At 36.2% G+C, this 288,358-nt stretch overlaps 1 long non-coding RNA gene and 2 pseudogenes across 1 annotated transcript; 1 reads left to right on the top strand and 2 right to left on the bottom strand.

Annotated features, from left to right (window-relative positions):
• The first annotated feature begins 58,796 nt into the window (after positions 1–58,796).
• Positions 58,797–61,824, top strand: LOC117307930 (splicing factor, proline- and glutamine-rich pseudogene; annotated as a pseudogene).
• A 40,976-nt stretch (positions 61,825–102,800) lies between these two features.
• On the bottom strand, positions 102,801–104,178 carry LOC101336600 (S-adenosylmethionine decarboxylase proenzyme pseudogene; annotated as a pseudogene).
• Positions 104,179–170,500: 66,322 nt separating this feature from the next.
• On the bottom strand, positions 170,501–286,923 carry LOC141276397 (uncharacterized). The gene is made up of 3 exons (XR_012325895.1): positions 286,831–286,923; positions 240,182–240,265; positions 170,501–170,543 (listed from the first exon to the last, which is right to left on the bottom strand). It is a non-coding gene; the product is annotated as an uncharacterized lncRNA (long non-coding RNA).
• Positions 286,924–288,358: the final 1,435 nt, after the last annotated feature.

The following is a 288,358-nucleotide window of genomic DNA, read 5'->3' as shown; positions in this document are numbered from 1 at the left end:
GCAATAGAATATTAAAACTACTAAACACTCTATAAGGAGGAGTTTTTAGTCCAAAAGAAGGAAGAAGCAAGGTAATGTGATAATTCTGTATTTGAAAGCTTATCACATAGATCATTACTCAGGGAAATTTCTTTTGTCCATATAAAAAGGGAGAAAAAATCCTTACTTCAAATTATTATAGGTTAGAAATTACATTAAAAAGACATGTAAAGCAAATAAATGAAAATATATGAATATCTTTATGATTTTGGAGGAAAATAGTTTCTTAAAACACATACATGAAAGCACTACATAAAATATAGAATAATATATTTGACTATGTAAAATTAATTAATAATAAAATTTCTACAGTCAAATTCTAAACAAGTGACAGATGGTAAGACATCATTTATATATCTTAGCACTGAGAAAGGGTAAGTATCCATATGTAGACAGTACCTCCTTAATCAATAAGAAAATATTCAACAACTCAATATCAGCAATGTATATGAAATAGCATTCCACATAAAAGGAGAGTCATTTAGAAAATAAACAATAGGTCAGACCTTCATGATGGCAGAGGAGTAAGACGTGGAGATCACCTTCTTCCCCACAAATACATCAAAAATACATCTACATGTGGAACAACTCCTACAGAACACCTACTGAATGCTGGCAGAAGACCTCAGACTTCCCAAAAGGGTCTTGGTGGTCTGGCTGGCTGTCAGGCCTGAGCCTCTGAGGTGGGAGAGCCGAGTTCATGACATTGGACGATCAGAGACCTCTCAGCACCACACAATATCAATCAGTGAGAGCTCTCCCAGAGATCTCTGTCTCAATGCTAAGACCCAGCTCCACTCAAAGACCAGCAAATTCCAGTGCTGGACATCCCATGCCAAACAACTAGCAAGACAGGAACACAACCACATGCATTAGCAGAGAGGCTACATAAAATGATAATAAGTTCACAGACACCCCAAAACACACCACCAGACACAGATCTGCCCACCAGAATGACAAGATCCAGCCTCATCCACCAGAACACAGGCACCAGTCCCATCCACTGGGTAGCCTACACAAGCCATTGAACCAACCTTACCCACTGGGGGGCAGACACCAAAAATAATGGGAACTACAAACCTGCAGCCTGCAAAAAGGAGACCCCAACACAGTAAGTTAAGGAAAAAGAGAAGACAGAGAAATACGCAGCAGATGAAGGACCAAAGTAAAAACCGACCAGACCAAGCAAATGAAGAGGAAATAGGCAGTCTACCTGAAAAAGAATTCAGAGTAATGATAGTAAAGATGATTCAAAATCTTGGAAATAGAATGGAGAAAATAAAAGAAACATTTAACAAGGACCTACAAGAACTAGAGAGCAAACAAACAATGATGAACAACACAATAAATGAAATTAAAAATTCTCAGGAAGGAATCAATAGCAGAAAAACTGAGGCAGAAGAACGGATAGGTGATCTGCAAGATAAAATAGTGGAAATAACTACCACAGAGCAGAATAAAGAAAAGAGAAGGAAAAGAATTGAGGACAGTGTCAGAGACCTCAGGGACAACACTAAACACAACAACATTCAAACTGTAGGGGTCCCAGAAGAAGAAAAGAAAAAGAAGGGGACTGAGAAAATATTTGAGGAGATTATAGTTGAAAACTACATTAATATGAGAAAGGAAATAGTCAGTCAAGTCCAGGGAGTGCAGAGAGTCCCATAAGATAAAACTAAGGAAAAACACGACAAGACACACATTAATCAAACTGTCAAAAATTAAACACAAAGAAAAAATATTAAAAGCAGTAAAGGAAAAGCAACAAATAACATACAAGGGAATCCCGATAAGGTTAACAGCTGATCTTTCAGCAGAAACTCTGAAAGCAATAAGGGAGTGGCAGGACATATTTAAAATGATGGAAGGGAAAAAGCTACAACAAAGATTACTCTACCCAGCAAGGATCTCATTCAGATTCAACAGAGAAATTAAAAACTTTACAGAAAAGCAAAACCTAAGAGAATCCAGCACCACCAAACTGTCTTTACAACAAATGCTAAAGGAACTTCTCTAGGCAGGAAATACAAGAGAAGGAAAAGACCTACAATAACAAACCCAAAACAATTAAGAAAATGGCAATAGGAACATACATATCAATAATTACCTTAAATGTAAATGGACTAAATGCTCCCACTAAAACACATAGACTGGCTGAGTGGATACAAACACAAGACCCATATATATGTTGTCTATAACAGACCCACTTCAGACCTAGGGACACATACAGACTGAAAGTAAGGTGATGGAACAAGATATTCCCTGCAAATGGAAATAAAAAGAAAGTTGGAGTAGCAATACTCATATGAGATCAAATAGACTTTAAAATAAAGACCAATACAAGAGACAAATAAGAACACTACATAATGATCAAGAGATCAATCCAAGAAGAAGATATAACAACTATAAATATTTATGTACCCAACATAGGAGCACCTCAGAAGATAAGGCAAATGTCCACAGCCATAAAAGGGGAAATCGACAGTAACACAATCATACTAGGGGACTTTAACACCCCACTTTCACCAAAGGACAGATCATCCAAAATGAAAATAAATAAGGAAACACAAGCTTTAAATGACACATTAAGCAAGATGGACTTAATTGATATTTATAAGACATTCCATCCAAAAACAACAGAATACATTTCTTCTCAATTGATCATGTAACATTCTCCAGGATAGATCATATCTTGAGTCACAAACCAAGCCTTGGTAAATTTAAGAAAATTGAAATCGTATCAAGTATATCTTGCGACCACAATGCTATGAGACTAGATATCAATTACAGGAAAAAATCTGTGAAAAAGTACAAACACATGGAAGCTAAACAATACACTACTTAATAACCAAGAGATCACTGAAGAAATCAAAGAGGAAATTAAAAAATACCTAGAAACAAATGACAAGGAAAACACAATGACCCAAAACCTATGGGATGCAGCAAAAGCCGTCTAAGAGGGACTTTATAGCAATACAATCCTACCTCAAGAAACAGGAAACATCTCAAATAAACAATGTAACCTTACATTTAAAGCAATTAGAGAAAGAATCAAAAAAAAAAAACCCTCTAAGTTAGCAGAAGGATAGAAATCATAAAAATCAGATCAGAAATAAATGAAAAAGAGGAAGAAAACAATAGCAAAGATCAATAAAACTAAAAGATGGCATTTGAGAAGATATACAAAATTGATGAACCATTAGCCATACTCATCAAGAAAAAAAGGCAAAAGAATCAAATAAACAGAATTAGAAATGAAAAAGGAGAAGTAACAACTGACACTGCAGAAATACAAAAAAATGATCATGAGAGATTACTACAAGCAACTATATGCCCATAAAATGGACAACCTGGAAGAAATGGACAAATTCTTAGAAAGGCACAACTTTCCAAGACTGAATGAGGAAGAAATAGAAAATATAAACAGACCAATCAGAAGCACTGATATTGAGACTGGGATTAAAAATCTTCCAACAAACAAAAGCCCGGGACCAGATGGCTTCACAGACGAGTTCTATCAAACATTTAAAGAAGAGCTAACACCTTTCCTTTTCAAACTATTCCAAAATATAGCAGAGGGAGGAACACTCCCAAACTCATTCTATGAGGCCACCATCACACTGATACCAAAACCAGACAACAATGTCACAAAAAAAGAAAACTTCAGGCCAATATCACTGATAAACATAGATACAAAAACCCTCAACCCCACACTAACAAACAGAATCAACAGCACATTAAAAGGATCATACACCATGATCAAGTGGGAATTATACCAGGAATGCAAGGATTCTTAAACACAGGTAGATTAATCAATGTAAAACACCATATTAAAAAATTAAATGATAAAAACCATATGATCATCTCAATAGATGCAGAGAAAGCTTTTGACCAAATTCAACACGCATTTATGATAAAAACCCTCCAGAAACTAAGCATAGAGGGAACTTAGCTCAACATAATAAAGGCCATATATGACAAACCCACATCCAACATCGTTCTCAATGGTGAAAAACTGAAACCATTTTCACTAACTTCAGGAACAAGACAAGGTTGTGCACTCTCACCACCATTATTCAACATAGTTTTGGAAGTTTTAGCCACAGCAATCAGAGAAGAGAAAGAAATAAAAGGAATCCAAATTGGAAAACAAGTAGTAAAACTGTCCCTGTTTGCAGATGACATGATACTATACATAGAATCCTAAAGATGCTATCAGAAAACTACTAGAGCTAATCAATGAATTTGGTAAAGTAGCAGGATACAATATTAATGCAGAGAAATCGCTTGCATTCTTATACACCAGTGATGAAAAATCTGAAAGAGAAATTAAGGAAACACTCCCATTTACCATTGCAACAAAAAGAATAAAATACTTAGAAATAAACCTACCTAAGGAGACAAAAGACATGTATGCAGAAAACTATAAGACACTGATGAAAGAAGTTAAAGATGATACAGATGGAGAGATATACCATGTTCTTGGAATGGAAAATCAACATTGTGAAAATGACTATGTTACTCAAAGCAATCTACACATTCAATGCAATCCGTATCAAACTACCAATGGCATTTTTCACAGAACTAGAACAAAAATCTCACGATTTGTATGGAAACACAGAAGACCCTGAATAGCCAAAGCAATCTTGAGAAAGAAAAATGGAGCTGGACAAATCAGGGACCCTGACTTCAGACTATACTACAAAGCTACAGTAGTCAAGACAGTATGGTATTGGCACACAAACAGAAATATAGATCAATGGAATAGGACAGAAAGTCCAGAGATAAACCCACACACATATGGTCACCTAATCTTTGATAAAGGAGGCAAGAATATACAATGGAGAAAAGACATCCTCTTCAATAAGTGGTGGTGGGAAAACTGGACAGCTACATGTAAATGAATGAAATTATAACACTCCCTAACACCATACAAAAAAATAAATTCAAAATGGATTCAAGACTTAAATATAAGGCCAGACACTATAAAACTCTTAGAGGAAAACAGAGGCAGAACACTCTATGACATAAATCACAGCAAGATCCTTTTTGACCCACCTCCTAGAGAAATGGAAATAAAACCAAAAGTAAACAAATGGGACCTAACGAAACTTCAAAGCTTTTGCGTAGCAAAGGAAACCATAAACAAAATGAAAAGACAATACTCAGAATGGGAGAAAATATTTGCAAATGAAGCAACTGACAAAGGATTAATCTCCAAAATAAGAAAAGCAGCTCATGCAGCTCAGTAACAGAAAGACAAACAACCCAATCCAAAAATGGGCAGAAGACCTAAATAGACATTTCTCCAAAGAAGGTATACAGATTGCCAACAAACACATGAAAAGATGCTCAACGTCACTAATCATTAGAGAAATGCAAATCAAAACTACAGTGCAGTATCACCTAACACCGGTCAGAATGGCCATCATCAAAATATCTACAAACAATAAATGCTGGAGAGGGTGTGGAGAAAAGGGAACCCTCTTGCACTGTTCGTGGGAATGTAAAGTGATACAACCACTATGGAAAACAGTAGGGAGAGTCCTTAAGAAACTAAAAATAGAACTACCATAACACCCAGCAATTCCACTACTGGGCATATACCCTGAGAAAACCATAATTCAAAAAGAGTCATGTACCACAGGGTTCATTGAAGCACTATTTACAATAGCCAGGACATGGAAGCCACCAACTGTCCATCGACAGATGAATGGGTATAGAAGATGTGGCACATATATACAATGGAATATTACTCAGCCATAAAAAGAAAGTAAATTGAGTTATTTGTAGTGAGGTGGATGGACCTAGAGTGTCATACAGAGTGAAGTAAGTCAGAAAGACTGAAACGAATACTGTATGCTAACACATATGTATGGAACCTAAAGAAAAAAAAAAAGGTTCTGACGAACCTAGTGGCAGGACAGGAATAAAGAGGCAGACATAGAGAATGGACTTGAGGACATGGAGAGGGGGAAGAGTTAGCTGTGACAAAGTGAGAGAGTGGCATTGACATAAATCCATTACTAAATATAAAATAGATAGCTAGTGAGAAGCAGCCGCATAGCACAGGGAGATCAGCTCGGTTCTGTGTGACCACCTAGAGGGGTGGGGAAGTGAGGGTGGGAGGGAGACGTAAGAGGGAGGGGATATGGGGATATATGTATACGTATAGCTGTTTCACTCTGTTATACAGCAGAACTAACACAACATTGTAAAACAATTATACTCCAATAAAGATGTTAAAATTTTTAATTAATTAAAAATTTTAAAAAATAGAAAATAATTTTAAAAAGAAAATAAACAATAAAAAGATGCTAAGTTCACTATTAATCAGGCAAGCAATAGGGTGATGTTTTACCACATGTATAAGGATGAAAAATTTACAAATTGCCAATTATTGTTGACAGTGTGAGATAAGAGGAACTCATATGCTGTTGAGGGAAATATAGTTTACTACAAATATTTTTTAGGGACTTTCACAATTTCAAATAAACTGAGAATACTTCTACCAGTCCAGCAATTTCATGTCTAAAATACTTGAAATCTGTTATCCATAGCACAATTGTTAATTTGAAACATAATTGTAGCTACCTAAATGCACACTGATTATGAAATGGATAGAAAAGACACACTATAAACACACAGTACACTACTAGATAAGAGTTAAAATGAATAAATGAACTAGATCAATATGGGTCAACATTGATGAATACCAAAAAACAAACTAGATTTGCAAAAATATACTTATGGTGTGAGAGGATTCACATTAAAATCAAAGTAAAACTATATGTTCTTGGATTTATACGTATATGTTAAAGTATACAAACATGGACCAGAATAATACACATCAAATTTATAGTAATCTTTTCCTCTGGGAAATAAGTGAAGGGAATGGGTTGGGGAGGACTATAAGGAAAGTTTCACTTTTTCTCTTGTCTCATTTATGTTAAAATTAATTTGAAGTGAATACAGACTTTAACACTGGCTAATTCTGAGTGATGGATACAAGGATGTTTGCCATATTATTTTCTTGACTTATTTGTTATTTAATTGTGTTCTATAATCAAAAAAGAAAAAAAAATATATATATATAGTTTAGAAGTGATCTGTCTAATCTTGAAGAGATGATAACATTTAAAAGCTTTCAGGTAAAAATTTCTCAAATATTAAAAGAACGGCCAAAACACATCATGAATCCTTAGACTGAAATTTTCAATGCAAGTTTGAATAAGAAAGTTTTGCAAAAGTAGTAGAATTGGATGGCAGGTTACACTAAAAAAATGTTGAGGTCCCTACTAACTCTGAGAAAATATAATCAAAATATGTGATGGGTTCTAAAATATCTTGTTTAACTATTTATTGCTTATTTTTATTATCCAGCATTAATCTAGGTAACATTAAACTAAAATTTTCATTTTTTAAATGATAATTAAATTTGTATCTCAATATAAGGGAAACGTGAGACTTCAAATTTTGAACAACTAAAAACTACCTTGGCCTTTTTATTTTCAGCCGCACCATGACTTAGATTCAGCTTCATCAACTGCCTCTGAATTTACAGGTCTCAGGGAGGGAGCTGCATTGTGGCAGAATTGAGAATTTTGTATTTCAACACTTAATTATGGGCAAGCAATCAGACTCAGGATTACTTGTCTGTCACTCTTCACTGAGTTTATTTGCCTTTTCCTACCCTGAGCCCTTTCAATTCCCCTCTGAACACCTTTGGGAAACATTACTGTGGCATTTAGCCAACCAGGATAGCTTAACTAACAAAAGAGTTGACCAGTTTTATTCATAGAGATGGAAAGCAGGGAGCTGCATCAATGCTCATGATGTGAACAGTCTAGCTGGAGGGAGGCCCTATCCTGGACTCATTTTTCAGAAGGCCCACGGAGAGTGGTGGGAGTTTTGTAGGCTTGGAGGTAGAAAGTGAATGTCAGTTCAGCTACTGGGTAAGATGTAACAAAAGGGAGAAAAGGCCAATTGAGGTGTTCTTTAAAATCTTTGAGTGTCTTTTACCCTTTTCATCCCAACTGCTGCTTGTACAAGCTTTGTCTACCTACATCTATGTGGGCAGAAAGGAACAAAGAATAAATGAGAGAATATACTGGCTAAAGAGCTGCATTCAAGCCCCTGGACATGGGAAGCAGGGCACAAGGGTCAGATGCCTGATGCTGTATCAGCACTCAGCTGGAGGGAAAGCGTAGAAGAGGTGGAAGGGATGACGCTTCTCATTACAAGGGGCACTGACACATGTCCTTGGAAAGACTCATGTAGTGTATTTTACCTCCTCAATGAGGCAGATGCAGGACACATGCTACCAGCTCATCTTTAATTCATTTGATGTGAACATAGTCTGGCTATAAAGTGGAGTGGGTGGACAAAACCCTAGAATCAACAAAATGAGTACCCTTAGATGGAAAAAAAAAGTAGTGGATTCATTTTCTATTTTTACATATCTTTGCCTTGCTCACCAAATATCAGACTGATTATTTGTTCAGAAAGATGGAAATTTCCTTACGCTTGCATTTTATTATATAGAAATCTTCCTAGAGTTGTATGAGAATAGAATGGTACCTATGATTTGTGTAGGGCTTTATCATCACATTTCCAATAATCTGGATATACTGGAAAATGTAGGTGATGTTATTTTTCAGAAGAAGAAATTGAGACAGTCATACAAGAAATATTATTCCCATTGCCATGGACCAAATGTTTGTGTCCCCCCTAAATTCATATATTAAAGCCTTAATTCCCAAAGTGATGGTATTTGAAGGTCAGGCCTTTGAAAGGTAATTAGGTCATTAGGGTGGAGCCCTCATGAATGGAATTAGTGTTTGCTATGGTCTGAATGTTTGTGTCCTCCCCCAAATTCATATGTTGAAATTGTAAACCCCAAAGGTATTACTAAGTGGTGTCTATTGGGAAGTGCTTAAGTCATGAGGGAGGAACCCTCATGAATGGGATATAAAAGAGGCTCCAGAGAGATACATAACCCCTTCTACCATGTGAGAACACAGGGAGGAGGCCCTCTGCAAATCAGGAAGAGGGTTCTCACCAGGAACCTAACTGGCCAGCCCCTTAATCTTGGACTTCCAGCCTCCAGAACTGTGAGAAATAAATGTCTGTTGTTTCAGCCACCCAGCTGACAGTATTCTGTCATATCAGCCTGAACTAACTAAGATACCCATGGTCAACAAGCTAATTAGTAGCAAAGTCTGATCCAGAATTCAGACTGTAGTCAAAGACTTTTTTGTTTCTTTTATTATACTGAATTTGAATTTTTTACTAATTTAAATGTTAAACATTTGTCATTTGTCACAAAGAAATATTTGTAAGAACCAGATAGATAATATAAATATCCTCATTGACTACGCATAGAGGGGTGAGGGAGTTATATGAACAACTAGAGACAATGGGCTTCATATAACTCAAATTATTAACAATGCATGATTTAGATAAATCATATTTACATATATATACCTATATTCATATACATGATGCTTCTTATATAGCAAGCTGAATAATATATGATTGTCATTATGATTTATATTTGCTCTTAATATATGGTGGGAAATTAGTCCTGAATCTGTGATGACCAAAAACAAATAAACATCATTAACAACAACAAAAATATATCACTTGGTATAACAAAACAAATTTTTGTTGAAAAGCTCTGAAGTCTCTCCACATTAAAGGAACTTAAACATTTTTAACTTAATGAACATTTTTTAAACAAATGTTTATTATGCATCTCTTGTGGGCAATATGACCTAAGTACACACAGAGCAAGAAACAGAATGTAGACAAACTAGAAAAAAGGTGAGTGTGTTTAGTATTTGGAAATGCCAGCCTCAGTGTTCCTAAATATATAGTGACCTTATTTTCCAAATTGGAACATGATTGAAAGTGAAGGGGGAGCTCTTAGTAAGCATTCTGGGACCACAGATGTGTCCTGAGAAGTATGGTTCATGTCCTCAAAAGAGACCATTGGTAGTGTCTTGAGATGGAGACAATTTTGAGAATAGTCCTTTCTGACTCGATACTAGAATAATAGGTCAAATAAACTTTTGTAGCAAGAATGAGTGTTGAAAGTCACCTTTATTTTTATTTTAATGATTTCACTCAAGTCAGTAGACTAAAAACAATACTATGCTTGATTTTTTTCAGGCTGTATCAAAATCAGTTCTTGAATCCAATATGAAGCATACAACGATTTCTCCCAACTTATTTTCTTAGATACCTGAAATTCTTTATTATTCCCTTTATCATGTGTCCATTGTCATTTTGACAACCTATAAAATATTCTACATTGGTCCTGCTCAGTGGCTTGTTACATTCCTTGTTAGCCCTAAATCATTTCTATCTCCATTTCATACAATTTTCGATTCAATGAGAAAAGCATTTCTTACCTTTTGGAGAACTTGAGCTACTATGTTTTCCAGATGCCTTATTACATTGTTTGTGAATGAGTTTCATTTATCACTTGAAGACAACCTACCAAAACAATGCAAGGTCAAAAATTCTCTAACTTTCCATGTTCAACCTCTATATAATTTCATTTAAAAAATATAAAATATCATCATTTTGTCATCATAATAAAATTGACAGTCATAGCTCATGAATGAAAGTTGGATTATGTCTTTTGCAATAGTAATTCATATTTTGAAGAGTGCATCATTTTACAGTGTGAAAAAAAATCCTATTATGATCTTTTATAATCCAAGACAACATATTGTTGAGACTTACTGAGACAAAATATGCTCTTCAGTTTACACTGATAAATTTGATTTAAGGATTCATTTTATTTCTATTTTATAAGTTATGATATCACATTTAGTGTTTATATTCACAACAGCCTAAACAGTTTTGCTCCTTTTATAAAGACATACTTTCAAACGATTTAAGTGCATTTTTAGAATGGGACTCCTTAATCTATGTCTAGCTTATGGCCACTTTGTCAGTATGGGAAAAAAAAAAGTTGAAGGCAAGAATTCTCATTTTACTTTCTTTGATTTCATTTTTTTCCAAAGGAAGTTATCCGAGTTACTTTTTCCTGATTAACACATTTCTTCATCAACTCTAATTGCAAACCATTAAATTAGATTGCCTCCTTTTAATCTTTGCTGGCTTCGATTCTCTTATAAGCAGGAATATTATAAACTTTCAGATTTGAAATATATACATCTTTCTTAGCACTGAGGGAAAAAAATATTGTTTAATAAAATGGCTTTTCATCACAATGCACCTTAACGTGTACAATTATGATAATTTAAAAACTGCAGACTTGCATAGAAGTGGAAAATGTTTTCATTAAGGAAGAAAAGCTAAATATCATATTAAAGCAGATGGAATTTTCAAATGCAACCCTCTTAAATCTTTATAGAGACTTTAGATTTAGAGAAGCCTTCAGGCAAAAATGCTGAAAAGCAAATAGTATCACTTGAAAGGCCAATTTATATTCCAATATAAAGTTTATAGAGATAGATTTCAAAAGTGGGTAGTAGAATCATGAATAGATTGTATCATTTGAAAAATAATGTACATTATGACAATTCTGGTCTAAATTTTTAAAAGGGAAAAGTGAGCAGTATTATAAAATCTTGTACCCAGGGTAGATTCCATTTCTGTTTTGATTTACTATTTGATAAGGAACTGGCAATGGCTACTGAATAGGAAAAATGTGTACTCTTATTATTATTTTTATTTGTAGTATATTCCCCTGATAGAACTAACATCTGAGTATATAGTGTATAATAGATAAAACAGCTAGAAATATTACCTAATTTTGTCTCATTTATTTTGGTGTTCTGCTCTCACATGGAGTCAATATAAGAGACGTATCCATAAATTCTTGCTGGCTCTACAGGAAAACACAGGAGGCCTAGATTAATAAGAAGGCTTGTACAAAAGGTGATCATCTCATTGTAGTTCTTGTAGTTAAATTTGTTTACACAGGAGGGTGGGAGGGAGGCGCAAGAGGGAGGGCATGTGGGGATATATGTATATGTATAGCTGATTCACTTTGTTATACAGCAGAAACTAACACACCATTGCAAAGCAGTTATAATTCAATAAAGATATTTAAAAAATCATTGTGTACACATATAATCACACAGCCACCATGAAATTTTCCCCAACCAGACCACTTCTGGTCTGGTCATCTTTGGCATCTAGGATTACTGCCTTGTAGAGTTTTCAGTTATATGTGTATGCAACTCAAGCGCCAGCATGCTTCCTTTCCCACCCCCACTATCTTCAGTCTGGCCAGGATAGTCTTTTACCCGAGCATCTAGGAAAGAAGAACAATTTCTCACATCCTTTACAGAGCCATTACCCAGTTTCTGTGCTTCCCCACTGCTCACAGTTCAGCTCTGGGCCACTTTTCACTTTGATGATTACACTTATTGCAACTACTGGGCTTCAGTCCCTGTACTGGCTCTTGATCCTTACACACTAGTATCAAGAGTCGGGAGTACGTTAAGGGAACCCATGCAACATGGACAAAATAAAGAACTGTATGATTCACAGGACAGTTTCCACAGACTAGATAAAAGCATACAGACACAAATGGACTTTGTGCAGGGAATTTGTTTACGCACACCGCAGGACATACTTAGTGCCCTCAGAGTTTTTATTCCTATGAGCGAGTGCCTCTTTCAAACCTCTACCACAGCGGTCCCCAACCTTTTTGGCACCAGGGACCAGTTTTGTGGAAGACAGTTTTTCCACGGACGGTGTGTGTGTGACGGGGGGGATGGTTCAGGGTTCAGTCGGTTAAGGCGAGCGATGTGGGGGGGAGGTTCAGGCAGTAATGCAAGCGACGGGGAGCGGCAGATGAACCTTCGCTCGCTCTCCGGCCACTCACCTCCTGCTGTGCGGCCAGGTTCCTAACAGGCCGCCAACTAGTACCAGTTCTCAGCCCAGGCGTTGGGGACCCTGCTCTACCAGACAAGTATCAGCATCTTTTAGAAAATCCCACCTCCCACATTAAGTGCTGGTTATGCAAATGATCCAGCCATTTCCTTTTGTTAAGGCACTTGAAAAGCAATAATCTTCAGTGTCATATTTTGCAAACCTGAACTGTTCAGTCTAGATTATTATCTGAGAAAGCGGGAAGAATAGTCCAATATAGGAATTGTCAATTTAGGTATTTCCTCACTGCGAGGGGTGTTACATATTCTTCTTGGTCACCCAATTGGGAACATCAGTGTTGTTTCAAACAAGTACATGGACACACACATACACACACACATCTCAAAGACTGACCACTTTATCATTCACAGAGAGTAAAAAGAAGAAAATATTTTCCTAAATACAGTATCTTCCCTTTATCACACTACAGAAATTTGGAATATTGCTTCAATATAATCAGTGGCAGAATACTTATTCTTCTTTGTTCTCAACACAAGATCAATGTTCATCACAAATCCATTAATGTTTTACTTTGTAAAGACCTGGTAGGTGTCTTAACTTAATACTTTTCTGTACCTAAAGCCAGATTTCAATGTTAGGGTAGGTTTTCTCCAAGGTAAATTTTGTAATAATGAAGGTAAATGAGGATTTATTAATCTCATATAAAAACAATCTTCTAGATTTTAGTAGAGTACGAAAGTTTGCTTTCAATTCCATAAAACACCCTATTTTCTCTACAACATAAACTTCATCTTTTAGCCATATTTGTATCTCTGGTGATTATTGTATAATTGCTATTTACCAAATGCTGGCTTATTTGACTCATTTTCATAAACACACATACACACACACACACACACACACACACACACACACACACAAGGAACGTACACAGGACAGAATGAAAATGGAGGGTATATTGCAAACTATTTCCCTTCTACGCCATGAAGTAATTAATTAATCCTCTCTCTATTCATCCAGTTATCTCATGTCAAACACCAGTTGAACCAAACAGTTTGAAGTTTAGTGGTGAAATCATACAGGTAAAAAGTATTTATATGATAATGGGAGAAACTTTACCATAGCACTAAGTATCAGGTACCAGGGGAGAATGGGCAACAAATCTGTCTGGGGCAGGGCGAAATTTCTACAAAGAGAATTTTTGTGTCAAAATGTTTCTGCTGATCTCCCAACCAACAAAACATTCTGTCAGGGCTTTTGATAAATATATGTTATTCACTGGGTATCTTCTATGGGGTTGATGGACTCCAGTAGGTAGGGGAACATTTACTGAACTTTCAATATTGGGATCTTTAATATGAACTCAAGGTTTATTCTATACTCCTATAATTTTTTTTTTTTTTTTTTTTTTTTTTTGATTCCTGGAGAAGGTGTTCAATTATCAGATGGTTTCTTCCTTGGTTCACTTTCTGAGGGTCTCCCTCAGAAACTCTTCTCCATTCAGTCACCTCAGGTTAGAGACTTATTTTGTTTTTCTTTTTGTGTTACTGTAGTTGAATTATATCCAATTAAATTGTTTGAAACCTCCACAGATGACCCTTAAATGAAGCCTCTGCTTTGATACACTTTAAGCCTCAGACTAATATGTCTTATTTGAATTTCACAAATTAAATAGTTTTTTTTCTTTACATATTTGATTCATTCAGCACTCTAAAAATATCAAGATTCTGAGTGCCACAAGTTGCTTTCCCTGGCTTAGTTTTGCATTGGAACTGTCGTATAATTACACAAATACATTATAAATTGAAATACAACAAAATCTAAAAATAAAATTAAACATAAAATGCTCTTGTAGCACGGACTGGTTGAGGCACTATTTAGGCATCAGTAACCCCCAGTGGGTAATTAGGTTCATATGCTTAAAACATTTGTAATAACAGAAATTCCCATAGGACCCTTGCAATTATTTAGAAGCTGTCATTCCATGCTAAGATTGTGGTTACACCTCAGAATGCTTACTTTAATTAACAAATAAAATTTGTTTCTAGATACTGTTTCTTGATGAGGAAATTATAGTGGGCTTAATTGTTATTATGCTATTTGTTGTAACAGATTATCTAATGCAGAAAGCAGCAGACTTGCACTGATATCTAAGACAGAGTTCAGCTATACAAGGCAAATTGGGCCATGCACAGCATTTGCAGAGCTTCAATTAGCTAATCAGTGGATTGAAAATGTACAATGCTAGTCCCCATGGGGAAGAAATGTCACACCCAAATAAATTCTTCAAAGAACACTATATGTAAAACACTATATTCTTTGTAAAAGGTGCAAGGCTAAATCAGACATAATTCTTGTCTTTTGCAGATGATTCCCAGGCAATACAGAGATAGTCATATATAAATAAATAACTGTGTCAGGTAGAAAGAAATTTGTGCTATCATGGAGGATTAGCAAAATGATGTAGAGAGAGTTAAAGTTGACTTGATCCAAGAATAGCATTTGACTTGAACCATTAGTGGAATCTGGAAGTATTGAAACATATAGCCATTGAGAAGACTAAAGGAAAATCCTCTGGCTTTTTAGTATGTATAAAATGAGACGAGGCTGGAAAATTAGCTAAATGTTAGAGGGCATTTAAGACCAGTCAAAATAGTTTAGATTTTATTCTACAGGCAATAAGTAGATGTTGAAGAGTCTTAACAAAATGAGTGTTGTTATCTACCTTATATATATTTTTAGGAAGAAAAGGAGAGTGGGCATGTCAGTAACTAACTGCAGAGACAATTGCAATAGAGCTGAATAAAGATGATTAGGGCCTGGGGCAGCTATGGTGAATATAACGGGGCAGAGAAGAGACATATTAAACTCAATAGAGTAGGATGTGATGAATTACTGAATGTAGAACAAGACAAAAAGGAAGTGCTAAAAGTATTTTTAAATGTACTAGCATAGGTATCTGGTAAGCCATTGGTCAAACTGGGAACCCAGAGGAAGATCAACTTGGGGGACAAAATGACTGGATTCCAACTGCGCCTTGTTGAAATTAAGGAATCTAAAATTAGATTCAGAAGGAAAAGTAGATCCCACCTGATGCTCATAGGAGAGAGATGCAGAGAAGGCAGAGAGGTGGAACCGATTTGCAGAAGAGATTAAGTCATGAAAATAAATGATCTCAAGAATAAAATGTCTGGCTTCCGGGAAGATGGCGGAGGAGTGAGATGCAGGGATCACCTTCCTCCCCACAGATACACCAGAAATACATCTACACGTGGAACAACTCCTACAGAACACCTACTGAATGCTGGCAGAAGACCTCAAACTTCCCAAAAGGCAAGAAACCCCCCACGTACCTAGGTAGGGCAAAAGAAAAAAGAAAAAACAGAGACAAAAGGATAGGGACGGGACCTGCACCACTGAGAGGGAGCTGTGAAGGAGGAAAGCTTTCCACACACTAGGAAGCCCCTTCGCGGGCGGGACTGCGGGAGGCGGAGGGGGAAGCTTTGGAGCCACTGAGGAGAGCGCAGCAACAGGGGTGCAGAGGGCAAAGCCGGGAGATTCCCGCACAGAGGATCAGGGCCGACCGGCACTCACCAGCCCGAGAGGCTTGTCTGCTCCCCCGCCAGGGCGGGCGGGGCTAGAAGTTGAGGCTCGGGCTTCGGTTGGAGGCAGGGAGAGGACTGGGGTTGGCGGCGTGAACACAGCCTGCAGGGGTTAGTGCACCACGGCTAGCCGGGAAGGAGTCCGGGGAAAAGTCTGGGCCTGCCGAAGAGGCAAGAGACTTTTTCTTACCTCTTTGTTTCCTGGTGCGCGAGGGGAGGGCTTCTTAAGAGCGCTGCTTAAAGGAGCTCCAGAGACCGGCGCGAGCCGCGGCTAACAGCGCGGACCCCAGAGACGGGCAGGAGACGCTAGGGCTGCTGCTGCCGCCACCAAGAAGCCTGTGTGCGAGCACAGGTCACTATCCACACGCCACTGCCAGGGTCCCGGGATCCAGAGACAACTTCCCCGGGAGAACGCACGGCACGCCTCAGGCTCGTGCAACGTCACGCAGGCCTCTGACGCAGCAGGCACGTACCGCACTCCGTGCCCCTCCCCCCCCCCCCTCCCCCCCCCCCCCCCCCCGGGGCCTGAGTGAGCCAGCACCGCACTCCGTGCCCCTCCCTCCCCCCAGGCCTGAGTGAGCCAGAGCCGCCGAATCAGCGGCTCCTTTAACCCCGTCCTGGCTGAGCGAAGAACAGACGCCCTCCGGCGACCTATACGCAGAGGCGGGGCCAAATCCAAAGCTGAGCCCCTGGGAGCTATGAGAACAAAGAAGAGAAAGGGATATCTCTATCCGTCCGTTTTTTTGTTGTTGTTTTAAAAAAAATTTTTTTCTCTTAAAAATTATTTTTTATTTTAATAACTTTATATTTTATCTTACTTTATTTTATTTTACTATATCTCCTTTCTTTTTTTCCTTCTTTCCCTCCTTCCTTCCTTCCACCCTCCCTCCCTCCTTTCTTTCCTTCTCTCTTTCTGCTTCTACTAATTTTTTCTTTCTTCTTTTTCTCCCTTTTACTCTGAGACGTGTGGATGAAAGGCTCTTGGTGTAGCAGCCAGGAGTCAGTGCTGTGCCTCTGAGGAGGGAGAGCCAACTTCAGGAAACTGGTCAACAAGAGACCTCCCAGCTCCACATAATAACAAACGGCGAAAATCTCCCAGAGATCTCCATCTCAACACCAGCACCCAGCTTCACTCAACGACCAGCAAGCTACAGTGCTGGACATCCTATGCCAAACAACTAGCAAGACAGGAACACAACCCCACCCATTAGCAGAGAGGCTGCCTACAATCATAATAAGTCCACAGACACCCCAAAACACACCACCAGACCTGGACCTGCCCACCAGAAAGACAAGATCCAGCCTCATCCACCACAACACAGGCACTAGTCCCCTCCACCAGGAAGCCTACACAACCCACTGAACCAACCTTAGCCACTGGGGACAGACACCAAAAACAACAGGAACTACGAACCTGCAGCCTGCAAAAAGGAAACCCGAAACACAGTAAGATAAGAAAAATGAGAAGACAGAAAAACACACAGCAGATGAAGGAGCAAGATAAAAACCCACCAGACCTAACAAATGTAGAGGAAATAGGCAGTCTACCTGAAAAAGAATTCAGAATAATGATAGTAAAGATGATCCAAAATCTTGGAAATACAATAGAAAAAATGCAGGAAACATTTAACAAGGGTCTAGAAGAACTAAAGATGAAACAAATGACGATGAACACCACAATAAATGAAATTAAAAATACTCTAGATGGCATCAATAGCAGAATAACTGAGGCAGAAGAACGGATAAGTGACCTGGAAGATAAAATAGTGGAAATAACTACTGCAGGCAGAATAAGGAAAAAAAGAATGAAAAGAACTGAGGACAGTCTCAGAGACCTCTGGGACAACATTAAACCCAACAACATTTGAATTATAGGGGTTCCAGAAGAAGAGGAGAAAAAGAAAGGGACTGAGAAAATATTTGAAGAGATTATAGTTGAAAACTTCCCTAATATGGGAAAGGAAATAGTTAATCAAGTCCAGGAAGCACAGAGAGTGCTATACAGGATAAATCCAAGGAGAAATATGCCAAGACATATATTAATCAAACTGTCAAAATTAAATACAAAGAAAACATATTAAAAGCAGCAAGGGAAAAACAACAAATAACACACAAGGGAATCCCCATAAGGTTAACAGCTGATCTCTCAGCAGAAACCCTACAAGCCAGAAGGGAGTGGCAGGACATACTGAAAGTGATGAAGGAGAAAAACCTGCAGCCAAGACTACTCTACCCAGCAAGGATCTCATTCAGATTTGATGGAGAAATTAAAACCTTTACAGACAAGCAAAAGCTGAGAGAGTTCAGCACCACCAAACCAGCTTTACAACAACTGCTAAAGGAACTTCTCTAGGCAAGAAACACAAGAGAAGGAAAAGACCTACAATAACGAACCCAAAACAATTAAGAAAATGGAAATAGGAACATACATATCGATAATTACCTTAAATGTAAATGGACTAAATGCTCCCACCAAAAGACACAGATGGGCTGAATGGATACAAAAACAAGACCCATATATTTGCTGTCTACAAGAGACCCAGTTCAGACCCTATAGAGACACATACAGACTGAAAGTGAGGGGATGGAAGAAGATATTTCATGCAAATGGAAACCAAAAGAAAGCTGGAGTAGCAATTCTCATATCAGACAAAATAGACTTTAAAATAAAGACTATTAGAAGAGACAAAAAAGGACACTACATAATGATCAAGGGATCAATTGAAGAAGAAGCTATAACAATTGTAAATATTTATGCACCCAACATAGGAGCACCTCAATACATAAGGCAAATACTAACAGCCATAAAACGGGAAATCGACAGTAACACATTCATAGTAGGGGACTTTAACACCCCACTTTCACCAATGGACAGATCAGCCAAAATGAAAATAAATAAGGAGACACAAGCTTTAAATGATACATTAAACAAGATGGACTTAATTGATATTTATAGGACATTCCATCCAAAAGCAACAGAATACACATTTTTCTCAAGTGCTCATGGAACATTCTCCAGGATAGATCATATCTTGGGTCATAAATCAAGCCTTGGTAAATTTAAGAAAATTGAAATTGTATCAAGTATCTTTTACGACCACAACGCTATGAGACTAGATATCAATTACAGGAAAAGATCTGTAAAAAATACAAACACATGGAGGCTAAACAATAACTACTTAATAACGAAGTGATCACTGAAGAAATCAAAGAGGAAATAAAAAAATACCTACAAACAAATAACAATGGAGACACGACGACCCAAAATCTATGGGATGCAGCAAAATAAGTTCTAAGAGACAAGTTTACAGCAATACATTCCTACCTTATGAAACAGGAAACATCTCGAATAAACAACCTAACCTTGCACCTAAAGCAATTAGAGAAAGAAGAACAAAAAAACCCCAAAGCTAGCAGAAGGAAAGAAATCATAAAAATCAGATCAGAAATAAATGAAAAAGAAATGAAGGAAATGACAGCAAAGATCCATAAAACTAAAAGCTGGTTCTTTGAGAAGATAAACAAAATTGATAAACCATTAGCCAGACTCATCAACAAAAAAAGGGAGAAGACTCAAATCAATAGAATTAGAAATGAAAAAGGAGAAGTAACAACTAACACTGCAGAAATACAAAAGATTGTGAGAGATTACTACAAGCAACTATTTGCGAATAAAATGGACAACCTGGAAGAAATGGACAAATTCTTAGAAATGCACAACCTGCCAAGACTAAATCAGGAATAGAAAATATGAACAGACCAATCACAAGCACTGAAATTGAAACTGTGATTAAAAACCTTCCAACAAACAAAAGCCCAGGACCAGATGGCTTCACAGGCGAATTCTATCAAACATTTAGAGAAGAGCTAACACCTATCCTTCTCAAACTCTTCCAAAATATAGCAGAGGGAGGAACACTCCCAAACTCCTTCTACGAGGCCACCATCACCCTGATACCAAAACCAGACAACGATGTGACAAAGAAAGAAAACTACAGGCCAATATCACTGATGAACATAGATGCAAAAATCCTCAACAAAATACTAGCAAACAGAATCCAACAGCACATTAAACGGTTCATACACCATGATCAAGTGGGGTTTATTCTAGGAATGCAAGGATTCTTCAATATAAGCAAATCAATCAACATGATACATCATATTAACAAATTGAAGGAGAAAAACCATATGATCATCTCAATAGATGCAGAGAAAGCTTTCGACCAAATTCAACACCCATTTATGATAAAAACCCTGCAGAAAGTAGGCATAGAGGGAACTTTCCTCAACATAATAAAGGCTATATATGACAAATCCACAGCCAACATCGTCCTCAATGGTGAAAAATTGAAAGCGTTTCCACTAAGATCAGGAACAAGACAGGGTTGCCCACTCTCACCACTCTTATTCAACATAGTTTTGGAAGTTTTAGCCACAGCAATCAGAGAAGAACAGGTCATAAATAAATCCAAATTGGAAAAGAAGAAGTAAAGCTGTCACTGTTTGCAGATGACATGATACTATACATAGAGAATCCTAAAGATGCTACCAGAAAACTACTAGAGCTAATCAATGAATCTGGTAAAGTAGCAGGATACAAAATTAATGCACAGAAATCTCTTGCATTCCTATATACTAAGGATGAAAAATCTGAAAGTGAAATCAAGAAAACACTCCCTAGAACAAAATATCTAGGAATAAACCTACCTAAGGAGACAAAAGACCTGTATGCAGAAAATTATAAGACACTGACGAAAGAAATTAAAAATGATACAAATTGATGGAGAGATATACCATGTTCTTGGATTGGAAGATTCAACATTGTGAAAATGACTCTACTACCCAAAGCAATCTACAGATTCAATGCAATCCCTATCAAACTACCACTGGCATTTTTCACAAAACTGGAACAAAAACGTTCACAATTTATATGAAAACACAAAAGACCCCAAATAGCCAAAGCAATCTTGAGAACGAAAAACGGAGCTGGAGGAACCAGGCTCCGTGACTTCAGACTATACTACAAAGCTACAGTAATCAAGACATTATGGTACTGGCACAAAAACAGAAATATAGATCAATGGAACAGGATAGAAAGCCCAGAGATAAACCCACGCACATATGGTCACCTTATCTTTGATAAAGGAGGCAGGAATGTATAGTGGAGAAAGGACAGCCTCTTCAATAAGTGGTGCTGGGAAAACTGGACAGCTGCATGTAAAAGTATGAGCTTAGATCACTCCCTAACACCATACACAAAAATAAGCTCAAAATGGATTAAAGACCTAAATGTCAGGCCAGAAACTATCAAACTCTTAGAGGAAAACATAGGCAGAACACTCTATGACATAAATCACAGCAAGATCCTTTTTGACCCACCTCCTAGAGAAATGGAAATAAAACCAAAAATAAACAAATGAGGACCTAATGAAACTTCAAAGCTTTTGCACAGCAATGGAAACCATAAACAAGACCAAAAGACAACCTTCAGAATGGGAGAAAATATTTGCAAATGAAGCAACTGACAAAGGATTAATCTCCAAAATTTATAAGCAGCTCATGCAGCTTAGTAACAAAAAAACAAACAACCCATTCCAAAAATGGGCAGAAAACCTAAACAGACATTTCTCCAAAGAAGATATACAGATTGCCAACAAACACATGAAAGAATGCTCAACATCATTAATCATCAGAGAAATGCAAATCAAAACTACAATGAGATATCATCTCACACCAGTCAGAATGGCCATCATCAAAAAATCTAGATACAATAAATGCTGGAGAGGGTGTGGAGAAAAGGGAACCCTCTTGCACTGCTGGTGGGAATGTAAATTGATACAGCCACTGTGGAGAACAGTATGGGGGTTCCTTAAGAAACTACAAATAGAACTACCATATGACCCAGCAATACCACTACTGGGCATATACCCTGAGAAAGCCATAATTCAAAAAGAGTCATGTACCAAAATGTTCATTGTAGCTCTATTTACAATAGCCCGGAGATGGAAACAACCTAAGTGTCCATGATCGGATGAATGGATAAAGAAGATGTGGCACATATATACAATGGAATATTACTCAGCCATAAAAAGAAACGAAATTGAGCTATTTGTAATGAGTTGGATAGACCTAGAGTCTGTCATACAGAGTGAAGTAAGTCAGAAAGAGAAAGACAAATACCGTATGCTAACACATATATATGGAATTTAAGAAAAAAAATGTCATGAAGAACCTAGGGGTAAGACAGGAATAAAGACACAGACCTACTAGAGAATGGACTTGAGGCTATGGGGAGGGGGAAGGGTAAGCTGTGACAAAGCGAGAGAGAGGCATGGACATATATACACTACCAAACGTAAGGCAGATAGCTAGTGGGAAGCAGCCGCATAGCACAGGGAGATCAGCTCGGTGCTTTGTGACCGCCTGGAGTGGTGGGATAGGGAGGGTGAGAGGGAGGGAGACGCAAGAGGGAAGAGATATGGGAACATATGTATAACTGATTCACTTTTTTATAAAGCAGAGACTAACACACCATCGTAAAGCAATTATACTCCAATAAAGATGTAAAAAAAAAAAAAAGAATAAAATGTCTTTCTAAATTGCCTTCATTTAAGAGTTTAATCAAGATAGAGTCACGAATATGAACTGTAGAAGAAATGATACAAGGTGTGATCTTTTTAATTCAAAGAAGATAATAAAATCACTTTTTTTCCATTAAATTCATATTATTTCACCTACATTAATACGCATTTCCTAGATCTGATAGGGAAAAAGTAGGTGACCATATAGTTAATCCCACTAGGTGATTGTAAGTAAAGACAAAATATGGGAGACTCCTGTAAGTTAACGATCAGTGAAGAAAGCAGGTTTGCTTAACCACAAAACAAGCTGGCTTGGTTAGCAACAAAACCGTGCAACAGAAGCATGAGAAATGCCCCAATACAATGAAACAATGGTGGCATGAGCCCCACATCCTGCCCAGTGAGCCCAGTAAGTTAATGATTCCTAGGATATGCTCCTCTGGGCACATCAAAAACAAAAATATAAGGAAAGGGTGACACTATATTGCAACCTGAAGTGATTTGTCATTTTTAGCATATGTTACCACCTTTTTGTTCATTTCCATTGCGCCATGACAGTCCTGGCTTGACCATGTAGGGACAACGCCCCCGCCTGACGTGGAGGAGGAGCTGATGATGGAAGTATGACATCTACTCAAGAATGAGGAAGAAGGTGGTCTTTTCCTCTGATTATAAAAGTGTAGCTCACTAAGTTCTGGGGGTGTGGCACCCTCTTGCCTGCCTGCTTGCAAGCCTTGGAAGAATCCTGTTCTAATAAATCACTTCTTATCTATCACTTTGCCTCTCGCTGAATTCTTTCTGCATTGAGACATAAAGAACCAGAGGTCTTTGGAGCCCCCTGAAACGCCACCTAGCCGTTTCAGATCCTGGGTATAGAGTAGTAATAGGACACACAAAAAAAATCCCTGCCTTAATGGAGATTACTTCCTCCTTCGATGAAATATAGAAGAGATGAAATTTATAACCCTCAAACCAAAGGAAGGTAGAAAGAATCTGATGATCTACTCATTTTTTGTACTTAGTAGGATATTTTTCTACTTTCTATATTTCTATATTTTTTGTACTTAGTGATATTTTTCCTCCTTCGTCATAGCTGTGCATTCACTTGTCAGGCAATCCCATCTCCCAATTCTATCTCTAATAAGCATCCTAGGAAGGTTTACACATGGAGTATGTAGACCTCAGCTGCAGAGAGTATTCAGTAACATTCCTCAATAGATGCTCAGTCTATGATAAAAGAAAGTGGGGAAGCCAAGGTTGCGGACAGACATTGTGCCCATTCTGCACAAATCCAAAGGCCAGCTCTCCTTGGAGTTTTCCAAGGAGTTTTCTCGTTTAGTCAAAAAAAACAAAAACAAAAACAACTGAACTGTTGTCTTAACTTCCAGTCATTTCCTAAAACTGATAAACCACATTTCAGCAAACATGAAAGCACAAAACAGAAATATTTAGAAATAATTGCTTATTTGTAAGCTACTAGTATAATGTAAGGGAAATATTTAAAATGTGTTTAATTTCATACCTGATTTACATCCAGTAACTACTTAGAGAACACATTCTACTATATTAAAAAATCCATGAAATTTATGGAAGCATCAAATGTTTTCATTTTGAATTTGGTTAGAATAACATTATTTCTAGAAATAATCTTGTGTTTCATTACTTAGAAGTCAAATAATGCTGTCTTAACTACTCTGCTGGAATTTTAAGAGTGGGAAAAAAGTGCTGGGAATTATTTGGTTATTATCATTTTGCTTTGGTTGCTGAATTGGGTGTGGTTTACTAAAAGAGGGGATTAGAGTAAGAATAGAAAAGACAAAAAAAGATTAACATAAGTTACTGCTTGATGAAAGACTAATGAATATTTGAAAATATCATTTATAATTTATTTCAACTTGGATTTAAGCAATTCATTGGAAATAGTGAGACGTTAATCCGATACATATCTTATATATTTGAAACAAGTTATTTCATTCCTTCACCAAATATTTATTGAGTGTCCAGTAGGTTTCTGGTACATACTGAATACTCATGTAGTGAGACATGGTACCAGATTTCAAGGAAAGTTAAGTGTAAGGGAACAGACAGGCAAGCCAACAACTACAAATTATTCCAGAGAAGTGGAGGTGAGGAACCAGGAGCCTCAGGTGCACAAGGGAAAGCACTGTAATCAAGAGAGGCAAAAAAAAAAAAAGTATAAAAAGATATTTCCTTAGACTATTATTGTTCAGTTACTAACTCTGTGTAGTATTAGCTAAATGTTATCTAAGATCCATTGCAGTTCTCAAAATCTAAGAAGTCTAAGATAATTGCAATACATTATTTTTAAAAAAAACAACTTAACTTTAAAAGAAATCAGACAAAGCAGAGCAATTATTATTTTTTTCACAGTATTATACAATTAGCCTTTCATGAGTAATTAAATATTTCATTTTTTAGCATGAGAATTATTCAGGGGGAAATTTCTGAAATCTGCTTGTGGTAAATGCTGGCTGAAAAGATAATGAATTAATAGGAGACACAATAAAATTAAGAGATTCATTGTGCCATTGGCAAGACACATTGTGGTTACAGATTTTTATATTGTGATCTGGTTAGGAAATATTGTACTTTTTTTTCCTAGTTAATATATTGTTTTCTTTGAGAATATTTTCATTTTCCTTAGACCATATTTTGAAGAGAATTAAAGACAAATAACTATTTTGAAATATGACATCCTAAGAAGGATAAAGTTCATTTTATTTTTACCCCATTGACTACTATAAGAGCAAACACAATACAACTGGACAGAAAGAATGAGAGTCAAGTCATCTCTGTTCAAACTCATCATAATTTTGAAGGACAAGCAATATAGGGGCTTTTGTTTTAGTCCCTGTGAATTACAGAGACAAGTAGAATTAGGGTCGCTTCCCTAAAAAGCAGATAATCACTTGAGAGAAGAAGATAAGTGTAGAAGTTACTGATACAAGACAATATATGATTACCGAAAGACACTGTCGGGAAGGTTTAACCATGTAACACGGAAAATTTGCTGGTGAATAAGGCATTCTGGACAGACCTTAAAAGATGGGTGGAGTTTTGTCAGAGATAATGAGAAGAGAGAAGAATTGGAAAGAGCTAGAGCAGAAGGAGCTGTGTGTGTGTCATGAGCTATTATTTATGGATGCATTATCAAGTAATTGTTTTGAAATGAATAATGAAACATGGAATTATAACTTGAGATAAGTCTAGAAATTTAGGTTAGTAAAGGAAAGATTATTGATAATGTAGATTCTAGTATTCCCTTTTCTTCTGACTTTTGAAGATAAGCAGATTATCATTGGTGGCATCTATGTTCCCTTCCAGTTTTATCAGTGTTCTTCTGAAGTGTAGTAATTGGACTTTGGTTTCTACACTTCCCAGTTTTTTGTCCCATTGCCTGATATATATATATATATATGGGTTACTGCAAGGAGTTATAGGGGAACTAGGAACCATGGGGCTATTTTATTCACAACACCATAGTCACCTTGGTCCCAGAAATTTAGCGACTGGAATATGTCAGAATGTCAAGGATGACAGGAAAAGTTGTTTATTGTTCTTCAGGGTATATTAACAACTCTAATGACCCAGTTTTTTTTTTTTTTTTCTTTCAATCTTTTCAGAAGAGGGTGTATTTTCCTCTTGTTATCTTTTCTGTGTGGATCTCACTTCAGTATTTCCTGATTTCATTTTTTACCATCTATGATGGTACACCACTATTGGGAGATCTTACATCAGATCACCTCTGGATAGCTGAACTTTTTTTTATTAACAGTGAATCCATGATTGCATGGATTCAATGAATCCATTAAGTGCATACTGCAATTAATCCTACCCTGTGCCCATCTAGTTACAAAATACATCTGATTGTCTGCGAAAATAAAACTGTTGACAAAAACTTTCACACAAGAACTAGCAATCACAGTGGGAGTCTGGTGAGTGACTCCAGTGATGAGTGGAGAAGATGCTCAAGCCCTTACCTGTGACACTGACTCTGGGCAAATCACTTCTCACTTCTAATCTTCAGTTTTGTTAGCTGCCTTGTGTGAATCATGGTGCCTTTCTCTTCCAGTCAGATTCAGGGAAATCTCATCCAGTTTTTCTCAAAGATGTGTAAAATGGTTGAAATCTTCCTTGGGGATTAACACCATATAAAGACAGCAGTGTGTAGTTGTTTGATGAGGAAATGGGGCAAAGTTATCTCATCCTAGTCTGCCCATCGACTAGCTATTGGACTTTCAACAAATCACTTTACGTTTCTCTTTCCCCATCTGTAAAATGAGTACGTTTTACAGATGTACTTAATATGTTCCTTAATATCTTGCCTATCTCTGATGTTCCTTAATATCTTGCCTATCTCTAAAACTATGATTTTAAATGTATATTAGTAATCATTTTTTTAAAATACTTAAACATCTAATGATCTCTCTGCTCCTGAAATTCTTCAGGTATCAGACACATATTTTTGATATGTGCAATAAGGAAACGTTTCATGGCCACATGACTGAAATAATCGCGTTATTCTGATAATCAAATGAAGACATAAATCCACCTACTTGCAAGTAAACTAGGATGGGGATGTTCTGCAAGAATTTAAAAATAGGCTGACTTTAATCTCACAGATTGGAGGTTCTGAATGTGACTGAAAACGCAATGATACTGAACTCTGTCTGCCTCATCCTCAAAGCTGACAATCTTAAAATGTTCTAAAACATGCTGGTTTTACTCTGCTCTCTTAACAGAAAACTTTTGCAATTAAAAATCATTCGCTTATAACTGATAAAAAGATTTGAGTGGCCATAGAATTTTCAGTGTGCCTCAAGGTGCTATTTATGATAAGGCTAACTTGGAATGTGCTTTAGGAGACTATCTTTATATTAGGTCTTATGGGTGAGTGCACCGTGTCCCTATGATTTATGGTAACTCAGCTCTGCCTGGAGAGAACATGGGTCTTCTGAGGAGCTGCAGTCTTATTTTGGAGAATCAGTTTGGGGTTGCTAATTAGAAATTGTCAAAATGTGTTGTTTCAGTCCCATGAGAACTTACCAGGCTTACTTTATCAAACCAGCAGTAAATAGGATAACACCTCTGATTCATTCACACCTGCTCATAATTTTCCAACTAGGTTTTAACTTGACTGAAGATGTAGTTTGACTATGAGTGATGTTCTTGGTCAAAGTGTCCATCAGGGTAATTATAGATGGTTGAATAAATTCATTATAAAAATATCAGATGGTGTTAAACCTGAGACAACTCATTCATCAAGTATTTGAAACTTACTAAATCTCTGAACAACTTATACTTTAGTACAAGGGTCTGTAAAGGGCCAGAATAAAAAGAAATATTTTTGTTTTCTTGGGCTATATGGTTTCTGTCACAACTATTCAATTCTTTATTATTGGCCTGAAACAAGCATAGACAATATGTAAAGAGTTGGTGTGGTTTTGTAACAATAAAACATTAATTTGAAAAATAGGCCGTAGGCCAGATTGGGCTCATGGGCTGTAGTTTGCTCTAGTAGTTTGCCTTTACTATAGATACTAAGAGTCACATATGACATGCATATAAATCAAATAAAGAAGAAAAGCTAAGACAGGCATAGAAAATAAGAAGACAATATAAATGAGAAATGTTATAGGAATTCAGAAGTGCAAGATTTCTGTGGATGGAAGAGATTCCTGAGATGATATAATTTACAGAAAATGGTGCAAACTGTAAATACAATTTCTATTTCTATAAATTTCCTTTACCTGATTTCATGATGAGTACCTTGACCATGATCCTGTTAGTTTCTTTCTTTCTTTTTTTTTTTTTTTGTGGTACGCGGGCCTCTCACTGTTGTGGCCTCTCCCATTGCGGAGCACAGGCTCCAGACGTGCAGGTTCAGTGGCCGTGGCTCACGGGCCCAGCCGCTCCGCGGCATGTGGGACCTTCCCGGACCGGGGCACAAACCCGTGTCCCCTGCATCGGCAGGCGGACTCTCAACCACTGCGCCACCAGGGAAGCCCCTGTTAGTTTCTTTTATAATTCTTTATTTTTGCTGCATTATACTGTAGTATAATTTATGTGTGGTCTGGAATGGGAGTAACTATTTGATGGCTATATTAGATAGTTCTCTGTATTAGGATCAATCATGAAATCATAAAAAAATGACTCTTACATAAAACGCTTTTCACAGATCCATCATAAACTAAATTGATAAGTCTATTATACTCAAAAAATGGCAAGTTAAAATGGCTCAACTTGGGAAATAGGGATGAATAGATTCCTAATCCATTTATTTACTGCTTTCAGCTCTGGAAAGGATTTCATCACATTCTGTCTCAACACACAGGTGTAATTCACAGTTGAATGAAAACAACTATCATGTTGTGGAAAAGAATACCTTTCTCAGCAACTGAGTCACTTGCATCAAGTATTTGTCTGCCTACTAAGCCCAGTTATTCGTATCTACCACATTGAAATCATATTTTACTGTCAAAATAATAGGTTAAAACGCTTCAAGAAATCAATTATATTACTGAACTATTCCATTGGAGCAATGCATTAGAAATTATATAAATACTCTTTACTGGCACTATTTATGCCTTTAAGAAAATTTTATCCCATCCATTATTTACAATGCTTATCTGAGTGCCTTGCCTGCTTGTTATTGGCTTGTTTTGCTTTGGAAAAGCAAAGTCTTTTGCTTACTGCCAATTTCTCCAAAGAGTACACTGAAAACGATGACTGCTCTATGGCTGTGATTTGACTGTACTTAGAATTTGCACTATTTTCTTTAATACAGAACCAAGATGAGATATTTTGTTATCTTCCAACTGTTTTCTGTGGTTAAAGCAGTGCATACACAGGCACTCAGGTGCAAACCTTTATTCATGTCACAGCACCCTTCTTTGCATCTCTGCTCCATCAGCCTTTATTCCAATAAAACTGTGTATAGCTACATAAAGGCTTCAAATAATAAATGTATACTCATATGTGCCAAGAATAGATTCATACACTGCAGTTTTAGCAAAATTTAAATATCTGCAATTCTGTACACAAGATAGTACTTGCATTTCCCATTTAAAGCACTTAATATTTGATGGTCAAAAATGTCATTTGATTAAGGATTATGACAATAGTTCATTTTGTTTCTCTGCAAGGACAACAACTTTGTTGTTATTTCATAAACTACTGTGCAAGCAATTGACTAATTTTTGTCATAAAGAAAACAACTTCAAATGATGCCTTCATAGATTCGTTATCTTCTCTACTTTTAGTGACTGTATATATCAAAATCATCCTGGACAGGATTATTCTACACTTGTTCGGGAAAATCTATTGACACAATGGAGAGCTTACTATGCTTTATTTGAAAATGTCAGGAAAATAATCTATGGCTTCAAGGCTTTGGCCAAATTTTTAACAGACAAGACAGTGGTAACTAGGGGCACAATGGTTGCCTTTACCAACAAAAGTCTAATTTTCAGAAATCTGTATTGTATTTCTCATTCACTTTCTGTTTTGGACATCTGTATAAAGCCACGCCACTTGGAGATTTACAGTTTTGAACACACAGAGATGATGTTCTATTATCAGATTAATAGAATTTGTTAGCTTTTATCATGCTTTTGCTATTTTTGTGCTCTGAAGTATTATTTTTGAGTACCAGAGCTCTATTACAATTCAGGATATAAGATAAGAAAAACAACAAAAGTGCCAATTTAGGAAACAAATACAATAGTACTTAAAAGATGGGAAAATACTTTGGTTGAGATAAGGAGCAACCTGTAAACTGAAAGTTATGTAAAAGAAACTGCCCAAGTGGTCCTTGATAAAAACAAGTGCTGTTTTTAAGCTTATGATGGTATTTTGGTGAAAATCTGACTCTTACATATAATAAAATTTGTGAAATAATTGTGGACAAATTACTTCATCATTTTTTCCTCCAAAACAACAAGGTGCTTATAGATCTCTTATAAAAATATGTTTATTATTCATCTTATTATTATTTATTATATATCTATTTTTATTTTATATTTCATTGTATGTAAAATATATTTTTTATATTTTATAATACATATAATATTATAGATATAAATATAAAATATTGAAAGTCTACCAGTAGCCCACAAAACACACTGTGGAAATTCCTGCCTTACAGCCTTCATCAAATCCCAAAACCTAAAAGATTTCAGAAGCTCAAACTACTCATGTCTCTTGCCTATAGCAAAACTTCCACTCTCTTGACTAACCAGGTGGAAGGCAGATGGAAGTCCTTAATATTCCCTCTTTCAGGCTCTCAAAGGAGAAAAAGGAAAGAAAAAGAAAACCAGTATATTGACTAAAATCATAACCTGAGACAGGTGGAAATGCACAAGGCCTGGAGGCACAAGGTTATACAGTGAGGAAGTTTAAGTCCACTTTTCTACCCTGTGTCTGGTCTCCTTGCACTTCCTACTGTCCTCTGAAGTCACTTTCATTTCAGCTGGGCAGGGCTTTGGGAAAGAAAGGAAAGGTTTGAATAGTAAATAACAATGCTCACATTTCTCCCTGGGTAACACTCTCATTGTTTTCTCATATAATTTGGACAATTCTACAGTGAGCATTAACCACAGAACTTCTAACAAAAAATTTAGCAAAATTGTAATGAAATAATTAAGTGGCAAGGATCAGTCCCTGTCTCATCAGCTGAAATTAGACACTTTCCCTGTCTGGTCCATGGTGTGAGAGCTGACTGTTCTTGCCAGTGCATACTGAGAAGGAATGCTGACTTTGATAATCAAGGTAAGTTTGATTAAATGATTTCACTCAGTTACAATTTCTTCAATCAAACAATGCATAATACATAGATTATATTTTGCCAAGAAGAATCCTTAAATTGACAAATTGCAATAAATTCTAAGATTCATGATTTGTATTTGTCCATTCACTGTGAATACCCTTGATTGAATTTCAATATTTTTATAAAGCCTCACTGTGCTTCCAACAGTAAAAAGGCCAAAATATTTAATTTTAATTCTAAACTGAATAAATAAACTATAACAGGCAGTTTGTTTATTTTGAAAAGGATTTTGTTTTAAAGCTAACTTGAAACAATAAAATTAGTAATGTATCTGAACAACATATGTAGTTTATGCTATATTATTGAATTTGCAGATGGACAATTGGTTTAAATTGACAATTAGATCTAAATTGCATGATGGATGTTCTGTTATATAAAGTCCTTGACTCTCAAGTACTATTTGTATGTGTAAGAAATATAGCTTCCCATAGTTGAATATCATAACTAGAAGATTGAATATCTCCTTCCTTGTGCATTCTTAACCCCCTACATTAAAATTCTATCTATAGGAGACAGATATAATGTTATCTTTCCATGAAGATATATCTACAACAGCATATCTACCTGCAAACTGTGAACTTTTAAATTTCCATAATACTCATCATCATTTAATCAGTGCTTATTCTGCTCCAAGTACCGTGCTAAGGATTTACATGGGTCGTTCCAAATTCTTAACCAGCCTAGTAAAATGGTCACCATTAATACTCCACAGGTAAAGGTACTGAGTCAGAGAAAGGAAAAATAACATGTCCAAATTCACACAGAAAACAAGCATCTAAGATTATTCTTTAAATCAGTGTTTGTCTGATTTCAAAGTGTCAGGTTGTGTCACACATATTGACATGTGCCACGTGGGCACTTGTATTGTGGTATAATTGTTTCTACATGTATTTTATCTCCCCTATTGGACTAAGTTCTAGAAAGCTTTAAGTAAGTTTTCTTTGTCTCCCTCAGATCTAGCCATGTGAATTACCTGGAGAGCTAGTTAAAAATGCAGATTCTGATTCAGTAAATCTGAGGTTGGCCCTGATAATCTGCATTTCTAACAAGCTCCTAGGTGATGCAGATGTTTCTTATTCCTGGGAAACATGTTGAGCTGCAAAGCCTTACAGACTTAGTAACACAGATATTCACATAAATATTCACTCAATATATGTATTTGGATGCAAGAATGTACAACTTCATGAATGAACAAATAGCTTTCTCAGAGTTAACTAGGCAAATTCCCAACATGTGAGTAACTAAGAAAATTTCCATGGGCAACTGACTACAAGTACTTCTTATCTTGGTGAAGGTGGGAAGTCACCAGAATACTCCCTCTGCACATTTGCAAAATGCCTAGGCAACCTCTGGGGTAGGCTTCCTACCAAATGTAAATTCTGCAATGTACCCTTCTGGGTCTTTGGTCAAATACCTTGTGCCTGTAATGTTACCCTTCTCTGTGCTCACCAGTGATCAACTCCTGCATTTTTTCTATACAAACTTCCTCTAATAAATACTTCCTAAACCTTCCTCAGATCACATAACTGTCATTCAATTTGCCAGGCACATACTTGCATCAGTTCTACTATTTTTTTTTAAATAAATATTTATTAAGTAGCTATTACGTGCCAGGCTTTATACCGGCTATTGATACTTGCTTCTATATCAATAAAAAGTTTCATTGCACTTATTTGATTATTGTCATTCTTATTTAGACTTTAAGCCTACTGAAGACAAAGATTATGACTCTATTATCTCTGTAACCCTTGTACTATTAGAGTGCCTTGGACACAAAAATTCACACTTACTAAATAAAGCATGAGTTAATTCTTCAAAATGCAGTTATCCCAGATATGACCTACCAAACATTTCAAGAAGAGTTAACACCTATCATTCTCAAACGATTCCAAAAAATTGCAGAGGAAGGAACTCTTCTGAACTAATTCTATGAGGCCAGCATCACCCTGATACCAAAACCAGACAAATATATCACAAAAAAAGAAAATTACAGGCCAATATCACTGATGAACATGAATGCAAAAATCCTCAACAAAATATTAGCAAACAGAATCCAACAATACATTGCAAGGCTCATATTCTACAAGGAATCAGAGTTTCTAAAGAAGAGAAATGAAGAGACTCTAATGAAATAATTTTCATTTTGATTGCACATTTATAGAGCTATATCTATTAGGAAGCCTTTGACTGCAAATAACAAGATGCCCAGCCAAAAGTGGCTTAGAAAATTAGGTAATTTATTATTTCAAATAATATTCCTAGAAGCAAATGTCAATCCCAGAGTTGGTTTCCATCAGCTCAGAAGTGTAATCCATGAGTCATGTTTCTATTGTTACATCAGCAACCCTCATCATGGCCATGACTCCTCTCTAATTGTCACAGGATGGTTGCTCCATGAGATATAAGAAACATGGCAACATCTGGGAAGATGAAAACAGGCATTTTTCTATGTTTCTTTTAGGAGAAAAACTTATTTTCAAGAAAAATCACAAGTGAACTTTCCTTATGATCCCATTTTCCAGAATGAGGTCAGTATAAAATAGGCTATGAAAACAAACAAAAGCAACAATCCTGAATTTGGGGCTCTACAGAGATAGACAGGTTCTAGCAGAAGATATGGTAGTGGGCCTGACCTAATGGAAGGCCACATATTTCAGAGCACATACAATTATTCATCTTGAGGGCTACCAAAACTCAAATATTGTCATCAGTAATGTTCAAGACATGTGTTAAACTTTAACCAACTCAAATGCAGACTTCTTTTTTCTGTTTTTTAAAAAAAAGATTCTTTTATTTTTTTTAATAGATCTTTATTGGAATATAATTGCTTCACAATACTGTGTTAGTTTCTGTTGTACACCAAAGTGAATCAGCCATATACATACATATGTCCCCATATATGCTCCCTCTTGAGCTTCCCTCCCATACTCTCTATCCCACCCCTCTAGGTCATCGCAAAGCACTGAGCTGATCTCCCTGTGCTATGCTGCTGCTTCCCACCAGCCAACTATTTTACATTCGGTAGTGTACATATGTCAATGCTACTCTCACTTCACCCCAGCTTCCCCCTCCCACTCCATGTCCTCAGGTCCATTCTCTATGTCTATGTCTTTATTCGTGCCCTGCAACAAGGTTCATCAGTACCATTTTTTTCTTTTAGATTCCATATATATGCATTAGCATACGATATTTGTTTTTCTCTTTCTGATTTACTTCACTCTGTATGACAGACTCTAGGTCCACCCACCGCACTACAAATAACTCAATTTCATTTCTTTTTATAGCTGAGAAATATTCCATTGTATATATGTGCCACATTTTCTTTATCCATTCATCTGTGAATGGACATTTAGGTTGGTTCCATGTCCTGGCTATTGTAAATAGTGCTGCAATGAACTTTGTGGTACATATCTCCTTTTTGAGTTATGGTTTTTCAGGGTATATGCTCAGTAGTGGAATTGCTGGGTCATATGGTAGTTGTATTTTTAGTTTTTTAAGGAACCTCCATACTATTTTCCATAGTGGTTGTATATCAATTTACATTCCCACCAACATGGCAGGAGGATTCCCTTTTCATCACACCCCTTCCAGCATTTATTGTTTCTGTATTTTTTGATAATGGCCATTCTGACCGGCGTGAGGTTATACCTCATTGTAGATTTGATTTGCATTTCTTTAATAATCAGTGATGTTGAGCATCTTTTCATGTGCCTCTTGGCCATCTGTATGTCTTCCGTGGTGAAATGTCTATTTAGGTCTTCTGCCCATTTTTAATTGGATTGTTTGTTTTTTTGATATTGAGCTCCATAAGCTGTTTGTATATTTTGGAGGTTAATCCTTTGTCCGCTGTTTCATTTGCAAATATTTTCTCCCATTCTGAGGGTTGTCTTTTCACCTTGTTTATGGTTTCCTTTGCTGTGCAAAAGCTTTAAAATTTCATTAGGCCCTATTTGTTTACTTTTGTTTTTATTTTCATTACTCTAGGAAGTGGGTCAAAAAAGATCTTGCTGTGGTTTATCTCAAAGAGTGTTTTTCCTATGTTTTCCTCTAAGAGTTTTATAGTGTCTGGCCTTCCTTACATTTAAGTCTTTAATCCATTTGGAGTTTAGTTTCTGTATGGTGTTAGGGAGTGTTCTAATTTCATTCTTTTACATGTAGCTGTCCAGTTTTCCCAGCACCACTTATTGAAGAAGCTGTCTTTTCTCCATTGTATGTTCTTGCCTTCTTTATGATAAATTTGGTGACCATATGTGTGTGGGTTTATCTCTGGGCGTTCTATCCTATACCATTGATCTATATTTCTGTTTTTGTGCCAGTACCATACTGTCTTGATAACTGTAGCTTTGTGATATAGTTTGAAGTTGGGGAGGCTGATTCCTCCAGCTCCATTTTTCTTTCTCAAGATTGCTTTAGCTATTTGGGCTCATTTGTGTCTCCATACAAATTTAAGATTCGTAATCTGACAGGGATTGCATTGAGTCTGTAGATTCCTTCGGGTAGTACAGTAATTTTCACAATATTGATTCTTCCAACCCAGGAACATGGTATATCTGTCCATCTGTTTGTGTCATCTTTGATTTCTTTCATCCATGTCTTATAGTTTTCTGAGTACAGGTCTTTTACCTCCTTAGGTAGATGTACTCCTAGGTATTTTATTCTTTTTGTTGCAGTGGTGAATGGGATTGTTTCCTTAATTTCTCTTTCTGATCTTTCCTTGTTGGTGTACAGGAATGCCAGAGATTTCTGTGCATTAATTTTCTATCCTGCAACCTTACCAAATTCATTGATTAGTTCAAGTAGTTTTCTGGTGGCATCTTTAGGATTTTCTATGTATAGTATGTCATCGGCAAACAGTGACAGTTTTACTTCTTGTTTTACAATTTGTATTACTTTTACTTCTTTTTCTTCTCTGCTTGCCGTGGCTAGGGTTTCCAAAACAATGTTGAATAATAGTGGTGAGAGTGAACATCCTCATCATCTTCCTGATTTTAGTAGAAATACTTTCAGGTTTTCACCATTGAGTATGATGTTCGCTGTGGGTTTGTCATATATGGCCTTTACTATATTGAGGTAGGTTCCCTCTATGCCCATTTCTGGGGAGTTTTTGTCATAAATGGGTGTTGAATTTTGTCAAAAACTTTTTCTGCATCTACTGAGATGATCATATAGCTTTTATTCCCTAATTTGTTAATGTGTTGTATCACATTGATTGATTTGTATATATTGAAGAATCCTTGCATCCCTAGGATAAATCCCACTTGATCATGGTGCATGATTCTTTTAATGTGCTGTTGGATTCTGTTTGCTAGTAATTTGTTGAGGATTTTTGCATCTATGTTCATCAGTGATATTGGTCTATAATTTTCATTTTTTGTGATAACTTTTTCTGGTTTTGGTATCGGGGTGATGGTGGCTTTGCAGAATGAATTTGGGAGTATTTTTCCCTCTGAAATTTTTTAGAAGAGTTTGAGAAGGATTAGTGTTAGCTTTTCTCTAAATGTTTGATAGAATTTGCCTGTGAAGCCATCTAGTCCTGGACTTTTGTTTGTTGGAAGATTTTTAATTACGGTTTCAATTTCATTACTTGTGATAGGTCTGTTTATTTTTTTGAATTCTTCCTGGTTCAGTCTTGGAAAATTGTACCTTTCCAACAATTTGTCCATTTTTTCACCGCTGTCCATTTTATTGGCCTATCATTGTGGTATTCTCTTATAATCCTTTGTATTTCTGCAGTGCCAGTTGTGATTTCTCCTTTTACATTTCTAATTTTATTGATTTGCATCCTATCCCTTTTTTTCTTCATGAATCTGACTAAGGGTTTATCAAGGCATAATACATCATGATCACATGAGTTTGTACCAGGGATGCAAAGTTGGTTCAACATTAGAAAATCAATCAATGAAATGTATCATATTAGCAGAGTAAAGAAAAAAAGAAAATATAGAATTATCTAAATAAATGTTGAAAAAGGATTTGACAAAATTCAATACCTATTTATGACCCAAAAAAACATCTAGAAAATAACAAATGGACATTCAAGAGAACCCTACAGATTGCATTTTACTTAGTGATAAAAATGTATGTTTTCTCTCTAAGATTTTAAGAAGGCAAGATTGTCTAATTTATTAAACATAGTATTGTAGGTCCTAACCAATACAATTGAAACTCATAAATGAACTCTGCAAAGTCACCACATCCAAGGTCAATACAAAAATCAACAGTGTTTTTATAGTTTAGTCACAAACAACTGGAAAATGACATTCAAAAATAATTTATTTTATAATACAATTATTATAAAAACATAAATTAAAATAAAATTATTAAGAAAACATAAATTACTTAGGAATACACTTAACAAGAGACTTGCAAAATCTCTACACAAAAACTAAGCAACTTTACTGAGAGAAAATAAAGATAACCTAAAAGAAAAAGAAAGATACACCTGCTAATAGATTGGAATACATTATAATGTTAGAAAGTTGTTTCATAAATTATTTTATTTGATGTGCTCCTCTTTTTACCCCATGCACTATGAGTGTTATCCTCCTCACCTATAGTGTCAACTACTACCACATTCTGAAAATTTCCATAACAAGACCTTTTACTAGACACTTTCTTCTGAGGTCCAGACTGTTTACCACATGGCCTAATGGATCTCTTCATAGCTGGTCAAGAAATTTTCTCTGAGGAGGTGAGATTTATATGTTATTTACTCTGCGATTGCTATTTTTGATGAAAGTTAGATCTAGTTAATCAGATGTCACAGGTGTTGACCTTAAACAAATAGACTGCCAGTTACTTCTCCAGCAAAAATGTGTTTATTTGGGATTGGCAAAGAATTGCAGGTTGGGGTCTGAAACCATGGCAAGCCATGTGCAAGTCCCATGCAACAAGGAGATAACTCTTTTAAAGAGGGGTAAAGGAGGTTGGGAAGGCTATAGTAAACAAAGAGTCCATTAGAGGAATTGAGAGTTGGAAATATAGTGGCTTTTCATTGGCTGAGGTCTTGCTAGGTAAGAAGAAGAAATCTTTCATCTTCCTGTTGGGTTTTACTCTTGTTGTAGGGCATGAGAGCTTCCCTTTCTGGCCTCTCAACTCTATTTTAATTGAAATTTCTATTTATTAATTTTTACATAGTATATACCTCAAAAGACTCTAAAATAAAAGAAATCGAAGAAATTTTGGTCAGTTTCTTGAAATTAAAAAATGACTCAGAATAAGCTGCTTGTGATAGGAAATGAACTTCATTCTTCTATGGTTTCTCTTTCACAGGTCATGAGTAACTTCAAAACTCCCCAAAACCGTTGCTATTTTTGTTGCTAATAATATTAAGATATTAATAATCAATTATATCTGGAAGACAATTCAGCAAAGTTGATTTATGTCTATATTATTTAGGATAAGTTGAGAAAGGAAGGAAGGGGGCAGGGCACAACTATTAAAAGAATGACACAGCCACTGAGGATATGACAAAACTAGTTAGAACCAACTAGGCCCAAGATGGTGGAAGATTCAACTTCCAGTAGACCTTGAGCCTCATTATATGCTCATTATAATATGTTAGCATCTAAATGACACACCTACAGGTGCCATGACAGTTCCAAGGCTGACCATAAAAGGCCAAAAGGCCAAAATCCAAAAGGATTTCCTAGCCATCCCTGCCCCTTCCCCAAAATAGTTGGAATAATCTTCCCACTTGTTAGCCTATGAAATTACTCAGCCCATAAAAACTAACCACCTCCACATCCCGGAGCCACTTTTGCCTTCTGAGCTGGACCACATTCTGCCTATGGAATGTGTATCTCTCAAAATACACATTTTGCACTCTCTTTTACTTCACTACGGCTCCCTCTTGAATTCCTTCCTGTGCAAAGCCAAGGACCCTCACTTGGCAGCCCATCCTAGGAACTCGCCAGAGACCTAGGACATGACAATTCTCTCTTGCCCCTTTCTCCTGCAACAAAATCACCAAGTTTCAAACTTGACTGAAGGTCAGTTTCAGTCCACAAGTTTTTGAAGCCAAAGCATGAGGTGAAGAAGCTAATACTATAGATCAATTTTTCTCCCACCTTCCCAGCCACCTAGCTTCAATAACTTTAATAGTTTAGTTAAAGAAGAAGTTTGGAAGACAGAAGCAAAAGACTAATTTTTCACTCACAGGAAAAACTATTATTTAGATGGAGGAGCTAAGATTTATTGGATAATAAGAAATAACACCATATGGGTGTTATAGAGAGTGTACCTTCAGGGCAGACACTGGGAGATTGAAACATTCTTAGGATAAACCTGCAGTAAAAAAGTATCTGCCTGAAAATTCATAACACATTAATTCAAATTAAGAGAATCAGAAAATTTGTTTAAAAATGATAAAACGCAGGAAAATGAACAACCAACAGCAAAGAGGGCTGATTTAATTCATCATATCATCCAATTTTTGTAAATTTTTAACATACAAATAATTATATGAACTAACTTGTAAAACATTTACTATAGCATTGAACTGGTTTGAGGCTGGGTTGAAAATAAAATGACCCTCTGTCCACATATTTTCCAGTGATCTCGAGTGCAAAATCTATCATGTGTTTGTTGTATAGTCCTCCCTTCGGCCAGATTATCTCTCTCAAGTGCCATGAGACTGAGGGAAATCTCTTGCCTTTTAGATTCTGCCTTCCAGACTCTTGTATTTCTCAATCTCTCAGAAAACTTCCCATGAGGTAAAATAGCCACGTGCTTGGGTGTACTCTTGATTTCAACCTATCATAATAGTTTCCTCATGAAGAGCTCTTCTGTGCTAAAGATTTGCGAGCTGTTACCATTGGGGGAAACTGAGTAAAAGATGCATGGGATCTCTCTGCATTACTTGTTACAACTACATATAAACTTACAATGATCTCACAGTAAAAAGGTTAATTTGAAAAAAAAGTATGAATAAAATGCAGATAAGAAATTTTAAAATAAAAAGCAAGGTTAATTTTATATGTGTTATATAAATATATATCACATATAAATGATTATATATGTATCCGAAAATTACCCTTAAGGTTTTCTCTTACTAAGCTAATGATTTAAATAAACATTATACATTTCTTTTAGTTGGGCCACTATCCCTGTGCACAGTTCATTGAAATGGACTAGAGTTTAATGTTAAAATAAATCAGAGAATATATGAATGAATTTGGAGCTAATATATAGGTAAATATTATGTAAAAATTCAATAAATCACCTTTGCATTATTTACCTCTTTTTTTAAATTTAACAAATTTTTAAAATTACAATGACTACAATCAATTTCCATTGAGATATTATAATAAAAACACATAAAGTCACACTACTGGGAGGTTAGAAACTCAAATTGCTAACACACCATCTATATGCTTACGAGCAATATATTGCATGTGGTGCCTATAGTGTGAACACAGATATCACGGCAATCTAGGCAAGACACTTAAAAAAAATAAGTCTAATCTTAGCTATGGCAGGCCCAGGTTGAATTGACATATTAACCGCTTGTCTTCCATAGTCCCCCTCTTACTTGTCCTTGTGACTATTAGCCCCTTAACTCTTTCCCAGTGAAACCTGAGCCTCTTCCACTAGATAACTAAAATCCATGCCATCCCCTGGTGACACAGAGTGCTCTAGTATCTTCTGCCTAAGCCATTTCCTCTTTCTACTAACTTCATTTCTTTGATGGTGTGACTGTCCTCTAATTTGCTTGTGTGCTTCAAAAATGTGGTGTTCAAAATGGAACAAAATAATCCAATTGATGAGACCAGTACAATGTACTGTTAAATTGTGATTATTTGAAATCTGGATGCCTGTCTTGTATTTGTATTTTCAAAGCCCTGATGCTGGGATACAATTCTCCATGACTCTCACATTTCTGCACGGCTTGCAAGCAAAGGCGCTGACTGCCTTTGTGTCCAGATTACTTTTTCAAAGATGTTTGTATAGCAAATAGCTGTGGGAGATATTATATATGCTTCACAGCCAGGGCAGGTTTGTTTACTGTTCAGTGTAATAAAAATAGTTTCCCTCTGTGACAAAGGGCAAGTTTGCTTACTGTGCATTGCAAACTTGGTTTCTCTCCCAAAATGCAACCCATTTCATATGCACCTGTCACCTACCCCTTTTTACCTCACCCTGTGGGAACTGGACCTCAGGGAACTTACAAAAAATGATATTCGAGTCATTGCTTATTAATGAGTAATAAACTACTCTTTGTCTCTGACCTAGAAATCTCTTGTCTTCTGTCAGAGTTCATGAAACTGTGGCAAGTTAACTTGTTGCTTGCAAATAGGTTACAATATTAGAAAGTTCTTTTTGTATTACTTTTGACACTGTTAACTCTATACATAGTCTCATTCTAAGTTTCTTAGTTATTTTTGTAACTTTCTATGTGAATAACTATGTGGTGAAGGTTCTTTCCATCTTAAGTGTTGCTCACTGATTATTTTAACACCTGTTAACCTGCTTCTATAAAATCTCATCTTGTTGATTTTAACCTGTAGTTTCATTCTGTACACTCAAAGTTTTTTTTTTCACTTATATATACTTACTGCCTCTCAGATTTCTGGCTGACAAATATGAAATCTATATTTATGCCATTGGCAAAAAGAATTGAGACATGCAGAGAAGTTGCTCTAAGGCATGTTAATCAAGAACTTTCTCAGGGATAACAAATAAATAAATTGATAATCTTCAGATGTGGCTGTGAAACCAGCAACAAATCCCTCACACAGTATCATCACCAACATTTTTTGGTCATCTTTTCTGTAAATATGTCATGTAAAACATTTTTACTTGAAGTTTATATGTATCTAAACTGAAGTTGAGATACAATATTTCTAATTTATTATTCCCTTCACTTAGAAGTTCAATAAACCTATTTTAAAAGAAAAAATGAGGTTACTTTGAAATGCTTTGGGACTTCCTTGGTGGCACAGTGGTTAAGAATCCACCTGCCAGTGCAGGGGACACGGGTTCAATCCCTGGTCCAGGAAGATCCCACATGCCACAGAGCAACTAAGCCCATGTGCCACAACTACTGAGCCCACATGCTGCAACTACTGAAGCCCACGCACCTAGAACCCATGCTCTGCCACAAGAGAAGCCACCGCAATGAGAAGCCCACGCACCGCGACGAAAAGTAGCCCTCACTAGCTGCAACTAGAGAAAGCCCGCATGCAGCAACAAAGACCCAACGCAGACAAAAGTAAATAAATAAACAAACAAACAAGAAATGCTCTGTCCTTATTGAACTCCTTTTGGTCTCAATGTTCACATTATTTAATGCTAAATGAAAACAAAATATTTGTTAGTACACTTTTGTACAGTTTTTAGAAACTACAATTTTCTCTTTTAAGGAAAGAAAATAAGTATATGCCTGTATTATCCTGGTTATTTTCCTTTTCTCTATGATTTCACAAATAGCAGAATGGTAATTTTCTCTAGAAATGCTGAGATTCATCTTACTGAGATTAAAAGTGACTAAATTAACTAAATATTTTCATCTCTCACTGGATACCCCATTATTTGGGTCTATAATTTCTTCTTTTTCTTTTTCAGCTTTATTGAGATAAAATTGATATATAACATTGTGTAACTTTAAGGTGTAAAATGTGATAATTTGATATGCATATATATATATTGTGAAATGGCTACCACATTTCACAATATAGTTAGTTAGTTAACACATCCATAACCTCACAAAATTACCATTTTTCCTGTGTTTTTTTCTTTTTTGTATATTTTTGGTGATAAGTACATTTAGGATCAAGCCTTTTAGGAACTTTCAAGTATATACTATAGTAGTGTTAACTCTAGTCACTATGATATACATTAGGTTCCCAGAATTTATTCACCTATAACTGGAATTTTGTATGCTATGACCAACCTCTTCCCACTTCCCCAACCCCCAGCCCCAGACAACCACTGTTTACATTCCACATATAAGTAAAACCATATAGTATTTTTATTTCTCTATGTGACTTATTTCACTTAGAGGAATGCCTTCAAGGTCCATCCATATTGCCACAAATGAGAGTATTTACTTCTGTTTTATGGATGGATAATATTCCTTTGTGCATATATGACCCATTTTCTTTATGCACTTATCTGCCATATATTGGCTTTTGTGAATAATGCTATAATGACATTGAGATGCAGATACTCTATTAAAGATAGTGATTTAATTTCCTTTGGATATATACTCAGAAGTGGGATTGCTGGACCATATGATAGTTTTAAAAATTTTTTTGAGGAACCTCCATACTGTTTTCTACAGTGACTGAACAAATTTACATTCCTACCAATAGGCACAAGGGTTCACTTTTCTCCACATCTTTACCAACACTTGTTATCTATTTGTTTGATAATAGCCATTCTAACAGAGATGAGATGATATCTCTTTGTGGTTTTGATTTGCATTCCCCTGAGGATTCATGATGCTGAGTATCTTTTCATGTATCTTCGGACATTTGTATGTCTTCTTTGGAAAAGTGTCTATTTAGATTCTCTGCCCGTTTTTTAATCAGATTGTTTGGGTTTTTTGTTTTTGCTTTTTTTTTTTTTTTTTTTTTTTTGCTATTGAGGTGTGTGAGTCTGATGTATATTTTGGGAATTAACCCCTTATCAGATATATGGCTTGCAAATATATTTTCCCATTCTGTAGGTTGCCTTTCTATTTTATTGTTTCTTTTGTTGTGCAGAATCTGTTTAGCTTAATGTAGTCCTGCTAATTTATTTTTGCTTTTGCTGCTTATGTTTTTGATATCATATCCAAACTACCATTGCCAAAACCAAAGTCAAGAAGCTTTTTCCCTCTTTCCTCTAGTTTCATGTCTTATGCTTACGACTTTAATTCATCTGGAGTTATTTTTTGTGAGTGGTATGAGATAGGGGTCCAATTTCATTCTTTTACACATGAATATCCAAGTCTCACAGCACACCTCACTAGTCCTTTTAATCATCCAATCTTGGATTTATTTTGCTCCAATGATCTGAAATTTCTTTGCTGGGCTCCTTGACTTTCACAAAGTACCTCTTGTCCATGGGTGATTGTCTAAATCAGTGTTCTTTGAAGGGAAGACAGTAGAAAACTCTTATTTCAACATGTCGATGATATTGCTCTGCAATTCCTCCTTTAAATTATTTATTTTTAAAAATCTGAAGATCATTCTTCTTGTTGAAGTAGATGAAAGCCAAGTAGGATTTGGTACTCTTTGGCATTCATTAAAAATATGCCATCCTCTCCCAGTAATGAGATTTCTTGCTCTTTTACTTTGGACATAAATTTAAAATACTGAGTGCAAAAATTTTCACAACCTACATTTTATTATTTCCTTTAGCCTTATTAACCTTCTCTTATAGACCTTTGTATTTGTTGAAAATGTTTCCATCTCCCAATCATTTGTAATCTTGTTTGGAAGTTGACTATCAGAGTTCTTTTAATATCCATTCTGATTTCATCATATACATACTTATTCTTCCTGCTCTTTAGCTTTATTCATAATTATACTCTAAGAATTTCTCTTTGAGCTCTCCCATATTCTTGAGTTATAGTTTACTGCACTGTTCATTATCATAAAAACATACCTAATTTTTTACAACTCTATTGTTTTTGCATGATTGAAAAAATGTATATATAATGAAAAATTCCATATTTGTTTTTTCACTTTTGGAACTTGAAATGATGTGCTGTTTATAAGCAAATGAACATGTTTTATTGGTCAGAATGATAAACAGTATTATTGAAAGAGACTGGGCTTAGATTCCAGAAATTCTGTTAAAAATCACTGGGTAGCAAGTATGTATAAGGCACCCAGTCCCTTTTCTGATACATAGTAAATGCCCAACAAATATTGGTTTTCTACCTCTCAGAGTCTTAGTTTCCTTATTTATAAAATAATAATGATCTTATACATTTTTATGAATAACAATGTATCTGAAAGACTCTATAAAATGAAAAGATATCTTAGATTATTGTTTTTCATAACATCCAAGGAAGAAAGTGTACACAATTGAAGTAATAATTTGTCAAATATATTAGTTTTTACAGACTGAGGCTTCCAGAAGTGAACTGCAGAATTCAAGCCTCCTATCTGCAACAGTGATGGTAATGATGATTATCCTAATGATAGCAGCTCTCATTTATTAACCATCATGTGCCAGATATTTTGGCAAGTGATTAGATTGTAGCAACACATTTAAATCTCAAAACAACTCAATGAAATAAGTACAGTTAATATTTTTATTTTCCAATTGATAAAACTGTGTTATAGGACAATGGGATACTTTTGCCCTGGTCATATAACTAGCCAGTGGTTGATCTGGGTTTTGAAATAAAAAGTCTGACACCAGAACCCCTGCTCTCAAGCACATAATTGTTACCACAATTATGGTAATATATTACCACAATATATTTTGTCTCTTAGTTATAGGAAGCATAAGTTCTGCTCTTTCTAGACTACAGCAATATTTATTCCTCCCGTCCTCTGTTTTTATCCTAACCAACTTTCTAGTAAAATCAGATTCAAGGATTTCTCTTCAGGCAAATTATCTCTTCTACAGGCTAGCTTCTATTTCATATTATAAAGTATATAATTTAATGTATAATATACCATATAATATAGTATAAATGAAATGTAATTATGTATTAGTAATCCCTTGCTGTGACAAATTACCCCAACATTCAGTATCTTAAAACAACAAACATTCACTATGTCATAGTTTTTGTGTCTCATGAATTGGGGATGCCTGCAGCTCAGAGTCTCTCACAAGGCTGCAATCAAAGTATCAGCTGGGGCTGCAGTCATCTCAAGGCTGGCTGGGGGAGAATTTACTCCCAAGCTCACTCCTGTGGAAGACTTCAGGTCCTTGCTGAATTTTACATTAATTTTACTCCAAAAAATTTACTTTAATGCCTTTTTTGATTATTCTAATAACCTCTGATAAACCCCATTAGGTGAACTTAATGGAATAACTACTTATTGGAATATGCCATGTATTAAAAATGTATTTAATTATGCAAAAACAAGTCTGGCATCAAGGTATGTACAGTAAAAGAAAATAAGTAAAACAGGTGCACAGATAATTATAATATAAAGCTGACTTTAAGAAATATCATAAAAGATGTATACCTGAAATAAAACAGAAGTTCAAAGGGATTATTTCCCTTTTAAGGGAAATGAGAAAAGGTATGTGAATGGTCTGTAATAGACAGATATTGATCAGGATATTATAAATATTTGGAAGAAAATTGGATATATCTGCCAAAACCTTATCCATTTTCTTCTGTTCCTCTATTACTCCGTTTTTCCTCCTCCTCACTCTTCTTTAGATTTCAACGTCCAATTTACAATATTAATGACGCAGTGTTTCTAATAGTAAATCAATGATTTTTCTAGGCTTAGAATGTTTAGTGAAACAGCAGACTGACTTCATTCAACTCTAATATATCCTCATTATCAATATAAAAATGTACTTCCATTTTTAAAAAGCATGCCCATTGTCATTTAAAATTTGCACTTTAATAAGTGGGTTTTTGCTGAACCCCAAAGCTGAACCCCAGGAGCTGTGCAAACAAAGAAGAGAAAGGGAAATATCTCTGTGCAGCCGCAGGACCAGATTAAATCCCCACAGTCAACTTGATGAACACTGCATCTGTGGAATACCTGAATAGACAATGAAATATCCCAAAATTGAGGCAGTGGACTTTGAGAGCAACTGTAGACTTGAGGTTTGCTGTCTGCTACCGATTTGTTTCTGATTTTTATATTTAACTTAGCTTAGTTTTTAGTGCTTGTTATCATTGGTGGATATATTTATTGGTTTGGATGTTCTATTCTTTTTAATTTTTTATTTTATTTATTTATTTTATTTTATTATTTTTTAAATTTATTATTGATTTTATTTTTTAATTTTATTTTATTTTCCTTCCTTTTTTCTTATTCCTATTCTTCTGGACCGTGTGACTGACAGGGTCTTGGTGCTCCAGCCGGGTATCAGGCCTAAGCCTCTGAGGTGGGAGAGCAGAGTCCAGGACATTGGAGCACCAGAGACCTCCTGGCCCCATGTAATACCAATCGGTGAGAGCTCCCCCAGAGATCTCTGTCTCAACACAAAGACCCAGATCCACCCAATGGCCAGCAAGCTCCAGTGCTGGATGCCCCATGCCAAACAACTAACAAGACAGGAACACAACCCCACTCATTAGCAGAGAGACTGCCAAAAATCATAATAAGTTCACAGATACCCAAAAACACACCACGGGATGCAGGAAGGACCACCCAAAACACAAGATCCAGTCCCACCCACCAGAATACAGGCACCAGTCCTCTCCAACAGGAAGCTTACACTAGCCACTGAACCAACCTTACCCACTGGGAGTAGACACCAAAAACAATGGGAACTACAAACCTGCAGCCTGCTAAAAGTAGACCCCAAACACAGAGAGTTAAACAAAATGAGAAGACAGAGAAATATACAGCAGATAAAAAGCAAGGTAAAACCCCACCAAACCATACAAATGAAGAAGTAGGCAGTCTATCTAAAAAGGAATTCAGAATAATGATAGTAAAGATGATCCAAAATCTTGGAAATCGAATGGAGAAAATACAAGAACGTTTAACAAGAATCTAGAAGAACTAAAGAGCAAACAAACAATGATGAATAACACAATAAATGAAATTAAAAATTCACTAGAAGGAATTAAGAGCACAATAACTGAGGCAGGAGAACAGATAAGTGACCTGGAAGATAAAATAGTGGAAATAACTGCCGCAGAGCAGAATAAAGAAAAAAGAAAAAAAGAATTGAGGGGGTGGGGCTTCCATGGTGGCACAGTGGTTGAGAGTCCGCCTGCCGATGCAGGGGACACGGGTTCATGCCCCGGTCCAGGAAGATCCCACGTGCCGCGGAGCGGCAGGGCCCATGAGCCATGGCCTCTGAGCCTGCAAGTCCAGAGCCTCTTCTCCACAACGGGAGAGGCCACAACAGTGAGAGGTCCGCATACGACAAAAAAAAAAAAAAAAAAGAATTGAGGGCGGTCTCAGAGACTTCTGGGACAAGATTAAACGCACCAACATTCGAACTGTAGGGCTCCCAGAAGAAGAAGAGAAAAAGAAAGGGTCTGAGAAAACACTTGAAGAGATTATAGTTGAAAACTTCCCTAACATGGGAAAGGAAGTAGTCAATCAAGTCCAGTAAGTGCAGAGAGTTCCATACAGGAAAAACACACCAAAACACATACTAATCACACTTTTAAACATTAAATACAAAGACAAAATATTAAAAGCAACAAGGCTAAAGCAACAAATAACATACAAGGGAATCCCCAAAAGGTTAACAACTGATCTTTCAGCAGAAATTCTGCAAGCAAGAAGGGAGTGGCAGGACATATTTAAAGTGGAGAAACAGAAAAAAAAACTACAACAAAATTACTCTACCCAGCAAGGATCTCATTCATATTCAACAGAGAAATTAAAATCTTTACACACAGGCAAATGCTAAGAGAATTCAGCACCACCAAACCAACTCTACAACAAATGTTAAAGGAACTTCTCCAGGCAGGAAACACAAGAGAAGGAAAAGACCTGCAATAACAAACCCAAAACAATTAAGAAAATGGTAATAGGAACATACATATCGATAATTACCTTAAATGTAAATGGATTAAATGCTCCCACAAGAAGACATAGACTGGCTGAATGCATACAAAAACAAGACCTATATATATACTGTCTACAAGAGACCCATTTCAGACCGAGGGACACATACAGACTGAAAGTGAGGGTATGGGAAAAGATATTCCATGCCAATGGAAATCAAAAGAAAGCTGGAGTAGCAATACTCATATCAGATAAAATACACTTTAAAATACAGACTATTACAAGAGTAAAAGAAGGACATTGCATAAAGGTCAAGGGATTAATCCAAAAACAAGATATAACAATTGAAAATATTTATACACCAAATACAGGAGCACCTAAATACATAAGGCAAATGCTAACAGCCTTAAGAAGGGAAATCGACAGTAACACAATAACAGTAGGGGACTTTAAAACCACACTTTCACCAATGGACAGATCATCAAAAATGAAAATAAAAAAAGAAACACAAGCTTTAAATGACATATTAGAAAAGATGGACTTAATTGATACTTATAGGGCATTCCATCCAAACACAGCAGCATACACTTTCTTCTCAACTGCTCACAGAACAGTCTGCAGAAGAGACCATATCTTGCATCACAAATCAAGCATTGGTAAACTTAAGCAAATTGAAATTGTATCAAGCATCTTTTCTCACCACAACGCTATGAGATTAGATATCAATTACAGGAAAAAAACTGTAAAAAAATACAAACACATGGAGGCTAAATAATACGCTACTAAATAACCAAGAACTCACAGAAGAAATCAAAGAGGAAATCAAAAAATACCTAGAATCAAATGACAATGAAAACACAATGACCCAAACCTATGAGATGCAGCAAAAGCAGTTCTAACAGAGAAGTTTATAGCAATAAAATTCTACCTCAGGAAACAAGAAAAATCTCAACTAAACAACCTAAAATTACACCTAAAGCAATTAGAGGCAGAAGAACAAAAAAAAAAACCAAAGTTAGCTGAAGGAAAGAAATAATAAAGATCAGATCAGAAATAAATGAAAAAGAAATGAAGGAAACGATAGCAAAGATCAATAAAACTAAAAGCTGGTTCTTTGACAAAATAAACAAAATTAATAAACCATTACCCAGACTCATCAAGAAAAAAAGGGAGACGACTCAAATCAATAGAATTAGAAATGAAAAAGGAGGAGTAACAACTGACACCGCAGAAATACAAAAGATCATGAGAGATTATTACAAGCAAAACAATGGACAACCTGGACGAAATGGACAAATTCTTAGAAAAGCACAACGTTCCAATACTGACAATGAAGAGATAGAAAATATGAACAGATCAATCACAAGCACTGAAATTGAAAAAGTGTTTAAAAAACTTCCAATAAACAAAAGCCCAGGAAGAGACGGCTTCACAGGCAAATTCTATCAAACATTTAGAGAAGAGCTAACACCTATCTTTCTCAAACTCTTCCAAAATACAGCAGAGGGAGGTATACTCCCGAACTCATTCTATGCGGCCACCATCACCATGATACAAAAACCAGATAAAGATGTAAAAAAGAAAGAAAACTACAGGCCAATATCCCTGATGAACATAGAAGCAAAAATCCTCAAAAATATACTAGCAAACAGAATCCAACAGCATATCAAAAGGATCATACATGATGATCAAGTGGGGTTTATCCCAGGAAGGCAAGAATTCTTCAATATACACAAATCAATCAATGTGATACACCATATTAACAAATTGAAAGAGAAAAACCATGTGATCATCTCAATAGATACAGAGAAAGCTTTCGACAAATTCAACACCCATTTATGTTAAAAACCCTGCAGAAAGTAGGCATAGAGGGAACTTTCCTCAATATAATAAAGGCCATATATGACAAACCCACAGCCAACATCGTCCTCAATGGTGAAAAACTGAAACCATTTCCACTAAGATCAGGAACAAGACAAGGTTGCACACTCTTACCATTATTATTCAACATAGTTTTGGAAGTTTTAGCCACAGCAAACAGAGAAGAAAAAGAAATAAAAGGAATCCAAATCAGAAAAGAAGAAGTAAAGTTGTCACTGTTTGCAGATGACATAATACTATACATAGAGAATGCTAAAGATGCTACCAGAAAACTACTAGAGCTAATCAATGAATTCGGTAAATAGCAGGATACAAAATTAATGCACAGAAATCTCTGGCATTCCTATAAACTAATGATGAAAAATCTGAACAGTGAAATTAAGAAAACACTCCCATTTACTATTGCAACAAAAAGAATAAAATATCTAGGAATAAACCTACCTAACGAGACAAAAGATCTGTATGCAGAAAATTATAAGACACTGATGAAAGAAATTAAACATGATACAAATAGATGGAGAGATATACCATGTTCTTGGATTGGAAGAATCAACATTGTGAAAATGACTCTACTACCCAAAGCAATCTACAGATTCAATGCAATCCCTATAAAATTACCACTGGCATTTTTCACAGAACTAGAACAAAAACTTTCATAATTTGTATGGAAACAGAAAAGACCACGAATAGCCAAAGCAATCTTGAGAAAGAAAAATGGAGCTGGAGGAATCAGGCTCCCTGACTTCAGACTATACTACAAAGCTACAGTAATCAAGACAGTATGGTACTGGCATAGAAACAGAAATATAGATCAATGGAACAGGATAGAAAGCCCAAAGATAAACCCATGCACATGTGGCCACCTTATCTTTGATAAAGGAGGCAAAAATACACAGTGGAGAAAAAAGAGCCTTTCAATAAGTGGTGCTCGGAAAACTGGATAGCTACATGTAAAAGAATGAAATTAGGACACTCCCTAACACCATACACAAGAAAAAAATCAAAATGGATTAAAGACCTAAATGTAAGGCCAGACACTATCAAACTCTTAGAGGAACACATAGGCAGAACACTGTATGACATAAAACACAACAAGATCGTTTTTGACCCACCTCCTAGAGACATGGAAATAAAAACAAAAATAAACAAATGGGACCTAATGAAACTTCAAAGCTTTTGCACAGCAAAGGAAACCATAAACAAGACCAAAAGACAACCCTCAGAATGGGAGAAAATATTTGCAAATGAAGCAACTGACAAAGGATTAATCTCCAAAATTTATAAGCAGCTCATGCAGCTTAGTAACAAAAAAACAAACAAACCATTCCAAAAATGGGCAGAAAACCTAAACAGACATTTCTCCAAAGAAGATATATAGATTGCTAACAAACACATGAAAGAATGCTCAACATCATTAATCATCAGAGAAATGCAAATCAAAACTACAATGAGATATCATCTCACACCAGTCAGAATGGCCATCGTCAAAAAATCTACAAACAATAAATGCTGGAGAGGGTGTGGAGAAAAGGGAACCCTCTTGCACTGCTGGTGGGAATGTAAATTGATACAGCCACTGTGGAGAACAGTATGGAGGTTCCTTAAGAAACTACAAATAGAACTACCATATGACCCAGCAATACCACTACTGGGCATATACCCTGAGAAAACCATAATTCAAAAAAAGTCATGTACCACAATGTTCATTGCAGCTCTATTTACAATAGCCAGGACATGGAAGCAACCTAAGTGTCCATCAACAGATGAATGGAAAGGAAGATGTGTCACATATATACAATGGCATATTACTCAGCCATTAAAAGAAACGAAATTGAGTTATTTGTAGTGAGGTGGATGGACCCAGAGTCTGTCATACAGAGTGAAGTAAGTCAGAAAGAGAAAAACAAATACCGTATGCTAACATATATATATATGGAATCTAAAAAACAGAAACGGTCATGAAGAACCTAGGGACAAGACGGGAATAAAGAGCCAGACCTACTAGAGAATGGACTTGAGGATATGGGGAGGGGGATGGGTAAGCTGGGATAAAGTGAGAGAGTGCCATGGACATATATACACTACCAAATGCAAAATAGATAGCTAGTGGGAAGCAGCCGCATAGCACAGGGAGATCAGCTAGGTGTTTTGTGACCACCTAAAATGGTGGGATAGGGAGGGTGGGAGGGAGGAAGATGCAAGAGGGAAGAGATATGGGGATATATGTATATGTATAACTGATTCACTTTGTTATAAAGCAGAAACTAACACACCATTGTAAAGCAATTATACTCCAATAAAGATGTTAAGAAAAAAAAAAAAATCTTCCAACAAAGAAAAGTCCAGGACAGATGGCTTCAAAGACAAATTCTATCAAACATTTAGAGAAGAGCTAACACCTTTCCTTTTCAAACTCTTCCAAAATATAGCAGAGGGAGGAAGAGTCCCAAATTCATTCTACAAGACCACCATCACCCTGATACCAAAAGCAGACAAAGATGTCACAAAAAAAGAAAACTATAGGCCAATATCACAGATGAACATAGATGCAAAAATCCTCAACAAAATACTAGCAAACAGAATCCAACAGCACATTAAAACGATCATACATCATAATCAAGTGTAGTTTATCCCAGGAATGCAAGGATTCTTCAATATACACAAATCAATCATTGTGATACACCATGTTAAAAACTGAAGGCTAAAAACCATATGATAATCTCAATAGATGCAGAAAAGTTTTGACAAAATTCAACACATATTTATGATAAACTCTCCTGAATGTAGGCACAGAGGGAACTTACCTCAAATTAATTAAGGCCATATATGACAAGCCCACAGCCAACACTGTTCTCTATGGTGAAACCCTGAAACCATTTACTCTAAGACCAGGAACAAGACAAGTTTGCTCACTCTCACCACTATTATTCAACATAATTTTGGAAGTTTTAGCCATGGCAACCAGAGAAAACAAAGAAATAAAAAAAAATCCAAATCACAAAAGAAAAAGTAAAACTGCCATTGTTTGCAGATGCCATGATATTATACCGAAAGAATCCTAAAGATGCTACCAGAAAAGTACTAAAGCTAATCAATGAATTTGGTAAAGTAGAAGGATACAAAATTAATGCACAGAAATCTGTGGCATTCCTATACACTAAAGACGAAAAATCTGAAAGAGAAATTAAGGAAACACTCCCATCTACCATGCAACAAGAAGAATAAAATGTGTAGGAATAAACCTACCTAAGGAGGTAAAACACCTGTACTCAGAAAACTATAAGACACTGATGGAAGAAATTAAAGATGATATAAACAGATGGAGAGATATACCATGTTCTTGGATTGGAAGAATTAATATTGTGAAAATGACTATATTCCCCAAAGCAACCTACAGATTCAATGCAATCCCTATCAAATTACCAATGGCATTTTTCACAGAACTAGTTCAAGAAGTTTCACAATTTTTATGGAAACACAAAAGACCCCGAATAGCCAAAGCAATCTTGAGAAAGAAAAATAGAGCTGGAGCAGTCAGGCTCCCAGACTTCAGACTATACTACAAAGCTACAGTAATCAAGACAGTATAGTACTGGCACAAAAACAGAAACATAGATCAATGGAACAGGATAGAAAGCCCAGAGAGAAAACCACACCCATATGGTCACCTTATCTTCGATAAAGAAGGCAAGAATATACAATGCAGAAAAGACAGCCTCTTCAATAAGTGGTGCTGGGAAAACTGGACAGCCATATGTAAAAGAATGAAATTAGAACACTTCCTAACACCACACACAAAAATAAACTCAAAATGGATTAAAGACCTAAATGGAAGACCAGATTCTATCAAACTCTTAGAGGAACACATAGGCAGAACAGTCTATGGCATAAATCACAGCAAGATCCCTTTTGACCCACCTCCTAGAGAAATGGAAATAAAAACAAAAATAAACAAATGGGACCCAATGAAACTTAAAAGCTTTTGCACAGCAAGGGAAACCATAACCAGACAAAAAGACAACCCTCAGAATGAGAGAAAATATTTGCAAACAAAGCAACTGACAAAGGATTAATCTCCAAAATATACAAGCAGCTCATGTAGCTCAATATCAAAGAAACAACACAATCCAAATATGAGCCGAAGACCTAAAAAGACATTTCTCCGAAGAAGATATAGATATTGCCAGCAAACGCATGAAAGGATGCTCAACATCACTAATAATTAGAGAAATGAAAATCAAAACACAATGAGGTATCACCTCACACCAGTGAGAATGGCCAACATCAAAAAATCTACAAACAATAAATGCTGGAGAGGGTGTGGAGAAAAGGGAACCCTCTTGCACTGTTGGTGGGAATGTAAATTAATACAGCCACTATGGAGAACAGTATGGAGGTTCCTTACAAAACTAAAAATAGAACTACCATATGACCCAGCAATACCACTACTGGACATATACTCTGAGAAAACCGTAATTCAAAAAGAGACATGTACCCCAATGTTCACTGCAGCACTATTTACAATGGCCAGGACATGGAAGCAACGTAAATGTCCATCGACAGATGAATGGGTAAAGAAGATGTGGCACATATATACAATGGAATGTTACTCAGCCATAAAAAGAAACGAAATTGAGTTATTTGTGGTGAGGTGGATGGACCCAGAGTCTGTCATACAGAGTGAAGTAAGTCAGAAAGTGAAAAACAAATACCATATGCTAACACATATATATGGAATCTAAAAAAAAGGTTCTGAAGAACCTAGGGGCAGGACAGTTATAAAGATGCAGATGTAAAGAATGGACTTGAGGACACGGGGAGGGGGAAGGGTAGACTGGGACCAAGTGAGAGAGTGGCATGGACATATATACACTACAAAATGTAAAATAGGTAGCTAGTGGGAAGCAGCTGCATATCATAGGGAGATCAGTTCAGTGCTTTGTTACCACCTAGAGGGGTGGGATAGGGAGGGTGGGAGGGAGGAACAACAGGGAGGGGATATGGGGATATATGTATACATATAGCTGATTCATTTTGTTATACAGCGAAACTAACACACAATTGTAAAGCAATTATACGCCAATAAAGATGTTTAAAAAAAAGTTTAAATCCATGTGTAGTATATTTACTTTTTATTTTTAGTATCCAGACTGTGACTGGATATAAATGCTTTAAAATACTTAAAGAATTCAAGAAATAAAGTTATTAAAAGAAATTTTGGAGCACACTTCAGTAGGAAGCTCATTCACTGAAGACTAAAAAAAGTTTTAAAAATTATTTTGACAAAATTAAATATTATACGAACATTTGAACTTCGGATGGGAAACAAAAAGTTACAGTTGAGGTTCTCAGTTCATCATCCAGCTGACTTTTGTGAGTACTCAGCACCCACCTGGTAACATACAAAGAACTAAAGAATATTTGCGTTTAGGGGTCATGGTCTTTGACTCTACAGTAATGACATATTGAAGAAGTATTACCTATATTGGTCCACAATACAGCCATGCAGTCTGCCAGAATCAATCTCAGTTCCAGTGGCTATTAGTTTTGTGGCCTTTGCCAAGTCATATCACCTCTCCAAGCTTCATTTTTCTCAGCTATAGTAAAAACTTATACTCATAATGCTATATGAGACAATACAGGTAAAGTTTTTGCAAAATATCTAGGACATAGAAAACGCTTAGTATATATTAGCTGCTATAATTCACCATTAACAAGGTATTTTGTGTATCTGTTAAACACATGCCCTTTCTCATCACACATTCTTGTTTGTTTCCAAAAGAATATTTCAACTTGAAGAGAATAAAAGGTATATGTGTAATATTAAAGATTGACTCATAAATATTAAATTATTGCTTGAAACAGTATATTCAGTTTAACTACTGAGCTATAATTATTACATTCCCAATCTTTTATGCATATAAATGTGTGTGATAATTCTTTCCTTTATATAAAGATATGCATGTAGTGTGCCTGAAAATATAGAATCATCATTCAGTGGTGTTCAATTTATGGAGAACTCAATTCACAGTTTATTTTAAAACTCTGATTTCTTTCTTCAGGTGGCTGGCCTTATGGACAATATATTATACACCATACATCCCTACCATTGCTGGATGGCCTGGTTCACCAACAGTTCAAATTAAGATAATGCAGTCTAAGAGTTAAGAGAATGAATTGATTTGATAGTGCTCTATTAAATCAATTTAGGCTACCATAAAAGTAGCTGTAAAAGAATTTTCAGTACTTTATTGTTGTTAGAATTCTATAACCAGTATCTCTTGAGAAAACTGCAGTTTCCTCTAGATCAATATATAAATCTGTGTGGTATTCCAAATTGTTTCTGCCAGTTTCAACTTAGATGCTATAGGCTTTCCTTGAGCTAAAATCCAATAGAATATGATGCTTTCCCTATCCAAGATTCTCAAGGAATTCACCTTCTGGAGAACTGAGACATTTTGTTCTATCCATTTTATTTTAGCAGGTGTTCAATAAAACTTTTCTGAATTATTCTATTTACATTCCAATTCACAAATGACTGTATTAAACTAGAGATTTAGCTGAGATTGTAGATTTCCATAATGTAGGCTGCAAACTCAAATGCCAGGTCCAGGCAGGTAATATCCATGATTAAATTGTTCTCTCTTTTTAGATGATTTGGGGAATTTTTATTTTTGCCTCATTTAAATGGTGATAACTGCTCTTCAACTTATTTCAAGTATTATCAGTCAGGAATATGGTTTTCTCAGATATGACATCTGAACATATGATATAACATGTCCAGATTTTTATGGGAAATATTTAAAATGTTATCTAAATGTAACAAAACAAAGGGATGCAGTTTGTTAGTGTATTTTTGCTTTGTTTTTTGGGTTTTTTCTTTTTCCTTTTTTTCTTTTTTTTTCCAGGAGGGGAGGTTGCTGGAGCAAATCAGCCCCCAGTCCTGGATAAGACGTCATCTCAGTGAATCGATGCTCTTATGAGTTTCACGATTGGCATGTTAGATATTGTTTTCCTTGAACATCCTCCCCCGCCATATTTACTCTCTTGGTTGATATCTTGAACAATACAACCAGTAAAACTCAACCTCAAGATATGACTGTATAGTCATTATACATTGAAGACTTTCATAACCCTATGCAAATAGATCACTTAAGGCCATAAATGGAAGGAAAGAGTAGTTTACAAATAAATGGTTTTCAATGACAATCTGAATTTCAAAACCTTACTGGAAAACAAACATGGCAGAAAATATAAAGAATGCGGGAGTTTGGACATAGCAAACAGTGTTATAGCCTTTAAAAGTCAACCCTGCCTGTGTCATCCGCCATCTTGTGCGAAGCAAGGTGGCCTCCACGTTCCCCGAACGTCGTCTTCGCTTCTGCCTCGACCGCCCCTTGATCACAGACATGTCTCGGGACCGGTTCCGAAGTCGGGGCGGTGGCGGTGGCGGTTTCCACCGACGCGGAGGGGGAGGCGGCCGCGGCGGCCTCCACGATTTCCGCTCCCCGCCACCCGGCATGGGCCTCAATCAGAACCGCGGACCTTTGGGGCCCGGCCCGGGCCAGGGCGGCCCCAAGCCTCCGATCCCGCCACCGCCTCCGCACCAGCAACAGCAGCAGCCACCGCCGCAGCAGCCGCCACCACAGCAGCCGCCGCCGCTTCAGCCGCCGCCGCTTCAGCCGCCGCATCCGCAGCCGCCGCATCAGCCGCCGCCGCCGCCACAGGACTCATCTAAGCCTGCCGTCCCTCAGGGACCCGGCCCTGCTCCCGGAGTAGGCAGCGCTCCCCCGGCCTCCGGCTCCGCGCCGCCCGCCACACCCCCGACTTCGGGGGCCCCCACGGGGCCAGGCCCCACCCCGACCCCGCCGTCCGCTGTCACCTCGGCGCCCCCCGGGGTGCCCCCGCCCGCGCCGCCGAGCAGCGGGGTCCCCACCACCCCCCCTCAGGCTGGCGGCCCGCCGCCTCCACCCGCGGGGGTCCCGGGCCCCGGGCCTAAGCAGGGCCCAGGAGCCGGCGGCCCCAAAGGCGGCAAAATGCCAGGCGGGCCGAAGCCCGGCGGCGGCCCGGGCCTAAGCACTCCTGGCGGCCACCCCAAGCCGCCGCACCGAGGCGGCGGGGAGCCCCGCGGGGGCCGGCAACACCACCAGCAGCACCACCAAGGGCCGCCGCCGGCGGGCCCGGGGGCTGCAGCGAGGAGAAGATCTCTGACTCCGAGGGGTTTAAAGCCAACTTGTCTCTCTTGAGGAGGCCTGGAGAGAAAACTTACACTTAGCGTTGTCGGTTGTTTGTTGGTAATCTACCTGCTGATATCACGGAGGATGAATTCAAAAGATTATTTGCTAAATATGGAGAACCAGGAGAAGTTTTTATCAACAAAGGCAAAGGATTTGGATTTATTAAGCTTGAATCTAGAGCATTAGCTGAAATTGCTAAAGCTGAACTTGATGATACACCCATGAGAGGTAGACAGCTTCGGGTTCGATTTGCCACACATGCTGCTGCCCTTTCTGTTCGAAATCTTTCACCTTATGTTTCCAATGAACTGTTGGAAGAAGCCTTTAGTCAGTTTGGTCCTATTGAAAGGGCTGTTGTAATTGTGGATGATCGTGGAAGATCTACAGGGAAAGGCACTGTTGAATTTGCTTCTAAACCAGCAGCAAGAAAAGCATTTGAAAGATGCAGTGAAGGTGTTTTCTTACTAACAACAACTCCTCGTCCAGTCATTGTGGAACCCCTTGAACAGTTAGATGATGATGATGGTCTTCCTGAAAAACTTGCACAGAAGAATCCAATGTATCAAAAGGAGAGAGAAACCCCTCCTCGTTTTGCCCAGCATGGCACATTTGAGTATGAGTATTCTCAGAGGTGGAAGTCCCTGGATGAAATGGAAAAACAGCAGCGGGAACAAGTTGAAAAAAACATGAAAGATGCAAAGGACAAATTGGAAAGTGAAATGGAAGATGCCTATCATGAGCATCAGGCAAATCTTTTGCGTCAAGATCTGATGAGACGCCAGGAAGAATTAAGACGCATGGAAGAACTTCACAATCAAGAAATGCAGAAACGTAAAGAGATGCAATTGAGGCAAGAGGAGGAACAACGTAGGAGGGAAGAAGGGATGATGATTCGTCAACGTGAGATGGAAGAACAAATGAGACGCCAAAGAGAGGAAAGTTACAGCCGGATGGGCTACATGGATCCGAGAGAAAGAGACATGAGAATGGGCGGTGGAGGAGCAATGAACATGGGAGATCCCTATGGTTCAGGAGGCCAGAAATTTCCACCTCTAGGTGGTGGTGGTGGCATAGGTTATGAAGCTAATCCTGGAGTTCCACCGGCAACAATGAGTGGTTCCATGATGGGAAGCGACATGCGTACTGAGCGCTTTGGGCAGGGAGGTGCGGGACCTGTGGGTGGACAGGGTCCTAGAGGAATGGGGCCTGGAACTCCGGCAGGATATGGTAGAGGGAGAGAAGAGTATGAAGGCCCAAACAAGAAACCCCGATTTTAGATGTGATATCTAGGCTTTCATTCCAGTTTGTTTTTGTCTTTTCTTGTTTAGATAGCAATCTTTTAAATTCTTGCATTTTAGTAAGAAAGCTACCTTTTTATGGATGTTAGCAGTTTATTGACCTAATATTTGTAAATGGTCTGTTTGGGCAGGTAAAATTATGTAATGCAGTGTTTGAAACAGGGGAATTTTTTTTTCCTTTTTTTCCTTTTTTTTTTTTTTAACTGTATAATGTCCCTCAATTTATGGCAGTGTACCTTGTGCCACTGATTTCCAAAGTGTACCAATTTTTTTTTTTTTACTGTGCTTCAAATAAATAGAAAAAATAGTTAAGATTTTGATCTTCAACTTTGCCATTCATGCTTCTATGCACATTAGGCTAGGTGTTCCACTTGGAAAGCATAAGAGTGTCTAGGCCTTTGAGTGGCATATGCCATTTCTGGGAAATGTATTTGTAGGCTAAGTATTGCTTTCTACATTTAAGTACCCCCTTGTTTTAAAAAGAAGAAATGCATATTGAATAGTTTCATGATTTGATTTGTTTGGCATTATAGGAAGCAAGCCGGTGCTAGTATTTTCAAATGGCTATGTAAGCAAAGCTGAACTGTAAATCTTCATTCAGGAATGTGTATTAAGATTATGGAATGGGTGTAAGACTATTGGTAGGGGGAGAAAGTGGGTATGACTTAAATGGATCTTTTACGGCCCTATGATCTATCCTTTCCTTGAAAGTTTCTGAAGAACAAGTGGAAAGATCATTTTGTTGCATTCCTCCATTCTTGTTTTTTAAAGAACGAGTCCCAAGCCCTACGAACGGCTTGTATTGAACATTCACATCTGAATTAAAGATTGTTAAACATGAAAAAAAAAAAAAGTCAACCCTTCATATAACCGATTCACTGTGCTGTATCGCAGAAACTAACACAACACTGTAAAGCAGCTATACTTCAATAAAAATTATTTAAAAAAAAATGCTACACATGACATATTCCAATAAAAAAAATGGTAAACCCTTCTATCACAGGTTGGAGCTTAATCAATAAATGGGAATAATTATAACATATGGCAAAGAAAACAAACGAAGTTTTTCAGCACTGCATATAAGGATCATGAGAATTCAATTTCTTGGCAACATCTAATTAGGATGCAACCTGCCGCTCAGCTCCTCCTTGAATGTGTTATGATGATAAACCATCAGAGTAAAAGAGCATATGGGTCTCATTCACTCATTTAATAAACATATATTTCTGGGCCAAACATTAGACTTAGTGCTGAAAATGTATCAGCGAACCCTCCCCGTGGCCCCAGAAAGGGTCTCTATTCTTGAAACAGCTGATGCTGACAAAAATATAAATGTGGGTAATGTGAAGATTTGTCTTTATGTCTTCTTTCTAAGGGCTCAGTTATGGAAACAACACTATTTTTTTTAACCTCAGAATAATTTCACCTGAGAGATGGTTCAATTTTATACATGCCTACAACCAGATAGAGCATTATTTTTCTTCTAAATTTATATACGAAGTTGGTTAAATTTAGAAATTTGTTAGTGATTATGACAAGACATTTTGTTTTTGTAAAATACACATCAAGATCAAGAATGTTTTCAGAGAGTTGAAATGGATCTAATGATTGAGAGGTTGCTTCCAGAGCCATAGCTCTTCTGGAGTTCTGGAAGTTCAAGAAATGCAAATGGCTAGCTACGTGGATTCTTTCTGTGCTTAATATAATTCTTAATTTAGATCCTAATATAAATATGTAATAATATAATAAGCTGTATAAATATGTGACAACAAAACGTGGTACAAGGTATGTCACACTAATTTTCTATGATCAGTCAAAATTTAAACCTGAGTTCCATTCTTTATAGACTGGTGGAAAGGGAATCTCAGTCACTATTTCCTCCATCACCACCCCCTGGGAAATTAAAGGCTTTTTAAGTCTTGGACCAAGAATGATGTCCCAGGTTTTTGAAGCAATGGAGCCACCAGCTTCCAGGTGATTTTTCCTTGTCAAAGTCTGTATCATCCCTTTGAAGCCAAAGGCTATCAACTTCCATATCAAGTATAAACAAGGAAGACTGTAATAAAAATGTTTGAAAATATTCCTTTATATTTTCAGTGTGTTTTCCTCCTGAATTAAGTTTTTTAGTAGGACATTATAAAAAAAGTAGATGCTTCAAATAAGCCACTATTTTACTTGGTGCATGGCACATTTATTCACTAACCAATAATTAGCACACACCTGTTTTGTTGCAAGCAGGAAAAAAAAATCCTTGCACAAATGGATTTTCTGTTTAGTCAGTAGAAGCAGAAAAAACCCAATCATTAAGCAATTACATAAGAAAAAAAAAATGATTTGGGCTTCCCTGGTGGTGCAGTGGTTGAGAGTCCGCCTGCCGATGCAGGGGACACGGACACGGTCCGGGAAGATCCCACATGCCGCGGAGCGGCTGGGCCCGTGAGCCATGGCCGCTGAGCCTGCACGTCCGGAGCCTGTGCTCCGCAACGGGAGAGGCCCCAACAGTGAGAGGCCCAAGTACCACAAAAAAAAAAAAAAGAAAGAAAAATATACAGTATATATAAAGGTGTATAAATTATGAAAAAAATATAAAGAACCGCAAGGAGAAAAGGAGAGCTGGGAGTGTGTGCAATTATATATAGGGTGGAAAAGAAAGATTTTACAGAAAAGATGATATTTGAGCAGAGACTAGAAGATGTGAAGGAATAAGTCTTGTAGATATCAAGAAGAGGATTCTGGCTAGAGGGGAAGTAAGAATAAAAGGCCCTAAGGCAGGTCTGTGTTTAATATAGTCAAAGAATATCAAGGAAGCAAGTATAGCTTTGAACATAAAAGGCATAGGGGAAAGTTTTGGGAGAAAAGGGCAGAAGTGCTGTTGAGCCCAATCATGTAGGACTCATATGCCTCTGAAAGTACAGTGGCTTTTGTGCTGAGGAGGTTGCGGAGCTATTTGGAGGGTTTCAACATATGAAGTAACCTCTCCTGATTTGTTTTAAAATTATCACTCTGTGGACTGTGCTGAAAATAAACTACAGGTGCCAAGCATGTATAAGGAAGTCAGTTAGGCTTCTGCACTACTCCAGGTGAAATATACTGGGAGCATCTAAAAGTCTGGTAGCAGCAGAGATGGTTAAATAGTGAGGGTGGAGCTGACAGCACTTGTCAAAATACTGAATGTCAAGTGTGAAATAATGCTGGGGATGAAGGATGATTCGGCACTTTAGCCTGAGCAACTTGAAGTCGTGGGAAGGGAAGGGATCAGTTCAGGGCATATTAAGTTGAGATGTTTATTAGACTTTCAAATTGAAATGTCTAATAGGCCAAAGTTACACAAGTCTGGCTATGAGAGAAGTGGTCTGGACTAGAGATATAAATTTGGCACACAGCCAGATTTCACATATGTTTATTGAATCAGTGAGTAAATATCCATATAGGGATAAGTTAATTCTGTAGTAACTTATCCAGTATTGGATAGCAAATAACAACATAGCTATGCGCCATGCTACTGCTGGCTAGAGGGGATTTTATGTTGCCGGTTTTATGTTTTTAGATGCTGGCCAAGAGTTTGTTTTAACAGCATATAAGGGAATCTGCCTGGATCATGAGCAGGAAGTGAATCATTTACATCTCTGACTCTAGCCTTAGGATACAGTCTGAGAGATGGGATTAGAAAGTGAAATTGTTTTGAGCACACTGCCAATATGATTTTCACAAAAGAAATTTCAATTTATAGTCCTAGTAGGAGAGCACTCACTTCTTTCTGTACCTTAGCCAGGACTTGGTTTTATTGTTCTTGTTTTTGCTCATTTATCACTAAATTAACAAGGAAGAGTTATTCATGAAGACAATAGGTGATGAGGATACTTCCTTTACTATAAACACTCAGCAAATGTGTAATCATATATGTCTTAGTCATCTCAGGCTACCATATCAAAATACCATAAACTGGATGACTTACGCAACAGAAATTTATTTCTCACAGTTCTGGATGCTGGGAAGTCTAAGATCAAGCTGTTAGCTGATTCAGTTCCTGGTGAGAAATCTCTTCCTGGCTTGTAGATGGCCAACTTCTATGTCCTCACCTCCTCACCAGGGCCTTTCTTCGGTGTTCTCACTTGGAAAGGGAGAGTTCTCTCTCTCTTCCTCTTTGTATAAGGCCATTAATCCCATCATGAGGGCCCATCCTTATGACCTAATCTAACCCTAATTACTTCCCAAAGGCCTCGTTTCTAAATATCATTGCATTGGGTATTATGCCTTCAACATATGAATTTTGAGGAGAGGCAAATCTTCAATCCATAACAATGAGTAAAAGAAAAAAAGTAAAAAGATGAACACATTTTTCAATGATAAAAGGATAGAAAAGCAAAGAGGAAAAATGGCTAATGCATGATCTTGATGAGCTTTAGACCAGAATTAGGCAGAAGGGGCTGTGATCTGATCTCTAGAAGGGAGATTGGGGATTTAAAGGACCTCAGAGACAGGGGAGAATGGAGTTTTGGCCACTTCTTGAAATCAAAGGCTTGTCTGGAGTTTCTCATCCTGAAACTTCCTCCCCTACACCATACACTGTTCATTCTCTGTGTTCCCCTTTTTCTGTTTGCTTACTTTTTTGTTTCTTTCTTTCCTTATTTTTTTAGTATGAGATGATCATTTTTCCACAAAACTCTATTTATGAAAAATCTTTGAGGTATGGGACAAAGTTGGTTTCCTGCAGAGAACTGCATTTCTTCTTCTAGGAGACAGAGAATACCAATGCTCGATCATTTAAACTAATTTCTTCCCATGAGTGTTTTTAGAGCACCACATGGTATATATTTGGTCCAAAAAACTGGCTGAGACTCACTAGTTCCAACTTCTCAGAGACTTCCCCCCATCCTCTTCCTCCTGTTCTTAATAAATAGACTGGAAATAACAGATTATTCTTGTATTTCTGTTTGTGGTAGAATGGTTTCACCTTTGTTTTCCCTTTTGTACTAATTTTGTAGACTTTCTATTCCCAGCTTCATGGATCAAGACTCTTTATACATCATCCAACTTGTGTGGGCCCTCTTGCTTCCTATGTACTCTGAGACTGTGCAAACCAAACTCAAGGTCACATTGTTTAGCAAACGTCTTTAGACTGAGAAACCTGACACAAGGCTCTCTTATCTGACTATGTTCCCACCTTCGCTTACTCTTTTAATCTGAGAATTACTTTCATTCCCGCTAGCTCATTAATTCATGAAGATTTTTAAAATTTGTATTCTAGATGTTAGTTGATGTCAATGGGACAATACAGACGTTTAGCCCATTATATTACTAGACTGAATCCTAAATTTAGAAGGAGAAAATCATTTTATTGGTATCTGCCTCAACATTTTCTTTAAGGACAAATATAGTCCAGTTTTCCTTTGGGAAAGGAATGATTACAACTCTCTTATTCTTTATTCTTGTCGCCTATAAAGCTTACCAAAACTGTAAGATATACAGATATCAAAAAGAGTAAAAAATGATGATGACTATTTTATGATGTGATGATGATAATAAAAAGTAGCCACGGGGCTTCCCTGGTGGCACAGTGGTTGAGAGTCCACCTGCCGATGCAGGGGACACGGGTTCGTGTCCCTGTCCGGGAAGATCCCACATGCCGCGGAACGGCTGGGCCCGTGAGCCATGGCCGCTGAGCCTGCGCGTCCGGAGCCTGTGCTCCGCTACAGGAGAGGCCGCAACAGTGAGAGGCCTGCGTACCGCAAAAAAAAAAAAAAAAAAAGTAGCCAGTTTAAAATTATAATAACCTTTTCTATTGTTATAGCTTTCAAGAAGAATACAGTAATATGGTTTGTAATCATTGCAATAAGTGCATGTGTTTTAACAGATTTTTAAGATATTTGAACTATTTAGGCCATCAGTACATTAGACTTGTAATTTCAGTTCAGTTTTCAGAAGAAATTAAATAAAATTATAATTTTTTTTTAATATTTGGGAAAACATGAAGTTTTTGCATTTGTCTTGCACTACAAGTAAAAAAGCATTTCAATATTTAGAAGAAAATCATTTATTTAATGTTTAAAGAAGTCTTAAATTTTTACTAGTTTTGTGAGATTAATATGTTGAGCACTAAGCAGTGCATAAATAATCATGAATGTTCCTTTGTTGGCATGAAAACCCTTGGATGTTAAAGAAGCTAACAGGAATCAGGAAGACCAAGTCCTCTGGAATATCTTCAGAATGTAATGGTTGATCTTGGTGATTTATGAAATCACTGTAAAATTAATATAGCATTCCAGTCCATAATATTGATAAATGTCCTTGTCAATCATCTTCCCCTATTGAACTCAAAATATGGTAGTCTACCAGGGCTCTATCCTTGATTTCTATCTCTTCCTAAGACTTTCTTAAAACAAGCTCTCTAATTGAATCCATTATATCATTATATGTTATTTATTTATCTGAAGATTATCTCCATAATAGTATCTGTAATTACAATCACTACCATAAGTTCCACACTCACATATCTAACTTGCTTTTGGACAACTGCACTTGGATATCTAACAGGTATATCAAATGAAATATTTCCAGGAAAGAACTTTCAATGTCTACTCTATCCCTCACCACCATTTTTAAATGACTACTTCACAATACATATTTTTGGGTGTTGGGGAAGGGGAATGTATCCAGCAGCCAAAAATGAGGTGGTAACTTATTTTTAATTTTTTTATTCTGGTCCATCTATGTTCTCAGACTCAAGATAATCATGCCATGATAATATTCCATTTATCTCACTTTGTTTGTATTTAATTGGATGACATTTCCAGGGGAAGATTTCTCAATTTCAAAGACAATAAATTAGAAACTGCTTAGAAATTCTCCCCTAGAATGAATCAGTTCTCTTTTTCAATGGATAGTATTGTCCTTGCTACTAATCTTAAAGTATTGCCAAAACAGAAAAATAAATATGCTTCAACAATAGTTAATATTTCTAGAGGGAATTTTCCCTGAAAACTGCTTTTGTCTGCATCCTACCTAAAGTGAAAAAAAAAAGAAAAAACCAACCACATACTTCTTAAGGAAGAGAACTTTCAAAAAGTGCAGAAAAATAAAAGAAAAAGGTCAGTTATTTGAGGATAGCTACTTTTAAAAAATAGGTAATATTTTATTAAGCACAGAATTCTGGCTTCAGTTCTTCATTTTGAGAGCTGAGTAAAATCACAAGGGAGCTTTAGAAAATATGTGTCACTTACTGCTTTTTCAGTCAGTTCTTAACTTGGTACAAAGTGTAATCTTTGGCAAGGGAAAGAAAATAGAAAATGCTAAGATTCGGAATCTTAAGAACATCTGCACAAGGTTTCTTAATAGTTAATTTTCCTTTCCATTATTTTTGGTTTTCTTCCAAAGGGCACAGCAAGATTCTGCAGAATACTGTTCAGTTCAGCATTAACAGAGTACCTGCTGACAAGTCTAAAACATTAAATCTTATACTTTGAGATTCTACAAGTAATTATTAGCAATATTAAGTTTTCTTTCATTTTTAATACAGTATAGATGCAAAGTAAGTGCATGTGTATGTGCATGTACATGTGTGTGTATGTGTGCATATATAACTTAGTATAAGAACAGTGGGTAGTCCCCTGTGCTTTTGCTATTATAGATTTAACAATAATTTACTAAGAAATTGAAACCATAGAGATTTCTAAACAGCTGTATTATTTAATTCCATGTTAACATAAACTGACGAGTACTGGTACCCTATTTTAAGATAGTTCATAAATCAGCAAGCACAGATGGGCACATTATGGAGGACAGCATCCTGTGAACTTTTAACTCTGTTCTGTGACTGAGAAAAAAAAAAATTTATTCACCAAGCTGTTTTTTGTTTTTTCTCTGAGATAGCCTAGTACATGACAGCACTCAGCTGAATCACAAAGCAGAGTACATGGCATAACGGAGATCCAGACACAGTGTGGATACAGGATCCTAAAAAAGGATAAATTTGAGGCAAATCTATGGTTTGAGGAAAGAACTAAAAGGTTCTAGGATTGAGAATTTCTTCGTGCTAATGGGATGGTAGTTCTGGTAACTCTTCAAAAGCTAAAAATATTGCATCACAATAAAAAAGAAAAAGTAAGAGAGAGAGAGAGAGACAGAAAGAGAGGGAGGGAAGGAGAGAGGGAGGGAGGGAGGGAGGGAGGAAGGTTCTGTTATTTATCATGTGAATTTTACAGAATACCCTGAAACTCAGAGAAATGAATGACTTACCTAAGGTCACTCAGCTGGTTAAGTGACAGAACGCACGTTCAATTTGGGTCTTTTGGACCAAATTTCCTCTCCTTTCTACCACATTATACTGAATATCCTAAGTTTGTGTTCAGAGAACTAAGGTCTGTCTCATCTTGCTGAGTTTAAAATATAAAGAGAAATATTAGGTAGTTCACTAGGATTTTTTTTTCATCCTGAATCAATTTAGCTGTAGTATCTTATGTTATATCTATATATGGCATCAAACCATTAGTTTTCCAGTTGATGCCTTTCTCTCTGCTATCAATGCTCTGCCAATCAAACTTAGAAAATAGTAGGGTTAAAACAGCTGCATGTGGCCATTTTTTTCACCTGCCTTGAGAACAAAAATAGATTAATTTTGTAACAACTCAATCCCATCATTTCGCAATGTCACAATCAGTCCAAATGTTATATATAAATAAGTCCATGAAAGAATCTTGGGTTCCTCTTTCAAAGATAGCACGGCAAGATTAATTATAGTCAAGACATAGCCCAGAATCAGAAAAACTGGTGTAAAACGGTGGAACAAATGGAGCAACCATAATCCAGGATCTGGGCATGAACAAGGGCCTGAATCAAGGAGCCTGGGAGCCCAGGGTAGCAGAAGGGGAACAGAAGAGTGAGGGACACTGAATTCTGCAGATTATAAGAGTGCAGAAGGGCAGAATGAAGAGCTGAGAACAGGGAGAGGGATTATCTGGTGGCTTAGAACTCTTGCAGCTGACTTTCATCCCCTAGACTGCTGGCTAATCTCTAAGTGGTAAGAAACAGACCTAGGTAAGAGGTTTTAAAAATTAAAAGCAGAAATAATAACATACTAGTATCATTAATTTTTCATATTTACATTTCCAAAGGTTTCAGAAAGCAGCAGTTTCTATTTTATTAAAAATCTTTGGATTCAGTTTTTTCTAAGTTATCTGATATTTCAACCCACGTTAAATAAATGCCTAAATGAACAAGTGTTTATGAAAAACATCCTACATGCATAAACCCACAACAGGCATTGTGAAGAATATAAAAAGGGATTAAGACAAAGTTCTTGCCATTAGAGACCCACAGACTTTGGAGAATGAGAGCTCAACTATGTGATACTAATTATGAAATGCAGTAAGAACTAATAAAGAGATTTGATTTGCTTAGATATAATAGTGTTTTTGCATACTCTTGGAACTGGGGCTCAGCGAGGATTAGGTAGGCAATAAAGTGAAGGCAAGTCCAACGACTGTATCTAAAAACAGCATCCTAGTAAAACTGGAACATGTAGATTTTACTGTCCCATATTATGCTATAAGTAGATCTTGGTGAGCTTCTCTGATGTTTCATAGATGTGAACCTGAGTAAGGAAGGGTCTTCCTCTATTTGGCGGGCCATCATCTTCAAAAAGAGAGACACATGGGAAGTGATGAGGTAGGAAGTTCACCACGGCCCAGCAGCCACTTAAGCAGACTCTACTGTGGCAAAAATCACAGGAGAGAATTAACAGACATTGCCCTCACTTAGAGGAGAACATTAGAACATTTCCACAGTGCTGAAGGGACAGGAAGGAGTCAGACCTCCAAGGAATTAGGAAGTGTTCGATTAGAGTAATGAGCATGTTATGCAATAACTTGAAGGTCAGGCAAAGGAGTTAGGATTTGATGCAATTAGCCTCCTGTCCTCTACTCTGAAACAAGCAAAAAACCCAAGCTTTTGAAGAAGAAAGCCTAGACTTGTGTAGGGGGTAGGGGCAGAGGGGTGATTGTTGTTGAATCCATCCTACTCTCCTTTACCTGAATGGATCTATTTATGTCTCAGTGTTCAGCAAGGAATATCTCAAGGCTCAATATATTATAACCTCCCTTTTTCATTTTAAACTCTCTGATTAGGAGACACATCCACCAAAGTCTTCTATTATTATCTTTACAAAGATTTGCAAAAACCATTCTCCTGGATGGTAGATATGCAGCAGCCCTGTATCTCTAGCTGCAGCTGAACAAATCCATTTAAATATCCTGACATTCCTTCAAACTAATGAATTTCAAACTAATAAATTCAGACTGTGGAAATACAAACATAACATTTTAATTATGCAAGAAATTCCTATCAATATTCCTCTTTTTTTCCTCTTTCTTTTTATTTACATTTTTCCTCAATCCCCTGGTCTGAAAAGTTTGAGGTCCTTTTTAAATTTTCCTTTTCTGTCATCAAATCTAGGGCTTCTATGTTAATGTCTCATATATTTCTTTTAATTCAAACTGCTGTTACTCTAGAGTGCGTTTTTCATTTTACTGTTTACGATGTCTTGTCAACAATCAGTGATTGTAAATGTTGAACACTTGCAATAATCTTCAAGTTCACCTCTTTAAGACAAGCTCCCTCCAGTTAAATCTATCCTGTGCTGTTCTGTTGGATTTCTCCTATCAGTATATTGCTCTACACTTATTCTACATGCTTCTTTCCATACTTCTTCCTCTTCAACAGAGCTTTTAAAATTCTTTTACCAAAGCACACCTATGTTCACAGGAAATCCTACACGGGGTTGCTATAGGCTAACAGATGAAAATAGTTGCTGTGAATAAGGTGGGGGATGAGGTAGGGAGAGCGTTGGTAACCAGCCTCTCACTTATAGCCCTCCTTTCCACTATAGTTTGCCAGGGGGGTAGGAGAGAGAATATGCTATGTGGTCCCTAAGGAGCAGAATTTGAAAACAACTAAAGTTACATGTCTAGTCAAATCCATTTCACCTCTTCTTACCTATACATGCCTGGTACTTACCACCTGAAAACTTTTGCTCATTTCTCTGGTTCTTTTTCTTTTTTTTTAATCCTTTCTCTTACTCTCTGACCTACCTTTTCACCAAGAGTCACAACTTTCCTCCTCTATGAAACTGACTGAGGCCATAGAAGCCTTAATGATAACTTCCTCCTCTCAAACCTGTATTTGCTGCATGCGATTCACTTGGAGCATGTGCTACTTTGCGTTGATACATGTAAAAATGATAGAGAGATAATAGATGATAGATATGATAGATGACAGATAGATAGATAGACCCTATCTCTACATTTAATTTCCCGCTGCTTTGAAGGCTGGCAATGCATCTCTCAGTTATTTGTAAGCCTAAGATTCAAAACAACATCAATATAAAAAGTGTTTAAAAATTATGGTACTGGGCTTCCCTGGTGGCGCAGTGGTTGAGAGTCCGCCTGCCGATGCAGGGGACACGGGTTTGTGCCCCAGTCCAGGAAGATCCCACATGTCGCGGAGCGGCTGGGCCCGTGAGCCATGGCCACTGAGCCTGCACGTCCGGAGCCTGTGCTCCGCAACGGGAGAGGCCACAACAGTGAGAGGCCCGTGTACCACAAAACAAAACAAAACAAAATTTATGGTACTGATATTTTAATTAAGATTAGACTAGCAGGAGTGGGCATATTTTTTGAAATGGAAAATAGAAGTAAGGAAGTCTGGACAGATGTAATATTTATCTCTGTAATGAATGACTGATAGCAAAAGATACAGTTTGATGATATCTACTGTACACCATGATCAGCCCATCATAAAACAAAGTATTAAAGCAAAGTTATATGCAGTTGAAAACAAAACATAGGAAAACATGAAAAATCATCAAATACTCTAAATTTAAGGAAGTGTCACTTTATGTTTCTCAAATTAATCTGTGTTTTAATTAATAAGTCGTGCTGGAAAGGGTGTTATGAAATGGGTAATCTTATATACTGAAGGTGGAAGAGAAAATGTATTGGAAAGACTCTTGACAATATACACCTAGAACCTTAGAAAAATTGCCATTTCTAAAACCTATAGTTCTATATTTAAAAGTCTACGCAATAAATAATCAGAGATGTAGACAAATGTTGAAGCACAAAGATGATAGGCTAACATAACAAAATAATTGAAATATCCAACAATAGAGAAACAGTAAATTATGATGCATCCAGTTAATAAAATAGTATGATAAATAATAAAATAAAATAAATATTACTTAGGAAATTCTAACAACTTGGGAACAAGTTTATAACAAAATGGTAAGTGATAAAACCAAATGATAAATATTTGTTCAGCATCTTCATGACTATATAAACTGAATAGAAAGAAAATTGGAAGGAAATAAATAAAAATATTAACTGTGATTGCCTCTAGGCAATAGCATCCTGTTTATTATATTTTCTATACTTTAAATTTTTTGTATAATGAGCATGCATTTATTTATATCAAGACTTTTTGAATTCAATCGATGCTTATAAGACCAAGGTCTAAGGTAAATTTGAGATTCTCCTTTACTATACTCCCACACTCCAAATAATAAATCATATTACACGAGAAAAGGACCAGCTACAACTTGGCAATGATGTAAGAGACCTGGAGAAGGCTCTGCTCTGCCGCCTGCTGGGAGGGGGTTCAACTCCAACCCAAGCTGGACCAGCTGTTGCATGAGGGGCTTTGGAGTCTGTCAAACTGGCAAAGTGTTGTAGTTCCCAGAAAGCTCCTCCACCCCTAAGACGTACTATCTAAGAAAAAAACTGCTGAGAAAGTAATGCGTGTGGCCTTACCAATAACCAGATGTGAAGCTGAAAAATACTTTTCTAAACTTGTAGTAATAAAAAGTAAATTTCTATTCGCCAACCTAAAGGGAAGCCTGAATTAACTGTTGATTTTCTCCAGAGGAAAGTTTACAAAATATTTGCCTTAGGAGAACATGATCATTAAAATGCATCCAAAAATATAGAAAAAAATATAGATGTGTACCAGGCAGTTAATTAGTAATAACTTTGTTTCACTTGGTGATGTTTATAGTGTTTGTCAGCTTTTCAACATTTATAATTTGTTCAGTTTCTTTTCTCCTTCTAAATACATACTTATTTACATACTAAATTTGGTTATCTGTAATGTTAAATTATTCTTCTTAAAGAGGACCCTCCAAAAAGTATAAATACCCCATAAAATCTGAATCCATTCCTACTACAGAAAGAGAAATAATAGGGTTGAGGTCAGAGACCTTGGACTCACTCTTATTTATACAAATACAGTCTGCAAGAGTCAGGTTGGGACAGATATAAGGTTAGACACTGGGAAATGTCAGAAGATGTCAAGATGTGTATGCTCTTTTCTGGTTGTGTATTATACTTAAAATGGTTGAAACAAAATGCACAAGGATTTCAGGGAATATGTCAACAGTCAGTGCGATCCATGTGGTATCTGAGGGAAAGAACATACAGGACATTTTAGACATCTGTATGTCTAAACAAACATCTGTATGATGTTTACAGATTCTTTGTACTTACATGGAAGTTTTATGGAATTATTTAATTAATGGCTTTTAAATCTTTTAAACTTTGTTTTCCTATAGAGAAGTCATCATTGATGGTATTCACATACATAACATATTCGGATGGGAGCAGTCAGGGTTAGACTCAGTGTTTAGAACAGTGCCTGTAATTCTACCCATTTATTTTCCACTCCAAAAAAAAAAAAAATCATACTAAATGATAAAGATAAAATGTGGGCCTCTTCTTCTGTGGTTATATGACTATAATCTTTTTTTTTGCGGTACACGGGCCTCTCACTGTTGTGGCCTCTCCCTTGCGAAGCACAGGCTCCGGATGCGCAGGCTCAGCGGTCATGGCTCACAGGCCCAGCCGCTCCGCGGCGTGTGGGATCTTCCCGGACCGGGGCACGAACCCGTGTCCCCTGCATCGGCAGGCGGACTCTCAACCACTGCACCACGGGGGAAGCCCCTATAATCTTTTTTTTTCATTGCTTCAATTCAATTTATTTCTCTCTGCATTGGCCAGAATTTTTGAACAATGTTATATAAGTATAGTGATTATAGGGAAACTTTATCTTGTCTTGATTTTAGTAGAGATGATTTTTAAGGAAGATGTGATAATTTTGTTTTAGAGAACCATTTATTTTTATCATTAGAGGTATATCTTTCCATTCTTAGATATCAAAAGACTTTGTTTTTTCTGATACAAAGGCTAAAATATTATTAGTATTTTTGTCACATATCTTTCAACAATCATATGCCTACTATCATATGCCGTTTTATATATATATATATATATATATACTATCATATATTAATACATGCCATATGCAATTATCACATACTCATGTCAGCCAGGCATTGTCAATGCTACATGTTAACCACATTATGCCATTTAATATACTGATTTTATGGATTAAACAGTATTTATTCTTCTGTAGTAGTTTCAAATTAAATTGTACAGAAGTATGTTAATATGTTTTCCTTATAAAAATCTAAGCTATGTCAGATAAGCTCAAGTCCTCACTTTCTTCCAAACTTCTCCTTCAAATCCTTAATTAGTTACATAAGGTTATACATATTTTCTATGTGCTTTCTATATATTTACACATATAGCCATAGAACATATTTTATCACTGTGGCTGTTTATATTTTACATAAATGATTTTATATCATATACGTTTTTCTAAAACTTTCTTTTTTCCCAAAAATATGTATTTTGGAAATCTTTGATAACATGTAAATCTTCTTTATTCTTTTTAATTGTTGCAAAGTATTCTGTAGTATTAATCACAATAGAGTTTATTGAGCCATTCCCCTTTTTAGGCTGTTTCATGTTATTATACCATATTAAATGATACTACAAATCAACTTCCTTGTTCATGTTTTCCATGCACTCTATCCTGGGAAACTAGAATAGGTATTAGGAAACGGATTTAGTTAGATCACAGGATATACTCAACTTTAAGGTTATTAAAATCTTCCAAATCACCTCCAAATATACTGAACCACAAGCTGTGAATGAGAGCACCAGTATTGTATATCCTTGCCAAAACTGGTATAATGAGACTCCAAAACCTTTGCTAGTCTGGTGGATTGAAAAATGATATCTCACTGATATAATGATTAGCAATATAATGATTACTACTAAGTTTCAATCATATTTTCATTGTCATTTGCATCTTCTTATCTGAATTGCTTATTCCTATACTTTGCCTATTTTATTTTTTTTTTAGCATTTTTATTACTTTAATTTTTTAATTTATGGATAAATAAGGTCATAATTCTTTCATCCAGAGAATGGCAGTGGCATACTTTCTATATTATTCATGTATTTCTACTTTTTTTTGAGAATTGTATGCAGATGTTTTTTAAAAATTTTTATTGGAGTATAGTTGATTTACAATGTTGTGTTAGTTTCAGATGTACAGCAAAGTGAATCAGTTATACATATACATATATCCACTCTTTCTTAGATTCTTTTCCCATACAGGCCATTATAGAGTATTCAGTAGAGTTCCCTGTGCTATATAGTAGGTCCTTATTAGTTACCTATTTTGTATATAGTAGTGTGTATATGTCAATCCCAATCTCCCAATTTACCTCCCTTGCCTTATCCCCTGGTAAACATAAGTTTGCTTTCTACATCTGTGACTCTACTTCTGTTTTGTAAATAAGTTCATTTGCACCCTTTAAATTGAATTATTTGCCTTAGTAAAATTTTGAACACTAATAATTTGCCTGATATATGTTTCATGTATTTTCTTCACATATTGCATACAGATAAATTTATCTAATCTCATCCTTCATGTATTTAACCTTTTTTTCTTTGGAAATTCTTTCCTTCCATAAAGGCCATGAGCATGTTATCCCATATATTCATTTGTGTATTTTTATAAATATGTTTTATTTAGGGTTTTCATATTAATATTTTGTTTTTATTATTAGTTTTTAAAGTTGTTTATATATCTGGAATCTTTTATGAAAGTTTACAGAAATAAACTAACTTAACCTTTTCTAATGGAGAGACAATTTTCCTAACTTGATTTATTGACTAATTCCTCTTTTCCATACGAATACTATATGTGATTTTTATATTAAATTGCCTTATGTTTATGAATTTATAAGCTCTAAATTATATATTATTTTAAATGGCTATAGTTGTTTATCTATGAGTATAAATACTAACAGTACAACTTTACTTACTATAGATTTACAATATATTTAATTACTAGGAATAATAAGTCTCCCTGCTTTCAATGAACCCATGAAATTGCTCTCCCCATCATTTCTCCAAAAGCTTTTTTAGCTATAATTGCACACCTATTTTCTCATATATTTTTTCAGGTTACATGAAAAATCTTTCTAGGATTCTTATTGAGTACAGCCCACCCTGAAGGGACTGGGGCGGGGAAAACACAAGATGAGCAAGGAGTATCTTGCCATGCTGGAAAGCAGAAAACAAAAGGATGTGGACATGTCAAAGGGACTTAGGAGTCAACCTGAAAGAGGTCCCAAAGGTAAGGCTGGAAAAACTTGAGCAACAAAATAAATAGCATAGTACTGAACTATACTCAATGTATAAAATAAATGTACATGAGCCAACTTAGACATAAATAAATGAAAAGACACATAATTAAATTGACACATATATCTTACAGAATAATCTCAAATAATATATGTAGGTATGTCCCCCTCCAGAATGTTCTCTATTATTCTTGAGAAAAATATAGGCTTTGTCATTTTAGGAGGTGATTAACTTATTTGGACTCAAACTGCAAACTCTGTGCTTTGGGGTCAGTTCAAATCGCAGTTCAGTTATCTTATTCTTAGATGAGCTGTGGAGAATCTGCCAACATGTGCATGGTTCAGGGTTCATCCAGAGATTTGGGCAGAGTTTATATTAAAAAAATTGCAAGCTTTCCTTCCAGCTCTGTCCTTTGCAGGATCTTCCCTCTCCCATTACATTCTAGCAACTATGGTTTCCTGAACCTTGTCCTTTGTTTCTCCAAGGCCAGAAGGAAGTGACTAAGAGTTTTCTACTGGAGTGTCAGTCGCACTGCATTGTGTCTGTGGCCTGGCATCGGGCTGAAAACTATAAACCAGTGAGTCATCCCCTTTTCCTAGTGTCAATGTGTCTCTAAAATTTGCTTTATTTGTTCATCCTCCAGTGCCTTCAGTGGTCTTTACTTATTAATTTTGTACAAATTAATAGTTATTTGCATCAATCATACTCGAAACAGTATGATCAATACATATTTTAAAATAAACTTTTAACTTAGTTGCAAAGAAACTACAGAAAGTTCCCATATACCCCATCCCAGAAGTTGTTAGCTTCTTATATTAAAATGATGCATTTGTTGCAACAAAGAAACCAACATTGGTACATTATTAACTAAAGTCCAGAATTTATTCATATTTCATGTGTTCATCTAAGACATTTTCTCAGCCCTAGGATTCAAGCCAGGATCTCATATTGCATTTAGTCATTATATTTACTTAGTTCCCTCCAACCTTTGACTGTTTCTAAGTTTTTCCTTGTTTTTTCATTCTCTTGATAATTTTGAAGAGTACTGGTCAAGTGTTTTATAGAATGTCCCTCAATCTGGATTTTATGTGATGTTTTCCTCATGGCAAATTGTGGTTATGGGTTTGGAGGAAGAATAATACAGAACTGTTCTTTTCATCGTATTGTTTTAGGGGTACATACCACTGACATGACATCACTGATGACGTTATCCATGATGATATGGCCAAGGTTTCTTCACTGTAAAGTTTTCCCTTTCTGTATGCTAGTCTTTGGAAGTAAGTCACTAAGTGCAGTCCCCACTTGGGGAGAGAAGGGAAAAAGGGGAATTAATCTTCACTTGGGGTTGGAGATAAGAAGCTACATAAATTAATTTGGAATATTTTTATAAGTAGTATTTGTCTCTTCTACATTAACATATCTATTCAATCATTTAGTCATATCATAAGGACTCATGTACATTTATTTTATACTTTAGGTTATAATTCAATATTATCTTGTTGCTCAAACTGTCCAGCTTTGGCCACTGGGAGCTCTTCCAGGTTGACTTTGACATGCTCCCATCCTTTTCTTGTTATTAATACTTACTCTCTGATGCTACCTTATCTATGAAATGGGCTAAACCTTTTAGAAGATTTTATAGCTTATAGGAATAACATACTTAATACATGTGAAGTACAAAGAAGAATCCCTCACTAAACATTAGCTATCATTAAGAATGCATGTCTACTTCATATCTAATATTTGTTGAAACACCATTTTCATCTTTATATTTTTCAGTTGTAGGATAGCTTCTCTAGTGTATCAGATAAATCACTATTTACATGTTCCACAAGGTAAATTCCACTTCTTTACCTCTCCAATATGGATTTTAGTTGTATACCTGCATTTTTTTTGTATTTCATGGGAATCTCTTTTTCTCACCCATATTTCTTTTTGCCTTTATTGATGTTCTTCTTTATTTCATAAAAATATCCTTTTGAAGATGGCAGAGGATTTCTATACATTGTTTTGCTTATACCTAAAATAAATAAAGTTCAGCTTCTGCTATTCTTCCAAGCTGTTCAGAAGGATATTTCCCTTGTCCTGCAATATTTTCTTTCCATAGGTCCCACAATAATTTTATTATACTAAATTACCCTTGACTCATTTTCAGTCACAGTGTATAGTTTTCTCTTGGCTATACTTAACTGATGATTTGGATTTTCTTACTTTCTCTAACTGCATTAACACCAGCGGGTCTAGTGGATGTACACTGGTTCCAGCCCAAGTTCTTGTGCCTAGCAAACATTTGTCTCCTGTGGCTGTCCTAGGTTAAAGTGGGCTACATTTGGCTGGAAGCACTAAGTGGTATTAAAAACTACATCTCCAATGGACATTGCTTATGAAAACTTTTCAATCTCTACTGCTGCCTTTATTCTTTAACACACATAATAACATAAACCAACCCCCTCAATTCTTCCCTAATTGTCTGCTCTTTCATTTACTGACTTTGCACTTTCAGAATGGATATAGAGTAGAGAGTATTAATGAACTGTGGGGTTTGAGGCAGAGGGAGGAATGAGTGATAATAATATACAAGTCTCAAAAAGCTGTACCTGTAGAATAAGGGGGATAATGTTTGCTTTTCAGTTGAGTCTATTGGGAAGGTAGGCAGCAGGGAAGGTATATGACAAGAAGTGTCCTTATATCCAAGCATAGGTCTCAGGTTTGTCCTACTTAATGACTTAAATACTAGATATCAATACAGCACAAGTTTTTTAGTTCAATACTATTTGGCATATGAAGAATTATTGGCACTATAGTGTTGTTGCTAAAGAACTAATATTCTTATTGCATATTTGAAAATTTTAGTAATCTCAAAATAATGTGCAAAAGTCCAATTAAAAATCAATAGAGACCATGTTAGACATTGGCAGGTCTCTGGTACATGACATTTGGGGGAATGATAGACAATAAAGCATAGAGAACAGATATTAAGTCACACAAATACACAATGGTATTATAATTTTCAAAAACACAATGGCAGAAATTCTAGCATGGGGTTTCAAGAATTATGGCCTAATCCAAAATTCCCTTACAGTTCTTTAATGATGCTCATGTAGAGTACAGAATATGAACTGATTAAGGGAAATAATATTTTAATGTAGAGAGTCAATAAAGCTGGAGACATTTATATAAATTTAACACATTTTACCTGAAAGCATTTTTATCTCATTGTCTCTTGAATATATTACATACTATAGTGAATTATATTTTATGTCTTGTATATACTGTCCCCATAAGCCTTGAATGCAATGGTGTCAAATTTAGGAAAGCACTGTATATTTTGAAATTTCTAAGTCATAATAGGTACAACAGAAATCATGAATTAAATTCTTAACATCTAGATATATATCCAGTTTTCCAAAATAGTATCCTATCATTGAATTCCCAGCATCTTCACAACCCTACTAGACTGACTAATTCACTAACCTTTCAAATGCATTCAAAATTAACTGTTAATGACTGATAATAATAACAGTACTGTGTCATGTTGGATTAAATGAGCTAATATATTTAAAGTCAGTTTCAGGCTGGATATGTAGTTGCCATATATATACTTAAATTAAAAACTGCACTCTCTTGCCTTTTTGTCACCGGATATTTTAGTGATAAGTTAATGTGAAAATTTTAACAAAAAAAATATTTTGGGATGTGAAGGAAACATTTTTCTGAGGGCTTTTATATTATATTATGTAGTTAGCAACCCACTGCATTTAGGTATTTCATCAAATAGATAATTGTATTACCACTTACAAGAAGAATGTTAGAAAGTGTTTAGTTAAGTCCTAGTCTATGCCAGATATGACACTTGGCACAGTGTCTACCAAGCAGCCCTCCAGAAAGTTACATTTGATTGATATGTTATTTCATTCTATTGTGCAGATAAGGCATAATCTTGTCCTGGTAAAGTCCTCATTTTGCAGAAAAAAAAAATATATATCTTAATGCTTGTTTCTGTTGTACCACTAAGGTCTTATAATAAATACTCCTATTAAAATGCAGAGTGTCTCCTTCAATGTAATGATAACATCAGCAAATTTCATAAGCATTGGGGCAGCTAAAGCTAGAGAATTGATTAACTCTTACAAAGTGACTCTAATTCAACTAATTAGATGTTGAACAGGTGTTAAAGTACAGCTCCAGTGATTCATTATTTTCTTCAGGAGCTCTACCTATCTTATTTAAAGATCCAAAAATTTAAAACAGTCCAGTCCATATGAATACTTATAAACACGAGGTCTCTTTGTACTGGAAAATCTATCTATAATAATTCTAATATACATGCAGGAAGCTATTTGCTAGATTCAAAGCTCAGTAAGCAACTCAGGCAGACCTGTGGTCTTTGTCACTAATTTATTGTCATTTGGAGAGGCCATTCTCACTACCATTTATCATTAAATACCAGTACCTTGACCCATATTAAACTGTAATTTGAAAATAGAGAAAGCTAACAGTACTCTGCATGGATGAGGGACTCCAGAGAATCGACTTTCAAGTTTCCACACAAAAAAATGTCTTTGGGTCAGTAATCACTATGAGATAGGAAAGTAGATACAAGCTTCTTACTATTTCTATTTCTTGTTGTGTATTTCTCTCTCCTGTGGTGGAGTCCTACAATAAAAGATAGAGATAACAATGTTTCCACAATCAGATGTTTTAATATCGATAGACTTGGCCATTGAAGAAAACGGGCATCAGTTACAGTATTATTATCAAGAATAGTACTTTAGTAAAAACATACTGTTTAAATTCATGTTTCTTATGTGCCAGGGAATGTCCTAAGCCTTTTAGGCCTTTTTATTCATTTAAACCTTATGTGAACTCTCTGTTGTGGGTGTTATTATCCTCATTTACATAAGGATAAACTGAAATTCAGTCTAGTAACAATATGTGAAGGAACAGTATGTGAAGGAACATAATCACGTCTAAGTGGTTCTAGAGCACATACTTTCAAATAACGTACTATGAGTCCCTCCTTTTCATGACTCTATGTCACAGGTCAGAGTTGAACACTGGGAAAAAAATAAAGGAATCTGGACTGGAAATCTAAGAGTAAACATTTATATTAAAGTGCAGGTGTCCATGTTGTTCCAATTAGAAGTTCATATAAAATTGCCAGGAGCACTGCCTGTGTATTTAAATAATGGAGTCAATTTTGCATATTTCTACTGTTACCATTCCTTGTTCTAAGCTTTCCTGCTTCCTTAGATTTCCTTTGGATTCTCACCTCTATTTATATTTTACACCTCTCACCATGCTCCTGAAAAATACTCTTATTTACTCGTGATTCCCAGGGCAGATAGCAGCAACCCACACTTCTATTAACAGTACTTCCTAGTTTTCTCTTCATATATTTATTAATATGATTCATTCATTTATATGGTTTAAACTAAGCAGCTATAACAAAGAGATTTCCAAAAATACAGTGACTGAGGGAAGACAGAAGTCTAAGGAATGTCTCATCCTTGAGACATAGTATTGCTCTCTGGGTTTATTTATTTCCTGGAGATAGAAAAAGGATAGAGGAAGTGGAGGGCAAGCAGCTTCCTCTAAGGATGTGACCCAGAAATGAACTTTTGCACATATACTGAAAACTGATAGCAAGGAAGCCTGGGGAATATAGTCTCTAATTGCTAATACTATCTAGGTGCATCAGAGAGGGAGCCAGGGTCTTAATTATAAGTTGAGTAACTGGAGAATGAATACTGATATCAATAACTGTCTCTTCCACAAGATTCAAACACTTTAGTTGCAGATCAGAGACACACTTTGCCTATTTATTTTCTTATCCCATTGCATTCCCAGCTATACATGCTTCTTATCCAGTTCCCTCAGCCTGCATGTCCCCAAATCAAAGGATAATTATTAAAAGTTCAAGAACAGCAATCACAACACTCAGCAATCACAATTCTATTTAAAATGAATAGAGTTGGAAGCCAATGTAATGGTCAGAGTTGCGCAAGAGGTCAGACCATAAGAAATAAACACAGAACAACATAGGCAGAATAATCCGATTGTTTAGTGTTTCTATGCGTTTTAAATGGAGGCTGACCAATAATCTGGCCCACATATTTATTTGTAGTTTAGCTGATTGTTCTGACCTCACTTCTTACAAAATTTGATAGTTGTAAGACAGACTATGTCAGACAGGCTGTGAAATTACATAGCACCAGAGAGCTAATATGGCTGATTAGAAAATAATGCTAAGGACCAAAAATACAATTTCAGTTCTTTACTATAGTGAATTGCTTTTTTTTTCAGGGGCTTTGCCACAGAAATTATCCACATGCTGTCTCAGCGGAGTTGTTTCCAGATAGTTCAGGATCCTTTTTTCTCTGTCCTGATTTTAAAAGGCCCTTTTTCAATGTGATAGCCTAATCTGAACACAGCAATCTTGATGGGAAATAAATAGAAAATATTATGTGTCTATTTGCACAACAGGTTTTGTTTGTTTTTAGCAGCCATGTCAGGGTCACTGTTGAACCACATGAGGTCCACGCCAATTAAAATTCTCATAGGGGTTGTGACCAGGATGGTAGAGTAGGAAGACCCTGAGCTCACCTCCTCTCACAAAGACACCAAGATTACAACTACATCTATCTATGCAAATGACCTGCAGACCGGCAGAAAACATTTTCCATCACTAAGGATATAAAGAAGCAACCACAATGAGATGGGTGATGGGGCGAAGGCGTGTTATAGTCAACACCCATATCCCGCTGTTGGCAACCCACACATGACAGGATAATCAAAATTGCAGAGGCTCTCCCCAGGGAGTAAGGGGCCTGAGCCCACATCAGACTTTACCAAGTGGGATTTACCCCAGGGATGCAAAGGTAGATCAATATTTGCAAATCAGTCAATGTGATATACCATATTAACAAACTGAAGAATAAAAATCATACTATTTCAATAGATGCAGAAAAAGCTTTTGACAAAATTCAACATTCATTTATGATAAAGACTCTCAACAAAGTGGGTGGATAGAATGAACCTCAACATAATAAAGGCCATATATGAGAAACCTAGAACCACCATCACACTTAACATGAAAAGCTGAAAGTATGTTCTCTATGATCAGGAGCAAGACAAGGATGCCCACTCTCACCACTGTTAGTCAACATAGTATTCAAATTCCTAGGCACGGCAATCAGAAAAGAAAAATAAATAAAAGAAATCCAAATTGGAAAAGGAAAATTCAAACTGTCACTGTTTGCAGATGACATGAGATTATATACAGAAAATTCTAAAGATGCCACCAAAAAATTATTAGAATAAATGAATTCAGTAAAGTTGCATGATACAAAATTAATTTACAGAAATCTGTTGCATGTCTATACACTAATAACTATCAGAAAGAGAAATAAAGAAAACAATCTCATTTACAATTACATCAAAAAGAATAAAATACCTAGGAATAAATCAAACTAAGAAGGTAAAAGACCTGTACTAAGAAAACTATAAGACACTGATGAAGGAAATTGAACATGATACAAACAAATAGAAGATATACTGCATTCATGGAGTGGAAGCTTTATTATTATTAAAATGACCATACTACCCAAAGCAATCTACAGATTCAGTGTAATCCCAATTAAAATATCAATGGCATTTTTCACCAAACTAGAAAAAAAGAGTTCTAAAATTTGTACGAAAACACAAAAGATCCTGAATTGCCAAAAAAAAAAAAAAAAAAAAAAACTTGAGAAAGAAGAACAATGTTGGAAGTAACACAGTCCTGATTTCAAACCTCACTACAGTAATTAAAACAGTATTGTATTGGCACAAAAAGAGTAAATCACATAGATCAATGGAACAGAATAGAGAGCCCAGAAATAAACCCACACTTTTATGGGTAATTAATCCACAACAAAGGAGGTAAGAATATACAATAGGAAAAAGACAGCCTTTTTAAGAATTAGTGCCAAGAAAACTGGACAGCTACATGCAAAAGAATCAAACTGGACTACTTTCTCACACCATACACAGAAATTAACTCAAAGTGGATGAAAGACTCAAATGTAAGATCTGAAATCATAAAACTCTTAGAAGAAAACATAGGCAGTATGGTCTTTGACAACAGTGTTAGCAAAAATTGTTTTTTGGATCCCTATCCTCAGGCAAGGGAAACAAAAGCGGAAATAAACAACTGGGACCACATTAAACTAAAAAGCTTTTTGCACAATGAAAGAAACCATCAACAAAATGAAAAAGCAGTCTACTGAATGGGAGAAGATATTTGCAAATGACATATTTTATAAGGGGTTAATATCCAAAATATACAAAGAATGCATATAACTCAACATCAAAAAAATTAAAAAATCTGATTAAAAATGGGCAGAGGACTTGAATAGACATTTTTCCAAATGGGACATATAGATGGCCAACAGATATATGAAAAAAGGTGTTCAACATCATTAACCATCAGGGAAACCATGATTTTAAGCCTAGAGAACCCAGAGTCACAGGGGTGAAAGGAAGCAATCCTCCAAAAGATTCACGTGGGAAGAGCTTTCAGGGTTCACCAAACCATCTGCTCTACCTATTGTGGGTGCAGAATAATATAATGACCATTGTGCAAGTGCTGCTATGAGTATTTTGCCTTGTCTTCAGAGGATATTTTCTTTGACTTGGGGCTTCAGCTGCACCATTGATAGGTCATCCCATTGCTGTTTTGGATTGGACAGTCATGGGTTGTATGGTATGTGGCAGAACCACAGGATTCCATGGTGATGTGCACATTGCTGCACCTCCTTTGCTACAGAGTGAGTCCCTTGAACATAATACTCTTTGGGATGCCACGTAAATGTATCAAATACTTACAAGTCCCTAGACAATGGTCCTGGATGGGGCCCTTCAAGCAGGAAGGAAAAACCTATACCTAAAACACGTATGCTATTCCAGATGTCCTCACCAATTTTCCGATTTTTCTCTTTTCAGCTTCTGATGAACTTGCCAACCCATTTCTTTTTCTCTGTTCAGCTTCTGAGCACTCTCCAAGCAATTTGCCACTGCTCATGAATCTACATACTGTTGGCCCCCTGGCATTTAGTATCTGTGAATGGAGAACCACAGATATGGAGGGCCTACTATGGGAATTGAGCATTCATGGATTTTAGTATCGGCAGTGGGTCCTGGAAGCAATCCCCATGGATGCTGAAGGACAACCGTACTGACTCAGCTTATTTCTAGCTAACTAACGTGGATTACCAGCTTCAATACATATTCAGCTTGCAGTCACTTTTAATAAGCACCCAGATCAGAGAAATGACATGGCCTTGTTTTCTGCCTCCATCATTTGGTCATAAGGAAGCCACCATGTGGGCATAGAAGAGAGCTGAGGAAGAGAGCTGATTCAACAGTTGTGTATTACATGGAGTCTGGGTAACCTTGCTTGTGTGACAAACTTACGGTTTCTGGCACTGCTCATGCTTAGTCCCAAATGCACAACTTCTATCTTACAATGGATTTCTAATGATCCTCTTTGATTTCATGATTTGGTAGGTGCAACAGAACCAAGCACATAATAGTCACATGATAACTTGGTAACAGTCACTGTGTCTCTACCAGGTCATGTTAGCCAGCTAATTTGAACCAGAGGCTATCTATTCTCCACCTACCACTGTGATGGGTTTTTCACTGCCAGCAGGATTTGGGTGCTCTGTCTCCAAAATTTTATCTGAATATGCACTTTCTTAGACTACTCCAATCACTGACTCTTACAGGAAACAGGACTGAGATGGAGATTAGCATGGTGGATGGTAATTCAAGAGTGCTCTTGGGATCAATGTTATGGGGAAGAGAAGGAAGAAGATTGGACAGAGGGATAATTTAGGTTGTTGAGCAGTCACAATAAGGCTTCAGCCAACCCTACATAGAACTCTGAAGCCAGAATAGCCCTTCAGAGTTATCACAAGTTGTGACAAAGGGTCCAGTCCTTTATACAACTTATTGACCAGTCACTGGATGGGGGCTGTCCTGGGAAGAAGATGTGACTTTGGGGGAGGTCACTCTCTTTAGCTAAGGACAATTCCTTGAGAGGACTGACAGTTGACACCTATCAACCTTCCTTCCTTGGGGGCTGAAAGGGAGGGTGAGCCCTTTGAAGGATCTGAGCCAGCACCACATCTCTGACACTTTCAAATGTTACTTCACCAGGATGGGTCAGAGATTTTAAGCCAAGTTTTTTGTCTGCTTTTGCAAATTTGGTCTTAACTCTAAACCCTTTGCTTTCTACTATGACAAAGTTTTGTCTGTCATTCCATATAGTATTTAAAAATGTCAAAATGTTGTCTGAGGGTAGATATATACAGCTATAATCATTATTTAAGTGCAATTTTTATTCCACTATTTTCACCTAAAATGATATTTTTCAATATAGCTTTTGAAAAAACTGTTGCCTGTATTTTCCTCCTTGATATATTTTGAAAGTTGAGATTGTAGAACACTTTTATCATGTTTGTATTATGACTGCAGGCAGGTAATTCTGTGAATTATGTTTAAACTGCTAAAGAGATTATAACTCCTCTGTAGACCTAATCAAAACAAATCAGTAATATTCTAGTCAATATGTTTCTGTTTTTTTTTTACTATAATTGCAGATCAGTGAATGATTGACTAGATTGCTACACAATCACTTTGATTTGGTTATTGGATTGACTAAAATAACATGGATCACCGAGGATTCCCATAACTCCCATACCAATCATCTACTCTGAGGGATACACAGAGTGAGGGTAGTTTTCCACCTGAAAGAGTAGGACCAACAGCCTCCTTCTTACCTGTGACTCAAGAAAACAAAGCATTCACAACCACTGCTTAATCAGGATCAGGCCAAGAATGAGCAGAAGAAACCAAGTTTTGTCATTTTTTATCTCTAAGCTAAGAGGTCAGATGAAACTACACCTGATCTGCAATAACTTCTGATTCTCTGAGTGTTGAATAGCATTTAATTTGAAGTGTTTTCCTGAATAAGAGTTTACTTTTCTTCATTACCAACACACCAATCCCTGAATTGTCTTTTATGACTGCTTTGAATGCCATTATTCACCTGTGTTTCAGTGGCCAGAGAAATTTCAAATTTTAACATAGGACGTAACATTCAGCATTACTTTGCTTTATTTCTTAAGAGACCCGAACAAAAGTTTTGCAATTTACTCTAGATAGAACATGGGATTGTAAAAGTTTTCTGTAAAGAGCCATACAGTAAATATTTTCAGCTTTGTTGATCATCTGGTTTCTGGTGAATAGACCTAGTTGTGCTGTTATAGCAAGAAAGCAGCCATCGATAATGCCTAAATGAATGGGCATGGCTGTGTTCCAATAAAATTTTATTAAAAAAAATAAGAGTCAAGCCAGATTTGACCTGTGGGCTATAGTTCACCTAAAAGTCATTGTCTGCCAACCCTTCATTTATACAATTCCAAAGAACAGACCCAGGTGAAAAGTGAGTCATTTCACTAAGTGAATGTTTGGTTTACTGATACCCCCAAATTTTGATGCTTGAAAATACTCAACAGATGGAGTGAATATCCTTAGCTTAAATCTGACTGTCTGACATCGTATAAGCAGAGCCACCCAATCCATCACAGACTGTGGTAGAAAGATGCAGGCAAACCAAATCTTTTGACCTTCTATGAGTCCCTATGAAATTTAGCAGTAAGTTCCACTGAACAAAAATGTAAGATCTAGATAGTGTTCTAGACACAGGGGTCAAAAAATATAAGTACCCACTTTTTGTAGGATTCTATATGCCCCACCATTATATATTTATTTTTAAACATATCTAAAATCAAGTTAAGAACACAATTTTCATCCTTCTAGCCTCTCCCCCAGATAATTAACTTGCTTTTCTCTTGTGGTCATATTTCTGGAAATATACATTTGTTAAATGTAGCTGAGTTAATTTTTTATCATGAAAAATCATTTCCTTTTATAACATACTAGCTTTGCATGGATTCTTTTTTCTCTTCATAATTACCTGATCTAACAGATCTGAAAATTCAAGAATTTTGTTATACCTTCCTAAAGAAGTCACGTGATGATCTATCATTTCTCTTGTTGAAAAATGCGGGGATTGCTTTGGAGATGGAATGGCTCTCAGGTTTATTCATTATTATATTTAATTTCATACTTTTGGCACAGAAAATTCCAAGCTAATGTTTTATGCTGCTTCACACACAACTTGCCATTCAATTGATGCCGTTAGTATATCATTTCTCTCATCTGCTAAGTGTATCTCAGAATGTTATATGACTTTTTTCTAGATCTGTGAAATCATCACTGTAGTTTATGTGAAACATGAAGTTTATCCATTTTTGACTAGCTCACTTCTGGAATGTAAAATTTGCTGCTAGACAGCAAAGTCTGAGACAAAATTTTATCTGACAGTTTACAGTGCAATCCATCCCATCCTTATGCTTTACATATTTTTCTTTGTTTCTGCTTCTAAGTATAATAGGTTACATATATTGGAATCATTATACCTCTCTAATGTACATTCTGTCCACATCATGATTAGGGAATGCCAGGCATGACACTTAATATAATTAATAGTAATGGTTGATCGAGGACTCATCCTCACCTACATGTTTGTGTACTATACCTAGATCTCTTGGGATTTTATTTAACTGAAATTCCAGAAATGATTTACATGTAGACTTTCTTACAGTTCTTCACAGTTATTTTTTTCATATTCAGCAGTGCACAATAACTCCATGTAAGTTTGGTAGAGGCTGGAAGAGCCACATCATAATCTCCCTCTGAGAATAAACTATTTAGACAATATCAATTGATAATCACAGGAACATTTTTTGAAACAATTAGATCTCCAAAATTTGACATAACCCTCTTCGCTAAGACTAAAAATTTAATATGACATGGAAAACAGCTACAGAAAATAATTCAAGTTTGCCTATTTGTTTAGGAGAGTTCTGGGGACACTCAATAAAACACACTGAGAGTCTGGGCCAGTAGATTTGTTATTGCCCTCAATGAAGTAAAACTGTGGCGGCGCATAAAATGAGCCATCTTTGTCATCCTTATCATCTACAACAGAGGTCAGACATTGAGCAGAACCTACCTATTACCTATAGAAAAAAGACAAAAGATAGAAGGAAAGATGGATTTTTCTTAAAACCTACCAGTATTAGTTTCCTAGAGCTGCCACAAACTGGGTGGCCTAAAACAAGAGAAACTTATTCTCTCAGTCTGGAACCCAGAAGTTCAAAAGCAAGGTGTCATCAGAACCACACTCTCTGGAGGCTCTACAGGAAAATCCATTCCTTGCTTCTTCTAGCTTCTGATGGCTGTTGGCATTCCTAGACCAGCGACCACATCATTTCAGTCTCTGCCTCTGTGGTCACATTACCTCCTTCTCTTCTGTTTGACTGTGTCCCTCGGTGTTTCTTGGTCTAATCTCTCTATCTTTTATAAGGTTACATGTGATTGTGTTTAGGGTTTAGGGCCCACCTAGAAAATCCAGGATAAACTCCTCTCAAGATCCTAAACGTAATCACATCTGTAAACACCCATTTTTTTTCCAGATAAAATAACTTTCAGAGGTTCTGAGGATTAAGCCATGGACATATCTATTTAGGGACCACCAGTGTATCCAGTCCATACACTATCTTTCTATAGCTTGGCTATGCAACAAGAACCTTCTCTGTCTCACCCCTTAAAATTTTTTTTTACTTATTAGATTAGTTAAAATTAGATTTTTCTTTCTTTTTTTAATTTTTTTGTCCAAGCTATGTGGCTGCTTGTAGGATCTCAGTTCCCCGACCAGGGAATGAACCCTGGCCACGGCAGTGAAAGCCTGGACTCCTAACCTATAGGTCACCTGGGAACTCCCCAAAATTAGATTTCTGATATTAACATCATATTAGTTTTCCATGTTTCAAAAGTAAAATGGTGAAATAATAATTATATCTAGTTTCCTATCTTGTTTTGCTGGCTCTGTATAATTAGTAAAACTTATTTATGGTCAATTTATCAGTACAAAATCAAGGGTCTTAATTATATGCATGCTATTTAGCCAATCATTTCATTTACTGAATTATTCTTATAAATCTATTTAAAGATGTGCACAATGACTTAGTAGTATTTATAATAAAAAGTAAAGTAGTATTCCAATAGTAGAGGAACAGACTTCCATCACTGGTAGTTTAGGAGACTGGATATATTGAATGTCTCTCCTGATTAAAACAACAAAAAATGTTGGATGTATTCTAAGCTCTATTTTAAAATACATCCTTTGGCCGGGGCTTCCGAGAAGATGGCGGAAGAGTAAGACGCGATCACCTTCCTCCCCACAGATAAACCAGAAAATATCTACACGTGTAACAACTCCTACAGAACACCTACTGAACCCTGGCAGAAGACCTCAGACCTCCCAAAAGGCAAGAACCTCCCCCCCCCCCCCCCCACGTACCTGGGTAAGGAAAAAGAAAAAAGAAAAAACAGAGACAAAAGGATAGGGATGGGACCTGCACGAGTGGGAGGGAGCTGTGAAGGAGGAAAGCTTTCCACACACTAGGAAGCCCCTTCGCCGGCGGAGACTGCGGGTGCCGGAGGGGGAAGCTTCGCAGCCCCAGAGGAGAGCACAGCAACAGGGGTGCGGAGAGCAAGGCGGAGAGATTCCCGCACAGAGGATCAGGGCCAACAGGCACTCACCAGTCTCAGAGGCTTGTCTGCTCACCCGCCGGGGCGGGCGGGGCTGGGAGCTGAGGCTCGGGCTTCGGTCGGAGCGCCGGGAGAGGACTGGCGTTGGCGGCGTGAACACAGCCTGCAGGGGGTTAGTGCGCCACGGCTAGCTGGGAGGGAGTCCGGGGAAAAGTCTGGGCCTACCGAAGAGGCAAGAGACTTTTTCTTCCCTCTTTGTTTCCTGGTGCTCGAGGGGAGGGCATTAAGAGCGCTGCTTAAAGGAGCTCCAGAGACGGGCGCGAGCCGCGGCTAAAAGCGCGGACCCCAGAGACGGGCAGGAGACGCTAAGGCTGCTGCTGCCGCCACCAAGAAGCCTGTTTCCGAGCACAGGTCACTCTCCACACCCCTCTTCCGCGGAGCCTGTGCAGCCCGCCACTGCCAGGGTCCCGGGATCCAGGGACAACTTCCCCGGGAGAACGCACGGCACGCCTCAGGCTCGTGCAACGTCACGCCGGCCTCTGACGCAGCAGGCACGCACCGCACGCAGTGCCCCTCCCTCCCCCCGGCCTGAGTGAGCCAGAGCCGCCGAATCAGCGGCTCCTTTAACCTCCTCCTGTCTGAGCGAAGAACAGACGCCCTCCGGCTACCTACACGCAGAGGCGGCGCCAAATCCAAAGCTGAGCCCCTGGGAGCTGTGAGAACAAAGAAGAGAAAGGGAAATCTCTCCCAGCAGCCTCAGAAACAGCGGATTAAAGCTCCACAATCAACTTGATATACCCTGCATCTGTGGAATACATGAATAGACAACGAATCATCCCAAATTAAGGAGGTGGACTTTGAGAGCAAGGTTTATGATTTTTTCCCTTTTTCGTCTTTTTGTGAGTGTGTATGTGTATGCTTCTCTGTGAGATTTTGTCTGTATAGCTTTGCTTCCACCACTTGTCCTAGGGTTCTATCCGTCCGTTTTTTTGTTTTTTGTTTTAATATTTTTTCTTAATAATTATTTTTATTTTAATTATTTTATTTTACTTTATCTTCTTTCTTTCTTTCCTTCCTTCCATCCTTTAGACAACGAATCATCCCAAATTGAGGAGGTGGACTTTGAGAGCAAGATTTATGATTTTTTCCCCCTTTTCCTCTTTTTGTGAGTGTGTATGTTTCTGTGTGAGATTTTGTCTGTATAGCTTTGCTTCCACCATTTGTCCTAGGGTTCGATCCATCTTTTTTTAAATTTTTTTCTCTATATAATTATTTTTAATAACTTTATTATATTTGATCTTACTTTATTTTACTTTATCTTCTTTCTTTTTTTACTTCCTTTCCTCCTTCCTTCCTTCCTTTCTCCCTCCCTCCGTCCCTCCCTCCTTTCTTTCTTTCTTTCTTTCTTTCTTTCTTTCTTTCTACTTCTACTTCTACTAATTCTTTCTTTCTACTATTTCTCCCTATTATTCTGAGCCGTGTGGACGAAAGGCTCTTGGTGCTGCAGCCAGGAGTCAGTGCTGTGCCTCTGAGGTGGGAGAGCCAACTTCAGAACACTGGTCCACAAGAGACCTCCAAGCTCCATATACATCGTCTTCAGTGGTGAAAAACTGAAAGCATTTCCACTAAGATCAGGAACAAGACAAGGTTGCCCACTCTCACCACTCTTATTCAACATAGTTTTGGAAGTTTTAGCCACAGCAAACAGAGAAGAAAAGGAAATAAAAGGAATCCAAATTGGAAAAGAAGAAGTAAAGCTGTCACTGTTTGCAGATGACATGATACTCTACATAGAGAATCCTAACGATTCTACCAGAATACTACCTAAAGATGCTACTAGGAATAAACCTACCTAAGGAGACAAAAGACCTGTATGCAGAAAATTATAAGACACTGATGAAAGAAATTAAAGATGATACAAATAGATGGAGAGATATACCATGTTCTTGGATTGGAAGAATCAACATTGTGAAAATGACTCTACTACCCAAAGCGATCTACAGATTCAATGCAATCCCTATCAAACTACCACTGGCATTTTTCACAGAACTAGAACAAAAAATTTCACAAGTTGTATGGAAACAAAAAAGACCCCAAATAGCCAAAGCAATCTTGAGAACGAAAAACGGAGCTGGAGGAATCAGGCTCCCTAACTTCAGACTATACTACAAAGCTACAGTAATCAAGACAGTATGGTACTGGCACAAAAACAGAAAGATAGATCAATAGAACAAGATAGAAAGCCCAGAGATAAACCCACGCACATATGGTCACCTTATCTTTGATAAAGGAGGCAGGAATGTACAGTGGAGAAAGGACAGCCTCTTCAATAAATGGTGCTGGGAAAACTGGACAGGTACATGTAAAAGTATGAGATTAGATCCCTCCCTAACACCATACACAAAAATAAGCTCAAAATGGATTAAAGACCTAAATGTAAGGCCAGAAACTATCAAACTCTTAGAGGAAAACATAGGCAGGACACTCTATGACATAAATCACAGCAAGATCCTTTTTGACCCACCTCCTAGAGTAATGGAAATAAAAACAAAAATAAACAAATGGGACCTAATGAAACTTAAAATCCTTTGCACTGCAAAGGAAACCATAAACAAGACCAAAAGACAACCCTCAGAATGGGAGAAAATATTTGCAAATGAAGCCACTGACAAAGGATTAATCTCCAAAATTTATAAGCAGCTCATGCAGCTCAATAACAAAAAAACAAACAACCCAATCCAAAAATGGGCAGAAGACCTAAATAGACATTTCTCCAAAGAAGATATACAGACTGCCAACAAACACATGAAAGAATGCTCAATATCATTAATCATTAGAAAATGCAAATCAAAACTACAATGAGATATCATCTCACACCAGTCAGAATGGCCATCATTAAAAAATATAGAAACAATAAATGCTGGAGAGGGTGTGGAGATAAGGGAACTCTCTTGCACTGCTGGTGGGAATGTAAATTGATACAGCCACTGTGGAGAACAGTATGGAGGTTCCTTAAGAAACTACAAATAGAACTACCATATGACCCAGCAATACCACTACTGGGCATATACCCTGAGAAAGCCATAATTCAAAAAGAGTCATGTACCAAAATGTTCATTGCAGCTCTATTTACAATAGCCCGGAGATGGAAACAACCTAAGTGTCCATCATCGGATGAATGGATAAAGAAGATGTGGCACATATATACAATGAATATTACTCAGCCATAAAAAGAAACGAAATTGAGCTATTTGTAATGAGGTGGATAGACCTAGAGTCTTGTCATGTTGTTTTCAACTAATCCTGTATGGGACTCTCTGTGCTTCCTGGAACTGTTTGACTATTTCCCTTCCCATATTAGGGAAGTTTTCAACTATAATGTCATCAAATATTTTCTCATTCCCTTTCTTTTTCTTCTGGGACCCCTATAATTTGAATGTTGGTGTGTTTAACATTGTCCCAGAGGTCTCTGAGACTGTCCTCAGTTCTTTTCATGCTTTTTTCTTTATTCTGCTCTTTGGTAGTTATTTCCACTATTTTATCTTCCAGGTCACTTATCCGTTCTTCTGCCTCAGTTATTCTCCTATTCTTTCTAGAGAATTTTTTATTTCCTTTATTGTGTTTTTCATCATTTTTTTTCTTTAGTTCTTCTATGTCCTTGTTAAATGTTTCTTGTATTTTCTCCATTCTGTTTCCAAGATTCTGGATATCTTTACCATCATTACTCTGAATTCTTTTTCAGGTAGACTGCTTATTTCCTCTTCATTTGTTTGGTCTGGTGGGTTTTTACCTTGCTCCTTCAACTGCTGTGTGTTTCTCTGTTTTCTCATTTTGCTTAACTTACTGTGTTTGGGGTCTCTTTTTCACAGGCTACAGGTTCGTAGCTCCCATTGTTTTTGGTGTGTGCCCCCAGTGGCTAAGGTTGGTTCAGTGGGTTGTGTAGGCTTCCTGGTGGAGGGGACTGGTGCCTGTACTCTGGTGGATGAGGCTGGATCTTGTCTTTCTGGTGGGCAGAACTGTGTCTGGTGGTGTGTTTTGGGGTGTCTGTGAACTTGTTATGATTTTAGGCAGCCTCTCTGCTAATGGGTGGGTGGGGTTGTGTTCCTGTCTTGCTAGTTGTTTGTCATGGGCTGAACAGCACTGAAGCTTGCTACTCGTTCACTGGAGTTTGGTCTTAGCATTGAGACAGAGATCTCTGGGAGAGCTCTTGCTGACTGACATTACATGGGGATGGGAGGTCTCTGGTGGTCCAATGTCCTGAACTTGGCTCCCCCCACCTCAGAAGCTCAGGCCTTACATCCGGCCAGAGCACGAAGATCCTGTCAGCCACACGTCTTAGAAGAGAAGGGAGAAGAAAAAAGAAATAAATAAATAAAATAAAGTTATTAAAATAAAGAATAAAAAAATTATTAAAAGAAAGAAATATAAAAATAAAAAAGAAGAGAGCAATCAAACCAATAAACAAATCCACCAATTATAACAAGTGCTAAAAACCATACTAAGATAAACATAAAAATCAGTAACGTCTGTTGCATACAGCAAACCCCAAGTCTAGAGTTGTTCCCAAAATCCACTGCTTCAGTTTTGGGATGATTCATTGTCTACTCAGGTATTCCACAGATGCAGGGTACATCAAGTTGATTGTGGAGATTTAATCTGCTGCTCCTGAGGCTGCTGGGAGAAAGTTCCCTTTCTCTTTGTTTGCACACTTCCTGTGGTTCAGCTTTGGATTTGTCCCTGCCTCTGCATGTAGGTCACCTGAGGGCGTCTGTTCTTTGCCCACATAGGAGGGGGTTAAAGGAGCGGCTGATTAGGGGGCCCTGGCTCACTCAGGCCGCAGGGAGGGAGGGGTATGAAATGCGGGGCAAGGCTGCAGTGGCAGAGGCCAGCATGACTTTCCAACAGCCTGAGATGCGCCGTGTGTTCTCCCAGTGAAGTTGTCCCTGGATCATGGGACCCTGGCAGTGGCAGGCTGCACAGGCTCCCAGGAGGGGAGGTGTGGATAGTGACCTGTGCTGGCACACAGGATTCTTGGTGGCTGCAGCAGCAGCCTTAGTGTTTCATGCCCATCTCTGGTGTCCATGCTGATAGCCATGACTCGCACCTGTCTCTGAAGCTCATTTAGGTGGTGTTCTGAATCTCCTCTCCTGGCGCACCCTGAAACAATGGTCTCTTGACTCTTAGGCAGTTCCAGACTTTTTCTGGGACTCCCTCCCAGTTAGCTGTGGCACACTAGCCCCCTTCAGGCTGTGATCACGCAGCCAATCTCTGTCCTCTCCCTGGGATCCGACCTCCGAAGCTGGAGCCTCAGCTCCCTGCCCCCACCCCCCCACCCCTCTGCAGGTAAGCAGACAAGCCTCTCGGGCTGGTGAGTGCTGGTCGGCACCGATCCTCTGTGCGGGAATCTCTCCACTTTGCCCTCCGCACCCCTGTTGCTACGCTCTCCTCCGTGGCTCCAAAGCTTTCCCCCCACACACACCCTCCGTCTCCGCCAGTGAAGGGGTTTCCTAGTGTGTGGACACATTTCCTCCTTCACAGCTCCCTCCCAGAGGTACAGGTCCCGTCCCTATTCTTTTGTCTCTGTTTTTTCTTTTTTCTTTTGCCCTACCCAGGTACGTGGGGGAGTTTCTTGCCTTTTGGGAAGTCTGAGGTCTTCTGCCAGCGTTCAGTAGGTGTTCTGTAGGAGTTGTTCCACATGTAGATGTATTTTTGATGTATTTGTGGGGAGGAAGGTGATCTTCACATCTTACTCCTCCGCCATCTTGAAGGTACTCACTCATTAAGTATTTACTACACACAGGATAATGAGTGTTTTCAGACCTTATACAAGGATCAAGTGTTACTCCAAGTTAAGAATGGTGTTGGACTTAAATCAGTTGAAATGTATTTCTGTACCACAATTTAAGCTTCAATAAGGGTTTGCTTAATTCAAAAAAACGAAAATAACGACAAGCAACTCAGGGAGTCTTTATAGTCTAATAGAAGAGCAAACACTGTTACTCACTCAACGGATTTTATTTAATATTGGAAAAGTGTAAACATCAATTCATTACATCTTTACAAGTCCAGTATTCTACCCATCTGTTAGGCTCACATTTGATATATTTTTACATGCCTCTCATGCACTGCATAAGAATTTTGCCATAAAAATAGTTTATAAATTGAAAAGCTTTCAGCAAACTACAAAGGAAAAAAGACAAAGAAAAATGCCCAGTGATTGTTTCAGCATCAGCAGTAAGTCAGAGGTCAGCTACCTATATTAAATGCTTAAATATTTATATTAAATAATGAATATTTAAAGACTACAGTCAAATTGAAAGATTTCTGTGAAATAGAACCTGGAATGAGATTTCAACACAAGTACACAGAGAAGACAGTGTTTCTAGTTCAATGGGAGTTTTACTGAATTCTTCAAAATATGTCCTTATTGTATTTGCATGTACACAAAAAAAATTTGGACCAAAAAACTGTTCATGTAAGTAGGTGAATGAGCAAACCATTTGTATGTCATCAAATAGTGCTATCATGGAAACTATAATGATTGACTATGCCTGATGAAGCTTAAACATTTTTCAGAAATATTCTGATATTGTTCATATAATAGTGAACAGCCAACATACAAAATTTTAAAGAAACGTATGTTTAACATTTGATGAGGATGAAACCTGAGGACTAGAGAAATATTTTCAGGGTTATTATTTTTGGCCTTACTTAGAAATAAATAGTTCTATCTTCCCTTATTTCAGTTATTAATGCATTTATTAATTGTTTAGTCAATATATATTTCAATATTCTAGTTATTTATGCTTGGAGGTTTGCTTTTCCTTCAGATAGAAAAAAGCAAAAAAATCTCAATTATACATCTTTTCATATATCACTTGCTCCCTACAATAAAAGTCAAAAAAAGTCAGCTTATTGATAGTATATTTCTCCCCATTCATGTATTTCAATGTATTATAGTTAAATAATCATATTTCTTCATATGCTCTCCAACATTTGTAACTTTAAATAATATTGCTAAATCTTTATTTCTTAGTTTATTATTTTTCTAATCTTTACTCTCCAGTCTATAAGATAAGCCTAAGAGAGTGGCTCCTACTCTAATTTCTAAATCCTTTCATTTTCTAATCCTCCCATCTTACTATCACCAACATTGTCATCATTATTAATAAATATTCTTGTCATCTAAGTACAAATCTAACAGATTGGTTTCAGCCACATATTTTAGGGGGGGGAACCCCACTATATTGGATTAAAGAAAACAGAAGTGGATTTGGTTTTCTTTATAAAAAACTCTGGAGGTAGACAGTATAGTTGGTTATCCCTCGGTATCCACAGGGGATTGGTTTTAGGACCTCCATGGGTACCAAAATCTGCAGATGCTCAAGTCCCTTATAAAAATTATGTAGTAAATTGCATATAACCCACACACATTCTCCTGTATACAGTTGGCCCTCCTGATACATGGGTTCCACATCTGCAGAATCAACCAACTGCAGATGAAAAATATTTGAAAAAAAAATTCCAGAAATTTCCAAAAAGCAAAACTATAATTTGCTGTGCCCCAGCAACTATTTACATAGCATTTACTTTGTATTATATATTACAATTACTCTAGAGGTGATTTAAAGATTACATGGGAATGTCCAAAAGTTATATAAGGGACTTGAACATGCAAGAACTGTAGTATCTGAGGATAGGTCCTGGAACCAATTCCCTGTAGACAGAGGGATGACTGTACTTTAAATCATCTCTAGATTACTTATAATACCAAATAGAATGTAAATGCTGTGTAAATAATTGCCAGCATGCTTCAAATTAAAATTTTGCTTTTTGGAAATTTCTAGAACTTTTTTTTGAACACTGTCAATCCACAGTTGGTTGAATCAGTGCATGCGAAACCTGAAGATAAGGAGGGTCAACTACTATGTTCAATGCCAGATATCCTCTCACCAGGGTCCCAGGCTCTTCTATTCTGCTCTACCATTCTGGTGCACAGATGCCATCTTGAAAATCAACCATGGCCTAAAGCAAGTAATGTAGCTCTAACTGTCAGAGAAGAATTGCAAGCAAGAACTTCAAAAAAAAAAAAAAAAGCCAAAAGGAGAAAAAGGAGTGGGCCTTTTTTTTTTTAAAGGAGACTTCCTGAAGTTTCATCACATCATCCCTGCTTTCATCTTACTACTTGGTCACATGGCCACACTCAAATAATTGTATTCTGTGATGGGCAGCCAGCCTGATTTATCTAGCAAATGAGGTTCTATTAGTAAGTAATTATTTATTTAATTTAATTTTTCTATTTATTAAGTATAGTTGACTTACAATATTGTATTCATTTCAGGTATTCATTTCAGGTGTACAACATAGTGATTCACTATTTCTATAGATTACACATCATACAAAGTTATTATAAAATATTGACTATATTTCCTATGCTGTACATTACATCCCTGTGACTTATTTCTTTTATAACTGGTGGTTTGTGCCTCTTAATCTCCTTCATCTATTTCATATGTAAGTAATTAGTAATAGAAAAGAATAAAGTTGGGAGGCAAATAACATTCCTTGATCCAACAATCATCATTAGTACTTGGTTCACTGGTTAAGTTTTAAAATTGGGAATCACTAATAACATTTTCATTCTTAACTTGGAGTAACATTGTCCAGTGCCAGGTTAGATAGTTTTCTAACAGTATATTTTCTTCTTTCTGAGTTCAGTGTCATGACTCCTAGTCCAATCAGAAGAGAATGGTTCTAATGTCATATCAAATAGATGCTCTTATATCTAAACAACGCTCTAAAATTATACATACCTTAGTTTTCTTGTATGATTTTCATTTTTTTGAATTAAGCAAACCCTTACTGAAGCTTAAATTGTGGTACAGAAATACATTTCAACTGATTTAAGTCCAACACCATGAAGAGAGAAATTATGGCACCAAAATTTTCCCTCCTCTATCATACACACTAGGATTAATTTATATTACTATTCAATCTATAGTTTTAATTTTTCTAGGCTTTGTTCCATACAAATTTGCACAGTTTTTCAACATTAAATAGAAATCTTAAATCTGTTAGGGGTGAAAAAAAATCAGACCTCAAGACAATAAATTTTCATCAAATCTACTGGGACACTGTTCAAGAACAAAATCCACTTTGAGCACTGGTCTTCATAGTAGCATCAAAACATTAGCAATAAAACTGTGTGCTAATTACAGAATCAGACCCATCCACTGATTGAAAGCTTCTTCAATAAAGCTCTGAATCAACAACGTGTTTAAAATAAAAGTTAGAAGTGTTTCAACCACTTGATTTCAAACCAAGTATATTTTATGTTTAGAAACACTAAAAACAAAAGTTTCATTTATAAATACAGAAGGAACAAAAACATCACTGCATCAATCCAGAAAGAATCAAAAATTGTTTGAGGACAAGAAGAAATACAAAATTGAGTCAACTTTGCTCTTTTCTCAGCTGCTTAAATATCCATGTTAGCAAATACAGCTAAAAGATGCCAACACTTCTAAGCCTGTATTTCTAGTCATTTCCCATTGACCATTTTGGAATTTTGTATGTTATGTTTTACGAATAGCATTCTGCTTCACTGTGTATGTCTGAATAACCTGAACAGTTCTCATTCATCACTTGATGTTACTCCATGGTGAAAGAAATACCAGTAAGAGGAACCGTCAGAACACTATCACATGTATCACAAAGTCACAGAAATTTTTAAGTCACAAGATGGCCAAGACTCCAATTCTGCTTTGAACCAAAATTTATATCATTAATAGAAATTAGTGGAAATGGCTACGAAAGTAAAAGTTAAGGTGAATCATCTGAGGTGACTTGACTTGTTGAATCCAATATAACCTTCATCTTAAATCTCCTTGCTAACAAATTTAGTGATAATTCTTTTATACTACTACTTAGCAAGTTAATAAAGGCATGGTACTCATGAGAAGCTAATCTCATTTAATGGGGGGCACAGAATGGCATACGGTTTCCATACAGTTCTGCCAATATTCCCTAGTATCAACCTACACCTTCTTTGCTAATCAACACCAGCTTATTCCAAAAGAGATCATGGTAACGAAAAATACCAAATTCCCTTGACCTTAAAAGAAAATTAATCCCAGGGTCCATCCCCCCATCCCCGCTCTGGGGTATAAGATTAGTATAAACCCACAGTGTAAGAGTGTATTGCTTTAAGGAAGGGGTATGGTTGGGAGGGGAGACACCATGGTGAGGAACGAATCAATTAAAGTCATACAAATATAGGAAGCAGTGAGACAATAATACACAAAATGGATAACTGCAGTCATTTTCTTAGAGGACTCAACTCGTGGAAGAAGAACTTTGATTGGTGCTGCAAAAACATTTGTATGAAGTAGAAATTGGCTTCAATAACATTAGTACAGAATATGTTCTAGAAAGTGGAGGTAACTGGATGTAAAATCCTGGTAGCAATTAAATATAACAGTCCCAGATGGTTAGGCTAAGGCCAACACCTAATGAGGACGAAAGCCTTGTCTGTGGGGAATTTTGGACGATACCTGGAGAAATATTACACTGTGCATAAACCAAATTGAACTGTTTTCACAAGTGTTATAAAGTTTCATATAGTAAAAGGTTTTTTATACATGCACTTCAATTTCACAGCAAGAGTGTCATAGGATACCTAAACACAGAAGACAGCATTCATGCAAGATATCTAACTCATTGATATAATAATGCATAAAATTCAAAATGATTACACTATAATTACATCTAGGGTTTTCTGCAACTACAAGGTGGTGGTTATGGAAAGCATGGCCCTTGGTATCAATATCTAAAAAGCAGCCACCACCTTCTTCTATGTGTGTTCTCTTTTTGTGTTTTTTCTTCATTTTTCTTAATCAACTCTGCTGTTGTTGCTGCTTCTTAGCAAAACTGGTAAAAACAAAATTGTAATCATTCAACATAGCACTCTGGTAATCAAGACGTTTAAAACCTTCAATCTTCTGGGGCAAAGAAAGCACTGTGTGACATTTAGAACTCTGATTTACAAACAGGTGGTCACAAATTTTCCTGGCTTGAAGACTTCCACAACTTCCCTGATCAGGTCATCATAGGAGGTCTGACTTAAGTTTGTTTCAAAGCTAACATAAGAAAATTATGGTTCTGAAATGATGTGAATAGTCCAATAAGTTCCATCAGATTTCATTCCATTCATTGAATACCTACAAGGATTGAACAGTGTGGCATCAATGACAGAACTTGGTATCAGGTCATGAATTCCACTCTCATGAGTGACATCCTTTGCAGTAACACCATCTTTCATGTAGAACTGGTCCATAACTGCTGGGTCAAGCTCACTCATCAGAATTTCCAGGGTTTGATCTGGCTGATTGATTACCCGACTCTCTGGTTAATCCAAAGTATACAAGTACCAACAATCAGAATTCATGCGTCCCATACAACATGCTGTCCCATTTGGGAAAATTGCATTAAGAAACTCTATTTCTTCCTGGAAATTCCGGTGTGGGTACCCTTGGTGAGAATGCTTCATGAAATTCTTACCAGAATAAAAGAAGTTTTGAATTAAGTCAAACCCACTGTAATCCCTAGCAAGTTTCAACAGGGGAATCAGTGCTTTCAGAAGTGGGTGGTACCACATGTCTTCAACATGAAAGGTCTCTTGGAGACAAATATGCTACTCTCACTGAGTACATACGCTTCCTGCTTGTCAGTTTTTGTCACACTTACGATTGAGCATTGCACATCCTTCAAAAGTATGTCCCACTCGGATCTTGGGATGGTGCCAAGATCGCCAGATCCTTGGTTTGCGTCGGGTTGCTGCCTGGAGAACCAAACCTCCAGCAGCTTCTCGGTCCCTTGGAAAAAATGTGCAGCAATGAAGACCCAACGCAGCCAAAAAAATAAAATAAATGAATAAATTAAAAAAAATCCTATCTGCATATTTAAGAGATCAACTCTGACACACTGAATCATCTCTTTTTTGTATGATTACAAGGCAAAGGTCCAGACACCAAACGGTAAATTCACAAAGTTAAATGCTACTAACATTGCAGCCATCCTAGTTCCTCAAATACCCTCTGTAAATGTCAGCTCTCCACCAAACTCTCCTTTCCAAAGGTGCCCTTAATGTATCTCAAACAAACCAGGGAAAACACTTTTGCAAAGTCACAGCTCTGATTATAACAATCCACTACTAAAACAAACATCTTATTGCTTTTAATTGACAAAGAATTAAGTGCAGACACGTAGATTAAGGCCCATCCACAGTGCCTACATCTTAAGCCTAATCTTCCTCTGTCACACCCCCCCCCCCAATTTGTATAGGTTGCCTGTTATACACATTCCTGAACACAGCCCTCACTTTTCTGTCTCTTCCTTTATCACGCTATTCTCAGCCCCTAGGAGTCTCTTGCCTATTGTTTTGTGAAATCCTATTCATTTTCAAGGTCATTCTCAAATGTCACACTCTTTATAAAACCCTTTTGATCCATCCTCCACCTAATAAAACTATAACTGCTTACTCTTGTGAATTTCCATAGCACTGAATTGTTCCTCTCCCAGAGCAGTTATCTTTTGCCCTATAATATCACTATTTATTCTTTAGCTGTATTTCTTCCACTGGGAACAAATAACATCTTAGTATTCTAGGTGCTCACTAAAATGTCAGGCATAATAGTTCATGGAAAATAGGTGTCCAGAAAATATTTGCATAAGAGAAACTAATTAGGGATTTGTTTATTTTACCTATTTGTCCTCTCCATATGTATTGCTGGTGATGAAATCTAGAATATATTCAAAACGTTAAAGTGGAAAAAAAAAACAGTGTTTCATAAACCTCATGTAAAATTAGGTATATAACAAAGATCTTGATGTTCCTTCAAGTCTTTCTTATCGGAGAACAAAATATACACATATCTTCAAACCGTGTTAAAATGAACTATGTACAGTTTTACTACCTGAGGGTGTCACACTTACATCAACAAAAAGAATCAGCAAATCCTAACTTAAAAATATATGCAAGATCATCAAATTTACAAAAATGCTAAAGGCTAAAACTTTTACATTCGGAACTCATTTAAAGTAGACCCTCATAGCATTTAACACAGATAAATTTCCAATGTTCAAGCCTCATGAAAAATTCTTTGGTTGAATTGTTGCTAACATGAAATATAGCCTTTCCCCAAGAACGATAGTGAAATGATGGTGACAATGATCTACTCCAAAAATGCTACTTGCATTCATGTTAAATCAGAGTTTAAATTTTCATCTCTTGATTTCTTGTTTCAACAACTAAATTATTAAACTCCTACTATGTTCAAAGCAATATATATAAAACCTTAATATATTAATTAATTAATATAATAATATATATCACCTTAAATATAGTAGAGTATGTGTGTGTGTGTATATATTATATATATGTAAAATCAAATTTGCCCATGCAAATAGGTTAAAAAAAGGTTGTGTAGCTGCTCTATGATAGGACAGATTAAAAATCTCATTACCTGCTTGAACAATTATTTAAAGAAGCTGAAAAGTAAAAAGATTAGTAATGATCAAATAACTAAACTGATATTTCATTAAATATCAAAGTAATCAGACTTTATCTTATTCCATTTTATGAATCAAATTAAGCCACCCAAGCAGTGTCCCCATTGTCAGATAGTAAACCAACTAGAAAGGAAGATTTCTTTCATCTATGTGTTTAATAATCTTTTTAGATCTATATGTAAAAATTACAGTCTAAGAAGTACCTACTGAATTGAGATATTCAAAGCTTTTATTGTACTTTAAAAAATATTTCCAGTTCTTTTTTATCCTCACGTAACCACTCAATTTCCATCCCATTATAAATGTCTTTCCTCATCCTCCACGCACATCCATTGTACAACTATTCCTTCATTGAAAAATGCATGAAGATTAGAGACTGTACATAAATAATTGATACCATGATAGAAATATAGCATAAATGACATTCACAAGGGTTATGTTCTCATGCTTGATCTAAAAATTTTGAAAAGTAGTTGCCTTCAGGGTTCTTGATTATCTCAAACTATAATGCTGCACAGTTACGATGAGAAAGTGGCACATTTAAGAACTATGAAAGATTTATTTTTGAAAATAACAGAGGGAAGAACTGTGGGCTGCTGAACTATCATATAGAAAAAAAAAATCCATCCCACTCTTTTTTCTATTATATTGTTTGAGAAGTTGTAGTAAATCTTCACTTTGGCCATCATCCTATTTTATTTTACTAAAACTATCATCACTTTTACTATGGAATGCTTTATGGGGCACTTTAGCCCCCAGCTCTTTTGCTAAGCACTGGCACTGATATCGCAGGATCTATCAAGCATTTTAACCAGTTTATTCTTTGCTTTCAGACCATGATGAGAAATCATTATCATGACTTTAAAAGAGAATATTTGGCCATCGTCTCCCAAGAAAAATCCATATTTTAATCATATTTTAAAATAGCTCTCTCCATTGTATCATAATGAAATTTTCTATGAGAATAAAACAACCAAAAAAGCAGGTAAGGAAGTTCCTAGCTGGAGAGAGCCCCTCCCTTTTCTTTGCTGTACCAGCACCAACTGAAGATAGGAGCCATAACTGACCATTTCCTGTTGCTTAGGACCTGACTCTGCAGTTAGACCTCATATGAGTCAATGAGAGGAGTGCACACAGAAATGCTCTCTACTCAGACTCCCCTTCTTCAGTTCTTTATTTTTCAAGATATGTTCTTTCCTGAGTGCCAGGGAAAAAGTTTCCAGGGAATTTCAAGACGTCATTTTTCATGTTCACCTATTAAATCACAATTCCAATAAACTGTAACTATCCTTGACAACAGGAACTTGTATCTATCTATCTTGTTTGTTCCTATATTCCTAGTACCAAGGACTATGCTTGGGGCAAAATAGAAATCCAATGATTATTTGTTGGGCGAATAAATGAATGAATATATGTGATGAAAATTACTAGAAAATTTGAAGGGTTATTTGTAGTTGTAACTATCTTAGAACTATCTTGTGTTTGTCCAGAAATATCCAATCAAGTGTGTAGAAATCAGTGGCTTTAAATAGAGAGAAAAACTACTCTAAATTAAACATTAGGTGATTGTTAGCATCTCTTGAAACAGCAGCAACTTCATCATCTGTAACAGGGTTCGGCCAACTATAGCCCATGAGCAAAATCTGATTCATAACCCATTTTGATAAATAAGGCTTTACTGGAATAACTCATTTGTCTCCACATTTTTAATAGTTGCTTCTGCACACTACTACGATAGAGTTGAGTAGTTGAGACAGAGACCCTAGAGCTCACTCACATAGCTTAAATGTTTACTATCTGGCTCTTCACAGAAATGTCTGTCAGCTCATTATCTATAAAAAGGACACAGGTGAGACAGGCTGGGACCCGGAACCCTTTGCTGCAGTGCTTGCACCGGGGCAACAAAATACAAAGAAATTATAAGGGACTAAAAATAACTGCATGCATATATAGTTGGGGCAAATTATGAACAAAATACAAAAAGACTAAAAACCCAACTGCCACTTCTGAAGAGCTGGGAGCAAAAGCAGGGTACTGCACATGCCCCCTGCACACCCACCACCAAAGGGGTGGGCAGACCACCTAAGCCACTCCTCCAGCCCAACCCCTGGACCTGCTCCTGTCCTCACCCCATGTAAGGGACCAGCTCACCACCATCGGCCAGTGAGCAAGGGAACCTGTTACTTGTTTTCACTCCCTCCTGCTTCAGCAGGGGCCCTAGTAAAGCCTTGCCTGAATTTCTTGCCTGGCCTCTTACCAATTTCTATTGATTATGGAGGCCAAGAACCCTGGTCGGTAACCTAGATATGTCCCTAGGAGGTAGGTCCCAGACTGCCAAACATTTTGTAGATATGAATTCCTGTGCCCAGTGAATTATCATGCCAAACTTACCCTAAACGTTGATTTCACACCCTGTGTCTACTGACCTGGTTCCACTTTGTGTTATCCATCCACTATTTTACCTTTCAATCACTACTGTGTTGTATTCTGCTCTTAGCTCCAACAATGAAACACCAACTTCCTCTCCATGCATTTTGAAGTTTGATGTCTCTGTCCTTTCATTCTAGCACACCATTCCCACACTCATCTCCTAGGACTTGGGTAGGGAAGGCACTCTCTGTTTCTCTAGGTTCCACCACTCCCTAATGTCACATATCAGCCAGTTTCATTCATTAGTATATCTGCCTGATCCCTGAATATATTTGGGTCTGTGCCCCTGTCTTATGACAAAGCTTACCATACAAATTTAAGGTTAAAATCCATTAAGTAAAAGTCTCACACAAAACTTATTTATTCTGAAAATCTATTCACCCCTAAACTATTTTATAAAGTATTATGCATTTTCATTGTGAGCCCACAAACTTTTTGCTCAAACTGCAGTTTAAAAGGAAAATGTTCTACCACCTGTGGAAAAATCCAGAAGACAAGAGTCAAGGGAAACTCCTGTAGTTTTACAGGGCAGGGCAAAGACTCAGACTAATTTTTCATGCTATGACAAGTCTGCCTGGGGCACTTGGTCGGGGGTTTTCTGAACCCTTATGGTAAATGCTTTGTGAAGTTCTAGTTTTTTCTTTTTTAAATAGAATAGAAACACATAGGATTTGATTGAAAGGAGATGAAAGATAAAACATTGGGAGGAATAAAAAAAAACTGAAAGTAGTTGGCAGCCCTGGATGTATTTATTTGTTTTTTTGTTTTTTGTTTTTTTAACTTCCTTTTATTTTAATCTGGTTCTTAAATCTCTATCTGGCCTGGTAGCTCACAGAGTTTTGTTTTTTGTTTAACATCTTCATTGGAGTATAATTGCTTTACAATGGTGTGTTAGTTTCTGCTTTATAACAAAGTGAATCAGCTATACATATACATATATCCCCATATCTCCTCCCTCTTGAGTCTCCCTCCCAACCTCCCTATCCCACCTGGAAATAAAAACAAAAATAAACAAATGGGACCTAATGAAACTTAAAAGCTTTTGCACAGCAAAGGAAACCATAAAAAACATGAAAAGATGTATTTGTTCTTCAGAATACATGGAGAAGCTGGAAAACAGTGCTAATGAGGCCAAGGGCACTGCATCCAACCCTGTGTGAGTTTATTAGTTTTGCACAAAGAATGATGCAGCTTAATCACTATCTGCACTCCTGACCTCAATCCATCAGCCTGTAAATATCTGCCGCTGCTCAGGAAGGAGACTAGGGTCTTGAAATGAGGCTCCATCACCCAACCGTCTCCACTATAAGAAAACTAGCTCACCCTGTTGGCCAGCATTGTGTCACATATAACAAGCTAGTTAAAGTTAACACAGCCAAGTAAAAATTTAATTTTTAACGGTGACACAATATAAAAAGTTAACTTGTCTTCTCTGGGAAAATTGGTTTACGCTTTCAAAACATCCTGTGCTTATCTTTTGAATGGCCCATTGGAAAAGCCTCCCTCTGGGACTCTGAGGCTTGCATCACCCTTTCCAACCTTTCTGCCACTTGGCTTGCAAAACATCTACCAAAAATTCAAAACAAACCACTATATTTTCCTGAATTAACTATTTCCATGGCCCTTGACCCCTTCAAGATCGCATCCATACTATTTATCACAACAAATTTGTGAAGATTTTCTTTTTTGTTTCCTCCCCTATGACTTCTCCATTTAGACATTTGCCCCCAACATTTCACCGAAAATCTGCAGTTTTAGAGGATTTAGCAATGTCATCACTCTTGCTTTACCTAATGGTCATTTCAGGCAACTTTTACTTGACCTATTGATGACACTGGGCACAAGTGACCCACACCATCTTCTTTAAAACATTTTCTTCAGCTGACTTCAGGGCACTCCTGGATCTTATCCTTCCTCTCTGAGCATGTACGGAACCCTGTCAAAATGTAGGTCACATTGTCCCATTCCTCAGCTCAGTATCCTTCAGTGGCCTCCCACTCCATCATTGTGAAAGCCAAATCATCATTATGCCCTATAAGTCCCCCTGGGCTGTGGGGCATCATCGCCTCTCTGACCAAATCTACACTCTTCTCTCTTACCACACTGTCCAGAAATACTCCTGCCTCCTGTGTCTTTGCATTGGTTGTCCTTCACACCTGGAATTCCCCCATCCCCCCACCACATTCAGTCCTATCCACTTGGCTCATTTCTCTCTTCTTTATGATCGTATATAAATGTCATTTTCCCTGACTGCCCTCTGATATTTTCTATTCCTCTCACTTGCTTTATTTTTCTCTTAGTGCTTACGTTTTGTTTATCATGCTATACATTTTTTTTTCTTTTTTAAGGTCTGTCTTTACTACTAGAATATAAGGCCCATAAGGGTAATGATTTGTCTTCACAGCTTTATTGCCAGAGTCTAGAATATAACAGACTCTTTAGAAATGTGCATTGGGTATATTTATAAGGCAATGACTAAAAGGCTCCAGTCATCGGAGTTCAGTTTGTTTCTTTTGCCATGCCTGAGACTGAATATGCCAACCTGTTACCAGAAACCCTAAGGAAGGCCAGCTTTTCCTGCTTGCTGGATTGCTTTACAAATATCTAGTCATCATTAACACCTTCCTGAAGCATTTCTGCTATTCCTTTGCCTTCCTCAGAACCTAAGCAGATTTCTATCACTCAGTACAAAATGTTATTGCAGGTATTTGTTAACCCGTTTGTCTCCTCCCAGAGTCTTAAGCTCTCTGAAGATGTTTAGAAAGTAGATAACAAATGCTAGCCAGAAACAGAGACATTTTACCCTGTAGCTAATTTCTGCTCAAAGAGATAATATATATGCTAAAAAGTCCGAATGCCTAAGTGTTTAGAGCATTTGGAACATATAAACAAATTAGGAGGAAAAACTGTGAAGGCAAAAAACAGAGAGAATAATTTAACATGAATTTGCACTTCCTGGGAAACAAAGTTATTCACCCATTCAAATATTAATTCACCAAACATTTATTGATGGCCTATCCTGGGCTGGACCCTATTGTCAGGATGTTGACATGTGAAGGAGAATAAACCCCAGCCACCAATCTTTGTGGCACTCACACTATGATCAGAAAGACAGCCTTGTAAGAAGTATGTCCAGGCCAATCCCCATACCTCGACTCCATCTGAAATCATTGCCATAAAACTACTCTCCATTCCTAAGAAGAGCAGTTAAACAATGGAATCTTTTTCTTGGGCTTCCCTGGTGGCGCAGTGTTTGAGATTCCACCTGCCAATGCAGGGGACACAGGTTCTTGCCCCGGTCTGGGAAGATCCCATATGCCACGGAGCGGCTGGGCCCATGAGCCATGGCTGCTGAGCCTGCGCGTCTGGAGCCTGTGCTCCGCAATGGGAGAGGCCACAACAGTGAGAGGCCCACGTACCGAAAAAAAAAAAAAAAAGGAATCTTTTTCTTTTTTTTTTTTTTTTACCTAAGTTTGACAGAAGTATCTGGTGTTTAAAATACTCATTAACAATTTTACATCTCCCAAGAATACTTGAATCCCACAAGTTTTCACAAAATGTTCAATTCTAGCTTATATATAGAAGTGATGTAAAACATGGACAGCCAAAGTTAAATGGCAACTTCTTTCCTTTCTACAACCTGTTTTACAAAAATGTGTGAGTTATTTTAACAAATATTTACTAAGTGCCTATAATATACCAGGCATTTTTCTAGCATGGAAATCCCAACAAAAGACAAAACAGTCAGCCTCTTTGCCCTCATGAAGATTACCCCAGTGATTATCGGGGTGGCACAAAATATGCATTTGTAACTAATCTTCTGGGTATGGGATGCAGTGCCCTCTTTATATTCTCTCCTGGGCATCCACCTGTCTGTTGCCTGCTGACTGAGGTGTAGTAGCCTGTCTGGTTGTTTCTCTTACAGGTACCTGGGCCATAACCCTGATGGCTGCCTGAGAGATCTCCCTGCTTCCTCAGCTGCTGCTTCTAAGCAAGTAGCTGCTTTCATCATTTACACAAACCCACTCCTGTAAAATGTTTAGTTCCTTTTGCCTCTCAAGATATGTTCAGACTTTGAGGTCCATGAAGTGTACGTCTTGTGTTCCAAATCTGTAATTAAGTATTTTTTCTGCCTTTCCTAGAAATTTGGAGCAGGAAGGAGATGCATGTGCTCAGTCAGTTGTCCTGATCTGATCACACTAAAAAAGGCTTTTGCTAAAGACCATAGAAGGTACCTTATAAATTAAATTTAGGATGAATGAAACCAATCCAGAAGACATAATAAAACACTATATATATACGTATTTGTACATACAGAAAAATATGCTAAACAGTATATTCTCTGTGATTACCTATAATTACAGAGATAAGCTAGAGTTAAAAATCAGTGAGTTTTGTTAGGAAATTTCAATAACCTTACATCATTTTATATGGTGCATTTGTTTCTTTATCACTCTTTTCCTGCAAAAGGGATTTAATCTGAAATCTCTCCACATTAAAGTATTGTAAAAATCCTTAGTTAAGTTGCATCTAAGGAAACTCCTACTGGGGCTTCTTTTTAATTCTTTGTGTTTCCCCAATCATCCAGGGATTCTCTCTGTGTTCCGTGCTGTCCATATCTCTCATGAATCCTGTCAGGGTAGCCCTTCTCTTAGGTCAATCTTCTTTTATACTAATTTTTGAAAATTTATTCTCTCTTTCTGCAGTTGCTAAAAGTTTTCAGTAAAGGTGAAAACAATGTAAGAATCACCACTGCATATTCAATTACTGATGCCTTACACTTACTCAGCACCTTCTATGCACAAATCATAATTACAAAATCTAAGTGAATTTTACACATGCCAGGCACTTTTGCAAGCATTTTACATATATCCTTTAATCCTCACCACAGCCACATGAATTAGGCACTATTATCACCTTTCACAGGTGAGGTAACTCATTCAGAGAAAGAAAGGTTAAGTAATTCATCTAGATCATATGCTAGAAATTACCAGAGCTAAGATACAAACCAAAGCAGTTGTCTTTAGAATCCCTGCTTTTAACACTCTACTCTGCTTCATGATATTAGGTAATATGTGGGAATACGGAGTACGGCATGACACAGGTTTTGTACCATAGAATTTTATAATATAAGTTGGAACTATCAATTCCTTAAAGCCTTCTCTCCTGAAGGTCTACATGATATGCATACTGATCTGTATTGAAGTATTAAGTGGCAAAAAATGTTTGCTAAAAAGAACTTATAGTATGGTCCTTTCCAGAAGGGTTTACTAGAGCAGCATTGCCCACATTGTGTTTTATAGAACAGTGGCTCTGTAGGATTTAAGAAGTTAACTACAATTAAGGAATTAATGGTGAAATGATAAGGGGTGGGGTTAATATTTTAGGGTAAGGAGCTCTTTAAACATTGTGTAGTGAAAAGTATACTCACAATGTCAGCTTGAGTGCGGGGACTAATTTGGAATTAAGGTTTGAAACACTGAAGAAGAAATGACTGACTCTAGGCCAAAGAGTCGACACAATTTCATAATTTCAAAGAAAGAAAAGAAAAAGAAAAGATAAATATGAAAATGAAGTAAAATGGCATTGTTTCTAGTTAATTTGTGTCAGGTACAGGAAAACTTTTAGCATTCTAGGTCGTTGGTCTATTAGAATGCAGAATGTAGTAAAGCTAATACCTTGTATGGTTCCTTTTTACCATTTTGTAAAATTACCTTTCAAGATATCAAGTAGATGGAAAATGGTTTTCATTATTTCACAAAACTATTAGGATCACAGAATAAACAAGCTCTAAAATAAAAACAATTAATTTTGATTCTTTATATGCAAAAGTTGAGAGAGTAAATAGTCTTTTATTTGGATGGTATAATAGGATGATAATATTCATAAATAAATGTGGAAATTCCCTACTAGAAACTAATTATGTGCCTTTTTTCCCAATATAATAAGAAAAATGTGAGATGCAATAATAGGGAAATAGTAAAGCACTTAAATCCTCATAAGGATCATTTGAGAGGCTATAATTATTTTACTTTAATATCTGAAAAGAAAAAAAATCTGCATGTATAATGATATCAGTGTCTAAAGATAGAGACTGTAATATTTCAATTCACACAAATTCTCAAGTAAAATTTGTTGTTCATGCCTATAAATAAACATATCTGTTTGATAATATCAAAATTTTCTTCTAGCACCCAAAATACAGACATTATTTTAAATTATTTTACTTACAAGCTAAGATAGTAAAATATAGTGCACCCCTAATTAGTGTGTTTGGATGATCTGGGAGACCCATGCACTGTGGCCATCCATCTATCTGACTTGAGCTGCTAGATCTGTATTCAGTAGGACAATTACTCAAGGTGGTGATGGGAGGAAGGTCAAGCAGAAATAGGAGTTGCTCTTTCCCAAGCTCAGGTTCCACACTTCAACTGAACACACTTAGAGGATTACTTACCAACTCAGCTGCTAAGCTGCCTTTCTCCTGATGGAAACTACTGTTACCAAAGCAAAGTTGGATCTGCTCACCTGCATGCAGTAAAGCCAATCTACTGAGACTAGGTTGGGGAGAAGGAAAGTGCAGCATTTACTGCAGGGCACCAAGCAAGGAGTCCAGGCAGCCAGTGTAAAACAAATACCATAGGTAGAAGTATATTTTGCCATGCAAACATTTTTGTATCCATGTACATTAATCTGCCTAGAAAAGAGAAAGGAGACAAATATGAAATAAAGAAAAATAAAAGTCCAATGGTGTTGGATTTAACTGGAAAAACCCAGCTAGATTTTGGCCCATAAAATGTACTTAGAGGTAATGATACCTCGGTAACAGTAAGCACACAGAATGCTGAGATCTTGATTTCTAAGTGACATTTCCCAAAATAAGGACACTGTCAAATAACTGATCTCAGTTCTAGGGTAGAAAAAGCAGAAGGGAAGCCTAGAAATGTTTAAGACTAAACGAGTTATGTCAAAATAATACAAAGAAACATGAAGGCTTTCCCAATGGCCAAATTTGGGGCAATTTGAACATCAGCTAAAACAATTAAATAGGGAGGAGCTTCAAGATGGCAGAAGAGTCAGACGTGGGGAACACCTTCCTCCCCACAAATACATCAGAAATACATCTACATGTGGAACAAGTCCTACAGAACACCTACTGAATGCTGGCAGAAGAACTCACACCTCCTAAAGGCAAGAAACTCCCCACGTACCCAGGTAGGGCAAAAGAAAAAAGAAAAAACAGAGACAAAAGAATAGGGATGGGACCTGCACCTCTGGGAGGGAGCTATGAAGGAGGAAAGGTTTCCACACACTAGGAAGCCCCTTCGTAGGCAGAGACAGGGGTGGTGGGGGGGGGAAGCTTCGGAGCCACGGAGGAGAGCGCAGCAACTGGGGTGTACAGGGCAAAGCAGAGAGATTCCCACACAGAGGACCGGTGCCGACTGGCACTCACCAGCCCGAGAGGCTTGTCTGCTCACCCGCCGGGGTGGGCGGGGGCTGGGAGCTGAGGCTTGCGCTTCGGTCGGAGCACAGGGAGAGGACTGGGGTTAGCTGCATGAACACAGCCTGAAGGGGGCTAGTGCGCCACAACTAGACGTGAGGCAGTCTGGGGAAAAGTCTGGAACTGCCGAAGAGACAAGAGACTTTTTCTCGCCTCTTTCTTTCGCTGTGCATGATATACAGAGCGCCAGCTAAATGAGCTCCAGAAACGGGCGTGAGCCGCGGCTATCAGCGTGGACCCCAGAGATGGGCATGAGACGCTAAGGCTGCTGCTGCCACCACCAAGAAGCCTGTCTGCAAACACAGGTCACTATCCACACCCCACTTCCGGGGAGTCTGTGCAGCCCGCCACTGCCAGGGCCCCGTGATCCAGGGACAACTTCTCCCGGAGAAAACAGGGTGCGCCTCAGGCTGCTGCAATGTCACGCTGGCCTCTGTAACTGCAGGCTGGCCCCGCATTCCATACTCATCCCTCCCCCTGGCCTGAGTGAGCCAGAGCCCCTGAATCAGCTGCTACTTTAACCCCGTCCTGTCTGAGCGGGGAACAGACGCCCTCAGGCAATCAGCATGCAGACGTGGAGAAAAATCCAAAGCTAAACCCCAGGAGCTGTGTGAAAAAAGAAGAGGAACGGAAATCTCTCCCAGCAGCCTCAGGAGCAGTGGATTAAATCTCCACAATCAACTTGATGTACCCTGCATCTGTGGAAGACCTGAATAGAAAACGAATCATCCCAAATTGAGGTGGTGGACTTTGGGAGCAACGATATATATATATATATATTTTTTTTTTTTTTTTTTCCTTTTTCTCTTCTTGTGTGTACGTCTATGCTTCTGTGTGTGATTTTGTCTGTATAGCTTTGCTTTTACCATTTGTCCTAGGGTTCTGTCTATCCATTTTATTGTTTTGTTTTGTTTTTTAAGTATACTTTTTAGTGCTTATTATCATTGCTGGATTTGTTTTTTGGTTTGGTTGCTCTGTTCTTTCTTTTTTTTTATTACTTTTTAAATTTTTTAAATAATACTTTTTTATTTTAATAACTTTATTTTTTTCTTTCTTTCTTCCTTCCTTCCTCCCTTCCTCCCTCCCTCCTTCCCTCCCTCCTCTCTCTCTCTCTCTCTCTCTCTCTCTCTCCCTCCATTTTATTCTCAGCCATGTGGATGACAGGGTCTTGGTGTTCTGGCAAGGCATAAGACCTGTGCCTCTGAAGTGGGAGAGCCGAGTTCAGGGCACTGGTCCTCCAGAGACCTCCCAGCTCCACGTAATATCAAATGGCAAAAATCTCCAAGAGATCTCCATCTAAATGCCAAGACCCAGCTCCACTCAACAACCAGTAAGCTCCAGTGCTGGACACCCTATGCCAAGCAACCTGCAAGAAAGGAACACAACCCCACCCATTAGCAAAAAGGCTGCCTAAAATCATTACAAGGTCACAGACACCCCAACACACCACCAGATGAGGACCTGTCCACGAGAAACACAAGATCCAGTCTCATTCACCAGAACACAGGCACCAGTCCCCTCCAACAGAAAGCCTACATAACCCACTGCACCAACCTTAGCCACTGGGGGCAGACACCAAAAACAATGGGAACTATGAACCTGCAGCCTATGAAAAGGAGACTCCCAAAACAGTTAGTTAAGCAAAATGAGAAGACATAAAAACACACAGCAGATGAAGGAGCAAGGTAAAAACCCACCAGAGCAAACAAATGAAAAGGAAATAAGCAGTCTACCTGAAAAGAATTCAGAATAATGATAGTAAAGATGATCCAAAATCTTGGAAATAGAATGGGGAAAATACAAGAAACATTTAACAAGGACCATAAAGCCCAGGACCAGATGGCTTCACAGGCGAATTCTATCAAACATTTAGAGAAGAGCTAACACCTATCCTTCTCAAACTCTTCCAAAATATAACAGAGGGAGGAACACTCCCAAATTCCTTCTACGAGGCCACCATCACCTTGATACCAAAACCAAACAAGGATGTCACAAAGAAAGAAAACTACAGGCCAATATCACTGATGAACATAGATGCAAAAATCCTCAACAAAATACTAGCAAACAGAATCCAACAGCACATTAAAAGGATCACACACCATGATCAAGTGGGGTTTATTCCAGGAATGCAAGGATTCTTCAATATACGCAAATCTATCAATGTGATAAACCATATTAACAAATTGAAGAATAAAAACCATGTGATCATCTCAATTGATTCAGAAAAAGCTTTCAACAAAATTCAACACCCATTTATGATAAAAACTCTCCAGAAAGTAGGCTTAGAGGGAACTTACCTCAACATAATAAAGGTCATATATGACAAACTCACAGCCAACATAGTTCTCAATGGTAAAAAACTGAAACTATTTCCACTAAGATCAGGAACAAGACAAGGTTGCCCACTTTCACCACTATTATTCAACATTACTTTGGAAGTCTTAGCCACAGCAATCAGAGAAGAAAAAGAAATAAAAGGAATCCAAATCGGAAAAGAAGAATTACAGCTGTCACTGTTTGCAGATGATATGATATTATACATAGAGAATCCTAAAGATGTTTCCAGAAAACTACTAGAGCTAATCAATGAATTTGGTAAAGTAGCAGGATACAAAATTAATGCACACAAATCTCTTGCATTCCTATACAATAATGATGAAAAATATGAAAGTGAAATTAAGGAAACACTCCCATTTACCATTGGAACAAAAAGAATAAAATATCTAGGAATAAACCTACCTAAGGAGACAAAAGACCTGTATGCAGAAAACTGTAAGACACTGATGAAAGAAATTAAAGATGATACAAGTAGATGCAGAGATATACCATGTTCTTGGATTGGAAGAATCAACATTGTGAAAATGACTATACTACCCAAAGCAATCTACAGATTCAATGCAATCCCTATCAAACTGCCAATGGCATTTTTCACAGAACTAGAACAAAAAACTTCACAATTTGTATGGAAACAAAAAAGACCCTGTATAGCCAAAGCAATCCTGAAAAGAAAAACAGAGCAGGAGGAATCAGGCTCCCTGACTTCAGACTATACTACAAAGCTACTATAATCAAGACAGTATGGTACAGGCACAAAAACAGAAATATAGATCAATGGAACAGGATAGAAAGCCCAGAGATAAACCCACGCACATATGGTCACTTTATTTTTGATAAAGGAGGCAAGAATATACAATGGAAAAAAGACAGCCTGTTCAATAAGTTGTGCTCAGAAAACTGGACAGCTGCATGTAAAGGAATGAAATTACAACACTTCCTAACACCATACACAAAAATAAATTCAAAATGGATTAAAAACCTAAATGTAAGGCGAGACACCATAAAACTCTTAAAGGAAAACATAGGCAGAACACTCTATGACATAAATCACAGCAAGATCCTTTTGACCCACCTCCTAGAGAAATGGAAATAAAAAGAAAAATAAACAAATGGGACCTAATGAAACTTAAAAGGTTTTGCAAAGCAAAGGAAACCATAAACAAGATGAAAACACAACCCTCAGAATGGGAGAAAATATTTGCAAATGAAACAACTGACTAAGGATTAATCTCTAAAATTTACAAGCAGCTCAGGCAGAAGCCTGAGCTCGAAAATGGGCAGAAGACCTAAACAGATATTTCTCCAAAGAAGATATACTGATTTCCAACAAACACATGAAAGAATGCTCAACATCCTTAATCATTAGAGAAATGCAAATCAAAACTACAATGAGATATCACCTCACACCAGTCAGAATGGCTATTATCAAAAAATCTACAAACAGTAAATGCTGGAGATGGTGTGCAGAAAAGAGAATCCACTTACACTGTTGGCAGGAATGTAAATTGATACAGCCACTATGGAGAACAGTATGGAGATTCCTTAAAAAACTAAAAATAGAACTACCATACGACCCAGCAATCCCACTACCTGAGAAAACCATAATTCAAAAAGAGTCACGTATCACAATGTTCATTGCAGCTCTATTTACAATAGGCAGGACATGGATGCAACCTATGTGTCCATCAACAGATGAATGGATATAAAAGAAGTGGCACATATATACAATGGAATATTACTCAGCCATAAAAAGAAATGAAATTGAGTTATTTGTAGTGAGGTGAATGGACCTAGAGTCAGTCATACAGAGTGAGGTAATTCAGAAAGAGAAAAACAAATACTGTATGGTAACACATATATATGGAATCTAAAAAAAAAAAAAAAAGTCATTAAGAACCTAGGGGCAGGATGGGAATAAAGATTCAAACTTACTAGACAATGGACTTTAGGATACAGAGAGGGAGAAGGGTTAGCTGGGACAAAGTGAGAGAGTGGCATGGACATATATACACTACCAAATGTAAAACTGATTGCTAGTCGGAAGCAGCTGCATAGCACAGTGTGATCAGCTTGGTTCTTTGTGACTACCTAGAGGGGTGGAATAGGGAGGGTGGGAGGTATGGAGATGCAAGAAGGAAGAGTTATGGGGATATATGTATATGTATAGCTGATTCACTTTGTTATAAAGCAGAAACTAACACACCATTATAAAGCAATTATACTCCACTAAAGATGTTAAAGAAAAAGAAAGAAAAAAAACAATTAAATAATTACAACATACAACCACAACAGAAAGATTTGTGGGTCCACAATTGTAATAGTATTTTTTTTTAAAAAGGAAAGAGAGAGAGAGAAAGGGGGAAAAAGAAAGAATGTGAGAGGGAATGGCAGGGGCGAAGGGTATAAATCATCTTTGTACAGAACAATACTTATTAACTATCAAATATAAAAGAAATGGTAGAATTAAAAATTATCAATTTCCAGTCACCAGTGTAATAACTGAAACATGTAATAATCATCAGTGGATCTTAAAGGCTGTTGGAATAAAAAATGTTTGTAGGTTCTCAGAGTAGTTGCCAACTGAATACTTATTATGAAGGAAAATATTATTTTACATTGGAACCATTTGGTGATCATCAGCTAAGTGATAACGCTCAGCATTAAACAGAGAGAACCCTTAGCATTACCACCACAAGCATTGCCAGTATTCGAATGGACAATGCGTTTCCTGAAGTGATGCAATAACATTGTTTATTCAATTTAAAAAGTACACGAATCAGAAATGGTTCTTCTTTTCCTATTGGACTTGTCTTATTTCCACTTTGAAGATGAAATCAACACATGGCAGGAGCCCAGAGCCAAGAGAATTGCACCAAATCAGGGCCAAAGCCCAATTACATCATGACAGAAACATCCCACATATGGAGTTTCTGTTATTTGAGGTAACACATCCTTTTATGTTTGGACAAATTGAGTTGGAGTTTACTGTGATCAACTGCTTGATTCTTCACACAGAAAAAAAGTTAAAAATTCCCAGTCTTCTGCTGCATAGGTTGCTCTTTTCATATCTCAAAGAACTCATCATTTAGTATATATCTCATTTTTTTAAATGTGTGAAGGGAGTTACCATTTGTTCACAGTGATCTTAGTATTATATTTTAAAACTACTTAGAAGTTCTCTGTGACATCAAGGCTAAAGTGACACAGGTCTTTGCTTCATTGTTCTTTGTCTAGCCAAATACAGTGACAAATGGGCACTTTTATTGTATACTTCCAAATAATAGCTTATTCAAATATTATAAGAATTAAATGGACTTTAACCTTCCCTAGCTCCCAATAGTTAGTAATATGACATCACTAACACTTACAGGTAAAATCAATTTACCCTGGAATTAGATAATTAAACAAATATGATAGTTCCAGATGTCAATATATTTTGAAACTGTATAATATTCTAGCCAAAAACTTTTAAGAAAATGATTTTGAATATAGATAGACACACACATACTTTAAGATTCACAAAGTACTACAGTTCTGTTAGCATTTATTTTACTAAAAGTTGTGTTTAAGATATTGTTAATATAGTCTACCTTAGCATATCTTAAATTTTCTTGCATAAAATATTCATGAAAATTGAAAATAAATACTGAACAAAAACGTCACAAGTCATGGATATTAAAGGGCTGAAATTATACCTTCAATTTGAAATATGCATGACCACAAATTATTCATTGCTAGAAAGGTAACAAAATTTTTGGAAATCACTAGAAATATTTGTGAAAACAGGTGTTATAATGGGCAAGCCAAATAGACAAATTAGTGCTGCAAAGAAGCAAAGCCGAAATGTATTACTTCCAACTGTATGTGGAATAATAAGATACCTGACTACCTAAGTCTCTTATTATAATCAATACAATGACAGAAACACTTGTGACCATAACTATAATTAATTTGGGGCTTATGCTGTGTAGAATACAATATGTTTCACATGAGTTTTAATTATTCTTGTCATAAGAAAGGAAGAAACAGTAGTATATGCTCACTTTGCACATACGTGTAGCTAAGGATGCATTATTACCAATGAAGATATCTAATTTGAGTTCAACACCTTACTCATACAACCCAATACAAGAACTTACTTCTGAGAAAAGCCTCATTAATAGTAATGATTTGACCTACTATTACAAAGTAACAGATAACCTTCATCAGACATTTGTAAAACACAGAAAAACAAAATCACACGAAAATACCATGCAGGGTCCAAAAATAATTGAGTCAAATTTTAACGTGTGCATGTATATCATTCTAGTTTATTAAAATAATTTATCTTAAAATACTTCAAATTTATGATGGTAATACCAACATAAACCTGTTTTTTCACTTATTAGTTTTTCACGTAATTTCCTATTCTAAGGTAGCATAATCAATGGCTGCAGAAATTTAATTCTCCAGCTATGTTATTATTTTTCTCTTTATTCTATTTTATTATACTAATAATTCATGTTCCTTATAGACAAATTAGAAAAGACCATAAACTACAAGGAAATTAGCATAAATTCTTCCAAATTCTAACCCTGCTAAACTTAAGAATATATTGCTTTATTTTCTTATGAAAATATATTAACACACATGATTGATAAAATGGACATTCAATAATACATGAATTTTTTTCATTTAGCAACACATTTTAGAATTATTTGCAATTCAACAATACATTGTGTTGAGCACAATGTGGGGCCCAATGTCTCTGAAGTTATCAAATCAGTCTCAAGTGATGATAATTTCCCTTCTGACCCCATGACAATCCTAACTTGATATCCTGTAACTTAGAGATCAACTTGAAGGTTAATTATCATCAACATACGTTATAAAATATAGTAGTTTAAAGGGAGAGCAAAACAGATGAAATTGGGCTAGAGATACAGACATATGCATGCATTCTTTCTACAGATCAAATAAAATATAGAAAGCTATTACAGACCTTATTTTTTTCTTTCTTTACTACCCAATTCAAGTTCCATTTACCTTCAGCACATACCTTCACTGGTTAGGGTTTTTTTTGTTGTTGTTGTTGTTTTCACTTTGTGTTGGGACCCAAAACCACATTCTTGAAAAAAATAAAAGCCCTTATAGCACATATCTGCATTGAGTTGTTATGGTTGTTCATTCACTGTTTGTAGTGCATTTAGAAGTACTAGGTTGTGTCTCAGAGGATCCCCTGTGTTCTACAGGTACCACTCCAGTATCAGCTCTATTTCCATTTAATAATCAGAATTAATATCTCTAAGCAATGCTGTAATCCTCTCTATTGCATGTAAATTCAGTGGCATGAGAATTCAATGGCTAAGCAACATCTTAATGTCCAAGACAATGGAACCATTGTTGAGTCCCCTGGTGGAAGTTCAAGCCCGTGTAGAAGATTGAAGTCTTGAGGATAGGAAACAACAATTTAAGAGCAGGTTATTAATTTCTAACTTTCTCTCCTTGATTCCAACTTCCTCTCCTTGATTTCTAGAGCTTTGTACACTCTTTCACAGGAGAAAGTGTATAGAATGGTAACTGCTTCAGGTAATAGACCACATGCTTTACAACAGAACACTAAACTCACAAGGTTTTTCTCCCACCTAGAATCATCATTTTGTTTTAAACAGATCTCTTTGTTGGCTTCTAAGTCAAGCTATTTCTAGCTGATGGGGAGCATGGTAAGACCTGTGAATTACATAGGCTTGAGCCTGCTACATTACTTCTTTTGCTATGAAAGAAATTGTGTGATCAGAAACAGTGCTTACTATAGCAGGCTCATTAAACCCAGGGAGAGTGATAATGCCATATTATGGTTTCAGCAGGAAAGGTCAATCCATATTCATAGTAAATGACCATTCTAGTGAAAACACATTTCTGCATCTCCCCTCATAAACGAGGTTCAATATAAACAAACTTCCACCAGGTGGCTGGCTGATATACTCAGAAAAGGATGTTATTTGATTGAGTGTAGAGGAAATTTTTAAGAGTAAGATAACATTATGGCCAAATGGAGTTTTCCTAGAAGAATACAAATTTGCAAAACTGATCCTTTAACCAGTTAGGAAATTGTATCAGTAATGCAAAATATTCCCTCAAAGGAAATACCAGGCTCAGATAACTTTACATCAGGAGCCAACAAACAAACAGGAAAAAGGTAATTCTGATTTTATACTGATTTATACATATTTCAGAAAATAGAAAAGTAGGGACACTCTGCAACTTTTATGAGTCTGATATAGCCTTGATATAAAAATAAAACAAAACAAAATTCAGCATAGATAATAATATAACTACATATGAGTCTCAGTGAATTTAGATACAAAAATACAAAGAAAATATAACCAAACTCAGCAATATATAAAATATACTAACCAAGACGGACTTATACCAGAGTAGTTAGTTTGGTTTATTATTAGAAAATATACTAATAAAACAAGCCAATAAAATGTTTTTTCAATAAAATGTTTTTCAATAGAAGAAAAATAATTTTACGATTCCAACAAATATTTATAAAAAAGAAAAACCAAGTTAGAAATAGAAGACAATCGGGCTTCCCTGGTGGCGCAGTGGCTGAGAGTCCGCCTGCTGATGCAGGGGACGTGGGTTCGTGCCCTGGTCCGGGAGGATCCCACATGCCGCAGAGCAGCTGGGCTCGTGAGCCATGGCCGCTAGGCCTGCGCATCTGGAGCCTGTGCTCCGCAATGGGAGGGGCCACAACAGTGAGGGGCCCGCGTACCGCAAAAAAAAAAAGAAAAAAGAAAGAAATAGAAGACAATCTTACTTATTTTAAGAAAGGATATCTACAAAAACTTATAGAAAACAATATGCTTAGTTTTAAAATGTTAAATGAATTTTCTTGCAGCTCTATTTACAATAGCCAGGACATGGAAGCAACCTAAATGTCCATCAACAGATGAATGGATAAAGAAGATGTGGCACATATATACAATGGAATATTACTCAGCCATAAAAAGAAAAGAAATTGAGATATTTGTAGTGAGGTGGATGGATCTAGAGTCTGTCATACAGAGTGAAGTAAGTCAGAAAGAGAAAAACAAATACCGTATGCTAACACATATATATGGAATCTAAGAAAGAAAAAAAAAGTCATGAAGAACCTAGGGGTAAGACGGGAATACAGACGCAGACCTACTAGAGAATGGACTTGAGGATATGGGGAGGGGGAAGGGTGAGCTGTGACAAAGCGAGAGAGAGGCGTGGACATATATACACTACCAAACGTAAGGTAGATAGCTAGTGGGAAGCAGCCGCATAGCACAGGGATATCAGCTCGGTGCTTTGTGACTGCCTGGAGGGGTGGGATAGGGAGGGTGGGAGGGAGGGAGACACAAGAGGGAAGAGATATGGGAACATATGTATATGTATAACTGATTCACTTTGTTATAAAGCAGAAACTAACACACCATTGTAAAGCAATTATACTCCAATAAAGATGTTAAAAATAAAAAAGGATACAATGAAGACCATTATTAACATTTTATTCAATATTTTACCAGATGTCTTATATAACAAAAGAAAAATTCATAATGACTTAAAAGGAGAAACACATTATGTTATTCAGACATGATGTGTATATGATTGTTTATACAAATATACAAAATTATTTAATAATTATGCAAGTTAAAGCTACATGTTAATAATTATACAAGATGTAAAACAAATAAACACAAATAAATTGCATACTTACACACTAGCAAACAACAGAAAATTTAGTTAAATTAGATTCACCATAGCAAGAAAATATACAAATTACATTAGAGTTCACTGTTAAGTGTTTTAAAACTAGTTCAAGATATTTTAAAAACTTAAGTAAGTGGACAGGTACCCAAAAATCTTGGCTAGGAATACACCCTACCTTACTACCTTAATGATATCTCTTCTATGAAAGTCTGTTAATTTCATGAATCTTAAAAGTGGTCCTAAAGTTTACACGGAAGGATAAAAGACCAAGAACAGCTAAGAGAGTATTGAAGGAGAACAAAGAGAGGTTAGGACTTCCTTGGTAACAAATATGATCATAAAGCGATGGTAATTAAGCCATCATGCTGCTGGCCCAGAAGTGGACAAATAGACTAATGGAACACAGCTAAGGGACTCGAGGAAACTCACACATATATGGACACCTGAGCTATCATAAGAGGTAGATATACAAATCAGTGGGAAAATACAGGAGAGTTTTCAGCAAATGGCAGAGGGAAAATGATTTACCTACTGAGAGACTGAAAATATGAAAAGGCAATGGCCAGATCACGTATAACAACAGAACTCTGACTCAAAACCTTGCAGCAACCAGTTAAGCTTGATAGTGGATATATGTGCTCATTTTATTAATGTACTCAAAACTACATATAAATCTAATGCACTGTCTTTTGTATATGTGATATATTTCACAATAAAAAGTAAAAAAATAATGCCTATTCTTTATGTAGTCCCCCTAAAGGGCAGAATTAGCAGCTATGAAAGGTCACGGACAAAAAATATACTCAAAGATAGAACCAGCAACTGGAGTTTAGCCAAACAAGACACATCATTTTCTGTAAAAACAGAGAGGTCACCCTAATTTGATCCATGGATTTTACATGAGCCATGGATCAGTTATCTACTATATGTTTGTATTTTTTTCATTTTCCAAATGGGGTTTTTATTGCAGTTAACCCCTGTTCTCTCTATCATCGTAGAGTATTTTGGAAGCAAATAAATTACCTTTCAGCTTATGTATAGGTCACTGGAACATGAAGTGTCACATCTGGACCTCATAGAGAGGAAAACATAGATATACACTTCTAGCTGGATACAGAAACTGGCTTAATGGAACAGAGGCTAGTGTGTTTTGAAGTGCATTTATAGATGTTAGGTAGTCTGTAGAGTATTCTATAGCAGTCATAGTAGAACGAATACTTAAATTACTCCCTTGCCATTTCCCACCATGGAGGCTTAAAAAAATTAAACAATGAACAATATATCAAATTCCAGCTTCCCTTGCATCTAGGAATGGCAAGGCAATGCGATCTAGTTCTTGTCCATGTGACCTACATTGAAGTAAAGCTTATACTTTTCTTATCAAAGACTCCTGTGTCATTCCCCTTTGCATTCTTCCTTGAATGTGATATCTGGATGGGAAGGATACTAAATAAGTCAAACGCATAAGTCAAAATTCATAAGATGGTGGAAGAAAAAGAAGAGCCGGAGTGGGGGACAAAAACTTGGTCCTTGATGGCATCGCTGAGTAGTCGATGTCAGCAGCCATCTACTTAAGGTATTTTTTAACAAATGCAAACTCCTAATTTTTAGAACTGTTATGTTCTGTGTTCTTTTGATTTAACAGCATTCCTAGCTGAGATACAATAAAATTTTTGTCTAGTTCCATTTTTAATAACCCTGCCTTACTCTCACCACAAGGAATTTCACCTCCCGTTATCACAGTTTGCTGCTGCTCACTACAACCACCCCCCAACCCCATCCGCACACACATGCTCACTGCAGGGATGTTTTCTTAATTTAATGTAGATGTAGATACACATGTGAAACAACTGAGATGTGAGAGTGTTTACAAGGAGTGAGAATATGACATGGCTACCACGAAAATAGCAACTTTCTATTTTTAAAGGCAATGGATATTCAATATGATCCATCTCAATTCAACCCCATTTATTCTATATAAAGTCATAATTCTTATTTTCTTGGGTTTTTTAATTAGTCTTTGTTTTATTTGTGGCATTTTTTCCTAGTGCTTTGTGGTATGTTTTTTCCTAACTTTTTTCCTGTGCCTTCATAGGTGTTATAGAAGGAGCTAAGGAAGGATGCACTGTGGGCTACTAGCCCCTAATTGTTTACCAGATGTTATATCTACATCTTTAGATCCACATATATCCTAACCCAGGGCTTATGTAATATATAGTTGAATTCTGTTCACCAAGAGTGAAAAGTTAAAGATGTGTTTGTTCAGTTTTACTGTTTGCATATTTCAGTAACAACTGGATTTTATCTTCCTATTAGCTTAAAACAATTAATTCAATCAATTGTCGCAAAATAATACAATTATTGTGGGGTTTTTTTGTTTGCTTGTTTGTTTTTTCCTTCTTTTCGCTTCTTTTTTTTGCGGTATGCGGGCCTCTCACCGCTGTGGCCTCTCCTGTTGCGGAGCACAGGCTCCGGACACACAGGCTCAGCGGCCATGGCCCACAGGCCCAGCCGCTCCGCGGCACGTGGGATCCTCCCAGACCGGGGCACGAACCCACGCCGCCCGCATTGGCAGGCAGACCTCTCAACCACTGCGCCACCAGGGAAGCCCTGGGGTATTTTTTTAATGATCAGGTCACTCTAAGTGTTTTCTGATGATCTCTTATAACATTGCAAATTCCTCAGATTGAACTTATTTGAATTTCTCCATTGGAATAACCAAGACAAAAACCATCTTTAAGCACCCAGTTAAAGAGTTATTTTTGTGACTCATAAATTAATAAAAGTTTGTAAAAAAATCATTTACTTAGCTAAAATCATTTAAAAAATTATCCTATACTTACATAAAAATACAATGCCAGTCTTAACAAGCCATCTTTAGTTGTATTTCAAACCTATCTCCAGTCACAAAGAAGTTGGAAGTGAAGATGTAAATTTATTGTAAATAAGTATTTGTAACTGTTAAACATCTAGAATCAGAACAAGTGAATGAAAACATAGGTTCCTATGTTATCAAACTATAAAACTATACTAACCTAAAGAAACAAAAACACTTTGAAGAAAATATTACATGCACTTTAGTTCAAGATGAGTATTAACAGCAGAATATGTTGATACATTTTTTTTTCTTCTATGTTTAAACAGCCTTAAATATAACATTAGTTCTTAGTGGTAATTATTAACATTAGTTCTTAGTGGTAATTAGTGGTAATTATCATTCTGTGTGGCTGAACACCAAAATAATGTTTGTAAACCTTGGATAAATAGTCATTTACCTTGGATAAATAGTCATTTCACAGTGCTAAAAGTAACATATTTATTTGGGATTGTTTATTAGCAGGCATTTTATATGGCTCAAAAGAGTTAAGCGTTGTGTCATGACAGATTATAAACGTATTTTGGAAAGTATGTTAGTCTCTCTGCAGGAAAAAGCAAAATTTTGATTGTTATTCAGTCAGATTCTCACCACTGATAGTCAGGAAGGAGTATAGGTAATGTGAGACAGGTTTTACCTCAGAAACTCATTCTTTTATGTCCTCTTCCTGCATTAAATTTTGTTTTAATAGGTCGTTTTGGAGCAATCGCTTTATGACACCAAATTGTAAACATAATGATTTTCTTGGATGGGAAAGAGATGTTTGGAAATGAAATTTGTCTGAAGGGTGATGGACAGATAAGAAATAACATCATTAACAAATATTTATTGAGTACCTAGGACACACAGGGCTGTGTGCCAGAGAGACGTACAGATGTGCTTTTCTGGAATGAAGCCTGAAAAGGTCTGGGTAACACAGGTAAACTTGGACTCAAGCTTGGCTTATGTCCTCATTACTTCCCCTTTCATTTCTTCCTCCTGTCCAGTTTCCTGTACTGTTTTTATTTTTTCATGTGACCCTCACTCCTCTTATTCCCTTTTCAGCTTTGTTGTTCTCTTACAGGATTTAAACATAATTTAAAATGCATATGATATCTAAGCATCTGAAGTTTATATGGTGACATAGATCATTCTACCTTCTAATGTTTCATACCTTCAATATTCTACTCATGTGAAGTCCCTACAGAATTCTGGACTTTGGAAATTGTCCATTTTTTCTAAGAAAGTAGGTCAAACTTGTTAATTTTTTTTCTTTCCTTCACTTTTCCATAAATGTTCAAGGCAGATCACAGTAAACATGTTGCTGAAATATCTTGCCAGTACAGTGAAGTTCTGTCTCCATTCTGGACATCCTGTCTATTCTTGGCTGACATCAAGTGCTGCCCTTGAACAGGAAGAGGCTCCATTGTCTTTTCACAGTAGATTATGCAGGTCTTTATTTTATGTTGAACTTCCTTTCCATTTCCTTTCTGCTTGATTCTCTCTCTAAGGCTTTTCCATTTTAATTAGACTAGTCAATTACACAAGAGAATATTTCACATACTTAAAGCCAGTAGAGTTTTCCATCCATTTTTACAAATGTAGCCTTTTAACTCAGTTAAGAGCTTTTCAAAATCCTGTCTTTTTAAAAGCACGGGTAAGGCATTTATTAATGCTTGAGATTCTCCATTCATTCCCATTATGTCTCTGGCAAGTTATTTCTTAGTATCATAGTTATCTTCACTGCCCTCCATGGTTTCCTTTTCCATTTCCCTATTTACAATCTCTATTTTCTCTTCTGTTTAGAAGGCAGAATCCCTGAATGATTCAAAGTGCATTCCAAACAATAATTGGAAATTGTACTTGCTGCAAAAATTCATTAGTTTTAGCTCTTAAACCATAGGTCTAAAATCAAAGGAATTTAAAATATAGTTCAGGCTGGTAAAGAAGTCAATGGCAGAAGAATTGTGACAATACCAAGTCATAAGTTAAGGCAAACCCTCAGGAGTACTGTGCAGTCAGCTTTTTCATAAACCTAGCTAATGACCAGCTTGCTATTACCTGGAATCATATATTAACAGAGAATGTGACGTGAAAAACCTCCAGGTCACCCAGAGGATTCCCTGACATGTCTGGGTTGCCTCTACCATTCAAAACAATGCTGTACAACTCTTTCAAGTGTCAGCATGGTGTGGTGTTGAGTACAGCCAAGGAGCGGTCAATATTGACTCGTTTCCTCACTGTAGTTGTCCTTTGTGTCTCAATAATGTGGTGTTCATCAGTAGGGTAATTCATAAAATTGTCCCAGAGACAATGTCTAATTTGGTGTCCTTCCCTTTGTCATGCATGACTACATACACTTAAAAGAAAAGGACATTTCCGTGTTCTCCTGACATGAATATTGAGTTTGACTAAAGATGAGTCCTTGCCAGAAATAACAACTGTGAGCAATCTAGGCTATGAGCAGTGGGAATGCACATTGCTTCGGCTTACTGCTCAGTGCTCTTTGAGAAGTTATCCAGCATGGAGGTTTCGTTGAAGGAAGAGAGGTTGAGGCCAAAATGAAAAATACCAGCAATTTATTTCTCCAAAACCAGAAAACAAAAATGCTTTTAAGGATTCCCTAGGAAATATGTCAGCTATTTTGGCGTAGCTTTACTACTTATACTAATGTTTCTTCTCCTGTTTCTTCTATTAGAAGGATAGAAGGATCCTTCTTCTATTTTCTTTTATATTTACACACAGCACCTCAACAGTAAATAAACACGGTATTAAATTTTGCATGTTAACCTACTGCCAATAAATTCATTTATATATAACTAACCTTTGTAGGAAGAATGGAAACTTACAAAGTTGAGAACTGTATACTCTCCCTGGAAGTAGTCAATCAATGGTGAAGTGAGTAAAAAGGATGTTAGGAATATTAGAAATTATAGCTTATATTCCTAGGTATGCCCCTACATTTTTTTCTGGTTGAAATTTTGGCAGGCTCATTTTTCTACTACACTAAAATGTTCTGTGATTAAATAGAGATTTGGGAAACTAGAAGAGATAATGAAAAAAAAAAAAAGGATGGGAGCCTTCCAGAGGAAGTTTGCAAAAACCAGGTCATCTCATGCATTATGGGAACACTAACAACATTTTCACACATCAGTTATAAGGCCAGAAAACAAACAACAAACAAATAAAAAGGGTGAAAGATCACAACAGAAATCAAAAAGAATTCTCTCTTGGTTATGTTTTTTTCTCTCATAACTTACATAGTACACATTAAATTGTGTACTGATCGTGTAGTCAGTACAGTTTCTAAATCTTTATTTTCATCTCAGGAGACATGTACACACAAAAAGAACTTGGTGCACTCTCCATACTGTGCTCATGTGTAAGTATAAATATTTTTATTTAAGAGTTTATGAAGTTTTATTGTGGAATATAATTGATAATTTTTATTTCTATCAGTTGACTATGGTTGACTGTGATTGGTTAAATAAGGTTGACTATGGATATGCCACCTTACCAGAGAAAAATTATTGTTTCTTATAATGAACCTTGTTGTCAGCAAGCATAAGTATCTTTTGCCACATCTACCATAGCAAAAGATTTGTGTTAAAATTGCCTAAAGTTTCTTTTACTATATTTTAACAGTAATGACATACCTTCATCTCTCCAATGAAACTGCCACTATGGGGAGAGACCTGCCTGGTATTATGGTCTTGACTTAAGTATGTCAAAAGGCAACAAAGGCAGCTGGATACACTGTAATTCCAAGACAGACAGTCCACATATGCAGCTGACCTCCCCCAGTCAGTCTAGTGCTTACCTAACCAACAAATCAGCAGCACTCCTCTGCTTTGTTAGTATGGAACAGAGCCTGCAATATTCAGTCATTAGAAACCTCACTTTCCTCCTCCCTGAACTTCACCCTCCAGTGCTGGACCCTGTCCTCAATTAATCGGATTTTCTACTTGGCAGTAAAACTTTCTCACTCAACACTCAATCTCTGGTCTTATTGTCTTTACTTTTCCTTGAAGGGCAGAATAATATCTGCCAAAAAAAACCTCTGAAAAGGGCACTAAACCTCAAGGCCATGGTAAAGGCTGAAGAGACTGTGAGAAATTTGCAGCTTCTAAAAGATAAATACAAAATGTCATTACCGCTCTAGAATAATTTCCACTTTCTAATTCATCACAGTATCTTGCAATAGAGTATTAAATTATTAAGAAGAAATTTAATTGTGTTGAGAATTTATGAGGAACACCAAGATTACCCATGTATATTCTTCTATATGCCATGTGCAACCAATTTTAACCCCCATGATGATTTTCTTTGCAAGCAGTTCTCTTTTCAAAGTTAAATAATCTACACAGACAAACTGAAAATTATCATTATGACTATACAGTGGACTGAATTCTCCAGAGCCAGTATATTAATTTTTCTTCCCTTCTCCTTAGGAGACAAAAAATAAAAGATGAGAAGGATTTGTGCTAATAGTGACTAGCAGTTACTGAGCAACCTAATAGGGGCTAGGTGCTGTCTTGAGCACTTTATACAGTTATCTTGTTTAATCATCAAAACACTAGCGTAATATTATTAAGTTTGGGTTCTCATATAGGTCATTATATGAAGCCCATAATGCAAATGTAATTTTTTTTGTAATAGGCTATTTTCCCAAATATTTTATCTTAAACAAGAGCATGATACAAATACAATTTATGAAATGACACATTTTATATTGACAATGAGAATGACCATGATGGTGGCATTTGCAAAGCTTTTTCATAAGTTTATTTGTTTATAATTTATTTCTCAAATACTTATTAATTATCTGCACAAGCCAAGCTCCATGCATAGAGCTGTGAACAAGACAAACATGGTCTCTTATCCTCCTAAAGCTTTTCTGGCCATAAAGAGAATACAGAAATGGCTATAATTATGTGTGCTATGAAAGGAACATATGAGATGTGGAAATATATGTGGGGTGGGGGAACTAACTCAATTTGAGGGTCAGAGAAGGTTCTCATCAGGAAGAGGCATTTAAACAGAAAACTAAAAGACAGAAGTGACTGGCTGAAGCTCTGTTTTGCAAGGACAAAAGGGCAATAGTTGAGATAGGAATTGGGAACAAAGACAGGAACCAGAATGTGTAAGTCTTCTCAAACTATTACTTAAAAGACTGAGATTTATCCTAAGGGAATGCAGAAATGAAAACAACCTTAATATGGTAAAAAATAATTAATCACCATTAATTAATTAGCAGAGTTTTCACAATGTTAACCTAGGTACCCAGAGGAGAAATATTGATTCAACCCACATTCCAAAGCTCAGCACTGACCATAATCTCTGGCTATGACCACTCTCCTGATTAGATCTTCCTCTTCTAACCACAATTTCAGAGTGTAGAGGCTTAGAAAATTGAATTGCAACTTTTCATTTTAGATTTCCCATTTTTAATGCTTCTTTAGAGAGTTATGCTTTCTCCAGTTTGAATACCTCAATCATCAGGTTTTCCCAAGTGAAAATCTTATAGCAGGCAATTTCTCTTCCTACACCACTCATCAGCCCTTTATTTGGTCATGTTCTTGTTCAGGGGTCAGAAAACTTTGTAAAGGGCCAGAGAGTAAATGTTTTGGGCATTGTCATCCATATGATCTCAATTCTGACACTGTAGCAGAAGCAGCCATAGACAATGGGCAAATAAATAGTTACAGCTTTTTGCCAATAAAACTTTATTTGTGAAAACAGGCTGCCAAATTTGGGCAGTAGTTTGCAAACCCCTACTCTTGACTAATTTATCTGTCCCCAGGCTACGTAGGTCCTCTCAATATGTTTCTCTTCAGAGCACCCTTCCAGGCAGTATACCCTACCATATCTGAGACTTCATTGTTCCTATACAATTTACCCCTACAAGAGTCATCTTGCCAATGTTGTAAATAGTGGATTAATATTTGAGAACAGGATGGTTATTATTGGGTTGACTATGCTTTTGCACTATTATTCATGACAAAGCCCCAAATTTCTATCCAGTCAAGATTTTATGGCAGACTCCCTACCTAGTGTCTAATTGTCTTTGGTTCTGGCTTCTACTTTCCATCCCAAAGACATTCTTTAATTCTAGTTCCCATGGTTTCTCAATCTTCTTCAATTTATTCAATTACCTATGGTTGGTTGAATAAAGTATTGCCTTTAGCTGTTCTTTCTGAAAAAGATAATATAGGTATTTTACGTATGTAAATTTTGGTATTTTACCTTAAGTTGGCATGTATTTTCCCTGAGAATTTTGAAACTACTATTTTTTGTTTATTTTTTCTAGGTCTGCCTATAGTATGAAGTCTTTAATCTGATTGCATTTGGATTAAGCTCCGGCCTCTCTAGGAACTGTAACAAACTTCACTGCACCCCAGAAGGCAATTCCTAATGCTTCAGCTCCAGACCATTGGTACCCCAGAAAATTCCTCTCCCATACAGTGGACTATATCCACACCCTCTCTGATGAAGCTTGAAAGTCAGCCTCCCGGATGAGATGGAGAGGTTGAGGCCCTTCCACATTTGTTCCTTCCTTGAATACTCTCCTTTATCTTAAAAGTAGTATAGTCTCCCTTTATCCTTAAAAGTAGTACTGTCTCCCTACGTTTGCTATTCCTATGATCTTTGGAGTCCTCTTTTACATGTTTTTGTAGTTAACCTCCTTTAGCTAGTTAATACAATTTTATATCAGGGGTCAGCAGACTATGGCCCATAGGCCAAATCCTGACTGCTACTTGTTTTGTAAATAAAATTTTACTGGAACACAGAAAATTTTGTATGCTTGATAGTACACTTGTTACTATATACTGCAATAGCTCATTTAACTCTTATGACAGCCTTTGAAGTGAGTAGATACTGTTTTCATTTTATATGAAGGGAAAGTGAGATAAATTATATAACCAAGTATAAGTGAAACAACACATAAAACATTGACCAGCTTAAACTGGTTTTGCCTCTTTAACTAGGTTGTTGATTATTCAGATTGAAATAGCACCAGCTGAAACTGGTTTTGCTTTCTTAAAACAGGTTGTTGATTAAGCAAACCTTTAGTTATTTTTTCAGAGACAGCACTGTGCATGTGCAAGATGGAAACCCAACTCTCCAGGATGACCCTGGAACCAAGAATCTTCAGTCTACAGCACTTAAAGAATAGAAATGTTGCCACCAGAGCCCTTTATGAAGTGTGAAGTCCTTCAGTGAGGGAAATATGGCTTCCAGTAGCAGGAATAACTTATATGGACTAATTCATGACTAGCCAATCAGCTTCCAAGTTCTAACTCTGAATCTAGGAGACAGATTTGAGAGCCTTGCCTCCTACCTCCTTGCCTGTTCACCTCACAATATAGCTCCTTCTTTTCTCAAAAGCTGATGCCACAGTATTTGCTTCTATGAGTGTTAGGCAGTAAGCCCTTGCTTGGAACATAAACAAGTATATACCTATACTTAAAGCAAGTATAAGAGTAGGACTGAACTCATTGGTTTATAACTCAAAGAGTGAAGTGTTATCTACCATAAGAATTTTGCCTTCCATATTTCCTTTGATTATTTCCCCCATTGGCATAGCCTAATATGACCTGATAATAAAGACTGCTATGTAAATTTATTTTCCAAAATGAGCACCTCCATATCTTATATAAAAATAAGGCAATTTAAAGGAAATTCATGAATTGTTCAGATCAGAATGTTAATAGGTTCCTAAGTAAAATGAATTTACTGTCAACTCAGTTCTCTAATAAGCATTGAGTAAGTTTCTTAGAATGCTCAATGTAAAACTGTGAAAAATAAATACTATAGTATATGGTCCATGTTGTAAGGCAGTTTACAATCTGATGATGCTACTTCTGGGGTGTTTTCCAACATCAACAACCAATTCTCGCCTGCCAGACACCAACTTGGTGTTCAACAACTTCACTCAATTCTGACTAACTACCTAGAGTTAGCACCAACCCCACAGTTTAAGGGTTCAGTATCACAGGATTGACCCCCACTTCAGACACCAATCACAAATCCTGGGCCACCCATATTTCTGGTCAACTGACTGTAAGTCGATAGTCCCTAGGATTGCCTCCTCAGATTCAATAATTTGTTATGGAACTCACAGAACTCAGAAAATCACATTACTTACTTACAAGTCAAGATGGGCTTCCCTGGTGGCGCAGTGGTTGAGAGGCTGCCTGCCGATGCAGGGGACACAGGTTCGTGCCCCAGTCCGGTAAGATCCCACATGCCGCCGAGCGGCTGGTCCCGTGAGCCATGGCCGCTGAGCCTGCGCGTCCGGAGCCTGTGCTCCGCAACGGGAGAGGCCACAACAGTGAGAGGCCCGCATACCGCAAAAAAAAAAAAAAAAAAAAAAAAAAAGGAGTAGCCAAATGGAAGATATGAATAGGGCAGAGTATAGGAGGGGAAGTGGGAGCTTACTGTCCTCTCTGGGCACACTGCCATCCCAGTACCATGAGTTCATGGTACCATGAGTTTAATCTCCAGTCCCTCCCCCTCCATTAGACTATACAGGGGCCCCACCCTAAGTCACATCATTAGCATAAACTTAGTGTGGTCTGAAGGGGTGCATTATGAATAACAAGACTCCTATCACTAGAAAAATTCCAAGGCCAGGGGCAAAGACCAAATATATTTTGTATTATAGCATACTACTTATGTGTATCATGTCTATATTCTGACTTAGAGGTCTTTTGACCCTTCCTTAATGTAGGGGTCATTTTTATGTTTTAAATATACCAGTAGGAAACCCAGTATCCTGGGCTAAATGTTTGATTGTGAGGATAATAACTTGGCACCTTAAAAAAAGGCTAAAATTATGTTATTAAGTCATTTTAATACATTAAACAATAAATGTAAATGTTAATTTTAAAAGAGATAATGTTATTAATTTGTCTGACCTCACCTTCTAGATCTCAATGTTTTAATTATTTAGTTAACTATGTTTTAAAAGTAATTTCAGTGGTATTTCCTACTAAACATAGTCTCACCTCCTATCTTCAGGTTATTGAATTTGTCCCACCTACGTGCTGCAGAAGATAACAACCTATTCACAAAAAGGCTAGGCTTCTTCAAGTATTTCTAATTAACAGGTAAGTATAAACAAGGAAAAAACGTCCCAAGGAAAATATGATTCAAATAAATATTTGAAAAATATATTCTCAAGGAATATATACATCTAACATATAGTAAGAGCCCACAATAAGTGGAATAGATGAGTACAGTAAGTTTTACATTCATAAAGAAGAAAAAAAACCACAGTCATATTTTCATTAAAAGACATTTAATTTCCATTTTGGTACATTATATTTATAGTAAGGGCTAGCAATTATTAGTAAGGGCTGTAATTATTAACTCAGACATTTTCTATGAAATAATGAAATATTTCTGTTTTTATTTCTATGAAATAAAACATTCTAGAATGATATAGATTATTGAATGAAGAAGGAAAAAAATAGTAAGACATTCAACACACAGATATGCTTACATGTATCTGATAATTATAATAATCTAATTGACTTCTTCCCCAGCCCTCACAGGAGGGTGCCAATTAAAATAAACTACAATTTTGCTATTCAGTCTTTAGTATCAGGCAGATGATATCTGCGTTTGTGAATAGTTTTCTCAATGTGTTCTCCAATTAACCTCAATGGGAATGATTTACAGAAAATCCCTGGGGTTCTCTATGAAAGGAAAAGTCAGACAGGCTACTAGAGGGGAAGGAGCTTTTTGTTTGTGCTCTAAAGCTCACCTGTGGGCTACTCTGGTGAAAAACTGGTGCCAGTGGAAACATTTAGCTATTGAGGTTAACCCCACTCCCCACCCCTGCCCCAGAGTTTCTTTGTAGTGATTACCAAGGTCAGAGAGATGAACAATAACCAAGACAAATGGAAATTGGGTACAATCCTATAGGGATCTATTCTGCTAAGAGGCTGAGAAAATGTATACAATTCCACACAAATTAAAAAGGATTTGGAGGGCTCAAATTAGAGAAATGTGTAAGACTTTCTGAGGAAGGACATTTAAAATGGACTATTCGACGGGGGACCTTGAAGATGGCGGAAGAGTAAGACGCGGAGATCACCTTCCTCCCCACAGATACACCAGAAATACTTCTACACGTGGAACAACTCCTACAGAACACCTACTGAACGCTGGCAGAAGACCTCAGACCTCCCAAAAGGCAAGAAACTCCCCACGTACCTGGGTAGGGCAAAAGAAAAAAAGAAAAAACAGAGACAAAAGAATAAGGACGGCACATGCACCAGTGGGAGGGAGCTGTGAAGGAGGAAAAGTTTCCACACACTAGGAAGCCCCTTCGCGGGCGGAGACTGCGGGTGGCGGAGGGGGAGCTTCGAAGCCGCGGAGGAGTGCACAGCAACGGGTGCGGAGGGCAAAGTGGGAAGATTCCCGCACAGAGGATCGGTGCCGACCGGCACTCACCAGCCCGACAGGCTTGTCTGCTCACCCGCCGGGGCGGGCGGGGCTGCGAGCTGAGGCTCGGGTTTCGATTTCGGACGGAGCGCAGGGAGAGGACTGGGGTTGGCGGCTTGAACATATCCTGAAGGGGTTAGTGCGCCACGGCTAGCCGGGAGGGAGTCCGGGGAAAAGTCTGCGCCTGCCGAAGAGGCAAGAGGCTTTTTCTTCCCTCTTTGTTTCCTGGTGCGCAAGTAGAGGGGTTTAAGAGCGCTGCTTAAAGGAACTCCAGAGACGGGCGCGAGCCGCGGCTAAAAGCGGGAACCCCAGGGACGGGCGCGAGCCGCAGCTAAAAGCGCGGACTCCAGAGACGGGCGGGAGACGCTAAGGCTGCTGCTGCCGCCACCAAGGGGCCTGTGTGCGAGCACAGGTCACTCTCCACACCCCTCTTCCGCGGAGCCTGTGCAGCCCGCCACTGCCAGGTTTCCGGGATCCCGTGACAATTTACCCGGGAGAACGCACGGCGGGGCTCAGGCTGGAGCAACATCACGCCGGCCTCTGCAGGCCCGCCCCGCACACAGTACCCCTCCCTCCCCTCCCCCCCCCCCCCCCCCCCCCCCCCCCCCCCCCCCCCGGCCTGAGTGCGCCAGAGCCCCCGAATCAGCGGCTCCTTTAACCCCGTCCTGTCTGAGCAAAAAACAGACGCCCTCCAGTGACCTACACGCAGAGGCAGGGCCAAATCCAAAGCTGAGCTCCTGTGAGCTGTGAGAACAAAGAAGAGAAAGGGAAATCTCTGCCAGCAGCCTCAGAAACAGCGGATTAAAGCTCCACAATCAACTTGATATACCCTGCATCTGTAGAATACCTGAATAGACAAGGAATGATCCCAAATTGAGGAGGTGGACTTTAGGAGCGAGATCTATGATTTTTTTTCCCTTTTCCTCTTTTTGTGAATGTGTATGTGTATGCTTCTGTGTGAGATCTTGTCTGTATAGTCTTGCTTCCACCATTTGTCCTAGGGTTCTATCCGTCCAAGTTTTTTTAAAAAAATTTTTTTAATAATTAATTTTAATTGTAATAACTTTATTATACTTTACCTTCGTTCTTTCTTTCCTTCCTTCCTTCCCTCCTTTAGACAACGAATCACCCCAAATTGAGGAGGTGGTCTCTGAGAGCAAGATTTATGATTTTTCCCCCTTTACCTCTTTTTGTGAGGGTGTATGTGTATGCTTCTGTGTAAGATTTTCTCTGTATAGCTTTGCTTCCAACATTTGTCCTAAGGTTCTATCCGTCCCTTTTTTTTTCTAAATAAGTATTTTTCAATTCAATAACTTTATTATACTTTATTTTTACTGTATCTTCTTTCTTTCTGTCTTTTTTCCTTCTTTCCCTCCTTCCTTCCTCCCTCCCTCCCTCCCTCCCTCCTTTCTTTCCTTCTTTGCTTCTTTCTTCCTTCCTTCCTTCCCTCCTTTCCTTCTTTCTTTCCTCATACTTCTACTAATTCCCTCTACTTTTTCTCCCTTTTATTCTGAGCCGTGTGGATGAAAGGTTCTTGGTGCTCCAGGCAGGAGTCAGGGCTCTGCCTCTGAGGTAGGAGAGCCAACTTCAGGACACTGGTCAACAAGAGACCTCCCAGCTCCACATAATATTAAACGGCAAAAATCTCCCAGAGACCTCCATCTTAATACCAGCAGCCAGCTTCACTCAACGACAAGCAAGCCACAGTGCTGGACAACCTATGCCAAACAACTAGCAAAACAGGAACACAACCCCACCCATTAGCAGAGAGGCTGCCTAAAATCATAATAAGGCCACAGACACCCCAAAACACACCACCAGACGTGAACCTGCCCACTAGAGAGACAAGATCCATCCTCATCCACCACAACACAGGCACTACTCCCCTCCACCAGGAAGCCTACACAACCCACTGAACCAACCTTAGCCACTGGAGACAGACATCAAAATCAGTGGGAACTACGAACCTGCAGCCTGCAAAAAGGAGACCCAAACACAGTAAGATAAGAAAAATGAGAAGACAGAAAAACACACAGCAGATAAAGGAGCAAGATAAAAATGCACCAGACCGAACAAATGAAGAGGAAATAGGCAGTGTACCTGAAAAAGAATTCAGAATAATGATAGTAAGGATGATCCGAAATCTTGGAAATAGAATGGACAAAATGCAAGAAACAGTTAACAAGGACCTAGAAGAAATAAAGATGAAACAAGCAACGATGAACAACACAATAAATGAAATTAAAAGTACTCTAGATGGGATCAATAGCAGAATAACTGAGGCAGAAGAACGGATAAGTGACCTGGAAGATAAAATAGTGGAAATAACTACTGCAGAGCAGAATAAAGAAAAAAGAATGAAAAGAACTGAGGACAGTCTCAGCGACCTCTGGGACAACATTAAACGCACCAACATTCGAATTATAGGGGTTCCAGAAGAAGAAGAGAAAAAGAAAGGGACTGAGAAAATATTTGAAGAGATTATAGTTGAAAACTTCCCTAATATGGGAAAGGAAATAGTTAATCAAGTCCAGGAAGCACAGAGAGTCCCATAAGGATAAATACAAGGAGAAATACGCCAAGACACATATTAATCAAACTGTCAAAAATTAAATACAAAGAAAGCATATTAAAAGCAGCAAGGAAAAAACAACAAATAACACACAAGGGAATCCCCATAAGGTTAACAGCTGATCTCTCAGCAGAAACCCTACAAGCCAGAAGGGAGTGGCAGGACATACTGAAAGTGATGAAGGAGAAAAACCTGCAACCAAGATTACTCTACCCAGCAAGGATCTCATTCAGATTTGATGGAGAAATTAAAACCTTTACAGACAAGCAAAAGCTGAGAGAGTTCAGCACCACCAAACCAGCTTTACAACAAATGCTAAAGGAACTTCTCTAGACAAGAAACACAAGAGAAGGAAAAGACCTATAATAATGAACCCAAAACAATTTAGAAAATGGGAATAGGAACATACATATCGACAATTACCTTAAATGTAAATGGACTAAATGCTCCCACCAAAAGACACAGATTAGCTGAATAGATACAAAAACAAGACCCTTATATATGCTGTCTACAAGAGACCCACTTCAGACCTAGAGACACATACAGACTGAAAGTAAGGGGATGGAAAAAGATATTCCATGCAAATGGAAACCAAAAGAAAGCTGGAGTAGCAATTTTCATATCAGACAAAATAGACTTCAAAATAAGGACTATTAAAAGAGACAAAGAAGGACACTACATAATGATCAAGGGATCGATCCAAGAAGAAGATATAACAATTGTAAATATTTATGCACCCAACGTAGGAGCACCTCAATACATAAGGCAAATACTAACAGCCATAAAAGGGGAAATCGACAGTAACACATTCATAGTAGGGGACTTTAACACCCCACTTTCACCCACGGACAGATCATCCAAAATGAAAATAAATAAGGAAACACAAGCTTTAAATGACACATTAAACAAGATGGACTTAATTGATATTTATAGGACACTCCATCCAAAAACAACAGAATACATATTTTTCTCAAGGGCTCATGGAACATTCTCCAGGATAGATCATATCTTGGGTCACAAATCAAGCCTTGGTAAATTTAAGAAAATTGATATTGTAACAAGTATCTTTTCTGACCACAATGCCATGAGACTAGATATCAATTACAGGAAGAGATCTGTAAAAAATACAAACACATGGAGGCTAAACAATACACTACTTAATAATGAAGTGATCACTGAAGAAATCAAAGAGGAAATCAAAAAATACCTAGAAACAAATGACAATGGAGACACAATGACCCAAAACCTATGGGATGCAGCAAAAGCAGTTCTAAGGGGGAAGTTTATAGCAATACAAGCCCACCTTAAGAAGCAGGAAACATCTCGAATAAACAACCTAACCTTGCACCTCAAGCAATTAGAGAAAGAAGAACAAAATACCCCAAAGCTAGCAAAGGAAAGAAATCATAAAAATCAAATCAGAAATAAATGAAAAAGAAATGAAGGAAATGATAGCAAAGATCAATAAAACTAAAAGCTGGTTCTTTGAGAAGATAAACAAAATAGATAAACCACTAGCCAGACTCATCAAGAAAAAAAGGGAGAAGACTCAAATCAATAGAATTAGAAATGAAAAAGGAGAAGTAACAACTGACACTGCAGAAATAAAAAAGATCATGAGAGATTACTACAAGCAACTCTATGCCAATAAAATGGACAATCTGGAAGAAATGGACAAATTCTTAGAAATGCACAACTTGCCAAGACTGAATCAGGAAGAAATAGAAAATATGAACACACCAATCACAAGCACTGAAATTGAAACTGTGATTAAAAATCTTCCAACAAACAAAAGCCCAGGACCAGATGGCTTCACAGGCGAATTCTATCCTTCTCAAACTCTTCCAAAATATAGCAGAGGGAGGAACACTCCCAAACTCCTTCTACAAGGCCACCGTCACCTTGATACCAAAACCAGACAAGGATGTCACAAAGAAAGAAAACTACAGGCCAATATCACTGATGAACATAGATGCAAAAATCCTCAACAAAATACTAGCAAACAGAATCCAACAGCACATTAAAAGGATCATACACCATGATCAAGTGGGGTTTATTCCAGGAATGCAAGGATTCTTCAATATACGCAAATCTATCAATGTGATAAACTATATTAACAAATTGAAGGAGAAAAACCATATGATCATCTCAATAGATGCAGAGAAAGCTTTCGACCAAATTCAACACCCATTTATGATAAAAACCCTGCAGAAAGTAGGCACAGAGGGAACTTTCCTCAACATAATAAAGGCCATATATGACAAGCCCACAGCAAACATCATCCTCAATGGTGAAAAACTGAAAGCATTTCCATTAAGATCAGGAACAAGACAAGGTTGCCCACTCTCACCACTCTTATTCAACATAGTTTTGGAAGTTTTAGCCACAGCAATCAGAGAAGGAAAGGAAATAAAAGGAATCCAAATCGGAAAGCAGAAGTAAAGCTGTCACTGTTTGCAGATGACATGATCCTATACATAGAGAATCCTAAAGATGCTACCAGAAAACTACTACAGCTAATCAATGAATTTGGTAAAGTAGCAGGATACAAAATTAATGCACAGAAATCTCTGGCATTCCTATATACTAATGATGAAAAATCTGAAAGTGAAATCAAGAAAACACTTCCATTTACCATTGCAACAAAAAGAATAAAATATCTAGGAATAAACTTACCTAAGGAGACAAAAGACCTGTATGCAGAAAATTATAAGACACTGATGAAAGCAATTAAAGATGATACAAATAGATGGAGAGATATACCATGTTCTTGGATTGGAAGAATCAACATTGTGAAAATGACTCTACTACCCAAAGCAATCTACAGATTCAATGAAATCCCTATCAAACTACCACTGGCATTTTTCACAGAACTAGAACAAAAAATTTTGCAATTTGTATGGAAACACAAAAGACCCCGAATAGCCAAAGCAATCTTGAGAACGAAAAAAGGAGCTGGAGGAATCAGGCTCCCTGACTTCAGACTATACTACAAAGCTACAGTAATCAAAACAGTATGGTACTGGCACAAAAACAGAAATATAGATCAATGGAACAGGATAGAAAGCCCAGAGATAAATCCACGCACATATGGACACCTTATCTTTGATAAAGGAGGCAGGAATGTACAGTGGAGAAAGGACAGCCTCTTCAATAAATGGTGCTGGGAAAACTGGACAGGTACATGTAAAAGTATGAGATTAGATCACTCCCTAACACCATACACAAAAATAAGCTCAAAATAGATTAAAGACCTAAATGTAAGGTCAGAAACTATCAAACTCTTAGAGGAAAAGATAGGCAGAACACTCTATGACATAAATCACAGCAAGATCCTTTCTGACCCACCTCCTAGAGTAATGGAAATAAAAACAAAAATAAACAAATGGGACCTAATGAAACTTCAAAGCTTTTGCACAGCAAAGGAAACCATAAACAAGACCAAAAGACAACCCTCAGAATGGGAGAAAATATTTGCAAATGAAGCCACTGACAAAGGATTAATCTCCAAAATTTACAAGCAACTCATGCAGCTCAATAACAAAAAAACAAACAACCCAATCCAAAAATGAGCAGAATACCTAAATAGACATTTCTCCAAAGAAGATGCCAACAAACACATGAAAGAATGCTCAACATCATTAATCATCAGAGAAATGCAAATCAAAACTACAACGAGATATCATCTCACACCAGTCAGAATGGCCATCATCAAAAAATCTAGAAACAATAAATGCTGGAGAGGGTGTGGAGGGAACACTCTTTCACTGCTGGTGGGAATGTGAATTGGTTCAGCCACTATGGAGAACAGTATGGAGGTTCCTTAAAACACTACAAATAGAAGTACCATATGACCCAGCAATCCCACTACTGGGCATATACCCTGAGAAAACCAAAATTCAAGAAGAGTCATGTACCAAAATGTTCATTGCAGCTCTATTTACAATAGCCCGGAGATGGAAACAACCTAAGTGCCCATCATCGGATGAATGGATAAAGAAGATGTGGCACATATATACAATGGAATATTACTCAGCCTTAAAAAGAAATGAAATTGAGCTATTTGTAATGAGATGGATAGACCTAGAGTCTGTCATACAGAGTGAAGTAAGTCAGAAAGAAAAAGACAAATACCGTATGCTAACACATATATAAGGAATTTAAGAAAAAAAATGTCATGAAGAACCTAGGGGTAAGACAGGAATAAAGACGCAGACCTACTGGAGAACGGACTTGAGGATATGGGGAGGGGGAAGGGTGAGCTGTGACAGGGCGAGAGAAAGTCATGGACATATACACACTAACAAACGTAGTAAGGTAGATAGCTAGTGGGAAACAGCCGCATGGCACAGGGATATTGGCTCGGTGCTTTGTGACAGCCTGGAGGGGTGGGATAGGGAGGGTGGGAGGGAGGGAGACGCAAGAGGGAAGACATATGGGAACATATGTATATGTATAACTGATTCACTTTGTTTAAAAGCAGAAACTAACACACCATTGTAAAGCAATTATACCCCAATAAAGATGTTAAAAATAAAATAAAATAAAATGGACTATTCTATCAGATATGAGGCAAATCATTTATCAAAATTAAATACCTGCTTAATTTCTTAATGTATTTTATTATATATACTCACAGTCCAGTGCAGTTGTGTGTTTCAGCCATCAGGATTAGCTAATAAGTAACTACAAATATTAACCCAAGAGGCCAACATTGACTATGAAGTAAAACAACAGAAAACAGTAATTTATAGAAATTTTGATTGTTGTGTAATATCAATGAGGTAAATTCATATATTCACATCAACTTGAGACGGAGATAATATTTTTGTGTTAGTTCACACCAAATACTAGATTATTGAAACCCTTAAGATAATTCTGAATATTAACCAATTAATGAATGTTTATTCACTCAAGAAATAGTATTAAGAATTATTGTGAGCCACACATTTATTGGACACTGGGGAGGCAGAAAACCCTTGCTTTCAATTTTGCATGTTATAAGAAATGATTAAAACATTGCAAAAAATAAAAATAACAGATTGATGATAAAAAGGAATGAGAAAATTTAATCTATAACATCAAACCTGGTTCTTGGAAATGTTCAATAAATTATACTGTTTTTTAAAAGTCTTAAAAAAAACAGATATTTCCTTTGTTTATCCATCCTAGATAGAGTTAAAACATGGCAAATATGACAACTTATTTTTAGAGTCCAGCTTTAACTTCAGACAACACTAAATTAGAAAAGTGAAAAAATAACTCTAAGAAAATCTAACCTGTGAATATAAATACAAATATTTCAAAGTAAAAAATATAACAAATAAATACAGCAGTCTTAAAGTAATTTTACCTTTTGACCAACCAGAGTTCACCTCTGATATTAAGGAAAGGTAATAATAAAAAAAAAATCTAACCGTAATTCAATGTATTAACTACACTGGGAATATATCAATTAAAAAACTCCTTCCCTAAGGCACTTCTACCAAAATCCATAATATTATCTCAGATCCAGTTAAAAGAAAGACTTTTAAGAATTGTTACCATTAATCAACTCTTAGCTAGTTAGAGGAAGATGACAACTCCTTAGTTTTGTAAAGTTCTTTGGAGGCAGGAATTTCACTCCTTTTTATAATGCTCTCAGTTTTCCTTAGTAATTTTTTTCTCAGAATTTGAAACCAAATTATTTAAGGAGGATTCCATTATATATATCTATATATAGATAGATAGATAGGTATAACCATGAATATTGTCCTGGAAGACAGAGACATGGATTAGAGTCCTATTTTTACTGTTATTTAGTCACATGTCCTTCCCAAAATCAATGTCTGGAAGGCAGTTTTCTCATTTCTAAAGGCTTTGAATAGCTGGCTTCTAAAATTCCTTTCATATCTAAAAGCCTCTAATTATTTATTCAAGAAATTGCTTGCTAAGTACATGAATCTTACCAACTTTAAAAAAATGATTTAGAGATCAAAATTATTATAGTCTTTGTTATAATAATATCCTACTTTGTGTATATTATCAATCACGCTATTCTTTCTGAATTATTTAAATTGTTTCTATCTTGGTTATTAAAATCTACTCAACTTTTAAAAGATTTTTTGGATCACTTACATGAGTATATGAGTGTTTCCACCCATGATTTGTTAGTATAAATTCTAGATAAGAGCAGAATCTCTTATAATATATATAGGGAATCCCATTTTCCAGTGTAGTTTTCTTAATGAAAATTTTTTGTACATATTAAGAAATTAAATATGCTGTACAAAAGGGAGCATAGTTTACTTATATTAAATACCAAAGTAAAAAATATGATATATCATTATCCATAATAATTAGAGTGGTTATTATTTTCTCAATTAAATTGTATTTCTTAAATCTATAGTGTAATGAACATGTAGCTGTATAATTCTTTGACTGCTTTATAGAATATACTCGTATGTCCAAGAGAATTATGTATGCTACAATAATACATCCTACTTTATGGGGACTTTTTGCCAAATGACAAAGTTTATGAAACAAAAATCTGGAACAACTTCTTAAAATTTTGTTTTGAATGAGATAATATATAATTAGATGAAAGATAACTGGAAGTCAAATAATGTGGAGTGGTTAGGAATGAGAAACTTCCACTTTTTAACTTTCTCCTCTGTTAAGGATTTCTTCGTTATTTAATCTATGAAACTGGGCCATGGTTATTTCATCTATAAAATTGGAATACTAATATTTATTTTGATTACTTCACAATGTCATTTTGAAGAATATATGAGCTAACAGATTGAAAGGCATTATGGAAAAACGTAAAATGTTATGCAAATTGAAATCAAATGCTTAACTGTTATTGGCATACTGCAAACAATTCAGATGAACTCTAGTAGATTTGGGTGATACATATTTATTTTAAATCTACTTAAACTATTTTGTTCCTTATTATCGTTAATGGATTAAAAAACATGAAATATTAGTTTCTTACTGAGTTGTTTGAATTTACAGCAATTTACATTTGTATGACAAGTCATTCCAAACTTTATATCATTTATATATATATATATATATATATATATATATATATATATATATATATATAAAGTTTTGAATATTAACTGTAACACTAGGTAAAATGTATACCAGAAAGTCTGTCACAATTTATTTCTGCATATACTTTATGTTAAAAAATGAACTACATGCTAAATGTCAGAGTAATTATTTCCAAAGACTTCAGTTTTCATGTAAAAACATCCTTCTGAGCTCGTGTGTATGTAAGTTCCAAAAGGGACAAAACATCATCTCTAATATTTAAGATCTCAGATAAATTTTTTTTTTTTTTTTTTTTTTTTTTTTTTTGTGGTGTGCGGGCCTCTCACTGTTGTGGCCTCTCCCGTTGCGGAGCACAGGCTCCAGACGCTCAGGCTCAGCGGCCATGGCTCACGGGCCTAGCCGCTCTGCAGCATGTGGGATCTTCCCGGACCGGGGCACGAACCCGTGTCCCCTGCATTGGCAGGCGGACTCTCAACCACTGCGCCACCAGGGAAGCCCTCAGATAAATATTTTATATTACTATTTTTCATTGTTATTAGGGCCCATCTCTACCTCCATGCTTTCAGTTGAGATAGCCTGGCTTATTATATATTTTTCTCTGTGTCAACTGTGGTCTGTTTTTTATTTGTTTTTCCACAAAAACTATTATTAGATAGGAGCAAGATGTTTCTGTAGTATTTTTCACAATTTTAATATGACATAGATAAAGGGTTCTTTTCATGGTTGTAATATTAGGGTATATGCCTCATTTACCCCATTTTCACAGCAGTATACTTAAAAAATACTTTAAATACTTTATCTTCTCATAATAAATCAGCTTTTTATATTTTTACCATAAAAATTTAAATATAAACGTGTATACAGAAAAAATGTATACAAAGTAAAATGGCTGTCATGTACCTATGCTGAAAATAAACAAATGTTTACAATTTGCCATATTTGCTGCAGCTATTAAAAAAAAAGATATTCAACTTTAGAGATTTTGATAAAGACCCACACCATTCCTTTACACCCATTAGTTCCCAGAAATTAGTAATATCCTAACATTTATATACTTTATAACTACATGTGTTCTTGAACTTTTAACTCATTTGATAACATTCTTAATTAAATATTCGTATGATGTATATTTAAACATATGTAAATGATACCACACAGTATACTTACTACTTAACAATTTCACATAACAGGGTTCTGAGTTATATACATGTTTAAACATCTAGAATAAGTTTATTTCAACTTTCCCTTATTATTCTTTCTTATATGAAATTTTATGTACTCCTATTGCAGAGTTGGGTGGTATCTATGTTTTCACTATTTCAAATAGTGATTCAGTTTTCATCCTGTGTGTTTTTTTGTGCATATATGTTTATAGCATGCGTCTAAAAGTAGCATTACTAGGGGTAAATAAACATTCTTAAGGTTTAATAGACATTATCAAATTATTCTCCCAAGTGGTCCTAAGAATAAACATGTCCTCAACAATACCTAACAAATCATTTTTTTTTAACAAGCACTACAGCACTTGGTAGTTTCAGACATTTACATTTTTGCCAATCTGAGGGGTATGAAAACACACCTCATTGTTATTTTAATCTACATTTCTTTGACTAGAGAAGTAAATATTCTCTCCTGAGTTTACTGCCGATCCAGCTTTCCTCCTTTGAGAATTTTCAAGTTATATGAGGAAACCTGTTGGATTTTTCCTGGACTTGCTTTCAATTTAGAATTTTACTTGAACAGAATGTTCATCTTTATGATATTGAGACTTCCTACACATGGGCCATGCTATCTCTCCATTTATTGAGACCTTCTTTTATGTATTTCAATAAACTTTTATCATTTTCTCTATAAAGTTCTTATATACCTTTTTAAAAAAGTGTATTTTTAGTTTTCTATTTATAGTTTCACTGCTCAAGCAAATGGTATATGTTTATTATAGTTTAAAGTTTGTTGCAGGTATAGGAATATAATTGCTTTCATTTTTTGTCTAGCAGTTCTGTTGAACTATTATTAGATTTTCTTCCACGAGGGATAATTCTCTATTTTTCTGATTTTGACGGGGAGGAATTTTTCCTAACATCTCCTTGCTTCTTATACCATCACTTATTTTCACAAATGAGTGAATGACAGCTATTGGAATACAGTTTTCCATGGACTGGACTCTACCAAAAGACCTAAGCACAGCTGCACCTCTCTCTCCATCTTTTCTCCATCGCAGACTCTCTTTCCATCCCAGATTACTGAAAGTAGAGAGCCTAGGCCAGTGTGTCCATTCAAGAGAGTCAAACTTTTCCTTGCTCAAGCCATCTAGACAGAGAGTGGGTGATAAGATAGGAGTAAAAGCAGATTCTTTTTCATTTCTTTTTTTAAAATAAATTTATCTATTTATTTTTTTGGCTGTGTTGGGTCTTCGTTGCTGCACATAGGCTTTCTCTAGTTGCGGTCAGCAGGGGCTACTCTTCATTGTGGTGCGTAGGCTTCTCATTGAGGTGGCTTCTCTTGTTGTGGAGCACGGGCTCTAGGTGTGCAGGCTTCAGTAGTTGTGGCATGTGGGATCAGTAGTTGTGGTTCGTTTGCTCCAGAGCACAGGCTCTCACTTTTAGTCATTAAAAACTTATCAGTAACAAAACAGGCATCTTTGACTTCTGTCAATCTCTTTGACTCTCCCAATTGATTCAAAAGTTGTATCTTCACAAACATGAAGAACACTAGAAATTAGTTAGAAAACTTTCCTGGAATTTTCTATTTAGAAATATCCCACCATCTGTCACTAATGAGCATTTTGTTTCTCCTTTTTGATCACTGTACATTTTGTTTCTTCTTGACTAAGACTTCCAGGTAAATGATGAAGAAAAACAGTTAAAAGGATTTTCTACATCTTTTTCCTGACGTAAAAATGAATTTTAATATTTTTCATTAAGTATGAGGTTACTACTATTTTTGGTAGCTAAACTTTACCTGTTTAAAAAAGTTCTTGTCATTTCCTGGTTTTCTAGGAAGTAATGAATTTTGAATACTGCTGAACTTTATCAAATCATTTGTGTTCATTTGTTGACATTGTCAAAAGGAAATTCTAGTTTAAACTTTCCATATGAGGAGTTATGTTAAGGGATATTCCAATGTTAAAGCAGCTTTGTATTCCTGGAATAAAGCCAATGTCACCAGGATGTATTTTAAAATAATGGTTAGATTCAGTATATCAAATTTTTATTTAGAATTTTTGTATCTATATTTATAATCAGGATTATCGTATGATATCTCTTTGTACTGATTTAATTTATAATGATTTTTAGTTTATTGTATTTTTGTACTTGGATCCTTAAATTATCTAGAACATCCATTTTATTTTTGTATTTAATTGTGTGATTTATGTCAAATTTATTAGCATAATGTTATTCACAAGACAAATTGTTATTATATCTGTACTCAATATTGTATTATTCATCTAATGTTTCTTTCTTCTCTGTCTTCCTCCTCTTTCTTGATCAGTCTTGCTAGAAATGTATATTTAATTAGTCTTTTCATAAAGCATACTTTTTGTTTTGTTGGCCTTCTCTATTTTTCATGTATTTTTTATTTTTAAATATTCTGCTCTTATACTTTCGCTTTCTTTTTCTATATTAATGCATTATTCCACTTGTAACCTCTTGGCTTACAAAGGTAACTACTAATTATTGTCTTCTTAACGTAGCACTATCTCTCCATAAATACTCCTTTATTTACCTAGTATGAGTTTAGAAATGTACTGCTTTGTGAGTGTTGACATTTCAAGTCTTTCATGGATTACTTCTGATTCACAAACAATGCTAAAATATATTCCTAACTGTCAAGTTTATGCAGGGATTTTAAAATTTTTATTTGATTGTATTTTTATTCATGGATATCGAAGAATGAGGTCTGAAACCAGTAATACTGATTCTCTGATCATTATTAAGGTTTATATTTGCTTCATGATATAGAAATGGTTATTTTCTCTAAATACTCCAAAATATTTTAAAGCATTGCATTCTCTAATTAGCAGATCTATGTATACATATCATTTTTTATCTGTTTTATTAGGTCCTTGATGTTTGTTCTTCATTATTTTTCAATAACAGAAGCTGGTGTGTTAATGCTTTATACTATGATTACATAACTATTTATTTCTGTTTGAAATTCTGTTATATATGTATTTTGTAGGGATACACAAGCTCAGCATTTTTATAGCTTACTGGTTATTTATTTTATTTCCTCTGACAACTTTAATTTGTTTGCATATAACTTCCATTATTGATGTCTGTGGATTTACTTCTATCAACATATTTTGTGCTATGTATTGTTACTATTTTCTTCTTTTCATCATTTGGATTAATCCAGTTTTATTTCCAATTTTATTTATTCTCCTCCTACTCTACTGTTTTGATAATCATGCATTCAATTTCTTTTGGTGTTTATTCACATTAATTGTTCAACATGCATAATAACAACATCTAAAGTTGATTAAAATTTTTATCTTTGCTCTGACTACATGGAATTCAGTATGCTTCATTCACCAATAACCATTTCCATCATCCATATTCTGTATAATTTGGATCATTATTATTATTATGAAATTAAAACTCATTTAGAAATAGCCTCTATTTGCCAATTTCTTTGTACAGCTTTATATACGGTATTCCAGTAATTTATTTTCTACAATGAATATACGTGTCTAAGTAAAAACAATGAAACTGTTTCCATTGATGAAAAAGGTGGCAGTTTTAAAACATTCCCCCAAATTCTTCGATACTCCTTTTGTCCAGCTTAGTGGTCTATGTTCTTTTCCCTCAAATCTGAGCTCTGTGATGACTGCCCAATAGAATCCAGCAGAAATGGGACTGTGTCAATTTCTAAGCCCAGGACTTGAAAAAAAAATAAAGATAAAACAAAAAACAATAAAACCCAAAAAAACTGCAGTCTTTTTCTTGGAACACTTGCTCATGGAACCCAGCTATCATTCTGTGAGGAAGTTCAAGTAAACTCACAGAGGGGCCCAGAAGAACTAAGGAAAAGAACTAAGGTCTCTGTCCTTCAGCTCCTGTGAAGCTTCCCACAAACAGTCAAAAGCAATTTGTGAGCCACGTGAGTGAGTCATCCTAGAAAAGAACTCACTAGCCCCCAGTCAAACGATCTCAGCTGACACTGTTTAGAGCTGACAAGAGCCTTCTTCTGTGAGTCCTACAGCTATGACAGCCAAATAAATGATTGGTGTTGCTCTAAGGCAAAAGCAACAATAACAAATACTGTTAAGGGAATTAAAAGACAACCTACAGACTGGGAAAAAACAATGTGAAAATCACATATCCAACAAAGGACTTATATTCAGAATATATAAAGAACACTCAAAACCATACAAAAACTAGTAACTATATTTTTTAAACAGAAAAAGGTAACAGACACTTCAGTAAGCGAGATATATGGAAGGCAAATAGCCTCATGAAAAGATGTTCAACATGTTTGGTCATCAGGGGAATGCAAATCAGTCACAATGAGATACCACTATACAACTGCTAGAATATCTAAAATAAAACATAATTAATTAATACATATGACAATTCCAAGTGCTGATGAGGAAGCAAAACAATTACTGTAGAAACTCTGATTTTGTTACCTTCTTCTTAAGAGTATTGATTTTGATTTTTATATAGGCAGTTAACTTATTGTACTCAAACTGTGTAACTCTGCCTCCCTATAATAGGCAGCAGCTCAAATTTTAGTATATTTCTTTTAGCCTTAGCTGAGTTGATTAGAGCCTTACCTATACCAAATGGTATAGGGGTCCTCCAGAGACTGGGGGAGAGTTCAGATACAGAATTTGTGGCTCTACCTTTCTGACTCTCTCCTTCTTGGAATTTTCCTCTACAGATTTTCTACTGAATTTTTCATCACCTCAAATGGTGCAGAATGGCATTCACCTTTGTTTAATAGCCAAATAAAAATTTAAAAATCGTATTATAGCAATGCCTTCTTCAAAGTATTGACTTCCATCCATTATCTTCCAGCTTTTATTCATTCTTCAGATAATTTATTTTCTTTTTATATTTTGTCCTGTATTTATACTTGTTAACTCTGGGAGATTTGGTTTGCTAGGCACTATCTCAGCAATACTAGAAGTAAAACATCGGGGCTGCTTTTTTCCATAGCTCAGCCTTTCTCTCTTGAGTCAGATAATCTCATTGCTTTTTATGCCAAGTGTCTAAGTAACATAACATTTCCATCTAAAAGAATTGCATCTTTTTCAACTAAGAAGATCTGTTAGACTCTAACAACATGTCTCTGCTTTGTATATTTTTAAATCTTTTAACAAATTACTTGAGGGATTTAAAAATTTTATATAAACTAAAACTTTTCTAGCTTATTTTCTGGCACTCCACATCATAAATGCTATCTTTGAGAAATCACTGCTCCTGGAATTCACTGTAAAATTTTATGCACTTCCACTTCTTTGGTGATTAATGTCTCTCTACTTAAAATAATCTTTCTGTCAACCTGATAAAAACCCATTTGTTCAGTTCAGATATAAGTACCCCACCAGCAAAAATATTTTTTCTCATACATGCCCCCAATGAATATTTATTCTTTCTTCAGTAGGAACTTTTCATATTGCTTGATGATTTGTAGTAAGTATGTCTGACTTCTTCAATAAATTGTCTCCTCCTTGAATAATTATTCATCTTTGTGCCCAATGGTACCTCGTAGTGTTTGTGCCGTATATCAAGTGCTTGATGAATGAATATTTCCACATGTATTCCGACATATTTCCTCCCACAAGTCTTTTAGCTAGATTTTTTTTTTTAATCTTCTTCCCAGACATGGCTGATGTCCTTTACTAGATACTCTGATATTTCAACTATTGGCTTGCAGTTTGCTATTCTGGCTCTGACATAATGGTTTTTTTCTTTCTTTGTTTATGTGCTTATACACACATCTAGCCTCTGAAACTAACCAATACATGATTCTTCCCTGGCTCCTGATATATACCAATTCTTCTAACTTAGAACTCAGTTTCCTCTGATCCAACAAATTTTATTCATAATGTGGTTCAACACCTCTCTTATCCCTCCAAAAATAAGACAGGGCTCAGAGCACTCTGACACAATCATACCTCCAAGTATTGACAAAGAAAGAAATCCATAGCTTCTCTCAGTTTATTACAGGGTGGTGTTTTTAAGTCACCAAGGTGTATTAACAGGATTATAGTAATTACCATGCTCAGTCATGTCTACTCTCTCAGTGGTTTACTGATGTTCACACAGCCAGATAGTTTCTAATTTTTGGTTGGTGTTTATCAGAGGTATTAATTGAATAATCAATGCTTTTAATGAAAAAGGCCTGCCTTTGTGTCATGTGAATTAACATCTAGAATGTAAAAAGAATCATAGATACCTAAATCTCTGGATGGAGAATTACTCCCATGGTAGAAACTGATTCACCTGAAAATTCTGAGCAATAAAGTATTCTATTTTCCATTAAGTCATTTGAAGGAATTGTTGTCATTGACACAAATGGACCTTCTCAGTACAGTTTGGGTAGTAAAGTCTGGGTAAGCAGGAAAAGACTCTAGTATACTACAGATTGGGAAGATGCCAGAATAGATGGCAGGACTGAGTTGGTGCCTTGAGGCAGGAGAGTCAGCTAATATAAGAGCTGTCTAGTCCGCAGAGTGTAAGTCCATCAGATAGGAGTAAGTTGAAGAAGTAAATAGATTGCAAATATGGTCCTAACTACTCCTCATCTTTGTCCACATATGTTACAATGTGACTTGGTAGCTCTTTCTACTAAGAGGTAGGGCTGTTTACCTACCCATTCCATCTGAACTGGCCCTGTAATTACCTTTGGATAATAAAATATGGCAGAAGTAATCATTTTCCAGCTCTGAATTCAGTCCCTAAGAGACTATATGTGCTTCTCCTCACTTTCTAGGAAAGCTGACAAGCCACTATGACAACAACAGGCTAACCAACTGGAGGATAAAAAAAAAAAAAAGTAAAAAAAACAAACAAACAAAAAGCCATATGACCCAGTCACCCCTGGACCCTAGACAATAGCCACTGAAACTCCAGAACTCTGAGGCCAACCTAGACAAGCCATCCCCTCAGTCATCCTGCCAGCTGACCACAGATGTATGAATGAGCCCAAACAAAATAAACCAAGCCTGGCCCAGATTAACATAGACTACTAGTTGATCTGAATAATTGGAAATTAATTAATTAATCGGTATTCTATTAAAGTTTATGATTCTTTTATGTTAAAATAATTAAACAATTTAATTAGACATATTAGGATATAGAAGAAAGGAAGAACGGTACTACACATCTAGGCAGAATTTGGAATTTCCAGGTAACATCTAATAAACAAGATGTAAGGCTTTTAATAATGGACCAAAATTTTTCCTCTTTGTCGTGTTTAATTTACTTAATCAGTAGAGGGAGTTCCGGTGTTCAAGGTGATCATATGCCTGCTAGTGGAGACCTGACTACTTGGGCAAGTCCAGTTACATTTGATAAGGTGAGTCTTTGAGGACAGTTTACAGATGTAGAAGCCTAGATCCACACCAAATTCAGGCAGCAGGGCTGGTGGGGGCAGGTTACCATACTGGGTTATTAATCTAAAGAATTACAGTGATAGTGGGGTAAATATATAGTATGGTAAAGAAGCAAATCTGGCATACCTCAAGTTGGAAGTGTTGATTGAGAAGGTTACTTAAACTGGTAAGAACATCAACTAAGGATTTCGAAGAATGTAGTGCATATAATAAAGAGAAGAGCAGATTCAGGAACTGAGTCTACACGCATTGAAAACTTTCTGGTTTCTTTTACTGTTAACAACATGTGCATGGAACCAAAAATTTAACAAGATTTTAAAATAAAGGCATATATTGATAAGGTATAATTAATGATAATGAAGTAGGCAAAGCTAACAGAAATTCTTTTAGTGTGATAAGATTTTATAAATCAAGATCAAACTCAGGATAACTGTAGAATATTGTCCTTCACATGAAGATAAGATTTGCTAACTTTGCATAGTACCACATATGAGTTGAACTGATTCACAGCAGTGGTGATGCTTTTATATGATTCCACTTGGATGTATCTATTTGGTGTTCCTTTCAATACATGTTATATATTAGCAGTGTGAGCTGGTCATTGTTAAGGAACTCTTTCTGACTATGGGATGTCTCTTCTCCTTGCTAGCCACGCAGCAAATCTTACTACTTCTCCTCTCAGCAATTGATCTCTCTTTCTTGCCAATAATGAGATTGGCACCATCTGCAATATTCATACACATTTCAGTATATCTGTTTCCAGAGAAATTATTCCAGTCTTCTTCCTTATCTGAAAGGAAGAGAGATGTTACTTCCTACAAAAGAAAATATAAAGGTATATTGTAAAGGTACAATATACCTTTACTCTATATCCTATTATTTTCATGACTCCTGATAAAATGGATTTTTTTAACTCTACTATTTCTTTTTTCATCATCTTCAAATGTGCAGCATAATGTAGGTGAGGGAGAGAGATTATGTCATTTGCAAACTAAATACCTTTGGAAAGTAATTTAACATTTATGAATCTCCCTTTTTGTGTATAAATGGGGGAAGGTGATAATGTCTACCTGACATGATTGCTTTCTATCAGTCAGAGAAGAAACCCTACAGGAAAAGGATGGCACACTCAAATGAAGTAACTAAGGAGAATGTAATGAGGACCATAAATTCCTGTAAATTTACATTCTTGTAAATACATTTGCAAGAAGGTAGGCAGAGTAAGGGGAAACCAAGAAGAAATGATGTCACTTAAAGGCTAACAAAAGCAGGATGTTACCACACTGAGAGTGAAGGTGAGAGAGCAGTTACTGAACCCAAACTTAGAGCTGTAGCTCTCAGACAGTGCTACCTAAAGGGAGCAGATGGAACAACTTTCCACGTTTACAGCTCTCACCAGGTATTACCTGTTTTCTTTCATAGTCCATTCGGCCAAGGGCTGGGGATGGGGAAAAAACTACTTCTCACAGCTGCTAATCTCTAGGTAACTCACCATCTCTTGTTTTGTTCCCTAACTCTACTCAGATGTCTGTAAATATTCACTTCATTAATATCTCTTCCTGTGAAATGTCTGGGGGTAAATTCTGTAAATAAAATGTCTTATTATATGTTTGAGGATATTTCCACTTTACTTGTTCTTACCTATTTGAAGCATTTTTTTTTCATGGCTTCTGGACTTTATCCTGTTTTGGTTTTATTCTACATTAGCTTTTCTATATGTAGCCAATTAAATTGGCAAGATGATCCTAAAATTTATATGGAGATGCAAAGGGCCAAAAAGAATCAAAGCAATAATATTGAAGGGAAGGAACAAATTTAGAACACATAATAATAGATGCCATATCTTTTTAAAAGCTACAATAATAAAAACAGTGTGATATTAGCACAAAGATGGGCAGATAAACCACAAAAACAGAAACTAAATTCTATAAATAGACCTATGTATAAAGTGGTCACTGAATTTATGACAAAGTTTTCATTAAAACACAGTAGAGAGACTACTCTTTTTACAATAAATCATATTTAATATCTCATCATAATAGTTATACATATAAATATTACAATAATTATAAACTGTATATATAACTTACATAAATATATAATATTTAAAAGCATAAATTATACGTATAAAGTTATAACAATTTCATAATTAATATTCTATTAATTTTTATTAATGTTTTAATAAATAATACGTGGAAAAAGAACCTGGACCTATCTTACAGAACATGACAAAAAATAAATTTCATATTAAATATAAATATAAAAGGTAAAAAAATTTAAAAGCTTGCACTTAAATTAATGAAATTAGAACACTCCCTCACCCCATAGACAAAAGTAAACTCAAAATGGCTTAAGGACTTAAATATAAGACATGACACCCTAAAACTTCTAGAAAAGAACATAGACAAAACATTTTCTGACATAAATCATAGCAGTGTTTTCTTAAGTCAGTCCTCCAAGGCAAAAGAAATAAAAGCGAAAATAAACAAATGGGACCTAATCATACTTATAAGCTTTTGCACAGCAAAGGAAACCATAAACAAAATGAAAAGACAGCATACAGAATGGTAGAAAATATTTGCAAATGATGCAACGGACAAGGGCTTAATTTCCCTTGTTTGTAAAATATACGAACAGCTCATATAGCTCAATAATAAAAAAAAAACAAACAAACCAATCAAAAAATGGGCAGAAGACCTAAACAGACATTTCTCCAAAGACATACAGATGGCCAACAGGCAAATGAAAAGATGCTTAACATCACTAATTATTAGAGAAATGCAAATCAAAACTACTATGAGGTATCACCTCACACCAGTCAGAATGTCCATCATCAAAAAGTCTACAAATAACAAATGCTGGAGAGGATGCGGAGAAAAGGGAACTGTCCTACATTGTTGGTGGAAATGTAAATTGGTACAGCCACTATGGAGAAGAGTATGGAGGTTCCTTAAACTAAAATTAGAGCTACCATATGATTCTGCAATCCCACTCCAGGGCATATACCCTGAAAAGACCAAAACTTTAATTCGAAAAGATACATGCACCCCAATGTTCATAGCAGCAATATTTACAATAGCCAAGACATGGAAGCAATCTAAGTATCCATCGACAGATGAATGAATAAAGAAGATGTGGTATATATACACAATGGAATATTCGCCATAAAAAGAATGAAATAATGCCATTTGCAGCAACATGGTTGGACCTAGAGATTATCATACTAAGTGAAGTCAGACAGAGAAAGACAAATATCATATGATATAATGTATATGTGGAATCTAAAAAAAAAAAAAAATGATACCAATGAACTTATTTACAAAACAGCAACAGACCACAGACATAGAAAACAAACTTATGGTTACCCAAGGAGAAAGGGAGGGGGGATAAATTAGGAGTATAGGATTAACGGATTACCACTACTATAAACAACAAGGACCTATTAAATAGTACAGGGAACTATATTCAATATCTTATAACAACTTATAATGGAAAAGAATCTGAAAAAGGTATCTCTCTCTCTCTCCATATACATATAAACTAAATCACTTTGCTGTATATCTAAAGCTAACACATGGTAAATCAACTATACTTCAATTTTTTTAAAGTTTTTAAAATTAAATATAATTTAAAAAACTTTAAAACATAGGAGACTATCCTTATATCCTTAGCCAAGACAAAATATTCTTAAACAAGATGCAAAAAGCACCCACCTTCAACAAAACAAAAAAGATCGACTTCATCAAAATTAATTTCTGTTCATCAAAACACACAGTTAAAGAAAATTCAACCTAAATGTAGATTTGGAGGGAATATTTGTAATACAGATATCCAACAAAAGATTCAAAACATCCAGAACTTTCTATCTATCTAGTCCTCCAGAATATATAAAGAACTCCTACAAACCAAGAAAAAGATAAATAACCAACTCCTCCCTCCTCAGAATCATATGGTTTTTGCTTCTGTGAGAAGAATTAAGTTGGGAATGAGAATTATGCTGGTTTTTAACACCTCCTTTAAATGTATAATTGACTTTTAAGCTAAAAGTTTCAAGAGAAGGAAATTTTAAGTTTAAACATGCTTTTATGGTCATCTTTCTTTTTTTTTTTTTTTTGTCTTCTGATAGCACTTAAGTCATCCAGGCCTACTTACAGCAGTTTTCTACTCTACTTAGAACTCTCACAAAGATGGAACACAGCTACTTGCAGAAAAGTAAAAAAAGAAAATGGAGGGGGAGCATAAGAGGGAGGAGGAGGAAGGGAGAAGAGTTGAAGAAACTGGCTTAAAAAACCAAGATGACTGGTATTTTCTATTTTCTGTGAAATTCCCAAATGTTAATTTCAGGAAAAAGAAATGATTATGCTTATGTGAGTAAACTATCTTAGCAAATTCAGGTTCAGTCTTTAAAACCTTGTAACACACTGCACTAAATGCCTTCATTACTTGCTATTCTTTTCTGTCAACTTGCTGTTATCTAAGTTTCTTGCTAGCTGCTGTTACTAATTCATGAAGCTGAATCATCACACATCCTTGTCTAATGTTATCTCCAGGGAAGTCTAATTGTTTTTCAAGTTCACTGTGACACTTTTAACCTCTTAATCATTATATTCCCTTATCCTTTCTTAGTGTTAATTTTAGTTTATCAAGTAACTGTCCAATTCCTACCTGCTTTGGCATTTACAAGTCTTCATTATTTTGTACATATTTAACTGTTTCATATTTCCCACTGTTCTTCTTTTACCAAAAATATACCACAACCAATTTGTTCTATAATATCATTAGATTCATAAGGCTTTACTATGTGTTAAATATTTTACTAGTGAAACTTAAAAGAATGTATACATCATTATCCTTAACCATTGTTTATTCATTTAAATATTCTATATTCTGTTTTTCAAAGTTGTTAGCATTTAACATTTCAACTTAGCTTTCCCTAATACATGCAAGTACATAGTCTTTCAATAAGACTTACTGAATCTGTACATTGAAGTTGTTGATTTAAGAAAGCTTAATCAAAAAAATAAAATGATATGACGTTCATTTAAGTTTCTGTGTCAACGAAACACGTTTTTGAATGTTCTTGTACAGCAATATTATCCCACTTGTTTTACTCCACAGTTCAATGCTGAATCGTTTATTTCCAAAAGCTTTCCTCCACATACATTAATTGGCCTATTCTTAAATGTAATGTTCTCAGGGACCTAAATCAGTCTTCATTTTCTCTACTCTCTTCTCACATAAATTTCTCTTTTTAAAAATGAGATATATTTCTCTGAGAACATTTCCTCTTTCTTTATTAGTGGCAGCAGAGTGCCCTTCACATTCTTTATCACTTTTAAGAATTGCCAACTCTACATGTTACTATGTTCACTAAACACCCAAGACCCAACACAAAACAAAAAAGCTTCTCCCTTATCCAGTGTTTGACAGTTATGAGAGAAATATACATATTAAATTGAACTGCAAGTTTTCATCTGTGGAGTTTACATCTTATCAACTTAGATTACACGCCCATGGCATGAATGAAAGTGACAGGGTGTGGATGTGTGACAGCCTTTTATAAAGTGGCATTTCCATAGTTTCTATATAGGTGCACGTTGGGAGAATAGCTTAGTCCCCAATTTAAATACCTCTTTCTATGTTGAGGGAGCACAATTGTTAAGACATATTTGTCATTTTTCCATCCCTCTATGTTGTCTGGTCTTGGGGAGGTGGGTTACTTATCTGAATCATTAATTTAGGGGAAAGATTACCTGGACATGTTCAGGTCTGCCTTCTTTCTTAGGAAGTATGCATTTTATGAGACATCCTCATGTAGGAAATGCCTGCTCTCATCCACAGTCACCTCTAAGAGATGCATGACCTGTACAATTCTGAGGCTTAGCCCATTAGCTCTCTTACTCTACTTCATGCTCAAAATTAGATCTAATCAGTCATAAAAGTAATTTACCCTATATCTACCATTCTAGTGTTTTGTTCAATTCTGGAACTTTTCTTGAAGTTACGTCAGCATAAAAATCAGATCACATAGTTTTCACTTAGATTGTACTTTTATTTGTTGTGGCTTACATGTGTAATAGAGGAAGGCTATAACTACAGATCTGGGGACAGGGGCTAAAGTCCACCCCTAGTACCAAAAACCTTCCCCCTCAGTTCTATCACCAAATACAGTCATAGTGCTCTGATTGCTAATGTATTCCATGACAAATCCCTATCAAAGCTTATTTTGATGGAGAATCCTATATAAGATTTTCCATTACATGGAAAAAAGAGCAACGGCTTTTATCAATCATTCATTTGAACTAAAGACAGAGCCAACATTTGTCTTTGGGAGCTGTGGGCACACAGATGCCCTCAAATGATGTTTGACTAACTGTTCTTCAACTCTTTAACAGTTACTTTCACAGTGAAGTCTTCCCTGATTATCCTATTTAAAATGCCAGTTCTCCACCCCACCTTAGCAATCAGATCATCTATCCCACTTTTATTTCCATAGTACTTAACACCTTCTAAAATAGCTCTTTAAATTATTTATTTTGTTTATTGTCTCTTTCCCTTCACTAGAAGGTAAGTTAGCACAATGTCTACTAATTAATAAGTCTTTAGTAAGTGTTTGCTGAATAAATAATCTTGAAGTGAACCCAATTCGGATAAAACCCTTTGGGCAATGTGTTAAAATTGTCTCAACTGACTGCTGCAAATCCATTTACAAACAAGGCACATAACTAGCCAGGTCTGGTTTGTCATGCCTTACAAAGAATTTGAATAATTTTTCAGAAGGCTTTGAGATTTTATTGGGCCTCAGATTCCTGCAGGTCATATGTGAATAAGTAGAAACTCCAAGTCATCTCCAAGTAATTCAGAGTTCACAGTTATCCTGACCTGAGATGACCGAGAACTAGTTGAGCTCTTAAACACACTAATTAGTGAAATGTTCTGTACTTTATACTATGAACAGATCCTTTCAAGAAGCCAAACTGGTTATTACAAAAATAATTAGCCTCACCTAGTGTTGAATGTGTAGTAGAAAGTCACTATTTATAATTGCCCTGCCTTTCATACATGGATTGTGAAATAGGGAACAAATTCTATGAGTGTCTAGAAACAGGCCTTCCTCAACGTAAAACTTTCACTTTCTTTAGGGTTAGAAAGAAATCTGTGGTGAGAGCCTAAACCTCATTCATGTCAGCAATATGAAGATTAGCAACTCCTTGAAGACCACAGAGGGGTAGACTCTTAGCTTTTTGAGGAAAAGGACCTTGCTTCCTCACTCAGAACACGCATATCAAACACTGAGAAGATAGCCCAGATAAATCTCCTCACCTAGTGATTATACCATCCATGCTTTTGTTTTAAGAGCTGGTACTTTTCGCTTTATAAATTTACCCTTGAGTTTGGGGTCATTACTTTTACTTTACTGCTTTAATTCCGTCTGCAGTATTAGATATGGGAATCAATAGCTTGAAAAATATCTTTTGAGAAAAAATGATTCTCAGTAGGAAAATGTGGTTTCTAAAGCTCACTAAACCCTCATGAGTTATTATTACATAAAGTCCCACTAGTAAATGTAGAGACAATAAAAACGTATTATTTGAGTCCTCATTTTTTTCATTAGTTTTACTCAAGGTCTCCATCAATGGCTTTAAACTTTTAATTATTATGAAGTTATGTGGGATGAGTGACCCAATGTTTCATCTACCCTATTCATTCCCACCTCCAGTTAGAATAGAGCTCAAATTATAAGGAACAAATGAAGTAAGTTGCAGGAAACATGACTAGCAACATATAATTCATTGAATTATTTAAAAATCGAACAAAAATAACTGCATATATAACAGATTTTGTAGTCTATAATAGAAGTTGGCAGACTTTTTCTTAAGGGCCCAGAGAAAAACTATTTTAGATTTTGTGGGTCACGCAGCCTTTGTGGCAATTACGCAAATATACTGTTATAGCGCAAAACAGCCATATACAATATTTAAACAAAAATGGCTCCATTCCAAAAGAGAACACCCCACTTTATTTATACAAGCAGGTGGCAGTCTGGACTTGGTCCATGAGCCATAGTTTGCCAACTCCTGGATTAAGAAATTATTCTAGAAAGAAAAATTATGGTTTAGTGATAATTCATCTACCTAAAGTGTATTGAGCTAACACATACAGCTCTAATTATGTGGCAGCTGTATATTATATATTCATTCCAGTGCTTTGTGAATATTAACTTATTATTGCTCAGAACTATTCTACTTGTCCCATTTAACAGATGCAGAATTAGTTATATAGAAAAGTTAGGTAACCTATCTGTATTAGTTTCCTAGGTCTGCCGTGATAAATTAACCATATAAACTGGATGGTTTAAAAAGAACAGAAATTTATTCCCCTACAGGTCTGGAGGCCAGAATTCTGGAATCAAGGAGTTGGCAGTGCTATGCTCCCTCTAAGGCTTCAGAGAAGGATCCTTCCTTGCCTTCCCCTAGCTTCTGGTAGTTGCCTGAAATTCTTGGCATTCACTCCAATCTCTGTCTCTGTCATGACATGGCATTATCTCATTGTGTCTCTCTGTCTTCTCCTGTTCTTATAAGGACATCAGTCACATTGGATTAGGGCCCACCCTAATGGCCTCATCTTAACTTGGTTACACCTACAAAGACCTATTTTCAAAGGTCAGGGTATTGGGGGGTAGAACTTCAGAATATCTTTTGGGTTATGTAATTCAGTCCACAGCACTGCCTAATAATATTTCACATTATCTTAGTAGTACACAGTCACAGGCACATAACATCAATGATATTTTCCATATAAGCACAATTGGAAGACTATTTAATATCTTAATTTTTATAAAATATTGATTCATATTTTCACAATATATTGTTTAATAACAAATATATTTTATTGAGAAATGAGGGGCCAAAGTTCACCTGTGGAGTTAAGTAAATAATGCACCACAAACTTTATTGATATTAATTTGTAGAGTAATTTTTCAATCAGGGACAATAATACCCATTTAGACAACAGTTGGGAATGATTTGGGGGCTTTAGTGTGTCTGGGAAGCATGGTTAGCATTCAGTGGCAAGGAGGGTAGGGATGCAAAAATCTTTGCAATGCAGGGGACAGCTAGGTATGCCCAGCCAAGAATAGTCTTTCTCAAAATGCCAAAAGAAACAATGATAAACTAATCATACATTATCATTCTAAAGAAAAACTAGTAGCTGACAGAAGTCAGGGAAGCACTGATAATTCACAGAAATTCAGAAGAATTCCATTATATACATAAGTGTATAAGAGGAGCTTTGTAACTGTGTATTTTCATGGAACACTAAATCACCATCTCATCAAACTCTACTAACAAGCTAATATTAGCTCATGCACACCAACTTGCCGTATCCGAATTGTGCATCATTTATCTATACTAAGAGCAGGTTCTATTCCTTAACCAAACAGGGCCTTAGAGATTAGAGATCTTGAAGAATTATCAGACAGGCATGAAACCAAAACAAGTTTATTACCACCTCCAGCCTCACTGATAACAAAATCTAGTAGAGAGAATGCAACAGAAGGTCCCTGTACCATATGAGATAAACTTACAAATCTTTTCTCTCCAGACAGTGCACACTTAAGTTTGTAGGTAGAAAAAGGTGGAAATAAAAGTCATCTGTATCCTCCAGATTCTCAAGGCACTCTGAGCTTAACTTTTCTGGTCAGGAGAGAACTTTTTTGTAGTCAGGGGATTAAAGCAGGTTAATAGCAATGACATGTCATCGCATAGCATGCCAGAGGGCATGTTGTATTTTGTCAGGTTGCCCTGAATAGAAAGTGAATATCTGTCTTCCTTTATGGGTCTAACTGGGAGTATTCAGGGCTCTCACTTAGAGTGGCCAGATTTTCATAGTGGAGGCCACAAATGCACAAGAAACCTTCTGATCTGCTCAAACTGTATCTCTGTAAACCAATTACACTCATAATTTAAACACTGCATTTGCATGTGAATTTATATCACTGTGCTGAAGCAAAGTTGCATATACTTGGTTGTAACTTTGGGCCAGCAGACTTCAAAGAATTTATGGGCGCCATCTGCTCACTGGATGAAAGCCCCATTAGAAAGGCAGCATTTGCTTGGGGGGGTCTAGGATTCTTAAGAAGAACTATCACAGGGACCATCATCAACATATCTGAACAACGATGAAAGAGGGTATCTGATTATCCTTGAAAGATCCTTCAAAAGCCAAATCAAAACCAACAATACCATAATGAATACTCCTCCCCTATATTTTCACATACACATGTGCTTGGACACTTGTACACAGAGTCTAAATCAGCAGGAAATGAAAAACTTAGCTCACAATGAATCAAGCCATATCTTACTTTCTGTCTTCTACTCTTTCCAAATCTTCCCAGATGGCCAATGCAAGGACATGTGGGCCTAATTAAAATACTTGGAAGTTTGGGGGGAAGAAACTCCTCTCATACAGGCTCATCCTATTAATTCTCTAGTACAAAGAGGACCGTTGAAATGTCCGGTAGGGCAGGGCAAATGTTGAAAATGTGCTGCCATCAACTACTACTGAGTGATGATCAGTGTCTTAAAAACCTTGTGGTATAGAATAACCTGTTTATCAACCTTAGCAGCACCATTCTTTCTTTTCTCACAATCTGTAGCCATTTTCTTCAGTTTTTGTTTTCCTGTTTCAGAAGAACAGAGGGTGAAGATTTGCCCATTAATTCAGCGTTAATAAGGAGTATTCTGTGTTTTAACATATCCTCCATGAGCGCTGATGTTCCTGTTTTCTTTGCTTTCTTCTTAGTGGAAAGCGGTCTTCCTCACTAATTAAAATTCATTACCTCCTCCTCAAATGAAAAGCCTGAGAAGTTGCTGACTGACTCCATCATGCTTAATAAATCCCCGGAGAAAAAATAATGTCTCTTTTGCCAAGAGGTTCTTTTTTAGCTTCTGATTCCTTTGGGAACACAGTAGCCTCAGCTACTTCATTTGGTTTGCCATTTGTGGCACCCAGCTATCAACATGAAGAGGTTGGACATTCACTATTTATAGCAGTCCCTCATATCCTTAACAAGCACATGCTTTCTAACATCCTTCATCTAGATCCTGCATCCTAGCTCCAAAATTCTAACAGTCTATCTCAGTGAGGGAAAACTCTTAGTGAGCTATGATCTTATTCTCTGATGGTAATAATCCTAAATGCAGGTTTTTAAACACGAGGTGGACCAACCCATGGAATCCTGCCTCTTCTTCAGTTGATATAAATTCATTCATTGCACTTATCTTTATTGTTTCTTCCTTGCTGCCTCCTATAGATCTCCTGTGAAGTTTCTTAATCTGTTTGGTCTGCATCAGCTAGGTTTAAGTGTGAGTGTGTGCTTAAGATTTTGTGGGGAGGAAACCCCTGCAACTCTGAGGCTATTAAAGCTGCAGGCAGGAGCTCTTTTTCTGGTTACCCACCTGTCTTAATCCACACCCTTCTATTTTTGTGTGGTTAAATTATCCACTATTTTTCACTTTGTCACATTGTTAATATTGTTAACTAAGTAAGAATTTGCAAGAGATATAAAGTAAGAAAGTTTAAGAGCATGGCTCTGAAGTCAGATGAAGCAGTTGCTCTGCTTTTTATAACCTGTAAAACCTTCAGCAAGTTAGTTAACTATTGGATCTCAGTTTCCACAGTTGCACTGTGGGAAATATCTTCTCGTTCAAAGGATTGGTTTAAATCAATTTGAATGATTATGTAATTCACTTAGTTTAGTGGCTTGAATAGGTTGTAAAATGATAATACTCTTTTCAATAATAGTTGATTTTGAGTGACTATTGTATTTCTAATATTCAGTGAGTTTTATGCCTTCCATATACATGAGGAGAAAGCAAGTTAAATATATAGAACTCTTCTGAATGTCCCGGGAGGCACACACTCACACACACACACACACACACACACACACACACACACACACACACACACACAGATGTGGCCTAGGCATTGATAAATGATGACTCTATATGGAAAGAAGAAATCCATATATGGGAGTACTGTCTTCTTTCTACTTCTCAGAGATATCACTATTAAACTGGTAGCTTTGTTTTCCACTATTCTTCCTAGTATCTGTCTCTCAATAAAGCACCTGAAAATTTATTTATTCCCTAAAAAGTGGATGAGATTTGTCTTTCAAAGAGATGCTTCCACATCAACTTGTGTCTAGGCATATCTGGCTGTCTGGTTCAGTGTCTCCAGCAATCTGGCTCTAACCAAACAGTGTGTTGAGAAATTTTATTTACATATAATTTAAAAGTAATTTGACAGCATTTCATAACCTATTCCTTTATACCAGCTCTAAAATCAACCCATTTTTGTCACTGTCACTGCTATTTTCTTGCTGTTTTTTTCTCAAAGTCTGTCCTATATAATTATATTTTATATAACTTATATTTCCATGATTATCTGTTTTTGTCATATTTGTCCAGTGAAACAGTGAGTGCCAACTTAGTACCTGACATTATGGCAAATGTAATACTGTCTTTGTGGGTATCTGGATGCCCACACCTTTGAACCAGGCAAACAGGGTCTACAGTGCTAGCTGTGGTAGACCTGTTCTTGAAGGGATTTCATGCTCTGATAGCCCTTTTTCTCCATTCCAAACCCAGTGCTACCAATCTCTTACAATATTTGACCCCCTCTCTGTCTGGAACTTTATCTTTGAATGTATGTTGGGAAAATGAGGAATTATGTATTGTAAAAGTAGACTCTTCCTTGTCATGACATGCCATTATTTTTGGTTTTCTATCTTTGTTTTGATTTTGTTTTTAACCAGTATTTGGAATAAACTAGTTGTGATGCCAGAGGACTGGTTCTCGTTCTTGGCTGCCATATTTCCCTGGCACTCCTCCTCACTTTTGAGGCTCTGCTGACCTCCCAAAGACGAATGTTCTTATTTCTGCCTCTTCTCTCCTCAGTTCCTAAAATCCCCTGTGAGCAATTTCATTCACACAGCTTCTAGCCTCAGCTTTACAATGATGATGTCAACATCCCTACCTCTTTAGGGATTTTAAATGTTAAATCACAAGTTTTCCCCTTGAGATGTAGGAGGAAGAAAAAATGAAATCCCTCCAGGAGTTCATTAAGGAACAAACTTTCAGTGGTGTTGCTGGTAAATTTGGAATACTGAAGCACCTTGGTCCTGAGTTCAGATTGAGCTGTCTACTTTTTGTCACCTTAAACTGAATGGACTCACCCATTTCCAGATGGAACAGGCAGAGATCCCAGGCATCACCAATGTGCAGAAGATCTGCCCTAGTGAACAACCTAAAAAAAAAAAGAAGCAGTGATGAGTCTAGTACACATGGACCAAAGTCATAAAGAGAGTAGGCAGAGAGGAAAGAGAGACAAACAGAGAGACAGGGAGAGAGAGAGAGAGAATAAAGAATAAGAAGATAACGATAGGAGAAAGGATGGCCTGAGCTATACTGGGTTCCCATTCCTCTATTCCATTGACTTGGAGGAATGAGTAAATAGAGATCTGGATGAACCCTTCTAATACTCTTCCCTCATAAAAATGGAAGCCCATTTCTCTCTATGAGAGATGAGGAATAAAGGAATAAATATTCTTCAAGAAAGAACCTTCAGATCAGTTTTATGCATTCCACACACCCACAAATCCAGATGTCTATGGGACATCTCCACCTGACTGTCCCACAGGCAATTCCAACTAAACATGCCCCAAATTGAAGCTATCCCCCCTCAAATTCTGCTTTTCTATAAGGAAGTGGTAGACATCTTGGCAATTTCTTCTTCCTCATCCTCTATTCAAGCACAATGCAATACATTCTATACTACAACTTAAATACCAATTATTGAAAATGCATTTTTTTCTAGTTACTTATCAAGTTCTTTACATACACTATCTTGTTCATTTTCTTCCCCACAACTCTGTAGGATAAGTAGTATAATCTTCATTTTACACATGAGGAAACGGAAACTTAAGAAGGTTAAGGGTATTACTGAAGAAATGTGCTTCTCAAGTACATGATCTTAATGAGTATGGACAAGCACCACCCACATGAGGGCCCTTCTCTTTATACCTTCTACCATCCTTTGTTATCTTTTGCTTGGAGACTATTGCAATAGCTCAGAAAATGGACGCTCTAACTTCAGATTTGACTCCTTAGAATTCATCCTCCACATGCACTGCCTCCAGAGTGCTATTTCTAAAATCAAATCTGATGAAGTAAATTTTCTGCTATGAAAGTTTCATAGACTCCCCATCATGAGGCAGCTGCTGCCTATCTGTCGAATCCAATCTTCTACCCTTCTCCCACACACATCCTAGGCTCTGCTGAGGCTGAACTAATTGTCATTCCCGGGAAATGTCAGGCTCATTTCTAGCTCCTTACTTTCATATGTATCATTTCTCTCCTCTGACTAACATACAATTATTTCACCTACCCCGACCCAGCCTTTGAAAGGCAAACTCTAACTTCATTATGAGCTTAAATTTTACCCTTTATGTGAACCCTCGCTTAAGCAGACTTCAACACATACCTGCCAGATTGCAGCCATTTCATTACATTGCATCATAACTGCTATGTAGCAGGTCTAATAATGAAATCCACCTTGGAGAGTAAAGAATCTTTACTTTTGTGTACTTCAAGTTCAGCAAAGTAACTACTAACACATTATAGGTGCTCAATACACACTTGTTTTCAATTAAATAAGGCACTCTATCTTTCCAGAACCATAATTAAGATACTTCTCTTGGGAAGGAAGAAAGGGAGCACAATGTGGCTTCTACCTACCAACAATCTGCAGATGACAGTGTGGGCTTCAAATAGTTATTTATTTGAGGATGCTAAATAGAAACTAACAACAACAAAATGCCTTGACTCTCCTCCTTGATGCAGAAACCCTCCAACAAGAATCACCTTCCAGGGCAAATGCCTCTTATTTCCATAAAAGCAAGAACATACTAAAGAAGCACAAGTATATAAAATTATTAAATTTTGCCTATTTTAGGAAGAGGATAAAAGAAGTGACAATTTGACTAACTAGAACTTGAGGAATTATGGGTGGATTTTCAGGGAACACTGAAGAATAAAATCATCAGCAAGCAAAATTTTCTAAAGGACTGAAGTGCACACTGTATGACATAAAGTGTAGACCAGGACAGAAAGAAAAGAGGTACCAAGTTGATGATACCACAGGAATTGTATGTATTTTGCCTCCTTAACCTTCACAAGTGGATAGGACATTGAGTTTCAAATCGTTTAAATAACTACCCAAAGTCACACAGCTAGTAAGTGTTTTCCAACCTAACTTGAAACTCTATGTTCCTTCCAGTTCACTATCTGTTCTAAAGCTAGTGCCTCTTGCCTTAAAACCAACCCAAAGGCTTTTGTATTTAGTGGTTGACAGAGGAAGATACGCACGTAAGCCATCTAAGCAAAATGTCAAATTATAACTTCCCTAAATGAACACATACCAAGAACAGTTAAATGACCCTCATTTGCTCACAGATTCATGCCTCAGGCATTTATGTCAGATCAAAAAATGCCAGATTCACTCTTGCTGAATAATAAAGTGGAATTCAGAAAACCAGGGTACAGAGTAGGCTGACCTAGGACTTTTAGTTCCTTACAATTCTCATTCTAACGGTGCTCCCAGTTCACCTTTGTTGCTCCATTTAGAATCATAGAAAATGTTTTTAGTTAGAGATCTTTGGGGAATAATTCAATTTTTGTATTTAATGATTGTGATCATTCAAAAGCCAACTAACAGAAGCTGTAAGATTTGTCAGACTAATGTGAAAATATATTTGTGTCAATTGTGGAACAATTTATATCATTATTCACTACAAAATATACCATAGGAATGTTTTATGAGGTCATTCTGTCCCTGACTTTTTCAGTAAGATGTTAATAATCAGAAAATAAATCAGCATGCTTAACAATAAAATATGATCCAAAATGTTCTAGTGGTACTTTAGTAATAACAGGAAAAAATAGCAAAAATACTACTATTACTACACTTAATTGTTCCCCCAATTCTCCTTATAGCCATAAAATATCTATACAGACAAATCTTCATTCAAATATTTCACTCCAGTTTAGACACAGCTTTCCTTACAAATACACACACCCTGTTTGTAATCTGGAGAAAATAACTAAAAGTTATTGGATTACGAATAACTGCAATTTAGCCACAGTGATGAAGGCAAATGAAGGCTTCTGTTTATTTCTCAGCTATGTTGATCTGTAAGCCAACTTGTGATGATGCTTTCTTCACTGTTTCTATTCAGTGATCTTCCTTTCCATCCATCAAACAGACATTATTACTAGGTATGTTGGCATTCACTGTGGTCCAGGCCAAGCCTGCCAAGCCTCAGGATTTAGAACTAACTCATAAAACACATTTGCAAAAATATGAATGTAACACCTTAAGTCCAAGTAGATTTTTTTTCTGCCCATCTCTCTGGTAGCAGATGAATAGATCTGTTCAAAGCCACAAAAGAGGCCATAATTTTTAAAATTTACTTTTATTTTTTAATTGAAGTGTGGGTGATTTACAATATCATGTTATGCAATAGTTTTAGGTGTATAGCAAAGTGATTCAGTTATATATATATTTTTTTCAGGTTATTTTCCATTATAGGTTATTATAAGGTATTAAATATTGTTCCCAGTGTTAGAAAGTAAATCCTTGTTGTTTACCTATTTTATGTGTAATAGTTTGTATCTGTTAATCCCATACTCCTAATTTACCCCTCCCACCCCTCCCTTTCTCCTTTGGTAACCATAAGATTGTTTTCTGTCTGTGAGTCTGTTTCTGTTGATCAACAAATCTTCTAAAAAGAGAAGAGTAGCTCTCAAGAGAAAATCTTTTCCTTTGATCAAAGATTATCTGCACAATCTCTTATGAGATAGGGGTAAGAAGAAAAAAGAAAGAAGTTAACTTGATTATATTAACAAGACTGTTAAAATATCCAGTATAATAGTTTTCTTCTTTTGGAAATTAAATGTTTTTTGTGGACTACCCTGGTTTATTAACCATGACTAATAGTACTACTTATAGTAGAAAATGTGTTCTATGTTCTAAGTACTTAATACATACAACTATCAGAAATCAACTTCTGTTTGAAATTTTATTTGGTTTCTTGGAGTTTCTAAACAACTCTATGAGTTCCAGCTTTATGACAATATAAACCAATGCTTTTATACAAGTTAGTTTTTCTAAGGTACACTAGAAACTGTTTCTCTTTTCTGCTAACTTAGCATTTTGATTTTGTACATAGGCACACACGATTGACAGGTTTTATTAAAAATTTTAATTTGGTTTCATAAACATTTTTAAAGTCTACCTTATGGTAAGTAACCAAATTGTGGCTTGTGGGTTGTTCTTTGTTTTGCTGGGGGGATGGGGTGAAGAAAGGTCATTTACATTTGGATACCTGCTGGATTAAAAGATCCAGTTGAATTTTTAAAATGAAGTTTCTGGGACTTCCCTGGTGGTCCAGTAGTTAAGACTTCGTGCTCCCAATGCAGGGGGCACAGGTTCGATCCCTGGTCGGGGAGCTAAGATCCTGCATGCCACCAGGCACAGCTAAAATAAAATAAAATAAAATATAAAAAAATAAAAGAGAGAGAGAAATGAAGTTTCTATTCATCAATAGTTGTGTAATTAGAATCTTCAAGAATATTTCATTTACCAACTCAAGAGATTCCTTGCCCTCTCCCAGGGTTAGGGTCTTTATTTATTTATTTTTTAAATTTTTATTGGAGTATAGTTGCCTTACAATATTGTGTTAGATTCTACTGTACAGTGAATCAGCTATATGTATACATATATCCCCTCTTTTTGGGATTTCCTTCCCATTTAGGTCACCACAGAGCATTGAGTAGAGTTCCCAGAGCTACACAGTAGGTTCTCATTAGTTATCTATTTTATGCATAGTATCAATAGTGTATATATGTCAATCCCAATCTCCCAATTCATCCCATCCCCCCTCCCCCCTTGGTATCCACAGGTTTGGTTCTCTATGTCTGTGTCTCTATTTCTGCTTTGTAAATAAGATCGTCTAAATGCCATTGCATAGGCTGATTGTTTCACTGTGGGAATTTCTACAATTTCTTTGCTTTCAAATTGCTCAATCTCTATCATTTCCCCTGTTCTTATTTCTCAGCCACAAACCTGGAGTCTCCTTCAGGGAGATGTTCTGCCTCGATTTTGATGCAACTTCTCTCCAGAAAAAATGCACTAATGCTGATTTACATCTCCCGGGCTTTTACTCAATTCCCAAGTCACATACTTAAATTTCAACCACAACCTAATATATTATCCCAATGTATCGCCTTTATATATGCATGTGTCTCTATAAAGCCTCCTGTATCATAGGTTCTTAACTGCTATCAATGGTGTATCAGATGTATAAAGCAAAGCAGTAAATAAAGCTAAACACACAAACTTCTTCAGAGTATTATGAGATAAACAGTCTCAATACTACTGACAGGAATCTACATTGATATAAGGCTTTTAGAAAAACAATGTGGCAAATATATATCAAATCCTTGATCTATTGGTACTCTTTGTGCGACTATACTTATGATAAGCTATCTTACAATAGAATATATTACTCCAAATATATTTTAGCACAAACATGCTCCCAGAAAAGTTATTTATAAAAGGGATCTAATTAATTTCAAGTGGACAAATAATAAAAAAAAAGACTCTCAAACAATCATAGGACACATTATCATTTAATTTTAAAAGGGTTTAGAGTGAATTATTACATCTTTGAGAAAATCTTGTATTACAATGTTGAATTGTGTGGTAGACTACCAAATTGAGTATTTACTCTACTCAAGAACGAAACTTGCAAATTATACATAGTTCAAGAATGCTTCCTTCTTTTTTATATTTTTTCCTCTTTGTTGATATTGCAATTTTGTTCATGCATCATTTTCCTGAGCTTGTCGAGTACCTTTATGATCGTTATTTTGAATTCTTTGAATTATCAGATAATTCATATACTTTCATTTCTTCAAGGTCAGTTTCTAAATATTTATTTTATTCCTTTAATTAGGCCATGTTTCCTTGTCTCTTCGTGTGCTTTGTCACTTTGTTTTGGGATCTGCACATTTGAAAGAATAGCCACCTCTACCAGTTTTTATGGACTCACTTTGTACAGAGAAAGACCTTGACTAATCAGCACAGTTAGAGATTCTGCCAGCCTCCTAAATCTTTCCTGTTGATGCATCTTCTCTGGACTAGTGCCTGTAAATGCCCATGTAGAGGGGTTTGCAGGTTTCCTTTTTCAGGAGCTCGTAATCTCCTGCTCCCTCTTGTGTCTACATGAAGTTCTGCAGGTTCTCTGAAGCTGCTACAGGCCACCCAGCTCTCTTTCGTTCTCAACAGCATCCAGACTTCCAGAGTATCTTGGGTACTATCAGTGCACGAAGTCAGGCAAGACAGAAACCAGTTCCTCAGGTAGCCCCCCTGAAAAGCTAGAATGTTGGTCAGGTGCTCCACTTTTCTTTTTGGGGGGTTTTCTCCCACTCACTCTGTACTGAGCTGGGGAGAGGAACTATGGAGCGTGTGTGTTAGTTCAAATTGTTGCCTTTGTAGTCAGTAACCCCAACCTAACGCCATTTCCGGTTAGCACTTAGATTCAAGAAAAACCAAAACAAGTCCCTCAGGCAGACCCCTTAAACGTTTGAACATTGGACTTGTGTTTCAATATTTTCTTTTCCTTCTCAGGGAGAAACAGGAGTTGGGAGTTTTCTCCCCATTGCACCATGCTGAGCCTAGAGGAGGAACTATAGCAAGTGGGTGGCATGACATTTCCTACCAGTTTCGATATGGCTGGTTTCACACTTGCCTTGAGTGCAGGAGCCTCTCCACTGGTTTCCGGATTTATCACTAAGTGAACTGGTTCATGTATGGCTGTTGAGCTGGTGTCTCCATTGGAAGGAGGGTCTGGGGTTTACTATCCCACCATCTTGCTGGTGTAACCTTCCTATTACTAATTTTGAAAGTAAAATTTTAGAAGCTTCCTCTCTAAATCCAGAATAAGGAAGATAAAGATGAGCTTTTCACTACTTTTCATCTACATTGTGTTTTATTGGAAGGAACAAAAATAACTTCTTATTTGAAGAAGGAAGAATTGTCTATGTAGAACCTCCCCGCAAATCTATAAAAACAAAATATTAGAAGAAGGAAGTTTGGAAAAGTGGACAGATATTCAATTAATCCATGAAAGTTATTTGCATTTCTGTACACTATCAACCACAGTTACAGCACGTAAACAAATCAGATATTTAGGCTGCATAACAAACCGCCCTAAAATTTAGTGGCTTAAAACAACAATAGTATTTTTTTTTGTAAGTCTATAATTTTGGCAGAGTTTTCTGGGGAGAGCTTGTCTTTTCTCCATCTGGCATCTGTTGAATCAGCTTCATTGAGATATGGAGGATCCACTTTCAAGATGACCATTTGGTGCTCAGTGCTCACCCTAGGCTATGTACTGACATTCTAATTTCCTCTACACGTGGCCCTTTCTGTGGGCTGCCTGGACTTCCTCATGAAATGGTGGCTGGGCTTCAAGAGTGAGTATCCAAAGAACACAAGACAGAGAAGAATTGCATTTTTATAAAAACGTCAGATGTTATTTAGTGTCATTCCACCAAACTTCATGGCTTAAGGCAGTCCTCTCTGTTTCAAAGACAAGGCACATAAATGCCAATCACGATGGAGGGAGTGTCAAAGGAAGAGTATAACACTGTAGGAAAATCAAGTGGTCATTTTTGGAAAATACAACCTTCTTTGAAAAAAAATGGTATCATTATAAACAGCAACAAAAATGGAAAGTTATACCATGCTTATAAATGAGAAGATTCAATATCATAGAAGTATTCAGTTTCTCCTAATTGAATTCTAATTTCACCATTTGAAATTGCAACAGGATTTTGAGGTTCATGTAGAAATGATTTTATAATTTATTTGGAGGTGTGCTAATCTGCAAATGGCCATGTCTGAGAAAGAAGAGAGGGAGATTTGCTCTACATATATAAGAATTTATCTTAAAGTTGTAGAAAAGAAGATATGACATTCAGATGGAAATATATTAACGGATTTAACAGAAAAGAAAGCCCAGAAAGAATCCCCAATGTGCATAAAAATGTATATACAATTAACATGGCATTGAAGATAATTGAGGAAATAAAGAACTAAATGGTCTTAGAAAAAATTAGTTATCCATTTAATAAAATATTATACCCAAACTTGCAACATTTTATAAATGTGATTTTGGATGGATCAAATACCTGTGAGAGGCATAGTATTAAAAATTATAAAAGAAAATATTCTAATGACTTCTGGAATAAAAAATATTTCTTTAAAAATTTTTTATGGAAGTATAGTTGACTTACAATGTAATAATAATTTCAAGTGTACAACATAGTGCTTCAATATTTTTATGTTACACACACCATAAAAAGTTATAATAGAATTATTGACTATATTCCCTGTGCTGTACATTACATCCCTGTGATTACCTATTTTATAACTGGTGGTTTGTACCTCTTAATCCCCTTCACCACTTCCCCCAATACTCTTCACTAGTTAGTTCTCCATATCTGTGAGTCTGTTTTGTTATGTTTGTTTGTTTGTTTTTTATATTCCACACATAAGTGAAAACATACAGTATTTGTCTTTCTCTGCCCACTGTGAGATATCACCTCACACCTGTCAGAATGGTTATCAACAAAAAGACAAGAAATAATAAGTGTTGGTGAGGATGTGGAGAAAAGGGAACCATAGTGCACTCTTGGTGGGGAGGTAAATTGGTGCAGCCACTATGGAAAAAACTATAGAGGTTCCTCAAAAAATTAAAAATAGAACTGCCATATGATCTAGCAATTCCACTCTTGGGTATATATCTGAAGAAAATGAAAACACTAATTTGAGAAGATAGATGCAGCCTCATGTTTATAGCAGCATTATGTACAATAATCAAAATGTGGAAGCAACCTAAGTGTCCATCAACAGATGAATGGATAAAGAAGAAGTGTATACACACACACACATATACAATGGAATATTACTTAACCATAAAAAAGAATAAAGCTTGCCACTGTGACAACATGGATGGCCCAGGGGGGTATTATGCTTAGTGAAATAAAAAATATCTCTTATATAAGATTTTTTAAATGCTTAATGTGGAAAAAGTTTAATAATTTTGCTACCTTAAAATTGAGAATTACTCTTTAGCAATTAAAACAGTTAAGGGAGTGCCAAATACTCTGAAAAGACAACTGACAAAAGATTAGAATCAAGAAGATATTTTAAAAAACACCCAAAATCAATAAGAAAAGAAGAGTTACCTAAAGAAACTAAAGTATACGAATAGCTTTCAAACATAAGAGCAAACTGAATGATGAATAAACATATGAAACGGTTATATTTGATGTTAATATATATTTAATGTTTTAGTCTAATTATATTTAATGTTCAGCTATATATTAAAATATATTATATAAATAATAAATATATATTATATATTTAATGTTAAGTTATATAACTTAGAGAATGGCTTTCATATGTGTACCAGGAAACATGTTCAACAATGTTCATTTATATCAAAAAAAGAAAAAAAATAGAAACAATCAGTAACTTATTAGCATAGTACATAGCAATGAAAGTAAAAGAAACACCTCCACATGGCAAAGTATGCTTGAAATTTAGATGCTTTCTTGAATATAATAAAGAAATGAACACATAAGTAAATGCATAAATAAAAGTAATCTTAGAAGACTAACTTCAGTGTGATACCATATTTATAAAACTCAAAATCAATGAAAGCTTAACTATGTGTTGCTTACAGCTAAATCGATAAAGTTAGGTAAACTCAATATTTAAAAAGCATGTGAGTGATAAGTAGACGATACAAGGCAATGATTACTTTGGGAATGAGGCAGTGTGATAGTATTGGAAAGAAGCATGGAAGTAGCTTCCCTAAATTGCAATTTTTGTCTTTATAATTTGTGTGATAGGTTTATACACATGTTACATACAGTGTGTATGTGTGTGTGTATGTAATAAATTAAAATTTTAGATGTTTGGAGAAATGCTTCCAAACTTGTACACAGGTGAGTAGAAATCCCCAGCTTTCCTATATTTTATATGTAACCTTACATCTGTCAAGGCTCAGAGAAGCATGTGGCAAAGTAGAAAAGATTATTCGGTTTACTGTGAACTTCTTTTATGCATCTGTTCATACCAACAAAGAACACACAGGGCAAAGTGGTCACAGAAATTTCTCAATGACTTAGCATTATAATCACAGTCTTACCCAGATAAAATGCATGGTGCCCACCCATTGAACAGAATATCGTATTAGTTACTGGGAAAATTCTAAAGATATAAGAGAAGAGCATTTGTTCTTAGATAACTTACAGTTTAGTTGAAGTAATGATGAAAATACTCTCCAGTTATCCACCCTGTTACTGGAATTAAGTGCACAACCAACAGGTGGCATCATTTTACTTCTGGTTGTTCTGCAGTTTCCAGAGTCAACCAGCCCTTTCCAAAAAATCTAGCATTGTGCCCAAGAGTGGGATTCAAGAACAGTGTTAAAGTTATTAGTCATTGGAATGCCCTTTGCTGTTCTGTGCTTCTTAGATTTCTGCATGAATATGCTGCTGGAAGTTGAGTAACTTTCATAATACAGTTCTTCACAGAAATAAAATTCTACATTGGAATACAGAATCCTCTAACTTTCATAAATCAGACAAGATCAAATGTATACAAATATTTAAGATTTATTCCAAGGCAGTACAGTAACAGGTGAAATTAAAATACAAGTATAAAAAAAAAGTAATATTTCACTCAAAATACCTGCACCAAAATGCAGGTAGGATTCCAGAAAAATTGTGAGCAGGGTAAAGCAGAATTATTTTTCACATTTTTTGCAATGCAGAATGTACTTCATGAGAGCACACCATTTGCAAGTTACTTAAGAAGATGTAAAGGCAGATTAAACATGAACCCTGACCTCAAGAATCTTATAGCTTTGTACATGTGATAAGAAGCACCAAAAATCATGCAAGTCATACAAGAAACACTATAGAAGACAATGCCCACTGCTGCCATTTCTGTACCTAACACCCCAGCCCCACCCATGGGCTTTTAACAGCCAGTTTCTATGATTTTTATTGATGGACTGCTCTTCAGCTACTGGAGCCACTTGGTCCAGACAGATGGAACTGAGCCGACTGTGGGACATCTGCCTAGGATCCCACAATTGCTTGGCTTCTCCCTTTCCCTGGCCCAGTCTTCCTATCCCTGGTCTCCCCTGGAAGCACTTCTTAGTATATAAATGACTTCCACAAGTCTTTATCTCAGGATCTCCGTCTGATAATGCATCCTAAGTCAAGTTTAGGATAAATCTGTAGATCCTGAGAAGGAGAAAAGAAAGCTCACTGGGAAGCAACCCTGTTGTTTGATTTTGCCTGTTATATGGAGCAAAATCATCTTGACTTTGTTCAAATGGTTTCATTACTTTCAGTGTACTATTGCTTATTAGTTTATTTTACAGAGAGTATTTGATCAACATACCTAATTTTAAACATGATCTTTCCTTTCCTTAATGTAGTACAGTCTCAAATCTACTGTAATCATTATATTCAATTACTAGAAGAATGAAGCACATGGACCAAATGATTAACATTCACAGGAAATTGCCATTGTTTTTTTCCACAATGATATTTAGCTTGTCCATGTGAAATGCAATTCAGGAGTCTTTCAGCATTTTTGCTATTTTAATTACAGTTTACAAAGTTTAGCTTGATTAATTAACACTAGATTGATGTAAACTAGATTCATGTTATGTTTGCTGCACTGATAATGAATTTCCATTTATCAAAAAAAGGAAATCAGCTCTGTCCATTGGAAGGAAGTTTTTCTTCTTCTTTCATTTTTCCTCATTTTCAAAAGTATGAATTGACTTAAACTCTATAAAATAGTTCAGGGAATTATATCACACACTTAAATATTTTAAATGCCACAGGAAAACCCTAGTAACCATCACTTAATACGTATAAAACCGTTATATTTAAAATTGATGATAGAGTATTTTTTTAAGTGAAAAAGGAGAAGTTGTTAAATGAAAACTGAATTAAATCACTCTCTTACCACAAGTTAGCCAGACTGAAATACATTTTAAAAGGATGGAGTTCACATATCGGACCTGAGGTTCAATATACACCCTTTGAAAAGGACTATTCACTATTCCACTATTCACAAGGATGGCAGACCTCGGATAATAACATCAGTGCTCCGTGAGAAGCTGGTTGATCTTCAATTTCGTGTTGTCGCTCCAGCTAAACTCTAGTAATTGAATCTAGGGTGTAAATGCTGGTAAAGTTCCTGAGGCAGAGAGCTAGGCATATTGTTTTGGGTTGCCTACAGCCAAACTAAAACAGATTAATCAGACAGAAATTCCAAGAATGAAATATGGTTAACTGGCCTGATCTGCACAAATCAGAATGAAGTCAAGTGGATTAAGTGAATTGCAGCAGACCAGACAGACTAGGATACTTCTAGATTATATTTTGAGATCTGAAATATTGGTGGTCTGAATCTTTTATGAGGAGAAATCTGGGACTTTTTAAGTTAAGAAAACTCTATTTATAAGCCAAAATATTGATACATTTCAGAAAGTTTTGCATTTACTTTTCCGAAATGGTAGCAATATTCTAGTTGCTCCAAATTTGCATTTTATCATATAACAGAAAGCCTGCCAGTTGTCATATCAAAGCAAAAGAAACATAGGAGGGAGAGAGGGCACAATGTAGCCAAATGTGGAGGTGGGGTGGGGAGGCAATAGGCTTTTCTTTTTCTTTCTTTCCTTCCCTCCCTCCCTCCATTCCTCCCGCCCTCCCCCCTCCCTTCCTCTCTCCCTTCCTTCTTCACTTCCTTCCTTCCTCCCTCCCTCCCTCCCTCCCTTCCTTCCTTCCTTCTTTCTTTCATAAAAGAATAAGAAGTTGTGTCCCTGTACACAAAGGAACTAAATTTCCCCCAAAAGCAGAAGAGGATGATGTGAGACAGTAGAGGTGAGGGATAGTAGAGGCCAGTGGATGGTATAGAGGTAAGACATGTTAGTAGCCAAGGGCTTGTCACACAGGCAAGACAACCCTCAGTGTGTATATAAGATAGGGCTTTCCAACTCTATTTAAGAAATCTCAAACTGTTAATAAATTCAGCATCAAACTCGTTCTTGGCCAGACTTCTACAAACATCATAGAAGCTTTTTAATTCACCCACTCATTTATTCATTCATTTGAAAGGCATTTGAGTATCTTCTATGTGCAAATTTAGCTGCCTGGTATGGGGAAAAGTGCATAGGCAGAACAAAATACATATCTCTGTGTGTTAGATACGATCCCAGCTTTCCAAATACCTGCAACCAGGTATGAGTAGGAGCAATATTTATTTTATAAAATCATAATGACAGACATCTATGGACTTGAGTTGTCAGTGAAATTTTTGAAGTAAGAACTGGAAATTCAAATGGCTTTCTGAAAGATGGCAAGAACTCCTTCAGTTAGAACCCCTATGAATAATTCCTGAGCACTGAAGACACTGATACTGAACAATGCTGGTAGAAGACGAGGGGGGAGAAGACAACTTTCTACATGATGCCAGTATAGTACTTTAAAAAATAATAAAATAACTCATTTTTCATATCTGAAAGCAACCTAATTTACAGAGTAAGTAATCAGTATTTATATTAGTCACCTCTAACTACTTACCTATTTAATGAGTGTCCTTTAATTATGCATTACATTGAATGCCTACTTCTAATTACAGAATAACATTATTTTGGGTACTGGATACATATGTCTTTAGTTTTGCAAAACCTTTTGATTACTCTTTTTTTGTGATGTGCCTCTGAAATCCTACTTTGGGTGAGAAGAAATCCTCCATGGGTAGGTCTTTGGCCAAGTGTGTTTTGATAAAGTTCTTCACGTGGATTTGATGTCCTTTTCAAACTGAGAAACACTGTTGTAGAGGGAGCCTTCCAGTCTTACCTTTACAGTCTAAATGCATTTCATTCACCCCACAAGACTGCTTTTTTTTTTCTTTTTTTTTGCGGTACGCGGACCTCTCACTGTTGTGGCCTCTCCCGTTGCGGAGCACAGGCTCCGGACGTGCAGGCTCAGCAGTCATGGCTCACGGGCCTAGCCGCTCTGCGGCATGTGGGATCTTCCCGGACCGGGGCACGAACCCATGTCCCCTGCATCGGCAGGCGGACTCTCAACCACTGCGCCACCAGGGAAGCCCAAGACTGCTATTTTTATTTCTCCATCCAGTCTATTTTTTTTTTTTTTTTGCGGTACGCGGGCCTCTCACTGCTGTGGCCTCTCCCGTTGCGGAGCACAGGCTCCGGACGCGCAGGCTCAGCGGCCATGGCTCACGGGCCTAGCCGCTCCGCGGCATGTGGGATCTTCCCAGGCCGGGGCACGAACCGGTGTCCCCTGCATCGGCAGGCGGACTCTCAACCAGTGCGCCACCAGGGAAGCCCCCATCCAGTCTATTTTTAATCTACTTAATAGCAACAATTATACTTACAGTCAGTGTGGCCTAACATGTTACCATTACAGGCTTCCATGAAGATTGATTTTCCCTAAGACTAACACTGGCTTCTTTCCATTTCCTTTTTCACTCTGCTAGTAAGGAGTAGAGTGTCTTGGAGAGCCTATGTAGACATGCTTTATATCACCTTGCTCTTCATTCTCTTGGGAAGATGTCTCCCAAAGAGAATACTTCATGGAGTAAGTCTTACCAGTGCAGGCCTACTATATAACACATACAAAAACTATCATGTAATACAAACAGTAACTCATAATATTAGCATTTATATGTATTAGTATATTGTTTGAATTAGGCATGTATAAACTGATCAGAGGCAAAGTAAGTTGCCACTTCTCGATCATCCCTCTATAAAAGCTGTAACATCCTACACCCAGGATGTGCATTATCAATTGCTCATTAAAGTATTTAAAGTTCTTCCTCCCTAACAGTCATTATAAGATAGGGAAAGAAACAGTAATGGGAACAATAAACAAATATATAATTTGCTCACACGAGAGCAAGTTTACATAATTTGGATGAGTCACAAACTGCATTTAGGTAAGTAAAAATTATCTATGCAGTTTTTAATAAGGAGCCCTTGGAGAGAAAAGTGGTTTCTCACCATGGAAGTTTTTTTATACTACAAAATAAAATAATATTAATAATGTACATGACCAGAGAGCTCTCTGAAATTAATGTTCAGGCCCCAAATTAAAAACTGCTCCACTGAAGGTACATGGAATTACCCAGGACCCTGCTCTTCTGGGGGAAAGCTTGTTTGATAGACATATGGTGCAAAGGCTATTAGACACTGATAAATCCATTTAACAAGAGGAAGAGGCACAAGAAAGCCTGATGCAGAAGGGGTGCTACAGGAAAACAAATTAGATTGAACCAGTTGCTAGGAAACAGGGCAAACTAAGTGCATTGGAGCAGTTAGATGGGGCAACGCCGAAGGATTAACAGCCCTCCATTTCCATGCAGAGACCAAAGCAGACCAGTTTTGCAGCCTATGTCAGAGAACAACACAAGCTGTGTAACCTGGCCTTGTAGGTACAGAAAAATCCTCACTGTACACATTTCCAGAGCCAAAATAAATGGGAAGATAATCAAAGTACCTTATTAGCCCACATCTATAGTCCATTACCAAAGTAGATTTGAACGTGGCTCAAACTTTATTTAAGAGTAATATCATTTACCACAAGATCCGCTGTAGACAGATTTATGTGTAGGAACAACTTATACCCAGAGCATGAATAGACAGAACCTTGAATCAGGATTTAAGAGAGTGGACGGGATGGGAGGTATTTTCTGGGTCATGAACTGACATTGAATTTTCAGTTTTTATGAAGGTTGTCTATATTGTCCAGACAAAATGTCCTGTGCCACCTACTTCTTGAATTTCATCTTTAGTATCTCTCTCTCATTAGTGCTGACCACTCTTTTCTGTTCAGTGGATTTAGCGCATTTAATTAGAGTATGACCTCATATGGGTCAGTCTCCTCCCTGTTTATTTATATGCATGACATCTAGATTAGGCTGTGAGTGACAGTAACTGCCCAGAAAAATATGTTGTATATCTGAAAGAATGATTGAATATTTATTTTATCATTCAGGCATTTAAAAAATTTCTTTACATGCATAGTCTAGCTTCCTAAAAAAATATTTAAGCTCTTTGAGAGCAATATATAGTATTCATATTATTTATCTTCCCATCAAAGAAGTAGGTCAATACTAAGCAGATAATAGATATTCAAAGAGTACTCCTTAAGTTAAATCAAATATCTATTGTCAGGCGATCCACTTGGAGAAAGGGCAAAGCTATGCTAGCAGGATATGAAATAGATTTTGTTATGAGATTACAGTACTTCATAACAATGACAGCAACAACAACAACAAAAATAAACACAGTAATAATAAACATTCATTAAATACTCAAGTAAAATTCTAAGGACCAGGAATATAAAAATAAAGGAAACAGACAAGAACCTCTGCCTTCATTGAGTTTACATTCTAGTCGGGCAAAGCAGACAATAAACAACCAAATATATAGTTAGATGATGACAAGTGCTATAGAGAAAAAGGAAAAGGGAATATGGAGCATTGGGATGTTGCAATCTTTATCCTGATGACATAATCAGGTGAGATGGTAATATCTGAATAGAGATCTGCACTCAGTGAGGAAAGGAGCCCTGAGACTAGGCAAAAGGAATAGCAATTCTGAAATGGACTGTGCCTAGTGTTTGACAAGCAAACACTAGCAAGGAGGGCAGTGTGGCTAGAGCTGAGTGAGCAGAAGGGGAAGTAATAGGAGAATTAACAAGAGGCAGATGCTGTACAGCCTTGCTGGTCAAAGTAATGTCTTTGGCTTTTTCTTTCAGTGGGGTGGTGGGTAATTAAAAGGTATGAGAACAGCCACGTCATGTTCTGACCTTGTTTTAGTAGAATCACTCTGGCTTTTGTTTTAAGAAAAAACTGAAGGAAGACAAAGAGAGAAGCAGCTAGACCAATAAACAGGCTGCAGCAATAACCTGGATTTGGCTTGGATCAGGGTTTACCATGGAAGTGATAAGAAGTGGTTAGATTCTGGATATATCAATATTTCAAAGGTAGAAAAATTGTATTTTCTGCCAGTGTGAATGTACAGACTTTGGTCTGAGCAATGGGAATGATGACATCATCTTTGACAGAGAAAAGGAATACTGAGGGGTAGGTTTAGTGGTACAGGTGTTGGGGGATTAGGGTTAGGGTTAGGGTTAGGGCTAGGGTTAGGGTTAGGATCTCGGTTGTGGTCACTAAAAGACTGCAATGCTTATTATGCAACCAAGTGGGCATGTTCAGTAGGCAGCTGGATATAAAGGTCTGGAGTCCTGGGAGGAGCACTTGGCTATAGATACAAATTTGAGCAAAAGAAGAGAATTAATTGAATTATGTCTTTGCTGATGTAAGAGATGATGAGATCTATTAAGTGGAATTGTTTGCCTTTATTAGCTGCACAAAGAATTTATCTATACTATTAGCTGAAGAAAAGTCAGGGTAAATGGGAACGAATTTAAGTGGGTATATGTGGTAGGCTGAGATTCTGGAAGTTCTCTTTCAACTTCCTTTATTTTCTTAATGAAATAGAGAACAAAGTTAATAACAAAGAGCGATGATTAAGGATGAGGGCTAGAGTTGTTAGGTGTCCTCTATATAAAGAATGTGCTCTGTATCTTATCATTTTACCCTGTTCCAAAAATAACTCTGTTAAGATACCCTAAATGTCCTATACTCAGCTTTTTTCAATAAATAACAAAAATTCCAGAGTTAGAGCTATTTTTCTATCACACTAATTGGCAGCCTGAATCAGTTAAATGGCAACCTAACTGAAAGCTATTCCTCCACAAATAAAAACTGGACACTACCTTATGGTCTTTCCTGCAGGTTTGGCTGGAAGAAGGCCAAAAGAGAGAACTGAGAATCAAAAGTACTTATTTTTCATATTCAGAAAAGATCGTTCTTTAGAGAAAGTTCCAAGTTTTGAAAAAGTAACCATTATTTGGGATAACTTGAGATTAGTATGCATGTTTTGAAAATCAGCCAATCAACAACAGCCTTACTCAAGTAACTGTGACTTGTGAAAGTCAGTCAAGCAATGATAAAACGCCAGTCTTGAAAGTCAGCCAATCAGTGACAATCTCATGTTAAACAGTGGCCAATCAGCAAGTGCCTCAGTCACTTTCTGTGTTCCGACACAGAAAGGCAACCAGACAACACCAGCCTTATTTCAGTGACCACGCTACCACAGCTGGAAGTTCTGTATTCCCTGAAGACTCCCTCTTCTGAAAGTCTGCCAATTTCTGAAACCCAGACTTCCCAAAACCTTACATACCGTTATCTCTGGTTTGTTCACAGAGACAATGCATTACAAGTGCTCACTCATTTGCAGGTAAACTGAAAGTTCACATTTTTGCATCATATAGTTTGATATAGTGTTTGTAAGTTCACAAACTTTTCAACAGCTGAACCCCTGTTTATGATTACTTAGGAGTTTGGACTTGTAAATTTGGACTTGAATTACAAACTTTTCAATTCTCGTGGTGGTTTCTAGTATCTATTTTTTAAAAATGTAAACCCCCAAATGTCCACACACAGGTGTGAATTTTGTGATGAATTTTCTGAACAGTGGACATTACTAAATAAGGAAAAAGGTTGTTTTTTTGAGCTCTTAAAGCAGAATGCAAGTATTCATTCAATATTAAAAATGGTAGACAGTCATATGTAAACCAACATATTGATATAAGATAGGTATGATTTCCTCAACTGGTACCAAAATAGTGATAAAATAACAAAAATTTTGAGTGAAATTCAGATGAAGAAAAAATAATTGCAGTAGAAGTTGTAATGGCCTTCCACATTGTATAGCAACATCAGTCTTTCAGCTCAAATGTCTTTTGAATGTACATCTACCAGAAGTATTTTCTGATTGTAAAATTGCAAGCAATTTTTAAGTTCCAGAATTAAATTTACTGCAATGATAGTAATAATAAATTGTTACATTTACTATTACAGAGATTATCAAGGATCTAAATGCTTTACTTTTCAAAATAGCTGTGGTGCAAATAATCACAATGCAGAGAAAACTTTGTTTGCTTGTGCAATATTCTCATGAAAAAGGCTTCTTTACAAGACTATGGGGAATAAAATTCCTTTCAGCTGAGACTTCAGAAACAATACCAAAATTTTTCAGAGACTCTCTTTTTAAGTCAGGAGGTAATGAGGAAAATTGTACTGCTTTTGGTAGGATAAAAGTACAAGTTTTGGTAAATGTCTGTGTAAAAGTGAAAACAAGATTTATTTAAACTTGAAGCAAAGCATGATTCTATGGAAGATGTTGGCTACTCCGCCCATATTCTGCATGATGCTGCTCAAAGAGCACCCCTTGTCCTTTCTTTTAGCAATGAAGTGATTCTATGAAATTGTTCTCTAATTTCAGCATTTACACTGTCAAACTGAGTGATTAAATGATTTTTGTGATTTTGTTGGAATTCAGTTTTCTTCAGTTCTCTCACATTCAACAACTTCATTGGCTCTCTTTAACAAATACAGTTGAAAGCATTTCCAACTGTATTTGGAGACTGTTTTGAAGTCCTGAAATAAAATGTTAGTTCTGAATAAGAGGATGCCCCCAACATTTTGTTGACTTTTTAAATAATCCATTGACTGATTTCTGACTTCTACTTTTTTTCTTATTTATAGTTTCAGTACCTCTTTAGCATTAGTATTACGCAAATTGAAAAAAGAGCAAACAGTGTTAAGTAATTCATTGCTTAAAGACATCTGTGGAATGCATTAAAGAATCGATGAAAAGCATTATCCCTTTAAGTATCCCTCAAAGCCGTTTTTCAAAGGGAAAACATTACCATGAATGGACAGGAATTCTATCTTTAAATGTATAATTATTATGGCACTTGCCGTGACTACCTACTGAAATGTATATCATACCTTGAAGAATTGGATTCTTTCAGATGAATGTTACATGGAAGCAAGTGGAATTATCATATGTAGTGTTGAAGAACAAGGAAATGGAAATTGAGGATAATGCTTCTTCTATTCAAGGCACAACATTTGAAAAGTTATCTATCAAGGGATGAAGAATGGGAAAGCAAACTATGCCAGGCAAGATGGCATTATGTGTTTCAACAAACAGAATTTGAAGAGCAGTTCTTGGACTTAACTTTTTGCCATACATAATTGTGCATTGGCTTATAATGCCAATGTCGAGTGTGTTTTTTCATTAATAAATTTTCAGTGGACAAAAGAACAAAATAAGTTGGATGTGACCACTGTCGATGCTATGTTACGATGTATATGGGACATAGACTGCAAAGAATTTTATAAACAAATGCTGTGAAATAAGGAACTGTCAGAAGAGCCATATCATCAGGGAAAAATAATTTTTAAAAACAGAGGTATATTTCAGATAAACAATGAATAATATTTTAGTATAACTATGCCCAGTGCAATCTTTTTCTTTTGTCTTAAAGTACGTATGCACAGCAATTAGAAATAATTCAAATGTACCTGAGAATCTTGTATTTTCATTTTCTGGCAACCTTAATAAGGGTTGAGGTTTTGAGGAGAAATTAGGAGATATGAGCCACCTTAGAGACTGCCAGAATCAATGAGTCAAGAAAATACAGTATGATTGTCAGACAGCATTTTAGGGCCCCTTGAAGTTTGAAGTCACAAATTCAAAGTGACACTAGTTAGCATGGGTATGTGTTTGTCTCTGATCGCCTTCAGTTGTAAATGTGGAGTAAACATAGAAATATTTTCAGTAAAAATAATTGCTATTTTATTCCAGTCTGCACTTTTAACCAATATGCTAAACTCTCTCCCAATGAGAAGTGATTACTTAAGATAAACTGTCACTTCCTTATGATTATGAGATCTGAAATTACATTTAATTTAAAAATATTTATAAATCAGGTATGCCATAAATGGTAATCTCCAACACTGAAAGATGGCTGATGTCTCTTATACCTTGTTTCTATCTTTGCTCTTATTTTTCTCAAAGAATGTAAGGAAAGTCACATTTATTAGGATATAATAGAGAACAAGAAAGCTGAATGAGCTTTACAAGAGGCAGAAACGGCAGATAGCTAGAAGCAAGGATTTAGGAAACGTAGGTCCTAATTCTGATCAATTCACCAAACACCATATCTCTGTGATCACACCTGCAAATGTGGTGTCATTCCCAAAATAGCATGAAAATGCTGAGGAGATACATAGGATCTTACTTGACACAACTTGAACATTTCTGAAGGTGGAACAAGTCTTCTACAAGCAGAAAGAATCACTGGGCCAAAGGGCTTCCCCTCAGAACTCTATCTGGGGTTGTCATTTCTTATTCTTATGATAGCAAGGTTGGAGGCCTTTGTTATTCTTTAATTAATTTTTTTATTCTTATACATCTGAGTTTGTATTTCCCAAAGGATCTTGACTATAAGCAATATATATTTCCCATCAAAAATGCCTCTGTTGTATTGCAGAAACAGAATATATTCTCCATTTTTCTACTAGTCCCATATCACAAATGCTTTTAGACATTCAATGATCTATTTTTTTTTAGTAAGTCTCTTTCTATTTCAGTGTTTATGCATGAGATTGATCTAATGCCCAGAGGAGAAATATCATCATCAGCTTTTACGGCATTTTCAGAAAGGCATGTATGCATTTTGCTTCTCCTGTTTTATGAAGCTCTTTTTACTGCTTTCTCTTAAGAATATATTATGAAAAATCCAATTTCCTTGCAGATATGTCGGACTGTGCTGTTTCTTGAAAACTAGAACAAAATCTGCTTTCCAGATGACTTATGCAATTTGGAACAAAATAGGTGGGTGTTCAACTTGAACAAATTCTCATAGAATTATCATTTATAATATTTCCACAGCCTGGAACAGGAATTCACTGATTGTTTTTAATCTGATGTACATCCAGTAATAAGATGCCAGGCACCACGCTGAGCAAAGATTTGAATAACCTCACAAATCGTTCTGTACTAAATGGCTCAGTGAGCCAAAGAGGAAGTCTTAAGGAAATAAAATGGCTCTAGAATGGATCTGTGGAAGAAGGAAAGGGAAGATGGTCGAGGAGTAAGGGGAAGGTGCCAAAGAAAAAGCAACTGTCATCTTTGTCCTCAACTTACAGTTTGTGTGCTTGATTATATATTTACTTATTTTTAATGTAGTAGTATTTGATATGGAAAAGAATAAATGTAACCTAAAGCAAACTAAAGCAAAATCATAAAATTAATATCCGTGAACCCATTATCCAATGTAAGAAGTAAAATTTTGCAGTACCATTCTATCCATCCTGTGTCTTCCTCCCTGTTCAGTGACTCCCCCACAAACATGACTACACCATGAGTGTAGTTTTTTTAGCTTTACATTTTTACAACTTATATATTCATTTATAAACATTCAATTGTCAGTTTCCCTTCTTTTTGACCTTTATAAACACAGCATCAAAGTATAAGTAGATTTCTTGGATTGCTTACTTATGCATATTGTGGCATATAGCTTTATTTCATCCATTTCCATATGCAAAATATGCAAGTGAGTGAATAAATCATTCTACTTATCCATTTTTTTCTGTATATTTGAGGTCTTTCTGTGCTTCTTCCTTTTTCGCCCTGCCCCCACTTTTCTTTCCATCTCCTTCTTTCCTACCTCTCTCTCCCTCCCCTCATCCCTCATCCTTCCATTATTTTCTTCCTCTTTCTCTTCTTTATTTTCTCCCATTCCTTCCTCCTTCTTCCTTCCTTGCTTCCTTCCTTCCTTCCTTTTTATTTTCTATTTCAGTAGTTTTGCCACAGATTTTTTTCAAGATTTTATTTTTTAAAGCAGTTTTAGGTTCACAGAAAAATTGAGAGGGAAATAGAGAAATTTCCTATACATCCCCTGCCCTCACACATGCATAACTTCCCCCATTATCAATATCCCCCACCAGAGGGGTACGTTTTTACAACTGACGTACCTACGTTGATGCATCATAATCACCCCAGGTCCATAGTTTACATTAGGATTCACTCTTGGTGTTGTACAACCTATGGATTTGGACAAATGTATAATGACATACACCCATCATTAGCATATCATACAGAGTATTTTCTGTGCTCTGCCAAGTCATCCCTCCCTGCCATCCTCACCTCGACACAAACATTTCCATAGCTCTCTCTTGACACTTGACAAAAAGAAAGCACCTAATATATTTACGTCGAATTGAAATTGTTGGATCATAGGTAATGCAAATGTTCAACCTCACAAAATAATGCTAGTTTATTTCCTCATATTTTCACCAGAAATTGATTGATTTATCTCTCTAATACCCAAATTTGTCTGACTTCTTTGTTGTGGGAATTATCATCCGTGGAAATAAAATCATATCAATAGTTTTAAAATGGTAATTTGTTCCTTATTACTAATGAGGTTAAACATCTTGTCATGTGTCTTTTCTCTTATCATGTTTCCTCTTCAGTGAGATGCCTGTTAGTCTTTCCTCTAATTTTCTGTTGAGTTTTGCCCTTTCTTAATTGATTTGTAAGTGTGTTAATAATCCTTTGTAAATTACATGTATTGTAAACATTTCTCAATTTGTGTCTTGTCTTTTCGCTGTCTCTAGGCTGTCTTTTGTTGAACAGAAGTTTTTAATTAACAAGCAGTTGAATTTATCCATATTTTAATGCATGTATTTTAATTTATCTTTCCCTAGCTCAAATTTGGAACAAAAATAAATATTACTGCTTATTTTCTTCTAAGGTCTCAGAGATCCTCCTTGAATTTTTAAGTCCTCAACCCATCTGGAACTGACTTTTGTGTATGGTGGAAAGCAAGAATCCATTTTAAGGATCCAATCTGTGAGGGCAATTAATTGTTCAATCACCCTATTGAATAGTCCCTCCATTCCACAATGATCTTAAATCCACTCCTGTGATGTATCAAGTTGTAAAACACAGTCTATTTCCCAGATCTTTATTTTGTTCTATCAGTCAATATTTTTCAATCCCTGTGCCAATTTCATACTGACTTTATCATTACAGCCTTACAATATACCTTGATATCTAGAGAGGCACATCCTTTACTCTTCTTCCTCAGAAGTATTTTAGCTATTCTTATTCTTTTGCTCCTCCAGATAAATTTTAGAATTAGCTTGTCAAGATTCATGAAAAACTCTGTTGGAATTTTGATTGAAATTGTACTGCATTTCAGATAAATTAGAGGACAATTGATGTTTGTATAATTTTGAGCTTTCATATCTGTAAGAACAATATTAGCTCTCCATTTATTTAGGTCTTTCAGAAAAACATTGATTGGATGTGGAGGCTCATCTTCTTCCCCAATTTTGAAGCTTAGCAAAGTGCTGGCTCAGCTGGTCCAAAATGAGTGAAGCTCTAGACAAGCACTGTACTCTCCAATAGGTATATAATGCAAGCCACAAGTATAATTTAAATTTTTCTATTAGCCACATTAAGAAAAGAGTAAAAAGAAAAGACTAAAAAGGAAGTTCATTGTAATAAAATATTTATTTAACCCAATATATTATAATTTTGACTTGGAAGCAATATAAAAATTATTGGGATCTTTTACATTTTTTCACACCTTGTCTTCAAAATCTAGTGTGTATTTTACACCTAAGACACATCTCAACTAGGACTAACCTCACTTCAAGTGCTCAATAGCCATATGGGACTAGTGGCTACGATACTGGAAGCAGAGCTGTAGAGTTTCCCCATGTATTATTGAATGCATAGTTACCTACATGTGCTTTGGGCCTTCTTTTAACTACAGATATCTAAAGCAGTACTAGGAATGTCTTGCACCAGAACTCTTCATGAAGCACTCACCCCAGTGATGCCTGTGCTTGGAAGAATGTGCATTTTCCAATTGTTGGATGCTGATTTACATATGTCTGTTTAACCGTGCTGATTGGTTACATTGTTCATATCACATATATTTTTGAATATTTTGTCTGCTTGATCTATTAATAATTGGGAGAGATGTGTTAAAATCTTACTCTATGATAGTGGAGTTATCCTGAAACTGTTTCAGGATTTTTGGTGCTATCAGCATTTTTCTACAGAACCACCCTACTTGTTCTTTTCTCTCAGTTCAAAGCATCCAGCATCAATTTCAGTCCCTTTTTTTGGTTTTACCTTTCTAGGGAATTTATTGGTATAGGAAGTGGGATATCATGTGTTTGAAATTTCCCTTACTTCAGCAAACCCAGTCTGTACTACATTAAAAGTATGCTTTATTCAGGATCCACTAGTTTTGTAGCAGGAGTTTCTTTTAGTATCTAGATATTTCTCCAGGAGTAAAACTTCTTTATTTGTATTTTTAAAAGCACTTTTACTTCCATTATTTTTTTCATTATCTAAAAATTCTTCAATAATTTGTCTGTATGTTTGCTCAATTGTTTTTCAAGTTGTCTTTTGACTTATTTTTTTTATACTGAGAATTTTCCATTTGCTTGTTTTGCAAATGTTTTAAATGTATATGTGGCCACAGCTACTCACTATAACTTCGTGTTTTCTGACTATTTTCTTACTTACAAATATATTCTTCAGCACAAGATTCCATAGATACCTATCAATCTTTTCATAGCATATTTATGGTTTTTCTGTTAATATTTGCCTCTAATTTATCTGAAGTTTATTTTAAAGAAATGACTGTGTAAAAATCTCATTTAATTTTTACTTCAGTGATTATCCAATTTTCCTGAAGTAATTAATGAATAATCCATTCTTTCATTGCTGATTTGAAATGCCACTTTTATCACAGAATAAATTATCTTGATTTCTTGGTCATTTTTCTGATTCTGCTATTCCAATAATCTCTCTATATCTCAGATTTCAGTGTTTTACTGTTTTAATTAATTCAGGTTTAAAGCAAGGCATAATAAGTATTAGCATATGTATTTCTTTATTGCTTTTATTATGTGTGGATTTTTCTTGCATGTTTGTTTTCTGTTATACTTTACACATCCTTCAATGAAGATAAAAAGATGTGCTGAGATTATAATTGTTAAATTTTTATATTAATTTTGGGATTTTTAAAATTTTTTAACATTCCTATTCGAGCAACGGCTTCTTACTCAATTTACTCAACTTGTTAGTGTCCATTGTTGAAATTTTAAACTTATTCTCAAATGTTTCCTATAAAATTATTACTAAAACAAGCAATTTTATATTTTAAACTTTTGATTAGAGAAAATTGCAAACATAATTGAAAGTAGAGAGAATAGAATAAAGAACATCTGTTTATCTATTACCTGGATTCAACAATTAACAACCAATGGCTACACTTGCTTCATCTATGCCTTCACCCAGGTCCAAATCACCCCTTTTATTTTGAAGCAAATTCCAGAAACTGTGCCAATATTTCAGTAAGCATCAAGATATAAGGACTCATCGTTTTAAACATAGTTACATTACTATTCACAGCTCAAAAATTAACTACAGTTCCAGGGCAAATCAATTAAACTTTACAAACTACAATTTCCTCATCTGGAATGTGAAAAACAGTAGTACTGTCTCTTAGGTTAGAAAAAAAAAAAAAACTATTGCTATTATTAATAATAATAATTTAAATGATTATATTCATTTATAATTTGATCTATTATATGATGGGTTTTATTGACACACTTTTATGTTAACTTGTCATGCATTTCTAGAATGAAAGCTCTATGGTAATTATATATTGATATTTTAATATATTTTTGGAATTGAGTGATGAGTATCTTACTTTGAACTTTTGCATTTATTTTATGTGAGATTATTTTCTAGACCTTTAATTCATTTTCTCAGCTGTTTAATAGGTTTTACTAGCTCATTGTATTAATTTTCTTTCTTTCTCTATGCCCAGGAATGGTTTGACTATTACCAGAATTTGTTACCAACACATTTGAAACTACGTCATGGAGGCATCTGGACTTGACAGCATTTGGGGAGGTAACTATTTTTCAGTTTTTTCACCTGGCTTTATTTCTTCTCTTTCTTAAAGTCAGATCCACGTTACATGCCTCTTTCTAATCTCATAAAGGATATTATGCATTAATATTGTACTTGTTTTATAATTTTTCTGTATGGTCTTTCTTTCCCATAGAGTGTGAATCTTTCAAAGGTGAGAACCATTTCTGACAATAGATACTCAACAAATGTTGACTCGATAAATGAGTGAATAAATTAATATATATGTAAAACACCTAATACACTAACTGATATAGATATAAGTTACTCTTTTTAATATTCGCCAAGAAGAAAAAAAATTTCAATCATAGGTTTTGGGGGTGAAGATAATAATCCCATCGTGCTCTACAAATCACTCTGTCCTTTTGGAGCCTTTACATAAAATAGTGTCTATAGAGGCAACTGTTCTCCCAGAGTGCCCAGGATATGTGAATTGCCTGTGTTTGGCTTTCTTTTTCTACAATCTCTATTTCCTGTTCTAGGTTTCTCAAGGAATATAAATTGATGAACTATACCATGTACTGAGATTAAAAGAGACAAAATATTTGAAAGGGTGAGAAATAAACTCTCTCAAAATCATAAATTATATGGTAATGCCATTAAGCATTCTTCATGCAGATAGAAAAAGGATAAACTCAGCAGGTGATGATGATAAAGGCTATAAACATTCATTTTTAGTCTGCAGGAGACTTGCTGTCATTCCTTAAGGAAAACATTTAAAATGTGTGGGACTCAGTGTCTTTATCTCTTACTCACTATGATCACTTGTTTTATAGGAATTTAGTCTAAGAACTTAATAATAATTAAAACCCCAAAAAGAAAATGAAAAACAAGAGCTATTAAAATAACTGTAGATATTGAATAATAATAATGTGAGAATTTTAAACCATATAAAAGCTGTGCTAGGAAAAAAGTACTTAGCTTTGATCACGAAATTGTGAATGTTTCAGATTTCTGTTTTAAATCTGAAAATGAATTTATATACACCAGGAGTTTTTGTCAGCCTTATGGCTCAGTGTAAAAATTAATCTTGGACAGGCAGGGCTGTTCCTCAATTTCAACTGTCCTGGAAAGAAAACAAGTTTTTTTTTCAATGAATTATAAACATTTTGCTTCCATTCAATGTCAAACACTAGCTCATGTCCTGCACATTTGAAACATGTACTAATTTGGATGATGTTCCGGGTACTTCTCTCATATTTTGTTTCATTTCATTGTGTTTAATGCTTTTGTTTGCTTTTCACAAAATATATATTTTAAGTTTGTACTTTGTTGGATTTTATTTCTCTGTCCCAATTTGAGGCAGTTGTTAGAAAGGATGGAGCCTACTATGTATACAGAACAACTATTAAAATATTTCAGAGCAAAAATAAAAGTTTCCAAATTGCACTGAAAGCAATTTTATTTTTACTGAAGATTCTACATTGTATGCTTAATCTCTACAATTCACTTTTTCAAAATGCTTTGTCTGAAACAGCAGTCCCTCCCCCCCCAACACACATACAATGTGCATATACAAATTTACTAACATCTTTTGACCTTCTGGACATGTTAAAGAGAGCCCTGGAAGGTTGACTGAATTCAGCTCATCAAATTGTAATCATCTAGTGTACATCTGTTCATGTCAATAAAATAGATATTCGCAGAACACATAAAGCAAAATCTACCATTTGCTCACTACGGTACTAGAGAACAGTGGGATTCTAACAGCAGCCAATATCACGTCTCCACTAAACTTAGTTCTGTGTTTCACTCTGAAACTTTAATAAAACGAAGCCCTCTTCCACATTACCCAATCAACCCATTTTTAACACCTATTTTATTTTTTCTTCACAAGCATTTGTGCCTTAAGCCCAAAGATGCAAAATATAACACTGTATTTTCATACACTGAAAATACACATTAATTTCTTAATTCATCCACACACAGGCACTGTGAAATGTAGATAACTCTTCTTTGGAAGATAAAGTTTTCCTCTTGTCAGTTCCTAGCAGTTTTCCTGACATAAAACATAAACACACAGCTGGAGGTCCTTGGTGGTCCTCTTAGGGAAAGAGGAATCAAAGCTAAAGCAGATATCATATAGGTCAGAAACCTGGGTTTTTAAAAAGAGCCTCTCACCTGTAATTGGCCTTTCTTCCATTACTGTATTACCATCAGTAATACTGAGATTTTTAAATAATTTTGAGGGTTTTCTTATATTAGGAGAGACTTAAATTATAAAAACTTGTTAATTCACAGATAGCATCAAAATTAGACAAGATGACTGTTGATATAATTACTATCATAACTGAAAACATGTCTGAAGATCTTGAAATAGTTATTCCTGTTTTTCAACCATATTTGACTTCACCAATGAGATTATAGTATTATCAAAATTGCCCAAAGACCAATTACAAGATTCAACAGTTAAATACCACAATTATAAAGGAATTAACTATAGAAAAGTGTGTCAGTCCTTAATATCAATTTCACAGGGCCATTATTAACTTCGGAGGAAAGATCAGCATACTCAAGTGATCTCTAAAGTCCAGTGTTTTTAGATATTAGGACATAGGAAGCAAAATCATAGACATATGCTTGAGAAATACTGCCGTATCTCAAATTGAAAGGACAGAAAATGACGACTTCTTGAAATAATGTACAGGTTAGTTTCCCCAGGAAGCAGATTTTGAGATGGAGATCTGCCAAAAGACGTTTACTGGGGAGTGCTTTCAGAATCAACACCTGTGGGGAGAGTGAAGGAAACTGGATTGGGCAGAGGGTGAAGCTGAAATACAATGCAGTCACAGTAAAGGCTTCAGCTTATTTTATGAGGAGCTCTGGAACCAGGAAGACCCTTCAGACCACGGAAATCAAAAGGATATTTTGCCAAACTTAACTATATTGAAACTCATTAGATAATGAGTGACTTTACAGCATTCAAACAGCATTTAGTCTTGGCATCACCAGGTCCCCTACTACTGTAAATTGCCCTGGATTACAATTTGGAATTCACTTGTGTTGTGGTTCTAGAAATTACATGAAACTTGACTGGGTACGTATAATAGTGGTTTAATAACATTTTTCTTCTGTTCACATGGGATTTTTGTTCAAAGGTTGTGTTAAAATACTTGGCCATATTTCCTTATTTCTCAATCCAGAATCCTATAAGTCACTGTTCTTACCTGTTTCTTTCTCACACCACCCTCTAGAGCCTTTTAAGTTCAAAGCCTTTCAAATTTAACTAATAAATCTCTCGTGAATTCCCTTTTCTTTGTCCCTTGTTACTATTTCTTTAATTCAAGTCATTAGCTTTCCTTGCTTGGGTTACTGAAATAATGTCCTCACAGGTTTCCCGGATTTGACTCTTCCTGGATATAAGCAATGGCTGATTATCATGGTAGTTTGCCCAGCTGGAGGTTTCGAAAATAAAACAAAACCCCCTTTTGTAGAGTTTTTGGAAAAAACTCCCTTCTGATGCGGCATTTAGTCTCTTTATTTTTTAAAGTAATTTTATGTTTTATTGCAATTATTAATAAACATTTGCAAACAGAATAAAAGAAACACCCTATACCTCAGTAGTTAGAGATGTATATTATTTATGAATTTATATTGTATAATGTATTAACTAATATAAATAAAAGTGCTTAATGCCATGACAAGAAAATAGGAATCTTTAAATCAATGTTAATTGAATTTGATTTCCTTTGGTCCTTAGGGATACTAATACAGTCATTCTATAATTAAAAAAATAAATTTAAAACATCTTAAATATTTGTAGAGCCCTAACTATTAATTGTATTTTCTTTTTTTTTTTGCGGTACGCGGGCCTCTCACTCTTGTGGCCTCTCCCATTGCGGAGCACCGGCTCCGGACACGCAGGCTCAGCACCATGGCTCACGGGCCCAGCCGCTGCGAGGCATGTGGGATCTTCCCGGACCGGGGCACGAACCCATCTCCCCTGCATCGGCAGGCGGACTCTCAACCACTGAGCCACCAGGAAAGCCCTAATTGTATTTTCTATTTAAGATAATTGAACTCTGTGAGATGTTATGGAGTGTAAATTTGCTTAAATACCATAGCAGTCAGGGTCAAATCAGGAGACAGAAACCACAGAGTAATTTGAACAATAAATGCCTAATATAAAAGGTTATTAACTAGTAACAGGGGATTAGCTATCAAGAGGATAAAGGGAAACATAAAGAATACAGGAGCAGCAGATACAGGGATCAACTACTACCCTACCCATAGGACTGAGGTAGAGTACCAAAGAAGAGGCAATTTGGGAGAAGGACCCCACCCCCAAGGCTGAGTTGCAGACCTTGTCGTAGCAGATATAGCTGTAGCCTACTTGTTCATAGAGTAGTTCATTAAGATGCCGCAGTATAATGTTTGCACACATGCAACTACCCAATGGAGTGCTGGAAAAAAAAAAAAAACTCACCTAGAAGCTACCTGGGGAGGTGCTGCTGAAATTACCCATGTACTGTCTAGGACACCAGCAGTATTCATCAGGAACTGCCTGGATGCCCATGAAATTCCCCTGGAAGTTGTTCATGGGGAAAATGCTGAAGCTCTTTGGGAGTGAGTGCCACTAAATGTCTGCCTTTATGTTGCAGCCAAATGCTGCAATAGCAAGAAGAAAAAAGATACACTGGGACAAGGAAGAGAAGCCCCTTTATCCTGCATTGTGCCTCAATGCAAATTTAACAGGGTTAAACTAAGGAGAAATGTTTAAAAGGTTTAGCTGAAGTATCACAAGCAGGGCAATAAAGGGAGAAGTTGGAGGTGAGAGGCACCAATTTTACACACAGGTATACATATCTATACAGTGTATACATATCCATCTTTTGGGGAAATGGGATATCGTTTACTGTTTGTTGGCTCTTTTAATTCAATATTGGAGGGCTGATACTCATTTAGGAAATAGAATATGACCATTTATCTTTAGATATCATTTACCATTTAGAGATTATGAGCAAGTGCCCAGCTACTGCCAACTACAGTAAGTAAAACTTAAGAAGTAAAAACTGCAAGTATTGCTGGAGACTACTGTTTCCCCTCTATAAGGTAAATATGTAGTGAGCAGCTAGCTTTCACCAAACATCCTTGCCTCTATGTAGATGAAGTGCTATAAATCCCCAATAGTGAAGAGAGAGAAATAGTGTCATTGATCTTGTTTCCAGAGAAGTGGTCAACTGAGAACAAGAGACTATATGATGTCAACAGGCACTGCACACATGGGGCCTTTTCTTTAGCCAAAAAGTGTCCTCAGCGATATATGCATCAGGGAAACTCTCTCATCCTGCAAGTGGAGGAATATATTGCCATGACCAATTTGGAGACCAACTAACAGTATATAGTAAAAATGAGGATGCACCATCCCACTGTTAGCTTAAATCTCAGAGAAACTTTTATATATATATATATATTTAAAGACATGTACATGAAAGTACATAAAAACATTGTTATGGCAAAACCAAAATTGGTATCAATATAAATGTTCATCAATAGAAAAACAGATGAATAAACTGTTGTATTCTCAGAGAGTGAAATACTATAGAGCAGCAGAAACAAATTAACTAGACCTATTCATGTCAGTAGAAATGACCAATTATCTTCAGAGAAAAATGCAAATTGTAAAATAATGTATATAACATTTATATAAAGTTTAAAGTAATACATATACACACACATATATATGTACAGTTTAGAACAACATGGATCAGTAATAAATGTAAAAAAAATACATATAGATGATACACACACATTTCAATATAATGGTTGCCTCTGGGAGTGGAGAGAGAGGAATGATATCAAGAATTCATAGGAATCTTAAACTTCTCATGTAGTATTTTATGCCTTAAGCTAGAGGTAAATACACTGATATTCAATCGTTATTTTACTTTTGCATGTCTTTGAAAACTTTATACCACATTTTTTTAATTGGAGAAAGGTTTTACTCAGGTATATGGCCATACTGATATTGGCTACTAGAGGTGTTTTAGAAAATCATGATGTAGGAACATCTTTACTCTTTCTCCTTAGTAAATCACAGCTTCTATGATTAAGTGCTTGGAAATCACTTACATAAGGGAAGAATGGGAAGTTTTAGAGCTTGAGGAAGTAAATAATTTTTATTTCATAGTAGAGAAACATTTCCATATTACAGATGGGGTGCGGTCAAGAATCAAGAATAAAAAGGGAGTCTAGAGTCCAATCCCTGGTAAACCAAGGAAGTACTTCAGAAATTACACTAGAGATCCATCACTTATCTCCTTCCAGATTTCTTTCGTGGTATGACATTAAGATCTCAGTACTCTAGTTGAAAAACTTTACTGAACAAGTAGATTTTATTACAATGAATTGCATCAGTTCAGGATCCCTAGGTAGATTTTATAGCATCTGTAGCCATGAGTCAGGTATTATAGCAACTGTGAACCCTTCAAGAAAAGTTTCATGAATAAATGTACAAATAGGTGGGTAGATGGTTGGTGGATGGATGAAAATGTAATGTTAGTTAAGATGTAGCTCAGAATATCAAGGTATAGAGAAAACACTTACATATAAGTACTTTTCTTATATTTTAGTTATCAAAAACCAAAGTACAAGTTTCAGAAAACATACTGTATTAAAAATGTTATTTTAAAGTTATTCGTTGCTTTAAAATCTCTGTGTAGCACTCCTACAGGTAAACTACGTCATGGCTAAAAATACGTTTTACTCATCCTATCTGAAATAATACCATTCAAGCCACAGAATTTGCATTTGGTTTACCAATACTATCAATGCCAAACTTTGCTGGTGGGCATCTCAAACTCCCTTCATTGCTCCCCTAGTGACCAGGATTGATTTCCATAAAATTCAAGGCTATATATGAGAATGGGGTGAGAATAACATATTCTATCCTTTGTACTATTTTCTTACAGTGTTTACTATTATACTGGTACTACTTGATTTCTTAAGTCTTTTCTTTCCCTACTCCTAACAAATTAAATTTTGAGTACATACTTGCTTAATAAATGAAACACTTATGATTGATCAGGAAGTAAAATTAAGAGTAAGCAAGAAAAACTTAGCTATATATTAAAGTAGAGTCAGACCAAAATAAAAACCATTATCCTCTGTCATGAAATTCAGGCAAACCTGACTTGCTTACAGCAAAAAGGGAATGAATTCTGGAGATGAATGTTCTTCCCTTAAGATATTAAATTCATGGCCTAGAGATAAAATACAACATTAAAAAAATGTAATCAGAGGAAGAAAGAAAATCTTGGGCTGATTTCCTAATAGTATAAGGGGGGGAGAAAAAAACCACAAAGAAATGTGGAAGGACTATATCCACTAAGAAATAGAGACGCTCAAGGACCTTACTCACCAACTTCCACCCCACCACAGCTCCACCCCAACGTGGCCCTATGATCAAGTAGTTCAGCAAGGTGAAGAGAAGAAATTTTGCACACAGTGGGTAGCAGATTTTGGTGGGAGAATTGCTGGGCATGTTGTTAGCAAAACAATTAATTTTGTTTATACGAAATGTAAGCATTATCGGTTAGGCACTTTCCCTGATTTGTTCATTGCTGTGTTCCATGCAAACATAACTGTGTCTGGTACACAGAATATATATTAAACGGTTGTTGAATGAATGACAAGAGTCAAAATGTTTGGACCCAACCCACTATTTGACCTTGAAAAGATTTTAAATGCACTGTAGAGGACTCTCGTAAAGAATTAGATTAATCTAGGGGATACTATTCCCAGAAAATACTTCACAATGAAAATGTGTTCTGTTCTGACTGTTTTACTTCAGATTTTCATATACACAAACCTTGTTAAGGTCAAAATACTATGGCCCAAAACAACTGTGTGATCAAAAAAGTATAATCAGAATATTTTGTATTTCAATAGTGTGATTATTTTAACAAGAAATATTTGGTCTCATTGTTAAATTATGCTTAATTTAACAAATAAAAAATATACTCAAATTTGAGACTTGACCGAAAACACGTCAGAAGACTAAAAACTAGAACTGATAAATTGAAAATGGGTGCAAAAATAATAACTAGATTTCTGATGGCAAAAATATAATGCACAGGTCACAATATAGATATTCTGGAATGAAAGTCTCAAATGGCAGATATATTATAATAAAATAGTTTACACTTAAATTATGAGTAGTTCAAAACTCTTTTCTAAATGATTCATTGTAAAGATTATTGTGGAAGGACTTCAACCAAGTACTAGACAATGCCAAATTTCTTTGCTATGTAAGGTATGTAATTAAGGTTCATTTTCTATTAGATTCACACCTTTCTTTTTTTTTAAATACAGCAGGCAAAGACTTGCAAGTTCAAGCATTAAATATTTCTTTGCTTATTAAACATACACACTGTGAGTTCTAAAAGAAAAAAATAGCATAATGCAGCATCCAAATGCTTATAGTAGGCATCAAATAAAGGTAAATATTCAGCTTAAATGCTACTTTGTGCATTGCTGTTTACTGACACAGGAGAACACAGAAAATCTAAAATTGTCCTATGAATAGGAATTTAAGAACTGAAAGAACACATAAAGTATCCTCTCTCTTCAAAAGGTAGATATGAAAGACACACAATGGAAGTATGGTATATGGACACAGAAGCTGAATGAAAGAGTTCCCAAAAGCCAATGATTTGAGCAACAAAATAAATAATGTAGTATTGGGTTATAAACCAAAGCAGAAAATACATTTCCATGAGTCCACAATAATATAAATAAATGATTGAATGAATGAATGAATGAATAAGTCAATAAATCAATAAATAAGGAGACAACTCTTCCATGCAGAATTCCAAAAATTTGTGTAGATACTCCCTATCAAGGAGGAGGCGCATAACCTAAATTCCTTAACTGAGAGTCTACCTAGTGACTTCACTCCAAAATTTATGATAGGGAAAGCGGGGAATAGAGTAGCTTTAGAGAGGAGAAACCTGACAAACACTACCTTAGACAAGTGATCAAGGTCCACATCAACAATGATAAATTATGCTGATAGTATATACCCTTGATATGATGTGGTGAGAATGGCATTTTACTTCTGTGGTATTCTTTCCAAAATCCATAACCCCAGTACAATAATGAGAAAAACATCAACAAAACTAAGACATTCTACATTCTATGAAATACATGACCAATAACTTCAGAACTGTCATAAAATATAACGAAAGACTGAGAAACTGTCACACTTTAGAGGAGTCTAAGGAAACATGATGACTAAATGTAATGTGGAATCCTGGGTGGGATCCTAGAGCATTAGGTAAAATTAAGGAAATCTGAATAGACTTTGAACTAATGTACCAATATTGATTCATTATATGTGACAGTTGTACTATGCTAATGCACTATGTGAACAGTAAGGGGAAATGGGTGTGGGATATACAGAAACTTTCTATACTATTTCCACACCTTTTCTGTGAATTTAAAATTTTTCCAAAATTAAAAGTTAATTTAAAAAAAAATGATGAGGCTTCTCTGGTGGCGCAGTGGTTGAGAGTCCGCCTGCTGATGCAGGGGACACAGGTTCGTGCCCCGGTCCGGGAAGATCCCACATGCCGCGGAGCGGCTGGGCCCGTGAGCCATGGCCACTGAGCCTGCGCGTCCGGAGCCTGTGCTCCGCAACGGAGAGGCCACAACAGTGAGAGGCCCGTGTACCGCAAAAAAAAAAAAAAAAAAAAAATGATGATATGGCTGTCTAGTCTTCACCTTCACTTTGCAAGTAGTAAGTAAAAGAAACAACCTGAACATACCTTGAGTGCATTTGTAAAATGAGGGCAATAATACTACTTTCCTCATAGGGTTGTGAAACTAAATTATGTTAGCATGGGTAAAATACTAACAACTGTACTTGACTTATATACAATGGGATCAAAATTATTACTATTAATTATAGTAGCAGTAATAGTATTACCACTCTTCCACAATCTCCCAAAAGACTGGCATTTGCTACAAATATCTGAGGTAAGTGTTTTACAAGAGCATAATGTCAGAGTAATGGCCCATCAGCTGATAATATCAGAATGACCATCTCCTGAGCAAGGTTAGAACGCCCTTAAAAGTCTGAGGTATATGTGTGTGCTAGAAAACACATGATTATCTGATTAAGAAGCATTTGAAACTTATAAATAAGGTGAAGATAGATAAAAATGTAAGTAAAATTCTGAACTTCAAAGCATATAAAACATGGGAAAATGACAGTTTCATTCAATGTAATTATTATTAATAATTATTAAATGTTATTGAGTTCCCAAGATATTGTTCTAGACTCTGAAGAACACATAAGGATGTGGTCATCCCACATGGAGACTTTTACTACTGGTGCGTTAGGTGGTAGTCCATGAAATCTCAACTTTTCAGCACTAGAAAATTCAAAAGGTACATTGCATCCAATATATCTGGTCAATAACGTACCTGTGAGGCATGTGAAATGATGCTCAACATTGCTAATCACTAGAGAAATGCAAATCAAAACCACAATGAGATATCACCTCACATCTGTCAGAATAGCTATCATCAAAATGTCTACAAATAAAAATAATGTTTGTGAAGATGTGCAGAAAAAGGAACCCTAGTACACTGTTGGTGAGAATGTAAATTGGTGCAGCCACTGTGGAAAACAGTATGGAGGTTCTTCAAAAAACTAAAAATAGAATTATTATAAAATCAAGCAATTCCATTCCTGGGTATATATCTGAACAAAACAAAAACACTAATTCAAAAAGATACACGCACCCCAATGTTCATGGCAGCATTATTTACAATAGCAAGATATGGAAGCAACCGAAGTGTCCATCAACAGATGAATGGATAAAGAAGATATAATGGAATATTACTCAGCCATAACAAGGGATGAAATTCTGCCATTTACAACAACATGGATGGACCTAGAGTGTATTATGCTTAGTGAAATAAGTGAGACAGAGAAAGACAAATACTCTATGTCATCATTTACATGTGGATAAAAAGTAAAACAAATGAATATAACAAAAGAGAAATAGACTTATAGATATATGGAACAAACTAGTGGTTGCAGTAAGGAGAGGAAAAGGGAGAGGGGCAAGATCAGGGTAGGGGGTTAATAAGTATAAACTACTATGCATAAAATGAATAAGCTACAAGGATATATTGTACAGCACAGGGAAATATTGCCATTATTTTATAATAATTTTAAATGGCGTATATTCTATAAAAATATTGAATCACTGTGTTGTACACCTGAAACTAATATAATATTGTAAATCAACTATACTTCAATTAAAGAAAATAATGTACCTGAGGAATACTTAGAGACTGGAAAATATTGGTTTCAGGAATTTCCATAGTTTGAGTGATTCATGTTTAGATTATGTCAATGCAATGTACCTCTGTCCACATTAAAGCTGTCTTTATCTTAATCTGTTTGCCTATGGACCATTTTTTGTCCTTCCATCATTATTCCTTCTTAATGCATCTGGAGATCTAGCTGTAGATGTAAAATTCCAAGATCAGGTATCAACTTCTCCTTCCCTTTTCTCACTCTCATAGCTTGATTTCCTTACAGCATTTGTCCTATCACTATACCCAGTTTCAAAACCCTATAGAGAATAAAAAGTTGAAGTTTGTATGTAAAGGAAACTTATAACCAAACACCAGTAATTAATGGCAAATTGCCAATCACCATTAGTCTTTCCTTGCTTACCGTTCACTGTAAAGTTTTCACTCTAAAATTCTCTTGCTTCTACTTCTACATGATGAGAGATGAGAGATTAAGAACTTTCTTAAGCATAAGGACTCTTATGCTCCATGGAGTTTTGATCCCCAGTTGTCTTCTGACTCTCCCCATCACTACCTTTCTGACTCCCCTCCAATCTCTCATGTTGTGAATGAGGACAATTCCATTATAAGCACCCTTTTCCTTTTACCTTTTGCCCTGAGCAACCTCCTCAACCTGCATACTTTCATTATCACCTCCACCTTTATCTCTCAGAACACAGCATTTGCTGATGTCAAACTGGACTACCTGGTATCCTGGAGCAGACACTAAGCCTTTAAACCTTTGTCCCCTTGCTCTTTGTATTCCCCTTCCCTTCTATTTTACCAACCCAACTTTCATCTCACTATCTTTTCTTCCTAGGAGCTCTCTTTGATTATCCTAACAAGAAGAAATGTCGACCCCCTCTGATATTCCATCGTACTTTATCTATACTTCTCCCTTATATTTTTATAAGTAACTATGCCGTATATCAATCACAACATCTTGCACATTGTAGCCACTCAACTGGGTGAGAGTAAACTGAAAACAAGTTAGGAAAGAATGATATAAAAAGTGGTATAAATGAAGACATATTTCAAAGGGAAAGAGGCAGGTGAGTGATATTGGTAATACTAAAATCTAAAAGTCACATCAGCTAAGTGGAAAATGCTCTATTTTTTATCAAGATACTAAAGGAATATCGGAAGGATGTCCTCCATTTGAATTTTTTAGGGTAACGTCAACAGAGGAGAGGAAAGTTATAATTTATTGGGAGTGTTAGTGGGGATTCAAGGCAAGGAAGGAATAAGACAGTATGATTTGGGAAATGACATAAACTGTCAGAATGGAAGAAGATTGTACTTTGGGAAACCATGAAATAGGGGTATATGGATGGAAGAAGCAAAGCATGAAATTGTACCTAAGATTGGGGAAGGACTGCTAAGGATTCTATTTCAAACCTTGAAAGGAAGTTCCCTAGACTAGAGGAAATTCATCCTTCAATAATGAAGAAGCAGGAGAAAGAGTGAAGGAGACCGGCTGAAGAGGATGGTGTTTCTAGTTGCTAATGACTTCACTGTTCAAACTAGCTTAACCAGTTTTCCCCTTTCTTTTCAGGTGTTGGTTTCAGCTGTTGTTTTCAGAAGTTTTGTGCCTCCTCAGGGGAAGTTTCCAGATAAATTCCTCCTGATGAGCTGCCGGTGGGTCAGGTTTACATCCTGCCTTATCTGTGGCAGAACAGATAATACCTTTTGAAAAGTGAAAAATATTTGCTTCTTGCTAAGGGGAGCTGTATCTCTCCCAGCTGGAAACATAGCTACGGGCAAGAGCCAGAAAATTCTCGGGTGCACACAGATATAAGTCCATGCAGGAAGGGCATGGATGGAACCTGTCCTCCTTTCCATACCTGAAAGGTTTAATTACCAGCCTCCTTTCACCTGTAACCAGAATTGAACTCCATTCCATTATCTAGAATGAGATACATTGAGTACAGCAAACGAGAACTTAAAAAATACTTTCCTTTATACAATGAGTAAAAAAACTTAAGATGAGCATATTAAAACACGTTTATTGCTATGAAGCAGAGACAAACATGCAGTAGCTCTTAGAGCAGTGGTTTTTTAATAATAAAAAGATGCCAGAATCACTACATTGTGCTGGTGTACTTCTGTCAGCATATGGGGTGTGTTTGTACACTGTGTGTATGTGGGTGTGGGCAGTGTTGGTGGGAGATATTTGTAATTTGACAATGTTTCTCAAAAGACTCTGTTGTTTATAAACACCACTTGAGAACCACTCTCCTAGGAGTAGGGAATATTTTCAGAGACTAAGTGGGACTGGACACATAAGGACAGCATTTATCTTTGCCCTGTGCCCTAAGCACCAATATTGCATTAATAAGAAATGGATATTTTATTAAATCTTTTTAGAAGGGTTGTATTTTCAAGTTGTGTAAAGTTCCTCTCAGAAAAATCCTCTTCAAACATGTCTTCTGGGAGTAATGGCTCCTTTTAACCTATTTTTCAGATCCCCTATAACTACAGGACTCTATCAACCCCATCTTGTATGCCTTTTATATTCAGAGCAATGTAGTTGTCTCTCTGCTTCATCCATTTTTCATCCTCACTTATTATTCAGTGACTTAGAACCTTTCCAATGAGATGTCAAGGTAAGGTACATTATAATGCATATATTATATAAATTTTAAAATATTAAATATGAATATTAAATATACATTAGAATACATTTTATATAGAAGAGAGGGATCATGTCAGAATCTTCCATGTTTCCCAACCCACTTCCTCTGGTCTCTAACAAGACATGCCCTCTGCAGTTTAGGACTGTTCACCCTCTGAGATTACTCCTGACTTTGGGCTCAAAGCCCTAGCCATATCATATACTTAGTTGCTGAAATATATCCATTCTGGATATGCAGACTTCTCGAGACCCAGATTCCTGTTCTATTCTCTTGTTTCACTGGCCTCTGAACTTCTTATCCACTGGACTCTTTATGTGCTGACTTGCCTGGGCTGCCAGGACTTGATCTCTCTCTCACATGCACTGTTCTTGGTACCAACCATATTCATCTTATCTAATTGCCTCTGAATGCTGCTTGCTGCCTACTGATGCCAGATTCTTGTCTCATTTGACATTGATCCTCTCTCATGTGTCAGCTTTTGAATTCTTGTCTTGGTCTGACTGTCACTTCTTGATGCCCTAGTTAGCCATTCTTGATCTTGCTGCTCTGCTTGATCCTCCTTTCTGTCTTTTGCTTTTCTTTAGCCCTCGCAGCATCTCTTTGTGTCTTAGCTCTTTTTTACTTCTGAGATTTTGTTCTGTCTTTTGACTTTCAAATATCTTAGATGGATAGATGAAATAGATTCATATTTTTCTCAAGGCTGATATAGTGTTAGTCTTGCTTGTTGTGCGTGTTATTCAGTCTTCTTAATCTTGCTATCCTTGATAATTAGTACTAAGGAAGAAATATAAGTTTATCAGAGAATAGACATAGCTTCTAAGATCTCTCTTAAATCAGATTTTTGTGATTCATTACCACTACTCTTTTTTACTTCCAAATATACAGAGATTGGTTCTGTGAACAAGAAATGTTTGCTTTTTTAAAAAAAATACTACAGAGGATTAACTGCATATTTATTTCAAAATATTTTTACAAAAAAGATTAAGATGAAAATAAATTTAGTCAATTTGTTTTGGTGATTATTGAGAGCCTTAGATAGAATTTCAACATCTCTTTATATGAATACTTTAGGACTACTAGTGTTTATCAACAAATATAAGTGATATAAGTATTCGGGAGATTGGTTCAAAATGGCAGAGTAGAAGGATGTGCGCTCACTCCCTCTTGCGAGAGCACAAGAATCACAACCAACTGCTGAACAGTCATTGACAGGGAGACACTGGAACTCACCAAAAAAGATACCCCACATCCAAAGACAAAGGAGAAGCCGCAATGAGATGGTAGGAGGGGCACAATCACAATAAAATCAACTCCCATAACCACTGGGTGGGTGACTCACAAAATGGAGAACAATTATACCACAGAAGTCCACGCTCTGGAGTGAAGGTTCTGAGCCCAAAGTCAGGCTTCCCAATATGGGAGTCTGGCAACCGGAGAGGGAATTCCCAGAGAATCAGACTTTGAAGGCTAGAGGGATTTGATTACAGGACTTCAACGGGACTAGGAGAAACAGAGCCTCCACTCTTGGAGGGCATACATAAAGTAGTGTGCACATCAAAACCCAGGGGGGAAGGAGCAGTGACCCATAGGAGATTGAACCAGACCTACCTGCTAGTGTTGGAGGGTCTCCTGCAGAGGCAGGGAGTGGCTGTGACTCACTGAGGGGACAAGGACACTGACAGCAGAAGTTCTGGGAAGTACTCCTTGGTGTGAGCCATTCCTGCGTCCACCATTAGCACCACCAAAGAGCCTGTAGCCTCCAGTGCTGGGTCACCTCAGGGCAAACAACCAACAGGGAGGGAACTCAGCCCCACCCATCAACAGACAAGCAGATTAAAGTTTTACTGAGCTCTGCCCGCCAGAGCAACACCCAGATGCACCTACCACCAGTCACTCCCATCAGAAATCTTGCACAAGCCTCTTAGATAGTATCATCCAGCAGAGGGCACACAGCAGAAGCAAGAAGAACGACAATCCTGCAGCCTGTGGAACAAAAACCACACTCACAGAAAGGTAGACAAAATGAAAAGGCAGAGGGCCATGTACCATATGAAGAAACAAGAAAAAAACCCAGAAAAACAACTAAATGAAGTGGAGATAGGCAACTTTCCATAAAAAGAATTCAGAATAATGACAGTGAAGATGATCCAGGTCCTCTGAAAAAGAATGGAGGTAAAGATTGAGAAGATGCAAGAAATGTTTAACAAAGACCTAGAACAATTAAAGAACAAACAAACAGAGATGAACAATATAATAACTGAAATGAAAAATACACTAGAAGGAATCAATAGCAGAATAACTGAGGCAGAAGAACGGATAAGTAACCTAGAAGACAGAATGGTGGAATACGGTCACGGAATAGAATAAAGAGAAAAGAATGAAAAGAAATGAAGACAGCCTAAGAAACCTCTGGGACAACATTAAATGCACCAACATTCTCATTATAGGGGTCCCAGACTGAGAAGAGAGAGAGAAAGGACCCGAGAAATATTTGAAGAGATTATAGTTGAAAACTTCCCTAACATGGGGAAAGAAATAGCCACCCAAGTCCAGGAAGCACGGAGAGTCACAGGCAGGATAAACTCGAGGAGAAACACACCGAGACACATAGTAATCAAACTGACAAAAATTAAAGACAAAGAAAAATTGTTAAAAGCAACAAAGGAAAAATGACAACACACAAAGGGAATTCCCATAAGGTTAACAGCTGATTTCTCAGCAGAAACCCTACAAGCCAGAAGGGAGTAGCATGATATATTTAAAGTGATGAAAGGGAAGAAACTACAACCAACATTTCACTACCCTGCAAGGATCTCATTCAGATTCAACTGAGAAATCAAAAGCTTTACAGACTAGCAAAAGCTAAGAGAATTCAGCACCACCAAACCAGCTCTACAACAAATGCTAAAGGAACTTCTCTATGTGGGAAAGACAAGAGAAGAAAAAGACCTACAAAAATAAACCAAAGGAACTTCCCTGGTGGTAGAGTGGTTAAGATTTTACCTTCCAATGCAGGGGGTGCAAGTTCAATGCCTGGTCAGGGAGCTAAGATCCCACAAGCCTTGCAGCCAAAAAACCAAAACATAAAGCAAAAACAATATTGTAACAAATTCAACAAAGACTTTAAAAATGGTCTACGTCAAAAAAAAAAAAAGAATCTTAAAACAAAAAAACTCAAAACAATTAAGAAAATGGTAATAGGAATATATATATTGATAATTACCTTAAAAGTGAATGGATTAAATGATGCTCCAACCAAAAGACACAGGCTCACTCAGTGGATACAAAAACAAGACCCATATATATGCTGTCTATAAAAGACCCACTTCAGACCTAGGGACACATACAGACTGAAAGTGAGGGGATGGAAAAAGATATTCCAGGAAAATGGAAATCAAAAGAAAGCTGGAGTAGCAATACTCATATCAGATAAAATAGACTTTAAAATAAAGAATGTTACAAGAGACAACAAAGGACACTACATAATGACTGAGGGATCAATCCAAGAACAAGATATAACAATTATAAATATATATGCACCCAACATAGGAACACCTCAATACATAAGGCAACTGCTAACAGCTATAAGAGAGGAAACTGACAGTAACACAATAATAGCAGGGACTTTAACACCTCACTTACACCATGGACAGATCATCCAAACAGAAAATTAATAAGGAAACACAAGCATTAAATAACACAATAGACCAGATAGATTTAATTTATATTTATAGGACATTCCATCCGAAAACAGCAGATTACAATTTCTTCCCAAGTGCATAAGGAACATTCTCTAGGATAGATCACATCTTGGGTCACATATCAAACCTCAGTAAATTTAAGAAAATTGCAATCATATCAAGCATCTTTTCTGACCACACGCTACGAGATTAGAAATAAATTACATGGGAAAAATTGTAAAAAACACAAACACATGGAGGATAAACAATATGTTACTAAATAACCAAGAGATCACTGAAGAAATCAAAGAGGAAATCAAAAAATACCTAGAGACAAATGACAACGAAAACATGGTGATCCAAAACATATGGGGTGCAACAAAAGAGGTTCTAAGAGGGAAGTTTATAGCAATACAATCCTACCTCAAGAAACAAGAAAAATCTCCAATAAACAATTTAAACTTACACCTAAAGGAAGTAGAGAAAGAAGAACAAACAAAACCCAAAGTTAGAAGGAAAGAAATCAAAAGATCAGAGCAGAAATAAATGAAATAGAAACAAAGAAAACAATAGCAAAGATCAGTAAAGCTACAAGCTGGTTCTCTGAGAAGAAAAACAAAATTGATAAATCTTTAGTGAGACTCATCAAAAAAAAGAGGGAGAGGACTCAAATCAATAAAATTAGAAATGAAGAAGGAGAAGTTACAATGGACACCGCAGAAATACAAGGCATCATAAGAGACTCCTACAAGCAACTCTATGCCAATTAAATGGACAACCTGGAAGAAATGGACAAATTCCAAGACTGAACCAGGAAGAAATAGAATATATGAACAGACCAATCACAAGTAATGAAATTAAAACAGTGAGTAAAAACCTCCCAACAAACAAAAGTCCAGGACCAGCTGGCTTCACAGGTGAATTCTATCAAACATCTAGAGAAGAGATAACAACCATCCTCAAAGTCTTCCATAAATTTTCAGAGGAAGAAACACTCCCAAACTCATTCTACGAGGTCACCATCACCCTGATATCAAAACCAGACAAAGATACTACAAAAAAAGGAAAATTACAGACCAATATCACTGATGAATATAGATGCAAAACTCCTCAACAAAATACTAGCAAACAGAATCCGAGAGCATATTAAAAGGATCATACACCATGATCAAGTGGGATTTATCCCAGGGATGCAAGTATTCTTCAGTATATGCAAATCAATCAATGTGATACACCATATTAACAAACTGAATAATAAAAAACAGATGATCATCTCAATAGATGCAGAAAAAGCTTTCGACAAAATTCAACACCCATTTATGATAAAAACTCTTCAGAAAGGTGCATAGAGGGAACCTACCTAAACATAATAAAGGCCATATACAACAAACCCACAGTAAACATCATTCTCAATGGTGAAAAACTGAAAGCATTTCCTCTAAGATAAGGAACAAGACAAGGATGTCCACTCTCGCCACTATTATTCAAAATAGTTTTGAAGTCCTAGCCGTGGCAATCAGAGAAGAAAAAGAAATAAAAGTAACACAAACTGGAAAAGAAGAAGTAAAACTGTCACTGTTTGCAGATGACATGATACTATACATAGACAATCCTAAAGATGCCACCAGAAAAATACTAGAGCTAATCAATGAATTTGGTAAAGTAGCAGGATACAAAATTAATGCACAGAAATCTCTTGCATTCATATACACTAACAATGAAAGATCAGAAAGAGAATTTAAGGAAACAATTCTATTCACAATTGCAACAAAAAGAATAAAATCCCTAGGAATAACCCTACCTAAGGAGGTAAAGACCTGTACTCAGAAAACTATAAGACAATGATGAAAGAAATCAAAGATGACACAAACAGATGGAGAGATATACCAGATTCTTCGGTTGGAAGAATCAATATTCTGAAAATGACTACCCTACCCAAAGCAATCTATAGATTCACTGCAATCCTTATCAAACTACCACTGGCATTTTTTATAGAATTAGAACAAAAAATTTCACAATTTGGTTGGAAACACAAAAGACCCCAAACAGCCAAAGCAATCTTGAGGGAAAAAAACAGAGCTGGAGGAATCAGGCTCCCTGACTTCAGACTATACTACAAGCTACAGTAATTAAGATAATACGGTACTGGCACAAAAACAGAAATATAGGTCAATGGAACAGGATAGAAAGCCCAGAGATAAACCTACGCACCTACGGTCAGCTAATCTTTGACAAAGGAGGCAAGGATATACAATGGAGAAAAGATAGCCTCTTCAATAAGTGGTGCTGGGAAAACTAGACAGCTACATGTAAAAGAATGAAATTAGAACACTCCCTAACACCATACACAAAAATAAACTCAAAATGGATTAGAGACCTAAATGTAAGACCGGACACTATAAAACTCTTAGAGGAAAACATTGGAAGAACACTCTGACATAAATCACAGCAAGATCTTTTTTGACCCACCTCCTAGAATAATGGAAATAAAAACAAAAATAAACAAGTGGGACCTAATGAAACTTAAAAGCTTTTGCACAGCAAAGGAAACTGTAAACAAGATGAGAAGACAACCCTCAGAATGGGAGAAAATATTTGCGAACGAATCAATGGACAAAGGATTAATCTCCAAAATATATAAACAGCTCATGCAGCTCAATATTTAAAAAACCAACAACCCAATCAAAAAATGGGCAGAAGACCTAAATAGACATTTCTCCATAGAAGATATACAGATGGCCAAGAGGCACATGAAAAGCTGCTCAACCTCACTAATTATCAGAGAAATGCAAATCAAAACAACAACGAGGTATCACCTCACCCCAGTCAGAATGGCCATCATCAGAAAATCTACAAACAACAAATGCTGGAGAGGGTGTGGAGAAAAGGGAACCCTCTTCTGTGGTGGGAAAGTAAATTCATACAGCCACTACGGAGAACAGTATGGAGGTTCCTTAAAAAACTAAAAGTAGAACTACCATATGACCCAGCAATTCCACTACCAGGCATATTCCCTGAGAAAACCATAATTCAAAAAGAGTCATGTACCACAATGTTCATTGCAGCTCTATTTACAATAGCCATGACATGGAAGCAACCTAAGTGTCCATCGACAGATGAGTGGATAAAGAAGAAGAAGAAAAAATGTTTCTGAAGAACCTAGGGGCAGGACAGGAATAAAGATGCAGGTGTAGAGAATGGACTTGAGGACACAGGGAGGGGGAAGCGTAAGCTGGGACAAAGTGAGAGAGTCGTATGGACATATATACACTGCCAAATGTAAAATAGATAGCTAGTGGGAAGCAGCTGCATAGCTCGGTGCTTTGTGACCACGTAGAGGGGTGGGATAGGGAGGATGGGAGGGAGACGCAAGAGATATGGGGATATATGTATACGTACAGCTGTTTCACTTTGTTATAAAGCAGAAACTAACACACCATTGTAAAGCAAATTTTAATTATAATTTTTTTACCCCAATAAAAATTAAAAAGAAAAAAAAAGACACATGCACTGCAATGTTCATTGCAGCACTATTTACAATAGCCAGGTCATGGAAGCAACCTAAATGCCCATCGACAAACGAACGGTTAAAGAAGAAGTGGTATATATACACAATGGAATATTATGCAGCCATAAAAAAGGAACAAAACTGGGTCATTTTTAGAGACGTGATTCCAAAAGAGAAAAGCAAATATCGTATATTAACGTCTATATGTAGAATCTAGAAAAATGGTAGAGATGAACCAGTTTGCAAGGCAGCAATAGAGACACAGAGGTAGAGAACAAATGAATGGACACCAAGGGAGGAAAGTGGGGGTGTGGGGTGTGGGATGAATTGGGAGATTGGGATTGACATATATACACTAATATGTATAAAATAGATAACTGATAAGAACCTGCTGTATTAAAAAATAAAATTCAAAAAAAACTATAAGTATCAACTATACTGTAAAAAAATCAAATATTAAGTATCTAATAAAATAAATAAAATTCGTTTCAACAGCAGACACTTTCAGTGATAAGTTATATTGCTCTAAAGTTTCAAATAATGTCAATTTTATCAGTAAAACTGAAAACATCAAAGCAGCAGGAACTAATGGATGAAGCTCAGCTAAATGCTATGTTGAGTGATTAGGTGGAATTCTTGTACACTGAGGGCTTAAAATTTAAAGTGGTAGTATAAAAACTGACATGACCATAAGTAAATGGCATGAAGAAAGCAGGGCATAATTAAGTCAATTCCCATTTCATTAAATAGCATTACTATAAAGTTCCCTGAATGACATATTTCTGTGTCATAAATAATGGCTTGTTTATTTCGACTAGTACTTAATAATAAAGTTCTATTTGATCAAGAAGGAAGGGGGCCATGTTTTTCTAGAGCTAATTGCTGCCATTTCTAATGCTCCTACCTAGGGAGAAGTTGGAAATGGCCGGGAAGAAACAGCACAGAGATTTCAGGATCTCCTCAGACACTGCTGCGCAAAAAGGGCATGGTAATATGAAGTTATGTGCAGTGGGCACAGAGGAAATTATCAGAGATGATGGCAAAGAAAAGAGAAACAGGAAGAATGAAGACCAGGAATAACACTGCAACGCCCTCTGTGTTGTTTGTCTCCATGTCTGATAAGAACACTAATAATATATGGTAGAAATTAAGCTGGTCTTTCAGAATAAAAGGCTAAAGACTAGAAGAATGTTTCTGTCTATTGTAACTGCACCCCGACGACCTTCCACCATCAAGTGTACCGATTTTAAATGTCATCATGCAAGGATATGGTCAGAAATGAGATTTATTAAATTCATTATTTCAGAAGTGTGATAATTCTGGATGACAATAAAAGTCAAGATGAGTATTTGAAAACGGGTGATTCAGAATGAACTGGCATGCAGGTCATTGCAGGTAAGGACATAGTTTTTGCTAGACGTGTGAAATAGTTCAATGTCAATATATAGACACAAAAGAAAAGAAAGCCCAGGGTTCCGGGATATATCAATAAAAAAGTCAGAAGTTGGCATGACTCCACACTCTAAGGTTGCAATGTTCTCTGTGGCATCCTCTTAATAGTGTTGCCTATCAGAGCACTTAAACTTTCACAGTTGTTCCTTACATGTCTGATTTTCTGCTAGGTTATAAAGTACTTACAGGTAGAGGTCTTATATCTTTATGTTTTTCTTCACAGTACAGTTCCCAACAGATAGCAGCCCCCATCAGTGGCCATGTTGATTTCTACCTCCTAGTGCCTCTCAAATCCATCTCCAATGTCAGTGTTTGGTGATGTGCTTCACAATCACATCAGCTCCTGCCTAGACTTCAATACCCTACATCTCATTTCTCTCAAATCCAGTCTCTCTTTTCCCACAAGAGTGATTTTTCCAAGACTAATATTATCGCTTTACTCTTCTACTTAACACCCTAGAGAATTCCTCCTTTCCTACGAGAAAAATTCTAAGTTCCTTAGCATGGGATTTAAAAATTCCCAAGTCAACTCTTAAAACATTAAATCCTGTCTCTTTTCCCCTTCATGTTGTGCCATTTCAGCCATCACTTATCCCACCTGGATACCCATTTCCACTTGACAAACGCCTAATCATTCTTTAAGGTAATTCTTTCTCTAAGCTGTCCTCCAAAAAACAGTACCTCCTCTGGCTTTTACAATATTTAAAAAAAATTATTTGCACCGCTTTTGGCACTTTAGTTGTACCGCTTTGGGCACTTTATTTGTAATTATTAATGTGACAGACATTATTAGTGAACACCTGTATCACAGACCCTTTCCTTTTGGACCCATGATTGGAATGTACTTCCCCTCTCACTTTGAAGGTAGGAATGGTCATAGGACTTGGACAATGAACTACGTGAGGGAGAAACTATATGAAGCATTTATTTACTAATGCTGAACTCTATTTTCCTTTCTTCTCTGCTGAGACAATAGTGGAAGCACATTTTGATTAGGAATTGCAATACTGAGCCAACTCATGGAGGACAGTTGCCCTACAGTGTACACAGCCCAGATTCTCAGCAGACTGCGTTTAAGCCCCTGGAAGTTAGGGCTTAGTTTTTTTTATTGGTATTATGTATCCTAAATGGAACCATTAATTTCATTTCCTTCTCCCACACTAGCTGTGAATTTCTTGAAAACAAGTACCATGCTCACGGTATTCCATATAAGGAAGAAGAATAAAGGGAAAAAATGAAAAATTAACAGAATGATATAATAGCCTGAGTGTGACTAATGTACATATATCCCTTGTTTCTCTTTAGAGGCTATAAAACCTCTTGTAGTTTTATTCTTCTCTGTCCCCACTTGTTCCTGATGATGTGAATTCAGTCTGACCGATACCAAAGTAAAATATGCAGTTCTTCATTTCCTGAGTTGCTATCAATACTTTTAGTTTATTATGTTATTATGAAATAAGTACGTAAGGAACCAATTTCACAAGACTGACTGAAGCAATATGTGTGCATTTTAGAAGAGTAATCAAGGTAAAATTGAGTTCATTTTCTATGAAAATTTCATGTACAGCTACTGAAAGAAATCATTTCTGGCAGAGGCATTTTAAGGGCAAAAAGTTGTAGGTGCAAATAATCCGAATGTTAAATGTACTTGTTCTCTCATCTTGAAGGTAAATTTCATGTTTTCAACACTAAAAATTCATTAGCACTCTATTTTCCCTCCTCCTTAGCTCAAGTGGACACCAGCAAACATTTGCATAAAATTTTGAACCACTGCCAATGCAAATGCATCTTTGATTCATTCCCAATTCTGCTTGGTTCGGGATTCCTCATATAGTGGATTTGGGGATTCCACCCTCAAACCAGTTTCAGCGCTGGAACTCATTAATTTAAAGATACTAATTGGGGTCTCTGTGTCCTGTTTTTAACCTACAAATTCTTACCATAAATCCATACCTCACTTAGAGGCCTTGTGTACTGTATTTTGGCAATTTGCCAAAGTTTTAAATGCACAGTAAAAATTTCTACATGTGAAAATAAGTAAAGGCAGTCTTGAATTAAGTTGCCAATCCTAAAGTACATTCTAATTTTCTGTGAAATCTTTTAAAAAAATCACATAGCTTATTTTTTTCCATCTGTGGAATAAAAAAATTTATCTGAGAAAATTTTTCCTAGTAGGATAGAGATACTGAAATTTATAATAGGCATCATTTCTTTGCTATACTGAAAACAAGACTACCTGTCATCATCTACTGAGTCTCCCATTAAGAATAATATTAAGTAAATCACACTAAATGTTGGAACACCCTTCAATACATTGTGACACCAAGGACTATGTCTTAAGGACAGTGACTGTATTTTTCATTTTCAGTACATATATTTGAAATAGCAATATAAGTTAAAAAATTAAATTTCACTAGTTATTATACATTAAACTGGTATATACACTAGAATTTGAAATTCTATGATTTAAAAATGGTTATGTTTATTTTGATCTCTGATGAAACTTTTAAATATGTTTTAAATTATTAGCTCATTCAAATATCACTAATAAACAGTTGCAATCCAGGGAATGTGTTAAAGGAACTATAGCAGTTTATAACTTATTTATAAGTTAAATGGAATTGACTTGTAAAGCAGGACTTGGATAAGTACAACTTTAGATTAATTCTAGGGCTTATATTTGGATTTCAAATGATACCTTGTCATCTTTTAGCAGAGAGTGTCTTTCTTTTTTCTGTAAAGGAAGAATAAAAAGTATACTTTTAAAAAGTAGAAAATATAGATAAGTTGATTTAAGTGACTTGTTTTCTTGCTTAAATCCTATTAAATATGCATATCCTTTTTATGTTACAATTAGAAAGAAATGAAAGTCAGAAGGAATGGCAAAATTAATTTGTTCTTCAAAGGACTAGAAGCATCTCTTTAATTTTTCTAGAATTTTAGATGTGGGAAAGAGCTACCTGTAGTTGTATGGAGGAAATACATTGGGTCATCCAAGCCTGGGTCATCCATCCTCATGGTATCTGACTGCAAGATAAGGCTATGGGTGTGTTATAAATTCCTTCAGTCAGGCCAAAGGATTAAGCCAGGCATAAATTAGTTAGATTTTTTAAAAGTGAAATGAGTTAGATGTGAAAGTATGAAGGGAACTAAATTTCACTTGGGTGTTTTTAAATAGTATTCCGTAAGTGTATTTTTACTAAATTATCATTTGGCAATCTTCATAAAGGCAACTGCTTTGAAAAAGATATTTTGTTTAACTCTTTGTGTAACTGATTTGGAAAACATACATGAAATCAAGCAAACAACAATTTGCATTTATATATAAAAGAGAGCTAAATTATAGGCTCAAATAATTGTATTTTTCTTTCACCTATATTAATGATTAGCAGGTTTTTTGAATGTGGGATGTTTGAGACATTTCTTTTTCTGTGATAATATACCCTTAAATGCAAACAATTAGGAATGATAATAAGAACTGGAAGATTGCTTTAAAACAGTTTTAAATATGTCAGAAAACCTATCCTAGGAAAAACTGCCCATCAGTAAGTATAATCTACCATATTTATTCCCTATTTACAATTTATGCACCGTTACTTCATTTTTTTATCTTTATGATTTACTTATTTTGGCAAAGTATTAAATTCAAATAGTCTGAATTTCTAAATACTATTTTTACACAAGTTCTCTATTTACTGTTTATCATTCGACATTATAAATTGACTCCATAACATGGTGGGTGAGGATCCAATTTCACTGACTTCCATTCTTCCCCCTCTTCCCATCCCCTGCACATGACTATATTTGCTTTTGATCAAATCTGTATTCAGTGTCTCTATTTTTACATCTCTGTAAATATTGTCCACACAGAACATCTCGTAGAATATATTTTGTCCTGCAGTTATTTTTTTCCTGAAGGTAATTATTGTTTCACTTTTTTACATTTTGTTTGTACATCTAAATAAAATGTCCAGCCTCTTCTAACAGTTCCATTAAAAGCCTGTTGATAATTTATTAATTCCATTTTTCTTCTTTTCCCTAGAGATACCCCTTCAGGTGCCCTCCAACTCTCCTGCTCCCATCTGGATTCATTACTCTCTTAGGTTTCAGCACAGGTACCACTATGGGCTTTCCCTTTCCCATGGTGGGAAAGGAATCTTCATCATCCCTCCTCTGGGTTGATTTTCCTCTTTTCTGTTCTTTCTTGGTTTACTGCCTCATTTTACTAAAACAAAACCTATACTACATCTCTGAAAAATACTAAAAAGAGAGGTGAATTTTTAGGGACCTACTACTTGAATCCTTGGTTGAAATTCATCTTAACTCAGAATTTTGGCATTGCTTCCAATTTTGCTCTGGAGGATACACTGCTCTTGTTATGTCATATACTTTTGCCTGAGATTTTCAAAAATAAACTTATTAATTTGCTCTTTTCTTTGGAAGCTTTTAGGAGTTTCTCTCTGTACTTTGTGTCCTAAAATTTCATGATTATATGCTTTAATGTGAATCTATTGTTTTTATTTCATTTTGCTGAACTTTAGATGAACTTTTTGTTTTGGGAGAGGCATGTGTGTTAGTTATGAGTAATTTTCTTAAATATTCCTTAGATGATTTTCTCTTTTTCCCATTTCACTCTCCTTCTTTCATGAATTCCACAGTTTTACTCTATCTCTTAGCACATTAATTTTATTTTTTGGACATCTCCCCATGCATTATCTCCATTTCCTTTGTATATCTTTCTCTTTTTGTTTTCTGCCATCCATGGTGGAGGTTTTCTTCAAATATCTGGTGATCTTTGTTCATTCACATTTGAGAGTAAGGCACTAAAAACTTCCTGATTCATGAGGATCTATGTAAATCATGGAGCTTCATTCTAGTGACAGGAGTACACGAGCAAGGTTTTTCATTTCAAGTCACTGACAGGGCAGGATCTGTGGATCTTTTCTCTGGTACATGCAGTTTACCAGACAAGAATATGACAATCTCCTCTTTAGAGATGGGGTAGGGGTGTTAAGGACACAAATCTCTGTTGTTGCTGAAGAGCTATGCTGAGGAGTAGACTGGAAATTCTCACTCTTCAGCATAAAGATGTTCATAATGACATCTTTTTCCCACCCTCTTTTGGGCCAGTTGTCTTAGAATCAGAAAGCTCTTTAATTCAATTTTCCTGAAAATAGACTTCTTGTGGCCTATGAACATGGAAAGTGAACAGTGATCATCTGCAACCATCTATATGCTTTAATGGGAATAACACAGAGATGAGAATAAACTGAGGATCTGTGCTTCTAATGACACGATAGCCAAATATTCATTTATTTTTCCCTAAGAGAACAGAAATTATTTATTCAATGCAGAAGAGAAAACAAAAAAATGGAAAAGAACTTTGATAAATACTTGAAAAAATAAATGAACAAGAGTTTTGTTTGGTTTTTTATTTTTTGATATTTATATCATTTATCCTTAGAAAATAGAAGCAAGAAACTGACAGAGCAAGCAAGACTTCACTGGAGTTTCTTGAAAGAACAATTCTTTCTGTAAAAATGAGATGGTACTAGATTGCTAGTTTTTACATTTGTTCAAATAGCAAAATGCCTGGATGTCATGATGTTCTTTGAGGAATAATGTGGAACATTAATTTAATACATTTTATTTTATAAAATTGTGTGATTTTTTAAAAATGGCAAAGTTATTTTTCTTCCAAGTTTACTAAGACTTTTATATAAAATGAGTGTTGAATTTTTCAAAAAATTTTGTTCAGCCATTGAAATGATCAGATGACTTTTCTCCTTTACTTTGTTAATCTGGTGGATGATATTTATGAACTTTTTAAAGTTAAAACATCCTTTCATTTATAAAATAAACCAAAAAAAGATAAAACTCTTTTTATATATTATCCTGGATTTGGATTTGAAAATATTTTGTCTTACGTCAATATGCTTGAATTGAGTTAACTGTAGTTTCCCTTTTTTGTACAAAATTTGTATTTGTTATTAATTTAATTGGCGTAATCTCTCTATGCCTACCTTTTTTTGTTTGTTTCCTACAAGAGGTGGTGTACATCCAAATTAAGTTTCTCAAATTTTTGATATAGTGAAGCTATCCAAAGTAAATTAGTGGGAATATTTTTGATCATTGATTAGATTTCCCTAATATTATTCAGGCTTGCATTTCTTCCTGAATCAGTTTTGATGTTATTTTTCTGAATAATGTATCTGTTCTTTCTGTATTTCTAGATTTATTGGCCTAAAATTATTTTGAAATACTGTTACTGTCTTTTTATTCTGCACCATCTATTCTGATTTTCCTTTAGTTTATTCCTAACACTGTTAATTTGGGATTTATCTCTTTCTGGATTACTCAAAGTGTCACTGAAAGTCAATTTTATTCTTCTTAAATGATTAATTTTTCTTTCAATTGATTATTAGAATTCTAGTTTATTAATGTGTATTAGTATCTTTTTTATTTCCTTCTATGCATTCTCCTTGCGTTCATCATGAGTGAGTGCATGCAATATGAAAATTATAAGTTAATTCCATTAAATATATAGTTTTTCTTTGTACCGTACTGATTAATTTAACCATTTCTACTTTTCCTAATATACTCATTTAAAATTATGTTTTTCTCTAAGTATTACTTTAACGGCATTCCAAAACTTTTGAAATGTGGCATTTTTCTTTTCAGTTATTTCAAAGATTTTGATTTCTATTATGAATCTGTCTTTGACTCACCTATTTTGAAGTACTAAATGTTGTCATTTCTTAGCATATCATAATTTTCTAATTATCTCTTAAGTATAGATTTCTAGCCTAAATGCACTATGGTCATAAAAATTAATTTATATTATTTCTATCCTTTGAAATTTCTTGAGACTTTCTGTGTAGCCAGTAAAAGATCATTTTGGGAAAACAGTCTATGTATGCTGAAAAACATGGGTCTTACTTTCAGTGAAGTCCAAGTTATCGAGTTTTCCTTTATGGTTAACGCTTTTAGTGTCCTTCATGAGAAATTATAGCCTACTCTAAGGGCATAAAGATGTTCTCCTATGCTTACTTTGAGAACTTTATTTTTTTATCTTTCATATTTAGGTCTGTGATCTATCTAGAATTGATTTTTCTGTACTGTGTAAAGTGAGGTCAAAGTTTTTTTTTTCCCCAAATTGATGCCCAATTTAGGAACACTTATTAAATATTTAGGAACATTTATTAAAGAAGACATTCTTTTACCACTGCATCACTGTGTCACCTTTGTCATAGTCACTTGACTATGAAAGTTATGATTTGTTCCTGAATTTTCTATTCTGCTTCATTGGTCTATTTGTCTATGTCTGTGGTAACAAAACATTTTCATAATTATTAGCCTATATAATACATCTTGATAGATAGTAGTGTGAACCTACCAACTTTTATCCTCTTCATAAGCTTTTCTTTTTCAGTATTTTCTTGGCTATTCTTGGCCCCTTGTATTTCTATATACATTTTAGAATTAACTTGAACCAACCTGTTAATTTCCACAATAAAATATGTTCTGATTTTGATTGGAATTGCATCTGTATATTGGAATCTATACTATAGATATGTTTGGGTAAAACCACAAATAACAAAAGCCATATTTTTTATTTTAAATTCTTAAAACTGTTTTTTCCTGGCCTTATGGAATAGGCTGAGACATCTAGTAAAATGCTTAAGAGAAGTGATTGTAGTAGGCACCTTTATGTTCTCTTAATTTTGGCCTAATAGTCAGTATTTCACCATCAAATATGATACTTAGTGCAGATTTTTATAGATAGCCATTATCAGAGTAGAAAAGTTTTTTTAGATTCCTGCTTTGCTAAGAGTTTTATCATGAATGAATACTGAATTTTTAATTTTGTCAAATGTCTTTTCTGAATTTATAAAGATAAGTGTATATTTTCTTTCTTTATTCTATATGATGACTAATATTTAAGTAATTTTAAAACTTTATGCCAACCTTTTTACTAGATAATGTCTACTTGATCTTGACATATTATCCCTTTTAAATATTCCTAAATTTTATATGTTGACATTTGGTTTAGAATTTTCCCATTTTCACATCTATTTCTGTGAAAGGAATTGACCTACAGCTTTCCTTTCCTTTCTTATAATATCCTTGTCCTATTTTGGTAAGAAGGTTATAATAGCAATTTAAAATGATTTGTAAATGATTCCTTTTGTTCTTTGCTCTGGAAACTGTTGCATAAGATTAGTGTTTCATCTATCTGAAATATTTGGAAAAATTCATCATAAAGCTGTATGAACTGAGATTTTCATGAATTTAATATAGTAACACTATATGATTTTTTAAATTTCTTCTTGTCTCAGTTTTGGAATATTTTATTTTTCTAGGAGGTTATCAATTTCATGTAGAGTTTCTAATTTACTGTTAAAACATCATTCATCATATACTTTAATTTTATTTTCAATACCTGTAGGATCTTTATTCATGCTCTTTTATTGCTGCTAGTAAAGCTAATTTGTGCCTTGTCTCCTTCTCTCTCTCTCTTCCTCTTGATCAATCTTACCATTAGTATGTCAATTTTATATATTTCCAAAGATAAACCTTTTTTACTAGTCAATTTTTTATTATGCATTTACTTTCTATTTCATAATTTTGCCCTTATTTATATATTTTCTTCCTTCTACTTTTACTGAATTTAACTTGCCTTTCCATTTTTAACATGCTATAGTGAATATTTAAATATAATGGATACTTATAAACATGGTTTTAATATATTAATTTTACAGTATGAATTTTTATTTAAGCACAGATTTAGTCACATCCAAGTTTGATATATTATATATATTATTAATTTAAAATATTTTCTCATATCCTTTAATACTTTAATTATCTTATTGAGTTTTTAGAACTGCATTTCTTAGTGTCCAAATAATAATTGAATACACAAATACTTCAACTGCACATGAAACATTTTCCAAAATTGGGTGCAAATATATTCTACATACACTGGAAAATGTGTGTTCTGTCATTGTTGGAAGCAATGATCTATGCCTGTCAACTAGGCAATTTTGTTTATCACAATATTTATATTCTCTATATACTTATTGATTTTTTTGGTCTGTTTATACTATCAGTTATTGGGAGAGGTCTGTTAGTCTCTCAGTATAATTTTTGATTTGTCATTTCTCAAGTAATTCTTTAAATTTTTATCTTATATATTTTATATCCCTGCTGTTAGGTTCATACTAGTGTAACATGGTTATATCTTTCTAGAACACTGACCCTTGTAACATTATGAAGTTCTGCTAATTGTCTCTTGTTATGTTTCTTGTCATTGTGCCTACTTTGTTTCTATTATTGACGGACCAGCTTTACTTTTGTCTGATAGATCTTTTCCCAGCCTTTTTCTTATAACGTTTCTATCATTGTATTTAAAGGGTCTTTGTCAGTAAATTTAAGTGTTTTTTAAAATTCAGTCTTTTAATTGGAGCATTGTGTCCACTTATACTAAATGTATTGTCTGACATATTTTGGTTCATATTTACCTTTCACTATTTCTATTTGTCCCACCCATTTTATGTTCTTTCTTCTCTCCTTCTTGTGAATTAATTCTTTCATAATTGATTGATTTTCTTTTAGCTTTATGATATACATCCTCTACAATAATTTCAATTACAATATGCAACTTTGACTCATTACAGTCAGAAATAAATTATTTCTTTACCTCTCACCTAAAAATACAGTTACCTTAAAGTACATTTACTCTATTTATTCCCCTCTCTCTTACTGTGTTATTTTGTCATTACGTTAACTCCTCATCTATTTTATGCAACCGAATACATTAATATTTTTGTTCTGTAAAATCAATATCTATTCATATAATTAGTCTTTGTAGAGCTTCAATTCCCTCATGAACTTCTTAGCTTCCAACTGTGATTGATTACATTTCTAAGAAATTCCATTATCTCTTAAAAGATTGCTTCTGCCTCTATCTTCTCTTCCCTTTTATAACACCAAGGACATGTGTTTTATTTGTCTTCTCTGTGTTGCATGTGTCTCTTACACTTTCTTCTGTACTTTCCACATACGCTTTTCTCCTTCTTTAGCCCAGATTATTTTTATTCACCTATTATTTTACTCATCATCACTTTAATCACCTATTCAGTTTTGTCCAATCTGTAAGTAACTCCATGTGCTGAATCATCAATTCCCATTATTGTTTTTTTAACTCAAGAATTTCCATTCATTTCTTTTCCACTAGATAACAGTTCTATGATGAAATTCTTCCTGTTGTTATCTATGTTCTTGGACATATTACTCACAAACATAAGTCTAGTCTCACAGCTATAGAACGTGGATAGTCTATGCTTTGTTGCTACTGTCGGTTTTCCTGTTCCTTTATTTATTTATTTATTTATTATTTATGGCTTAGTTTTTATTTTTTTGATTGAGTGCTGGATATTGTACATGAACTATTTAATGCCACTGAACGATATTCTCCTACTTTAGATAGAACCGATCTTGTCCTTTCTTAGGCAGCCTATGAGGGAGCAGATCACTGTATTCAATCAGGGAATGAGCTGATTCAAGGATATTGCACAGTTTGGGGGAAGCATTGGATACCTCTCTTTAGATGAAGTTCTTTGGGTTAGCTCTTACAGATCTCAGCCAAGAGCCTTTGAGTGTTTACAAAATGCTGTGTTCTTTTGCTAGTCAAGAACTCCCACTGTTGTCTCCTGTTCACCAAGAGACCCATGATAACTGCATAGATTTTCAAATAATCTTTCAGTTTCTTAGTATTCTTCTCCAAGCACCTTAAAAATTCAGTAAGTGCTAAAAAGGGAAAAGAAGAGCATTTAGCTCACTTATCAGGACCTCCCTTCTCTCCTGCATGTTGGCCTCTCAAATCCTGCCTGCCTCTAGATGTTCTTCCTCCAGTGTGGTCAGACTGCCAAGGCTCTGCTCACTTCTCTGGTTCTTGGCAGCTAGCCACTCTCTGCCTGGTTTTTCAGCTTCTCACCCAGCACTAGGATTTGGCAAATTCTTTGCAGGAGAAACTATGACAGACAGTTGGGCTCTTCTCTCTATGGCTTCTACTTCTCCAAGAGCTTGGCCTCTTGGTGTTGTTACTTCAATAGCCATAGTCTTAATGACTACGAACATATCTTAAAGTTTATTTTACCTGGCTTTGCTCATTGTTTTTAGTGGCAATTCTGGTCTACTGTAGCCTATTCAATCAAAGCCTACTTCTATGCTCTTAAGAAAATTATTCTTATCTTTTGGAGCTATTTAAATTGTCTTTAGCCAGTGAGTTGGTCCATATACTCTACACTGTCCTATTTATTCTAATGCATTTATATGCATACATAAATTACTTTATGCCAGTTCCAATATAATTTCTTTATTTTATGGAGGCTCAAGAATTCTAAGTGAGTTACCTCTTTTACATAGTAAGTGACAGAATTTAGAGTAAAAAAATCTCTTCTCTCTGACACCAAGTCCTAATAGTACGAAAAACTGACAAATACTCATGTTTGCCAAAAAAAAAAAAAAAACCACACAAAACAACAAGCAGTTGAGGGAGATTGGTTCAAGATGGCAGAGTAGAAAGACATGCTCTCACTCCCTCTTTCGAGAACACTGGAATCACAACTAACTGCTGAACAATCATCAACAGGAAGACACTGGAACTCACCAAAAAAGATACCCCACATGCAAGGACACAGGAGAAGCCACAATGAGATGGCGGGAGGGGGGCAATCACAATAAAATCAAATCCCATAACTGCTGGGTGGGTGACTCACAAACTGGAGAACACTTATACCACAGAAGTCCACCCACTGGAGTGAAGGTTCTGAGCCATACGTCAGGCCTCCCAACCTGGGGGTCTGGCAATGGGAGGAGGAATTTCTAGGGAATCAGACTTTGAAGGTTAGTGGGAGTTGACTGCAGAACTTTGGCAGGATTAAGGGAAACAGAGACTCCACCCTTGGAGGGCACACACAAAGTAGTGTGCACACTGGGAACCAAGGGAAAGAGCAGTAACCCCATACGAGACTGAAACAGATGTACCTGCTAGTGCTGGAGGGTCTAATGAAGAGGTGGCGGGGGGGGGGGCTGTGTGTCACTGTGAGGAAGACGACACTGGCAGCAGAAGTTCTGGGAAGTACTCCTTGGCATGAGCCCTCCCAAAGTCCGCCATTAACCTCACCAAAGAGCACGGGTAGGCTGCAGTGTTGGGTCACCTCAGGCCAAACAACCAACAAGGAGGGAACCCAGCCCCACCCAGCAGGAGTCAAGCGAATTATAGTTTTACTGAGCTCTGCCCACCAGAGCAACACCCAGCTCTTCCCACCACCAGGCCCTCCCATCAGGAAACTTGCACAAGTCTCTTAGATAGCCTCATCCACCAGAGGGCAGATAGCAGAAACAAGAACTAAAATTCTGCAGCCTGTGGAACAAAACCACATTCACAGAAAGATAGACAAGATGAAAAGGCAGACGGCTATGTACCAGACAAAGGAACAAGATAAACCCCCAGAAAAACAACTAAATGAAGTGGAGATAGGCAACCTTCCAGGAAAAGAATTCAGAATAATGATAGTGAAGATGATCCAGGACCTCGGAAAAAGAATGGAGGCAAAGATCGAGAAGATGCAAGAAATGTTTAACAAAGACCTAGAAGAATTAAAGAACAAACAAACAGAGATGAACAATACAATAACTGAAATGAAAACTACACTAGACGGAATCAATAGCAGAATAACTAAGGCAGAAGAACGGATAAGTGACCTGGAAGACAGAATGGTAGAATTCATGGCTGCGGAACAGAATAAAGCAAAAAGAATGAAAAGAAATGAAGACAGCCTAAGAGACCTCTGGGACAACATGAAACGCAACAACATTCGCAATATAGGGGTCCCAGAAGTAGAAGAGAGAGAGACAGGACCCGAGAAAATATTTGAAGAGATTATAGTCGAAAATTTCCCTTACATGGAAAAGGAACTCGCCACCCAGGCCCAGGAAGCACATAGAGTCCCATACAGGATAAACCCAAGGAGAAACACACTGAGACACATAGTAATCAAATTGGCAAAAATTAAAGACAAAGAAAAATTATTGAAAGCAGCAAGGGAAAAATGACAAATAACATACAAGGGAATCCCCATAAGATTAACATCTAATTTCTCAGCAGGAACTCTACAAGCCAGAAGGGAGTGGCATGACATATTTAAAGTAATGAAGGGAAGAACCTACAACCAAGATTACTCTACCTGGCAAAGATCTCATTCAGATTCGATGGAGAAATCAAAAGCTTTACAGACAAGCAAAAGCTAAGAGAATTCAGCACCACCAAACCAGCTCTACAACAAATGTGAAAGGAACTTCTCTAAGTGGGAAAAACAAGAGAAGAAAAGGACCTGCAAAAACAAACCCAAAACAATTAAGAAAATGGTCATAGGAATATATATGTTGATAATTACCTTAAAAGTGAATAGAATAATGCTCCAACCAAAGACACAGGCTCACTGAATGGATACAAAAACAAGACCCATATATATGCTGTCTACAAGAGACCCATTTCAGACCTAGGGACACACACAGACTGAAAGTGAAGGGATGGAAAAAGATATTCCAGGAAAATGGAAATCAAAAGAAAGCTGGAGTAGCAATACTCATATCAAATAAAATAAACTTTAAAATAAAGAATGTTACAAGAGACAAGGAAGGAAACTAGGTAATGATAAAGGTATCAATCCAAGAAGAAGATATAACAATTATAAATATATATGCACCCAACATAGGAACACCTCAATACATAAGGCAACTGCTAACAGCTGTAAAAGAGGAAATCGACAGTAACACAAAAAAATAGTGGGGGACGTTAACACCTCACTTACACCAATGGACAGATCATCCAAACAGAAAATTAGTAAGGAAACACAAGCTTTAAATGGCACAATAGACCAGATAGATTTAATTGATATTTATAGGACATTCCATCTAAAAACAGGAGACTACACTTTCTTCTAAAGTGCACATGGAACATTCTCCAGGATAGATCACATCTTGGGTCACAAATCAAGCCACAGTAAATTTAAGAAAATTGAAATCATATCAAGCATCTTTTCTGACCACAATGCTATGAGAGCAGAAATCAATTACAGGGAAAAAAATGTAAAAAACACAAACACATGGAGGCTAAACAATACATTATTAAATAACCAAGAGATCACTGAAGAAATCAAAGAGGAAATCAAAAAATACCTAGAGACAAATGACAAGGAAACATGATGATCCAAAACCTATGGCATGCAGCAAAAGCAGTTCTAAGAGGGAAGTTTATAGCTATACAAGCCTAGCTCAAGAAACAAGAAAAATCTCAAATAAACAGTCTAACATTACACCTAAAGGAACTAGAGAAATATGAACAACAAAACCCAAAGTTAGCAGAAGGAAAGAAATCATAAAGATCAGAGCAGAAATAAATGAAATAGAAACAAAGAAAAAAATAGCAAAGATCAATAAAACTAAAAGCTCGTTCTTTGAAAAGATAAACAAAATAAATACACCATTAGCCACACTCATCAAGAAAAAGAGGGACAGGACTCAAATAAATAAAATTAGAAATGAAAAAGGAGAAGCTAAAACAGACAGCGCAGAAATACAAAGCATCCTAAGAGACTACTACAAGCAACTCTATGCCAGTAAAATGGACAACTTGGAAGAAATGGACAAATTCTGAGATGGTATAACCTTCCAAGACTGAACTAGGAAGAATAGAAAATATGAACAGACCAATCACAAGTAATGAAGTTGAAACTGTGATTAAAAATCTTCCAACAAACAAAACCCCAGGACCAGACGGCTTCACAGGTGAATTCTATCAAACATCTAGAGAAGAGCTAACACCCATCCTTCTCAAACTGTTCCAAAAAATTGCAGAGGAAGAAACACTCCCAATCTCATTCGATGAGGCCACCATCATCCTGATACCAAAACCAGACAAAGATACCAAAAAAAAAGGAAATTACAGACCAATATCACTGATGAATATAGATGCAAAAAACCACAACAAAATACTAGCAAACAGAATCCAACAACACATTAAAAGGATCATACACCATGATCAAGTGGGACTTTTCCCAGAGTTGCAAGGATTCTTCAATATACGCAAATCAATCAATGTGATATACCATATCAACAAATTGAAGAATAAAAACCATATGATCCTCTCAATAGGTGCAGAAAAAGCTTTTGACAAAATTCAACACCGATTTATGATAAAAACTCTCCAGAAAGTGGGCATAGAGGGAACCTACTTTAACATAATAAAGGCCATATATGACAAACCCGCAGCAAACATCATTCTCAATAGTGAAAAACTGAAAGCATTTCCTCTAAGATCAGGAAACAAGACAAGGATGTCCACTCTCACCACTATTATTCAACATTGTTTTGGAAGTCCTAGTCACGGCCATCAGAGATGAAAAAGAAATACAAATTGGAAAAGAAGTAAAACTGTCACTGTTTGCAGATGACATGATACTACACATAGAGAATCCTAAAGATGCTACCAGAAAACTACTAGAGCTAATCAATGAATTGGTAAAGTTGCAGGATACAAAATTAATGCACAGAAATCACTTGCATTCCTATATACTAATGATGAAAAATCGGAAAGAGAAATTAAGGAAACACTCCCATTTACCACTGCAACAAAAAGAATAAAATACGTAGGAATAAACCTACCTAGGGAGAGAAAAGACCTGTATGCAGAAAACTATAAGACACTGATGAAATAAATTAAAGTGGATACAAACAGATGGAGAGATATACCATGTTCTTGGATTGGAAGAATCAATATTGTGAAAATGACTATACTACACAAAGCAATCTACAGAATCAGTGCAATCCCTATCAAATTACCAATGGCATTTTTACAGAACTAGAACAAAAAATCATAAAATTTGTATGAAGACACAAAAGACCCCGAATAGCCACAGCAATCTTGAGAAAGAAAAGTGGAGCTGGAGGAATCAGGCTCCCTGACTTCAGATTATACTACAAAGCTACAGTAATCAAGACAATATGGTACTGGCACAAAAACAGACATATAGATCAATGGAACAGGATAGAAATCCCAGAGATAAATCTACGCACCTATGGTCAACTAACCTATGACAAAGGAGGCAAGGATATACAATGGAGAAAAGACAGCCTCTTCAATAAGTGGTGCTGGGAAAACTGGACATCCATATGTAAAAGAATGAAATTAGAACATTCCCTAACACCATACACAAAAATAAACTCAAAATGCATTAGAGACCTAAATGTAAGACCGCACACTATAAAACTCTTAGAGGAAAACATAGGAAGAACATTCTTTGACATAAATCACAGCAAGATTTTTTTTGATCCACCTCCTAGAGTAATGGAAATAAAAGCAAAAATAAACAAATGGGACCTAATGAAACTTCAAAGCTTTTGCACAGCAAAGGAAACTGTAAACAAGATGAGAAGACAACCCTCAGAATGGGAGAAAATATTTGCAAATGAATCAGTGGACAAAGGATTAATCTCCAAAATATATAAACAGTTCATGCAGTTCAAAATTAAAAAAACAAACAATTCAATCCAAAAATGGGCAGAAGACCTAAATAGACATTTCTCCAAAGAAGACATACAGATGGCCAAGAAGCACATGAAAAGCTGCTCAACATCACTAATTATTAGAGAAATGCAAATCAAAACTACAATGAGGTATCACCTCACACCAGTTAGAATGGGCATCATCAGAAAATCTACAAACAACAAATGTTGGAGAGTGTGTGGACAAAAGTGAACCCTCTTGCACTGTTGGTGGGAATGTAAATTGATACAGCCTCTGTGGAGAACAGGATGTAGGTTCCTTAAAGAACTAAAAATAGAATTACCATATGACCCAGCAATCCCACTACTGGGCATATACCTAGAGAAAACGATAATTCAAAAAGACACATGCACCCGAATGTTCATTGCAACACTATTTACAACAGCCAGGTCATGGAAGCAATCTAAATGCCCACCGACAGATGAATGGATAGAGTAGATGTGGTACATATATACAATGGAATGTTACTCAGGCATAAAAAGGAACGAAATTGGGTCATTTGTTGAGACGTGGATGCACCTAGAGACTGTCATATAGAGTGAAGTAAGTCAGAAAGAGAAAAACAAATATCGTATATTAACACATATATGTGGAACCTAGAAAATGGTACAGATGAACCAGTTTGCAGAGCAGAAATTGAGACACAGAAGTAGAGAAAATACATATGGACACCAAGGGGGGAAAGCAGCAAGGGGAGGGCATGGTGGTGGGATGAATTGGGAGGTTCAGATTGACATGTATACACTGATGTGTATAAAATGGATGATTAATGAGAAAAGAAAAAACAACAAGCAGTTGAATTATAAATTATTGGCTATATTTAATCTTGTTAATTAATATTAATTTGGTACTTTTTCATTCACAGAGTAAGCTACTAGCACTCACTAGAGGATAAATGATAGCAGACACTTTCATTTTAAAGTCGAAATAAAAAGAATAAAAACTTTAAATGAGAAAATTCTATCCATCTATTCTTTTCTAGGAAGCAGAATTTTCTTTGATATAATTAATGGATGTTATCTGGCCAAATCTTACAACCCAGAGTAGAAATAATTTTATGACCTCTTTGTTATATTACAGCAAGAATCTGCATATTCAATTTACTATGTGTTTTATTTTTTTTTATTTTTGGAGAAAATGACATCGGGATAAATAGAAAGTTACATAGCTGATTATTAACAGACATAGGATTGGAATTTTTCATGCCTCTTTGGATTTGATAATGAAATACCAGAAATGCCATAATAGTGAAAGGTATAGTTCCTGCTCTCTGGAAACATTCTGTTTAGTGAATTAAGTGCCATATGAGTGGTTCAACCAAAAGATATATGAGGCCTTATAAGAATTCAGAGAAAGAACTGATCAATTTGCACTGGATTTGTCAGTAAAATAACAGATATTTAAAAATGTTGCAGGATTTAAACATGTCAGGAGAAAGAGGGAATGAATTTCAAATATCAGCAAAATGCCTTCACTATTTCAATACTTAGCACTGTGCCCATTGCCTAGAAAGTAATCATGAAAGGCTGAGAAAAATAAATACCTCCTGGGTTCTCTAGACTTGGAAAAAAGTTTCATGAAGATTTTAAACAAACTTTTAAGGTGGCTTCTACTTTAGAGGGAATACCACACTCCATGTTCTTTGCCATAAGGAAAGAAGTGAAAAGTATATCAGTCCTTCTGACCGTTTTTTGGCCTCTCAATGTCTATTTCCATTCCAAATCTCACCACACAATAAGAAGAGAAACTGGACAAACAAGAGAGTGGTAGCAGTAATGTAGGAATGATGGATAAAGACAATTTCTAAAAATCTGACACGATGAAGTAAACTGAGTGTCACCTAAAGTTGTTTGGTTTTTTTTTACAAGCAAAATACCTGTAATAAAATTTATTTTGGAAGAGAAGAAATAGCCTAATTGTTTGTAATACTGCAGAGCAGATTTCCTTGATAGCAAGGACCATCTTAGTTTTCAGGAAGAGTTCATGAAAGTGATTTCTTTCCTTTAGTGAGACACTAGGCATTTACTGTGCATCAAGACTGTGCAGAATGTTGGAGACTAGTTCTGAGACACATGCTAAAGAAGGAGCTAGTATCATAAATACGTGAGATCTGTTACTCATGTACTTGAAGAATTTTTATGTCTTAAACAATAGGATTTTATTGATATTTTGATAGTTTGTTTGCCTTCATACTCTTCAGCAATGCTGCACTAAAAACAGAAATATAACCAACTATTTTTGACTAAAATCAGAAGAAAACTGAGTCTTTAGTTATAAAAAGCTCTACATGTAGAACAGTGTAAATCTCAAGAAATAAACAATAAAACCTGCATATTCACATCTTAGCCACTAAAACATACATGGATTACAAATGACTTATTCTTGGAAAGAGTGACTCAAATCCAAATTGTAGCATAACTCACCATCCAAATAAACATGAAAAAGCTGTCAAATATGGCTCTAAGTCCCAAAGATCCCGTCATCTGCATTAAAAATGAATGAACTGAGAGAAAGGGAAAAACCATCTGCAGTTTAGATTTGTCATTCTTTTGTTATCTTCATGTATTTCAGGATAAAGGGGCTGGCAAAGTGCAGAAAAATCTTCAGGAATTCCAAGGGGATTCATGGTTGCAATTTTAATATTTTAGAGTAACCCATATTTTGGACTAGACAGCCATTAAAATATCTTGTTTCCTAGTAGTCATTTTTCTTTAGACTACAATCTTGTTTTTGCTACAGCTAGAAGAGCTGTTAGAGGTTACATACTGCAGATGAGAGGAGAAACATGAAGTAAATTTCATGATCATTAGTCAGGGACCACTGATCAGAGTACTACTGGGAGTTCCACATATTTTCCTTGAAATTTTTTCAAAACTAACATGTTCTGGAGCATTTAGAAGAGAACGGTCAGTTTAGGTTAAAGTAGACCTCAGTCAGACCCCATTGAGCTGTATGGTATTTTTAACCTTTTTCTTGAAAATTCCTCTATTAAAAAAATTCTCAGCTTTTTACACTTTGCAAAATAATGGCACAATTCTCAAAAGGAAGACTTTCCTAATACGTATGAGACTCTGTAATATAGTTGTCAAGGGAGCCTATAAACCAAGTACCTGGTTCAACGGGAGAGCTAACATACTCCCATATAAGCAGAGCCCTACAGCTCTTAAATCAACTCTGTGGCAGGCAGAAGTATGTGCGTGTATGTGTGCGTGTGAGACACTATGGGTCACCTTGCTTCTACCACCATTGTTCTGGCTACTCAAAAAATGGTTTCAGCCAGTCTGGCTCACTGAGAATAGATCTCTTATTCAGCAACTGTCTTTAATAAGAAAAGAAGTACAAGGAAACCTGGAATATGCTCAATTACAGGCATAGGAGCCATTGGAACCTGTGCCACAACATGCCCACAAATGAAGAGCATTTGTACAATTGATTGCACAAAGCCAGGGGAGAGACAACTGGAGGTGATGCATGTGTAAATATCATTTAGTGCTGGGTTTAAATTAAGCAGTCTTGTAGAGGAACTCAAATTGTTTTTGACAGACTATAAATATACCCTTGGCTATTGATTGTAATAGAAGAATACACTTACATTTCTTTCTTCCTATTGGTAATGGAAATTTAAGCACTGCCATTAACTATTCTCCCGAGGACAACAAAAGGAGTGTGCAAAGGGCTGCAATTAAAAAGAGAATTATTTAGGTTAGATATGTGTACAGAGGCAGGTCTCCAAAATTTGCCACAGAATTACAGAAAACTCTGATTACAAAAATTTCCATTCCAGGGCAGCTTAATGCTCCCCTGTCTAATACTACAATAAGCCACAAAGAGAGATGCAGACTCTAGTTTCTGAAGAATGTTACAGTTAATTTTCTCATTGCTTTGATCCTTTTTAAGCCAGTAAAGAGAGGAAGGTGTTCTGACAAAGCAAATACCAATAAGTCTGTATACAAAAATAATTAGTAGCGTGGGATGAGGTAAACTTATCAGCATGTTTAGAAATATACCAAGAAATAGGCCCATGGAAAGTCATGTATTTAGCGAGAACATTGCGAAGTAAACACACAAAATATCAGCAATCACGCCATGAATCAATTAGAGAAAGCCATAGATTATCAATACGCAGCATCCACACTCAGAATGCAAGTGAAATATATGTATCGTTGAAACGAAAGAGCTCCTTTGACAGAAACTTCTTACATTAGTTCTGCTAGGTCAGCAGCTACTCCCAAGTGTGAAGTACTTTTGGCCTGCAAAATCATGGACCTGAAAAGTGGCTGAAGTTGTCTAGAACAAATACAAAAAGGAGCATCAGCTAAGCGTGGATGCTGACACAGCACTGGAGTAGCATAACAATGGGAACATTTTGAAAGGAAGCCCCACTGATTTGTCTAGGCCAGTGATTCTGAACTCTGGATGATTTTGCCCCTTGGTGGGCATTTGACAATGTCTGGAAACATTTTTGGTTGTCAAAACTTTGTGACACTGCTGGAGTTCAGTGAGTAGAAGCCAGAGATACTGCTGAAGATCCTACAGTGCACAGAACAGTCCTTCGCAACGAAGAATTATCCAGCTCAAATTATGATTAGTGCTGAGGTTGAGAAATCCTGGTCTAGCCCAAAGGCAATGTTATCACAATGGGAAAAGAATGCTTTTCCCATTCTATTTTGCTGCTGTTTTTTTTGTCTACTCTACCAGAATGAAAACTTCTTAGAGGCAGGGAATTTGTCTGTATTGTTCATTGCTCAGAACATTGTCTGGCACGCAGTAGGCACATAATAAATATGTAATGAATGAATGAAAGAGTAAGAAAACACAGCAGGAGACAAGTTGGCAGTTATGTGGTTTGACTGAAATGGGAGAGAGACAATAAACCCTTACAGAGTCAGAGATATGTGTGCTGTTACCCTAAAAATCCTAGCATTGTCTGATCATCTCAGGAAACTAGTACAAAGAGCTAGTGCTCAAAGAATAGAATTATTAATACTATTATTAATTACTAATATTAATAATAGTATTATTCTTTATTTATGTAATCTTATTCAGTAACAGAAAAGAAGACGTTGATATTCATCAAAAATGTTTAAGTCAAAACATTCCACTGCGAACTTCCCTCTCAGAGGGAAAGTGTTATAAAGGAATATTTTAACATCACCTTGACCTTCACAACCAGAAGTTAGCTAGTGACTAGGATAGCATTCAACAGGCATATAATTCTTAAAGTTTGCAGATTCTTAGCTGAAACATCTAAAAACTTCCATTTTTAGGAACTGTTTGTTCACTTTTCTCTCTATTCAGCCTTGAACTATGTAAGGAAATGCTTTTTTAATCAGTCTGCTTGTGTTAAAGAAAATCACTTTACAGAACAATAAAAACAAATCAATGAAAAAACCCCCAATTTATACATCTATTTACCTGTTCAAAATGAGGTAAATTTGTTGCTTCGTATTTACATTTTATTTGATTACTTAATTTCTCAACATCTATCACTTTCATCTAATTTCTTTTGATATTATTCTGCTTTTGGTTATCTAAAATATAAAAGAGTTTTTCCTCTTCTCAACGAATACAATGCCTGAACTGAATGTATTTTTGACTATGATTTTTCAGAGAACTTTAAATTATTATCCTTTTTATGGTGGAAGTCAGTGAGTGATTGATAAAGAAATCATCTGGTCATATTGCTGCCAATTGACTAAGTCTGGTTTAATTTCAAAGAGCTAAAAATGGGCATTATTTAAAGTTAAATGGCTTAATTTAAATACTAATTTTACCCCACCATTAAAGATATTTTAAAAATAATTCCTTAGTCCATCTTTGTATTACCCATCCATTTTATAAACTCTTTGGAAAATCACTGGGGCTTGGAACAGAAGCACAGTTATCTCTATGAGACCAGAACCCAGGTCTGCACGCCCAACATTCATGGTAGAAAAAGGATAGTGTAGCCCTGTGGTGCCAGCACCTGTGTTAATATGAGGGCTGATTTGGTGCCATCCACTCTTCTTTTTCTAATCATGATTTGTGATCATGGATGTATAGTCTTTTTTAAATATTTCAATGATTTCATATATTCCACTGGTCCCTCTAATATAGTTTTCTCATTCTTGAGTGTTCTACTTTGATTCTAGCTCTTAATTGCTTGGATATAGTTGTTGAGTAGTTTTATTTTGTTTGTCTTTGTTTTTCAGTAAGGACTCAAGGACTCAATTTTATTCCCTAAATGATTTTGTATTTCAGAATGTCTGTCTGTAGCTTTTACACTTGTATATTACGTTGTGTGAGTCTATCTTCTAGCATTACACTTTCTTTTGTTTCAGAATTGTGTAGGTATTGCTTCATTGTCTTTTGGCATTAAATGTGTGGAGAAATCTGAGACCAGCTTGATTTTCTTTCCTCTTTATAGAAAAATTGCTTTCTTCCCAGAGTTCATTTTCTTCTCTTACAGTTTGGTGACAAATAATATATGTCTCTGTGTTAATTGTTCTATATCTACTATAACCAGAACACAGCTTTTGCTTTTGACCAGCATATTCCATTTAGTAAGATTTCTTCTGTTGTATCTCAGCATTTTTCAGTGTTCCATTTGTTTCGTTTTCTACTTCTGGTATATTTAAGATAGGTTATTACTATTCCATAGATTTATTATATATCTATAGTTTTTTGTGTCCTTTTCCTCTGTGTTTACCTTAATTAAAACAAGCTTTTCTTCTGTATCATTAATTAATTTTATAATTAGCTATATCTGGTCTGTTCTTTGACCTTTTAAATGTATTAGGTAACTTTTTAATGTTGTGGTTTTGATCCTGGTTCTTTTCTGCTGCACTTAAAAATTTCATTAATTTCAGTCTGTGACTACTGTTTTATGTTTGAGCTTCTATATCTTGATTTAATATACTTATTCAATTCTTCCCTAATGAGGAGCTCTTTTGGGAAATTTTCTTCTGTTTCTTGGACTTTTTTCCAGATTGGACTCTTCATCTATTTTGTTTGCATATTAGGTTTCTTCCCCCCTCCACCTCCCATGCTGGTGTGTTTACCTGGTTGCCATGCTTTTCTTTTCATTTTCCTCATGTTTCAAATGGAATGATCTGTCAAGATCATCTATATTCTCTGTAGATAGTGAGTGGATTCTTTTTGACCTCATCCACAGCCTGAGACCTGGCCTACTCTCCCTTCTGTCTATAATCTGTGGTTTGAGAATCTTATTTTCTATTCCCCACCCCTTTTTTTTCAGTAGCCTCAGGATATGTGAGCAACACAGAGAGAGCTCAACATTGGTCATGTGCCATCTTTCTTTGGAATTTTTCTCCCTTAAATAGGATTATATGGTACATACTTTTTGGTTGACTTTTAAAATTTTTCGTATTTCACACAATGTCTTAAAAATCATTCCACATCAGTGCATCAAATCTACCTCATTCTTTCTTTGATAATTAGTTGCATTAAAAAAACTTAATAAAACTTAATAAAGGTGTATGTATATTTAAGTTATTTTTAAAAGGATTTGGTAATGTTCATAAGCATACATGATAAAAATTATTGGAAAACACAAATTCAGAAGTTATGTTCAGGGGAAAAAACAGAATACAAATAGAAGACTAGGAATTATATAAAAGAATTAAGAATTAAAGACATAGTCATACCATCACCTCAATTATCTTGTTTTTATAATATATTTCTAGGTACCCTAATTTCCTGACAAAGATATTTCAGTATGTATTTTTCATTTATAAATGTATTACTATTTTCTTAGCAGCAACTTTTTATTGATATTAATAGTGACTGAAGGACTCTAACAAATTTGAGATTATCGTTTATATTTTATTTTAAATAAATGATACTTCATTTAATACTTTAAAATGTGTCATCCTCTCCCTTTGCATAAACTTATTGGTTTGCATAATCCAGTTTTTTCCATGGAGCTCATCTGTACAGCATACATATACAGACATATAGGCACTCTATCAGCCTTTCCTCTCCAGATTTTACTTATTGCAAATCTGCTTATTTGCCTTCAAATATCTAAATAGTGAGGACAGTCATGGATTGTCTAATCTTGAGGGCAAAAATAAGGCAAATAACTCATCAGTAAAATCTTACTGATAATAAAACAACAACAACAACAGCAAAAATTAACATGTCTTTAATCATATACTTAAAAGCTTCAGTTTTAAAGACGATTTGACTGTAAGTTGAGGTCACATGCAGCCACATAGATGGGTCCCTTTTTGTTAATGGTCCTCACAAAGTTTTCTATAGATTTTTCCTTGTCATAAATTTCCACCTTGTAAGCCCTAATTATCTCTAACTCTTCCTATTCACTACAAACAAATCCACCTCTCTTTTTCGTCACAAACCTGGTAAAACCTTTGGCCAATAGTTATAGCAACTGACGGTGTTAAACTGAAGCATATGAAAATGTTTAAGAGTTTATTTGAGAGCTTCAAGATGGTGGAAGAGTAAGACATGGAGATCACCCTCCTCCCCACAAATACATCAGAAATACATTAACATGTGGAACAACTCCTACAGAACACCTGCTGAACGCTGGCAGAAGACCTCAGACCTCCCAAAAGGCAAGAAACTCCCCACATACCTGGGAGGACAAAAGAAAACAGAAAAAAACAGAGACAAAGAATAGGGACAGGACCTGCACCAGCGGGAGGGAGCTGTGAAGGAGGAAAGGTTTCCACACACTAGGAAGCCCCTTCATGGGCGGAGACTGGGTGGCGGAGGGAGGAAGCTTCGGAGCTATGGAGGAGAGCGCAGCCACAAGGGTGTGGAGGGAATAGTGGAGAGATTCCCGCACAGAGGATCGGTGCCGACCAGCACTCACCAGCAGGAGAGGCTTGTCTGTTCACCTGCCGGGGAGGGCGGGGGCAGGGAGCTGAGGCTTGGGCTTCGGTAGGATCACAGAGAGAGGACCGGGGTTGGTTGCGTGATCACTGCCTGAACGGGGCTGGTGCGCCACGGCTACCAGGAGGGAGTCCAGGAAAAAGTCTGGATCTGCCGAAGAGGCAAGAGACTTTTTCTTGCCTCTTTGTTTCCTGGTGCAGGAGGAGAGGGGATCCAGAGCGCCGCTTAAAGGAGCTCCAGAGATGGGCGCAAGCCGCGGCTATGAGCACCGACCCCAGAAACGGGCATGAGACTATAAGGCTGCTGCCGCCACCAAGAAGCCTGTGTGCAAGCACAGGTCACTCTCCACACCTCCCCTCCCGGAAGCCTGTGCAGCCCACCACTGCCAGGGTCCTGGGATCCAAGGACAACTTCCCCGGGAGAACGAACGGCGCGCCTCGGGCTGGTGCAACGTCCCACCGGCCTCTGCTGTCGCGGCTCACCCCGCATACTGTACCCCTCCCTCCCCCCGGCCTCAGTGAGACAAAGCCCGCGAATCAGCTGCTACTTTAACTCGCTCCTGTCTGAGTGAAGAACAGATGCCTTCAGGCGACCTACACACAGAGGCGGGGCCAAATCCAAAGCTGAACCCCAGAAGCTATGTGAACAAAGAAGAGAAAGGGACATCTCTCCCAACAGCCTCAGAAGCAGCAGATTAAATCTCCACAATCAACTTGATGTACCCTGCATCTGTGGAATACCTGAATAGACAACGAATCATCCCAAATTTAGGAAGTGGACTTTGGGGGCAACGATATATATATTTTTTTCCCTTTTTCTCTTTTTGTGAGTGTGTATGTGTATGCTCCTGTGTGTGATTTTGTCTGTATAGCTTTGCATTTACCACTTGTCCTAGGGTTCTGTCTGTCCTCATTTTTTATTACTAAAAAAAATTTTTTTTTTTAAATTATTTTTTATTTTAATAACATTATTTTATTTTACTTCATATTATTTTATTTTAACTCATCTTCTTTCTTTCTTTCTTTCTTTTTCTCCCTTTTATTCTGAGCCATGTGGAGGACAGGCTCTTGGTGCTCCAGCCAGGCATCAGGGCTGTGCCACTGAGGTGGGAGAGTCAAGTTCAACACACTGGCCCACAAGATACCTCCCAGCTCCACGTAATAACAAATGGTGAAAATCTCCCAGAGATCTCCATCTCAATGCCAAGACCCAGCTCCACTCAACGACCAGCAAACTACAGTGCAGGACACCCTATGCCAAACAACTAGCAAGACAGGAACACAACCCCTTCCATTAGCACAGAGGCGCCTAAAATCATAATAAGGCCACAGACACGCCAAAACACACCACCAGACGTAGACCTACTCACCAGAAAGACAAGATCCAGCCTCATCCACCAGAACACAGGCACTAGTCCCCTCGACCAGAAAGCCTACACAACCCACTGAACCAACCTTAGTTACTGGGGACAGACACCAAAAACAACAGAAACTACAAGCCTGCAGCCTGTGAAAAGGAGACCCCAAACACAGTACGTTAAGTAAATGAGAAGACAGAGAAACATGTAGAAGATGAAGGAGCAAGGTAAAAACCCACCAGACCTAACAAAGGAAGAGGAAATAGGCAGTCTACCTGAAAAAGAATTCAGAATAATGAAAGTAATGACGATCCAAAATCTTGGAAATAAAATGGAGAAAATACAAGAAACATTTAACAGGGACCTAGAAGAATTAAAGAGTAAACAAACAGAGATGAAAAACACAATAAATGAAATTAAAAATTCTCTGGAAGGAATCAATAGCAGAATAACTGAGGCAGCAAAACAAATGAGTGACTTGGAAGATAAAATAGTGGAAATAACTACTGCAGAGCAGAATAAAGAAAAAAGAATGAAAAGAATTGAGGACAGTCTCAGAAACCTCTAGGACAACATTAAATGCACCAATATTTGAATTATAGGGGTCCAAGAAAAGAAGAGAAAAAGAAAGGGACTGAGAAAATATTTGAAGAGATTATAGTGGAAAACTTCCCTAATATGGGAAAGGAAATGGTTAATCAAGCCCAGGAAGCACAGAGAGTCCCATACACGATAAATCCAAGGAGAAACACACCAAGACACATATTAAACTATCAAAAATTAAATACAAAGAAAAAATATTAAAAGAAGCAAAAGAAAAACAAGTAACACATAAGGGAATCCCCATAAGGTTAACAGCTGATCTTACAGCAGAAACTCTGCAAGCCAGGAGGGAGTGGCAGGACATATTTAAAATGATTAAGGAGAAAAACCTGCAACCAAGATTACTCTACCCATCAAGGATCTCATTAAGATTTGACGGAGAAAATACAAACTTTATAGACAAGCAAAAGCTAACAGAATTCAGCACCACCAAACCAGCTTTACAACAAATGCTAAAGGAACTTTTCTAGGCAGAACACAAGAGAAGGAAAAGACCTACAATAATAAACCCAAAACAGTTAAGAAAATGGTATAAGGAACATTCATATCGATAATTACCTTAAATGTAAATGGATTAAATGCTCCAATCAAAAGAGATAGACTGGCTGAATGGATACAAAAACAAGACCTGTATATACGCTGTCTACAAGAGACCCACTTCAGACCTAGGGACACATAGAGACTGAAAGTGAGGGGATGGAAAAAGATATTCCATGCAAATGGAAATCAAAAGAAAGCTGAAGTAGCAATTCTCATATCAGACAAAATACACTTTAAAACAAAGACTATTACAAGAGACAAAGAAGGACACTACATAACGATCAAGGGATCAATCCAAGAACAAGATATAACAATTGTAAATATTTATGCATTCAACATAGGAGCACTTCAATACATAAGGCAAATACTAACAGCCATAAAAGGGGAAATCAAAAGTAACACAATCATAGTAGGGGACTTTAACACCCCACTTTCACCTATGGAAAGATCATCCAAAATGAAAATGAATAAGGAAACACAAGCTTTAAATGATACATTAAACAAGATGTACTTAATTGGTATTTATAGGACATTCCATCCAAAAAAGCAGAATACACGTTCCTCTCAAGTGCTCCTGGAACATTCTCCAGGACAGATCATATCTTGGGTCACAAATCAAGCCTTGGTATATTTAAGAAAATTGAAATCATATCAAGTATCTTTTCCGACCACAACGCTATGAGACTAGATGTCAATTACAGGAAAAAATCTGTAAGAAATACAAACACATGGAGGCTAAAAAACATACTACTTAAAAACCAAGAGATCAAGGAAGAAATTAAAGAGGAAATCAAAAAATACCTACAAACAAATGACAATGAAAACACAAAGTCCCCAAACCTATGGGATGCAGCAAAAGCAGTTCTAAGAGGGAAGTTTATAGCTGTACAAGCCTACCTTAAGAAACAAGAAACATCTCAAATAAACAACCTAACCTTAGACCTAAAGCAATTAGAGAATGAAGAACAAAAAAACCCCAAAGTTAGCAGAAGGAAAGAAATCATAAACATCAGATCAGAAATAAATGAAAAAGAAATGAAGGAAATGATAGCAAAGATCAATAAAACTAAAAGTTGGTTCTTTGCAAAGATAAACAAAATTGATAAACCATTAGCCGAACTCATCAAGAAAAAAAGGGAGAAGACTCAAATCAATAGAATTAGAAATGAGAAAGAAGGGGCTTCCCTGGTGGCGCAGTGGTTGAGAGTCTGACTGCCAGTGCAGGGCACACGGGTTCATGCCCCGGTCCGGGAAGATCCCACATGCCGCGGAGCAGTTGGGCCTGTGAGCCATGGCTGCTGAGCCTGCGCATCCGGAGCCTGTGCTCTGCAATGGGAGAGGTCCACATACCGCAAAAAAAAAAGAAATGAAAAAGGAGAAGTAACAACTGACACTGCAGAAATACAAAGGATCATGACAGATTACTACAAGCAACTATATGCCAATAAAATGGACAACCTGGAAGAAATGGACAAATTCTTAGAAATGTACAACCTTCCGAGACTGAACCAGGAAGAAATTCAAAAAATAAACAGAACAATTACAAGCACTGAAATTGAAACTTTGATTAAAAATCTTCCAACAAACAAAAGCCCAGGACCAGATGTCTTCACAGGCGAATTTTATCAAACATTTAGAGAAGAGCTAACACCTATCCTTCTCAAACTCTTCCAAAATATAGCAGTGGGAGGAACACTCCTAAACTCATGCTACTAGGCCACCATCACCCTGATACCAAAACCAGACAAAGATGTCACAAAGAAAGAAAATTACAGGCTAATATCATTGATGAACATAGATGTAAAATCCTCAATAAAATACTAGCAAACAGAATCCAACAGCACATCAAAAGCATCATATACTATGATCAAGTGGGGTTTATCCCAGGAATGCACGGATTCTTCAATATATGCAAATCAAACAATGTGTTACACCATATTACCAAATTGAAGGATAAAAACCACATGATCATCTCAATAGATGCAGAGAAAGCTTTTGACAAAATTCAACACCCATTTATGATAAAAAGCCTCCAGAAAGTAGGCATAGAGGGAACTTACCTCAACATACTAAAGGCCATGTATGACAAACCCACAGCCAACATTGTCCTCAATGGTAAAAAACTCAACCATTTCCACTAAGATCAGGAACAAGACAAGGTTGCACATTCTCACCATTATTATTCAACGTAGTTTTGGAAGTTTTAGCGGCAGCAATCAGAGACGAAAAAGAAATAAAAGGAATCCAAATCGGAAAAGCAGAAGTAAAGCTGTCACTGTTTGCAGATGACATGATACTATACATAGAGAATCATAATGATGCTACCAGAAAACTACTAGAGCTAATCAATGAATTTGGTAAAGCAGCAGGATATAAAATTAATGCACAGAAATCTCTGGCATTCCTATACACTAATGATGAAAACTCTGAAAGTGAAATGAAGAAAACACTCCCATTTACCATCGCAACAAAAAGATTAAAATATCTAGGAATAAACCTACCTAATGAGACAAAAGACCTGTATGCAGAAAATTATAAAACACTGATGAAAGAAATTAAAGATGATACCAATAGATGGAGAGATATACCGTGTTCTTGGATTGGAAGAATCAACATTGTGAAAATGACTCTACTACCCAAAGCAATCTACAGATTAAATGCAATCCCTATCAAACTACCACTGGCATTTTTCACAGAACTAGAACAAAAAATTTCACAATTTGTATGGAAATGCAAAAGACCCCAAATAGCCAAAGCAATCTTGAGAAAGAAAAACTCTGTGCTCTGTGGCATGTGGGATCCTCCCGGACCCGGGCATGAACCCGTGTCCCCTGCATCAGCAGGCGGACTCTCAACCACTGCACCACCAGGGAAGCCCAAAAAGTAGAATTTTAAACAGGAAAAAGAATCTTAACAACTACATTTAGTCTAAAAATCTGTCAAGTAGATCTTGAATAGCTGCATGGATGTAGCATGATTAGTTCTAGGAGAACGCAAGAAAAATAACATAATTCATCTAGGCCATGTATCATGTCCCTTTACACTGGACAGAGAGACAATAATAATGTGTTTAATTTAACTGAGGAAAATTAAAGAGGGCATATGTTTTTAATCCCATCCTATATTGCAGTTTTATACTTGAGAAAACACTTCAATATATATTATCATTTTTAATTCTCACAGCACCCCTGAGATAAAGAGTATTATACCCATTTTACAAGTGATGAAACTGAAGTTCAAAGACGTGTTAAGAGGTTTGCCCAAGTTTATACAGTTAGTACCAGCAGAGCTGGAAGCCGAGCTAAAGAAGTTTGACTTGTAATTCAGCTGCCATTTATACCATCCTAATGCTTAAAAGCCCTGAGTCTGAGGGGAAATTAAATCAGTCACTGATCTTTACCCTACCTAAAATATTAATTTGAGTAAAATTTTCATAATGTTCTGTAATAACATTAATTCATCGATATTTATAAGGAGCAGTATTATTATTTTAGGGGAATTCACAAACCTCTCAAAATAATCCATTGCCAACTTGACCATGAATGTATTGAAACAGTATGAGAAACTCAAAAGAACCATATGTCTACATCTGGAAAATATCACTTTGTCCCAGCAGGAATTAGTCAAAAAAAAAAAAAAAATCAATAAATGGGTCTATGAATTTCATTCAGTTTCTGAAACAGACATAAAAGATTTTGCAAAATCACTTGGTATCAAAACATCAATTGCTCCTTATAATCAGTAAAAGGAGTGCAAATGATCAACATATTTTAGAAATTTATAGCATATTCATTTGCACATGGTTAATAATGGCTTCAGTTAAAACTTAATTTCTTGCTTCAAAGAATGAGTCTGAAAACAGATGCCATCACTGATAATGGTAAATTATCAGTGAAATTCCTTTAGGGAAATGAGTATTTTTCTTTAGGGAAATGAGTATTTTCAGTTTTCTGATTTCATTAGTAAGATATTAAAAGTTGGAAGCTATATCTACATCATCTTTACAAACAACATTTAAAATGCAAATGGTGTTTCATAAATGTTAACAATTTGACTAAATTACTAAGAAGTCTACCAATAAGAGAAAATTTAGTGTAATATAGAGAAAAGAGTATGATTGTAAACTATAATAATAATATTGTTAAATTAAAGATAAAAGTTAAAACTAAATTTAAAAACAAATATATAAATTAAAAATAAAACTCCCATGGGTATTAAGAAAGAAAGATCTTACATAATTTTCAAAACTTTATTTTACTATTGAAGGTACAGATTAGCTTAGGCATTTTGTGTGCATGTGCGTGTGTGTACACTTAAAAAGGATATTATACCTAAAACAGTAATTACAATGCAATAAGTTCTATAGTTCTATAACAGAACTAAGTACAAAAGTCTTTAGATGTACAGAGAAGGATTATGTAATCTGTACTAGATCTTGAAGGACTAGAAGAATTTACTATGTGGAGAATAGAAGGACATTTCAGGGAAGGATATCACAGGTATAATCACATCAAGATATGAAAGAACATATTGATAATATTGGTTAAAATATTTTTCACTCAGTACCCCCATACAAGCCAATTATGATAAGTAAGCATTTCCTGACAAAATTGTGGCTTCCCTATATTTCTGAAGGAATCTTTCTAGGTATCAACTCAGATGATGAACCCTGAAGTCAACTCTAAAAATTTACTCTACCTTGGTGTCCTATGGAATTAATCCATTTCACATTATAACACCTTAAATTGAATAGTTTTGTAACTTTCTGAAATAGCATAGAAAGGAGCACAGGATGAGAAAAGAGAAACACAGAGATGAGTAGGTAGTTCCCTAAGCAGTCACAGACATCATGAGAACTCAAACAAGAAAAAAATATTGGCGGTGGATGGTAGACATTTTGAAACAAGCTTGCTATGCTACAAAATATTCTTCATACTGGGTTTAGTTCTGAGCTGTAGCTTCTTTTTCTAGCTCTTCTGTGCACTTCCCCGTGGGAAATACTTTACCTTCAAGCTTTGGCAGGGAGCAAAGGGGACAGATCTATGTTAGAGTGGAAATTTTGAAGAGGACTGAAGAAACACAAAAGAATAAGAGAGGTACAAGATGAGAAATAGAGAATGAGCACGATATTGAAAAGGTCACAGATTCTGGAAATAGGCAAAGAATCCAATCTTACTAGTCATTTACAAGCTCTGACTAATACTGGACAAGGTACTTAATTTCTCTGTGCCTCGACTCTAAGAAATAAAGGTATTTTCTGCTTTGCTGAGCAGTTTCGAGAATTCTCTAACCCCTTGCTTTAATTTTATCCTAACATTAATCATTACTTGGCATGGTAAATACTTATTCAATTAATTATTTTCTATCTCTTGAACTCATGTAAGCTGCTGAAGTCAGGGGCTTTGTTTTTTTTACCACTGTTGCATCTCCAGTGCCTAAAACAATCCCTGGTTGGAGTGGGAGTTCAGTAAAGAGCTGTTGCAGGAATGAATTAGTTTAATAAATAAATAATGTAAACATATGAGTGCAAAGCCAGACACAACATAGGCATTTAATAAATGCTAGAGAGATGCAGACAGACTTAGATTCAAACTCTGGCAGTTTCATTGCTAACTGTATGATCTTGGGCTTCTTTAACTGAAAAAGGGTGTGAGAAAGAAGAATGCTCACTTTTGATGACTGTCATCAAGGTAAGACAAGATACCTTGTAAAATTCATGGTAGCTACTACTACCATAATTCAGAGTAAGGGGTTTGTCCAATAAGATGAATGCTAAATTTGCACAAAGCCAAGTTCCTCCATAAAGAAAATAGCCTAGTTTGAAAATGCCCAGGTAAGGAGACAAGAGGTCACATTGGTACTCGGTGTTTCCCTGGAGCTAGGATCTGTACAGGACAATTAGAAATAAATTCAATTCATGGTTAGACTGCAACTACAGGAAGCTAATACTGAGATTCAGAGGGTTATACATTGGTTTTTATTCATAACTACGTATGAGAATTCTTGTTTTTCCAAGTGTACCTTCTTGAGGGGCTCCCATAGATCAAAATGATAATGTTGGGCTTCCCTGGTGACGCAGCGGTTGAGAGTCCACCTGCCGATGCAGGGGACACGGGTTCGTGCCCCAGTCCGGGAGGATCCCACATGCCGCAGAGCGGCTGGGCCCGTGAGCCATGGCTGCTGGGCCTGCATGTCCGGAGCCTGTGCTCCACAACGGGAGAGGCCGCAACATTGAGAGGCCCACGTACTGCAAAAAAACAAAACAAACAAACAAAATCCCATAATGTTGAAGGCAAAGTAATTTTCATAACCAAGGTGATACAGTATGAGATGACTTTTCATTTCTTATTTTCTAACAAGGTAGTATCATAGCATGCTGGATTTTTAAATGAGACATCTAAAGACAAGAGTTGAGTTAGCCTTGGTCCTGAGAAAAGGAGGGAGGGACTTAGTCACTCGCCCAGTTTGGCCCTGATAATCATCTCCCAAAGCATCTGTTTTTCCTAATTTTCCATGTTCAAAACAATATTTGAAAAAGATAACAAAAACATGCATTTGTTCAACCAGTGTCATGCAGGCAGTGCATATAAAAGAACCACAGAACAATTTAGAAGTAAATAAGTTATGTTGAATTTTAGTAAAATGCTCAAATTTTACATGATTGAAGATTTAATTTTATTAATGTAGCAAAATTGCGTTACACAAAGTTGTTTTACTTTGTGTTACTCTCTCACGTTCTCCAAATACAGTGGGATGAGCTGAAGTATATGCTGAAACTGTATCACTGTTCAACTTCTCTCTCTGCCCAATCCTGCTTCCCTCTCTCCCTCACAGTTTTTGTCCCCAACAACATGCCACAACAAACCTCTCATATGCAGATCTCCATCTGTGAATCTATTTCCTGAGGAACACAATCTAAGATAGAAACTAAGAATAACCTGGCTTCAGACAGAAGCAAAGGCAAATCCTTTCTGGAAAAAAAAATCATGCCCAGTTTAGGCCTATAAAGATTAAGGTCAAGAAATATTAACTCAGTATTGAAAAGAAACCCACAAAAAACAAGCCACCATGAATGAGAGTTAGAACAAAAAACAAACCTTAATGTTGAAATTACCAGGAAGAGAATATAAAATAATTTTGAGAGCAGCAAAACAGAAGTGACTCATCACATACAATGGTACACCCATAAGGCTATCAGCAAATTTCTCAGCAGAAAACTTGTAGGCCAAGAGAAAGTGAGATAAATTAAATGTGATTTAAAAAAAAAAAACTGCCAAGCAAGAATACTATACCTGGTAAAGCTGTCCTTCAGAAATGAAGGAGAGATAGACTTTCCCAGACAAATAAAAGCTGAGGGAGTTCATCACCACTAGATCTGCCTTACAAGAAATGTTAAATGAAGTTCTTCTAGTTGAAATGAAAGGATGTTAATTAGCAACATGAAAACATATGAAAGCTAAAACTCACTATAAAGGTAAGTATATAATCAGATTCAGAACACACAAACATTGTAATAATGGTAGATAAATAACAATGAATGAAATGCTAAAAAGTAAAACATAAAATCACAATATGAGAAAGCAAGAAGTGATTATCAATTTGACTGGGAAAATGAAAAAAAGGTCATTAAACTTTAAAATTAATTTGACTCAGGGCTTCACTGGTGGTGCAGTGGTTAAGAATCTGCCTGCCAATACAGCGGACACGGGTTCAATCTCTGGTCTGGAAAGATCCCACATGCCGCGGAGCAACTAAGCTCATGCACCACAACTACTGAGCCTGCTCTCTAGAGCCCATGAGCCACAACTACTGAGCCTGTGTGTCACAACTACTGAAGCCCACGTGCCTAGAGCTCATGCTCCACAATAGGAGAAACCACCACAATGAGAAGCCTGCATACCACAATGAACAGTAGCCCCCGCTTGATGCAACTAGAGAAAGCCTGTGTGCAGCAACACAGACCCAGCACAGCCAAAAATAAATAAATAAAATATTTTAAAAATTAAATTAATTTGACTCAATGAATAAATGTAAACATCAGATTAGTCCACCTAAGAGAAAATTACTGAACTGAAACTTAGCACTAAAGAAATTAACAAAATGTAGCACATAGATAAGGAGAGTCAAAATATGAGAGCAAGCCTTAAGTGATGTGAAGTATAGAATGAGAGGATCTAAAGGTACCTAATCACAGTCCAAGAAAGAGAATAGAGTGGTAAGAGGAGAGGCAATATTAGAAGATACGGGTTGAGAAGTTTTCAAAGCCACTGCAACACTTGAACCTATAAATATGTAAATCATATTATATTCTATGCAGAATAAATAATTAGAAATCCACACCTAAGCAAATTCTAGCAAAATTGCAGAAAGCCATTAGCTAAGAGGATTAAATCAGCCCAAATGAAAAGAAAGATCAATTAGGAAGGAATGACAATTAGACTGGCAGAAATGCTGAGGAAAAATGAATGTTATCCTGGAATCCTGTCCCCAGTAAAACTATCTTTCAAGTGTAAATAAATGCACTGTATTGATTCAATTGAGGAATTTGGTTTTTTGTTTTGTTTTGTTTTTTGTTTTTTTATTTAGTCAAGGCACATATCTTGAGTGTGCAGTGTCCTTCTTACCCAAAAATTGAGAACTTGATTTCATTGTCATACAGTACATTTAGTCCTTTGATATCTGTGCATTCTGTTACTCTATTTAAATTCACATAATTAAAAAAAATAATAATTCACATAATTATTTTTATTCAAAGAGGTAGTACACCCGGATATTGCTGTGTTAAGAATAATGCCTTTAGGACAAGGTCTAGGCATAGTTTTTTTCTCTATGCTTAGCTCTCTAAAACCACTCTCAAGTGTGTGCTTCTCTACCTAGGCACAGAAATAACCCCTTATCACCTTTGTCCCAATTACATCCATACTAAGCAAACCAGAAGCATGTCTTCATCGCTCACTCGTTTATAAACAAGTGGTAAACTCCATTTATAGTCAAGCAGCTTATCCTAATTATCCTCCTCACTCTTTCTCTCCTCAGTGCCCAGAATTTATCAGACAAATATTCAAATAACAGGTATTTGATAATTTTTAAAATTTAAGAAAAGATAGGAAATTGCTTTAATAGAGTTTTTGTTTTATGTATACTGCCTTAAATAGGCTCATTAGATTGAATGGCAGCCTTGTGATAAATTGAGATTTATACCTTCTAAGTATTTAACACACTATTTTCCCATGGCAAATGTTTTCATAATTAGGCCTCAGAAATAAAATTTAAATTAAAAGAGAAAGAGTGAAATCATTTGTGTATAAATTAAATAAGCATCCTCAGATATCCCTCAAACTATAATCTTTGTCAATACATGCTTGCAAATGTTTATTATATAAAGAAATCCACGTAAATTGATGGCAGTTTTCCCAGAAGAAATCAGATAAGCTAATGTAACTTTTTGGCAATATTCTTCTATTTTCTCACCTAGGTACATCATTATATTAGTCATGGGGAAACAATGAGCTGTACCAAACTGAAAAAAATGCAAGTTCCCCTGTGAGAATTAAATGTGGTAAACACTTAATTGCAAACCAAAAAGAAATTATCAGCTTTTCAGATGCTTTTTGAAATGGCTTTTTCAGATGTCTTTTAGAATGGCTGCCAGAAATATCTTAGATAGATAGATGATAGCTAGCTAGCTACATAATCTAATGCCCAGAGACTACTAAGCAACACAGGAGTTGATATGTAAATTGGAGTTAAAAAGTTCTTGCTACCGATGACTCAGAGAATTCCTTCCATGAAATTGAGTATTGATGCTTTAAGATGGTAAACATAGTTGTGGTATAAAAATAAACTAATGCTATGGTCTATAGACAACCCACAAAGTCCACTCTAAGGAATCCATGTAATCTGCACTTTTGATCACTGCTACCCATGAGTGCTTATAAAACTCTGGTTTTAAGCCTAACTCTAACACCACATTAGTCAATGTCCACAAATGTACCTTGGGAAAAAATATAAACCCCAACCCCCAATTTTTTTCCAGTGGAATCTTGAAAATTCGGACATGTCTTCATTAAATTAAAACTACATTAACTCATTTATTTACTTATTCTTCAAACATTTACTCTCTACTGACTACATTCTGGTACTGCATTAAATTGTGAAAACACAGAAATGAATGGAATCCACCCTCATCTGTTCAAAATCTACCAGGAAAGTCAGAAAAGTAACAAGATGAGACTGAAGTTTCACTAGAATTAACTTTAAATTATGATTAGTCATTTATTGGTTGGTTAGTTTTTCAGTTTTCCAACCTGAGACACACATATTTTTGTCCTCAGCTTTTATATTCACAGATGGAGTCAATAAGCAAATCTAATCTAATATTTATTAGGTTAAAATAAAGATTTTTCTCAAAATTCTTGTGCTAATTCGGCAATGCAATTTTAACATTAGACAGTCTGAATGTCATCTATGAATCCGTCATCAACTTACAACACTTTCTTTTTTTTAAATTTTATTTTATTAATTTTTTTATACAGCAGGTTCTTAGTAGTTATCCATATTATACATATTAGTGTATATATATCAATTCCAATCTCCCAATTCATCACAGCACAACCACCACCAACCCCCACCGCCACTTACCCTGCTTCGTGTCCATACGTTTGTTCTCTGCATATGGGTCTCAATTTCTGCCCTGCAAACTGGTTCACCTGTACCATTTTTCTAGGTTCCACATATATGCGTTAATGTACAGTATTAGTTTTTCTCTTTCTGACTTACTTCACTCTGCATGACAGTTTCTAGATTAATCCACGTCTCTACAACTGACCCAATTTCGTTCCTTTTTATGGCTGAGTAATAATCCATTGTATATATGTATCACTTCTTCTTTATCCATTCGTCGTTGATGGGCATTTAGGTAACTTCCATGACTTGGCTACTGTAAATAGTACTGCAATGAACATTGGGGTGCATGTGTCTTTTTGAATTATGGTTTTCTCTGGGTATATGCCCAGTAGTGGGATTGCTGGGTCATATGGTAATTCTATTTTTATTTTTTTAAGGAACCTACATACTGTTCCCCATAGTGGCTGTATCAACTTACATTCCCACCAACAGTGCAAGAGGGTTCCCTTTTCTCCGCACCCTCTCCAACATTTGTTGTTTGTAGATTTTCTGATGATGCCCATTCTAACTGGTGTGAAGTGATACCTCATTGTAGTTTTGATTTTCATTTCTCTAACAACTAGTGATGTTGAGCAGCTTTTCATGTGCTTTTGGCCACCAGTATGTCTTCTTTGGAGAAATGTCTATTTAGGTGTTCTGTGCATTTTTGGATTGGGTTGTTTCTTTTTTTAATATTAAGCTGCATGAGCTGTTTATATATATTGGGGATTAATCCTTTGTCCGTTGATTCGTTTGCAAATATTTTCTCCCATTCTGCGGGTTGTCTTTTAGTCTTGTTTGTAGTTTCCTTTGCTCTGCAAAAGCTTTCAAGTTTCAGTAGGTCCCATTTGCTTATTTTTGTTTCTATTTCCATTTCTCTAGGAAGTGGGTCAAAAAAGATCTTGCTGTGATTTATGTCAGAGTGTTCCTCCTATGTTTTCCTCTAAGAGTTTTATAGTTTCTGGTCTTACACTTAGGTTTCTAATCCATTTTGAGTTTATTTTTGTGTATGGTGTTAGGGAGTGTTCTAATTTCATTCTTTTACATATAGCTGTCCAGTTTTCCCAGCACCACTTATGGAAGAGGCTGTCTTTTCTCCATTGTAAATTCTTGCCTCATTTGTCATAGATTAGTTGACCATAGGTGCGTAGACTTATCTCTGGGCTTTCTATCCTGTTCCATTGATCTATAATGGCTGTTTTTGTGCCAGTACCATATTGTCTTGATTACTGTAGCTTTGTAGTATAGTCTGAAGTCAGGGAGTCTGATTCCTCCAGCTCTGTTTTTTCCCTGAAGACTGCTTTGTCTATTCGGGGTCTTTTGTGTCTCCATACAAATTTTCAGACTTTTTGCTCTAGCTCTGTAAAAAATGCCATTGGTAATTTGATAGGGATTGCACTGATTCTCTAGATTGCTTTGTGTAGTACAGTCATTTTCACAATATTGATTCTTCCAATCTAAGAACATGGTATATCTCTCTATCTGTTTGTAACATCTTTAATTTCTTTCATCAGTGTCTTATAGTTTTCTGTATACAGGTCTTTTGTCTCCCTAAGTAGGTTTATTCCTAGGTATTTTATTCTTTTTGTTGCAGTAGTAAATGGGAGTGTTTCCTTAATTTCTCTTTCAGATTTTTTATCATTAATGTATAAGAATGCAAGAGATTTCTGTGCATTAATTTTGTATCCTGCAACTTTACCAAATTCATTGATTAGCTCTAGTAGTTTTCTGGTGGCATCTTTAGTATTCTGTATGTATAGTAACATGTCATCTGCAAACAGTAACAGTTTTACTTCTTCTTTTCCAATTTGTATTCCTTTTATTTCTTTTTATTCTCTGATTGCCATAGCTAGGGCTTCCAAAACTATGTTGAATAATAGTGGGGATAGTGGACATCTTGCCTTGTTCCTGATGTTAGAGGAAATGGTTTCAGTTTTTCACCATTGAGAATGATGTTTGCTGTGGGTTTGTTGTATATGGCCTTTATTATGTTGAGGTAGGTTCTCTCTATGCCCATTTTCTGTAGAGTTTTTCTCATAAATGGTGTTGAATTTTGTCAAAAGATTTTTCTGCATCTATTGAGATGATCATATGGTCTTTATTCTTCGATTTGTTAATATGGTGTATTGCATTGATTGATTTGCATATATCGAAGAATCCTTGCATCCCTGGGATAAATCCCACTTGATCATGGTATATGATCCTTTCAATGTGTTATTGGATTCTCTTTGCTAGTATTTTGTTGAGGATTTTTGCATCTATATTCATCAGTGATATTGGTCTGTAATTTTCTTTTTTTGTAGTATCTTTGTCTGGTTTTGGTATCAGGGTGATGGTAGCCTCATAGAATGAGATTGGGAGTGTTCCTTCCTCTGTGATTTTTTGGATGAGTTTGCGAAGGATGGGTGTTAACTCTTCTCTAAATGGACTTTTGTTTTTTGGAAGATATTTAATCACAGTTTCAATTTCAGTGCTTCTGATTGGTCTGTTCATATTTTCCATTTCTTCCTCATTCAGCCTTGGAAGGTTATACCTTGCTAAGAATTTGTCCATTTCTTCCAGGTTGTCCATTTTACTGGCACAGAGTTGCTTGTAGTAGTCTCTTAGGATGCTTTGTATTTCTGCAGTTCTCTTTTAACTTCGCCTTTTTCATTACTAATTTTATTGATTTGAGTCCTCTCCCTCTTTATCTTGATGAGTCTGGCCAATGGTTTATCAATTTTGCTTATATTCTCAAAGAACCAGCTTTTAGTTTTATTGACATTTGTTATTGTTTTGTTTCTATTTCATTTATTTCCACTGTGATCTTTATGATTTCTTTCCTTCTGCTAACTTTGGGTTTTGTTTGCTCTTCTTTCTCTAGTTCCTTTAGGTGTAACATTAGATTGTTTATTTGAGATTTTTCTTGTTTCTTGAGGTAGGCTGTATGGCTACAAACTACCCTCTTAGAACTGCTTTTGCTGCACCCCATAGGTTTCGTATCAGCATGTTTTCATTGTCATTTGTTTCTAGGTATTTCTTAATTTCTTTTTTCATTTCTTCAGTGATCTCTTGGTTATTTAGTAACGTATTATTTAGCCTCCCTGTGTTTGTGTATTTTACGTTTACTTGCCTGTAATTGATTTCTAATCTCATAGCATTGTGGTCAGAAAAGATGCTTGATATTATTTCAATTTTCTTAAATTTACTGAGGCTTGATTTGTGACCCAAGATGTGATCTATCCTGGAGAATGCTCCATGCACACTTGAGAAGAAAGTGTAATCTGCTGTTTTTAGATGGAATGTCCTATAAATATCAATTAAATCTATCTGTTCTACTGTGTCATTTAAAGCTTGTTTCCTTAGTAATTTTCTGTTTGAATGATCTGTCCATTGGTGTAAGTGAGGTGTTAAAGTTTCGCACTATTATTGTGTTACTGTCGATTTCCTCTTTTATACCCGTTAGCAGTTGCCTTATGTATTGAGGTGCCCCTATGTTGGGAGCATGTATGTTTCTAATTCTTGTATCTTCTTCGTGGATTGATCCCTTGATCATTATGTAGTGTCCTTCCTTGTCTCTTGTAACATTTATTTTAAAGTCTATTTTATCTTATATGAGTATTGCTACTCCAGCTCTCTTTTGATTTCCGTTTTCATGGACTATCTTTTTCCATCCCCTCACTTTCAGTCTCTATGTGTCCCTAGGTCTGAAGTGGGTCTTTTGTAGACAGCATATAGATGGGTCTTGTTTTTGTATGCATTCAGCAAGCCTGTGTCCTTTGGCTGGAGCATTTAATCCATTCACATTTAAGGTAATTATCAATATGTATGTTCCTATGACCATTTTCTTAATTGTTTTGGGTTTGCTTTTGCAGGTCCTTTTCTTCTCTTGTTTCTCCCACTTAGAGAAGTTCCTTTTGCATTTGTTGTAGAGCTGGTTTGGTGTGCTGAATTCTCTTAGCTTTTGCTTGTCTGTAAAGCTCTTTCTTTCTCCATTGAATCTGAAAGAGATCCTTGCCAGCTAGAGTAATCTTGGTTGTAGGTTCTTTCCTTTCATCACTTTAAATATGTCATGCCACTCCCTTCTGGCTTGTAGAGTTTCTGTTGAGAAATCAGTTGTTAACCTTATGGGAATGCCCTTGTATGTTATTTGTTGTTTTTCCCTTGCTGCTTTCAATAATTTTTCTTTGTCTTTAATTTTTGCCAATTTGATTACTATGTGTCTCAGTGTGTTTCTCCTTGGGTTTATCCTGTATGGGACTCTCTGTGCTTCCTGGACTTGGGTGGCGATTTCCTTTCCCATGTTAGGGAAGTTTTCAACTATAATCTCTTCAAATATTTTCTCGGGTCCTTTCTCTCACTCTTCTCATTCTGGGACCCGTATAATGTGAGTGTTGTTGCGTTTCATGTTGTCCCAGAGGTCTCTTAGGTTGTCTTCATTTTTTTTCATTCTGTTTGCTTTATTCTGTTCCGCAGCTGTGAATTCTACCATTCTGTCTTCCAGGTCACTTATCCGTTCTTCTGCTTCAGTTATTCTGCTATTGGTTCCGTCTAGTGTAGTTTTCATTTCAGTTATTGTATTGTTCATCTCTGTTTGTTTGTTCTTTAATTCTTCTAGGTCTTTGTTAAACATTTCTTGCATCTTCTCGATCTTTGCCTCCATTCTTTTTCCGAGGGAGGTCCTGGATCATCTTCACTATCATTATTCTGAATTCTTTTTCTGGAAGGTTGCCTATATCCACTTCATTTAGTTGTTTTTCTGGGGTTTTATCTTGTTCCTTCATCTGGTACATAGCCCTCTGCCTTTTCATCTTGTCTATCTTTCTGTGAATGTGGTTTTTGTTCCACAGGCTGTAGGATTTTAGTTCTTGCTTCTGCTATCTGCCCTCTACTCACAACACTTTCTAATGACTAAATGCCTTTCATAGTCTCAGTATCTTCTGCAATAGAAACACGGAACCTGATAATTAAAAGCCTATGCTAAACCTAACCCCTTCAAGTGCCTCCTTAATGTTGTACTACCGTAATTGACCACGAACAAACACATTATGCATTGTCACTTTCCTCCATTTAACATAGGGCACAACGGACCCATTTCTGCCATCATGTCAACAAGATATTATTAACCTTCTTCAAGAAGCCAGTCCTGCTGTGCAACAGCTGCTTTACAAACAGAGAAAAATAGGTAGAGATATTGAATTTGAAGAAAATTGTTGGATGAATTTAGAAATAAAACTGCTATGAAGAAGAGGGCATGACACACCCCCAGTCTGAAAGAAAATAGGTTAAATAAAATAGATATGGCTTAAAAGAAATTTGAAATTGATTTCAAAAATGTAAAAAACAAATATTGTCTATGTAGACTGAGTCAACTACCAATATTTATGATAACCATTTAACTATGTGATATTTAAACAGCTTTTCTGTGTGTGAGTTTTAATTAGGAACGATATGTTGGACAATTGTTCTTTTAAAGATTGTCAGCTTTGCCAGTTGCTACTTTTGAGTCACTGAAGGGGTTACTGTTAGTTCTAATTATTCTCCAAGGTTAACAAGAAGCACTAAGGTAAATGTGTGCACTTATGGGGTTTCAAGATCATAAAGTTGCATTAATACTGACACAATATTTGTCAATACATAATTAACCCCATCCCCAAATGACAGATGGATTTTTAGGTGAACAGGGTCTGCTGCTACTGAAAGTATTTTCATCTATTTGCTGATTATAAACATATTGTCATCAATAGGAAAAAACATTCGTGTTTGTTTGAATCCATGTATCTAGGGGTTTTTTTTCAGTGATTCATAGCAGGAAATTGACTAGAAGATGGTAAAAATCTAATATCTTTTCTCTACTCTGGCATGTCTCACCACACTGACAAATATTTACCCAATTTACTAGATTTCTATAGAACTATGCAAACACTTTGTTTTTTTCCCTTTTTCTATCATCCTGATTTAATTTCACAGGTTGTATAACATCATGAAGGTCAGGAATATCGCTTCTATTTCTGACAGCTACTGCTGAGAAACCAGAGAAAATCAATTATATGTCTTTGTTTTAAAGGGCAGTGGATGGTAATTGAGAAAAATAATCTCATTTTTCTGCTTATTAGTGTGTTACCAATCCACATTTGAAGTGGTAGGAATTAAGAAATAGCATCCTGCACTCATTCACAAGGGATGGGATATCTTGTCTCACTCCTCACATGGCTCCAATTTGAGGGCAGATCAAGGAGTGACGCACCATAGAGATAGAATGTGGGTATACCAATCACAGTACTTGATGTTTAGAGATCACTTTACAGTTTAAGATTCATTTCCATTTATGCCATTTAATTTCAACTTCAATAACCCTGTCACACATTAAGCATAATATTAACATCGGGTGTTCCCATTACTACCAAAATCTACTTAAGACTTGGCAATATTGACTAGATTACAAAATCTATTTTTGTGTTTCTTCACACAGAACAAAACTAGATAGAGTGAATAGCAGAGGAGAGATACTGAAAGGAGATTTAATTAGGTAACAGATGGTTATATTTTTATATCTGCTGAATATAAAGGAAGTATTTACTTTCAGTTAAATTTAAATGTATCAAGTATCAGCTTAATATAATACCTACTAGGTACACCGCACTACACTATATACTCTGGGATGTGCAAAAAGGAGATGATAGAGTTCTTACCAACAAGGAGCTTATAATCTTCCAATGATATAGGAGGTACTGTATGTAAATTAGAAAAACTATGAGAATAAATGAAATCCCAAGATGAATACACAAAGATTAATAATGAAACAAAAATATCTTGAAGTAGTACTTAATATTTGAACTTGACCTAAAAGGTTTTCATAAGATTGAGGAAAAGCAGAAAAGTACAGTATTCACTGTCTACTATGTTAGCAGAATAAGACACAGGTCCCCCCTTGAGTTCATACTTAAATGAGGAACTCATAGTCACTTTCAATATGCCAAAAGGAGATAGTTGGAAAGTAGTATAACATATCTTTGGCTAGATTAAGATATCTGAAGCAACTGAAGTTCTCTGAATAGAGAGCTATGTAAGGAGAGTGAATATTCAGAATAATTAACTTGGCAGCTATCTCCATGTGGAGTTTTCTCATTTATCTATAAGCAATGAAAAGAATCTGTTGAACATCTTCGCATCTTTTGCATATATTTAATGGCTATAAAGAAAACCCATGCAAACTAATGCTGAGAATGTTAAACTGTCTCTCTGTATAGCAAAGTCTTATTTTCTGCTCTTACCCACGATCAATTATATTGATTTCTAATAGTCTTTATTCAAAAAGTATTTCATTATCCCTTCTTATTCAGTGGTGAAGACGAGTAGGAATGTATTACTGAAATTATGTATACATAGCTCAAATCATACCATCTCATGATTTTTTTCAATAGTATATTTTATTCCTCAGACTGACCTCAAAATTTAAGTCATTTCAAATGTGCTTGAGTGTACAGCATTGTGAAGTTAGAAATCAAACACACACTTCAATGGAGAAATCCACTGGGGAAAGACCGGTAGAGAAAATTAGTGTGGTCAGTGCCAGTAAACCCATCAGCACAGTAATAGTTTTGGATATTTATGGCAGGGCACACAAAATTACAGTAAGCTATTTGATTTAACCATCCATATTGCCTTCCTTAAGGCAAAGTGATAAAAGTCAACATTTTATTTACATCTATGTGACATAATGTTACTTGGGGAGCTGTTTGTAAAGTAGCTATAAATAGCTTTTTCTTTTTATTACTTTGCTGGCATAGCTCAACAAGGACATGAAATTTTCCAACTTTAAAGGGACTTCTTTCTAATTATTTCTCCAATTTCCCGTTTTGTGTATAGAAATCTTAATGAAATATTTAAATGGGTGAAAGAAATTTGGGTTAATATAAGGTTTATATTGGGATAATTAAAGGTTTACTTTAATCACTGATTTCTAAGATATTTCTCCACGTTTTATATTTATACATTTACCTAAAAAACAATATGGACGAGATATGTTTTCTTTCTCTTTTGAAAGGAAGTAAAAGAGTTGAAAGTCTGGTGACCAATTACTACTTCTCCAATTCATTCTTCTAGTCTGGGCTTCAGAAGTATACATCTCATTGCTTATTTTATATCTCTACTTAGTATCCTCTCTAAAAGATAATTCAGATGATTTTAGGCTGCTGTAAACCTGCTATAGCCTATCTCATCCACTCAGTATAATTAAAACTCTAGTCAGAATACAAAAAACAACCCCACGGGGACATTGAAAAGTAAACAATAACATAGTACAATAAGGAGAGAAGTCAACACTTAGAAAATGGCCTGTACTGAATTAAGATTTATTTTCCCTCTTTACATTTTTGCTTTGATCCAAGAGCAACCCAGTTGTAGAATGGATAGAGGAATAACTCTGAGAGAAACCCCCTGGTTTTGTCTAAGGGATCAGGAAAAGGGGACCCTGTAGCTGGAGAGTAGAAGGAAATTTCTCATTTTTTTCTTTTTTTGTTCTATTTCATTCCTGCCCTAATTTTAGTCTCAGTCACAGAGCTGTACTGCAGCAGCAAAAACTCCAAGAGAAAACTCTATATGTCTGGACAGAAGAACTTGGGAAATGAGCCCCTGAAGTTCAAAGAAAGAGAAAGGAATCCTCTTTTTCTCTGTCTCTCTCTTTATTCCCTGCTTACCCTGAAGGCGACACTAATTACACAGAACAACATTACATACAAGGGGCTAAAATTCTAAGAACGTGTTTCTGGCCAGAACTGGGAAAAGGGACTGCTAAGTTCCAGAGAGTGTAGCAGGGACTCTACTTACCCTAGGTCTGTGAAATAACTGAGAAAAGCTCTGGATCACTCACTAGCAAATACGTGGAATAAAAACAAAGAAACATAGCAAAGGTTTTAAGAACTGAACTACCATATAAACCACTGGAAAGAACTCAGTCTACTCCTGAGTGTCATAGGCATGGGACAGGCTTAAACATCATGGAAAAAGGTGAAAATGGAACTGACACTGGAACAGAAGGTGACACACACTTGAAGTTTGGTTGGCTGCCAACTAAAATACAAGACAAAACAAAACAACATTCTTCAGTTGATCTTAATAGGATCCTGAGCCACATAATATAATATTCAAAATTCCCAAGAAACAACCCATGATCTCTACGTACAAAGAACCAAGAAAATCTAACTAATTCTCATGGGAAAACATGTTGAAATTATCAGACTTTAAAGCATGTAACATAAACGTGCTCCATGAGGCAAAAGTAAATACTCTGGACATTAATGGAAGTTCTCAGCAGAAAAATACAAAATATATACAAAAGAAGTAAGTAGAAATTTAAGAACTACAAAATACAATAAAATTAAAATTTTAACGATAGATTAAATAGCAGACTAGAGGTGACAGAGAAAAAAATTTGTAAACTTGAAAATGGAGTAATAAAAATTATCCAATCTGAAGAACAGAAAGAAAAAAAAAAACTAAAACACAAATGAACAGGACCTCCTCAGAGACCTATGAGACAATATCATAAGATCTGACATCTATGTCATTAGAGTCTCAAGGGATAGGAGACAGTGATGAAAAAAAATTAAAGAAATACTGGCTGAAAACTTTCCAAATTTGGTGAAATATATAAATTTATAGATTCAAGAAGCTCAACAAACCAGCAAACTAACAGGATACACTTATAAAACCATGCCCAGATACAACATAATCAAAATGCTAAAAACCATATATATATAATTATGAGAGAAAAATGACACATTACATAACTACCTAATGGGAGCAAAATTTCTAATGACCATCAATTCTTCATCAGAATCCTTAGAGGCCAGAAAACAGTGGAACAACATTGTTAAAGTGCAGAAGGAAAATAACTCTATACTCAATAAATACATCCTTCAGCAATAATATTGTAGTAATAACAATTTCAGATTAATAAAACTAAGAAAATTTGTTGTGAGATGACCTGCTTTAAAAGGAAATTCTTCAGGTTTATGGGAAAGGATAAAAAAGGTGTCTTGGAACATCAGGAATAAGATAAGATGGTAAATAACTTGTCAAATACAGTAACTTTTTCTCTTCTAAATTATTTAAAATATGTATGAATATTAAAAGATATACATATATATTATAAGATATTACATATATTATGATATAAGAAGCTATTATACTAAGGTATATTTTAAATAGTAATAAAACATAATATATACTATTATATATGACATAATATATAATAAAAGATATTATATATGTATATGTAATTGATGTGATTTTCAATGGATATAAATGTAGTACAGGTGGCTATACCATAAAGAAGAGAGTTTGAAAGGATCTATGTGGTTGGAACCCTTCCTCATTTTACTTTAAGTTGTAAAATATTAACTAAGTAGTCTATAAAAAAGTTAGGTAAGGGGCTCCCCTGGTGGCACAGTGGTTAAGAATCCGCCTGCCAATGCAGGGGACATGGCTTCCAGCCCTGGTCTAGGAAGATCCCGCATGCCATGGAGCAACTAAGCCCATGCACCACAACTACTGAGCCTGCACTCTAGAGCCCGCAAGGTGCAACTACTGAAGCCCTTGCGCCTAGAGCCCATGCTCCGCAACAAGAGAAGGCACCACAATGAGAAGCTGCGCACCACAACAAAGAGTAGCCCCCGCTCTCTCCACAACCAGAGAAAAGCCCGTGCATAGCAAGGAAGACCCAACACAGCCAAAAAAAAAAAAAGTTAGATAAGGGCATGATAATCCCCAGTACATCCAATAAAAATATGATGCAAGAGATCATCAAAAGCTAACAGATAAGTAAAACTGGAATACCAAAGAATATTTAAATAATCTAAAAGATTTCAGGAAAGATGACATAGAATAATAAAATAAAATAAACGTTCTATGGCTCTCCTTTTTGCTTTCCTTTTTTTTTTTTCTTTTTCTGCAAGCATTCTCCAGATCCTTATAAGTTCCTGAAGTACCTATTTGTCTCTCCCCTGCTGATCTCTCCTGGTTTGGGTTATACCATTTTTCCTCCGGTTCACTGTGTTCAAGCTAGATGATATTGGTTCCATTTTTCTAACATTATTGACCACTTTTTTTGGTATCTGTGTACATGCTGTTAACAGGGCCTAGCAAAATTTCCCCACCCCAACCCATATACGCCACATTCTTCACCTACCTCCCATTCATCTTTTAGGTTTACTTTGATTTCTTATTTCAAAAAGTCTCTCCCGACCATCTCGTCATCTAATTGTGTTGCCCCTTTAATACGCTTTCGTGCACTCTGAAATTTTCATAACATTTATCACAAGCTTTAATTATAAAAAGGCAGTTCTAGAAATTCCATATTCAAGGAAATTTAAAGTGAAAATCTGGTCGGAAGAGAGCTGGGGCAATTATCTGGAAATTGTTCTTGCACGCAGTGTTTTCATTGAAATAATGAAGTAATATTTGATAATATTACATTATTTCCTCACTATCCAGACTTGGGCATGTGTCTGCCAGGTTATGTGTAGGGGAGGTGGAAGATGAGATTAGGATTGTTAGAGAAAGAATGCAAAGAAATAGTTCATATATATCTTCTGACACCTACGTGAATGGTCATGAATGTGGGTGTGCAAATGCATGTGTGTTAGAAAAAGAGAGAAAGTGAAAGAGAAAGGAGACTTTTTTCCAAGTCCCTTGGAAAACTTAAAGCACATAATGTCTTACATAGTGCTGCAAAACTACTCCTTTTCCTAGGAGGATAAGATATAGAAAGATAAAAACGGCCCATGCCACACTCTCCCCTCCAACTTCTAGCACTGAAAATTGTGAAAAGAAGCAAGAGTGGGGAGAAGGACAGGACAAGCCAGGATAATCATCCTCATTTCCTTTTCATTTTCTGTCCCACCTACTAAGATGCAGGCTCCACAAGAGCAGGAACGTTTATATGCTTTGTTTCTCACTGTATCCTCAATGCATAGAACAGCACACATTGTAGGAGTTCAAAACTATTTGTTGAAAGAAGTAAATGAGTATACCTTTACCCACTCCATGAGAGCAGAGGTTTTATCTACCTTAATTCTCCACTTATTTTATCTACCTTAATTCTCCAGTGCATAGCACACTTTCTGACACTTAACAGACTTTCAAAAATATGCTATATGAAGAGAATATTTTTCAAGTACAAGCAAAGGAAATTAGCAACCATTATGAGAGAAAGAAGTTTGTTGTCGGTGTTTTTCCAGTCACAATGGGGAATAACTTTAAAGAACTCAAATCTTTTGAGCACATAAAAATAATCATTTTTCTCATTTACATGCTGATGTCAGAGGCAGGGAGAGCAGGATGCTGGGATTACTGTCTATACTAGCTGTTTTATATAGATCATTTATTATGGTTTCCAATAATGGTATGAAAGAATTATTATTATTCCCATTTTCCAGATGAGAAAACAGATTCAGAGTGATGAAGCAGCTTGTCCAAGTCATTAGACAAGCAAGTGGTGGAGTTTGACTCCTGGTCTCTCTGACATTATAACCTTACTTGCTTTTCAACTTTATTTTGATTGTCCACTTAGGCATATACTCACATGGCAGATGAAGAACGTCTTCTAAACTAGATATTGGTTGGGTCTCAGTGTCCAGCCATTTGCTCATAAAGCATGGCCTCTATAAAATCTGGGAGGACCAGACTTAAGACCCATTTACTCATAGTGAACCAGTGGGCCTACAAAGACACTCAGTCTTGAAAGCACAACTTGCTTTCCCTGAAAATTTCCTAATATGTTGCATGAACATGTTGGACTTTTTCCTTATAAATCTTTCACCCTCCCTTGAAATTAACTTCAGTCTGACCTAAAAATTTACTTAATACTTGTGTACTCCACTTCTCTGATTTGTAAACTAGAACTATTACTTATCTCATATGGCTGTGCTAAGGATTAGAAACAAGGTTTTTAAAGTTTCTGTCCAGTAGTAAGTTCTTAAAAATTGGTAGTTATTTCAATGAAATGAGGCATCTTTTGTACTTTATGGGCAGGGCTGTGTACAAACAAGTACATATAGAATATAACAAATAAAGCTGCAAAAGGCAATAATTCTCTCATTTTCTCAGAAAAAAAAAGTGAATGAAGGAAGTTCCATAAAAATAGAATGGACTCTTCTACAATGGACAAAGGATTAATCTCCAAAATATACAAGCAGCTCATGCAGCTCAATAACAAAAAAACAAGCAACCCAATCCAAAAATGGGCAGAAGACCTAAATAGACATTTCTCCAAAGAAGATATACAGATTGCCAACAAACACATGAAAGGATACTCAACATCACTAATCATTAGAGAAACGCAAATCAAAACTACAATGAGGTATCACTTCACACTGGTCAGAATGGCCGTCATAAAAAATCTAGAAACAATAAATGCTGGAGAGGGTGTAGAGAAAAGGGAACACTCTTGCACTGCTCGTGGGAATGTAAATTGATACAGCCACTATGGAGAACAGTATGGAGGTTCCTTAAAAAACTACAAATAGAACTACCATATGACCCAGCAATCCCACTACTGAGAAAACCATAATTCAAAAAGACCCAGCAATCCCACCCTGAGAAAACCATAGAAACCCTGAGAAAACTACAAATAGAACTACCATATGACCCAGCAATCCCACTACTGAGAAAACCATAATTCAAAAATGACCCAGCAATCCCACCCTGAGAAAACCATAATTCAAAAAGAGTCATGTACCAAAATGTTCACTGCAACTCTATTTACAATAGCCAGGACATGGAAGCAACCTAAGTGTCCATCGACAGATGAATGGATAAAGAAGATGTGGCACATATATACAATGGAATATTACTCAGCCATAAAAAGAAATGAAATTGAGTTATTTGTAGTGAGGTAGATGGACCTAGAGTCTGTCATACAGAGTGAAGTAAGTCAGAAAGAGAAAAACAAATACCGTATGCTAACACATATATATGGAATCTAAGAAAAAAAAAAAGGTCATGAAGAACCTAGGGGTAAGACGGGAATAAAGACACAGACCTACCAGAGAATGGACTTGAGGATATGGGAAGGGGGAAGGGTAAGCTGGGACAAAGTGAGAGAGTGGCATGGACATATATACACTACCAAACGTAAAATAGATAGGTAGTGGGAAGCAGCTGCATAGCACAGGGAGATAAGCTCAGTGCTTTGTGACCACCTAGAGGGGTGGGATAGGGAGGGTGGGAGGGAGGGAGACACAAGAGGGAAGAGATATGGGAACATATGTATAACTGATTCACTTTGTTATAAAGCAGAAACTAACACACAATTGTAAAGCAATTATATTCCAATAAAATGTTAAAAATAAATCTACAAACAATAAATGCCAGAGACGGTGTGGAGAAAAGGGAACCCTCCTGCAGTGTCGGTGGGAATGTAAATTGATACAGCCACTATGGAGAACAGTATGGAGGTTCCTTAAAAATCCAAAAACAGAACTACCATACAACGAGCAATCCCACTCCAGGGCATATACCTTGAGAAAACCACAATTCAAAAAGAGTCATGTACCACAATGTTCATTGCAGCTCTATTTACAATAGCCAGGACATAGAAGCAACCTAAGTGTCCATCGACAGATGAATGGATGAAGAGAAGATGTGGCACATATATACAATGGAATATTACTCAGCCATAAAAAGAAACTAAATTGAGTCATTTGTCGTGAGGTGGCTGGACTTAGAGACTATCATACAGAGTGAAGTAAGTCAGAAAGAGAAAAGCAAATACTGTATGCTAACACATATATATCGAATCTTAAAAAAAAAAAAAGGTTCTGAAGAACCTTGGGGCAGGACAGGAATAAAGACGCAAATGTAGAGAATAGACTTGAGGACACGGGGAGGGGGAAGGGTAAGCTGGGACGAAGTGAGATAGTGGCATTGACATATGTACACTACCAAATGTAAAATAGATAGCTAGTGGGAAGCAGGTGCATAACATAGAGAGATCAGCTCGGTGCTTTGTGACCACATAGAGGGGTGGGATAGTGAGTGTTGGAGTGAGATGCAAGAGGGAGGAGATATGGGGGTATCTGTATACGTATAGCTGATTCACCTTGTTATACAGCAGAAACTAACACACCATTGTAAAGCAATTATACTCCAATAAAAATGTAAAAAAATAAAATAGAATGGACTCTTCTAAAGCCAAATGGAGTCACTCTGATTAATGTTTTATTACCTTGAATGTATCAAGTAGTTTTCTCAACAACTTCAAACATTTCATATACACCCAGTTTCTGTTACTTTGATACAGGTAAAGAACAATCATTACTATCACTTGATTAAATCTAAGACAAAGTTGTTAAGTGACATTTTAAAAGCTACATTTAGACAGGTAGAATCAAGCTTCTAATCCTGGATTTCAAATCTCTAGGTATAATGCACTTTCCATTAAATTATATTATATAACAAAGTAGACGGTGTTATGGACACATGACTTAAAGACATAAGGAAGAAAATTCAGTCAAACAAGTGTTTACACACATCCATATGTTTGGCATTGGGGCAAAAAAAGATTTTTTTTAAACCCTATTATGACTTACTTTTTGTTGTTGAGATTACTTTTCATTTATATGCCCCAATATATGAGATCAGCTCGGTGCTTTGTGACCACATAGAGGGGTGGGATAGTGAGTGAGTGGGGCATATATTTCATATATTGGGGCATATGGTCACAATCACTTGGAACCATCAAATTCATCCAACTCCTGTAACTCATATTTTTCTGTGACGTCTGACTTTAACTCTTCAGACTTATTTATGAAAAATGTTTATGTGGTCATCTAATTATATATTTCTTCTATATATAAATGCTATTTGAGGAAATGATCTTAGGTTTATGTCTGATTTTTATTGTTTAAACCCTTAAAAACCAAGACCATTATAATTAATACGATTTAAAAGTCATTTTGGGAGTGTAGTCATTTTTGTACATACTATGTAAGTTCGAAATTTTAATTCTAATAGTTTTCAGGTGGATTCCTTAAGAATTTCTGTATGCAAGGTGTTTTTATCTACAAAGAAAGATAGTTTTACTTCTTTCTATCCCAACTAGATACCTTTATTTATTTTTCTTGCCAAATATCTCTGGCCACAACTTCTAGTACAATTTGAATAAAAGTGGTGAAAGCAGGCATCTTTGTATGTTCTTGATCTTAAACGGGGAAAACATTCAGTCTTTCACCACTAAGTATGATGATAGCTATGTGTTTTTGTAGATGCCCTTTATCATATTGAGGAAGTTTCTTTATAGTCTTACATTGTTAAGCATTTATATCATGAAAGTGTTGGATTTTTTCAAACGCTTTTTCTGGCGCTATGGAGATGATCATATTTTTTTATTATTATATTCATATGGTGCTTTATATTCACTGATTTTTGGATATTAAACCAACTTTGCATGTTTGGGACAGACCCCATTTAGTCATAAGGTGCTATCCTTTTTATATGTTGCTGGATTTGGTTTGCTAGAATTTGTTTATGATTTTTTTATATGTTCATAAAGGATATAGTCTATAGTTTTCTTTTCTTGTGATATCTTTGTCTTTATATTAGTGTCTTGTGGCTGTTATAAAAACCTATGACAAACTTGGTGGCTTAATATTGCATAAATTTATTTTTTAACAGTTCTGGTGACAAAGAGTCCAAAATCAATTTCACTGGGCCAAAACTAAGGTGCTGTCAGGACTGCACTCCCTCCAGAGACACTTGAGGGAGAGTTTGTTTCAATGTCTTTTCCAGCTTGTAGAAACTAATTCTTTTGCTTAAGGCCTCTTTCTCCATTTGCAAAGGCACCTTTCTCCATCTTCAAAGCCATCAGTGTAACATCTTCAAATCTCTCTGCTTTCATCATTACATCACCTGTTTTCTGTTTCCATCTGCCTCCCTGTAAGTACACTTGTGATGGGTTTAGCACCCACCCAGATAATCCAGGAGAATGTCCTCATCTCAATAACCTTAACTTACTCATATTAGAAAGTCTCTTTTGCCATATAAGGTAAAATTTACAGGTTCCAGGGATTAGGAGCTTGATCTATTTGGGAGCCACTATTTAGCCTACCTAGACTTTTTGGGTATTAGCTTAACACTGGCCTCAGAGTGAATTGGTGAGGTGAGGTGAGGTGAGGCAAAGGGATTGACTGCTAGTGGGTACAGGGTCCCCATTAGTGGGGACAAAAATATTCTAAAATTAGATAATGGTGATTGTGGCACCACCCTGTGAATATACTAAAAAATTACTAAATTGTATATTTTAAGTGGGTGAATTGGATAGTATATGAATGATATCTCAATGAGGCTGTATTTTGTTTAAAAAATACAAAATATACAAACAAACAAAAAACAATAAAGGAAGTAAGGGTTTTACTTTCTTTGCTTCTGTAGCATACTTGTAATGGGGACTTCCCTGGCTGGTAATCCTCTGGAAAATTACATTCAATTAGTAGCACCAGGAAATAACAATAACAAAAAGAAAATAATTGAGTGAGACCAGGTTATTTTGGCAACCAGTAGTGAGATTTGGAGTTTGTCAAACTCCTAGTCTCCTGACAAATCTCCAGCTCTCTTAATATTCTATGAATACATGAAGTGAAGATTACATTACTTATATTTTGATTAAGCTATTAAATATATTAAGTTCTTATTTAGTGTGCATGTCACGGTATGTATTGACTTAGTAAATTAACAAATACAATTCAGGATCCCATATAATGGGAGTGCATGGTTCGCATTGCAGGTAGTACTCTTGATGTGCCTAAAGAGACGGTTTTAATCTGGAAACAAAGCTAGAAGTCGGGTACCATAAACAGAAATCCTGTTTTGAAAAAGCCCTAGAAAAGAGGGGAAAAAAAGTGAAAGGCCTGGATGCAACAGCATTGGTCTTCAAATGGATTGAAAATCTATGTGACTAAAAGACAGCATGTGAGGAGAGTGGGAAGTAAGTGGGCTGGGAGGTAAATGAAGGCCAAGGAAGACATGTGAAGATAACTTGATTTCATCCCCAATGGGAATGCATTGAAGAACCTTGAGCGACCGAGTGATATAATAATATTTGAATATTAAAATATTACTCTTGCCATACGTGGATGGAAAAGAATGCAATAACTTACTTAAGGACATCAATTTTGAGAGTATTTTAGCAAGATAAGTAAGAGAACATAGTCTTAATTACTCTAGTGACAAGAGGGACTAAGAACAGTAGGAAAAAATTAGGAAATATTTAGGAGGTAGATTCAAGTAGAATTGGGAATGCATTAGGTATTGCAGAAGTGAAAAGACTTCAGTCATGATGTCATTATTATCCTTGTTATAACTTGGTTAACAAAAAGGATAATGGTGTTATTTCAGTAAGAAAATATGTTTGTGGAATTTGGGAAGTAAATAAATAGTTCAGTTTAGGTATAGAGAGTAAGGTGCCTGCAGGGGACATACAAGTATGCATTATGGAAAGGAAACTCAGAAGAGAGATTAAGGCTCATTACAAAGATGGAGAGGGAAGGACGGCCATCACAATATGGACAATTTAAACCATAAGAGTTTTGTAAGATACCAGTGAGAAGAGAGGTAAGTCCTGATTAACATCAACACTTCAGGATAGAGATGAGGTTCAGAATGGAGAAACAAGAATTAGTCTGTGACAGAAGGGAAAACTCTTCCACTGCATTTTTTTAATCTGAAATAATATCAAAATTACCAAGAATTTTAAGAATAATTACACATAGTTATCAGAGCTTTGTTGAACTGATAAATCTGTGTCTCAAGATAAAGGGAATCCTCAATAAATTATGTTGTAAGTTGCTAGCATACAACTAAGTTTACTCTTGGCTGTACTGTGCTTCATTTTCTGGTCCTGTAACTAGTGAAGTCTTTAGAGAGCTGGTCAGTGAACTGTTCTTTTACAATCTGTGATGAGATAAGGAACTTGTGCCAAAATGCAATCAACTAAGGCATGCAAGGAACAGAAATCAACTGTTTGGTTCAGCTGACATTTGGAGAGTAGGAGATATACAAGACTTTCTAAATGAAGGAAGCAGTGTTGGTATATATTCTGGCACAATCATCTGATCTCATCAGTAAGATAGAGTTATCAGAGTGCCATTTGAGCAGCACTGCTGAGAAGTTTCCTTTCCAGTCTTGACTGAACAGCTTGGATCAGACCAAGTCTTCTACTCAGAACTGTTATGAAACTGAATAAAAAATATTTTAAAAAATAGCTTTGCACACAACAGAATACAGCCAAGGCAGCTAAAACTTGCAAGATCAAGATCCCTAAGAGAAAGGAAACACAGCAAAGTGAGTCTTATATTTACCACTTTACTCACTCAGAGAATTTATTGATTTCTAAGCTGTACACGTGTTGGACAAGAGGGCAAGAAAGCACAGAAAAACCAGTTTCTAGGAGATGATAGTCTAAGCAAGAGTTTATAGCAATGTTACAACACTAGGGAAACAAACACTTGAGTTCTAGAACTCCCTATACAGTTGTAAGAATGAAATGAGATAATGCATCGAAAGTCCTGGAAGAAAGCCTTCCCAGAGAAGAAAAAGAAAGCATGCTTACTTGGGAGCCTGGAGGATCAGGGAGATGGAAGGACAATGCCATGTACTATTCTGGAGGGTTAGGGAGAAGATATTTTCCAAAAGGGCAGAAAAGTTCTAAGTCCCCCAGTCACAAAAATATTAAAGACAATAAAGAAAATAAATGGGTCCCTAGTTCAGAATATTAAGAGTTCTTTGGTAAGAAGTTTCAGTGAAGTAATAGAGATAGCATATTATTAGGACTGAGTGGGAGCATAAGTAGGAAATACTGGGCACTCTTGAAAAAGGTTGATACTGAAAAAGAGTAAGTATTTGTAACATGTTGAGTTGTTGATCGCTTGACATTTTTTTTTTAACTACTCTGAACTTACTAGCAAACAAATTAAAAAGTTCTTTTGATTCCTTTTTACATAAAGAAAAGCCATGCTTACTATTGGATTAAAAAGTATGAAACTTTCTGAAGTAAATGATAAATTATCTTCCAGAAAGTCGATCCCAATTTACATGTTTCTAACCACTAAATGATACTGTCAGAGATGAATATCTTAAAGTTAGAAGAGCTTATTCTCTACTTTGTAGTTTAAAAAAAAAACACCTTTCAATGTAAATGCATTGCTTTTACAATAAAAAATGTAGAGATTTTAGCTAGGGAAATGATTTTTTAACATCCAGTATCAGTTCCTTTCCAACAGAATACTGTGTACTTTTTGAGCTCTTCAATGTCAAAAATATAATGGGTGACTAAAGAGGTTTCATTCTCACAAAAGAAGACTTTTCCAAAGGACTTCAAAAGCATACACATGTATTTACTTGCCTGCGATTAATGTTTATAGAAAGTAAATGGATAATTGTCAAAGGTACAAATGTATGTCATTGAAATGACATTGTCACATTTAAATAAACAAAACAGACTTGTAAGAGTACAATTGTTTTTACAGAAATAAGAATTTTTCATTTTATATTTTAGCCTAGATTAAAGAGGAGCCTTTGATCACCTAGCACATTAACAAATTTTATTAATGATATTTCAATTAAGCATACACAATGTTAAATAATTAACATAGTAACAACACTACCAACAACTGACATGGGAAAGGAAATTTAATGTCTTAACTTTTTGTTGACATAATTGTACATGTGAATGATATTTAATTGGGGTGATAATTTGGAAAGATGGATTGACATATGGGTGTGCTGCCCTTTTGTAAACCCAACAGCAGCGACAACAACAAAAAATAAGACCAAAATAAGTCAAAAGAAAATCAATTTCCACTGTATTTAAGGAAATTGTTCATTTCTGGTTTTTTTCTATGCCCTAATTTGAGCTTTGTTAGTAGCCTGGAAATTATCAATGCTCCGGAATTATCAATAGTGATTATTCTTTTTGTAAGAGGTTGTTGGTACACACTTTCTGAATTATAAAAATAGAAGTTTAATTAGGGGAAAATATTTCAGTATTTTAATCTCTGGCCTTGCAAATTCCTAGTAAAACCAAGGCCTCAGAATTTTCAAATAGCTTTGAAGTATTTCCCATCTCCTTTCATTTTTGACTCCCAGCTGTTTCCCAGTTCTGAATATCTCCTGCCATACTAAGGATTTTAAAAGCCACTTATGGAAATACCTTCTCTGAATCTGAGCTCAGATATGTCTACATGAAGCCTATAAAAACTTACCAGTTCTAGTCTCTTTCTCCAGGCATACCTTGTTAGCTAATCTATTAAACTAAATCTTGTTAAAAGCATTACTGAGGGATCTCAGATTCTAGTTATTCTTTCACTGCATTTAATTAAGCACACATTAATTGTGAATTTCATATGCCAGGAATTGTAATAAAATTCTGAGCACATATAGATAAGTAAAATGAGATTTCTGTCCTCAGTAGTGCTCAGACTAGGAAGCTATTAGTAAACAGTGTGACATATGCTAAACATTATCCAGGAAAGCACTAAAAATATGGCTGCAAAGAGGAAAGATTACTCAGCTCCCTCTGTCAGAAAGCTTTTACTACTATTTTGACAGGTGTACTCCTGGAGATAAACTACATAGCCCAAGGGTATGAGACAATACTAGTCCAACAGAAGAAAAACTAAGATTTTTGGGGGGGTTTGGACGAGGTGTGGGTAGAAGACATTTCTGTGGTCCTCAAATCACACCACATGCAGTATAACATTCTGTCTACTCACTCCAGCCATGAGTATTCTCAAAAGCTTTGAAAATAACTAAAATTTGGGTATGCACAGCTTATTGACACATAGATAACATGGAAGAAGAATATTCCACATTTACAACTTGAAGACATGATGCTTGTCAGAAATGGTGTGTGCCAGCATGATTGTGCTGTTTGTAATGACTGCCCAGTTCACTTTTTGTAAGGGAAACTGATTCTTCCTCAGGCTACTGCTGAGAAGAAATATCCTATACCCTGTTATCCTGCTGCATAAAGGCAGCTGACAGACAAGTGAGGAGACCCTCATTCAAGGACAGTCAGTGTTCAGGTGGGCTGTGGACTATGTGCTGTATGCACTATCTCAGAAAGCTTATGTGTGCCATTACCCCTCTCCCACTTTCTTACTTTCAAATAAAAGAAGATAAGGAGATTTTGCCAGTTGGTGGTAAAAAAAGAAGCTGGGAAATGCTGTGAAGAAAAATCAGGGTCTGGGCAAGTCAAAGCCATGTACATGGCATGAGATAACTAAGCTTTAGGGTAAGATGAGGAGGAAGTTGCTTGTCAATGAAACTGAATGAAGTAATTGTGTTGATAATCTTGAATCATGCTATATCCAATACCAATCCTATTGTCAAAATTCCTTAGAGGTCCTATGAATCCAGAACCACCTTCCAGCTGTAGTTTTCCTGAAGACTTAATTTATTAATTTCCATTCCAACAGTTCCATGATTCTATATGTGTCTTTACAATAAGCTATTTCATAAACTACATATGTGGATTTTTTTGTGCCATGGTTCCACAAATGCTGGAAACAGGTTTATGTGCACTGGTAAACTATCGGGAAGTTACTCAGAGCCAGGGTCAAGAATACCAAGCCATATGGTCACACGTAAGAATTAGGTTCCTAAATAGGGGTGATAAAAATGGAAATCAAGGTCTAGAGTCTTAAGAAATGAAACTAAAACAGCAACAACAACAAAAATACAGCCAAAAACCAGGGTAAAAGTACAAATCAGGTTATAGGATGGCACTGGGAGATGAGCTCTACTAGCCAGTACACCAGAGTTGTAAAGGAGAGGGAGGTTGCACAGTGAGAGAGAAAGAACCAAGAAGAGAGAGAATGAGAGATAACTGCCTTTCAATTTTAAATAGTCCAAGAATCCACCAGTAACAATAAACTAAGTACTGCAAAAGAGCTTTGATATGCACACCTTAATTACTATAGACACATAAATTATGCAGTACTTGTGTCATGACGTGAAACACTCAGAATTTTCATCATTCTTCATTTGAGAAAATGGAGCCAAGAATTCAAATAAAAATGTTGTTCATGCTATAGAAGAAAATGCACAATTTATTTTTTATTTGTTTAATGAACTGAACCTCAGAGCCACCAAACTGGATTATTTTGATGAAATCCAGTAAAATTATTCTACACAAAAGAATTGGTTTTTGTACTTATATCCTCTAATTGTTGATGCATTCATTGTTTTCATTATCTTGAGTTAAATACGTATCATTCATTCAAAGACATCTTTTTAAAATTATATGTCTTCATGAAGACTATATAGTACTATGTTGTGTACTTTTAAATTTATACATAAATAAATGTTATTGCATCCCTCATTCTAACTTTTTTAAAAACTGCAATATGTTTTTTAACTCAGTCGATGTTAATTATATGGATTTCTTCTTAACTGTGACTGCCTATAATAATACTTCATGGTATGAAGATACTATAATTTACATTCTCATAGTTATGGGCATTTAAATATTTTCAACATTTCCATTTTACAAATAATCTGGCAATAAACATCCTTGTACAGGTCTCCTGGTCTAGAGGAATGAGAATGTAGCTAGAATATATAACTGGAAGTTGAGAACCTTTTCATGTGCCTATTGGCCATCGTATGTCTTTGGAAAAATATCTATTCAGGCTTCTGCAACATTTTAATTGGGTTGTTTTTTTGATACTGAGTTATATGAGCTGTTTATATATTTTGGATATTAACCCCTTATCAGTCATATCACTTGCAAATGTTTTCTCCCATTCAGTAGGCTCTCTTTTCATTTTGTCAATGGTTTCCATTGCTGTGCAAAAGCCTTTACATTTAAATGGGTCCCATTTGTCTATTTTTGCCTTTATTTCCATTGCCCTAGGAAACAGATGCAAATAAATATTGCTATGATATATGTCAAAGAGTGCCCTGCCTATGTTCTCTTCTAGGAGTTTTATGGTTTCAGGTCTTACATTTAGGTCTTTAATCCATTCTAAGTTTATTTTTATTTATGGTGTGAGGACATGTTCTAATCTCATTCTGTTACATATAGCTGTCCAGTGTTCCCATCACCAGTTATTGAAGAGACTGTATTTTCTCCATTGTATATTCTTGCATACTATGTCATAGATTAACTAAACATAGATGTGTGGATTTATTTCTGGGCTTTCTATTCTCTTCCAGTGATCTATGTGTCTGTTTTGGGGCCATTACCCTGCTGTTTTGATTACCATAGCTTTGTAGTATAGTCTGAAGTCTGGGAGGTTATACCTCCAGTTTTGTCATTTTTTTCTCAAGATTGTTTTGGCAATTCTGGGCCTTTTGTTGTCCCATATAATTTTTAGGATTATTTGTTCTATTTCTGTGAAAAATATCCTAGGTATTTTGATAGGAATTGCATTAAATCTGAAGATTGCTTTGGGTATTATGGACATTTTAACAATATAAATTCTTCCAATCCAAGAATGTGGGATATGCTTCCAGTTCTTTGTATCATTTTCAAATTCTTTCATCAATGTTTTACAATTTCAGAGTATAGGTCTTTCACCTTTTGGCTGAGTTTATTCCTAGGTATTTTATTCTTTTTGATGCAGTTTTAAATGGGATTTTTTTTTTGTTTTATCTTTCTGATAATTATTAGTGTATAGAAAAGCCACAAATTTCTATATATTAATTATACTGTAACTTTACTGGATTCATTTATTAGTTCTAATAGTTTTCTGGTGGAGACTTCAGGGTTTTCTATGTATAGTGTGACCATTGCAAATTGTGACCATTTTATTTCTTCCCTTTCAGTTTGGATGCCTTTTATTTCTTTCTCTTGTCTGATTGCTGTGGCTAGGACTTCCAATACTAATAGAAGTGGTGAGAGTAGGCATTCTTGTCTTTTTCCTGATTTTAGAGGAAAGGCTTTCAGTTTTTCACCATTGAGTATTATGTTAGCTGTGAGTCTGTCCTAAATGGCTTTTATTATATTATGATATGTTCCCTCTATACTCACTTTAATGAGAGTTTTTAATCATGAATGGATATCAAATTTTGTCCAATGCTTTTTCTGTGTCTATTAAGACTATCATGTGAATTTTATCCCTCCATTTGTTAATGTGGCATATCTCATTAATTGATTTGAGAATATTGAACTATCCTTGCATCCCTTGAATAAATCCCACTTGATCATAGTGTATGATCCTTTTAACGTATTGTTGGATTCTGCTTGATAATATCTTCTTGAAGATTTTTGCATCTATATTCATCAGAAATATTGACCAGTGACACTATTTTTTTATAGTGCCTTTATCTGGTTTTGGTTTCTGGGTCATGGTGACCTCACAGAATGAATTTGGAAGTGGCCCATCTCTTCAATTTTTTAGATAGTTTGAGAAGGATAGTTATTAGTTCTTCTTTAGAAGTTTGGTAGAATTCCCCTGTGAAACCAGCCATTCCTGGACTTTTGTTTGCTGGGAATTATTTTTTTATTCCGAATTCAATTTCATTGCTAATGATTGATCTGCTCAGATTGTCTATTTCTTCCTTATTTAGTCTTGGTAGGTTGTATGTTTCTAGAAATGTGTCCATTTCTTCAAAGGTTTTCTATCTGTTGGCATATAACTGTTCATAGTATCTGTTTTTATTTCTCCTTTCATTTATTATGTTTATTTGCATCCTCTTTCTTTTCTTGTTGATGAGCCTGACTACAGGTTTATCAATTTTATTTAACTTTAAATAAAAACAACTCTTGCTTTCATTAATTTTTTCTTTTTTTGGGGGGGTCTCTAATTTATTTATTACCTCGATCTTTATCATTTCCTTCCTTCTGCAGACTTTGTGCTTTGTTTGTTCTTCATTTTCTAATTCCTCTAGATGGTTAAGTAAGGTTGTTTGTGATTTTTCTTGTTTTTGAAGTAGGCCTGTATTACTATAAAATCTGTTAGTACTGCTTTTGCTGCATCTCATAGATTTTGGAAAGTTGTGTTTCCATTTTCGTTTGTCTCAAGGTCTTTTCTGAATTCCACATTGATTTCTTCACTGACCCACAGATTTTTCAGTATCATGTTGTTTAGTCTCCATGTGTTTGTTCTTTTTTCATTTTTTTCTTTCCTTCCTTCCTTCTTAAATTTGTTGAGGCTTGTTTTGTGACCTAGTATGTGGTCTATCCTGGAAAACGTTCAATGCATGCTTGAAAAGAATGTGTATTCTGGATCTCTTATGTGTTCCTCTGTATCACCTAGTCTGTTATTCATTCCTTCTAGTGTGTTTTCATTTCAGCTATTGTGTTATTCAGTCCTGACTGGTTCTTTTTATATTTTCTAGTTCCTTGTTAAAATTCTCACTGTATCCATCTATTCTTTTCCTTAATTCAGTTACCATTCTTATTACTAATGCTTTGAATTCTTCATCTAGTAAATTGTTTATTTCTGTTTCATTAGTTATTTTTTCAGGGGTTTTCTCATTCCTCTGTCATCTCAGTTTGCTTAACTTTCTCCCTCTCTATGAAATTAGGTGTAACAGCTATCTGTTGCAATCTTGAAGAGGTGTCCTTATGCGGGAGTGTCCCTATAGAGTCCACATGTGCCCAGTGGCTTTGATGGGAGAGCTGTATTTGATGTGAACATAAGACGCATCTTTCCTCAGGATGTGCTGATAGCTATCACCTTGGTAGGAGGTGGGGCTGGAGACGAAGGGGGTAGGGCCAGAGCCAGGTGTGAACCAATGCTTCTCCTCTGCTCAGTGGCCATCACAACCCTGTTGGGGACAGGATTGGGTCCCAAATTGCTGTAGCAGAAACTCTAAGGATTGGATCTGAACTGGCTCCATTTCTTTTAAGTGTGTGCTCTCCCTACTCCCAGCACTGGCAACTTGGCCCCAGAGGGGAGCAGTGCTGGAAAGAGAAGGGCTAGTATGTGCACTCAGCATGGGCTGCGGTGTGGGCTGTGGTGGTCCAGCTAGGTCTGAGACCTGGACTCTTTCTGATGGGCTGCCTGTGTAAATGCCAGTGATGACTTCCCCTGCTCTGCTCAGACGCCACTTCAAGTCTGATCCTCCTTTGTCCCTCACAGCTGAGCTTTCCCCCTGGCCTCTACTCCCCTCACCCCACTGAGGAGCTGAGTTGTGAAGCAACCAGGGCTGGAACATTTGTTTGGATCATGCTGGGGTGCATGACCAGGTGGTAGCAGGAAACAGGTGAGCTGCTCTTGTCTTTTTCAATCTGCCCTCTCCACCCAGCTTCAGAAGGAAGCAAGCACATGTGCACTCCTCAGGAGTGGAATCCAGTCTTCCCACAGACCTCCTGTTAGTCTCACCATCCCTCCAACCAGCCAAGGGGGCTTGCCTTCCCTATGTCCCAACCCAGGCCTGGGGTGCCCAATATGTAGCTTGAACTGCTCACTCCCCAGGGCAGTTCTCTGCCCATGTAATTTCCCTTTTACTCTCAGTCTCCTCCTGTGGGCACAGGTCACGACCTGATCACTTCTCTTCCCCTCCTACCCAATTCCATGTGGCTCTTACTTATAACCTTGGTTGTATAAGAGTATTTCTGCTAGTCTCCAGTTAGCTTTTAGTGAGAATTTTTCCAAATGTAGATTTATTTTTGATGTGTTTGTTGGGGGAGGTGAGATCCACGTCCTGCTACTCTGCCATCTTAATCTCCTCTCTGCAATATGTTAAGTAGCAGGAGTGTTTTTGTTTATCTTAGCTGCATCATTGGAATTCTCCTAAAGGTTTAGAATGAAACTGAACCCTCCATGCTTTTAAAATTTTTAAATGGCTACACAAAAATTCACCAATTTTAATAAGTTTTATTTCTTTTTAATTCATACTGATATGACAGCTGTCACAATACAATCTCACAAAATAGTTCTGAATGAAGTTAAAGACAACTAAGCTCTACTGGAGACATCTTACGGAAAAAAAAACCAAATTAACTTTTTGGCCAGCCCAATACCTATATCAGTGTTCATTGTGACAAAGAACTGTAGTAATATTAGGTGTTAACAATGGGGGAAACTGGGTGAGGGGAATACGGGAACTCTGTACTATCTTTGTATGTTAATGTTATCAAACATTATTCCAAAATAATGAGATTATTTAAAATGAGAGATTTCCTGGGGATTTTTTCTTCAGTTTTTTGTTTGATTTTGCATCCTTTATCTGGTTTGGTTGTTCCAGATTTTTAAGATAAAGAGATACAGGAATTGTCATTGTCTTACCTCCTTAATCTTCTTCTAGTAGTCAATTAGTTTTTCTAGATATCAGTTTCCCAGTATGTGTCCCATTATATCTTCTAGATTAGACAAGAGGCTGGAATAAGGGTAAAACAACAGCAGGATAAATTCAGACCCCGCAGGAACTGGACTGCGCATTCACTCTCATTCCCAGGAAACCATTTCTACCACCTATAACTTGGGATTGTAAGCTATGACACAGCCACAGATCCTAAAATTCCTATAAAAACTGTTTTACTTGTGCATTAAAAAATAAGAATAATTAAAAGATAAATAGCAGACTGTAGGCCATACACCTATAAAGTAGTGTCTGCTTTTGTGTACTGCTTGATAAATCTCTCTTACAGTATTTAAATCATGCTAGCTATTCAACAAAATACTCTAACAAAGAAGCAAGCTAAATTTTAAAATATATATAATCATAAATCTTTGTTTCATGACTCCTACTTCTAATTAAATTACTTTGTTTTGGAAACCTCTATGCTGCACTTTTTATTCTTGATAGGCTGTCCATCTGAAAGATGGTTGCCAGGACTCCCAAGGTATTCATGAAACAGATGCCAGTCTATGTTACTATTCTAGTTACATCAGGGCACAGTCGAGGAAGTACCACCTCCCAATATGTTCTATAATTTGGATCAAAAGCCTTCAATATTTACTGCCAAACCCAGTATGGCAAGGAAATTCATGTGCACCCTTTGGCAATGCATATAGTGGAATCAGAATAGTCAGAAACCATCCTTCTTCCACTATGGCAAGTTCCAAATTTTTGTGCCTTTTTTCCCCCTTGCAATTTGCTCTTTGAAGAAACTGGGTCATTTGCTCTTTGGATTTTACACAGGCTGGGTTTTGCAAATTGCAATCCATGGTGCTGTTTAACATGTTAATCCAAACTACCCAACTATCTGAATTGCTTCTGTAAAAATAAACTTCCCGATATCAGCTATTTTGGTTATCCCAAGCTACAGTTTGTACAGTAAAGGAAAACTAGACAAATTCTCGATTCTTTCTCATTATTTATCAGGTTTTCAAAAATAATGAATTGGTTCCCTAGCATCCTTCAAATGTGTTCATGAGCTTTTTCTTTTTTTATTTATCATTATGAACTCATGGATTAAAATACATTTGAAATATTTCAATCAATTTATATTGTTGTTGTAATTATATTCAAATTGACCCAAATTTGGTCAATGGATCCTAAATAAGTTGGCTCCTGAATCCTTTGACTCAATTTAGAATTCTTTGATAGCTTCCTTTTTTCCTGGTAATGGCAAAATTCTCCAGATGCATTTTGGGATTTTCTAGATCTGGAATGAGATATGTCTTCAGAGTCTTAGTTCCTCTTAGTGAGACATGATATTTAGAGACCATAATCCAAGCATTATGGTTAATCCTTTTTTCTAGACCTTTTCAGTGAAAAAGGTCCTGGAAATAGCTTTTGATAAAATACTTCTTGAGTTTACATAGGTATTCCTAATTTAAACTTAGGACTGTTGGAATTTTAACTTAATTT

This window comes from Tursiops truncatus, chromosome 14, assembly GCF_011762595.2.
Source record: "Tursiops truncatus isolate mTurTru1 chromosome 14, mTurTru1.mat.Y, whole genome shotgun sequence".
NCBI classification, from domain to species: domain Eukaryota; kingdom Metazoa; phylum Chordata; class Mammalia; order Artiodactyla; family Delphinidae; genus Tursiops; species Tursiops truncatus.
The sequence above is the reverse complement of the archived record's forward strand: the minus strand, read 5'-3'. Positions and strand labels throughout refer to the sequence as shown.